Consider the following 220450-nt stretch of genomic DNA (forward strand, 5'->3'; position numbering starts at 1 on the left):
CCAGGCTCAAGCACCCCAACCCCCTGCCCCAGCCTGGAGCCCTCTCCCACACCCTGAACCCCTCATGCCCAGCCCAGTGAAAGTGAGTGAGGGTGGGGGAGAGCAAGTGACGGAGGGAGAGGGGATGGAGTGAAAGAAGGGGTGGGGCCTCAGAGAAGGGGTGGGACTGAGGGCAGGGCCGGGGTGTTCAGTTTTGTGCAATTAGAAAGTTGGCAACCCTAGAAGGTCTGCGAGCCAGGACACCTGCTATTTGAATTGTTTTTCATTCTTTCAAAGATGGTGCCTCACCTTTGGTAAGCGATCAGCTGGCAAGCGGGAAATGAGCAGAATAGCACAAAGTGGTCTCCAAAGGGCTGATCCTTTAGTGATTGCTGAGAGCTGCACAACTCACACACGGGCCCACATTGCTAAGAGCTTCTCTGGACCAAAGCCTGCTTCCTGCTCGGCGCAGGGCGTTATGTGAATCCTCCGGTCCCCACTCCACAGCATGGGGCAGATACCTCACTGCTGCTACTGCAACCTTAAGGTTCTCCGTTCTTCTGAGGCTCTTCTATGCTGCTGTAACAGACCCCTGAGAGAGGTGCTCCCCAGACCAGGCAGAACAGATCTAAAAACTCTGTGGTAGCCCTACTGACAATGGGGTCATGGCCAGGCTGTGGGCAGGAAAGGGGGTCTGGGTGGAGTTCACTGAGCTAAAGGGAGCCATGGGAAGCTGCGATAACTTAGAGCAGCCTTAAGACTGCTCTAACGTACACCACGGGCCTCCAGCAGCCCCACAATTCAGAGAGTACAAAGGCAGCTTAAAGCCACTGTCCCAAGGACTGGAACAGAGGCACCTAGAATTGGGATCTGAAACAGGCCCTGGCTGCTGCTGTCTCTTCTTTTAGATCCAGTTAGTTCCCTAGAAGCCAGGTTATTTGAATTTGTTTTTTGATACAGAGCCAGACTGCACGCCCCAGAACACACACAGCCCTGCCATTGAAAACACTGGTAGGTATGTGCTTGTAAACCATGGCAGAAATTGGCACACAAGGAGCGACAGATAATGAGCCCTTCTTTTGCCTTATGTTTTCCTCTGACTTTTCCTGGGCAGAGAGCACTGTGCTAACTGAGAGTTTTTGCTGTCATCTGACTGATGACTTTGGCCTGTGGGTTTTAATCTCTGTCCTCTGAAGCATCATGACCTAAATGACAACATGTGCTTTAGACAGAAGAGGTCAAAAATATCGGGGCATTACGAGCAGATGAATATCTTTCCTGTGCCATTAGGAAAGCATCTCTCATAAGAGGTAAGGGAACTGCAGGCAGCTGATCACGTGCTGCACATGCAGGGGATGTCAGACAGCTAGTAGCAGAGGGAAATAAAGCAAGTCACCTTGTATTAGACACTGAGATCAGCATAGCTGGAGGGAACTCTCTGCTCCATTGGGAAGCATTTGTGTTTTCAAAACGAATCCCCTGATGAGCTTGCTGGGTCCCATCGGCTGCTTCAGTGACTCTCAAGTGATGTCACTGCCTCAGCTCTGTCCTGCCACACTGCCCGATTTGTTCTGTTGTGGCTGGTGGTATAACAGCCATTCGAGATCTCTCCTGTGCATCATAGAATCATAGAATCATAGAATCATAGAATATCAGGGTTGGAAGGGACCCCAGAAGGTCATCTAGTCCAACCCCCTGCTCAAAGCAGGACCAAGTCCCAGTTAAATCATCCCAGCCAGGGCTTTGTCAAGCCTGACCTTAAAAACCTCTAAGGAAGGAGATTCTACCACCTCCCTAGGTAACGCATTCCAGTGTTTCACCACCCTCTTAGTGAAAAAGTTTTTCCTAATATCCAATCTAAACCTCCCCCATTGCAACTTGAGACCATTACTCCTCGTTCTGTCATCTGCTACCATTGAGAACAGTCTAGAGCCATCCTCTTTGAAACCCCCTTTCAGGTAGTTGAAAGCAGCTATCAAATCCCCCCTCATTCTTCTCTTCTGCAGACTAAACAATCCCAGCTCCCTCAGCCTCTCCTCATAAGTCATGTGCTCTAGACCCCTAATCATTTTCGTTGCCCTTCGTTGTACTCTTTCCAATTTATCCACATCCTTCCTGTAGTGTGGGGCCCAAAACTGGACACAGTACTCCAGATGAGGCCTCACCAGTGTCGAATAGAGGGGAACGATCACGTCCCTCGATCTGCTCGCTATGCCCCTACTTATACATCCCAAAATGCCATTGGCCTTCTTGGCAACAAGGGCACACTGCTGACTCATATCCAGCTTCTCGTCCACTGTCACCCCTAGGTCCTTTTCCGCAGAACTGCTGCCGAGCCATTCGGTCCCTAGTCTGTAGCGGTGCATTGGATTCTTCCATCCTAAGTGCAGGACCCTGCATTTATCCTTATTGAACCTCATTAGATTTCTTTTGGCCCAATCCTCCAATTTGTCTAGGTCCTTCTGTATCCTATCCCTCCCCTCCAGCGTATCTACCACTCCTCCCAGTTTAGTATCATCCGCAAATTTGCTGAGAGTGCAATCCACACCATCCTCCAGGTCATTTATGAAGATATTGAACAAAACGGGCCCCAGGACCGACCCCTGGGGCACTCCACTTGACACCGGCTGCCAACTAGACATGGAGCCATTGATCACTACCCGTTGAGCCCGACAATCTAGCCAGCTTTCTACCCACCTTATAGTGCATTCATCCAGCCCATACTTCCTTAACTTGCTGACAAGAATGCTGTGGGAGACCGTGTCAAAAGCTTTGCTAAAGTCAAGAAACAATACATCCACTGCTTTCCCTTCATCCACAGAACCAGTAATCTCATCATAAAAGGCGATTAGATTAGTCAGGCATGACCTTCCCTTGGTGAATCCATGCTGACTGTTCCTGATCACTTTCCTCTCCTCTAAGTGCTTCAGGATTGATTCTTTGAGGACCTGCTCCATGATTTTTCCAGGGACTGAGGTGAGGCTGACCGGCCTGTAGTTCCCAGGATCCTCCTTCTTCCCTTTTTTAAAGATGGGCACTACATTAGCCTTTTTCCAGTCATCCGGGACATCAGTGACTCCATTTATGCACGTCTGTTTGTCCCTTATGGGACACGTTCTGCTCTGCTCTACTCTGCCTTGCTATGTGGTGTGGAGCAAAAAGGGGTTGAAAAACTCTAAAGGGAGGGAATTGCACCATCTGTGTGACCCCCAGGCCCTGGAGAAGCCCCTCTAGGTGGGACTGTAAAGTACTTCAGAAAGATGGTACTCTGCCACCAGTCTGACTCCACTGAGGGAGGCCGCCCTTCTTATAGACAACCACAACTACGTATTTTGGTTGGGCCATACTGTGCACCCATTTTAGAGGCTAGGTGGGGAAGCCTGGATCATGTCAGGAAGCCAAAGCTAGTGAAGGTTAAAACATAAATGTCCATTGGTTTCCTCTTACGGAGCTGTTTGGTTTAGTCAGTGACCTATGGTGGTTAGAGAGGACACAGGGAGTCAGGAAAATGGGGCTGCTGGTGAATCTGAGCTGTGGGAACTTGGACAAGTCACTTAACTTCTCCGTACTGCTGGTTTTCCCTACTGTAAAATGGGGCTATGAAGCCCCACCTTTGTAATGTGCTTGGCAATCTTCTGCTGGAAGGGGCAGAATGTTATTAATTCTGATTATCATTCTGTAATGGACAGACACGGGTTTCTATCTGCTGTGTATGTCATCATGCTAGGAAAATCCAGTACCTGGTTTCAAACCTTTCTAAGGTGGCTGGAGTGGCTTACCTCAGAGAATGGGCCAGGTACTCCATGCCTGTTGAGATCCACTGCTAGGCTGGGCCCAGTCTCTAGTTCTTTACTCAAACAAGACTCTCATTGGCTTCAAAGGGAGTTTAGCCTTCAGCGAGGATGGGAGTTCACCTCCCTCTGGTGGTGTCAGAGAAAGCCCTTTCCATGAGGAAGTCTAAATAGTTCTATTTCTTTAGAGCAGCAAATTTGCATAATAGTTATCTATGAGATCTTAATCAGAGATATGACACTGATACAAGGGACAGAGGGACTGAAAGAGGAAGAGAAATGAGTATTACAAGAACTTCACTTCCTAGCAGGTCATTCTTGTTTCTGGTCCTCTCATTACTATCTGCAAAATATTACCCCAGAACAGTGAATGGTTTGATTCCATGCTATGCCGACAACTTGCCAGCAGAATGTTAGCAGGGAAAGTTGAATGGGTAGAGAAAGATGGTAAAAGCTCAATGTGATCTCTGCAAGATCATCAAACTAACAAGCTTCCTTTGGGGCCACATTAATATTAAATCATATTTGCACATGGTTAATCGTCTCTGTACACTTTAAATCCCAGGAGATGTTTACTCTGCATGTGAATTCTGAGTCTGCTCCTCCTGTCACACCAGCATAATTCCAGTGACTTCCACTGAATTATTCCTAATTTACACTGGTGTCTGCGGGGAGATGAGCCTGGGACATAATCCTGTGCGGTGTTGAATGCCTCCTGGTTTACTCAGCTTTATTCATAGATTATAAAGACAGAAGGGGCTGTTGTGATAATCTAATCTGATCTCCTGCCTAACACAGTCCACAGAACTTCCCTGAATTAATTCCTGTTTGAACTACAACATAACTAGAAAAACATCCAATCCTGATGTCAAAGTTTCCAGTGATGAAGACTATCACAGCCCTGGGTGGGTTGTACCAGTGGTTAATCAGCTGCATTCTTATAAATTTGCACCTCATTTCCAGACTGAATTTGTTTAGCTTCAACTTCCAGCCATTGGACCTCATGATACTCTTGTCTGCTGTTGCCCAGTTCTTTAGTGGTCATTGATTATTATTGATTTCCAATTAATTATTAGTTTAAAGAGCTGTGGCTTGTAGGGGTCTAGTCCCAAAATCAAGATTATCCAGTTCAGTATCTGGTTGAGAACCCGATGTGCACAACAAAGACATACTGAGGACAAAGCAAAACTTTAAGCAATTTTATTAGCACAGTTAGTAAAGACACAAATGCTCCAAGCCACATAAAATGATGGCAGTAATATAGTATGAAGCTAATTTTTGTACCATTCCTTACATCTACTGACACCCTTTCTTGGGGATCTGGTGGTAAAATACAAAGGTCCTGCTCTGTCTCTAGCGTGCCAAAAAAGTTTAGTGGTACAGATCTCTCCTTTCATGGTTGTCTGGCCTATTAAAGGGCCTATGGGCTGTCATGAATATTCATACAAATACGCGGCCTCCTTTGTCCATATCTAACTTCCTCACCTTAATTATGTTGCAGTATCCTTATGCTACAGATTAGTATATTAATGGTCTTGACCTATTATCATATCTACATCAATTCGCTGCCCAGGCAAGTTTATGGTTAAGCATCTGCGAACATTTCTGTCCTAAAATATCCAAGACTAGTATCAGTTCAATGTCCCTGGCATCATTTTGTACACACTCCCCTTCCCTGCCTTCCCAAGCAAAATGTTCACAGTACTCCATACCTCGGGGTCACTGCTGAGCCACTTATTTATGCTAAAGTTCATAGGCCTCAAAGCCTTACGCTAATTGCTGAAGCTAATGCCTTACAGGCTGTAGGCCTGTAGATTCCTTGTGTGATTGTTAAATGAAATGCTAAACTAGCTCTATAGCATGCACTCAAGAGTCTTCTTATTAAACTTCTGTCCTTCTTATAAGTAATTATCGCCTGTGATCAAGTCACCCTTTAACCTTCTCTCTAATAAGGTAAATAGATTGAACTCCTTGCGTCTTTCAGTATAAGGCATGTTTTCTAATCCTCTAATCATTCTTGTGGCTCTTCTGACTTGTGTATATGGCTGTCACTAGAAATGCACTAATGACTCCCCATTCACAATTACTTTTTTATACCTATCTGTTAGCTAATTTTCAATCCATTTAATATATACCTTGTTGATTTTGTATTGTTCTGTTTTTTAATCAAAATGTCACATGATACTAAGGAAGAAGCTAAGTATGTTACATCAACACTATGATTTTTATCAACCACACATGTAATCTCATCAAAAAGAAATCAAGTTAGTTTGACAGTTCTATTTTCCATAAACCCATCAACATTGATGGTCCAGAGAGCTCCTTGGCCGGGTCTTTTAAAACTCTCAGATGCAAGTTAGCAGGATCTCCTGATTTAACAATGTCTGACTCTAGTAGTGGCTTTTTAACATCCTCCTGAGTTACCGTTGGAATGGAAAGTATTTCATCAACATACGATAAGAATACATCATTTGACTTTTCCCGAAATACAAACCAGAAATATTTATTGAACACTTCTGCTTTTTCTGCATTATTGACAATCTTTTGGGTTTTTTTGTTTTTGTTTTTTTAAGCCAGTGTAGCCTTCTTTCTCAGTTGTGGAATTGTGTTTTTTTTTGAGCACCTAGTAAAATATTCTTAAACAGTTTCCAATTAGCATTCACGTTTTTTCTATTTAAATTTTCTCCCAGATGAGTTGGCTTATAATTGTTTTCAGCTTTGTGAAATTGGCTCTTTGTAAAATACCAATTATATAGATATTACTGGTTTGGACTTTATTCTGTTTCCACATTACAAACATAACTAAGTCATGATCACTTGCATCAAAGTAACCACTAAATTTTAGTTCTGTGATAAAGATGAATTAATCTATCAAGATGAGGTCTAATATAGAATTCTTCTGTTGAATGCAACACTTTTTTAACTAAGAAATTGTCACCTATAATTTTTAGAAATCCTGAGCATGCTTTAGTACTGGCAGCATGGGACCTGCAGCTTATATCACTCGGATTGATAAATATGAAGGACCAAATCCTTTCTTCAGATAAACGTGCTCATAGAAGTCAATAAGAGTTGTGCTCTTATGGCAAAGAATTTGGCCTATAGAATGTACTGAGATGGAAAAGGTCTATTTGATTATAGAGGAGCAATATATTGCCCATTTAAATGAATGAGGTATCTCCACAGATCTAATGGTTAGTCCATCCCCCACAGGAACCAATATATTTCCAAATGTGTTGTCCTGGCTGGTTTTATGATACATTTCATGGGACATAGAAGTAAATAGCAAAACTGTTACTAGTTAGACTGGGGAAAATAAAATACTTTTCAGTTGTCCACTAAAAAGCCAGGCATGTTTTGCTTTTTCAATCTGATTAATGAGAAATGAGACAAGTGGTTAAACATAAGGTTATGAGGTGCAAAACTGGTTGGAAAACCATTCCCAGAGAGTAGTTATCAGTGGTTCATCATCATGTTGGAAGAGCATAATGAGTGGAGTCCCACAGGGATCAGTTCTGGGTCCAGTTCTGTTCAGTATCTTCATCAATGATTTAGATAATGGCATAGAGAGTACGCTTATAAAGTTTGCGGATGACACCAAGCTGGGATGGGTTGGTTGCAAGTGCTTAGGAGGATAGGATTAAAATTCAAAATGATCTGGACAAACTGGAGAAATGGTCTGAAGTAAACAGGATGAAATTTAATAAGGACAAATGCTAAGTACTCCATTTAGGAAGGAACAATCAGCTGCACACATACAAAATGGGAAATTACTGCCTAGGAAGGAGTACTGCGGAAAGGGATCTGGGGGTCATAGTGTATCACAAGCTAAATATGAGTCAACAGTATATCGCTGTTGCAAAAAAGCGAACATCATTCTGGGATGTATTAGCAGGAGTGTAGAAGTAATTCTTCTGCTCTACTCTGCACTGATTAGGCCTCAACTGGAGTATTGTGTCCAGTTTTGGGCGCCACATTTCAGGAGGGATGTGGACAAATTGGAGATAATCCAGAGAAGAGCGACAAAAATGATTAAAGGTCTTGAAAACATGAACTCTGGGGAAAGAGTGGAAAAAAATTGGGTTTGTTTAGTCTGGAGAAGAGAAGATCGAGGGGGGGCATAACAGTTTTCAAGTACGTAAAAGGTTGTTACAAGGAGGAGGGAGAACATTTGTTTTTCTTAACCTTTGAGGATAGGACAAGAAGCAATAGTCTTAAATTGCAGCAAGGGAGATTTAAGTTGGACACTAGGAAAAGTTTCCTAACTGTCAAGGTGGTGAAGCACTGGAATAAATTGCCTAGGGAGGTTGTAGAATCTCCATCATTGGAGATTTTTAAGAGCAGGTTGGACAAACACCTGGCAAGGATAGTCTAGATAATACTTAGTCCTGTCATGAGAGCAGGGGACTGGAGTAGATGATCTCTTGAGGTCCCTTCCAGTTCTATGATTCTATGATGTGGACTTTATTGCAGATTCAATGTCTGACATTGCTGGCCATGAAATTTATCAACTGTATGTTATGGTCTGGTATTTTCACAGATGACTAAAGGATTTAGATGTTGAACTCCTCCTTTCTTTAGGAGTTGGGTACATAATCCTCTTAGGCATTTTTGTAAATTCTAGCTGTAATCATTTGCATCAGACTATATTTAAACTTTTAAAAAAAATAAGAAACAGTGAGAGAGACATTAATCCAGTGCCTAGGAAAGATCAAATCATTCTGATAAACCCTGGACAAATATACAAATATGTAAATACTTTCTTTTAAATATCAAAGAATTTACTGAGACTCACAGATGTAAAATACTTAAATCCAAGCCATAAACCATGATCCAGTCCCCGAGAAGTGCTTACAAACACTGTATTAGCATAGGGTGCCATGTGTTATCCGGATTATAATCTGAGAATACTCTTTTAACCAATAAAGTGTTTTTTTCCTTCAAAGTCCATAGTTTCTCATTGTGTGTGCATTCTGTTAGTCCCTTGCTCTCAGACTAATATGAATTTGATTAAACTTCCAAAAAGAGTGGATTAGGAGTTTTATTTAGAAGTATAAATCAAATATTGGTAGTATTTGTTTACTGAGCTCATTGGTGGAAGTTATGTATAAAACACAGAATGAAACGTGGGATGAAATCTTGGCTCCAGTGAAGTCACTGGAAATTTTGCCATTGACTTCAAACCCTCAAAGTTTAGATTAGACCTTCTGCAGTTCTGGTAGGTCATTTGCAGATTTGCATGGTCTTGATGCTGCTCATCATTACTTGTGTGAGATGCCCTTCTGCATTCATATATATTAAGTCCAATTTTAATAGACCAGCCACAAAATTTTGAAAAAGTAGTTGGAAAATCAGCATCTCCTGATGCAGGCAATCTAGACAACATCTTTTGCAATGGAATGAGTCACATTATAAGCACATCAGCAGTAGGGAAGGGTGTGTAGTCCCAGAACAATATTGTAAGCACCTGATTGCATTCACTCAAAGGAGACTATGGTGCTATGAATTAGTGATTCCCACAAGGAGATGAATACTTTGCATCAAACTCACTGGGAGTTGAGGGTATTCAAAACATTACTGAATTGGGCCTGATCTGTACTACTGAAGTCTATGGATATTCAGCTCTTACAAGGTCATACAGGCTCAATCCTGCACTGGGCTCTATTAAGGTGGTCTCTCTTGTGCCCATGTGGAGTCCCACTGAAGTCACTAGGACTCTATATAGGCACAGGCTGAGTCAGAGAATCCCAATGGAGGACTGGAACCTCATTTAGTTGCCTAAGTATGGATTTTGGTGCCTAAAGTTAGCCACTCAAATTTGAAAATGTTGGCCCTGGTTCCCAGACTGAGCAGAGGGATGGCTCCTACTGGCTCCTTTGATGGTCATGAAAATGGGGTTTCATGGAAAGCATCAGCTGCTTTGCACAGAGGTCTGGATTTTGCAGGCTGGCAGCTGCAGAGTGGCTGATAATTGACGTGACAAATTGCAGGACTCTGACAAAAGTAAGGGACTAAATCCATATCCTAGTGAAGTCATTGGGGCCAGAGACACCCAGCATACACTGACCTGTGTGGTGCTAGCCTTTTTTATATTTTGTCCTTGAAATATGCTGAGTACATGGATAATATTCCCCCCTTTTAGAATAATTGTCAGATGTTTATTTGTCCTCTCTGGCAGGCAGGGGGCCATGAATGAGGGGATTGCTCCTTCACAGACAGGGAAATCACCCCAACTCTCCCTTCAGAGGGGTGGCAAATTTTTAACAAGGGGGCTATTCATGGTCCCTCTTATCACATCAGTATCGTGGAGACTTGTTCTCACCATTGGGAATTCTTCTCACCCAGAGCTGCAAGCTGCTTGTTGTTATGTGTTTACAGAATATCTGAGTTTGTAATTCAGATCACACCAGGGGGCCTTTAGTAGATGAAAGTAATATCGTTGATGTAATATATTTGAATACAGCATTTATACCGTCTCTCATGGAATCTGAATTGAAAATAATGCATGTTGGCTTGAGTAAGAACACTAGCCCTTGGACTGAAAACTGGCCAAAAGATGTTAAACCAAAGGTAACGATAAGCAGAAATGTATCCTATTGGCGGAGATGTGTAATGCGGTGTCATTGAGATGGATGTCAGCACCAGTCATCCTGGGAGTAGCTCCATGCACCAGGCTGGATCCTGGGAGCAGCTCCATGTTGGTGCATTCAGTGCTTAATTTGTAACAAAAGGTGTGCTGAGGCTCAAGCACATGTTTCAATTTCATAACTGATGAGGGGCTAAGAACTGCCAAGTCCAGAGGTGCTGGGATTTACGAAATGCCAAATCCAGAGGTGCTGGGATTTACGAAATGTCAAATCCAGAGGTGCTGGGATTTGCAAACTGCCACACCTGGAGGAGTGGGGCCTCAGCCCTGACACCAAATAACCACTGGGTGCATCCCTCTGAATGGGCAGAGCACCCCTGGGGGCTCCACCAACATGAAACTCAAAGCTGGTGGCCTTATTTAACAACCTGGAAGCCTGGAGTGAATTGTCTGTCACTGAATTCATCACAGATGATGCTAAATTGGGACTGAAGCAAGTTCAGAGAACAGCAACCAACAATAAGAAGGTTGGGGGGGGGGGAGAGACTGAATATTGAGAAAAAAGAAAAGCACTACTTGTGGCACCTTAGAGACTAACAAAGCTCACGAAAGCTTATGCTCAAATAAATGTTAGTCTCTAAGGTGCCACAAGTCCTCCTTTTCTTTTTGAGAATACAGACTAACAGGGCTGCTACTCTGAAACCTGAGTATTGAGGAAAGATTAAAGGAGCTGACCACCCCTAATGCAACACATGGCAGCAGCCATCAGAGTTTTTAAAGGGAGTAAACGCCAAGCTGGAGCAGGAGCTATTTAGTGATGTACACAGGAGAAGGGAGATGAAGGCAGGGAACAAGGCTCCAAATGGAGGAGGACTGAGGAAGAAATGGGGGCAGCGCTGCAGGATCAGCGAGGGGAGGGATGTATCTACTCCCAGCAGCAGGGCAGGGCAGGGCTGAGATGGAGTCTGCATGGCCCAGGGCTGCAGGCCGCCGTGTGCATCCCTGCGGGCAGGTGGAGGAGGAACGCTTCCCCCCCACGGGGAGCAGGGTGGGGGCCGCTGCAGATGGCGGAGCCTGTCCTGGGAGGGGCCCGGCCGTGGGGCAGAGCTGAAGCTGGCTGTGTGTGCGCGGGGGGGGGGGGGGACAGCAGGGAGGCGCCTTTCCCCGTCCAGGCTCGCGCGGGGCTCGCACCGCCTCCCCCCCCCCCCGAGCTCGCGCGGGGCGCTCCGCCGCCTAGACACATAGTAGCCGAGAACTCGCCCAGGGCTCGGGCCGGACCATTCCGAGCCGGGGGGGGGGGGTTCAGCAGCTCGCATTGCGGGGCGCGCAGCGGGGAGGGAGCCGGCTCGGGGCCGGCCCGTGGCCACGCGGAGAGCGGGGGGCGGTGCGGAGGGGCGCGGGCGCGGGGCCGGCCTGCGGGGCGCGGAGGGCGGGGCTGCTGCTCTCCTTCCCCCCCCCCCCGGGCGCAGTGGGCGGGTCCCGGGGTAGCTCGGGCTCCAGGCCGCGCGAGGGGGCGTTTCCTGGTCGGCTTCTGGCGGCGGCGGGGCCATGGCGGCGACCGAGATCGCGCGGCAGGTGGTGAGCGCGGGGCCGGGCTGCCCGGGCGGGGCGTTGGCTGCGGGGAGCGAGGCCGGGGTGTGGGCGAATGAATGGCGGCCCCGGAGCCCGGGCTGCGAGCGGGGCTCGTGCCGCTGGGGGGGCCCGAGCTGCTCCCCGGGCCCCCCGCGGAGCCCCCTAGGGGGGATGGGCGGGACTGGAAATTGGGCGCTGCCCGGGCCCCGCGCGTCCCCATTGCTCCAGAGGCAAAGTTTGGAGGCGAGCTCTGCCGCCGGGTAGCTCTATCGCTCTCACCCTCTTCCCCCCCCCCGTGGCCCCCCCGCTTTCACCCCCTTTCTGGATCCCTCTTTTCCCGGGGGACCCCCCGCTTTCGCCCCTGCCCCCTACTTTGCTTTCCCAGCTCTCCATCGCGGAGAGGGGGCAAGCGTGGCCCGTGTTCAAAGGGGAGAGTTTCTGTGGCGGCAGGGCTCTGCTGCGTTTGCAGCTCATCTGCTCTCTGTCATATGTAAAAAGAAAAGGAGGACTTGTGGCACCTTAGAGACTAACAAATTTATTAGAGCATAAGCTTTCGTGAGCTACAGCTCACTGCATCCGATGAAGTGAGCTGTAGCTCACGAAAGCTTATGCTCTGATAAATTTGTTAGTCTCTAAGGTGCCACAAGTCCTCCTTTTCTTTTTGCGAATACAGACTAACACGGCTGCTACTCTGAAGCCTGTCATATGTAACTTTCTGTGCCACCGTGAAAGCCAAAGGGACTCATGAACCCGAGAGGAAGGATGGGTCCGTGGTTAAGATGCTATCCTGGTGCTTGGGAGGCTGGGGTTCGATTTCAGGCATGGCCACAGGCTTCCCTGTGACAAATCACTGTTTCACTTCCCCCCCTGCAAGAATGATAATAGCCCATCCCTGCTTTACAAGGGTGTTGTGATGTTGCATACAGTGTTGGAAGGCTCCCTAAGTGCATGCAGTAGCTAAGTGTAAGTGGGGAAGGGTTCCTAGTAAATCCACCCTCTGATGAGGATGAGAGGGAGTTGTATGCATGGTTCTAGTGGTGGTGCAAGTAGTACATCCTATCGCTTCAGGGTATGTCTACACAGCATTTTGGAGCCCATGGGAGCCCCGCAGCCCGGGTGTTCCAACTTGGGCTAAAAGGACTCGTGCTAATGCTCTAGAAATAGCTGTGATGTTGTGGCTTGGGCTCTGGAGCCTAGGGAGGGAGATAGCTGTTAGAGCCCAAGCTATACCTTGAAAATACTATCTATACAGTTGTTTTTAGAGTTCTATCACAAGCCCAAGTCTGTCAGCCCAGGTGGGAAGGCTTGTTCCAACAGGATCCAAAACACTGTGTAGATATCTCTTAGAGGTTAGACACGAAGGGCCTGTGAGGTCATCTTGCCATAGGTGAACATTGGAATAGAAGGTTAGTGTACCACCATATCCTTGGTTGATCCTGTAGTTATTTTAAAAATAATGTGGCTTTATGAATAAAAGTTGCGTTCGTATAGTTGCACTGTCCCTAACTCACTCTGTTATGACGAGATGTTGCATTTATCTAGTCTTGGATCAAAAGGCTTCACAGGAAAGTGACTGAATACATCATGAATGCAGTAAGAATTAACTTTTACATTTGCAGGATTAGGAACATTAGCAAATTTTCTGTTTATTCCTGATATTAATGGGAAACTCTTGTGCCACTTCAATTGCTGTGAATCCTTGTTAACTTGGCATTGTTTCCCATCCATAAAGAGCCATACTTCACCATTTTTGTTCTTTGCTTATTAACAGCTCACTTTGCTAATAGACTTTTGAATCTTTCCTGCATTGCAGACATCACTTAGGACTCAAACAAGGCTCTTCCACCCTTCTCGATCTTGGGCCGCTCTTTGCATGTCCCTGTGATATTAAGCGCCATACATTTTCTCTTTCTGAGTAGTATTTGATTTAGCTCCTTTTGCATTTTTCTCCAGCTGCTCATGGCACACTTGCTCTGGCTTCATTCTTTGCACATGTCCCAAATATTTCCATCTCTTTTTCTGGATAACTCTAGCTATAAGGGGTTGTAGAACACGGATGAATCTCGGCATTTGTTATAAATTGATTTCATTTAATACCTAGTATTTTTCTATGGCATTTACTGTTGAAGGCATTTAGACATTTGTCTGTACTTTTGGCGGATTTCAAGCTTTCATATCCATATGTTAAGATGGAAATAAAAATTGAGTTGAATATTCAGTTTGGTTTCTAAGCTGTAAATTTTCGATGACCACATCTTGGTTAAACTGGTGATTGCAGCCTTTGCCTTGCCAGTTGGTGACATTATTTCCTTCTGGACATCCGCCTTGGCATATTGTCATGGTATGAAAATTGGCACACTTGTATTTCTTTGCCTTCTAAAATAAAATTCAGCATTGCGTTCTCGTAAAGGGTTGCTGCTCAGGACCGTTAAACACTCATGTGATGTGGCATGGCTACTGTTGCAAGGCAAGGTAGACAGCAAGCTATTCACACTGTGTGATTTAAAAAAAATTTTTTTTCTTTAGACAGATGAAAAAATGAATGTGTCACAAACTGAAAATGTCTTTATCCTGATAAATGACTCATGCTGTCGTGGACCCAGACTTGAGGCAGTGGTTTGTTGTGCAGTCAGTCGTAGCATGGTGGAGAAGAGCAGCACTGTTATCTTTTGAGAGCAGTTTAAGTTGTATAAGAAGGGTGGGGGGTTGGATGGCACCGGGGGTTTGTTGCGGGGATACATAACCTTTTATCCCTATGTTATCACTTTGATACCAGCCCAGATCAGTAGTAATAGAAACTTATTACCATTTAATGGCTGTTGAGTGATCTCTAGGAAATAAGTATGGTATTGATCCAGTTTCCAGGGAACATGTATCCACAGCACAAAAATGATTGCTGTTATTGTCAGCCTCTGCTGAGATGCAAAAAATGAACTCCCCCTTTACCTCCAGAAGGCAGTTCTTTCTACTCATGGTTGAGGTACCTTAGCAGGACAGTGTAGATGAGCTTTGTCTACCTTCTCTGTAGATGAATAGGGTGCAAGTCTCAGTGGTTGTGAATCTGACACCTTTCATGAGCAATAAAGTCCTGATCCTGCAAGCTGATCATCATGGGCAGAAGCCTAATGCCCATGTGGGGCCTATTTGAAGTCAGTAGGTCTCTGCTTGGATGAAGGGGTTCATGTTGGGGAGAGGAGGTCAGCTTACAGGATCGGGGTCTAGATTTGGATAGGAAGCTGTCGTATGTAATTTATAGTGTATAAGATTGAAAGTAATGGGAGGAGGGGTGCTGAATGGTTTTTTTTATCCAATTTTTTTGGTTGAGGGAATTTTTCCTGGGAAAATATCCAAATAGTCTGACATCTCTGCAACCTTTGGCAAGAGCATCAAAAAGTATTAGCTATGGAGCTTCAGAGTCTGAAATTGCAGAAGCACTTGACTGTTCTTGGATGTTGAATGGATGATCAGTGCAATCAAGTTAAAGAGGAGACAGCCATCATTTTTTCTTGGTGAATTCAAAACCACTTTTTTTTAATTTAATCTAATGATTTATTCAGTCATAACTGGGAAAGGAAAAGAAACATGAAGCCCTTTTCCTTCACAAGTGTAATGCAGGCATCTGAAGTATAGATATTTACACTGCCCACCAGGGATTTCTGTCATTGCATAAAAGATCCACATACTTGTACAATTCAGAAGTAGTCAGTAAAAGTGCTATCAGAAGGCTGTCTTCTGATCAGAGCCAACTGGGGTCTAAATTAAGTGGGTATCATAATACAGGATCTTGCTCCCAGCAAGTGAAATTGCTTGAAAATTCTTCTTGCTTAAAAAGATTTTCACTTCATCTTTATCTGTTAAAAAGTTAGATACTTCCTAGACACGGTTATCAAAGGACAAACTTCTTAGAAGAAACAGTCAGATAGTGGCCTTACCCAGATAAGCTCTTTTTTGCACAAGTTTCTGGACAACTTCTTTGTTAAGAAACATTAGAAAATGCGTGCCCCAGGTTTTACATCCTGGACTCTACCTTAAAATTTTTATTAAGGGTAGTCCATGGCAGAAGCTCTCGAGTGCATCCAAGCAAGTGCAGGACAAAATACTGCACGACTGAAACATTTTCCTTCAGTTTTGAGCAAAATTAATTCCGATCTGCATTGAAGCACTCGGGATGATTTGTCACCCTCACTCGTACCTTGGTTATGACCTAGACATTATATGTAGCAATATTCTAAGTATTGAATCTTCATTTTGTACATTGAGGCTCTGGTACTGAAAACATGTATTTGCAAAAGTAGGCTGTGGGCAGGCAGAACATTTTTGGCCCATGAGTCTCCTCTCCCCACAGATTTTCTCATTTTTGATGATTTTCTGGTATGCCCCAAGGCCCCCAGCCTGAGTCTAAACCCTTACTTTCCAATACATTTCACTGCTTCTTATCTCTCAACTTCTGGACTAAAGTGCCAAGGAAAACTAGTGGAGCTTTCTTAGCTCCACTATATTTCATAGTGATGGGTTTCATTTTATGACTGTTCTCATTTCCATATTTCAGGGCTGTTTATCGTTACAACTCTCCTTCTTTAACAGTGTCTAGCAGCTTGATATGCCAACTTATTTTTATGTAGTCTTTGTGTTTTAATGTGGAGGTTAATATTCTATGATTCAAAAATTACTTGCATACTATTTGCTGCTTTGTCTGTAACGGATATGCAGTGTGGTTTAACAGCATTTTAAAACCACAGGTGACTAGAGAAGAGTGAACAGGAAGTGAATTGTAGCTAGAGTTCTACTTGGTGAAGTATGCCTTGCCTCTTGTTTTTTATGAGTAAACTTTTTTGTTCCATCTGTATCACATTTATATTTAGAGATGAAGAGAGAATATGTGTTCTGAATGAGAGCCTGTACTTCCACCCACATTCCCTGTAGCAAATCGGGTTGGATTCTTAGCGTTTGTGTTTTAGGTAATATTCCAGCACTGCAGATTTAAGATTTGGTATTGATATTTCTCCCTGTCTCTAGTTAGAATCCTGTTTGTAATTCCTTCTCTGTTGATTTTGTTAGTGCTCATCAGTGGGGTGCTTCCACTAGGGTACTGAAGTAGCGATGCACACTTAGTGGAGACAAAACAGTGCCTGAGATTATTCTGTTGGTTTTTATTTTACTGTGTGTTAACTTATGCTTGCAAAGGCTCTGTGTATTGCAACCTGATTCACCTCTTCTTCCTCCTGTGTATAATATTGTCTTATTGTTACTCCTTTTTGAATTACTAGAATGCAGAGCTGCATACTCAGAAGGCCTTTGAGATGGGATAAAATAAAATCCCTTGGGTGACTAGAACGGATTCCTCTAATAAACATGTGATTTGGACACAAGGTGCTCTGGAATTCATCAAGCGCCATATTTGGAGAACATGTTGGCAGGAGGAAGCAGACGCACACACAAAATATGGCAGGGGGAACATATTTGTACATAATAAGGCTGTAAATATGGCTAATGGCTGGAATGTATCGTGGAGCCTCAGATTAAAAAAAATAGCAACCATGTCGTAGTCTATTCCAAATGCATTTCTTGAGAGCGTTTCCCTGTGCTAAAATATCATTTAGTTCAATGAAAGAAACACATTTTATGGCCTTTTAAAAAAGATTTTAGATATGTAAAGATATTCATCTGAGAGATTTAAAAAAAGAAAAGGAGGACTTGTGGCACCTTAGAGACTAACAAATTTATTTGAGCATAAGCTTTTGTGAGCTACAGCTTACTTCACTGGATGCATTCAGTGGAATGAGCTGTAGCTCACGAAAGCTTATGCTCAACTAAATTTCTTAGTCTCTAAGGTGCCACAAGTCCTCCTTTTCTTTTTGCGGATACAGACTAACACGGCTGCTACTCTGAAACTAAAAAAAGTGACATGGATGCATTCTCTCACACTGGTTTTGGCCACCTGTTTACTGTAATACTTCTAACAAACTAATGATGTGTTTAAAAAAGCCGAATGTGAATTTCCTGCACCGGAGATTGAAATGCCTTATTTAGGAAGATGCCTTGAATGAGAGAAATATCATTGTGGGGGGAAAAACTGTTCTTGCTATCACATATTTGCATGCAAATATATGAGATTAACACTGAAATACAATTTTGGATGAGTCAGGCTTGGAATATGAACCTTTGCAAATAGTTTAGGTATTTTTATGCCGATTTCTAGGTTGTGTCCAGAATGGCTTATCATAAGTTGACCTTCGTGCAGTAACCAGGTGAACTTTTCAAAAGGCTGGCAGTGAGAAGTGAGCTACCAGTTTGCTGCTCTGTGTATCTGGGATGGGGGGATGGATAATCCTTTTTGTTTTCAGGCTCATCTCTGTCTTTCACGGGCAGGTGCAGGAGTCGGAGTAAGGACCTGTGTCCTTTCACTCCTACCCCTTCTGCTGAAGCTCCTGAGGCAGTGCAGGCATAGATGTTTGTTTGTTTTTTGTGGTAGTGCTGTTTGTGGCCCAGGAATGGATGGACCTTTGAGGAAGCCACTCTCCCTGCATTGTTTCTAGCTGACCCAGTGGAAAACTGGGAGTTGCTGCTGTTTGAAAGTCTCTTCTGGGTTTGACCCAGTGCAGCACTGTGTGGATTTAGCTACTGGAACCAGGCTGCCAGATGTTGGGGGTGGGAGAGTGTTGCTGAGGAGCCATTGTTGATGCAAGGCTCAGTGCGACTCCAGGGGTTGGGATTTTCTTTCTCTACGGATCCCCAAGATCGAGATGCAGCACTCATGCATGCCCCAAATCTTTTCAATCTGAGAAGACTAGCATTTAGAAATTTGTTCAACTCATCGAGTTTTTCTGGACCGTCTGTTGCCTCTTGTGGATAAATATGCTGGAAGGTACATGGTCTGCCAACAAACACTAATTATGTATAGTATTGTCTGTAGCTTGGACAGCAGCAATCCCAGAAGTATAATATGTGGAGATGGAGAAGACCTGTTAGGTCACCTACTCAGTCTATCTGCAATGTAGGTTTATTCCCTATTGGTCCCTGCAATTATGGCAATTGTGTCTGTTGCTAATTGTCATTATTAGGATTTTACTGAACTCTAATCCGTTAACTAAGATGTTTGCATTTGCAACAATACAGAAAATGTTGCCATATTCAACAGCTTTCCATTCAGTTGTGTTGGTAGCAGCTGTTGTTTCAATACTTGTACTTTATAGCTATGTTGTGTTTCAGTTGTCTGATTATTGGGTAGGATTACAACTTTGTTACTAATTCTTTCTAGTCCTCAAGTTATACTGACATTTTATTACAAAATAGCTATAATTACTGATTAACTTCTGTTTTCCAGGGGAGGGTCATGTGTGTTGCTTCCATTATAGGGAGAGTGTTGAGTGTCCTGCACATCAAAACTTTAAAAATTATAAATAAACTGTATACACACACACTTGCAGCTGTTTAAACATAGTTCTCTAATATATTTCTGTGGCAAAGCAATTTTGCAACACAAGTGTGCATTTTGTGTGTATTGTCTGGAGCGGTTTATTAAGCAGTGAGGGAAGTATGTTGACAAGAAACAAAGATTTACAATATGTACAGATCTGTTTTTGGACTGCTCAGTAGAAGGAAGAAGTGACACATTCCTCTTGGAAGGTCTTAAAAAGTGTATATCAATGAGTGTGTTGTACTTAGAAGTAACTTTTAAAAATGTGTTTTAAATCATTCTAGGGTGAAGGCTGCCGTACTGTCCCTCTTTCTGGACATGTGGGATTTGACAGTTTGCCTGACCAGCTGGTTAATAAGTCGGTTAACCATGGCTTCTGTTTCAACATCCTGTGTGTGGGTGAGTATTTCCATTTTGGGAGATTGTATTGATGAACAAGGCTGCCCTGCAACCAGAAGTCATGTGTAGGTAATTGGGTTAACAAGGTAGCTTTGATTTATTCAGAATGCAATTTTTTTTGGTCATCTGATCCATTTTCAGTAACTAAATGAGATTTACTGGCACTCTGAGACGTCTGCTGTTGAAGTTGTGGGGAAATGTAATGTACAATTCTACTGAGCAAAAGAACTGTAAAAATAATGTACAAGATCTCTGGCTTCTTTATTTTGGGGGGGAGGGATTTTTTTCCCCATATTTTAATGCAATGCTTTTAGTAGAAAATAAGCTGTTCAAGTCAAATAATTTGATATGCGACCTTCTTTGGATTGGCAGTTATTTAAACAATAATTGTACTGGTCTTACAAAGCAAATAATGTTTTTTTTTTTGGTTTTGTTTTTTCTATCCACTGTTCTTCTGTACTTGTGTATGTGTGGGCGTATGTTTGCATGGGAGTTAAGTTAGTGTTTGGACCAGGCTTTGTGTGTCAGGATTGTCCAAGCTGCCCTCACACAGCTCTGTCAGGGCACCTCAGTCATGGTATGCAGTTACTGTATGATTTTATATCTTATCAGCATAGTATCTGATGGAGTCCATATCATCTTTTGTGGGATTGCAGCACCAAATGGCCCTTTCTTAGCACAGGTTGAAAACTCTATGAAATTAGGTATTGGTGTCACAGTTTGGATAAACATTCCTTAATAACTAATGGAACAAGACTACAATACTTCTGCTGACTGACCTAAGCCCAGCCTCCAGAGGTGAAGTAAGTGTTTGCTGCTTTACTGCTGCTGTTCCAGGTAGACTGCTCCTGCTGATCTCTGGTTTCAAAGTACTGTTGATAGACGAGGGCAGGGGCAAAGGAAGAGATGATTCTAGTGCTTAATAAGAACAAAATTTCCCCTTCAAATCCTAATGACATGTCTTGACTCTGACAGTTGGTGCTCACTCTGTATGAAGTTCTCTCCAGGTATGTCTACACTGCAATAGAACACTTGCGGGCCTGTGTCAGCTGATTCGGGCTCGCCAGGCTATAAATTGCAGTATAGATGCTCAGGCGGCTCTAACCCAAGCCTGAATGTCTACACTACAGTTTTATAGCCCTGCAGCCCAAGCACTATGAGCCCATGTCAGCTGACACTGGCCAGCTGCAGGTGTCTTATTGCAGTGTAGACAGACCTTCCCTGTCCATGAAAGATCCATGCATGCAATGCAGCATGTGGCTCTTATCCACTGTGGAGTTCATGAGAAAAATTCAGACAGGAAGAGCAGAATGGTGAGAGTTGAGCTATACCAAATGGAGCTGAAAGGAAAACTTTCTCTTACAATGGAATTCCTCTGAGAATATAAAACTTCATTAACAAATGGAGGGGTCATTGTCTGGCTCAGCTGTGAGGTGATTCCAGTGCATGTGTTTGATGTACCCTGTTTACATCGTAGATAAAACACTGTTCCCAAAGATGGAACTCTAACAGTATTTTCTTTGCTGTTGTGTTGTTTTACTCTTCTTTCTTCTGCAGTTAAGATGCAGTGTTTCCTCTAAGATATAGATGTGATGGCAGGTTTCTCTTTAGATTATGTATTCTCCTTGATATGTGGAGAGGAGTTGAATACTACTGCTTGTTTTTTTCCTGTATGCAGGACAAAACTTTAACATAACAATCAAACATTAGTCAATATGAATAACAAGTGTTCGTCAAGATTAATATTATCACAGTGAATATTACAGGTATTAATAACACTGCTCATATAAATAATCATTACAGAATAGACACTTCTGCTATCTTAGCTTCATTTTCTGTAATTACAATTTTTTTAATGAACTTTACTAGGAAAAAATCATGTAGATGGCTTGGCAAAGGGCAGAATATAAACTTTCTTCAGCCTTATTTGAATGGTTCAGGTTGTTAAATGTTTATTTTTCTTATAAGTGTTTGGGTTAAATTCATGTTAATAAATCAAACTCCTAAGCATTCTGAAAAAATAACTTTCTCCTCTCCTTTTGTCAGGTTTAATTAACATAATGGCATCTTCAGTTCTTCTCATCCAGAAAGTGTTCCAGGAAAGCAGTAAAGTTGTGACATTTTAATGCAAAAACACATGAAGGGAAAGAATAGGCTTAGTTTTGTGCCATTTTGATACATCTTAAAACATTAAAAAAGGCACACACTGATTGCCCCCGCTTTTTTTTTTGCTAACCTCTTTAATACACCATATTTATGGAGGGATAATTCTTTTAACAGGAAACTGTTACTCACTAGTTTATAACAAATTGCATAGTAAGAAAGTTAAATATGAAAGAGCAACATATAAACACTTCAATCACAAGTAACCTTTGTTGGAAAAAAGAGACTATGTAGATATTTTTAATAGATACCGCATTGGTTGTAAGCCTGTTATTCTGCTCTCACCGAATCCCTTAATGTGATTACATTTTATTAAGGAACGATTTGGAAGTGATTTTTAATGATTAATTCAGATTAAGGGCCATTTTCAGCTGCCTTCTGCTGAAACTGATCTTTGATTTGAGATGAAAGCCAAAAATGGTGAGTGAAAAATAACTGAGCAACGTACTAGAAGCCATGAGGTTCACGAACAGAATCCCTGATAATTATCCCTCAGTGTAACCATTTCCATTCCTTAGCTGTAGTGATAAATGCTGGTTGCCTTCCACTTCAGGGTATTACTTAGATAAATATTTTGGTGCCTCAGACTGTTTCCTTTGTGCTGTCAACATTATTTAGTGACATGCAGTGAGATGATAGAATTGGGTGGCTGCTGAGCTTCAGTACAGGCCAGTGTAGATTATGGTCATGTTAGACTAGTATTCCACTGTACACAAGTGGTTCCTCCCACTCAGGGAATCTTTAAAATGAAAATATCTGCTCCTTTTGCGTTTGGAGCTGTGAGAAACTTGCACAGTCCCCACACAGGTACTTGATCTCCTAGTTTGTGACACAGCCACTCTGGGAAAAGAGACCCAGCTCCAGCAGATAAGAATGGTCTCGAATTTCTTTACAAACTGTGTTTCCCAGTTTTGCAAGCCTATGCTTCTTGTTATTTGCATGCAGTGTAGTTCTAGTCTCATTATTTGACAGCTCTATACTAAGAAGTGAAACTGTATTCATGTTGGTAGCCTAAACTGAGCCCTGTGTTAGAGGTTCTAGTCTAGGTATCATTAACAGTTGTGCTGTTGAATACCAGGGCTGAAGTTGGTTCATGCTCTGTCTAGTGCATTTGGGATGATGTGATCATTACAGTTCTCAATTACACTTTTCCCAAAGAGAACACTTTACTTGTCTGAAGCAGATTTGTCAACAAAACTGGGTGGATTCAAAAGCGTCTGGCTGACATGTCAATCTATGGTGCCAAGAGACTGGAATCACCCTAGATGCCTGCAGTGCTTGATGATAACAGAGTAGTAATGTTTGTGAGCTGTGACATTGAAGGGGCCATTGTAAACTGTAATACTTTAGATCTGTGGTATTGATTAGAATGGGTTCAAAATAAGGAAGTTGCTTACAATACATGAGTACTCTTGAGAAGAGGAGAGGGAAGTATATTGTATGGAGTTTTCTGAATTTGGGGTCAAATTCTGCCTTCACATGCATGTATGCCGCTCCCGTTGATTTCAGTGGAGTTGTGTGCTTATAAGTCACAGGAGAATTTGTCTCATTGAATATAAAATTAGCTTTCGAGCCAATAGGAGTACAGTTTTTGTCTCTTTAAGTCACCTGAAAACCTATTGATAGTTGTTTTTTTGTTTTGCTTTTTTTATCATTGTTTCACCTGCCTGGAAATGGCCGTTGCCTGTCACTTGATGGCTTTAAAATACCTCTTTTGAAATGACTCCTCTTTTGTCATCAAGCTCCTTAATGAAGCAGAACCAAAACCGCCCACAGATTACAAGGAATCTCCCTACAACAGGCTGGTATAGAGATTGTCTATGTGGGAAGATTTTCCAGCATAGTGCCACTGATATTATTTTGTTATAATGGGACTTTGGAAGTGGAGTAAATATTCTAGAATAGTATCAGAGGGGTAGCTGTGTTAGTCGGGATCTGTAAAAGCGGCAGAAAGTCCTGTGGCACTTTATAGACTAACACACATATTGGAACATAAGCTTTTGTGGGTGAACACCTACTTCATCAGATGTGCCTCAGTTTACCAATCTGTAAAAAAGGGAGAATACGCTTGTAAAGCTCTTTGGAAGCCTTTTATGAAGGTTGCTACGGAAGTGGAAAATAAAAATATTGTTTTATTGCAATGCAACTAGTCAGTTCAACTGCTTTACCCTTCCCCCACCAAAAAAAAAAAATAAATTACAATTCAGCCATGCTCGCTGCTGTTGCTAAATGATTCATAGATACTAAGGTCAGAAGGGACCATTATGATCATCTAGTCTGACCTCCTGCACAACGCAGGCCACAGAATCTCACCCACCGACTCTTGCGAAAAACCTCTTACCTATGTCTGAGATATTGAAGTCCTCAAATCGTGGTTTAAAGACTTCAAGGAACAGAGAATCCTCTAGCAAGTGACCCATGCCCCATGCTACAGAGGAAGGCGAAAAACCTCCAGGGCCTCTTCGAATCTGTCCTGGAGGAAAATTCCTTCCCGACCCCAAATATGGCGATCAGCTAAACCCTGAGCATATGGGCAAGATTCACCAGCCAGATACTACAGAAAATTCTTTCCTGGGTAACTCTGATCCCATCCCATCACAGGCCGTTAGGCCTATTTACCATGAATATTTAAAGATCAATTAATTACCAAAATCATGTTATCCCATCATACCATCTCCTCCATAAACTTATCAAGTTTAATCTTAAAGCCAGTTAGATCTTTTGCCCCCACTGCGTCCCTTAGAAGGCTATTCCAAAACTTCACTCCTCTGATGGTTAGAAATCTTCATCTAATTTCAAGTCTAAACTTCCCAATGATCAGTTTATATCCATTTGTCATTGTGTCCACATTGGTACTGAGCTTAAATAATTCCTCTCCCTCTCAGGTATTTATCCCTCTGATATATTTATAGAGAGCGATCATATCTTCCCCTCAACCTTCTTTTAGTTAGGCTAAACAAGCCAAGCTCCTTGAGTCTCCTTTCATAAGACAAGTTTTCCATTCCTCGGATCATCCTAGTAGCCCTTCTCTGTAGCTGTTCCAGTTTGAATTCATCCTTCTTAAACATGGGAGACCAAAACTGCACACAGTATTCCAGGTGAGGTCTCACCAGTGCCTTGTATAAGGTTACTAAAACTTCCTTTTTTCAGAGTAGCAGCCGTGTTAGTCTGTATTCGCAAAAAGAAAAGGAGTACCGGTGGCACCTTAGAGACTAACAAATTTATTTATTAAATTTGTTAGTCTCTAAGGTGCCACCGGTACTCCTTTTCTTAAAACTTCCTTATCTCTACTGGAAATACCTCTCCTGATGCATCCCAAGACCGCATTGGCTTTTTTCATGGCCATATCATATTGGAGGCTCATAGTCATCCCATGATCAACCAATAGTCCAAGGTCCTTCTCCTCCTCCATTACTTCTAATTGTTGCGTCCCCAGCTTATAACTAAAATTCTTGTTATTAATCCCTAAATGCATGACCTTACACTTCTCACTATTAAATTTCATCCTATTACTATTACTCCAGTTTACAAGGTCATCCAGATCCTCCTGTATGATATCCCGGTCCTTCTCTAAATTGGCAATACCTCCTAGCTTTGTATCATCTGCAAACTTTATTAGCACACTCCCACTTTTGTGCCGAGGTCAGTAATAAAAAGATTAAATAAGATTGGTCCCAAAACTGATCCTTGAGGAACTCCACTGGTAACCTCCCTCCAGCCTGACAGTTCACCTTTCAATAGGACCCGTTGTAGTCTCCCCTTTAACCAATTCCTTATCCACCTTTCAGTTTTCATATTGATCCCAATCTATTCCAATTTAACTAATAATTCCCCATGCGGATGGTATCAAACGCCTTACTGAAATCTAGGTAAATTAGATCCACTGCATTTGCTTTGTCTAAAAAATTTGTTACTTTCTCAAAGAAGGAAATCAGGTTGGGTTGGAACGATCTATCTTTTGTAAAACTATGTTGTATTTTGTCCCATTTACCATTGACTTCAATGTCCTTAACTACTTTCTCCTTCAAAATTTTTTCCAAGACCTTGCATACTACAGATGTCAAACTAACAGGCCTGTAGTTACCGGATCACGTTTTTTCCCTTTCTTAAAAATAGGAACTATGTTAGCAATTCTCCAATCATACAGTACATCCCCTGAGTTTACAGATTCATTAAAAAATCTTGCTAATGGGCTTGCAATTTCGGGTGCCAATTCCTTTAATATTCTTGATGAAGATTATCTGGGCCCCCCAATTTAGTCCCATTGAGCTGTTTGAATTTCGCTTCTACCTCAGATATGGTAATATCTACCTCCATATCCTCATTCCCATTTGTCATGCTACCATTATCCCTAAGACCCTCTTTAGCCTTATTAAAGACTGAGGCAAAATATTTGTTTAGATATTGGGCCATGCCCTAGATTATCCTTGACCTGCACTCCATCCTCACTGTTTAGTGGTCCCACTTCTTCTTTCTTTGTTTTCTTCTTATTTATATGGCTATAGAACCTTTTACTGTTGGTTTTAATTCCCTTTGCAAGGTCCAACTCTACTTAACTTTTAGCCTGTCTCACTTTATCCCTACATGTTCTGACCTCAATAAGGTAGCTTTCCTTGCTGATCCCTCCCATCTTCCACTCCCTGTATACTTTCTGCTTTTTCTTAATCACCTCTCTGAGATGCTTGCTAATCCAGTTTGGTCTACAACTCCTGCCTATGAATTTTTTCCCCTTTCTTGGGATGCAGGCTTCCAATAGCTTCTGCAGCTTTGATTTAAAGTAATCCCAGGCTTCCTCTACCTTTAGGTCCATAAGTTCTTCAGTCCAATCCACTTCCCTAACTAATTTCCTTAATTTTTGAAAGTCAGCCCTTTTGAAATCAAAAACCCTAGTTGCAGATTTATTTTTGTTAATCCTTCCATTCAGTATGAACTGAATTAGTTCATGATTACTTGAACCAAGATTATCCCCTACAACCATTTCTTCTATGAGGTCCTCACTACTCATCAAAACCAAATCTAAAATGGCATCCCCTCTAGTTGGTTCAGCAACTACTTGATGAAGGAATCCATCAGCTATCACATCTAGGAAAATCTGAGCCCTATTATTATTACTAGCATTCGTCCTCCAGTCTGTATCTGGGAAGCTAAAGTCTCTCGTGATCATGCAGTTTCCGTTAGTATTTACTTTATTAAAAACATTAAAAAGGGCTCTATCCATATCCAAATTAGATCCCGGCGGTCTATAGCATGCAGTGTATTCAAAATCATGTTGCTTTTGCTTTTCAGTAGGTGTTGCAGGCTGTCAGAGCTTCCTGATACAGCAAATTATAACAATGGCAGGTCACCACTACCTTCCTTTCCTTTCACTAAACAAATTCCCAGGCACTCTTTCATGGCGGGAGGGAAAAGACTGCTGTAGTATTGCCTTAGAGACTAACAAATTTATTTGAGCATAAGCATAAAATAAATTTGTTAGTCTCTAAGGTGCCACAAGTACTCCTTTTCTTTTTGCGAATACAGACTAACACGGCTGCTACTCTGAAACCTGTAGTATTGCATGATTCTTAGATGCATCTTCCAATGCTGAACTCTGGGTGTGTGTAATCTTAACACCAGGCAGCAGCTTCTCCAGTAAGGATCCTCTCGTTAGTATTTTCGCACTGTAACACTCACAGTAATACATCTTCCCTTCATCCCCATCCATCTTTTCTGTTTTCTGGAGAAGATTCTAAGGCTGTCAGCTGGAATGAGCCCATACTACTTTGCCTCTTGTCCTTTTTACCATACCATCTGTTCCATCTGGACTTCTCTCTCTGTATAAAAAGCAATTGGCACCATTCACATCATCTTGCCAGCTGAATTTTCCCTCCAGGCTGGGCAGGAACTCCTGAGAGTTCCAATAATAATCCTTCACTTTATCCCTTGTTCATTTTAAAATAGCTTTGTTCCCTAGTTTCAGTCAGACGTCTTTTAAAAATTTGTTATTAAAAACTGAAAATGATTTGAAAATCTCATTTTTTTACATTAATGCTGACCCCTCAGCTCATCTTTTGTATTTCTCCCATCTTACACCAGGAAATTCATTTTTCTCTTGTTTATAGTCAGTTGTGCTTTCAGTTTCTTAGTGCTGCAGTGTTTGGGTTTTTAAACATGGCAGGAAACTATATATTATTTTAAAAACTTAAGTCTTCGTTTTATTTATACACACACACACACACACACACACACACACACACACACACACACGTACGTGGTTTTGGTCGCAGCATTTCCATTGGTGTTAGTTTTATTGTAAATTTGGGTTAAGTTTTATATGGTGGGTGTTCCTCTTAAATCAAAATACAAAAAATTGTCTTAATTGGGATTTGAAAAGAAAACCTATGGAAACAGATTTAGTCACTTTCACATTGATAAGATTTTGTTTTTACAAAACCTAAATTTGTGTGGATCTAAATTTACTTATGTTGTCCCTGCTTAAAGCAACTGATGTATGATTTTATGCTTCACCATTGAAGTCAGTGGGAGCTTTCCCATTGACTTTGATGGGTTCAGGATTAGGGCCTGTATTTCTCTTTTCTTTATTATTGAAGATGCTGGCTTGAAAATGTGCTCTTTTTAAGGGGTCACCTGCTTCTTCTCCCACATGAAGTCACACTGACATTGCAGTACTCTAACTGTGTGTTGTAACCAGATTATATTGATTTTAGGTGACCGGTAATTAGCAGGTGTAGGCTTTATAGAAGCAAAGTTATTGTTTTTGTGCAAAAGCCCTTACTGCTAGAGTGAGGGAAGGGAGACGGCAAAAAGGGATGACTTAATATCAGAATTATTTCTAAATAATTTTCCTGGGGCATGGTCAGCTGTTTAAGGTTTACTGAATTTTAGACTTGACCCCTGCTGGTACACGAATGGAGAAATGCATAGTGGGAAAGTGTGCACTAAAGGGAATAATGAGTGTGTTTCCTTATTTTTCATACACTGTGTTCACCGGGCACAGGTTCTGTCTAGTTCCTCTACTCTCCCGATCCTGAGTCACCTGGTTAAGCATGTTCCCATTAAAGTCAGTAGCAAAATTCCCTTTGATTTCAATGAGAGCAGGATTCAGCCCTTATTTGTTGTATCATGCATGTTTCCTGACTCCTAGATTTCTCAGGGAGGCTGGCATCCATCTGAACAGTCATGCTGCTACTTCACCACTCTTATCCCACCAGTAAACACAGTTCAGCTTGGCAGGAATTGCTGGAAATACCACAGCCTTCTCAAAATCTGTTTAGATTTTCTTTTTTTTAAACTACCATCTTCCTAGAATCCTTGAGAAAGTCCTTGTGGGGTCATAACAGGCATCTCTTTGTGCTTTCTGCTGTCTTAGCTCTCAGCGGATGTCTTGAAATCCTAATCTAAATTCAGGAAATAGTTGCTGTGCTCAGCCACGCTTTACATATTTGCTCTCTGTTTGGCTCATATATTGGGGCGGGGCAAGCAGGTGCCCACGGAGAAAACATTCTACTGCAGCCTGAGTGAAAATCTCCTGCTGTCTGTTTTCACCCCCATGTGATCCGTCCCTTTCATTTGTGTACTCCTGTCCTGCCCTCAGGCTGATGTGATTGTCAACCAAGCAACTCGGGGAGCAGCTGCACGTTCAGTTGTAGTGCTTTGGTTGCGCGGTGCCCTCTTCCTGTAGGGCAAATTGTCTTTGATCTGCAGTACAGCAAACTGTGTCAGTGCATTAATGTAGCACAAAAGATAGTACTAATAAAAATGTGGATGGCTACAACCATTTTCCTTTTGATTTTTGCACTAATTCTTGTTAAGGTTAGAGTGTGACCAGCAATCAAATTCATGAGCAATCCTGACACTTATCTTTGCATGTACTGGTAAGTAGGTATATGAGAGAAGCTATTGTTACATCTCTCTCTCTCTCTCTCTCTCTCTCTCTCTCTCTCCAGTAATATTTATACACATGCTGTTTCAGTTTTAAAGTTGTAGTGAATTTGGGTGCTCATGGAAATATGTTAGAGCTGTAACCCTGGAGATCAAAGGCCACTCTGTCCTCAGAACAGGTCGAGTGTGGTCACAGCCGTGAAGGATTTCCTGAGCTGCCTTGCTAGTATGCAGTACTTCAACTGTGTTCTGGAGGAGTCGCCTTCAGGGCTGCGAAGGTAATCGCAGGCCCTTAGTAGGGGGTGGCATACAGAGATTCTTTAAGAAGAAAAAAAACAGACAAGTACTGTAACATTAAATGCAAGTCTGGATAACAGGACTGCAACACACTACCTTCCAAAAACGTCACAGCTTTTTAAAAATGAACGTGCAGAAATTAGGAAGTCTCTCCTTCTCCTGAAGTTAGTTTGATTTTTGGCTGGGGGGAGCGTGTACGCCTGCCTGCCTCCCTTCCTCATTGCAAATACCCCAGCAGCAGAACCTCAGCCTGTCAGGCTCAGCAGTGAGCGTTTGTCAGGGTGCCACAAAGTGGTCGGGATCAGTTAGGCTGCTGAAATGTCAGTAGATGCCAGCTGGCAGGCACAATGACTTTTCAGCTTTCTTGCCCTAAAATCTAGCCAAGTCCCCGGTCCTCGGGAATAAAAGTTCACAGGTTTTAGCATCAACTCTCAATCATCTCACTAACTTTAAAAGCTAACTGCATTGCAAAAATGTAGTCAGAGTTGGAAGTACAGTAATGTGTATTTTTTTCTTCTCTTCTCTAATTCTGGAACACCTTAATTTAGCTTCCAATCTACTGTTGGATAGATGCGAACTATAAGGAATTTGGAGGGATGGAGCAGGGAGGGAAACCACTTTGGCCAGAAAGCTGTGTGCATCTAAAAATCAGTGGGAGTGGGGTAATAATGGAAGCAGTTTTACCGTCAGAAGATGTTTTAGTAGAAGTGTAGGCTACCCTTGGAATTGAATGCACTGTTCTCTTGCTAGAATGTGTGATAAGTTTGGGTTAAACTCTGCACTACAGCCAACCTATGTATTGGGAGTTGTCTGTGCTATCCAGGTAAGGAAGCATGCTCACGTGTTGGTAGACTGGATCCAAGTAGCGGTTCAGTATTGTTCCAAAAAGCGTGGAAGCGGGTTTCAAAGTATTATTTTTTGTAACTTGTACTGCCACCAGTGTTTTAGGACCCAGGTACAGCAGGCAAGGTCCCTGGCCAGGCAAGCACCCTGATCCTGCCACTGGATCTGGGTAAATGCATGAGTCTAAGTATGTAAATCATATGTGGACTTTAATTCTACAAGGGGGTGGGTTCCCATACTTCAGTTGTAGATTCTGCAGACCTCTACAGGAAAGTGACCAGAGCAGCTGCATGCTGGAGAGGATGCTGCCAACTGGAGAATATTCTTCCTCTATTTTGGAAATGAAGTTTCTAATGATCTATGTTTAACAGTGATGGTCTCCTCTCTGCTACAGAAGAGCTCAGTTCAAGGTGCAGTGCAGGGTCTGAATGCTGCTTCCCCTTTGCCTTTTTACCTCTTTCATGTCCAGGTTTTAATGATCTAAATGACACTGTGCAGTCTAGTGGCCAGCGAATATAGGCCTCCCATTGTACAGGACTTCTGCTCACTGGACAGTTCATTTGGAGCATGGTTTCTGTTTCCATCTGTTGAAGTTTGACCCCTGCTAACTTTTCTGAAACTGAGGGGATGAACTATCAACTCTGGTAAAATGTTTTACCACTTGTTCTCTTTTTATTTTTAAGGGGAAACTGGCCTTGGTAAGTCCACACTGATGGACACCCTTTTCAATACTAAATTTGAAGGTGAGCAAGCATCTCACTCGCAGCCCGGAGTTCAGCTGAAATCTGGTACCTATGACCTTCAGGAGAGCAATGTTAGTCTGAAACTGACCATTGTGGGCAGCGTGGGCTTTGGGGACCAGATCAACAAAGAAGAGAGGTAAGGAAAAGGGGATGAGATTTGTTTGTAAGTTGGTTAAGTCAGAGAATATAACAACTGGCACGGATTCCCCATCTATTCCCTAGCCTGGCTCCATCCAGGCTGGTCCAGGTGGCTTTGAAATGGAGGTGCCTTCTGACGTCTTTGGAATCACATTTTAAAACCCATCTCTGCCCTGCTGTTCGGAATGGGATGGTGGAGAGCAGGCAGTTGGCCTTCTCGGAAGCCTACAGAATGTCCATGCTGCACGGAGCATTGGCCAAGAGACAGTGCTCATGTACTGCAAGCTGTGTCTACCTGACTCAGTATCCCCAGCTGCATCCTGTCCATTAGATGCCTGAGCTCCACCTGTCTAAAGAGCAGAGCGAGCTGAGGCATTTCCTCACTTGCTCTCTTGTACTCCAGCAATGCTAACCACAATTACAGTCCAGTGGTTGCTTGTCTTCGTTGGTTGCTGGCAGTGGTTTTTCAAACAAGGTTATGTGATGTGCCCTTAAATATTCTGTGAGAACTGGTCTGGTCCTTGGCAGCTAGCTTCCCAGTGCCTGTAAACAGAGTGGTCCAAGTGTACATCCATTCTTCTCAGTGTGCTGGATGGTTTTACTTTGACATGTTTGTTTGTTTGTTTTAAAAAGCAACCCCTTCCCCCATCTTGGCAGTTAAGTGATAGTCACTCTCTTTTTGTTGTGTGTCCAGCACTCAGTATTCCAAAACGCTTTACAGGGAAACTAAATGAGAGCATGTTGCAGGAAATGGACTTCTTGCTGTAGGAGGACTGTTGTGTTGTGTAGGAGGTGGTATTGAATGCTATCCCAAGAGAGTAGAAGTGCAGTTCAACCCATGGAACTCATGACCACATGACAGTAATGAGGCCAAGACCTTAGTGGGATTCCAAAAAGGATTAGACATTTATATGAATAACAATATTATCCAAAGATATGTGAGATAAGGGTATAAATCCTCATGCTTCAAGGCATAAGTCGATAGACCACTAAGTGCCATGGGTAAGAGAGGAACTTTCCTGTAGGCGGGTTATTCCATATTAACCATCCTTTCATGATTTTTCTTGCACCTTCCTCTGAAGCATCTGGTACTGGTCTCTGTCAGACAGGGTACTGGACTAAAAGGACCATTTGGTATGGGAGTTCCAATGTCCTAGCCCAATGCAAATTGCTTACAAATGAGCAAGTTTCACAGGAGATTAGGTGCTGCACTGTGGGTTAGTAACCAGTGGATGACTTTTCTAATAATGGAGCATAATAAATGGACAGTGCTCTGTATTGCAAGGTGTACAGTTCTTTTCTCCCCCCCCATAAAGCTATAAGCCCATCGTTGAGTTCATCGATGCCCAGTTTGAAGCCTACTTGCAAGAGGAACTGAAGATAAAGAGAGTCTTGCACAACTTCCATGACTCCCGTATCCATGCCTGCTTGTACTTCATTGCACCCACAGGCCATTCCCTGAAATCCCTGGACTTGGTAACGATGAAGAAGCTCGACAGTAAGGTAGGGGGCAGATCACCACAATCATCTATTCCTTTTCATCTGGTTACTCTTCAAAACTATATGAAACCTCACTAATTTGTCACAGGGCTCCTCCCTACCTCTCCATCCCTCATGCTAGTGCAGATTAGTGGGGTCCCGCATAATATCCTGCAGCATTACTGAAAGGCTGCATAGTACACACTTGAATTCTGTTGTGTACCTAAGTTTTGTTGCTAGACATGGAAATTGCTCCTTTCATGATTGTGACTGAGTGAAGACCAGTCCCTTTTATCCCTGCGTTCCTTTCAGGTCAATATCATCCCTATCATTGCCAAATCTGATGCCATCTCCAAGAGTGAATTGACAAAATTCAAAATTAAAATCACAAGTGAGCTGGTCAGTAACGGGGTGCAGATCTACCAATTCCCGACAGATGATGAATCGGTGGCTGAGATCAACGGGACGATGAATGTAAGTAACGTAGCAGCCGTGATTTGCTCAATGCAGGGCTGATTTTGATCTCCACTTTGTTTTATTCCACTCTAAAGAGCAATAAGAGGATGCTGCTTCAATTTTATATTTATAGTTCAGTTCAATTCAAAGTGTGTGGAACAGCCAACTCTGCAGCCAGTCTCTTATGCTGTTGTAATCCACTAGTTCTCCCAGTTGTCCTTGGAGTTGCAAAGTAGACACAGCTTGAATTTCTAATATTAAAAAAACAAGCAGAATCGTCTCTTCCCTCAAAATATCCTTTTAAGACCAGCTTCATAATTCCCCTTAATGTCTTCTGTTAGTTTAAAATGTGCTGATACTATGTGTTGTTTTAAGAGATGCACTTTTTGGAGGTGGGGAAAGGGGTTGGTTTTGTTATTAAAGTGACAGTTTGGGCCAAATTCATTTATGGGGGGGAATTCCATTGTCTCAGTGTAATTTCGCCAGGGTTCAGTTTAGTGTGTGTGTGTGTGTGTGTGTGTGTGTGTGTTGCCTCCCCTTGTCACTTCTCTCCCCCCCAGGCTCAGTAGTCTGGTTGCTTCAGATTCAGAGTGTGATGGGCTGAAAGGCTCTCCTATAAATTCTGGCAAGGGGAGGTGTTAAAATCTACCTCTCCACCCTGCCCCTCTGACCTTAGTCAGCTGTCCCTGCACTCTGCTAACATGGCTGTATTGGTAGATGCTCCCCATAGATGTGGGGTCAGGGGCTTTGCTGGCTTCAGGCAGCTGGTTCCCTGAGGGCGGGCATACCTCTGCAGGAATGGAGAGGGGTGTGTGTCACTGGATGTTAGGGGAAGACCAGAGAGTGCTCAGTCTTTTCAAAACAAATCCTTCCCCAAGTTACATAAACTCATCCCATGCCGGCAGAGTCCCATGCTTTATTTACCACCTCTCCGACTGGCCAGTCACAGTTGGAAATAATGCATCCTTTTAGCCCCGACGCGGCTGTCTTGACACGCATGTGCTGCAGCTGCTGACAAACAAATGGAAGATCAGGGCAGCTGAGAAAATCTGGCCCTATCACATGAGTGGAGTTCTGGGGTATGCTTTATTCAGATCAATGTTGCTGGTGTTAGACACAGTGATGCATTCATATCCCTCTGCTGTTCTCCATGCCCCCTCCCACCTCCCATCTCCTGGGTCTTTTGCCCAAGTGGTTGGTCCTTCTGCATTCTTGTTTCTTGCAGAGTCGTACGTTTCCTTTGGTCTTCCTTCTTGTGTAGCCATGTCTTTGCACAGCAATAACTTCCCTTGCTGGCTCTGATCGCTCTGTGCTATGTCTTGATGCTTTCACAGCCAGAAGCTCATCTGGCTGGGTGGTCTAGCTGCCCTGCAGTGGAGGCACTTTGATGAAGGTGGCATGTTTTTGTCCATAACAAGAAGGCAGAGGGACTGTTGCTGGGACTAATAGTCATAATGGTTCCCCTCCCCAAAAGGGCATGTGGCACATTAGCTTTGTCCAAGTAACAGCTCTTTCCCTCTGGCTCAGAGAGATTCTCCTGTGCAGGTCTGGATTTCCAGTATAAAACACCATAATTCAAAGAGGGGCAAACTTTCAAAAAGGCAGCCCTACCCTGCCTCTCATGGGCACCTCTTGTACCACAAAGCTTGTGTTAGCAGTTTTTGTGCTTGTGGTTGAATTGTGGCTTAGACACCAGAACCCGTGCCACTCTGTCTGAACGCAGGGCAGACTGTAAATTACCTTGGCCCTCTTGAAAACTAACACCTTCATGTTCTCATCTCCTCACATCTCAGTCATTTTCTGAAGACTTTTGATGGAAAAACCTTTAGAGAGAAAATGCCATTTGGACAATATTTTCTCTGGCTTTATCTAAGGAGAGCATGTAAAAGGGAGCCAGCACTGCAAAGGTTTGGAACATAGGACAGGACGTTGCGGAAACCTGAGTTGTGGCCCAGGCTCTGACATTGGCTGCTTCATTATGTTGGGCGTGTCACTTAACCTCTGCCTCACTTTCCCATCTGGGTAATGTCTACCTGGAAAAATGTGATGTGAAGTGCTAAGAACCTTTATTAGATGGGTATGTTACCTACTGTGGCTGTTTTCTGTATTTTCTGTTGTGGTTTGATCTTGCCATTTGAATGGTTTTGCTGTTGCATCTCACTCTATGCGTGGATCCTCTTGCTATGTAAGATTTGAAATAATGTTGGGAAAAGGTAGACTCTGAGTATCTGGTGATTGACAGAAGAATAGACACCATTTTCTTAGTAATGCTAAGGTCCATGGTAAATATCCATCCATCTGTCCCTTGGTCATTTCTGTTTCTCTTGAATGGGAGTTGCCATCACAGATTTTAAATACACTGTAAATTGCCAGCGGCTGAACAGAGAGAGAGAGAGAATCCCATATAAATCCTCACATTTAACTGATAGAAATCATAATTGCCAGGTTTATGGCGACTAATGATTATACAGGAAAGAATCCGAATTTGATTCAGATACTTTATCAAACCTGGGGAAGATGCATTCTAGTAACCTGTTTATTCATTGCATAAAATGAATCTGCTTTGACTTCAGGTGCTGGAGATAACTTGGCAGAGCGATTGAAACCCATAATAATAGTGTGTAAGGCAAAAGCAGAGAGATTCTTTACTTTCTAAATTACATTTAGAGCAGAAGAGGATGAGCCTATTTGAAAGATTTCTCTAAAAGAAGGAGAGGCTTTCCATTCCTTTTCTCATTTCTTCCCACATCTACATACCAAAGGCAGAATTAAGTTTCTCTCTAACTATCAGATCACTCATATTTGTGCAAATCAAAACCCTCCTGAACTGGGAGAATCAATTAATCCTTATATCGATGCTGTTGCTGGGTTACTTGATTTGATCTGGAGGAACTGACAGGACTGTTTGCTTGTTTAGTGTATTTTTAAAAGATTGTGTCAAGAGTGCCAGGAGCATTGCATGGGCCACTTTGTTATGACAGTTTGTAAAAATCCAAATAAACTAAAATTAGAATAGCAAAGGAAGCTACTTTGCTCTTAAGATTAAAATAACAGCCAGATGATAAAATAGTTCAAACAGATGGTGTTCTGTCTTGTGGGCAGAGCACAGGATTTTGAGCCAGAACTCTTGGGTTGTATTCCTCCTTCCATCACACACTTGTTTGACTTTAGAAAAGCTACTTCAATTTACTCATGTGTAAAATCGGGGTAACAATTGTGTACTTCATAGGGGTGTTCTGAGGCTTGATTGTTTGTAAAGTGCTCTGGGTTACTAAGATGAGAGAGAAGTTCAAATGATTTTAGTAAGGGTCTGAGCATCCAGATTTGGTAGTACGCAAACATGTAAAGCCTGCAGGTTGTTATCAGAAAGCAAAGAGCCGAGAAGTTAAATGTAAAGCACTACTGTGATGAGAGAACATTAGATCTGAAAGGTCCAGGGTATCATCAGAATGTCCTTGTAAAACACATCTGAAGGCTCATTAGATGAATATTAAAATCTTTCTGAATTGACTTTTTCCAGGAAGCTCAGTGAAAAGCTGGAAGCCAGCTCTGAGACTTCCCAGGCTTGTAAAGTACTAGCACTGTGCAGTAATTGCAGTTTATAAACTGGGCATTGTGAAAGAACAGCTCTGACTGGTGGCTTGAGAGTCTGTGTGTTTCCAGCACAGTTGCACAAACTGGCACCCAAAACACTTCCTCAATTCAGTAATGTACCTCGAGCATTTGCAGCTTGAGCTAACCGCGATTCTCAGGTGGCTGATGCCCTTGGTCCTCAGCCGGTGCTGCTCAGAATGCCCCAATTGCCCGGGAACTCATAGGAACCATGTGCTGCTGCTTACGTGAATGGCAAGTTTTAAACAGGACTTGGGGAATTAATAGAGGTCAAAGTCATTTTAGAGCAAAAATAATCACCGTAGCCTGTGCTACCCCTGTGAAGAGCATTTAATTGGCAGACATTTATAGAACTATTGTATTAGCCAAATGGGTCTCCTTTACTTATCCAAGTCTCTGTAAGTATTGAGACATCCAGCTTAAGCTTTCAATCAACTATTGAATTGGAAGCTATAGATCTAATGCAGCTTCACACATACTATACCACAGAAGCACAGAAAGTCGGTATGCTGGCGCTCCCAAGCAAGGTTCTCAAAACATCAGGACACTATTCTAAAAACTGCCAAGCCAACTGGTCATCAGAAGATTGATCCTGCTTCAGAAAGGGTGAGCAACATCCAGCAATGCAACCCCTGGACTGTAAACATGTCCTGCATGGTGCCCAGCCAGACCTGCTTGATATCTGAACGTCAAGCAAATCAATCGCAAAAACAAAGGGGTGAAAATAGGTCAAGTGAATGGTGACTATGAAGGTCCTAAAATGCCAAAAGCACAGTCCAGAAATTCTTGTGTGGCATCCACCAGGCTGGGAACAACAGAAATGGTTGTCAAGATGGGAGACAACAGATAGTCACTACCTACAATAACTAGTGGGTTATTGAAGGGAAAGGGTCAGCAGCAGGAAGCACGTCAACTATAATTACACACACACACACACACACACACACACACACACACACACACACACACACACACACACACACACACACACACACACACACACACAGAGAGAGAGAGAGAGTAACCAAAAAAATGACACCAACATGAGAATCCACCATGTCTTCATGGCTAAATGTAGGCCAGCTGTCTAGTGGAAGGCTCTCAACTAAATGACGGTGTCATGGTCTCTGGAAGGAGTATTTTCTAGTCCTGGAAAGACACCTGTAGTCTCTGCACTTTAAGTACCTGAATTTTCTTTGACAATTTCTAACAGTTGTACTTGAACATGGTCTGACGATGACCGATACCAAGTTGACAAACACAGCGTAAATGCCTAGATAGGCTAAATGCCACATTCTGTTCTTAGTTACACCACTTACATATCTGCAGCAACGTCATCAAAGTTATTCCTGATTTATGCCAGTCTAACTGAGGGCAGAGTTTGGCCCTTGATCTACCTTGTTGTTCTCTTTTAGTCTGGTTACATTTTTATCTTTTCTTTCAAATATTTGTTTTCTGAAAGCTGTGTTCGGCTCTTCCTACACCGTGCTGTGGGAAACAAATTTCCCATTCATAACCTTGTAGGTGGTAATATCCTGTTTTTCTGGGCAGTTGCTAATATTCATTCCACTTCTATGAGTATATGTTTCCCCTTTAGGTCTCTGGATTGTGTGTGTGTGGGGGGGTGTTTGTAGTTTTTCTATCTGAAAAACCAAATACATTTTAAATGAGGACACACAATGTTTCCAATTCGGTAACTGTTCAGTTGTTTTCTTTAAATGTACAGCACTGTATTTCCAGCCCTTCATAGTTAGCTGATTTCCAGCAGATATCTACTTTCCAGCTGAGAGGCCGGATCCTTCCCTTTGGCCACTTTGCTTCCCAAAGCTCTCTGTATCCTCAGGCAGAGGGAGTTAAACCTAAACATAACGGGCCCAAATCTGTGCTGACTTATCCCCAGCTAGTTGGTTTCGGTGGGAGTGTAGAGATGTCTGTCCACGCAGAACATAGCCCAGAATGTCCTCAGGGTGTTGAACAATTGCACGGTCCGGCAGAGCTGAGAGTCTATCTCAGCACTCAGCCTTTTCTTTTTATACAGTATATTCATGTCTCCACTATTCTGACAATCAGAATGAGAGCAGTAGGGCCCAGGAGAAGGCCACATGGCTCATCTGAGTCTGTCGTGGATGCTCTCAGGCAGTTTCATAGTGTGTGTGTGTTTGTTTGTTAGTTTAGTTAGTAGCCTGATTTAAAGCCAAGGGTCGTATTTCCTATGTCACTCACATGTGCAGGTGGAAAATAGCTTCTAATGCTTTGTTTGAAGCTCACAGCATTAAAATTACTAGGAACTCAGTCCTGCTCCACTCAAGTCAACAGGCGAACTCCCATGGCAGGATCAGTTACTAGCTGTTCTCCGTGCACCACTGCACCCACCCCCACCTTTCCTGGGGGGATCCTCAAGGTGCAGAGATTCCCCCTTCCCCTGACCCTATTCACTTTCAAAACCCTGTGTCATGTCTGACCATCCTTCAGGTTGACTGGGGCTGCCTCTGGTTCCCTTTGGGTCTGACGCTTGATTCAAGGATCATAGAATATCAGGGTTGGAAGGGACCTCAGGAGGTCATCTAGTCCAACCCCCTGCTCAAAGCAGGACCAATCCCCAAATAAATCATCCCAGCCAGGGCTCTATCAAGCCTGACCTTAAAAACTTCTAAGGAAGGAGATTCCACTACCTACCTAGGTAACGCATTCCAGTGTTTTACCACCCTCTTAGTGAAAAAGTTTTTCCTAATATCCAATCTAAACCTCCCCCACTGCAACTTGAGATCATTACTCCATGTTCTGTCATCTGCTACCACTGAGAACAGTCTAGATTCATCCTCTTTGGAACCCCCTTTAGGTAGTTGAAAGCAGCTATCAAATCCCCCCCTCATTCTTCTCTTTCGCAGACTAAACAATCCCAGTTCCCTCAGTCTCTCCTCATAAGTCATGTGTTCCAGTCCCCTAATCATTTTTGTTGCCCTACGCTGGACGTTTTCCAGTTTTTCCACATCCTCCTTGTAGTGTGGGGCCCAAAACTGGACACGGTACTCCAGATGAGGCCTCACCAATGTTGAATAGAGGGGAACAATCATGTCCCTCGATCTGCTGGCAATGCCCTTGTACATCCCAAAATCCATTGGCCTTCTTGGCAACAAGGGCACACTGTAGACTCATATTCAGCTTCTCGTCCACTCTAACCCCTAGGTCCTTTTCTGCAGAACTGCTGCCTAGCCATTCGGTCCCTAGTCTGTAGCGGTGCATGGGATTCTTCCGTCCTAAGTGCAGGACTCTGCAGTTGTCCTTGTTGAACCTCATCAGATTTCTTTTGGCCCAATCCTATAATTTGTCTAGGTCCCTCTGTATCTTATCCCTACCCTCCAGTGTATCTATCTCTCCTCCCAGTTTAGCGTCATCTGCAAACTTGCTGAGGGTGCAATCCACACCATCTTCCAGATCATTTATGAAGATATTGAACAAAACCGGCCCGAGGACCGACCCTTGGGGCACTCCACTTGATACCGGCTGCCAACTAGACATGGAGACATTGATCACTACCCTTTGAGCCCGACAATCTAGCCAACTTTCTATCCACCTTATAGTCCATTCATCCAGCCCATACTTCTTTAACTTGCTGGCAAGAATACTGTGGGAGACAGTGTTAAAAGCTTTGCTAAAGTCAAGGAACAACACGTCCACTGCTTTCCCTTCATCCACAGAGCCAGTTATCTCATCGTAGAAGGCAATTAGATTAGTGAGGCATGACTTGCCCTTGGTGAGTCCATGCGCTGACTGTTCCTGATCATGATGATGATGATGCCAGAGTGGTGCCTACAGAATGGGGGGCTGGTGCTTCTTCCCCTTTTCTAGGAACTCCACCTGCGCCCCCATGATGCTCGTATCTCACATCTGCTCAAGGATTGAGGGGCAGATCCCTGGTCTCAGGCTCTGGATGAGCTGGCTCTAATACAACCCTGTCAACTTAAAACCAAATCTCTCCACATTCCCCGTCTTGACTCTTATCACTAATCCAACAAACTTTCAACCTACTTGTGATCTTAAATCCTTATTCTTTATTCCTGTGAGCAAAGCCAAGGTCATTGATCTTACTGGTGTAATTGGTATCCCACGGCTACATTAATTACTCAGAATTCAGTGCAGCTTAATGGCTCTTACTAGCAAATGTCAATGCATGCTATCCAGCATATAGAGCTGTGATGGGGAGAGGGGGCAGAGGAGCTGGCTGCTTATTTTAAATGATGAAACCCAGAGTATGATTTGTTCACTGCTGTGCAGAATGCGCTATAATCCCCTGCCCACCCCCTGCCCACCTTTCAGATCTAGTTTGTCACACGGCCGACAGAGTAACCTACCAAGAGAGCAGCATTTTTAGTTCAGCTGCAGAAGTTTTTCTGAAATATTTTAGAGAGAGGGATGGAGTATACCCACAACCCCTGACTGCTGACTTTTAATGTATATAGAGCTCTTTACATTTTTCAAGCTTTCATCTGCACGGTGACCCTTTGAGGTTGCTAAATATGGTCCCTATTTTACAATGGGAAGCTGAGACTGAGAGGTTATGTGGCTTGCGCAGGGTCACCGAAGTAATTGGTAGCAGAGCTGGGGATAGACCCTGGAAGTGCCTAGCTTCGAATCCTACACTCAGTCTACTAGGCCATGCTATGTTCTATTACTTGTGGAGTGCCAATATCCCAGAACGGAAAGTTGGGTGAAATTCTCAGATCTCTCAGGCTTACTGCCTTGGGGTGGAAAGCAGCCTCCATTAATCTTTTTGCACATCTGGGCAGAAAAATCATGCTCCAAAGCCTGAAAACTGGCATAGCAAAGACAAATGGCCATGGAGAGAGGATCACTCTGAAGTTTACAAGATGTGCAAGTGCAGGGGAAAATGTGCATTCTTTGAAAGATTAGCAGGCAAGATGGTGGATGCAGTTTAGGATTGCTTTAGCTGGATTAACCCCTGTATTTTTCCAAGCCAAGTCCCAGAGTCCATGTGCTTATAGGAAAATTGAGTTAATACATCCCAGCTAATCAGAGCACCACTTCGGTTTTCTCACCTTTGTGCTATTCCAAAATGTGTCTTTTTGGTTTGTCCCCCTAACTTGACCTGGGAATCCCTCCTTCCCTGTAGTGTGGAGTGAGTCAGTTGCTGCCGTTGAGTTCATGAGGTGTGTTTCTGAGGCAGCCAACGGCTGAGTGAACAGATTAAAAGCTGTTGGAGAATCTAGTTTGATCAAAAGGCTCTCGTGCGAGACTGGACCACTCTGAGGATTGGTGATGGGCAGAGCCTTTTATTTTTAAGTTGCAGGTTCAAATGCAATGCAGGCCATGGTTACTGCAGGTGGTGGCCATCTTGCTGGTTTTATGTCAGCTCCCAATAGCTACTTGCCCACATCGAGACAAACCACCAAAACTGGCATCTTGGCTGGCAGGCTCGGTGCAGAGGCCAAGGTATGAACGGGAATGGAGACTGACCTACCCCATAGACATGAGGGTCCCTTCTGGTCAGGGTTGAGACATGTCGGCAGGGAAGGCTGCTTCTGTTCTACAGCTAATGCTCCACAGAACAGCCTCCAGGACTTTTAAGATGGTCACGTTCACGAGTACTGAGTTCTCTCTCTCATGTTGCTCATGTGAGTGTCTTAAAGAGGGGAAATGTGTGAGAGCTGAAAAAAGCAAAGGAGGCTCCGAGAGGTCTCTTGCTGCTTCCATACCCCCACAGGATTAACTCCTCAGGCCTGTTAGGACAAAAGCAGAGTTGGTCACAATGCAGCTAGTTCAGCTTGCTTGAGACTTGGGGAGTGTATGTCTGGCAGGAGGAGCCAGATAATGAGTAGAGAGCAGTCACATTGGCAACAGAGGTCCCCAAAGCCCTTCTTTGTCTTGGCCTGGGGCTACTGCCCCTCCCCACTTTAGTGACTGGGCTTATGGGATGGAGGGGAGACTGAACTGGTGTCTTGGGGCCTGTGTTCAACAATGTCTCACTTGGTAGCTGTGGGTAATCCAGACAGTTTAAGTAGCCATAGTAAAAGGTGACTAATACAGACCTGTTGAAATGTTTCAGGCCCACCTGCCGTTCGCAGTGATTGGCAGCACAGAGGAACTGAAAATAGGAAACAAAATGATGCGAGCCCGTCAGTATCCATGGGGCACGGTGCAGGGTGAGTGCTGCTTGCTGGTGTTTTCTGGGTGTGCTGGGACCATTCTCCCCAGAGGCAGTGTGATCTCATAGGTGGAAGCACCACTGAGTCCTAGTCAGCTCTGCTATAGCTGCCGTAGTTTTCCTGTTAGGGATTACCGTCTATATTCTTCATTGTTACTGCTGTGGGCTCTTCTTAAGAGAAGCTGCTTGCGGTGCCAGAAAGGGTTATTGAAGTCCCTTCATGGGGTTGTGTAAGGCTGAGGGGTATCTAGAGAAGATCTCTCTCTCTCTCTCTCTCTGTGTAACTCCTTCTCACAACTCTGTACAGTTGAGAATGAAACTCACTGCGACTTTGTGAAGCTGAGAGAGATGCTGATCCGTGTGAACATGGAGGATCTTCGTGAGCAGACCCACACCCGCCACTACGAGTTGTACCGGCGCTGCAAACTGGAGGAAATGGGATTTAAAGACACTGACCCAGACAGCAAACCATTCAGGTGTGATCCCTGGAGCACTGATTGTAGGGGAGTGAGGAGCTGGAGAGAGACATGGTGGGCCCTGGTAGGAGGCTGGGTACTGTATAGCAGCGTGTGAGTGCTCTGTGACCTGGTACTGCAGAAAACGCCAACCTTCTGAAGTGTTTGATCTTGGGAATCTTGATTGGCCCTGTGCAGCCCGGCTGATTTCCCCTCCTTCCCTCCCGGTCAGTAATGAGTGGGAGAGCATCCACCACAGCTAGTTAACCACTCAGTGTGGGCCCAACTGAAGTGAGAGAAAAGTGGGGGAAAGAGAAGTAAACAAATGAAGGGGGGATGCAGATGGGGTGTGAGTGAAATGGGGGTTGGAGAGGAGAATGCTAGAAGCAGAGAAAACTATGGAAAATGATCTCTTTATGAAACTGAGAAGCCTCTTGCCCCATGGGAGCCCCTGCTAGGCATAATGTGGTGGTTTCCCTTTGAACAAATGTCCATCTTTAAAAACTTTGGCTGACTGATTTGCCAGCCTGCTTGCGCCAGTATCCAGAGGTGGTCTCTGCTGTTCTTTTCCACCCAGTCACGACTAAGCTAGACCTCTTCTATAGGAACTGCAGAGACCTGGGGTGAAGCTAGAACAATCAGAGGGTGGTTCTTGGAGGTAGTGGGCTAGCCAACTGCTGCATCAGACAGGATCACTGTGACTTGTTAGTCACACCATGAGGCTGGAGAGCCCATCCATTCAAGCCCTTTTAATATATGGCAGTAGTGTGATACTGCGCAGAGCTAATAATGACCTGGAAGGAAGGGTTCTTGGAGATGTATGGATTAGCGAGCAGCATGTGAAGGATTTGATGGTGAAGGTCTGAGCCAAAGTCGATTGAAATAAATTGAAAGCCTTCCATTGACCTCAAAGGGCTATGGACATGGACCTGAATGGAGAAGTGGGAGAAGGAAAGTGGGACTGGGTGAGGAAGAAGGTGGGGCGGGGGTGGGGGGGAAAGCAGCACAAGAAAAAAGCTTGACTTATAATGGGGATGTGAGATTCTCATAGAGTTGGAATGTCTGAAGCACTCCATCTTCTCTGAAGCAAAGTGAGTGCTCCTGCTCCCGCTCCCAGCAGGAGGCCTAAGGAGGGTGTGGTACCTGGTACATTCATTGGCAAATGACTGATTGTTCTTTAACAGTCACTCAGATTGCAAAATGATGGAGACCTAATTTGCCAAGTTTGGATCCAGAGTCAAACTTCCCCAGAGTCCTACGGGTGTTGGGATGTGGGTTTTGAGTTGGCCCCGTCTCTTAAGATGATTGATGGCATTAGAGCAGCATGGTCAAATGCTGCAGTCATGTGCATTCACTCCAGCCATCACCCTCATGGATTTTAATGGAGATGCACAAAATGAGAGCAGAATTTAGACCACTGATGATTACTGGGTTTTTTTTTTGGGGGGTTTTTTTTGGTTTTTTTCCCCCTCCTTAGCTTACAAGAGACTTATGAGGCCAAGAGGAATGAGTTTCTGGGGGAACTGCACAAAAAGGAAGAGGAGATGAGGCAAATGTTCGTCCAGAGAGTCAAGGAGAAAGAAGCTGAACTTAAAGAGGCTGAAAAAGAGGTAAAGGCATCTGTCTGTCTGTCTCCAATCTCATCCGCTGCTGGGAGCATTAAATTCACCTCAGAAAAGTTGGCGCTGCAATTGCCATTGTGTAGAGAACATGGCCTGGCTTCATGGTGACGCAGTAAAGAGAGAAGGGTCCAAATTTGGCTCAGGAATGGAGTGTGTTGTGTCTGTTTTATGAGGGGAAGAAATCAAGTTGTAACATTTGCATGCCATAGGAAAATGCAACATTCTTCCATTGTGATGGCTACCAGACAATATCGCAGTACCATAAATAAGTGCACCACTTTCACTGTGCTATGTCTGCGTGCCTGGCCTAGGGAGAACTCAGACCCTCCTAGTTCAGTTGTGATCTCTGGTCCGTTCTCCCATTTGCTTTACTGAACTCCCCTCCACACTGTGTGAGTGTGTCAAGATGCAAGGAGTGAAACTGAGGCCTTGAAAGAAGCTGAATCCTCAGTCTGTTTTCTCCATGTGCAGGAAATTTAAATACACAATTTCCTGAGAATCGTAAGGGGAATAAATCCTGTAGTGTGATGGCTTGTGAGAATAGTCTATGGCATGAAATAGCTGTAATCCATTTCTGGCTGCTCGAGCCTAAAGCCTATAATTTACTAACCTCTCTTGTTAATTAGGTACTTAAGAAGAATTTAAGAAATCACTAAGAGGTCCCATTAGAAAGTAAAATAAATGGATTAAAATAAATTAAAAACAAAAGTTGACTGCTACCTTTTGTAATTAAACAGCACCTATCAGTTGTCCCATCCCATCCATACCTTTCTCAATGATACATTAATACAATGTCTAGATTGTAAACATTTTGGGTTAAGGACTGTTTACCACTCTGTTTGTGTAGCACAATGGGGAAATAAGCATGTGATTTCCTGGGCTGTATAGCATGTTGTTATGAACCTATGATGACAGTCTCATAGGATCCTAATCAGTTTCCCCAGGGAGAGTCAGGTGAAGGAAGAATCAATACAGTACCTCAGTGGTCTCTGGAATAGAATGGCTGCTAATGCCTTGTTCTCCTTTGATGATCTGTCCCTTTTCATCACTCTAGCTGCACGAAAAGTTTGATCGTCTCAAGAAGCTGCATCAGGATGAAAAAAAGAAGCTGGAGGACAAGAAGAAATCTCTGGACGATGAAATCAATGCATTTAAACAGAGGAAGACGGCCGCTGAATTGCTCCTGTCTCAGGGCCAACAGGCTGGAGGATCACAGACTCTTAAAAAAGATAAGGAGAGAAAAAAGTAAGTGGCTAACCTGGTGGTGGTTGCTTCCTGGTAGTGATTTTGCTTTATTAGTTTCTAGAGGTGAACTGGGTTCTTTTCATTTAAACCTCTCCAGTACCATTTCTCACTCAGTAGAACTCAGCATCCCTAAGGGCTGACTTTTCAGTGAGACAAACCTTCAGCCCCTAGCATGGCTGAATAATAGCCTGAAACACTTGACCATCACATTTCATCTTGAAGAGCAAAGAACCCAGTGCTAACTAGGCGAGGTAATGTTGTGATTGCCACTGGCCAATGAGTGCCTTAAACCAGGCCTAGTCAGGTCTTTTTCTTTTTGGGGGGCTAGGATTCAGCTGTCTTTCCCTCTGTCTATGCCATGTCATTCAAAAAAACCCAACCTTATGTGATGCTTGTTCAGGGACCTCCCATGTTGTTGTCCTGTGGACAACATGTGAGCAACATGATGGGAAATGATCTCATGTGGTCTAGAGAGGTGCAAGATGATGGTTCTCATACGGAGCACAGTTTGCCATTGTTGGGTATAAAAGCAAGGAGAGCCCTGTAGCCACCTGGAGGTACCATGCATCTAGAGCAGGGTTTGAGCAGTGGATGTATCAAAAGATGAACAGAGGAGCTTTTCTTCTCTCATTAACCTGTTTATTTAAGTCAGTGATACTCAGACTGAGGCTGGGGAGCCGCAAATGGGTCTTCAATATCTCTTTGCAGCACATGATATTAAAACACTGTGTGATTTAATTATTAACCACTCTAAGTTATTAACCAATCAGGATGCTTTTACTATGTTGTTAACCAATTGTAGACTACTTGGTCTGTCATTTTACTGGTAGAATAATAGATGGTAAATGAAACAATGAATTCACACAACTGTGGCTCTTTTGGGTAATGTTGATCGCTAATTTAGCTCCTGAACCACTGAGGTCTGAGTGTCACTGATTTAAGTGAAGGGAGAGCTGAGTTTTTCCCTTGTCTGGAGCTCTTCTTATAACTCCTGGTTACATTGTGGACATTTTCCATTGAAGCTAATCACCTTAGATACATGCATGCACATCCTAGGACTAGTAGTTGTTACTTAATGAATTCTAGCTGCTTCAGAACAACATAAGCCAAGTAATATTTTCTCCTGGGAAAATGTAAGAACCTGGTGTGTGACTCAAACTAGGTGAAGAGATTAAGATTGAAAGGAAGATTTCAGTGGTATTACTTTGGTGGGAAAACTAGTGTAACAGAGTGGAGAATGTGAGTCCATAATCTTTAGTCTGCAACCACTAGAGAGCAACATAGTCATGCATACTTAAACAGCCTGTCATTCCACCCGGAAGTGGGCAGTTATCGTTTCTCTGTGATGGTACATTACCTGAAAGAAGAGTTTCACTGCCATCTTGTGTGTGTGCTAGTAGCATTGTGCATATAACTGATGTGATACATTTTTATAGTTTCCGTGATTGACACCTGTCTAGACCCCCTGTGCAAATGCAGAGTAAATCTTGCATGCAGTCAGCAGTCCTAAATAAACCAATTAGTCCTCTTAATATGAAGAGTACGGGAGATGCCTGAGGAGCCTGATGAAAATTCTTGTCAGAACAGGATGGCCCCTTTTTGTTTGGATTTTATTTTTGTAGCTGTTCCATCACTACAGTTCAGCAGTTAAGAATCAGGTGCAGCATTTAAAATACTATTTTAGGTTTCATCTTAGTTCTTCTAATCTGCTACAATTTCAGTATTTCTCTGGGCTGCACAAGTCTTGTAAAGCTGTAGCTACTGACTAATTAGCTTTTCTGTCCTTTCTTCATACGTTGGTTCCTTCAGCCTGCTCGTCATTTTTATTTCTGTTTTGAGTTCCCTTCAGTTCCTCAACAACTTTGTTACTGAGGTGACCAGGACTGTGGATTGAAGATCTTTTGCCCTAAGATTGATCTTGCCAGAGCTGTATAGGAAGAGAGATTATTTTATTCCATGACATGATGTGTCTCTACAGTATAAACAGCTCCAGAAGCACCCAAGTGTGCTCTTTGTATCTGAGTTCAGACACCCCCTTCCCCCCATGTATCATTTGTAGAATTCAGCTTGATTAGGCCAAAAAGGGTTAGTACTATCTTCAGTGAGAAGTTTAGAGGCCCAGAAACCCACCATCAAGAGTTGATATTGAGCACCGAAGCCAACATTGGGATCAGAGTGATTGAGTAAGAGGGTTCTCTGCTTGCAAATACAATATTTGTGATAGTGTTTTGCTGTCTACCTAAATATTACAGTTGATATTGTCCTATATGTTCCGTTACAGTATTTAGATCAGAAATCTCTATAACAAGCCATGGATTATATACGCAGTACTTTAACTCTTACATTTCATAGTGGCTGAACATACACTAGCCCTTCTCTTTCCCAGCACGTCTCACTTCTTTTTTTTAGTTCAAACTTCATTAATTGCGCTAATTCATGACTTGATTTCTTTTTTTATTGTCATTCCATCATCAGTAGTTCTTACTTGTGTGCTGTTTTACAGTTAACTGCTGTTTGCTGCATGGTGCATGAGGTACATTGTCCTGGTAAGCTTTATTAACTAAAATAGACCTTGCAGTGGGGTGAATTACAGTTCTTAAAAACAACAAAAAACAAACAAACCTAAAGCCAGTAAATTTTCTCACCTCCTTGCCCTGCTGTGGATGCATTACCAGTCTGTTGTTGTGCATACACTGATACAAAATTACAATGCATAGGTGAAGTGTGTGCGTTCTTTGAAGATGCTGCAAAGTAATGTGCATGATTATTCCTATAGAACTGTTTTTATTTGTAATACTAAAAGACAGGACATTTCCTTTTGAACTTCACAGCCATTTAGCTCGTGTCACTAATTTAAAAGTTGTGTTCTTTTCTTTTAGCCCTGTAGAGATAAATTCTATTCTTTAAGCTTGTAGGCCTCTCAGATACTATGGTAACAGTTGCTATAGAAATGCATATGGTGATGATAGAATCAAGCTAGCTGTTGAAAATTGGCTTTGTTTTAATCTAGGATGGAGTGGGCAAACTTTTTGGCCTGAGGGCCACATTGGGGTTCCGAAACGTTATGGAGGGCCAGGTAGGGAAGGCTGTGCCTCCCCAAACAGTCTGGCCCCCTCCCATTTCCTGCCCCCTGACTGCCCGCCCCCCCAGAATCCACGACTCATCCAATCCTGCCTGCCCCCGCCGCTTTTTGTTCCCTGACTGCCCCCTCCCGGGACCCCCGCCCCTAATCACCACCCCCTATCCCCGACTGCCCCAACCCCTATCCACACCCCCGCCCCCTAACAGGCCCTCTGGGATCCCACCCCCTATCCAAACCCCCCGTCCCCTGACTGCCCCAACCCCTATCCACACCCCTGCCCCCTAACAGGCCTTCTGGGATCCCACCCCCTATCCAAACCCCTCGTCCCCTGACTGCCCCAACCCCATCCATACCCCTGCTCCCTGACAGGCCTCCTGGGACTCCCACACCTATCCAACCGCTCCCTGTCCCCTGACTGCCCCCCAAGATACCCTGCCTCTTGTCCAACCTCCTCGCTCCCTTAACATGCTGTTCAGAGCACCAGGACTGGCAACCACGCTGCCCGGCCGGAGCCAGCCACACCACCACGCTGCCTGGCAGGAACTCGCAGCCCTGCTGCCTAGGGCGCTGGTGGTATGGTGAGCTGAGGCTGCAGGGGAGGGGGGACAACAGGGGAAGGGCCGGGGGCAAGCCTCCCCAGCCGGGAGCTCAAGGGCCAGGCAGGACGGTCCCGGGGGCCGGATGTGGCCCGTAGGCTGCAGTTTGCCCACTTCTGATCTAGGATGTAGTAGTATCTCGTGGTTAGAATGCAGGATTTGGTTTCAAAACTTTTATTCTTGATTCTGCCACTGGTTTACGTGTTACCTAGGGCAAGTCAATGAACTTCTCTGAGCCTCTATTCACCTCTAGGCACCATATAAACACAAAGCATTGATTATTTTTTAAATCAGCTATTGTCAAATAAGACAAAATCCAATTCAGGTTGATTATCTAAAGCGATCCAGGATCACAGGCTGCAGACTTCCGTAAGTCAGATTGAGAGATCAGAAACGTTATTTATGCTTTGTATATTGAGCAAGAGGTGCCAGTAGTCTTTAATATTAAACATGGGATTTTTGGCAAAAAAGATTGACTGTATCTGGGGTGCTAATCTTCTAAAACCGTCCCCTGTAAATATGCACTGACGCATGCCTCTCTTGGCCGTGCCATGCACACTCAGGATTAAGGTAGTTGCTACAGCCTTATGGAAGAGGATAGTCCTGCAGAGAGGCTACAAAAATGCTTCTTCCTTAAATGGGTCAGTACATTAGTCCTCAAGGAATTTTAACCAGCCTTGCAAAACTATTCCCCCTGTGTAGGTAGGTTTGTCTTGACTGCAATATCATTGGATCATGGGTCTCTTCTGCCCCAACGACTATTCTTACCACATGCATAGCATGGAAATGTTGTGGGCTGCATAGCGTTAAGGAAACTTCATTGTCTACATGAGGATATATGTCCTCCAACGCCGAACAGGGTAAATGTAACTTGCAGTCAGCATTCAGGGTCTGTGTTGTAAAGGGGAGGATAATTTATATAATGACAACTTTTGAGAAATACACTCATCTGGCTGAAGGAGACAGGGAAAGCCACCCACATTTCTATGGGATGGATTAAGAATAAACTGATGATTACAGCTGTCTACTTACTTTTCTTAGAGCTGGAATGAATAAGTGTATATGTGAGTTTTTCAGTTTCCTACTAGATAAATAGATGGTGGGTCATCAGCCCTGTCAACATTAATTGAGGCTGCATGCACAGCCGTAAGAACATGCCCTTAAAGTCATAATATTTACCTACCTTTTATAAAGAGAATCAGAATCATATCCATTTGGACCATCACACACACACTTACTAAAACCTGTTTAAAAGAAGTTCTCTCTTTAGGATCTAGCTATTAACAAACCCACAGTCTGTTCTTAAACAGGGAAATAAAAGCCAGTTCTAGTTTTATTCAGAGAGGGAGGAAACAATCCTAATTCGAATAGGAAGTAAGTGTTCGATTGTAAGTGAGGCATTTGAATTGAAGTTAATGCATTTACCAAGCTCCACTTAATGGTAAGATCTCCAGAAGTGTCCTATACTGATTGAAAGAAACCAAAGAAATCTCTCAAGCTGTCTGACCAGATGAGTGTTCTTGCTGCTGATGAGAACAGTGTACAACAAAGAAAAGAACAATTCTTTGCTTTTCAGGATCTGAACATGAAAAATAAGCTCAAAGAACAGCTATGTTCATTCTAGTGCAGAGTACAAAGCCTCAGTGCTAAAATGCAGTTGGAGTGAACATTACTGATTCTTGTTGGCTTTGGATTACTTTTGGCAATCCTTGTAATTGGATGCTGTTGTGCGCTGGGCTCTGAATCCAATAAAGTTCTTTTGTTCAAAATACACAATTGCAAGAGAGTGTCTTTTGAATGGGTATTTGTCCTTACTGAGCTTAATATGTATATCTGGTACTTTTTCAGCAATTCAAAAAATACTCGCAATACTTACTGATCCCTAGATTACTACAGGGTGTCACTGTTGTGCAAGGGTATAAATGATCCACAGACGATAGATGCTGTGATCTGCAGAGATCCAAAAGGATTGTTTTAAAAAGAAGTCTGGTTTATCCCACTGCTTTGTGTGCCTGTGTGAAAAGCACGTCTTGTAATCAATCAAATTAAACTTTATTAACACATAGCAACATTTTCATTTGTTTTGTATGTTAGGAACCATATTGATTTTTATTTTTAAATTAATCCATAAAAACATTAATCTGCCTTTTTCTTTCATTTTCAGTTCGGGTTTCCTGTAGAACCTTTCCCTTCGCACCAGAACCGAATGCTCCCACATTCAGTTAACATGCAGTTACGCCACCGTGCCTGTTTGCCCACCTTTACCCCCCCACTCCCTTCCTCTTCTCATCACTCTTAAAAAAGCAAAAGAGTCTGCATCCTTGGCTGTCTTTCTGGTGAAGAACCCAGCAATAACCTGTGTGGAACTGACAAGAGATGCTAAACGCTGCTATCTGTTCCCTGGATCAGTAGCACGTTTGCCAAGCGCTTTCAGAACTAGTGTTCTCTGTCCTAAATTATGATTATTTCTCTCATATGTTTGTTTCACGGCTGCATGGTAAGAGAGCATGGCTGCTTGTTGGTTGCATTTAGTGCCATGACTCCTGAGCCTTATCACAGATTGCCTGTGAATGCTGTAGTCATGCATTTTGGTGAAATGTGGCTGCCTATAGAAAGAGGCTTTTCTCTCTTTGTTTTCATTTCATGTATAAACATCTAATCCCATCATTATTTAAGATGTGCTATTGTTTAATTTGAGTAAGTTAAGTGACTGTTACAAAACTTGCCATGCTAGCAGGGATGGGCCTGAGCCAAAACCCAGAGGATGGAACAACCTTCCGCCCCAAACTTTGGGAAAACTCAAATCAGGATGCAATCTTTGGAGCAAAATCCCTGTGATTTCTTCCCTTTCCCAATGGTGGACAGAACCAAAATGCCAGATCCAAACATCTCCCTTGCCCCCCTTTCTGGGAGATTCATATCTGATCGAGGCTGCCCTCTTAATTTTATTGCCCTATCACTACGATGGGTTGAAACAAACTCTGGATCCAAACTCAGGGAACATTGATGGCTAGGGCCCATATTTACTTGCTAGAACAAGCTGGTGTTTATGAAGAAAGATATGTTGCAATGTTTCCATGTGACTTGTTCTTCAGGACCTGTCAATTTTTTTTTTTAATACACAAAGTATTGCCTAGAAAAGATCAGCATGTGCGTTCCTAAGCAGATGCTGCCAAGTTGCTTAAGTTTTCTATTCAGCAAAAGATTTTTTTAATGCGAGATTTGCACGGAAATGGTGGGACTCTTGCCACTGACTTCAGTGGGGCCAGTATTTCACCCCGTGGCCAGGTACACTTTGATCACTAAATATACATCTTACCACAGTCTGCATGTAAGTGTCTTGTATATTTCTTGATGGGGAAATGTTTAAAATAGTCTTCCTCAGACAGTGAATTGTGGTTAACATTACATTTTTTTTGCCCTTCTTTTACAGTAATCCATGGCTCTGTACTGAATAGTAATCCCTGAATACAATGGGCTGGAATGGACCTTCATTTACTTGTTAAATTGGGGGTTCTAATATAAACTGACAGCTTCTCATAATATTTCAGTCCTGGCCTTCCTATGCAAAACTGCTCTTAGATATCTTCATCATGAATCGGTCTTTACTGTGTACTGATGGTTATTGCTTTTATTAAATCATGTAACGTAAGTCAGTAGTGAGGTTTTTGGACATTGTAACTTTTAAATCTCTAATTTTTTCTTCTACATTTAATGGATTCTCTTCCTCCCACCCCCAATATTAAGGGATGTGAAAATGAGTTCTGTGCTTCTTTTTTGTGCTGTCAGAATAACAGTGCAGATTAAAATATATTTATTGGTGAGTTTAAGAAGACAACAGCACCTAGATTTGATTATGGTATGACTGAGAGGTTAAGAACTTTTCTTGTATCTTGGATGCTTTGTATAACAGCTGTAAAAGATTAATTCTTTCTCATTTGATTGATTTTCCCAAGTCACATTGCCTAAAAATGGGCATTTTAATACTCATTTGAAATGCCTACTGGCTCTGATCCTGCAGTCGGATCTGTGTGTGCTGGGCTCTGCGTGGTTGCAGGGTCTGCAGGCACAGATCCCATTGCAGGATCAGGGTCCGTGTTGGCAAATACCGCCTTTTATAACACATTTTAAACTTTTTAAAACTCTGTGTAAGATAAGCACACTTACATTGTCATTCTGGGTGTAAAATGATCTTTCAATGCAGAGTTATATGCTGAGAGATAATTTTACCTAGAAGGATCTAAAGTGTGCACATTTTACAAAGTTTGAAACAAACATCCCTCCTACCCCCCACCCTTCCCACCCAAATACCCTTCTGGTTAAATGGTAACTGGTTACTTCAATGCGTGTGTGACAGTTTTGCTGTTGCCAGAAGATTCATCAGTTGTCTGCACATGCTCCTCTTCAAATTAAGTACTGATTGACATCGATAGATACCACTCAGGTAAACTTTTGTTTCTACTGAATATCATGATTTTTATATTCAGGGAAAAGTTTTTCGGATGCACACTGCCCCAAATCTTCTGGCAAACTCCTGGCTCTAGGGCTGTACATAGTCCTACATTCTGAAGTAATTAAGCGTACCCTGATACAAGGTGTTCCAAATAGTATCATTCTAAGGCTGTCATATAATCTGTTCTCTGTGATGTGCATTGATGTTAAGGGGGAGTTGAGTTTAAAGCACTAGAGTGGTGTGTGTATTTAGTCCCCTTTCCATCCATATAGTCACTCAAGTGGTCAGTTAACCTCGTGCAGTAATCCATAACTGAAACTAAGGTGTGGCCTCGTTTTAGAAATCAGGACTATTAAAACTTTTTATTGCAATTTATTTATATTGTCTCAGGTATCCTGTTTCACTGTAAAGACAATTTTTTCCCCCCAAAAAGCATTGGTTTCTTTTTTAGAAGTTGAAATATTTTAAGCTTTTGCTTCTTTCAGCTCTGTGGAATGTAAGCATGTTTTCCGAAATTGGTCAGTTTCACTTTGTCAGGGGTTCCAGGGATTAGCTGAAAGGGGCTTTTCATCTTGCTTTCACTTGCTGCATTGCGGGTTGTTTTAGATCATTTGACTTTTTTTACAATGCTATTAAAAGTATTTTTTAAACAAGTTTTAACTTGTCTGGTTTTTCTTCAAGCACTTTGAGCAGCCCCCTGCGGGATCCGTAATTGCCTAGAAATGCTGCATGTGCCCATCTCTCTTCTGTTGTTTTCATGTTGAGTCTCTATTTCTTGCTTTTTTGAATGTCCTTCTCCTTTTTGATAATCTCCTGTTTTTCTCTTTCTGTAGCTTTTTTTAAGTCTGTCCTCGCCAGCTGCACTGTGTCTGAGGGAGAAGACTGCCACTTGTAGAAGAGTTTAGGGATCCTATAATGTCTGGGGGGAAACAAATCTTCAGTGTTAGTGTCTTGGAAAGAAGCTCTTTTCTGACATGCGTGGTATTTAAAATTGAAGTGTCTTGTATTTTGTGTGACAAGACCACACAATATTGGGGAAAGTTGATCATGTACAAAAAACTTGGAGAGGCAACAGAAATGTGGTGATTAGATTAATGAGTAGTAAAATTTTCAAAAGTTGGGTTACAGCCATGTTTTTTCCTCTAATTTGGCCTGATAGAATGGTCATGGACTCCCCTAAGCCTGATGGGGTGTTTTCAGTATGTGAGTTCGTTGGTTTGTTCTGTAAATTGTTGCATTTGGTGAAGGAGATATAAATAAGGGGTGATTTGCCACATTGACAGCCCCAAAATACTTAATTTTAACAAGGAAGTAAAGCAAAACAAAATGTTTCCATTAGTGTCATTTGGTGCCTCTACCACATTATTAAACTGCATCACTTGATTGACCACAGGTTGAGTGAGATTTTTTTTAACGTGAAATCATTTATTGTGTAAAACACTCCAAATAGTCTGACCTCTCCCTGTGCGCTTTAGTTAGAGAATGATCTTGCACTTAGTGTTATTGAGATGGGAGGGGCGGAGCTGTCAGTGGCTGGTAATACTCCATCCAAATACCATGTGAGTAGAGTGCAGTGTCCATAAAATGCATTTGATGCCTGTCCTAGAACTTTTTGCTTGTCTCGTTCTCCCTTGGAACATTCACTGCATGTTTTTCCAAACTGTATTCTACTGTCTCTCTCCTTTATTTTTTGTTTCCTTTTTACAAATGGAAGTGTGAATAACTGCACTGCATCTCTATATTTACATGACAAACATTAAAGAACCAGCACTGTTAAGCGTGATACCTTTATATGTTCAATGTCAATTTTCAATTAAAAAAAAATGCAAAAACCCAGCTGTCCTGCTGTCGTTTGTGTTGAGGGACTCCCCTAAATCAATCAGTCAGTCATGTTTTCTCTTCGAAGGAAATGTATGCAGTTCAGTAGATGAGCCACTTTGCAATGTAGCCAGGATACTGGGATTAACACATTTGTCAGAAGTATCACAGGTTCTTTAATGGAAAACACATTGAGAGGCTGGGGCGGAGGGGGCATTGGTGATGCAGGGGAGATTGTGTGGTTTTTATATCTCATCCCAAGTACTTCATCTCTAGACAACACCCTTAACTCTGTGCTGAAGCTTTAGAGCAGTCCTGACTTAATGGAAAGTGCCCCCCACTAAATTGCCAGCACTACTTCCTGCAGCACAATCTGGGTTGTCTTGGAGATCTTGCATACAACTCTTTCCCAGGTCTGTTTCAGCTTAGTTTAGGAGATCAGAGCCTGAGATATTTTAAGTTCAGGTGAAAATACAGAATTACCTTAAGTATTGGGGTAGCCCTGTTAGTCTGTAGCCACAAAAACAACAAGGAGTCCTGTGGCACCTTAAACACTAACAGATTTATTTGGGCATAAGCTTCTGTGAGTAAAAAACCATTTCTTCAGATGCAACTACCTTAGATGCCAAAATGTACAGTGGATGAAAGCTCTATAAATTCAACATGGATTTTCTCTTAGCCCGTTGCATTTTAAGATAAAGAATTGTTTAGCTAACTTTTTTCAGAAGGCAGTGTCAGGCTAGTAACATTTCCTTGTGTGTTACTAACACTGCAGATTATTAAAACTGAAAATGTAAATATTTAATTTGCTCTTTGCCTTTTATGGGATGTGTTTGCTTTTTGCACTGTGAGGGTGGCTGATTAAACTAGACTGGTCTGAACCTTAAAAATGTTTTTGTTTGGGTTTGTGTAAAACCTCTAATTTATAGAACCGTTGCCCAAAATGAGCAATGAAATACTGTATTTAAAGTGTCCAGAACAACCTGTCATGTACTTACTTGTATTTCATCTTTATAACACAGTTTATATTTGTCTGCTTTTATATATAGCTAACTAAAGCAGTACTCTCAAATGGGAAAAAAATCCAATTTAAACTAGATGCTCAGTTGGTTGAGGGAAGATTTTCTGTCAAAGTTATGAAACTGTAGGTGAGCTCTCTGAACTGCAGACTAAAAGTACAGTGAGATCTCTAAGTGACTTCTCAAGGAGCTAACAAACTGGTTGCTTAAGAGGTGACTTTAGATACAGTTGGAGCAGAATTGTACTCAATGCTCTACAATTTTGGCGTATTCTTGTGGGGTCCCAGAGCCTAGGCTGCACCCCGAGCCCAGACATCTGCACTGCAGTTTTATAGCCCCACGCTCTGAGCCCTCTGACCCTGAGTCAGCTGACATGGGCCAGCCAGGGGTGTTTTATTGCAGGATAGACATACTCTGAATGGGCCTACCATTGCAATTAGCAGTTCATTTTCAAACCTGCAGCATGTAGTAGGGCAGCTCTGTGTTTCCAATCAGTCTAAAATGTCCATTTCCCTTGATTGTTGCTCCCTGATTGATTTCACCTGTGAATTGCTCTGTTGCAGGAGGGCCTTGGCCATTGTATAGCTTTATTGTAAAGGACTTGATACTGCTTTATTGAACTATATCCAGGCCTCTTGGCTGGAAGGGCTGGACTTGGGGTCACAGATGAAAGGGACCAAGGATGCCTCATGCATTCTTTAATTGCTCTGTATAGTCTATAATAACCCTTGAATATCACACACAGGGGCCTGATCCTGCAATCAGCCATATTACCAAATGGGTGTTATTTAGGCACCTATTTCCATTTATGTAAATGGAATTTATTGCAGGAGGGATGTGTGGCCCTGACTCACTGTATTATCAGTTGCCTGTATCTCTTTTGGAGGTACTGTTTTCTTTCCTATACGTATGGGATCCAATTTGATGGCTATTTATAGTAACAACAGTGTAGGCATTGGCTCTTTCATACACAGGGCAACATTAGCTATCTGCCTATTCTCTGGAACCCCAGACGTTTCCTCCTAGGGCAAAGTTGAGACTCTTAAGTTTTCAGGTCTTTTGTCTCCCCACAAGTTGGTGTTTAATCAAGGTATTTGGGCCAGTAACCCCCACTCCAATATGTCAATGTACATCACTGTCTTCAACTCACATCTCGACAGTGATGGAGTTTCTGCTATCACCGTCTCTCCCCAGGTTCTTGGGCTGCTTTGTATTTTATCTTTTTCAGAGATGACAGTTGCTCATTGCATAGACATGATCTCCCTGAGACATGGCTACCGCGAGGCAGAAGGTACAGGAGTTGCAAGATGGTGCTCAGCATGCTGGTCATTGGGTCTGTGCCTGGGGCATGAAGGAATCCTCCTTTCCTCTATACTTTCTCTCTTTGCCATTATTACCGTGGTTTAGTGTGTCTCAACCATCCAGCACCAGTCAGAGGTAAGTGCAGAAACAAATGGCTTCTGGTCTCCAAATGTAAAAGTAGAGCTTTTCCTAAAGCAACCAGAACTCTTCACTTCTTGCTGTCCACTCTCATCTCTCCAGGGTTAATTTTGTTTCTACTGTGTTCCCCTTTCTGGTTCTCATGCACTAGCACAACACTGCAATGTTTGGACTGCAAAGGGTGGGCGGCGGTGTTTATGCTGAAATTGTAATAAGAAATGTTTGACAGTCAGGAAAATCATTTCCTCTGATATAGTTAAGATTTTACATTTTAAAAATATACTGTCCAATAATTTAGAAGTACATTATTAGTGTATGGGCACATACATACTCACATCCATCCACCCACCCTAAAGTCCCCAGGGCTTTGGGCTGCTGGGTATACAGACCGAGGCCTGATCCTGCAAACAGTTACACACATTAATACCACTGATTGCAGAAAGCTAAGCCTGTCCATATGCATTTACAGCATCTATCAGTAGGACAAGGGGGTCAAACTTGTAGTGACAGTTGCACAAAAAAGGTCTGTGGGGTCTAATATTAGTCAATGAGGAGGAGGTAAATTCTCATTCATGCTCAGCTGCGTGCTCTTAAAAATGTACAGGGCCTAAATGCATACAGGCTGAGCCTCTTCATGTCTCTTCACTTAATCACCCTATCTGTGAAATTATCTAGAATCTTGATCCCTGGAGTGATCTGGCTAAAATCTACTCAGCAAAAGGGGGGGGGGGAGAGCTAATGTTGGTCTTACTGCAATGGGTGGCTTATAAGCCGTAATGCTTGTCTCAGGCGTAGGGGTGGTCATCCCACAGGTCCCAGTTGACAATAGTGTGCGTTAGACCAGCCAGGCCGTAACCAAGCCTTGGCTCAGCTGGGACTTATAGCAGCCTTACTGCTGTTGGGTGAGGAGGGAGGAAACAAAAGCTCTTTTCAGCCTGCTGGCTCTGGGCACCGGGGACAGCGAGCACCCCTTGGCAAGCTGGCAGCTGTAGCTCCAGGCCCGGAGTTGGTGCCTATATAAGGAATCGCAGGTTAACCTCTAAAGAGTGACAGAGGGCTCCGGAGCCACACGTCCCCCCCACCCCTCCCAAGCTTAAGAGCACGTTAGTGCGGGTGCAACGGGGCTGAGCCTGCAGCTAGCGCGCGTTGGGCAGCAGCAGGTGCCGGCTGCGGCTCCCTCCCGCGCCGCCTTCCGCGTAAAGGGGAGCAGCCCCCCGCGCACGGCCAAGCGCTGCCCCTCCGCTCCGGGCCTGCAGCGTTGCGGGAGCCGGCTGGCCTCACGGCCCCTAGCTCGCCCGGCCTGCAGCAGCGGGCGCCACGTGCGGCCCCCTCCCCTCGTGCGGCGGGCCCCAGCTCCCAGGCTGCCGCAGCCCCTTCGGGGGCACCGCTAGGTGGCGCTGTGAGCGGGGGCCCGGCCCTTCTCGTGCTCGCGGGGTCTCGCGATCTCTTGATGTCACGCCCACGTGACGAGCGTGTAACAAAAAAAAAAAAAAAAAAAAAAAGTTACACTGTAACGGGGTCCGGGCGGCGCGTGCGGGGCCCGGCGCGGGGGTCGCGGCCGCACGTGCGGGGTGCGGAGTTTGCGCGCGGGGCCTGCCCCGGCCTCCCCGGCTCGGGCCGGCCTCTCCTCCGCCCGGCTCGGGCTGCACGTGGGGCCTGGCCCTCCCTCTCCCCGCAGGCCGGGAGCCGGGCTCGCGCCGGCAGGCTGGCCGAGCCGATGGCCGGCGGCTGGATGCTGCTGGGCGGGGACTTCCTGACCCCGCAGCCGCCGCCGCTGCCCCCGGTGCCGCCCCCGGAGCAGCCGCCGCCGCCCCCGGAGCCCGAGGCGGTGCCCGAGCCTGTGCTGGAGCAGTGGCGCCAGTACCAGGAGAGCGACTGGCACTGGGGGCTGCGCCGCCAATTCATCCTCCGCCACCTGGCCAGTTACCCGGGCGCCGCCATCGACCAGCTGCTGTCGCTCTCCGTGCTCTGGACCAACCACGTCTTCATGGGCTGCAGGTGAGGGGCCGGGCCCAGCGGGGGGGATCCGGCTTCCCCCGGAGATAGGGGGTGGCCTTGGGGCTGCCTGGATGGGGCACCGGGGCCGGTTTTTCCCTTCCCGGTAACTTTGTCGCGTTGACAGAAGGGCGGGGACGTGACAGGAGGAAGCGCCGAGTCAGTGGGTTCCTTCCTTCGCTCCTCTCCAACCCCTGCTCCTTGTGCTCTGTGCTCAGCTCCCGCCTACCTCCCCGACCCGCTTCCCCGTTGTGTTCCTCCCCATCTTCCTAAAAAGAAAAGGAGTACCCGTGGCACCTTAGAGACTAACAAATTTATTAGAGCATGATTATTATTATGCTCTAATAAATTTGTTAGTCTCTAAGGTGCCACGGGTACTCCTTTTCTTTTTGCGAATACAGACTAACACGGCTGCTACTCTGGTCCCCATCTTCCTGTTCCCCTCAGTGCCTTCCATGCTGCCCCCCCCCCAGGTTGCTTGGAAACCCCTTCCATAACCTCTCCCTGAAGGCTCCTATTCGCCTCACTCCGACTGCTCCTTGAACCCCATCTTCAGACAATGGAGTTAGACATACTCCTCTAGACATCAATGGAAAAGAGGGGGGATGGCTATATTATTATTTGATAGCTCTCTTCCAAAGTAAGTGCCCCTGGAAGTTCTTCTGTGTCCATTGGAAAGAGTTTCTTGCAACATCAGCAATTCTGAGTAGAGCAAACCAAGCTAAGGCATCAAATATGGTAAGAAGATGACAATGGACACATTTAGGACACGCTTTAAGGATGCCACCGACATGACTTTTCCACGCTTTAAGGACACCACGTGGAAAGAGAAAAAGAGGGCGATCTAGAGAAAGGTTACACAGAAAAATAAAGGAAGAAGTGAAATCCATCAGCATGACACCCCAAAGTCTGAACAGATCAGCACAAGACTGAAATTAATGATGGAAACTGGTGGATACTCTATATACCTGAGGGAGCGGGAGAGTATAGAAAAAAGAAAGGATGAGGCACCCAGATAGAAAGAGCTCTCATCAGCTAAAGGTCTTTCTTACTGTGAGCACTGCATGGGTCCCGATCTCCACCTGGACAGAACTGATAGCACAGGGGTGGCCAAACTGTGGATCACGAGCCACTTGCGGCTCTTTTACTGTTAAAGTGCAGCTCACAGAGCCCCCCAGACTGTTAGTCCACCTATCAGACTGGGGCAGTGGAGCACAGGACCTTTGCCTTGCAGCAGGGTGGTGTGGTAGAGGCTTCTGCCCAACGGGGAGAGGGGTCTTGGGGCTTGAGCAGGAGCGGGGCTGAAGCCCCAAGCTCTGTCAGGTGCCTCCCGTGGGGCTGAAGCCCCGATCCCCATCAGGTGTGCCTCAGCTCTTGAACTTCTGAAGATTGCTGTATAAGGGTCAGAGAGCCAATACGTTTGGCCACCCTGTCATAGCAGGATGAGGTCTGAAATGGTGGACTTGATAGATAGTGAGGATATAACATACACCTGAGGGCTGAGGCAACAACATGGGTTATAGTTAGTTATGCAGTTACTCTCTTTGGGCAGACTTGATAGTTCCTTGGTGGGTTATGTAATTAGTGTAAACACATTCATTTTCTGTTAAGTGATGCTGCAGAACTGCATTTTTAGGAGTAAAAAGAAAAGGAGTACTTGTGGCACCTTAGAGACTAACAAATTTATTAGAGCATAAGCTTTCGTGAGCTACAGCTCACTTCATCGGATGCATTTGGTGGAAAATGCATCCGATGAAGTGAGCTGAAGCTCATGAAAGCTTATGCTCAAATACATTTGTTAGTCTCTAAGGTGCCACAAGTACTCCTTTTCTTTTTGTGAATACAGACTAACGCGGCTGCTACTTTGAAACCTGCCATTTTTAGGAGTGACTTTGAATGAGTGTGGAGCCCTCAGGAATAGATTTTGGAAGGGGCCAAGTCATAAGGGGCAGCACAGAAGAAGGCATGGAGAGATTGGTGAAAGTCATCAAGCTGAGCATCATATGCAGAGCAGAAAGTATGTGGGGAAATGCAAAAGAAAATCTTGGCAGAAAAGTAGGTGGGGCCTGCATAATAAAGGGCATTGAAAGCAAGGAAGATAATTTAAATAGACCATAATAGGGCGGGAATACCAGTTGATTCTGAAGTCTGATTATTCCTCTCTTGACCATTACTCTACAGATGCTTTATTCATAGATTCATAGATACTAAGGTCAGAAGGGACCACTCTGATCATCTAGTCCGACCTCCTGCACAGCGCAGGCCACAGAATGTCACCCACCACTCCTATGAAAAACCTCACCCATGTCTGAGCTATTGAAGTCCTCAAATCATGTAAGCTCAGCACCAATGTGGACACAAGAACAAATGGGTATAAACTGGCCACCAGGAAGTTTAGACTTGAAATCAGACGAAGGTTTTTAACCATCTCTTCAGTTATTCATAGATTCATAGATACTAAGGTCAGAAGGGACCATTCTGATCATCTAGTCTGACCTCCTGCACAACGCAGGCCACAGAATCTCACCCACCCACTCCTACGAAAAACCTCACCTATGTCTGAGCTATTGAAGTCCTTAAATCATGGTTTAAAGACTTCAAGGAGCAGAGAAGCCTCCCTCAAGTCAACCATGCCCCATGCTACAGAGGAAGGCGAAAAACCTCCAGGGCCTCTCCAATCTGCCCTGGAGGAAAATTCCTTCCCGACCCCAAATATGGCGATCAGCTAAACCCTGAGCATATGGGCAAGATTCACCAACCAGATACTACAGAAAATTCTTTCCTGGGTAACTCAGATCCCATCCATCTAATATCCCATCTCAGGGGATTTGGCCTGTTTACCCTGAATATTTAAAGATCAATTACTTACCAAAATTCCATTATCCCATCATACCATCTCCTCCATAAACTTATCAAGTAGAATCTTAAAACCAGATAGATCTTTTGCCCCCACTGCTTCCCTTGGAAGGCTATTCCAAAACTTCACTCCTCTGATGGTTAAAAAACCTTCGTCTGATTTCAAGTCTAAACTTCCTGGTGGCCAGTTTATACCCATTTGTTCTTGTGTCCACATTGATGCTGAGCTGAAATAATTCCTCTCCCTCTCCTGTATTTATCCCTCTGATATATTTATAGAGAGCAATCATATCTCCCCTCAACCTTCTTTTAGTTAGGCTAAACAAGCCAAGCTCCTTAAGTCTCCTTTCATAAGACAAGTTTTCCATTCCTCGGATCATCCTAGTAGCCCTTCTCTGTACCTGCTCCAGCTTGAATTCATCCTTTTTAAACATGGGAGACCAGAACTGCACACAGTATTCTAGGTGAGGTCTCACCAGTGCCTTGTATAACGGTACTAAAACCTCCTTATCCCTACTGGAAATGCCTCTCCTGATGTATCCCAAAACCGCATTAGCTTTTTTCACAGCCGTATCACATTGGCAGCTCATAGTCATCCTCCTTTTGTGCATCCCACTTTCCGGGCCCTAGCCTAATGCTGCATATTTGAGATGTAAACGCTAAGAGCGAACTGAACGTTTCCTTGATGTTTTTTATTGAATACTAAACAGAATCAGTTTTTAACATGTCACCTCACAAAATGTAGGAACTCAGTGCAGGACAGCATTTCTCAGCCTTTTTGACACCAAGTACCGCTTGCTGCCTTCCTAATCTGTATCAGGTCAATCTCAGGGACTGGCGCTGGTCCATGGAGAGATGGTTGAGAAACATTAGTATAGGGAGAACCTGAAACTGACCTGAAAACAAAAGTGAAACTGGTCAATTTCCCTTGTTCAAGATGAGAAAAATGCAAAAAGTAAGCTGTATAAAAAGTAAGTTACATTTTTAAACTTTGTGGTCTTCTTAGGGGTTTTTTTAGAAAAGATAGTTGTATGAATAATTTTGTCTTTATGTATTTAGCGTTACTTAAAGCATAAAGCACCTTAAAACTGAATTTTCTGGCTGTTAAAACACACTTCAATAATGGAAGAGGTATGTAGTTACTATCCCTAGACATGGCAATCATTAACTTGTGGAAACCACAATATAGTAACTAGGATACTATTTTAGATTTCCACATCCCTGCTAGTCAGAATGAAAGGGCTGCTTTTCCTGTGCACTTTGACCGAAATTTCAAAAGTTAATGATTTTGGAGGGTCAGGAGAGGATAAAGAAGTTAAAGAAAAATAAGTACTTGCTGATGACTTAAAAATATAGTGACTAACTTCAGTGAGGCAGGTAATACTTAAGCAAAGCTCTGAAACATTAAAAGGTAATTTAGACTTAAAATTTAAGATTTGTTAGTCTTCTTATGAAGCCTGTCTTTAGTAGACGCTTCTCATCATTTGTCTGAATTTCTATTAACTGTCTTAGTTTGGATTTAAACATCCCCCTGCAGTGTTCACAATCCAAACGTTTCTTTGTTGTGCTAGTGTGAGAGTGCCAGTAAATGAAATTGGTTACGGTTTTTATTGTTTAATCCATATGCAAATAACATGAATGGCATATTGTGTTTTAATATTTAACACTTAGACTGTAAGCTCTTTGGGCAGAGACTTTTTGTTGTATGTTTGTACAGCCCCTAACATAAATGGGGTCCTGATCCTTGACCGTGGACCCTACCACAGCACAAATAATCATATCCTCATGTGATGTTGACAGCAGATATAAGGAAGCACTTAATAGTCTTTTAAAAAACCTATGGTATTTAATCTGATGATGTCCCATTAACCCATTTTCAACCATGGTTGCATGTTCACCATCTCTTTAAAAACTGCTAGGCCTAAAAACCAAGGCCCACAGTTGCTTATGGAGCTAGGGTACCAATTACCTTTATTAATGGGATGTATGGAGACTGACTCCTGCACTTGTATGGAACCCTGCTGTGTGCAGGTGCAGGGTGCTGCCTGCCTGCATCTTGATGCAGGGCACTATCTGTCATGTGACTGGTGCCAAGGAAGACCCATTTACTGAGGAATTGCTTGTGGATTACAGAATGGGCAACCCTTATTATTTCTTCGGCATTTTTCCTGCCATCTTACAAAGTGGAGTAGGCATATTTAAATCAGTTACATAAGACTAAAATGTCCCCTGTCTGCACTGTAGATTTCTTTATTCATCTCTTCTACCCTAGCCCGACACAAGAATTAGGAAGGCTGTCAAATCTTGAATACTGATGTTACTGACCTCTCTAAATGTGTAAGCGGTGATGCACAGAACCCACCAAAAAATAGGGTTACTTTCCCTGAAGAATTTACAAACTCGCAGTTGATGCACAAGGGAATAGTTCAGATATGAGATGGTGCAGATGCTGTCAATCAAGAAATTTGTGCAGGAAGACTTCCCCAAAGATACCGTGAGGTGTAAAATTAACATGCCCTCCAGTGGTGGACAGGACAGAGGAGGAGCATGACATGTGACTCTTATGAAATATAGCTGAATTTATGTGTTCTGAAAAAAACTTCTAAACTGAAATGGTTTTTGCTTTCCAGGCAAAGTGGAGGGGGCAGTTTGCTGTTTAATTATATTAACTAATAATTTGTTCAAGCCCTGGTTGTTAATGTTTCCCAGACACCTGCTAATGGGAGGACTGACCCATTAGCCAGAAGTAGTTCTTGTACCCTTGTGGTTGGGTGCCATCTTTCATATCATCCTCTAGCTGAAAGGGGATAAAGTTCAAGATCCAACCCTCCCTTTGGTTGATGGTAAAGAGAAAGGGCTTCCATTTTTCCACCTCGTGGCTATTGGTGTGGGGGATGGCATCCACTACTCTGTCTCCCTCTGCTGCCGTTTTTGGGTCCCTCTCTTCCATGAATACCTCTAGCGCCTGCCATTGCTGCTGAGGCTGCTTCTAGTTTTCTCAAGCAGGAGCATGAAATCGACCTGTTTCTTGACAGTTTTAATTGCTGCTCACAGGGTTCTGAATAGTAGCTGCTTGGAAGAGTGATGAGCTGCAGTGTCTCTGCAGACTCAGGAAGAAGTTACTGCCTCAGTTTACATTCAGAGAGCTTGCTAATAATATTTGTTACCTTATATTTAAATGCAAGCTTAAATTCTGGTTAGGTCTCCATCATTGCAAGGAAAGCTTCTCACATACCATCGGTGAGTAGACTTTCCATACACATGTAGAACCAGTATTGAAAAGTTAATCAAAGGCCATTTGCTTAAATAAATAAATAAATCAATAAATAAATCTCTAGCTTTTGTGCTCAGAACCTAATGATGACCTTAGTTTTTGTCTCCCTTGGTAGACATAAGATGCTGACCTGATCCTCTGCTTAATTTAAATACCAGCCCTGTGGTAGAACACTGTATCCTTTCTGTACTGTGATGGAAAATCTACAGCACATGGCTTTATGCAGTGTTTTCAGGCCATTTTTTGTTAGAGATTTTTCAGTTCAGCTTTTGCCATCTAATACACTGAAAAGATTTAGTAAATTACAGGAGCTGGAATTCTGTAACGCTGATGAATTCTGCTAGATTAGAACTGCAAATGATCTTGGCAGTTCTAATGCCACATTCTTTTGCAGCAGGAACCAGCCTTCAAGTAATGCAGGACTCCTTAGGAAATAACACTATCGTACCATCCCTTTTGTGGCGGTGGAATTTAAAATGTTGCAGTGACATCAATACTAATTTAAAAATAAAACTGTTGTTTAAAGTAGTAATTGTTAGTAAAAAGCAGATGAGTTCCTACAGTAAAAACTGAAGCGTTCCTTGGCTGCTGTCTGACATCAGTGATGGCAAATGTCTGGTGACATGTCACAGTTTGTCACTAAGCTTTTTGTCTAGGCTAGTGGCAATGAGTCACTGTTTCAATACTGTTCTGACTCCACTAAATTAAAACCCAATAAGTTTTCCTGTGTTTCTTTTCTACTGCCACTTACATTTTCCTTGTTGCTGTATTAAGTGATACATTTCAATAGCAAATACTTTAAAGGGAGCTTCAGTTTACTCATTCAAAACTCCATTTAATGACTTGCGATGAATGATTGGCAGAATATTTGATGCTAAGATACATGAGTTTGTTCAGAATCTGTATGAAAAGTAGTGACTTGTTGCCTTATTATAGATTTCTTCTCTAGGGCCCCAAGTCTGCAAGGAGAGCCATACAGACAGTCTCCCGACTCCTTTGGGTTCCACACAGCCACATAAATCTGCCTGCATGGAATTGATGACAGGTTCAGCATAAACTTTCACCACCATTTATTAGAGCCTGATCCAACGCCAGTAAAGCCATTGGAAAGACACCCGTTGACTTTAATGGGTATTGGATCAGGCTGGATTTGACTCGAGTTTTGCTTGTAATGTCACAGGCAGCTTTCTAGTCCTAATTTAACTTGATTAGGAAGTATCCACAGGCTACGCTATCTTGTACAAATATATTTCCCACAGGCATATTTTTCCTTGTGTGAGGTGGTAAGGTCTTGCTGTCTGCATGGTTGCAAATACTGAAATCTTGGTTGTAAAGACACCAGGGGTTTGGTATTGGAAGTGGAAGTGGTCTGGTAAAAACCTGGCAGCATGGAGCTTTAGTGTAGCAGGTTCTAATGCTATCTGTCCTTGAATTCCACACAGGTATGGCTCGCAAGTTATGGAGAAAGTCCTCAAGATGGCTGAAGGTATCGATATTGGGGAGATGCCATCATTCGAGCTGGTACCTCGTGCTAAGCCACCAAAAAGACCCTGCTCTCCACCTTACTCTCCCTATGCCAGTGAGTATATTTGCCTGCATATCAAAGGGGACGTCATTCTCCATTGCTGCTTCAGTTATGATTTTTGGATCACAGGAACTGCAACTGCAGAACTGACCAACGTCTGCCTCTGACTGTAGCCGATAGTGGATGCTTCAGGGGGGAAATGGCAGCAGGCCAAATAAGCAGCGGACAACTTAGTGCACTGAGTTACATCACAAGCAGGCTGGATTTCTCCTTCACCCCAGCTGGTGGCTGGCTTATGGTAGAAGTAATCAGAGTTGTGGCATTTGGGGAACTTGCAAAAGTTTAAAAGCCTACGGTCATCTGATTTAGATGTCAGGGATTTTTTTCACTGATCTCAAATGAACTGGGTTATGATAAATATGCTGCAACAGAGGTGTCTTGATGTACAAGGCAGCCTGACCCATATTAGCGTGACAGGTTAGCATTGGATCAGATTGTTCTTTCCAAGTGCCTGAGATGGCCTTTTGCTTCACTGGTGAAGTCACGTGCCTGGCATTTGGGGCATGGGAGTTAAATTTTACTGTCACTTGAACAGAATACTACTACTGGTGTGGAGAAAGGGTGTCCTTATACTTACTGTATTTATGCATCAGATATTTAATTTTTCAGATTGTCTTCCCAGTATTTATTTATGTAAAATTTGTGTCTTGTTTCTAATCCAGACACATTCAAATTAGAAACGAGGCACAACTTTTAAAGTGAAGGTGAAGTAGTGGATTCTCCCTCTAGAAGTCTTCAGATCAAGACTTTTTGGAGGATATGCTTCATTATCAATTATAGAGCACTTTTCACCAGATCTTTACAAAGGAGGTCAATACCATTGTCCCCATTTTGCAGACAGGGAAACTGAAGCACAGAGAGGTGAAGTGACTTGCCGCAGTCAGATAGAGCTGGGGATGGCACCCAGGTCTTCTGTGTCCGAGTCCAGTGCTCTATCCACTAGGAAACACTGCCTCCCCCAATTTAGTCTCGCAAGGGTGACTGGGCAACAAAATGGAAGATGAAATTCATTGTCGATAAATGCAAAGTAATGCACATTGGAAAACATAATCCCAATTATACATATAATATGATGGGGTCTAAATTAGCTGTTACCACTCAAGAAAGAGATCTTGGAGTCATTGTAGATAGTTCTCTGAAAACATCCACTCAGTGTGTAGCAGCAGTCAAAAAAGCTAACAGAATGTTGGGAATCATTAAGAAAGGGATAGATAATAAGATATAAAATATCGTAGTGCCTCTATATAAATCCATGGTACGCCCACATATTGAATACTATGTGCAGATGTGGTCACCCCATCTCAAAAAAAAATACTGGAATTGGAAAAGGTTCAGGAAAGGGCAACAAAAATGATGAGGGGCATGGAACGGCTTCCGTGTGAGGAGAGATTAATAAGACTGGGACTTTTCAACTTGGAAAAGAGACGACTGGGGGGGGATATGATGGAGGTCTATGAAATCATGACGGGTGTGGAGAAAGGAAATAAAGAAGAGTTATTTACTCCTTCTCATAACACAAGAACTAGGAGTCACCAAATGAAATTAATAGGCAGCAGGTTTAAAACAAACAGAAGGAAGTATTTCTTCACACAAAGCACAGTAAGTCTGTGGAACTCTGCCAGAGGATGTTGTGAAGGCAAAGACTAAACATGATTCAAAAAAGATAAATTAATGGAGGATGGGTCCATCAATGGCTATTAGCCAGGATTGGCAGGGAGGGTGTCCCTAGCCTCTGTTTGCCAGCAGCTGGGAATGGGTGACAGAATTAATCACTTGATGATTAGATTACCTGTTCTGTTCATTCCCTCTGAAGCACCTGGCATTGGCCACTGTCGGAAGAGAGGATACTGGACTAGATGGACCTTTGGTCTGGCCCAGTATCACCATTCTTATGTAAGCTACTGTGCTCACTATAGGAGTAACTGGAATTGTTTAACCAGTGTTATATAGGAGATCAGACTAAATGATCTGATGGTCTTAAAATCTATGAACCTGAGTAGTATCAAAATCACTTTTTCACAAAGCAGTAGATGAAGTGAAAATAATTCTGCAATATCTTGCCTAGGAATGAAAATTCCACTTACCTATTGCATACATCTTCATACAGAAAATCTTCGTATCTGTGATGTGGGGAGTGGGAATTCTGTACTCAAAACTTACTAGTTACTGCTGGTGATCATACTGTACATATTCCCTCCATGTTGTAGAACTTATTTTTTTAATGCTGTAAATTTCACTCATTCCGTAGATCCAGAGCCTCCCAAAAAAGTCCTCCCCAGGTTCCGCGTGAGACCTCGTTTTGAGCCTGTACACTTTGTAGCCAGTAGTGAAAAAGATGAAAGAAAAGAAGAGCCTTCAGACAACCAAACACAGGAATCAAACAAGGATGCAAACACAAACAGCACTGCCCAAACAGTCGAAAACTATGTGGATTTTGTTTTTAACAGTTTCAATACCCAAGAAGCAGATCCCCAGTTCTCCAACTCGGTGGGTTTTGGTTATGCAAGTAGCCAGACAGCAGCCACCTGTGTGGTTTTGAACAGCATGGACACTACCCAGATTGGTGCTCCACAACTTTCCACTTCCTCTTCAGTTCTCCAATCTTCATCAGATACTTTCCCCCAGTCAGTTATAACAGCAAAGCAGTATTTTATTGACAGACTCTCAGCAGCAATCTGGAAGAATCTTGCTAACCCAGATGCTAACACTGGGACTGATAAAATTAACTATACGTATTTGTTGACTCGGTCAATTCAGGCATGTAAGACAAATCCTGAATATATTTATGCTCCTCTAAAAGAAATTGCCCCTGCCGACCTCCCAAAAAATAAGAAGCTTCCGACAGATGGTTTTGCTTGTGAAGTGAGATGCCAAAATGTCTACTTAACCACTGGTTATGCTGGCAGCAAAAATGGATCCAGGGATCGAGCCACAGAATTAGCAGTCAAGCTATTGCAAAAGTCTGTGGAAGTTAAAGTTGCTCAGCGGAAGTTCAAACATACCTATCGAGAGGACTTAATAGTATGTGAGTCTGGCACATGCCCGCCGGAATTGCCTCCTGCTCTCAAACAGCTTGATGACTTTCTAGCTGCCAACAAAGATTTTTCATCTGGGCAGTCTGGTTCTGATCCCTTGCAAGGTTCTAGTAGTTCAACCAAACACTGGACTAATTTTGTCCTCACAGAAAATGCTAGCGATGCTATAGGGATACTTAACAACTCGGCTTCATTTAACAAAATGTCAGTTGAATACAAATATGACTTAATGTCAAACCGCTCGTGGCGCTGTAGGGTGTATTTACAGGACCACTGCTTAGCCGAGGGATATGGCAGTAAGAAAACTAGCAAACATGCAGCTGCAGATGAGGCTTTGAAAATTCTTCAGAAGATGCAGTCCAATGTGACACCCATCAAAACAACCCAGGTTCAGAAAGTGGGCTGTTCATCCCGGAGTTCTGGCAAAAAGAAAGACCTGAAGGATCTTGTTATCTATGAGAACTCTGAGAATCCTGTGTGCACGCTGAACGACACTGCTCAGTTCAACAAGATGACAGTGGAGTATGTCTTCGAAAGGATGACGGGCATGCGGTGGAAGTGCAAGGTGATGCTAGAAAATGAGTTCATCGCTGAAGCAGTTGGGGTTAAGAAATCTGTGAAGCATGAGGCGGCAGAGGAAGCTGTGAAAATCCTCAAAAAGACACAGCCGACTGTCGTCAATAACCTGAAGAAGGGCACCGTCGAAGATGTCATCTCAAGAAATGAGATTCGGGGCCGCTCAGCAGAAGAGGCTTTCAAACAGAAGATTAAAGAAGACAACATAGGGAATCAGATTTTAAGAAAAATGGGCTGGACAGGTGGTGGGTTAGGGAAAGATGGCGAAGGGATACGAGAGCCTATTGCAGTGAAGGAGCAATTTAAAAGGGAAGGACTCGGGCTTGATGTGGAAAGGGTGAACAAAATTGCTAAAAGAGATATTGAGCAGATCATTCGAAATTATGCACGCTCAGATAGTCATGTTGACTTGACTTTTTCTACAGAACTCACCAATGATGAGCGGAAGCAGATACATCAAATTGCCCAAAAATACGGTCTTAAAAGTAAATCCCATGGGCAGGGCCATGATAGATTTTTGGTGGTAAGCAGAAAGAGACGCAAGGAAGACTTATTAGACCAACTGAAGCAAGAAGGCCATGTTGGGCATTATGAACTTATTATGCCTCAAGCTAATTGAGCTTCATGGTGTCCAATTTCATTGGTGAATGCATAAGGAGATGGAGTTTCCTAGATCCCTAATTAAAGAAACAGATGCTGCATTTTCTTGTTGTGGGATATATTATTATGTTTTACTTTGCTCATTTAATTTCTAAAACTTTATTAGAAAAAGAACTTACAAAGTTCTGTCCAATTGTATTAGCACAGCCCAGCAGCCAATAGTGCAGTTACTGTATGTGTCTTTGATATTGTTCCTTCCCATTTTAATAGTTTTGTAATAGCAAAAACACGTCCAACCACAAAAAAATTGACACCGTTTAAAATGATAGTTCCCTTTTCTTTTTGCCCCAGGAAAGAAATTTTGCCTTTTAAAAACAGGGGAAATGCAGTTCAGAGGAAAAAATATGTAAAGTTGGTATTAACTACAATAAAAATACAGTTTTATTTCCAGAAAAAACAGGATTTGCCACATTTTGTATGTATCTTAAATTTTGTGTGAAACCTCAATTCTAGAAGAGTTAGCAAAGTAAAATGTCTCTACCTTGTGTGTGTGTGTTTATGTGGGGAAAAGTCTTTAACCAGCTTAACGATACAACTTTCTTTATAACTAGTGTTCCAGTTTATTCATAAATTTTTTTGCCATAATTTGAGAATTAATGAATGCACCCTAATCAACTTTGTACTAAACTGAGTTAATACTGGAAGTATTTTTACCTAGAAGTACTGCTTGACATGTGCAAATGCCATGGTGGCATGTAAAAACCTATTTTTGCTTGGACTCTGAGCTCTTAACCCTGAGCAAAATCAAATTGTGCTTCATTATTTCTATCCACTACGTTAATATATCTGTCTGTCAAGGACAGATTCACACGTAAAAGTCTTGTGCTGCTCCAATATGTGGTTTGAGTGTGGAGTGTCTCCAGGACTGGCCCATCTGGGCTAGAAGAGCCCTCTGCCTGAAGAACAAATAGTTGGCTGCTGCAAGTCACCATTTTGGGGATGTGTCCTTCCACCATTGCTGAACTTTTGGGAACCTTCCAAAAACCAGTCCCTGAGCCATGCTTTTTAAAACCGATTAAAACAACCTCTGGGTGAAGCAACTATAAATTCTCCTGTAGGTGCTGCTTGTTCAGATGGGACCTCCTGTGTCTTTTCCAGCTTGAATATCAGATTCACTCAGCCAGCTATGATAGATATTCCTCAGTAGCCACTCTCCTGTTTGTCCCTGTGCTTCACTTTATCATTCCTGCCTCCCATATCTGCCTCTCCATCTGTTTACATTGCCCTCTAGGTCAGTCCATCCTCCTGTGTTGCCTTTAATACCCTTGGCTTTGAGGAGAGGGGGAGTGGCCCCAACTGGCACTGCAGAAGATCCTGGTGGCTCAAATCTCACAGATGTGAAAATAGAGGCTCATCTTGAAGAACTCATTACAGGTGAGTAGCATTCACTTAGGAATGAACAAATGCCCCCCTGTGCTATCCTCGTTTTCATTAGCACGCCTCAGCCCATCTTCCTAGGGCTTGTTTTGCTACCTGGGTCCGCTAACTTAGCAGTGGTTCTGCAAGCATGTTCTCTCTTCAGATTCATGCCACTTTCCCCTCTCCCTCTGAATTCTACTCTCAAGAACTCAGGGTTTTGGAAAATGGTACTAAGGAGGTTGGGGTCTGCATGGCATTTTATAATATCTCAACTATTGGTGCCTCGGTTCCCTAACAGTCCCTGCTTTTCCAGCAGGTTCCCAAGGGACAGTAACTCTGGGGAGTGTGGCAGAGGCAATACTTGCAGAACCACAGTTCCTAGTGAGCAGCCCTTTTCCTGGAAGGTTGTGGTAGGGGTAGAGGAAGCTGGCTAAATATAATGGTGTTTTCACAAAGTATGCATTTGGTGTAATGTGCTGGAAATATTTTACCCCATACTCTTAAGTATGATCGTCGTAAGAGCAGGGCAGTTGCTGGGATTTCAGTTGAAACTTCACGCTAGAGAGCTGCTCATCAGTCATATAGTCCTGTTGAAATAACCAGTCACATCCTTGAGCTCAGGAATTGAGAGCCCCCAACTTTTGCATAGCTATATAGTTTGTAAGCTTTTTTGGAGGGCAGGGACTATGCCTCTTATATATGCCCAGAATTTACAATGTTGTGGAAACTATGCTACATTTTTCCTTTTCTGTTCACCTAGTAATTTATGGGGATGCTAACTCCTGTTTTAAGCTCTGATGATGCCCTAGGCTTGTCTGGTTTAAAGCTCTAGATCATTTTTCATTTATTTTCAATGACTTGTGGGGGCTTCTGGACTTAAAATACTGAGGTGCTTCAGTGCCACCAGCTGTAGTGTCTTAAGAGATATTCTACCTCTTCAACAGGCGCTAGCTAGGTGGACTGAGAATTCTCCCATCAACTTTGTGCTATCTACAACTGGGGGGTTTATGTCAGTTTAACTGCATGGCTGAGTTGTGTGGATTTTTCACAACCTTGAATAATGTAGTTTATAAAGCGAGGCCTGACTGTTTCTTTGTAAGTAGTTAAGTTTCCATGATACTCTTCCAAGAATCAAAAATGCATTTGCCAAGAGGCTTGGATTTTGATCTATTGCTGTTACAAAATGGACATGCTTTGCCTGATGCCACAATAAATGTAGATATTTAGTATATTTGGGGAAAGTTGTAATCATCCTGATCTTTCTCAACTGTTAGTACACACAGTTAAACTAAATGGCCTGTATTTCACTAACATATGTGGTGATGCTGGTCTATTTAAATAGATTAAGTGGCTGTATAGTTTAAACCACTGCAACTCCTGCTGTAGGTAGAGCCCTGCAAATCCAGATATCCACAGACCAATTTAGGGGGTCACGGATGGATGTGGATCCAAATTTTATAGCTAAAGCGCTGCAAATCTACAGCCAGCCGGTTTATATCCATGGATCAGCTGTTGATACAAATTTTGTAATACCCAGGACTCTAGTTATGGGTGTGTACTTGAGTTTATTTTAGGACTATCCAACTGAAAGCCGGAAACTGCATTATATCTATCCAGAGTGATCATGCACTAGTTAAGGGGCTTATCTGTACTGAAAATGACATCAGTTTAACTCTTCCTTGAAGTGTAAGTGATGATGCCACTCTGACCTACTCTTCTAGCTTGTGTAATCAAGTATGCAAAACTGGAACAGGTTTGCAAGATGAGGTCACTGTATCCTTTTTGTGACCAGATAGGCCTGGAGAACTCTTTGACCAACTTCTCTGGGTTAAAAAAAACTTTCAAATTAGAGATATTGCATGACCCTCCCCCATGCCAACAACAGCACAAATACAAATGGTTACTTTTCAAGTACTATTTGAATTATGGTGCATGAACCACAGATGTATACTTAGCTTAATTAAATGATTAGGCCTTTGAACAGTGAAACAGCATCTACCTCCAGGGATCCAAACCAATAAATGTTAGCTTCCACTACCCTGGTAAAATAGATCTCTTGCCTCTTTATACAATAAGGCTATAAGGTTACACGTTTATTTACAAGTTTTGAAAAATGTACAGTTTCTTACATGGGTTACTTACGCAAAGTTATACTTCAACAGACCAATGAGCACATGAGTTATGGGGACAGTGAACACAGTTATAGGTCTCATCCCACACTGCTGTTTAAAAAAAAAAAGTACTGCCTCCAAAATATACAAACTTCGTCTTGCAAAAGATTGTACATCCAAACTCATTTTACCTTTTCAACCATGGAAAGATATTTTCACTGAATTGGGTGGAAACTAATAAGCACATAGCTGTTGCTCACCTCACCAGTAATTTACTAAGAGCAGGAACTGCACAGCCTCACGTACCCATCTTACAATTCTTAATTCACTTTCCACAACAGTTGCATTCTAGCGATGTTCTAACTGTTGCAGTTAGATAGAGGGAATCAAGTGCTAATGAATGTGATCCCAGCTTTGAAGCTTTTTGTTTTTTCCTACCTCATTATTTTTTACTCAAAATAGTAAAGTTAGCAAGATTTTGAACTTAAGTACAACAGCTCAACATGGGTATGTCCAGTCAGTACCTCACTGAGAGGACTAAAGTAACCTATTTCATCAATATCCTCATAGGCATATCCTTTAAAACCCTATTTTTGTAAATTAAAAGGAGATACTTTGCATGTCACCTTAACAGTAATCATACCTTATCTTGCACCTGAAGTGCAGAAGTAGCCAGTATCCTCCATTTTCATTATCTGATTAGTTGGATTGCAATCAAATCAGTTATGTTTTGTATTTCTAAACAGTTGACAACCCAATAAGACCAGGGAAAAGAAAAGTTAATTCTTCCTGCAGTACTTACAAATGCAGTGGGGTCTAAAACCAGCAGTAGAAGTAAGTGACCAGCCTGGACAGATCAGCACTCTAGTAATATCAGTTAAAAATGTATATATGTATATAAACATCCCTTTTATCAAGCTACACATAAGCATCACTGTGTATAACACAATTACAATTAAAAGCTTAGTGTACACTACAGAAATGCACAATACTGCCCTAAGACTGGAGAAGGAGGACCACTGAAAAATGAATTCAGCATCAGTAATTCTTTTGCAAGTAACCCACGTACAGTACATTTGACTTCAAAATGGGTGCTTTCTGATGTCCAAGGAAGGGAAGCTTCAGCAAGGGAGAGTGGCAACAGCACAACAGCTAGTTTGCGTTCAAAGTAAATGCAATGATGCTAGGAGGAAGATGACTCGGACACTTCATATATTTTCCTCATCACCAGAGTGTTCATTTGCATCATCCAGGGTCAACAATCACGCCAACTCTGTTCTACTATTGCAGAAACCCGTTTTTCATATTCCCGCTTATTCTCTTGGTATAGTTGAGCTGCCTGACTGTTTGCTGGACTGTTGGGATTTGGCTCATCCAACAGAGACTATTAAAAAACAAAAAAAAAATCCTGTCAGTTTCATAAGTATAACACTTAAACTTCTTTCCAGTAATTAGTTCAAAAAAGTGTGTCGCATGTTCCTCCTGCTCACTGTACTCAAGCTGTGTAACCACAAAATATTGCAGTGTAGTCTGGGTTATTTGCTATTATCACAGATATAAGACCCTCATCTTTCACATGAGAAGATTGAAATATATAACCAGTGTTCTGTTACCATAACACTATTCCCATTATAGGTTCTAAAGTCTAAAAGATGTCTCTCCTGGTTTTACATTCCCCAGTTAAATCAAAACAACAAAGCACATAGTACAAGACCTGATGAACATAACTGTCATTGGGTACTTAACTCTCTCCCCACCTGCCCTCTACCAAAAGACTCTCTAATTGATTAGAATCATTAGCAGGGGTAATGAATTATTGTATGTCAAGGTCCAGACTCAGAAAAAAATACAACAATACTGGTAAGAAAATAAAAAGGATGTCCATTCAAAAGCATCTGGTGGTCCAGATTTGGCCAATGCTCTGTCTATTGCTTACCCCTGCATTAGACTGTTTAAGTCTGTTGCTTGTTCTTAAGGTAAACAAAGCAGAATGGGGTTAATTTGTGGCAGAAACTTTGCTCAGAATTAGATTTTTGTCTTTAACTGAGATGTGTCATAGCAACTTTACATGCAAGTACAGGATTACAATAAATGCTGGAAAGTCATTTTACCTGTATGGATGTTAAGATGGAGGACACATCATAGGTTGGACTCCAACGATTCTGAAGAATATCCAGACATATACTACCATCTGCGTAGACTAGAAGAGGGGTTAAAAAGAATGGTTGTATAACAATATAAGGTGTGATAAGATTGAGGATAGGGTTCAAAAAAACAAAAAACACAGAAGTGCACACCAAATTTTTGCCAGCATTACTCAGTCTTCAGAAGCCTACATAATGAAACTCAGTAACTTGTTCTAATATATGTCACAAGCCTTAAAGTTGATGAAATTTGTTAACAGAAAAATGACCCCTGATCTCTTGAAAAAAAGTCAGACTTGTTGCTAAGGAGAATTGCCTAGAAATTAAGTAATATTTTTAGACTGCTTATTAAAAAACAAAACAAAACCACCACACCACACACACCCAACTTGCTCCCTTGTGACTTCACAGTTAGGGGCCATGAAGAGGTCTCTATCATGCTACTTCAAGCAAGGATTAAGTAGCAGAAACAAGTTTACTTTGAAGGAACAATTGTTTTCATGCAGGTGACTATAGTAACTAAACAAGGAACACAGAAGCAAGAAATTGTTTAAGGTGTCTTTCCACTCACTAATTTAAGGAACCCTCCCCCAGTTAATAGTGCAATTGAGCCATACCTGATTAGCAACTGAACATGAAAGTTCTATGGTGGTTCTATTTTTATTCATGTACCCAGCAAATGTTTAATGAAAAGCCTTTGGAATTAAAGAGAGTTATGCAGGCCACAATGCCATATTTGTTAGTCAGCAGCTACAGCTGGAAGCAAGAATAGTATCCAAGATTAAGGAATGCAATCTGACATTGAATTGAAATATCCACTCCTGAAGGCAGCCACCGAAACAGAGAAAACAATCTAGCTAGCTTTGATTGTACAAGCCACAGTTCTGAATGCAGAGAGAGAGGAGACTCTATAAAAAACACTGCATCTGATATTATAAACCACCATGGTACTGAAGCATAGACAGAGCTGTTGAGAGATGCAGGTTTCACAGAAAAGGTCAAATTCAGCTTATAAAGTGACGAACGTAAACTTTAAGAGTACTGTTATGCCTGTAAATGTTAACATGTATTTACAAAGATTATTTTGCATGAGGCCACATAAGGACAAAGAGGATCCCACTGAGTTTTTTTTTTTGTTTTGTTTTGTTTTTAAAAGGGAAATTGATGTAGCAAAGTCATAAAATGGAATGCTGTGACCTCAAGCATTTTTGTTTTTAAAAAAAGGACAACGTTCACATAAGATTCCACTTATTCTGGTTAACTGAATTAACCAGACTTTGTGTAAATGAACATGATTCCCTTCCCTTCCCTCCCCTCCGCGTGGAAGGCTTCTTTGTCCTCTGACCCAGAGAAATTCTCTGAGCAAACAAACAGATGTTTAACCAGAAATACAGTAGCCAAATAAGATGGGAGCCTAAGGGATTCACATAACACTGCCCCATAAGAGTTGTGAATCAAGGGAGTTCTCCCCCTGCCCTAGAGTCTGAGTGTTACAGGATGGAGCAGGGATTGGATGTGGCTCAAGTATCAGAATGAGAGCTAGTTCACTTGTTACATAAAAACAAAGATGTTTATAAAAAGATTACACTGTCTAATCAGCAAGCATTATTTTTTTTACTCTAAGTGCTGTAATAAGCCACAAACTACAGAATGATTGCATCTTATATGGGTACTTACCATTTGGATGAAACATTTTAGAGACAAATCTAACGGTAGGTGGCTTATTTGGATATTCTTCTGTGAATTCTATTGTAAGTTTGAAAGTTCCTGGAGTTGAAAGAGAAAATTATAAATAACTTTGTTCAAGGACATCCATATGCTTCACAAGGGATGGGCAAGTATCCTCCATTTATAGATGGAGTATAGAGAGGTCCAATGCATTATCCTAACATCACATACAAAGTTGGAAATCAAATTCAAGCTGTTCAACTCCACCATTCCTCTGCTTTAAATCCTAGACCATGCCTCATATTTTGAGAGGCCTCTCCAAATAAAAGAATATTCACCATTATTCTGTTATGCAGAACTGTCCTACTCAGACTATTCAGAAATTTTAGGTGAGGAAATAAGTCCGTTCTCAGTATCCTGCCAAAGATCTCGTTCTCTTTAGAATAGCTCTTAAATATCCGGAAGCATAGAAAATGGTTGTTCTGCAAGTCCAGAAGATTGTTCTTCCCTGCAAAGCAGATTCCTAATATTCCATTCCCAACAATACATAATTGGACTTATTTTTGTTTTGAAGCTTGATGCTTGTAATAGTATTTTTAAGAGATCACATTTCTAGGAGCCTAATGCACTTGACTTCCCTTGTACATCAAGTTGCTTGGAACCTTTCTGCAACATTGTCCACTTGCAGAATCCATGGTAATCTGCCTTGAGGAGCCAATATAAAGAAGTTTTGGAGGGTCAATTATCTGCAAGCCATTTGGTGCAATCAGAGCAATTCTGTATGGCTTGAGACTACCAAAACTTGTGCCCCTTAAGAAACATGTTAAAATGAGACAAGAACAGATGGTTAAATCCTTTGAGCCCAACAACCTTAACGTAGCTTCTGCTGATACAGGCTATTTTTGTCCTTCTCCTAAAGCTATGACAATGTGGGGAAATAAGTCAGGCAACTAAGCTGCAGACAAGCAGAGTCCCACATATTGTGAGTGCTAACAAAAATTCAAGTAGGACTGAGTGAATGATGAACTCTAGAAACACCAATCACTTGGAAGTGAATACACGGAATTTTTTTTTTTTTTTTTTTTAATTAAAACAGTACTATCCTCGATCCACCAAATCGAAAAAGCCAGACGTGTAGTTTACACAAAGAGGTCAACAGCCAAAAACAACATATGAAGCTAAAAAATATCCTCTTTACAACTGAAGTCTCCTATAACTGAGATATATCCTTGTTCCATCTATCAGTGTCAGGTTAGCATATACAACCAGTTGCCATGATTAAGGGAAACACTGCAATTTTACTTTTCTTGTAGTGCTTTTCTTCTTCCCAGACTAATGACAACCTAGTTTAGACCCGGAGAGCTAAAAAAATCAGATACCTTGAATATAAGAATTCATGTCTCTACACTGAGCATATGTTAATACTAGTTATTGTTAGTATTAATTGTACGCATTTAAATGGTATTTGTTAAGTGGGAAGAGTGTTTTTAGCCAAACATTAGCTGTTCTAGAAATCTTCAAGCCTTCCCTGATGGAAAGCATCAAGGGAGAGCCAAGGAGTATTTTTATGTATCAGCTCCTTTCCCTTCTGTCAGAGGTCAGCAGGACTAGCATGGTAGGATGCCTGTAGTTTATTCAGCAACAGCTGAACAAAACAATAATTGTATTTCTAATATGCAGATGGCAAGTGCACAGAAACCTGAAAGCCTTCAAATGCAGTGATGGAGAGTCTAGTTTCCTAATATTGCACTTTCGGTACACAAGCTGGCTATAAAAAGCAGCATCATTATGATTCCAATGCCATTTATGAAGACACTGAAGCTCAGATAATGTTAATATGACATGCCTGTTACAATATAAAGATTACTATGTATTTTTAATTTATGGAATTACATATACATTTTTACAATTACTGGGAATCTAGCCTGTACTACACAAAATTAGGGAGGTGGGTAAGAGATCAACTTGGAAATGGATGTGCCATTAGGGAATCAATTCCAACATAACCCTCTCTAGCTGTATTGCTCATCCTACGAAAGAAAAGGAATCAAGTCTTATTTGTGTCCACAAGCAGAAGATAGACCTTGTTAAAGGGCAACATCAACACACAATGCTTTTTAGTGGAGTTCCATTCCTCATGCTCTTGGATTTGAGGTTTAGGAAAGCGATTCAAGCTGGATTGCCAGACTTTACCACAAGCAATGCTTCTAACAGACTGTTTGGGCAGCAAATGGATCACAAAGTGGATAAGCATCTGGCTGAAAACTGAGTACAAGCTACCACAAATGGTGTGCCTGTGACAAACATCAAAGGGTTCTCAAAATACATCTGTAAGACATGACTAGAATTATTCTAGAACAGTGGCTAGAATGTTAAGAGGAGAGAGTGGAGAAGGCAATTAGCCAAGAACAAACAATATCAAACCCCATCTTAAACAGATCCTACTGCCAGGCTGTTGAGGAAAAAAAGGCACCCCGATGTCCTGCTTAACATAGTGAGTTTAGTTACTCAAACAGCCCTGTTGTAAGTCAAAATGCATTTATTCAGTTAGTGGGCCTCAGTGCACTCATTTATCCATGGTTCTACTTGAAAAGATTTTCACAGCCTCTCACAGAAGTCTCATTGTTTGGCCTCACTAAAGACACATTATCACTCCAAAGTTTTAATGAATCAAACTGCCACTCATATTCAAAGGCTACATGAACTAAATAAATGTGGTTCTGCAGACCATAATAATAAGGGGAAGAAAAATAAAAAAATTGGTAAGTAACTCATGCAACAGTCTTATAAACATACGGTAAGGCAAATGCATGGTCTTTCAAGGGCCAACAACTTAATCTTTGAGGCAAGCAATGGATGGTGCATTGCCTAGGATGACACTACCCTGACATGACTTCCAAGTTCAGGGTTGCTAAGTCAGCCACAATAATGAGCAGTGTAGGCCACCACTAAAACATGGTTTTCTTATTAGAAGTATTACCCCACATGGCAACGGAACTAAAAACCGGATGGACCTATAAGGTTCAGTGCACCTCACGTAAGCCTTTGAAGTTGGGCATCCAGAGAAGGGCCTCAGAGATACACAAACACAGAAAGGATGCAGGCAGAACAGATCCCATAAATGGAACTCTCACCATGTTGGATGAGATCTTCTGAGATTCTTGTAGCACCAATTTAATCCATCATGTACCAAATTCTACAGTTAGTCACTAAACCCCAAATCTCTTACTCTGCCAACTAACACTGCCATCAGGAAGTGATCTGCCACCAAAAAAATCTTGGGCTTACAAATAGTGAGCGACCCAAAAGAAACGATCAACTTGGTCACAGCCACATTAGTCCCAGACACTCAGGTTTTTTAATATGGGATTTAAAAGTACCAACCCCTGCATTAGCTCAGAAAAGAAGGCTATTGAGACACTGATATACCTTTGACTAGTTCATGAATAGCTGAACAGCTGCCAGACAAACCTGAAGAGTTATTAAATTACTCAGGACAGGCAAAGAAGGGAGTCAGGTACCTCTTACATTAAGTAAACTAGTCTACAAGGGCCTGCTTTCACTCTTGAAATCTTGTCAATTAACAAATAGGCCATCCTGGCTTCTTGAAAGTCATTTAATTGGACACCACCTGCCTATAAAGCTTCCTCTAGACAGGACACAAAAGTTCAGGGGGAGCAGCTTAAGTTTAAACAGAGTGAGGTGGCCTGGTTCTGAGTGATCACTCCTGGCCAGACAGACTAATGGTATCTGTAGTACAGTTAAGAACTGCACCCATATGAACCAGTACAAGATGAACCATTTGTCTCTCCTTAGCGTGGCCAAGATTTTTGCTGAAAGGTTCCAGCACAAAGTTAAACACTTCCCTCCCTAGCAAACAGATGTCTCTGGCTCAAGCAGTTTTTTTTTTTCCTACCATTACCAGAGTCTGTAGTTTAGATTGAAAAAAAAAAAAAAAAAGAGAACCACCGTTAGCGTCTCCCACTGGAGAAAGTTCTAATCTACATGTACTCCATGACCCAGAGACCAATTATGAGAATCTATCACAAGAAGAGCCTCCTTATTGATCTCCCTTTGCTTGTCAGAAAAGGGAACAAATGTTTGCAGGTGTGGGAGTAGGCAGAGTCCTGGAAACAGGAGACCCAGACCAGAGTCTCTTTGCCAATGATTATAGCTTGTGCTGAGAACACAAACTATGCCCCTACCTCTTTCTTCCTTATGGGTAGTAAAATCCTGCTTTCACTCAAGTCAACAGCAAAACTTCCACTGACTTCAGTGGTAGTAGTATTTCACCATGGTCTCCTGTGGTACTTTAAATGTATTAAGCACAGCATTCTGGATAATAGCAAGTGAGACACAGCTGTCCTCTGGGAATAATGCATTCCCAATGAGGCATCACAAGATCAACCAAGACAAAAACATTCAGACTGGTTTGATGCCTAAAGTGTCGCCGTCTGCTGCTGGTAAAAAGAGATGCTACAATGAGCCACCAGACCATTAACAGTCCAGTATTACTGAAGAAAGCATTTTAGAGTCAGGTCTTACTAAGCCAGAATGGGTGTAAGAAACAAAACACCACTACACTAACCTTACTGAGAGGCAGAGCACAAATTAAAGGCACCATTAAGCTACCCTAGTAGTACCTGGAGATCTCACCACCTAGAAGCGTTGGTGCTGATATGCTGTGCTGTAGGAAGTAAATATATTCTGGTCTGTCCAAGATATTAAATTTAAAAGAAGAGTAGTTCCCGTAGGCTGTGGTCAGGAAAAATTAGTAAAGATGCTGTTCCTCCTCCCTCAAGTACGAGATGAGAATCCCAGTGGGCACCAGTGCTAGAGTACCTTCCAAGGAACAATCCAGCAGGCACCAATGTGAAGACAAGGTGCCAAGACTATATGCTCTGCTAAAGCTCCCAAAGTGCTAGGATATCAGCATGACACTTAAAAGCACACACAGTGAATAAGCACCAGTCCCAAGTAATGCCAGAACCCACTCAGCCCCAGGTCTAGATCTAAGCACAATACTAATACTGAAAGCCACAGCTGACATTAACATGCCAATACTTACAAAAAGCTGTTCTACCACCTTCAACATACCAGTTGGAGTACTGATATCAAAAGTCCTTAGTAACTAAACTTCTCAGTTACCCTAACACTGAGCCATAGAGATAGGAGAGGGAGACTCCAATGTTTCAATCTGTAGGATTGAATCCTTAGAGACAGAGGAGACACACCCCCAGTTATTAACCCATTCCCGTAGAGGCAGTGCACCAAGAACCTGGACCTCTGAGCAGTTCTGGTATTAGCATATCAAGGCCAAGGAGACAAAAGGGAGTATCTGGCCTTATACAGTTTCATCAATGGAGAGGAAATACCTAGCACCAAGCACTTCGGGGGGGGGGAGGAGGATACCCAGGCTCCAAACTAAGGCACAATATAAGCTGGAGGTGCATTAATTAAAACTGAGGCAGCTCCTGTGATGAGCTTCTTGACAGATCAAGGATGAAAATGAAGTGGCTGAAATTCTCTGGGGTTCTGAGGTACTGGAAGTTAAAGCATGCTCAGTAAGGTAAAGCATCAACTCAGCCTGCAAGGTGTCCTCAAGGGTCAGAAGCATTAAGAGCTAGAGTTTGCCATAGGCTTTCAGCATGAGAACCAAGAATAATTAGAGTCTTGCACTGATGGTACTTTTATAGAGTGTATCACCATTTTCAGTTCATTTGCTTTGCTTATTTAACAGCATTTCATGTCTAGTGAGTTTCCACTATGTGTGCTGGTCTTTCATACAGCATCAGTGAAGTGAAAACATTTTTAGAGAAAATAAAGCCAAAGAAATTGGCATAGGATCTTAGGAGTAGGTTCAAATAATAAACTTACCTTTAACTCTATAAAAATACTAAATTTAAAGTTGGTGTCCTTTTAAGTTGACTAAAGCAAGGAAATTTAAAGTGAAGGGCAGAGTAGCCATTTATGACTAGAGCCTAGCTTTTGCATATCATGGGATTTTAAAGATCACTTCCTGTATTAAAGGTACTGTGATAGACGATCAGTGAAACATTGTCCTGACATAGGAAAATTCAAACTTGTGTAACACTCTAGAAGCTTAGAATGACATCCAATATGTACCCTTTTTTGTTTAACACAAATACCTAGTTTCAGAGTAGCAGCCGTGTTAGTCTGTATTCACAAAAAAGAAAAGGAGTACTTGTGGCACCTTAGAGACTAACAAATTTATTTGAGCATAAGCTTTCGTGAGCTACAGCTCACTTCATCATCCGATCACTTCATCATCTGTAGCTCACGAAAGCTTATGCTCAAATAAATTTGTTAGTCTCTAAGATGCCACAAGTAATCCTTTTCTTTTTTGCAAATACCTAGGTTGACCATTTACATTTCATGTATGAAAATCATCTGAAAAAAATAACCCAGGGTTATGATAAAAATGCCAAGAGATTCTAAGAGTGCTTTAACTAGACTAAGGACAAAACACAGCTGACGACTGTAAGCTGATCTGCATTTGTTTTTGTGCAGTGAGATAGTAACCAGATTCTAAATTTACAAAAAAGTTAACACTTTTTTTGGAAAAGGGAAGGAGAGAACGTTCTAAGGGTCAGGGGATGAAGCTAAACTAAATATCAAAGTTCTGCTCTCGAATCTGCCAGGTGAATCTCAACTAATGGTATGTTCTCCTGACTTGTACAGAATTCTCATGAGAAGAGCAAAACATCTAGTCTAAACCTGTTGCAAGGACCCAGGAGAGGAACATTTTGAGATTATGTGAAACTTTCTTAGTTTAATTCTTTACACACAAACAGATAAGAACAGATAAGGAGAGGATTTTAACTGTACTTACCATCTTCAAAAGGGGTCCCCTCAGGTCTGGAAAATAAATAAAAACAGGTATTACACTATATACCCCTTTGGTCCCTCCCCACCACAGAAACAGGCTTTAAAGTTTTTCACAGACTTGCAGACAAAAATGCTCTAGTGGGTGCGCTGCTTCTAAATCTGTAACGGGGGGGGGGGGGGAAGGGATGATGTGCGTGGGTGCAAGGTTTTTCAATTCTAGGGAGAGAAGTGGACCTGGACCCTCCCAATTTGTATTCCCAAAGAGTGCAAAGCCCAGAATGGAGGGAGGGGGCACATGGGTGTAGGACGAGGTCCCCCTTTTCTTAAGGCTATTGGGGAGCGTATCAAAGGCCCCAAGGTAACATTCCCAAAGTGGAGGGCGCTCCCCTAGGTAACAGATCCCATGGCTATGCACGGAGGCTGCCCCGACATTCGCACGGCACAAAACCCCCTTTCGGCGGCCACCGCCCCGCATGGGCCAGGGCTAGGGGGAAAATCTGGGAAGCTGTCGGGCACGCGGGCCGCCCCCCTCCCCCCACCTCCGTTTCCTCCCCGAGTGTGCGAGTCTCTCCTACACCGGCTCGAGCCCCCTTGCCCCGCCCCGGCCTCACCCGAAGATGACCGCGTTCCACACCATGATGTTGTTCTCAGAAGGGGCCCCGCTCACCCCGGCCGGGGGATCCTCCTGCAACCTGCGGGGCGGAGACACAGACCAGCCATGGCACACCCCGTCACTGACCCCGCCCACGGCCCCCCCCTGCCTCCGTCAGCGTAGCCCTCCCCTCCGCGAAGGGCGCAAGCAGCGTAGCTAGCGAGTAACTCCCCTCCCCCTCCCCGGAAAGCTGCGCAAGTACCGTAACCCAGCGGGTAGCGCCACTGTCATGAGCAAGCCGCGTAACCCGCAGCCGGACAGCGTGGCCCCGCGTTACGCAATCGGCGTAGCGCTCCCTATCCCGCCGCCATGTTAAGCTACCCCCTCCTTTCCCGGCAGAGGCGCGGGCCCCTTAGGCAGCGGGCTCGTTACCTCTTGAAGTCCCGCATGAGGCGCCTCCGGGCCGGAGTTGACATGGCGGGCTCAGGATTATAAGTCACTCATACACGAGCCCGAAGAGGGCGATAGGGAGGAGGCGCCCACGGCAACAGCGGCTGGATCCGACTGAGGCGGCGGGGGCTGGCGACAAGCGAAACCAGCCTCTACCACTGCGCCGGGGACACGGGGGAGGCTCGGGCGGCAGCGACCACTGATGCCTGCGCCTGCGCCTGCTGCCGGGCGATACCACTGCGGCGGAAGGGGAAGGAGCCGGATGCAGCTGAGCTAAATCAGACTCTACCACCACGGGCGGCGGAGAGGTGGGAGCGGGGCGGTGTCTAAGGCACCAGAGGGCTGTACCACTGACGCGGAGGCAGGGGAGCAGGAAGCGCTGACGCGGAGCGGGGAATCTCCTTCCCCGCCTCGGTCAGCTGGGTGCTGTGTGAGGCTTCCCCACGCCGGATCCTCCCCTGGACCCCGCATATGGGGGTGGGGAGAAAAACCGGGCGGAGGCGCTCTGACTGCTGGGCGGGGAACAGGGCAGCGGGGCCGTTTGCTTATTGGGGGGGACGAAGTCAAGGGGGATTTCCACTTGCCGGGGGGGGCGCAGAAACACCGCTTGGGGATCCTAATTCGATTGGGGGGAAATCTTCACGCACTTATGGGGATAACAAGAAAGGGGGTAAGGGGCACGCCCTGGTCATTAGGAGCAAGGAGGGGTCTTCGCTGGTTTCTAGAGCGGGCGAGGCTTCCTATCTTTGTGAAATACCACAATGCATCTAAAGCCGCCCTACCCCGTGGGTGGGGGTATATTGCTAAAGACCACTCCGGGGTGGCCCCACTAGGTACCCCAGGCACTGGTTCCTCGAATAAATGCCAACCTTTGCCGGCTCAGAGAGGCAGAGGTAATCATTGTATAGACTTGAGTGGTCGCTGCCTTTTGTTCCGTTTGTGTGTGTCTGGTAAGTATGTGTCTTAAGAGAATCTGATCCTTATGCATAACAACATGTTCTAGAAAAAAGAAAAGGAGTACTTGTGGCACCTTAGAGACTAACAAATTTATTAGAGCATAAGCTTTCGTGAGCTACAGCTCACTTCATCGGATGCATGTTCTAGGTTTCAGAGTAGCAGCCGTGTTAGTCTGTATTCGCAAAAAGAAAAGGAGTACTCGTGGCACCTTAGAGACTAACAAATTTATTAGAGCATAAGCTTTCGTGAGCTACAGCTCACTTCATCGGATGCATTTGGTCTGATGAAGTGAGCTGTAGCTCACGAAAGCTTATGCTCTAATAAATTTGTTAGTCTCTAACATGTTCTAGGAGTCACTAAGCGATTTTCTGTTTGTATAATGATTTGCCTGTCTCATTATTCCCCGTATTCCCTTATACTCCACCTTAAAAATCAGTTACCCAGTGGGGCAGTCATTTTACTCTTGCTGGGGAGTTGAGTTGCTGTAAATAAATCACACTAGATAGTTACACTGATTGATTCAAAGTAGCTGTGCAGTAGTGCTGAACAGCTGAAAGGAAAGCCCCTGCTACTTGTGATGTTCTTGGGAACATATTGCCCCCTTTGTATGTGAGGTGAGGTTGTTTTCTATTGCTTGTATTTCTTTGAAACCAGCAGCCCATTCATTTACTTTTGCCACTGATAAATTGCTCTCTATACACGTTTTGACAATAAATTAATGACACGTTCTTGACTCCCTTTGTTTTTTGGCAAAATGATTTGCATCTGGAAAAGCCTCATTTCTCTGTGTTGGTCCCTCATGCTTAGTGGTCACTTGTCTGCCATTTGCCATCACTGAATATTTTTTCTCTTTTATGCTTTTTTCTTTATATTTCCATTACACTGAAATATCCAGGAATCACTACTGTTCCCCTGACAACCAGTTTCCCCCCAGATACGCACACGCTACCACCAGCACCACCACCACGAAACTCTTGTCCCTGTAGCCACAACTATTGCTTGTCAAAAGAAGCACGGGGAATCACTTCCATTCCCATTCCAACAGGACCTCCTGCAATCCAGACCATACCAGTGGCCATATTGGGTCAGACCATGGTCCATCTCACTCTGTATCCTGTCACCTACAGTGGCCAATACCAGAGCTTTTGGGGGAGTGTACAGAATGGGGTAATTATGCAATGATCCACCCCTGTCTTCCACTCCCAACTTTTGGTATCCACTGTCAGCTTCTACTGGTTACTGTTGTTTCTCATCAGAGAAGAGTGCTCCATATGGGGGAAAACTATCTGGCATGCCATTTATAGATTCCCGCACTGGAAGGGACATTGTAATAATCTAGTCGGACCTCCTTTATAATACAGGCCATAGAACTTCCCCAAAATAATTCCTAGAGCAGATCTTTTAGAAAACATACAATTGTGATTTAAAAGTTGTCTGTGATGGAGACTCCACTGCGACTATTGTTTCCCAACAGAAACAGGAACCTCTTTAAATTTCCTCTTGGCCATTCTACAATCACATTGCCTGAATGGAATTTCCTAATATTGTCCAGGACAATCAGATTCCTCCTGCCTCTTGGGACAGGACTTCAGGAGCGCAACATTCTGATGACAGTCCATCTGCCAGGTCCCAACTGTCACTGAACCTTCAGAGCCCAACATTCCATCTCTACTGTTATTAAATACGTCTCCAACTGTCACTGAACCTTCGGAGCCCAACATTCCATCTCTACTGTTATTAAATACGTCTCCAACTGTCACTGAACCTTCGGAGCCCAACATTCCATCTCTACTGTTATTAAATACGTCTCCAACTGTCACTGAACCTTCAGAGCCCAACATTCCATCTCTACTGTTATTAAATACGTCTCCAACTGTCACTGAACCTTCGGAGCCCAACATTCCATCTCTACTGTTATTAAATACGTCTCCAACTGTCACTGAACCTTCGGAGCCCAACATTCCATCTCTACTGTTATTAAATACGTCTCCAACTGTCACTGAACCTTCGGAGCCCAACATTCCATCCCGCCTCTGAAGGGGGCATTACATTTGCGTAAGGGGGAAGGTAATGAAGGAGTTCTTACAAAAGAGACAAAAGGAGGTTTTATCCTGCTTATGGGGTATCAGACTTCTTAACTGCTTATAAAGGGAATGGGCGGCTTCTTGCTTACAGAAAGGCAGTCCTTACAGCTAGGGTGGCTTCTTAATTTATTGGATGCAAGAGGTTTCTTATCTGGTTATATGAGCACCAGTGGGCTTTTTAACTGTTCACAAGAGTTTTTACATCTGGTTATAGGTGTCCAGGTTGCTTCTTAATCTTCCAAAGTGGCGAGTGGTTTCTTGTCATTTTAATTGAACCATAGAAATGTAGGGCTGGGAAAGACCTCGAAAAGTCATCAAGTCCAGCCCCCTGCACTGTGGGAGGACCAAGTAAACCTAAACCCTGCCTGACAGGTGTTTGTCCAACTTGTTTTTAAAAGTTTCCAATGATGGGGACTCCACAACCTCCCTTGGAAGACCATTCCAGAGCTTAACTACCCTTATAGTTACAAAGTTTTTCCTAATATCTAACCTAAATCTCCTTTGCTGCAGACTAAGCCCATTTTGTGATAGAGCAGTGAATTTCTTACTTGCCTTTAGATTGTGAGAAGGAACCTAGAACATCTGCTCCCTACACTGATGTCTGACTTTACAAGTACTTCTGTATTAGTGGGATAAGCTGACCCATGCTCACTGAAAATACACGAGATAGAATAATAATAATAACTGTATTGATAAAGTACCCTTCTGCTGTCATGCATGGTAGAGATGAATAGGAAACCTGTATTGAAAACAAATTGCAGGTTTGTTACTTCTGTAAGGGGAGAGAAAGAGAAGAGTAAATCGAATTATAAGGGCTATTTGCTGAACTTCTTATAACCAGAGGCAGAAGCGCAATCCCTTCAGTTCTACAATATGGCGTATAACTTCCCTTATCTTCGTAATAAGGGTGCAGTCTAGGGAGACTGCAGGCTTCAATGTGCCATGTTCTATTTTGATCTGAATAGCTTCTGTTTGCATCAGAGGAGTGTATGGTATCTGGGGCCAATTATATGCACTGCAGATGAGTGTGGCTGCAATCTGGTCAATTTATATAAATTTGATGAGTCCCTTGGGTTCCTAGCAAATTGCCAAGGTGACCCTTGACTGGGCAAAAGTATATGCTGTGCCTGCTTCATATTTAAAAAAAAAACCAAAAAACCTTGACCATCATTTTGTAGCTTGTACAGGGTATTTGGAAGTGTTTTATATCATCTATATAATAAGAGTCGAGGAATCTCTATCTGTGTATCACTGGAAGCCTATTATGTCTGTACAGTCAGTGTGAACCAACAGAAGCAGCTACAAGCATAGGTGAGGCTCTTTTTGTCCACAGTATCACCAGGTTAAATCATCACTGTATTTTGCATTCTGTTACAGTCAAATTTTTAAATTCTCAGGCATTGTGACTTAATGAATTATACCCATGCAATGTACAGCAGCTACAGTAAGGTATGCATCTATGCCATCCCAGAGCCCTAGCCCATTGTGATAGCAGAGGTAACTCAACCAATCACCTTACTCTATAGCCAATTGGTATGCAACAGTTTCATCGGTTGTATGAGGGAGACTGCAAGGATGGTTGATTACTTAGCCCAGCTGCTACAGTTCTTCAAAACCACCCACACCATAACACAACCAACACACACAGTCACCCCAAATATGCATAGCCCATCATGCAGCAAATGCCTCTCATTTACCACCCGCACAAATCAACACAAATCTCCCAGGATTGTCACTCAGTCTGTGTGTCATTCGGACACCTGGAATGTCTATTGAGTCAGTGTGAAGTGATGGAAACAACTACATGCATGGTTGAGAGCTCTTTTTGCTTAGCATATCCCCAGGTTCAATCATCACTAGGCCCTTTGAGAATCACATGGACTGTTGTAGTCCAAAGGTTCTGTGGCAGTTTGCATGTGACTTGTAACAGATGATCAGAAGAGATAGGAACAACAGCTATGCGGGGTAACAAAGAGGGGATTGTGCCTTCAGCAAGGGGGCAGCTCTGTGCATAACCTTTGGGGAATATGTACAAACAAGAACATTGCTCGCTACAACACAGTGAATGGAAATAAAAACCCAAAAACACTACCTACCTATCTGGCTTTACTGCTGCTGTATATAATTTCCTGTTCACAAATACATTTTGGGTTACATTAGCATGTTTACTGCTGAGGTGTTTTGTGATCATGTTTCCTACTATGGTGTTCAGTGATATGGTACATATACTGGTACAGTAATTCCTAACCTAACATTGTAGTTACGTTCTTGAAAAATGCTACTTTAAGCGAAATTATGTTAAGCGAATCCAATTTCCCCATAAGAATTAATGTAAATGGGTGGGGGGCAGGGTTAGGTTCCAGGGAAATGTTTTTTGCCAGACAAAAGAAAGGGACTCCACTCCATATCATATGCTCAGTTCAACTGCAAGAAATCAGTGTCTCTCTCTGGATGTGGGAAAAGCCCTAGACTGAGCTGAATGGAACTATTTGTCATTGACTCTAGCGGGAAATGGTTTTGGCTCCAAATTTTTTTCAGTTGGACCAAATTTGGCACTTTGGATCAAATTCAGAGCCAGAACAAAGAAAGTGTTTCTCCACTGATGGTAGTGAATTTGCATCTAGTAACGCAAGATATGAACTTGGTCTTTTATTAATCCATTTTGACATAAAATCTATGTAATTATATTATGTTCTCTTGACTTTAGAAATAGGATCTGTCTGGATAGTTACTTATACACCCCCATCACTATGGTATCTGAGTGTTTCCCAAGTTTATAACAATAGCAAGTACCACAATCAATGAAAAGCTGCAGCACTAGAGACAATGTATGAAAAGTAGTCTATCATTCCCTCTGGAGTAATCTCATTCTGTAACACTAAAAAGTGTAAAAACTACTAGGCTAAACTATTAGATCATTTGAATAGGTTACATTCCCTGACACCCAGTTTGTGCTCAACCACTCCAAGGTGCTGAGTCCCCTCAACTTGCATTTGATTTCATTGTTCTTCACAGGATCTGATCCATTAGTATTTCTAGATTCTTAGATATTTAAATTTTGCTTCAGTCCACATTGAGGATTATTATTAAATTGTACAATAGCTCCATACTTAGAATGTCAGTTAGGAGTTTATACAATAAGTAGTACTTATAGGGAAACATTTCCACAAGAGAGGGGGATAAAATGTGTGAAACTGACAAAGAATAAAGCTTTTTTCATACCTTGATTTTTCCAGCCAGGCACTAGATTAAATTGTTTCACCTAACAACTCAGACTTACTTTCTCTGCACTGTACTACTGTATGTTTTGTTCATACATTACTACACAGAAGTTTGCACTGCATTTATATCTTGGAGAATATGTTGAACTTGCAGTGCCAAGAACTGCTTGTTCTATTCTGTGTGTACAGGATTTCTATTGCTCACAGAAGGTTTGTCTAGCTGGAATAAATTTGTGAGTAGTTACAATTTTTTTCTGGGTTTATTTGTACATTTTTATATACAGTTTGCTTTTAAAACCCAATAGGAGTTATTGACAATAAAACTGGAAATTCAATTTCCAAACATCAAGCTTGGAAATATGAATAACATTCACAGAGATTTATAATTTATGTCTTCAAAAGTAAAAAGCCACTTTCAAATCACTTGTATGTAACATGGTGTATATTACTGACCTGTGACAAAAGATAGACCTTGTGTAACCACCATATGCAAAGGAAACATATGAACCAAACTTAATTAATTCTAAGACCTCTCATTTCATTAAATTAAGTGGAGCTCTTTGCAGGATCTGGACCTTACTTTCCTGCATGTATTTTCATTTTGCTTGGGCGGGATATATTTTCTGGATCCATAATAGATTCTGTAAACACTGAAATCAAAGGACAGTCCTTAGTGAAACAGGCTTCAATATCCTTAGGTTGTAGTTTCAGTATCTTTATTCCATAGTATTCTGAGCCACCATAAGGGTCTCTAACATTTTTAAATACTTATTTCCCTCTAATTCTCAAACATTTTGCACTTGCAGTATATAGAGCCTGTTACCTGAGGCTCATAGAAAATGTAGAAATTGTCATAGTGGATCAGATCAGCAGTCCATCTGCCCCAAGATCTTATCTCTGACGGTGGCCAGAACCAGATGCTTCAGAGGATGGCATAAAAACCCTGCAGTAAGCATATATGGGATAATCCATTCTGCCCTCGCCACCTACATCTCATCCTGATCGCTAATAGAGATTGGCTTAAGACCTGCAATACAAGGCTTAATATTGCTTCCAAAACTTTTATTGTCACTACTTATAACTCTGGATTTTTTTGATTGGCTATTCATATGGCTAGCTCTTTTTTAATCTTAAATTATTTGACTCCCAAGGTGCTTTATTAATATTAACTAACTTCACAATACCCCTGTAAAGAAGACAGGCAAGTAGCATAATTCCCATTTAACAGATGAGGAAACTGACATAGAGAGGGGGAGGTATTAGATGAGAAAGTAATTTTCAGCATTAAAATATACACTGCTTGTAGTATATAAACATTACAATCTGGGTTAAACTGCTCTTATGCAAGATAGTCTTGGGATTTTCAAAAGCACCCAAAGGAGTCACATGCCCATTTCCCATTGAAAGTAACTGGAGTTGGTTGCCTAATTCCCATTAGTGCCTTTGAAAATCTCCTTTTCTACAAGTGTAGAAACAGAGATGCTGTAGCGTCCTTCCCTGTATGGGCTATGCTAATGCAGGCCAGAAAAATCCAAAATACTCATGCTCTGCTACCACAAGTCAGAGCAACCCCTTTTAATATACGGTGCGTTATACCGGTGAGCTACTGCCCACACAGTGCATATGTCTCCCCTCTAATACACACCATGTAGGGCCCCTTCTTGGGTGCATGTCACAACATATAAACACCCCATTATATCATGCCAATTCAGTATACAATCTAGGCTCCTGCAGTCCCTACGTATATCCCAGTACAGCACCCCCCATGTATTCCATCCATCCCAGGGCAGCTCCCCTTGTCCTAGTATATAGGTTTCTGAGTAGCAGCCGTGTTAGTCTGTATTCGCAAAAAGAAAAGGAGTACTTGTGGCACCTTAGAGACTAACAAATTTATTTGAGCATAAGCTTTCGTGAGCTACAGCTCACTTCATCGGATGCATTTGGTGGAAAATACAGTGGGGAGATTTATATACACACACACAGAGAAAACATGAAACAATGGGTTTATCATACACACTATAAGTAAGTAAGAGTGATCACTTAAGATGAGCCATCACCAGCAGCAGGGGGGGAAAGGAGGAAAACCTTCCATGGTGACAAGCAAGGTGGGCCATTTCCAGCAGCTCACAAGAACATCTGAGGAACAGTGGGGGTGGGGTGGGAGGGAGAAATACCATGGGGAAATAGTTTTACTTTGTGTAATGACTCATCCATTCCCAGTCTCTATTCAAGCCTAAGTTAATTGTATCCAGTTTGCAAATTAATTCCAATTCAGCAGTCTCTCGTTGGAGGCTGTTTTTGAAGCTTTTTTGTTGAAGTATAGCCACTCTCAGGTCTGTGATCGAGTGACCAGAGAGATTGAAGTGTTCTCCGACTGGTTTTTGAATGTTACAATTCTTGACGTCTGATTTGTGTCCATTTATTTATTTGTGTCCTAGTATCTAGTATCCCAGGACAACAGCCTCCAAGAGCATCCCCCGCCCTGTGTTTGCCATCCCAGAGCCGCCCCCCCCCAGTGCAACCACACCAGGCCACCTCCGCCCGTGTTTCCCGCCCCAGATCTCCCCCCTTTAGACCCTCCCAGGGCAACTCCTGCCCCAGCGCACCCCCCACCCCGCCCAGCAGCGCTCAGCCCCACCCCTGCGGGGAGGCCGGCCCAGGCCCCCGCCCTAGGCCCAGCCCCCGAAGGGGCGGCCCGACCCCGACGCAGGCCGAGGGGCAGGGCCTCCGCCGGCTGCGCTCGCTCGGCGCCGCCATGCCCAAGGTGGTGTCCCGCTCCGTGGTCTGCTCCGACACCCGGGACCGCGAGGAGTACGATGATGGCGAGAAGCCGCTGCACGTTTACTACTGTCTGTGCGGCCAGATGGTGCTGGTGCTGGGTGAGCCGGGCGGGCCGCGGCTGGGGGGAGGGGCGGGAACCCGGGAGGAGGGGGCGGCTGGGGCCTTGGGGGGCGGGAACCCGGGAGGAGGGGGCGGCTGGGGCCTTGGGGCGGGAACCCGGGAGGAGGGGGCGGCTGGGGCCTTGGGGGGGGAGGGGCGGGAACCTGGGAGGAGGGGGCGGCTGGGGCCTTGGGGGGGGAGGGGCGGGAACCCGGGAGGAGGGGGCGGCTGGGGCCTTGGGGCGGGAACCCGGGAGGAGGGGGCGGCTGGGGCCTTGGGGGGGGAGGGGCAGGAACCTGGGAGGAGGGGGCGGCTGGGGCCTTGGGGGGGGAGGGGCGGGAACCCGGGAGGAGGGGGCGGCTGGGGCCTTGGGGGGGGAGGAACTAAGGGAAGGGACCTTAGTCTTGGCCAGGTGTATCCCTATAGATCCCTGGAGGCCAGAGGCTGGCATGACAGCTGCGTGTGGGGTGTTGTTTGGTGGGTCAGTTTGGGGGTCACAGGTGGGAGGGGATGTTGGGCATCCCTGGGGACTGGGAAGATTTTCAGATGACATGGACACCTCCCTTGTACTTCAGAATGTGCCTGACCCAGCTGACCCAATGGCCTCTCACCACCTTATGACAATGGGGTCCCTGAGAAAATCTGAGTGGGAAGTAGCTCTGCTTTCGGGCCTTTCTTCCTGGCCCTGCCATTCTCTCCCTTCATGGCCTTGGCCAAGTCACTTTCCCTGTATTTCAGTTTCCCCATCTGCAAAGTGGGAGGGATAAAGCTTCTATAGATCCCTGGGGAGGCTGAGAGACTAAATTCATTGATTCTGTGTATAAAGGGATGGTAGAGTTCTCTGATCGCAGCACTAGAAGACAGGAGCTCCTGAGTCCGCAGCCCATCTCGTACTAATTTAAGACAGGTACTTCAGTTTTCTGGACATGAAAGTTTGTTCAGAGCTTTGGATATGTAAAGTGCTACAGAGTTGCTAAGTGTTAACATTATTAAGTTTTGTCACCACTCTGTGACATCTCTGTGTCCTCAGTTTCTTAAAATCCTTGTGTTGGGATCCCTTTTTTTTTCCCTGTCTTGCCCTCCATCCTTAATGATGCTGGGTTGTAATGAATCTCCAGGTGAGGCGAGGTAGAGTTTGCTCATTCCGGAGCCCAATGGAGGGAGAAGAAATACGGTACTGCAATATTTGGCATTCTTCTGTGCCTGGACTTTGATTAGTTAGGTTGCTAAATCATTCAATGTTTGTCACCAGGAGATCATACAGAAATCTAACAGAGTGCACCAATGCTTTTGTGTAGCTGCTTTTTAGTGTATGTCGGGGGGAATGGAGGTAATGAGGTAGTTAAAGAAAATGTGTGACGAAGAAAGTCACTAGGTATTCACCAAAAATAAATAAATAAATAAATTGGCCCTTCAAAGTTTGTCTCTCCATCTCAGATGAACGCTCCCGGACAATCAGAACTCCCTCCCTTAGCGATGGATCTGCATCTGCATTCTATAACAGCTTCTCTCTTCACTTCTGCAGACTGTCAGCTGGAGAAGCTGCCCATGAGGCCTCGAGACAGAGCTCGGGTCATTGATGCAGCCAAACATGCCCATAAATTCTGTAACACAGAGGAGGAGGAAAATGTTTATCTCAGAAGGTAGGAAACCTTCTCTTCCTCCATTGGCTTCCTTGACAATTGCTGTGACACTGTTGCTGTTTGTGCTCCAAATTTTTGGATGAAAATAACTCCTAAAATTGGTAACCTGAGTACTGCTAAATCTGAAGTCGTTAACACTGTCATCAGCTCATTTGCTGATATTAAAGAGACATGGTCAAATAGTTTAGGTCCCCATTTGACCTACTTCAACCATACGATAGAATGCTATTTGAATGCTAATTCTCTTTCCTATTTACCAGAGGAAAAATTACTATTGATAATAAATTAAATTTGAAAAACACAATCTGGCCCTTATTTCAAGACCACAACAAAAGCAGACATGAAGCAAAACTATTTAATCTGAAGTGAGCAGCTTTGAAGAAGCTTGGACAGCCAGCACCCTTGCTGTTGGATTTCTGATAAAAGGAGGCTATTGAGAGCCTATTGTAAGTCACTTTTACAAACACATTGGTCACTGCAATACAAAATTGACAGGTTAAAGTGCAGCCTATTTGGGTACCTTGTGCTTTGTTTTCCTCCTCTCTTGGATTTCAGGTAAATTGCAGCACTCCTGCTTTCTAGTCTTGCTGTGACTTTTAACTCTGTTTGGGAGTATTAGTATTAAAAATCTCTTACACGTTTACATGGCCCTTTACAACATACCATAGACTGAGACACATTCTCTGAACCAAAGAATTTACAATCTAGGAAAGAGAAGACTAAAGGCTAATAGACAGTTAGGTTGTGGCAAGCTGGTGTGTGAATCTATTCACAGTAGTCAGACGATCACAAATTGTCCATGTGGACCCTGCTGCCATGTACTGAAAGTTCTGTAGTGTGCTTGCCTCTACTCTCATTTCAAAGTGGAGCAGCAGAGTCCACTGAGTCAATTATTGCACAGCAGGCTAGTGTGGGGTAGATTTAGACCCCAGTTTGCTGTGAACTAAGTGTTTATATAGACAAGCCCAAAGACAAAACAGAACAACGGCTCAAGTAAGGAAGGATGTTGAGATTTCATTAGGGATAAAATCAAGGTAGCAAGCCTTTCTTGAAGAAAAATGTTTTAAAAAGAGGTTTAAAAGAAAAGGTGCCTTTGCCCTGGGCCTAGCCCTACTTCACTACGGTCTGTTACTGTGTTGTGTCTTCCTGCCTTCTCTACTCCTCCATAATAACAGGTTTCAGAGTAGCAGCCGTGTTAGTCTGTATTCGCAAAAAAAAAAAAAAAGAGTACTGGCACCTTAGAGACTAACAAATTTGTTAGACTCTAAGGTGCCACAAGTACTCCTTTTCTTTTCTACTCCTCCAGCGATTCTAGTTTTATGCCTCATTCATGATCTCTTTTCCCCATGTCTCTTTTAGTTGGTGTCCAGAATAAGACTATGTATTACCCCTTTATGGATACCTAATGAACTGCAGATCGGTTAGGTATACACAATCCCCAAACCACTATCTCATTGCTCATTTGGAATTATTTCTGTTTACTCTTAGGTGTTTCTAATGCACTCTCCTTTAGTATCTAGACAGCAGTAGCTGATGCCTTCCCATTTTTCTGTAAATTCTCTCTTTCTCCCCCAGACCAGAAGGTATTGAGCGGCAGTACAGGAAGAAGTGTGGGAAGTAAGTGTCAGCAGATCAAATAGTATTATTACAGCATAAGAGATGCTTGTTTTTTACTTTTTATTGTGTGTGACGCCCCTCAGAAATAACATTTCTTCTTGGAAGAGTAGCTGCTGGACACATGAGATTTTTGACTTGTGTGATGTGATGCAGGTATTAACATTTTTGTAACCCTGATCCTGGTCAAGTAGCTGGGGCCAGAATATAAAAAACAGCCTTTTACCAGCACTCCTATTTGTCACACTTTTATTGCACTTTTCATTTTTGTTGCATTTCTCAATTTGGCAGCTAAGGAAGCAGGAAGAGAGTTGGGTATTTATCACATAATGGAAGGAAAGACAAGACTGTATTATAAAATGGGCTTTTGAGAAAATCTGTGGCTCTTCACCTGTTGACATTCTAATGTTTGGTCTATGATCTGTCTCCTTCTTTTATGATCAGTTACCTAAAAAGAAGGTCCAGCCTGTACAAAAAGGCTAATTAGCCACACTGGACAGTTTGCGGTACAGGCTGTTTTTAAAGCCCGTTTGGTAAATAAACTACAACCAAGTCATCGGAGCATGAGACTGAGATCTGCACTCTTTCACCAGTAGATGTGTTATTGTTTCCAGGTGTGGACTTCTGCTCTTCTACCAGCACCAGCAGAAGAATGCCCCAGTTACTTTCATTGTCGATGGAGCCGTGGTCAAGTTTGGCCAGGGCTTTGGGAAAACAAACATATACACTCAGAAACAAGAGCCTCCCAAAAAGGTAATTAGGCTTAGATGAGTTACAAAGCTATCTTTGCCTTTCGAAAGGGTGTGAATGGACAAAATGACCTAACAGGTCTGGCCATCTCTGCTAGAATGCCTGGCCCCTGTGCTATGTCACTCTAATGATCCCTTCTAGTTTACCTGAAATAGTGGTGTTGACTGCATTCAACTTCTGCCAAGGAAGACTAACATGAAGTTTTTGAAACTGGAGGACAGAGGAATAAGGATGGGAAGGGATCCCTGCACCTGTTGGATCTTTGGCCTAAGTAACCTAGAAGATCCATTTGAAAGTATCTCAGATTCATCACCTGAATATTATCTTCTCTCCAGTTCTTGGTGTTGAGTACATTGATTTCAAAAGCTGGCACTTCTTGGAACCAGCAAACCCATATGGTTAATCTTACTGTGCCTCCCATAAAAGGCAATATTTAACTGTATGGATTTACAGGAAACGCCTTCAAGGCTATGGAGTAGCAAAAAGTTATTGGTAACACTAATGTGCACTGAACTAAAGCAAAATCTCTTGTTCGTGTCCTAGGTGATGATGACCAAACGGACCAAAGACATGGGCAAGTTCAGTTCAGTCACGGTTTCCACCATTGATGAAGAGGAAGAGGAGATTGAAGCAGTGAGTTTTCTTTGCCCTGATAATGCCAACAGGATACCAAGTTACACAGGGGTTTTGTTGGGACACCAAATCTAAGCTTTCCAGAAGTTTCTTGTCTGAATGGTAACACTTTCAGTTTAATTTCATTTTAGCCTTTCAGTCTGATCCATACATAAGGGAAGTCCATTATTCATCACATAGAAGATTTGAATTTCCCCGGGGAAGTTCAGTCAGACAGAATGCTCAGTTATCCATCTAACTATTTATATTGTGCTCTTCACCATAGTATCTGGCTACCTGAACATTTCTGTGGCTAATAAGATTCATGCCACAGGCATGGATCATCGTGCTAGTACGAGTGAGATGGGTATCTTCTAGGACAAGCTAACAAATAATGCTAGTGAGTTCCTATGCAGTAACCATCCTCTCAGCACTTTCTTCCTCTCTATTCTAGGAAGGCTCCTTAACTTACTTTTCCCTCTGTGCAGCAGTTTGAGGGGAATTGTGACCTCATTCCTGCCTCTCCTTTCTTGTCATTCTCCTCGGTTTATTTTGCATTCTGCAATGCTCTTGATTGAAATGAATGGGTGATCTCAAGTCAGGTGTGTTCAGATTGGTTAAGACTGCATATAGATAAGCAGGTAATTAATATGTAACATGCAGATGATAGTCTCCTCGTATGGTGGTATTAATAGTCTCCCATCTGGTAACACAGAATCCTTTTGCCCTTATGATCTCCCCTGAACTGCCTCTGCCATGATGCTAATGAAGAGACCTGGTCCAGAGCACACATTACATATCAACCTTTCTTGATTGCATTTTGCGAGTACCAGCCAGAACACGGTGGTGGTGATTACAGTTGGCTAGTGGCTTGTGGTCCTGATTCTTTATTTCCTGTTCTAAGCTGCTGTTACCATGCCCTGCTGTTTAGAGGTGACTGCATTTCAGTGGCAGGATAAATTATCACTTTATAGTTTGCCTGTCAATCTGAGGCATTTTGAGATCTTTTGGGAGGACAAAAGATATACAGCAGCAAGCATTATGGCACAATGGTGATCTTTTGACAGGTACGGGCCCCACACTAAAGTTGGGTAGTGCTCACATTGTCTTTATACTTTATATATACTTTATAACTTTATACTCATCTGGAAATTGATCCTGTCTATCTCGCTTGTCAGCTCAGTGAGGCAGTACAGTTCTGGCCCACAGTATAACACAGTGGCACTGTATATTTTTCAGCGAGAGATTGCAGATTCCTATGCACAGAATGCTAAAGTGATTGAGAAGCAGCTGGAACGCAAAGGCATGAGCAAAAGGAGGCTGCAGGAACTGGTAAGTCCGTTTTGTTTTCAGTGCATTGTTGCTGAAACTGTATCTTTGTGGGGTGTCCAATTCCCTTGGGTCTGTTGGCAGTATACATAAGCAACATATCTTAATACCCTACAGTGGGTGTTCAGAGTTCATATGCAGCTTTGGGGATGGGCGGTTGTTAAGCTTAACAATCCATATTATTTATCCTTTGCATTTTTAACTTGAATTGAAAAACCTATTAAATAATAATATAAAGAAAATCCACACAATTATTGTAGGTTTTCCCCCAGTTGTGTAAGCTCCTGTTGTTAGACATAACCATATCTTACCTGTCCTCTGAGGAGAAGACTGTACTGTAGAGATTTTCTCTCGTCCTCTAAAATTGAAGATCATAGAAAATTATACATAGACCTACTCAAAAAGGGTAGTTTATATGACACGGTGCAACCAGGGCAGCCTCTGAGGCCAGCTAGCCAATGAATTGTCAGATCAGAGCTGGGGGAAATTATCCCAGAACTTGAGCAACAGAATGTGCCTTACATTGTGTCCTCAAGCCTGCCACACTCAGGCTTTAGCGCAGGCTACAACAGGGAGTAAGTTACAGAAAGGAGGGCCTGCCAATGCAGTAGCTCTGCTGCAGTCCTGCAAAGGACAACCAACAATGCTCAGTGATCTTAACTATGGCAACAGGCTTATAGAAGTTGAAGATGGGAAAGATTTACTAGCTTATCTAGCGCACCTTCCTTCCAGTGCAGAATATAAAGTGTGAAATGGCCTCTTACGTATCTAATACCAGACCATTTGGGGCTTCAAAGATTGTAATCCATCTTCTGATTTGCACCCAGAAACAAAGAGGATAGTGAATGAAGAGACTTGAAGCATTTTGTTCTGCACTTAGATGTTAGGTAGCTGCATGCTGCATTAGTAGTGCTCAGACCAGAAGATTGTAACTCAGAGTGCTGGAGAGAAAGTTACTCATGATGTTGTTCTTGTGTAGAGTTTTCATTCTGTTCAAATTTTTCTAATCAGGCTGAGCTGGAAGCCAAGAAAGCCAAGATGAAAGGAACCCTGATAGATAATCAGTTCAAATAAGAGGAACCCACATCAGATCATGCTCAGGCAGCTGAATATTTGGAGAGGGAGGATAATCAACAGCAACTCCTGAGACTCCCAACAGAGAATTCAGTCAACCCTGCAGATCTTTAGTACAACTTTTAAGAGCCATGCATTGAAACCAGCTTGGAAGGTGCCACTGTCTCTGCTAGAGGCTGTACTTTGATCTCTGGTATTTTAATACACTGAAGGACTTCAAAGACTTTTTAAAAATTACCCTTCTATGCACTCTTGAGCATTTTGCCTGACTTTTGGGGTAACATCTGTTCCAGGGGAAACCCTCTGACAGGTGTGTGCATAGGATTAAGACACTGTTACAAAAGATCAGTGTGTGTTGTTTTCAGATGTACATAAGGTATTTACTGGAATCTTAGATGTGTAGGGAAAGCAATAATCTATGCACAGCAAATAAATCCTTATAAAGTAAGTTGTCCATGTTCTTATTTAAAAAACAAGTCTTCAACTCGTGCAGTATATACAAAGGGAATTCTCACCCTAGCACGAACTGGAATGGTAATAATCTATACAAATCTTCAACATGTTTATTTAACTGAAAATCTTAACTGAACAGACTTGAAACAAGGTCCCATGATGCAACACGATTGGTAAGCAGTGTGTCTTTGAAAACGCCCAGCTGAATTCTTCTAAAATAATAGGAATATTGCTGGGTTCCCAGCACCTTTGAAAACTAGGCCATTTGGGTGCCTGACTAAAGGTACTTAAGAGTACCTACTTCTGAAAATTGGAAAACAGTGGTGATCAAAAAGTTTTTAAATTCAATTTTAACACCCTGCCACGTCTGTACCATGGGTTTTGAAGTCCAAACCTACCTTAAATGACTGAAAACAAAAAGTGGCTATACACCACCACCGATGCCTTCTTTAAACTAAAGAATGCAAATATAAATATCCTAGGACTTTAATAAAATCCATTGACTACCACTTTTAAGTTGACTAGTACTTCTGTCTCTAAAGTCTAAGCAATCTGTTGCCCAAAATGTTGTTTGTGTTTAGACTTATAATGAAGAGTAAATGGATAGGAAGGAAATTTAGAATATAATTACTATTAAATATGCACTGAAAAGACAATAAAAATTCATATATAATCAGAGTTTCAGGCTAGAAGGGACCACTGGATCAGCTAATCTAGTGGCTCTCATTTTACTGGTGACCCCTTTCATAGACCCCCTTTCTGAGTGCGACCCCTGCTTATAAATTAAAAACACTTTTTTATATAGTTAACACCATTATTAATGCTGGAGGCAAAGCGGGGTTTGGGGTGGAGGTTGACAGCTCATGACCCCCCATGTAATAACCTTGTGACCCCCTGAGGGGTCCTGACCCCCAGTTTGAGAGAGCCTGATCTACCCCCTGAACCACCTGTATACCAAAGGCCCCCTAAGCCACCCAGCACCTACACACTAAACCCAACTACTGGAATTAGACCCACATATCACAGTCTACAGGAGACTAAACTATTATGTGCCACAGGGAGAGAATAGGAGGAACCAAGATGCACCAATGTCAAGGCCCCTGCAACGTCAGGGAATTGATTAGGTGAGATATAGCCACAAAAATCCTGGCAAGTGACCTGTACCCATATGCTGCAAAGGAAGATGAAAACTCCCCGAGCTCATTGCCAGTCTGACCTGTGGGGGAAGAATTCCCACCTGACCTCCAATAGGGCGATCAGTTAGACCCTGAGCATTTGAACAAGAACCAGCCAAGCAACAGAGAGCATGCTCAATGCTGCCTCAGAGCCCTGGCCACCCAAGCCAATGTGCCAGCTCCAGCCACGGCCCCCTCTGATGCTAAAAGGAAGGAGACCAAAAAAAACACAACCCTCTGCGTGTTAGAAATGTTCTTCTAATTTTCAGCCTGAATTTGTTCATGGCCAATTTTGTGCCAACATTGTCCTTTAGCTTAAATAGCTCTTCACCCTACCTCTTGTTTATCTCCAATGTAGTTATAGAAAGCAATCATATCCCTTCTCGGTCTTCTTTCTGCTAGGCTAAACAAGCCGAGCACTTCCCATCTCCTCGCGTTAGATAGGTCCTCCATTCCCTGCAACATCCCAGTAGCTCCTCTCTTTCCCCTGTTCCAATTTGAATTCATCTTGCTGAACGTGGGTGATTAGAATTGTACACATTGTCCCAGATGAGGTTTTACCAGTGCCTTGAACAATGGTATTAATACTTCTCTATCTCTTCTGGAAATGCTTTGCCTGATGCATCCAAGAATCGCATTTTTTTTTTTTCCAAAGCTGTACCACATTGGAGCTCAGGCAGCCTATGATTGACCTACACTCCCAGAACCCTCTTCCCCTTCATTGCATCCCACTGATTAAACCCCCAACTTGTAGCAGAAATTTGTATTAGCCCCAGAGGCATGCACAAGGGGGGGCAATTAGTGGCCTGTCCTCCCAATAATTTGCAGGGACACAGAACTCATCCGGCCAGGGGCCGCAGTGAGGAGAGCGAGCTCCTCCGGACCCAGCTGCAGGAACTGACAGCTCCTCTGGCCCTGGTGCTGCAGCAGGGGCACAGAACATGCCCCTGCAAAAGGAGTCAAATTTTTATTCCTGTGCATTCCCCTGATCTGAAGCCTGTTTCAGAGGCTCATTAGTTAGAAAACACCAGGGTTGTGTGTAACAGATGGAGAGGGCAAGAGAAATAGTGACTAGGTGGAGCTGTACCAAACGGCATTGGTTTTACAAAGGAGTCAGAGAACTTGTCTGATTGTGGTACCACAGTCCAACCAGCAGAGGGCCTCGCTGGATAGAGTCAATAAAACTGAAAGAAGGGTGTCTTAGATTAGTGATTCTCACCCGGGGTATGCATGCCCCTGGGCGTACGCAGAGGTCTTTTGGGGGTACATCAACTCATCTATTTGCCTAGTTTTACAACACGCTACATAAAATGCACTAGCGAAGCCAGTACAAACTAAAATTTCATTGTGTCAATGACTTGTTTATACTGCTGTATAGACTATATACAGTGAAACGCAAGTACAATATTTATATTCCTGTTGATTTATAATTATAGGGTGAAAATAGCAATAAAAGTGTGGCATGACACTTTTGTATTTTTATGTCTGATTTTGTAAGCAAGTTATTTTAAAGTGAGGGGAAACTTGGGGTACGCAAGACAAATTAGACACCTTAAAGGAGTACAGTAGTCTGGAAATATTGAGAGCCACTGTCCTAGACTTTTGGCTTTGGTGTCAGTGTCCTTTCCTGATCTCAGCAAGATAGAATAGTGCAGAATCAGAATGTCACTTACTCAAAAGAGTTCTACTGAGATAAGGAAACATACAGTTCAATGTCTTTGTCCTTTGAAGATCTTGTCACATTTCTCCACTGCAGGCCTGCCCCGCTCCATGTTTGGACTTAGGCTGCTGAAAACCAGAGAACTTTTCTTCTGAGTAGGCGTCAGGGATAGGAAATTGCTTTTAAAACTAAAAATCATTTTTATTCAATACGATTACAGCGTGATCAGTGATGTCAGCTGGGATGCTGAATTTAATTTAGCTTATGGTTGGCACTAAACCTGCTCCCACTAAATTTAATTTAGCCTATGGTTTGCATGAACCTGCTCTCACTAAAGTCAGCTATAGCCAAAGTCCTGTTGAGTGAGTACAAAGAAAGAGCTCAGTTTAGGACCTTTCTCTGGAAGGACATAAAATTACCACTTGTTACTTCTGTGTGTGTGTGTGTGTGTGTGTGTGTGTGTGTGTGTATATGCATGCACTGTTGTATACACAAGTTTTCACTAATTGCATTAATCAGCTAGAATAAATGAAACTTTGAGAAAAGATAGCGGAGTTATATATCAGCTGCTATTAATAGTCACTTGTGACATTTTTTCCCAGTGATTAACTTCTTCATTCTCAATCTCCAGCAATATTAGCAGGGTAGTACAGGGAAATGACATTTTCTCCTAGGTTTGGCATTCAGAGGACCAGCCTTTGTACAGCAGCAGGTCTGATTTCCTCTTGTGAATAAAGATGTCTAATAGTTCAGTGATGGACCATTATATCTATAATTTAAAACAAATCTCTGCTCATGCTCTGCAACGTCACTAGAGCTCTGCCTGGATACAAAATTTGTATCTGCATTCAATCTGCAAACGTGGTCCATGGATATCTGCAGATTCTCAGGGCTCTAATCCTTGACACAGCCAGCCACTAGAAAGGGGAGGAGGGTTTGCATCACAAATTCTAGGCCTTGCAGCAGTACAGTTCACTAATATGTTGTATGGATGAAGGAGACAGGTAACAGGCACTCTATTATAATACACATTACACATTGTTGGTTCAAATCCCATATCTAATTAGGTCTACTCACCCCAGAATGATTTAAATTACTTTTTTTCCCAAATCTAAATGCAATAGGACATCATGGTGATGTGATCCCTGTACTAGGGGCAGGAAATCTTGTGTTCCAATCCCAGATCTAGCACTGAAATAAAAAGTTATTGTTTCCCTGGAAATTCTCAAGTTCCAGTAACAATTTTCTAATGCTCATCAATCCCAAGATAGTCAAACAAACAAGAATTTATTTTCTTTCAGAGCGCTTGTAAAGGCCAATTTTTGTATATTTTACACATAAAGCTCTGTAAAGCTCTGTGGAGGGTGCTGTAAAAAACTGACCTGGGAATGAGCTTATGCAGTGGGGATAGTACATTGACCTTTTACTCTTGGAAATCAGCGTCCATTGATTAAGAAGAGAACTGGAAGGCAAGAAAGCAGATTCTGTTCCCAGTTCCACTGCTGACTGGTTGTGAGATTCCAGGTAATTTTCTACACTTCTTCGTGCTGCAATGTCCTTATCTGTAAAACACTTACCCACCTTTGTAAAGTGCTTTAGTGCTATATATGTCCTGAGTATAATTATTAGTGTTACATTCTTCTTTAGGGAGTGTCTGCACACACAAGTTGTCCTGTTTTACCTATACCGGTAGAGTGTATACCCCATATCATAGAGACAGTTATATTGGTAGGAAGGTTTCAGAGTAGCAGCCATGTTAGTCTGTATTCGCAAAAAGAAAAGGAGTACTTGTGGCACCTTAGAGACTAACAAATTTATTAGAGCATAAGCTTTCGTGAGCTACGTTGTGAGTTGCATCCGATGAAGTGAGCTGTAGCTCACGAAAGCTTATGCTCTAATAAATTTGTTAGTCTCTAAGGTGCCACAAGTACTCCTTTTCTTATTGGTAGGAAGGTGCTTTACACTGGTATAGCTACTCCTACACAGGAAGGGGAATAAGATCTTGTCTACACTAGGATTTGTCTGGTATAGCGAATAGCATAACCTCTACAGCAAAGTTATATCAGTATAACTGTGTCCCCACTAGGGGTTGTACTGATGTGTCATTCCCCACGTCACAATACAACTGCACAATCCCTCTCAATGAGCAGAGCCGCAGGGGACATTTCAGGTCAGGCATGCGCTAGGCAATGTCAGTGTAACTCCTCCTCCTCCCTGGCTGATCCAGTGAGTGACTTTAGGTGGAGGGGTTAAGGTTGTAATGCTAGTGGAATTGGGAAGCCACTCCCCACTGGGGAGTCAGCATTCACAGCTGGGCGGAAAGAGGGGGCCACTCCCTCCTCTTGCGTATGCAGCTCTGTTAAGGCATGTCCTAAGAGGAAGGATTTTGCAATGGGTGTTTCAATGAGACATTTGAAACTTCCCTGGTTGTCTCCGGCTGACAAGCCTGCCAATAAACCTCAGCTCAGACACAGGCAGCAACAGGGAGCCCTGATCTCAATCAGTAGAGCTGCAGGTGTCTGAGAAAACTGTGGCTGAGGGAACAAATTCTCCTCATGCTTGTTAGTCTCTTTGTGCATGTTTGGGAGCCCTCAGGTGTGTGACATGTTACAACTCCCACAAGAGGTCAAAAGCCTTACAAACACTGCAACTGAAAGGAGTGGCTGGAATGACACACAGCTGAAGGAGGAGCCCTAGCTAATATAGTGAACACTTCCTGACTTCACATATATCCCTAAAAGGAAATCCTGCTCTGCTAGCTCCCAGCTGTGACCTTCAGTCAGGTGACTTAATAAAGATTATGCTTTGCCTTTCCTGAAGGTCATTCACTGAACATACAAGACAAATATCGCCATTCAGCTATTATAGTATCCTTGCTCTGCACCTTTGATACATAATCAGCTCCTTCTGTTGATAGAGTATATTTAGGGCCCTACCAAATTCACACTCCATTTTGGTCAATTTCACGGTCATAGGATTTTAAAAATCATAAATGTCATGATTTCAGCTACTTAAACCTGAATTTTCATAGTGTTGTAATTGATTGGGGTCCTGACCCCAAAAGGAGTGGTAGCGGGGTTGCAGCGTTATTGTAGGGGGTGGGGGGGTGATACTGACACCCTTACTTCTGTGCTGCTGCTGGCAATGGTGGTGCTGTCTTCAGAGCTGGGCAGCTAGAGAGCAGTGGCTGCTGGCTGGTCTCCCAGCTCTGAAGGCAGAGCCGCTGCCAGCAGCAGTGCAGAAGTAAGGATGAGATGGGCTGGTATTGCCACCCTTACTTCTGCACTGCTGCTGGCAGGGTGCTGCTCTCCAGCCACCCAGCTCTGAAGGCAGCGCAGAAGTAAGGGTGGCAATACCGCAACGCCCCTAAAATAACCTAGTGCAATTCCCTTTTGGGTCAGGACTCCCAGTTTGAGAAATGCTGATCTCCTCCATGAAATCTATATAGAATAGGGTAAAAGCACACAAAAGACCAGATTTCATGGGGGAGACAAGATTTCATAGTCCATGATATGTTTTTCATGGCCATGAATTGGTAGGGCCCTAAGTATCTAAATGCAATAGGACATCATTTATTTTTACTTTTATTTAAATCTTCAGGGTAACATAATACTCTGCAACATAATAAATGCACTGTAACTCTTGGTGTATGCCAGTGAGAAAGGCCTTGAAGCCAAACTTGAGCCATCAGCATATCAGAAGTTACTTAATACTTTTTCTCTAGAGAGACCCACTTGCTGTGTCATGATGTGGCTTTATGCATCTGGTAGGGTGACCAGACAGCAAGTGTGAAAAATTGGGATGGGGGTTGAGGGGTAATAGGAGCCTATATAAGAAAAAGACCCAAAAATCAGGACTGTCCCTATAAAATCGGGACATCTGGTCACCCTAGCATCTGGACCCCTGTTTTAACTTGTCCATAGGAACATGGGAGGTGCCATATCAAATCAGACCAGTGGTCCATTTAGTCCAATAGAGTGGTCAGTAGCGGATGCCCCACACAAAGGTGAAAGAAACCTCAAAATTGTCAGGTTTCAAAGTAGCAGCCGTGTTAGTCTGTATTCGCAAAAAGAAAAGGAGTACTTGTGGCACCTTAGAGACTAACAAATTTATTTGAGCATAAGCTTTCATGAGCTACAGCTCACTTCATCGGAAATTGTCAGTTAATGAATAATTTGCCATAGTGCAAATTTCTTCTATGCCCCCTCCCCTGCCCCAGACACCAGTTCCAGTTTGGTTTAACTCCTGAAGCTAGAGAGTTTGGATTGTTATTTGACCTACCTATCCATCTGTAGTTCTTAAAGAAAGGCCTCCATGCCCATTGGAAGGTAGGGTGAGATATTCAAAAGGGCTCAGCCTAGGTTTAACAAGCTCTCCCTGAAACCAACACAAATTGTACCTTAACTTCAATGGAAGCACAGTTAGGCCAAGGCTGAGCTCTTGAAAATCCCACTGCAATGGCCAGGTGGTCTTTAGCGAGTAGCTTGTTCCTGGTAAGATAAATCAGTCCAAGATAAAAAATTAAGAGTTATTTTAAAAATATATACACTTCAAAGAGTACTTTCCCAAAAATATTAATTTTAATTAATTGTATATGATTTTAAAGCTCTTTAATAATAAATATTAAGATTGCTATACTAGGAATTTCCCATTATCTCTCTACTTTCACTTTGTAAATGATAGATAATAGCTATTATTCACTATTAAGAATGTAAGCCTCTGTTTAATGTCTGGATATGGTTACATCCTACCCTGGAAAAGGAATACATTACATAAGTGAATAGATCTTTTGAATCTCTAGCTGCTATGAAGGAGTCTAATATTTTTACTTCAAACTCTGTCTTCTGACAAATGTCTGAGGTCCTAAATTTTTCTCAGAATGCAAAAAGGAATGTGTGTGTCAGCCAAATTCCAGCTTATTACAGTCCAGGAGATCATGTGCTTGCCTGATCATTTATTTTAAATTGTACCCATTTGTAGTTACACAAAGTATCACTTCTTTCTTTAAATCAAACAGGGTTGGACTGAGGATAAACTGGTGATGTTACTTATTTTATCTTGTATTTCTGAGCATCACTGCTAACAGGAGAAGGCAATATTTATTTAGAAAGACTGTCTAGCTTCCTCAATATTATATCTGGACCAAGGCATTTGGGCAGAGATCACTTTCTTCTCTGCTGGGAAGCTGGAGTGCACTTTGGGTAATATATTATTTACAACTATGTGGCCTCATTAACTGAAGTAAGAGTTAATGCACTATAGACAGCACATTACTGCTTGTAAATCAAAATTGCTTGGACATAAGGTACTATGCAATTGGCTACCAAAGCTGTGAGGTTTGTTCCAAGGTAATAATAGGCTATTCACATGGCTTAAACAAAATAATGTATTGTAATAACTGGTGGTGCATGTATTCCACTGCCATCAACTGGATGGAATCAGAACCACTTTGTCATGTGTCATAGGCGCTGCTCTGATAACAGATTATAAGAACTCTCCTTAGGGCCTTGTGTTTTAGGAACAGAAGAGTCAGTGTTCCTTCCTGGTTTTGTTGTGAAGTTCCATGCAGAGTGAATTGATTTAAATCAAAGCAATTTAAATCACCAATTTTATCATGATTTAAATCAGCAAGCAGGAAACCTTGATTTTAAATCAATTTTAATCTGGTTTTGCCTTTCTACATTTTAGTTATTTTCCTAAAGAGAGGTTGATTTCATTAGTTTGTAACTATTAAAACATGGCCTTTAAACTAAATATACCCCCTACACTTAATTTGGTACTTCTTTTGCTAATCAGGAGAATACACAACATCTATACATGTTAAAGTTATTATATAATTGACCTTACATTTATTCAGATTTTTAATTTTTATATTTTTAATTTACTAGTGATATGTGTCAAATTCTACCTGTATGAAAATTAAATTTAAAAAGAACATTTTAAATTTTGTTTTATTTGCATAGAATTATCTTGAATGTGCTGGATACATAAGAAAAAATATCAACACATTTATCAAAACATGTTTTGCATTTAAAACTGATTTATTAAATAGAGGAAGTATTATCTGTAGTTAGTGACATGTGAACTGACTGTTTCTGGTCGCCATGTCTGTCATGATTTCAGAACTAGTAGATCTCATCCTCTTATACCCCATTTCTGTTTATAGACTGGAAGAGGAAAACAAGATTTCCTGCTTTTTTAACACCCAATTTTTAAAAAAAAACTCTGAATGAACTAGCCTTGGCACTGAACTAGTTAAATAAACTGAAAAGAAGAAAATATTCTCTCTGCACCTGGCTGAGCAGCTACTGCTGTCAAAATCTAGATTAGCACATCAAACTCTGGTTCCAGTTGCTTAGCCAGTGACTTCAACCTGTTCAGTGGTTTGAGTTTCTTTAAAATGTGGCAGTGACCCTGTACTGCTTAATATTATTTTTTAGTTAATTTAATTATTTTAAATTGATTATAGTAAATGTAGGCCTTCCTTAGGCTTTTCATAATTTAAAATTTTAATTCTAAATAAATTTATTTTAAAAAATAAACCTGTATTTAAATTAAATTTTAAAAATCCATTTTAATTAAAAAAACAACTACGATTTTTATCCACCCTGGCTGTGATGTGCAGCATAGGGATAAAACTGATGGCTATGGTTTGGTTACAATAACATATGAATGTAAGGGTCAGAAGCTTTGTACCAATCACAAAAGATCATGAAAGGCTTTAGATTGTTTTAATATATTTGGTTTGAACAGCGTGTTTCCGTACAAAACAGCTCCAGCTTTCTCATGGTGGGCTGTTCTCACCCACTGAGATGTTTAACCATGCACCAGTATCCTCCTGCACAGGAAGGACTCTTCAGTGTCTATAGCACAAATCTGCAATGTTTGCTAAATCTTTGGGAAGTTCATATCCTGCTCCAACTCACATAGTCATTTGGGGGAAAACTCTGATCCTAAACAAAATCCCTGTGGATTAATCCTTTCTAACAATATAGACATCTCCAGAATCCACCCCCAACCCCAAACACCCACACTTTCATCCATGCAGTGCCTCGACCACTGGAAATCATAAAGCTGAGTCTGGTGTCCAGTTTAGGAATACAGGAATTGCCTGGCTGAATCTATCTAGATGCACCCAGGCCAATACATGGTCTCTGGCAGTGACCAGCACCAAATGCTTCAGAGGAAAGTGTAAGAAACCACAATAGCAGATAGGGGTAATCTGCCCTTCACATTAAGTCGCATCCTGATCGCTAATAGTCTGATATTAGCATAAGTCTGAAGCATGAGGTTCTATATCCCTGTCAACATTTCTATCATCATTAACTATAACTTCAGTGACTCTTGTTGTCCTTATAAATGTCCAATCTCTTTCTGAATCTTCCAAAATTCTTGGACACAAATTTCCTGTGGCAATGAGTTCCACAGTCTTAGAGCTTATCTACACAGGAAGATTGACCGAAATAGCTATTTCAAAATAGCTTCCAGTGTGGACACTATTCCAGAGTAATTACTCCAGTTTGGAAGTGCACTAATTATTCTGGAATAAAAGTGACTTTTATTGCAAAATGGAATGGCTGCACAGGGGGCTATTCTGGAATAGATCATTCTATTGACTATTGTAATTGCTATTCCAGTCAATTTCCTAAGGTGGACAATCCTGGAGTCTTAGGGCTGGTCGATACAAACAGTTAGGGTTGGTCTATACAAACACCCCGGTAAACTGGTGTGTAAATCTATAGCACAGTAGCCTGCCATGCACTGGCTGCGTGGACACTGCTTTGAAATGTTCCATGGTGCCCTGTGATCAACTCTGCTTTGAAACAAGAGTCGCTCATAATAAACCACAGAACTGTTAGGGCGCAGTAGCAGAGTCCCCACGGCCAGTTAGGGCACAACAGGTGACTGTGCTGTAGATTTGCACCCCGGCTTACTGTGCACTAACTGGCCTCACCCTTAGCTTGCAGCACTTGTTCACATTTGTAACAAATTAAAAGTAAGGATCCACATATGCTTCAGTGTTTGCATGGTCAGGGCCTATGTGTGAGTAGCATCTGGAACAACTGTAGCTGTTTGATAGAGAGGGGATCTGATTCCAACACAAAGAGAGGAATGGGTCACACTATGTTTGTGTGTGTGTTAATTTCAGAGAAACATGATGTCGACTGATCTAGCTTTGCCCAGCAGCATAGAAAATGAATCTAAAGGAGTCTGACCACATTCGGTGCTGTAACCACTTCCTTTTAGACTTAATAGTGTCATATTTTAGATTAGATACCTAAGGGGGGAAAAGCAGCACTGTTAATATACTAATCAACCCCCTCTGCCTCCAAAGGGAACCTAATTACAAACACAAAGTCCTGATGAGCCCTTTAAACTTCAACAGGAATCCTCAATGTTATGCAAATATGCCAACAATGTACAGGCAGCAGGGACAGGGTACAGGATTCACGGCTGCTCAAGGACGTGACACACCTGCTTTTTCTGGTCTAAACCAGCTGTGCAACCTGTAAACTAGGTGCTTTTTTTTTTTTTTTGCCCGTAGTAAATATATTGTCCTTTTTAGTTGGCACACTGTTCTGATCATTGTCTGTACAGTAATCTTTTGAGTAATTCAGTTCAGATAGATGTTATCAGTCACCTGGATTTTCTTCCTCAGAAGCTGTTATGGCTTTCAAGGCTCTTCTTTTCCTTAATCTTTCTGCATTTGTGATTGTCATAGGATGCAATGGGAAAAATCCAGAAAGACCTAGAAGTTTTTCAACCGGTTTTGTAACATGTGCTTTACAAGGCAGATTGCTCTAGCAAGTACAGACGTCTCCGTGCCTGGATTGGTCTAAACTGAATGAGGCCAGCCATGTCACTCAGGCACTCTAAATAAAACCAACATGGTGGATTTGGTTTAATAATACAGGTGAGGACAGACTTCAGTTGGTTTTTAAAAATTCTCTCTTCTAAATACAGTAAGACCTCACTCATTCACTCACTAACACTAAAGTCCAGGAGACACACTGTGGATTTCTGAATTAGAGAACATGATCAGGAATTCAATGATCCAGCTGCACATGCTGTGGCTCATTAACTGATCGGGGAAAGTGTCATTTCCTTTTTGTACCATGAGGCCTCATTGCAGCACTTGGGTATTCATCTTTACTGAGAAGTAAGGGGGAGGTTGCTGGGTTTTTTTGTTTGTGTTTTGGCGGGTATGACTGGGTTTGTGGAATAGCTCGTTGAGAGTTAACGAAGCTCTGATTTAATTACTTATGAGTTTACTTAGAACTTTAAGAATGTAATTATCTATTAATCAAAAGGTAGATTATTCACGGGACAGATCCTACTCTGGGTGCTTAGATAGCACACTAGACAGCTTACAGCTGTCCATATTTATCTTACATTGTCCACAGTGAGGAGAGTCTTGCAGCTGAGGCACCAGACTGGGACTGATCTCTGGTCAGGCCTTGGCTGTACCACACACTCCCTGTGTGAACATTGCTCCCTGCCTGGGTAGGCAGACTGTTGGTAGTGGGGCTCCTGCGAGTATGCTCAAAATAGCTGCTTGGATGTTACAGTACATCCAATGAAGTGAGCTGTAGCTCACGAAAGCTTATGCTCAAATAAATTTGTTAGTCGCTAAGGTGCCACAAGTACTCCTTTTCTTTTTGCGAATACAGACTAACACAGCTGCTACTCTGAAAATGGTACAGACAGAGGCTCAGGCTAGCCACCTGAGCTCAGACACGGGGGGTAGGCTGGGCTTGAGCTCAGCAGCCTAGCCCAAGCCTCTGCTAGTGCCTCAATGTCCACATCACTCTTCTTAGTGCACTAGTGCAAGCCCCGCACATGAGTCTGTCTGTGTGGGCTGGGAGGCTCATTCACAGCTGCCATGTAGACATACCCTTAGGCCCAGACCCTCAGTGATATTTACACTCCTAACTTCCATTGGTTTCAACGGAAATTAGGAATCTAAATAGCGATGAAGATCTGGGCCTTAATCTCTCTGTACCTCAGTTCCCCATTGGTAAAACAGGGATGATCATACTTCCTTCTCCCCACCATTTGTCTGGTCTGTTTAGAAGGTAAACTTTTCTGGGCAAGGACTGTTTCTCCTTGTCTAGCATCTAACACAAAGGCTCTTTGATCACAGTGAGAGTTTCTCAGTGCTACTATAATAATAATAACAAGCCTTGCTGAAGTTGGATGCAAACATCTCCCTTATTTCTCTGGCTCCCTTGCAGGCTGAAACAGAATGGCTTCGATTTAATAGAGGAACAACAGAACCCTGCTATCATATATCTCAGCTCTGGCACTTTGGTGCACACTACAAGCCTGTCTGAAAGGGCAACGTTTGATTGTGGGTTGTTTGATTTGATTGTTGATTCTCGTGACAGTTCATGCACAAAGCACTTCACGTCAATTAGCTCTGATAGTTTATGTTTTGCAGAGGGACTCAATCACTCTCTTTGTCAGTGGAATATCTGGCACAGTCACACATTTTTAAAACTTATTTTCCCATTTTGTCTTTTTTGTCTATCAAGTTCCTGTCTTTCCTAGGAGTGTATGGACTGGCTGCAAAGTAGCAAACATTGTTCTGTGTCTCTAGCTACCTGCCAGTGAATATTGTTCAAGGTTATCATATCTCCAGTAACAGCTGAGCTCACCACCTAAAGCAGAGCAGGGAGCTGCAGTGTTTGCATTGCTTGATGAATAGGAAATAGGTCTGCCACTGTGAGGTGCTGAGCATGGGAGCTGAGGACGTTTGACACCGTGTAGAGCCCTTAAGGAGACCTTCACCTGTGGAAGGTGAAGCACAGAAGCTTAGGCCTTGGCAAATGCATAAAAGGAGAAATGGATATTCAGCTACGTTGTTTCAAAACATCTTCTCATCTTCAGACCTTTATATGGATACAATGTGAATATATAATAAAGGAAAACCATAATGCTTTCAAAGGTCTGCCTCCAGCAGCCAGGATCCCCAGAACTTCACTGTCCTTGCCTACAGCTATAGCTAGTCTGGTATCACGTGCCTTTATACCAATATAAGTGCATCACATTGAGGGGCCTGTACGCCTTTTACCATAGGGCTATAGTTAAAGCAGTACAACTTGTGTGTGTAGACAAGGCCTTAGAGACTGAAGCTCCATCCCAGAGCCAGTCTATCCTTCCTAAAAAAGGTGTGGCCTGATCCCGAGACCAGTGAACTCAGAGGGAGACTTTTCATCAACTTCAGCAGGCTTTGGATCAGGCCAAGAGTTCTTGAAAGGATTCCAGGTAAACAAATCTCAGACCAGCTTGGACACAGAAATCAATTTAAGTCAGTTTCAGTTATTTAGCATAAGTGGCACTTTCAGGCTCTCAAGGGGGCCATATTTGGGGTGCAAACACCACATTTGTATTGGGTTTAGGCCTTGTGAAAACAGGGTGTTTACAAAATAAATGTTGACTCTGAGTGACAGTCTCCCTTGAGATGGTGTATGAAACACACATTCACTCAACCCATGTTTCACTGCAACCCTGTTCAATGGGGTTTTATTTTCAACCCAGAACTCCAGGGCTAGCTGAGTGTTCAACTTTGCCATCTTTACTCATGTCAGGTCATACCTTATTCCATGAGTAGTACCAGTGACAGTGACAAGGAATACCCCGGCACAGAAAACTTGCCCTGCCCCTAGGGCATATTAAGCAAGGGGCAGAAGGAACTGTGGTTCGAGTATTCTTATGCCCAACTATTTCCCAGCTGCTGCAAGGTCCAAAAGGGCCCTGGCACCGGATAGCAGGTTAGGATAGCCCCCAGGTGTGCCATAAGAACTGTCAGACCAATGGTCCATCCAGCCCAGTATCCTGTATTCCCCCAGGGGCCAATGCTTCAGAGGGAATGAACAGAACAGGCAATAATAGTGATCCATCCCCTGTAGTCCTCTCCCAGCTTCTGGCAACCAGAGGCTAGGGACACTTAGAGCATGGGATTGCATCCCTGACCATCCTGGCTAATAGCCACTGATGGACCTATCCTCCATGAACTTATCTAGTTCTTTTTTTAAATCCTGTTTTGGCCTTTATGGCATCTCCTGGCAATGAGTTCCATTGGGGTGACTGTGAAAAAGTATTTCCTTTTGTGTGTTTTAAACCTGCTGCCTATTCATTTCATTGGGTGACCCCTAGTTTGTATGTTAGGTGCAGGAGTAAATAACATTTCCTTATTCACTTTCTGCATAGCAGTCAAGATTTTATAGACCTCTATTATGTCCCCTCTTAGTCATCTCTTCTCCAAGATTAAAAGTCTATCTTTTTAATCTCCTTCAGATGGAAGTTGTTCCATACCCCTAATAATTTTTGTTGCCCTTCTTTGTACCTTTTCTAATTCTAATATATCTTCTTTGAGAAGGGGCGACCAGATCTGCAGTGGGTCTGAACTAGCCCCAGGTCACTTCAAGATAGGCTCCCCTCTCCCTGTGCAGGGATGATCCAAGGGCATTTCAATGGGATGACTTGCAGAGTAAGGTAGTACTCAGCCACAATAAGGGAGACACAGTGCAGCCCTAGTGATGTCAATGAGATTACTCACAAGAGAAAGTTCTGAGTGCTGTGAGTGTCATTACGCAACATTCTTGTTCATGTCAAACAGTCTGACCTTAACTGTTTGACATGAACAAGAATGTTGCCTAATGAAGCCTGGCAGTTGTGGAATGAGAGTGTAAATATAACAGCAATATACAGGTGGTTTTGAGGTACCCAATTTGCTGAGTGAGCTGCATGAGTTTATGAGTATAGTGCTTGCCTGTTGTTTCTATGCTCTGCATCAGTGCAAACAATTACCTCTGAGAAGTAACATGGTGCCAAACACCCAGAACAACTCTAATGCTGGGCGCCTGGGGCGTGTCTACGTAGCTACACAAACTTATGAACAATCACGGGGTGGGTTTCAGAGGGATGAAACAAAGGTTTGTTTTTCACTTCTCCCCCTTCTCGTCCCTGAACCAGGTGGCTTGGCTCAGACAAGTCACTGGTTTGACCTCCCAGCAATTCCCAGTCAGGATGCGAGTGCCTAAATTACTGAGATGGGTCCAAACTGCAAAGTGTGATCCTACATCCAAACTTCCTCAAAGCTGAGGGTTTAGGATGCTCTTTCACCACTTTTAGAGAGTCCTTGGCTCTTTTAGTCAGTCCAGCTGGGTTTTACTTTGCCAGTCGTGCCTTGTCTTGCTTTGACAGTCACAATAACATAGAGCAGCAAAGGTGAAAGAACATTTTTAAACATCCAGATCAATACCATTTTTGACTGCTTGTGGTTTGTAACTTTTTTTCATTCATTTGCTCAATTGTGTTTGTTCCTGGCCATTGCCGATCCCTAGTCTAACAGCAAGAGCAAAGTAGAAAGACGAAAAAATAAAAGGTGTGAAAATCTGACATGAAATCTTAAGTCCTCTGCTTCAAAGCCCTTTTTTAAACAAGATGGTTTGAAATCTAGTTTACCTAAGATGTATCGAAATGCTGACAGTTTCAAATACAAATTTGCTGCATTTATAAAATCAGTTGTGTGAATATTGTACAAATAAGGGCAGCAGCTGGGGGCCTGGCTCAGATAGTAAAGTGAGGAGAGCTATACGAATGCGAAGAAGAATTCCTAACACATTGGCTGGCAACACCTTTAACTCAGGAGAGACAGATGGTTTGAGGCCTGATCCAAAGCCCAAGAAAGTCAATGGGAGTCTTTCCATTGGGTTCAATGGGCGTTGGATCAGGCAGTGGGCTACGCTGCAGGTGTGGCATAGATAAGCTCCCTGGTTCAAAGTCCAAGAAGGCTGAATCAGCACTTCATCCTCCCAGGGCGGGAACATAGAGTGCCAGGAGGTGTGCTGTGTGGAAGGGCTCATTTCGAAAAGCCTTTTAAATCCAAAGTCCTGTCAGCACGGACTTTAAAGATCTTTGGACTCTTCCTGTAAGAGTTAAGATTTTCCCAGGGTACACCTGCACTGTGATAACCTCCCCTTCCTAGGGGTCTCAGACAGAGCCTGGGCTCCAGCCTGAGCCCAAAGGTCTACACTGCAATTTTATAGCCCCACAGCCCCCAGTCAGCCAACCTGGGTCAGCCACGGCCATGCTGCAGGTCTTTTATTGCAGTGCAAACGTACCCTCAGTGTCTTTGTTAAAGAAATTTCTCTTTCTGTGGCACTGTTATGCAATGCACTTCCTACTAGTATCTCCTCCAGAGGCTGCGTTTTAGTGATGAAGATGTACACTGTATAGTGTAGATATGATCCATCACTTAGCCCTGGACTGAACGCTCTTGAATATTGGGAAAGTTCAGAGTTGGATTGGCACTTTGCAACTGGCCCAAATCTCTATAATGGGCCAAATCAAAACCCAGGGCCCAAACATCCTGCATTTTGGAAAAGTTTGGATTTGAACTTCACAATACAAGCATATTGCTGGTATAAAAGTGAAACACTTTGGGATCCTATGGGCAGTGTAAAGGTCAAGCAATTTTAGCTAAAATCAGATCAGTAGATTATTTCCAGAGGATGAATGCTCTTGTGGATTGGGATTTAGGAGACGGTTCAATTCCCAGCTCTGCGACAGACTCCCTGTGTGACCTTGGTCAAGACACAATCTCTGTGCCTCAGTTCCCCTTCTGTAAAACAAGGATAATAATCCTTCCTTTCTCCCACTCTTTTTCTGATTTGTCTATTTAGGCAGGAAACTCTTTAGTTTAGGGACCGTGCTTTTGTACAGCCCCTAGCACAATGGGGCAATGATCTTGGGTGTTACATTTAGGCACGGCTAGAATACTACTAGTTAATCACTCTAGCATTAATAACCTGGAGAAATGGTTTGCATCCTTCCAAAGACAATCACCAACTGAAACGTTATGATTGGGCCTCATCCCTACTACAAGGCTGCCTGTGATAGGAGGCTGCTTTATCTTCTCTCCCAATGGGATTGTATCCCAGGATAAAAACCTTCCTGCCACCTGCAAAAGTTAAGACCTTGTAAGGGACCACACCATTAAAGAGCAGTCTGCTATGCACACGCACGTGTTGGCTACTCACCAGCTTTCAGCATAAAGCAGTGAACTCCCAGAACTGGAAAGTTCAGTCCTATTTGCTTCCCAGACGATGTCTCCTCATATGTAGCAGCATCTGCCAGTGTCTCTGAGGGGGAGAACGGAGAGACTGACCTCAGTCTGTGGGCTGGTCTCTTATGAAATGTGGCAGCTCACCCCAAATGCAGAGAGGGGGATGGGGCACTGAGATTAGGGGCCTGCTACCACACAATTCATTCCATGTTACGGCATTGTCAGTTCAGTTACATGGGGCTGGATTCCTTTTGCCAATTAGTGTCTTTAATTAGTGGCCTAAGCGCACTCACAATTACACTTCATGCATTCAGCCTTTACAAAGGGACAAGAACTGGCTTTCATGGAGGTGGAGCGTTCTAGCCCTCAGGAAAGTGAGGAGCTGGCAGAACGTACTAGATCCATTTGCACTACGCAAGTTGCCTTGTATTCCTGAGCCCCTAAGCAGACACTGCCGATTGCTCTGATTTCCATAGAGTATCCACAGGGATCCAGACTGTGACCATGACATTCATTTCATTACAGCTGAGGCCTGCTTGTGGAATCTGAAAAGAGAGTTTCTGTAGTTACTGTGGCACCTGGCCTCATCAGCCTAATTCATGCCTGTTGCTAGGAATGAGACTTTGGGCAACTCAGTTACCCTCATTAGTAGAGGGAATAATACCCCCCAACTAGTGCACAGAGATGGTGTGCGTATCACTTTGTGCTGAATGGAGCTGCAAAGCTGGAATTGTTTTTCAAACTTCCCCAAATCCAGTGTGCTAAAGTCAAGGCCAAGTGCAAGTTTGGATCAGTCCATTCCCACTCTTCAGGGAACGTTTGGATCCAGAGTCATGGTTCGGGCTGTTATAGAAAGAGGGGCCAGTTGCACAGAGGTCAGGTGCAGTTTCGGTCTTGAATCATTTCTATTGGTTACTATTTGTAAAGTGCTATAGCTGTTGTGATTAGAAAGATCCCAAACAGGCAGTGCTAGCCCACTGGGGGCCCTAAACAGGAATATTTTTGCCCCACTTCCAACACATACTAAAAAAGCAAATATCTCCTCGCCCCTTCCTTTGAGCTGCTCAGGGCCCTAAGCACTATGCCTAGCACTGGTTCTGGTCCCCAACCAGAGCACTAGATCCAGCCCATCCCCTGGCGTCTGGGGGACTTTGGCCCTGACTCTGACCTTTGTGACTAAGGCCCATCTCCAGTGATCATGCTGTCAATGCACTGCCCCTTGCATTCTTACACCCTTCTGCTAGATGGACTTCAGACTAGCATGCCTGACATGACACAGATGTGGGGCTGGCAACACCTGGTTGAATGAGAAACTAAAGTCCCACCACGCTGACCTAGCACTGGAGTTGATGATGCCTGTGCTAGCTGGGCTCTTATGGGAGGAAAACGAGAGCTGACTGAAGTCTTAGGAAGGGCTGGCTCTCCTTTAGCTCACAGCTATTCCAAGCATTTAGCACCACTATCAGCCTCCCAGAGCCACGGGCAAATATTGAATATGATCCTGTGTGTAGCCTTTCTGCGTCAACAGGTCTTTAGCAGAGGATTTACAGCAGCTGGGCTGCCAGGAAGTTGTTGCTGTGCCAGTGAAGAGGATGTTGGGAGACTTAGCTCTGCCTAGGGTGACCAGACAGCAAATGTAAAAAATCAGGACAGGGGATGTGGGGGTAATAGGAGACTATATAAGAAAAAGATGCAAAAAACAGGACTGTCCCTATAAAATCAAAAGGACATCTGGTCACCCTAGCTCTGCCTAAGATCTTATTTGTACAGTAACTGTTTGAGTGACAATGTGCACAGGGAATCCTTAACGTCAATCAGCAGCTGAGCCTGGACCAGACAGAGCCCCCCACAGACATAAGAGAGATTGTCAATATGCCGGAGGAGGTTTTATGTAAAAACCACCATTGTAACAGACACCCTTTAGGTAGTGTGCTTTAGGGCACCAGCCTGGGACCCAGGAAAACTGGGTTCAAATCCTGACTCCTCCACTAGGTTGCTGGGTCACCTTGGGCAAGTCTTTTCCCTTCCCCAGGGGTCTGTTTTCCCAATAATGACACTGACCTCCTCTGCAGCATGCTTGAGATCTCCTGCTGAATGTGCTTGCCAAGAGCCAAGTATTGCTAACACCTAATTAATTTCAGCAAAGAGGTCAACAACTGGAGACTGAATTCCCTCTCAGAAAGGATTCTCCCTCCCAGCTCAGGTTGAAGTATATGGGGAGAATGATGTAAGGAAACTTACCAAACTACTGCCTGTGCTTTCTAATGGTGAGTAAAGAGAATATTTACATTGTTCATATGGGTTTCAAAGTAGCAGCCGTGTTAGTCTGTATTCGCAAAAAGAAAAGGAGTACTTGTGGCACCTTAGAGACTAACAAATTTATTTGAGCACAAGCTTTCATGAGCGACAGCTCACTTCATCGGATGCATTCAGTGGAAAATACAGTCATGCATCCGATGAAGTGAGCTGTCGCTCACGAAAGCTTAGGCTCAAATAAATTTGTTAGTCTCTAAGGTGCCACAAGTACTCCTTTTCTTATTGTTAATATGGGCCATGTTTCATTGGGCACCAACACTTGAAAAAAAGGTGTGTTACAGAAATGCCATGAAGTACACACAGTGATTTCTATCATGTACCAAATGCTTTTAACTGGTGTTCTTGAGTTTTCTTAGCTTGATTAAATCTCTCCCCCTCCCCCCGACTGAGCCCATTGCAGGGAATGGATTGCTCCACACTGGAACCGTTTGTGAAAGTAGAATGTGAGAGCAAAAAAAAAAAAAAAAAAGCATCAAATTCTCTTCTCCATTACACTGGTTCAACCCTACTAGATAATGGCCCATTCACCTCCACTAGATAAGAACTCCAGGGCAAATGTACCAACATTCTGATTTTTACAGACAGCTTTTCTTAAGACTCAGCTCCTCTTCACCTTAGCCTGTATGGTAGAGCCTAGTACAAGTCAGAGTCTAAGCACCATCCTGCCGTACTAGAACCAGGCAAAAGTAGATTCAGTACTCACCCTCATCCTAAGTCTACACAGCCGTGATTTCACAGCCTCACGTTTCCACCTCACACTACAGGGGGCTAGTGGAAAGAGAGAAGTTCTAGCGGCATGGACCATGTAAACCACATGCAACAGGAAGCCCCCAAACAGCAGCATTTCAGGAAACCCCTTGCAATTCAGTAACATCTAGCAACCAGCCCCTAATTATTGAATCCATGTGTGTAGCACACAAGGGTTCTCCACCCAAATAGCTGACCTAGAGCTGCCTGATTGGGATGAAACATTAACATATGTTGAGTGAAAGAGAAGTGCTCTCTCTATGCAACTCATACCCCTAGCAGCTGGAAGAAAAGGAGTACGTGTGGCACCTTAGAGACTAACAAATTTATTAGAGCATAAGCTTTCGTGAGCTACAGCTCACTTCATCGGATGCATCCGATGAAGTGAGCTGTAGCTCACGAAAGCTTATGCTCTAATAAATTTGTTAGTCTCTAAGGTGCCACACGTACTCCTTTTCTTTTTGCGAATACAGACTAACACGGCTGCTACTCTGAAACCCTAGCAGCTGCTTGACTTTTAAATACCAGGCCACAATAAGCACAAGTTGCTGAGTTATTCTGCTCCTGTGTGTGTACTGGTTTGTAAATTACCTTCATCTGTTATATACAGATAGGAAGGGAGAGGGTCACAGTGAAAGAATGGAAAGGCTATGTGTGGAAAAAAAAAAAAATGAACAAACCACATAGCAAAGGCTCTTGGGTAGGTAATCTGGGGAATGCAGAGGTGCCTGCTCCATAGGGTCTCATTTAGTTCCCTGGTGCCATTGTATAGTCAATTACCTAAAGTTCATGCTCCATCACATTCTTGAAAAAAGAAAAGGAGTAATTGTGGCACCTTAGAGACTAACACATTTATTTGAGCATAAGCTTTTGTGAGCTACAGCTCACTTCCTCAGATGCATTCTGTAGCTCACAAAAGCTTATGCTCAAATACATTTGTTAGTCTCTAAGGTGCCACAAGTACTCCTTTTCTTTTTGCGAATACAGACTAACACGGCTGCTACTCTGAAAGCTGTAGGGCTGTTTGCTTGAGTCATACCACTTCATTTTGATCTTATTGGAAAAATGGCTCTGTTTGAGTTAGAGACAGAGGCTAAGGGTGGTGGTTTAGGAAAGGGCCTGGAGTGACCTTCCCTCCTTGAAGTCAGATTTAGGGATGCATTTGAACAAGATAGCGCAAAAACCTCTCCCCCATATGGAGTGGTGCTTTCTACCCGAGCACATTGCTCACACTTGGGCTAGTGATTCCCCTCCTGCCCAACCCCCTTCTATGGGCATTGCTCCCTGTTGCCTTCCCATAACTCCTCCTGGTTGCTTAAGTTCTCCCCCAATTCACAAGGAATAAGAGTGGCCCCCACAAGTCCTTGTGCCCCACCTGAGCCTGGATACACTTCAATGGACATGGGTAAGGCCTTGCTGAGTGGCTGCTCACAGCTGGACAAGACCATCCTGGGTGCTCACAATCAAGCATGAATCACTCAAGCTAACTCTGCAGGGAGGACATATCCATACCTGACTGTTTTTGTTCTTAAATATGGAGTCAGTAATTTCAGCCACTTCCTTGAAATTCTTACACTGAGAGACTAGTTTTCCAATTGAGTTACTTCATCACCCCCTTGCATACCTTTCACTGAGTTCTGGCTACATTAGACATGGGTTAAATCATTTCTGGCTCCTTATCTGCCTAGAGTGTGGCTAGTTTTAATCTCAAGCTTTCGCTAGCACTAGTGGCAGGGGGGCACTGCTGGCCTCTTATCACTTAACAGCTACCTTATTATACAGGCACGGGAGCTCCATGGAGATTTGAATTAAGATATCAGTGCAGACAAGGCCTGTACATACTGGGGATTGTTCAGAAAGTTGTGGTTTCGAAGGAGATTGGGGCTTTAAAGGAAACAGTTAGGTAGCATCCCTTTCCTCTCCCCCTCAAGAGGGTATATGACAAGAAATATGCCCTGTTTGTGGATTAGCCAGTTATTCCAACACTTTCCTATAGCACAAGCATTAGAAACTTAGATTTAGCTGGACTATGATATCTCCTTAGACCCTCCCCCTCCCCAGAGTGCTACTAGGAGTTTCTCTACTTCTTCTAGCATTTTCCGCAATGCAGCTGCTGGTGGAGTGAGGCAGTTTACTGAAAAAAGAGGTAAAGTAAGTACAACACTAGTAGTGTTCTGGATTTTTTTTTTTTTATTATTTCCTCAGACTTGTTATTTAAACAGGAGTGCCTGAAATAAAAACATTTGAGTCCCATCATCAGGGGAATGACTTGATAAAGGCAGAGGTCAGGTGAGCATGACAGCTGTCCTTTGCTAAACAGTACAGATACCAGTTGTAATTGATACAGTTTTGACAGTCCATGAATGGTCAGAGTAAGTTACATAATACAACATGCCAGTTCACACCAGGAAGTAACTTAAGTGTACTTCTTGATTTCATCATACAATACTAAGACAAAAGCACCACCCATTCCTCTGAGTACATTGGACCATGCACCCTTGAAGAACGCCTTGGACCCTTCATCACGGGCAATCTTTCGCCAGCAGTCAATTGTACCAGAGTACATGATGTCAGCTGTGGAAAATACAGAGATTGTTAATGAGAGGAGTCTCAGACTTGAATCTTGCCCAGGTCAATAGTGGCTCAGCAAGGCTGTCTGCTTTGAATGAATTACATTTCTGAGTTTGTGCTCTATTAGGCATTTAATTGTTTATCTTTTGCTACACTTGCACCACTCATGTCTATACTGAGATGCAATAGGCAAGAATTTGAGTTTTACTGTCTATAGCAACTGTACTAACATCTCAAGGGCTTGGGTTTAGCAGCTGCATAAAGCCAAGTCTTCACTGCAAGTCAACCCAGGAGATATGCGGCTCTACCACTGTCATGGCTTACACCAGAAGCACCATCATCTGCTGGGAGTTCTTCCTCAGACTGTTCATATGCGACAGTGTGTCTGGATGTATTCTAGACAAAGGGCTGCATGGTTTCATGGAACAAGGAACTCAAGCTCTAATCCTGGTCCAGCCAGTAACTTGCTGCACATTCTGGGAAAGATGGACTGTTCTGCCTATAAATGGATATCATGTTATCAGATCACTGAGAGGACTTTTACTCAGAGTGGCATAACTGCTAAAGCAATAGATAATCTGGCTAGCTGGATATCAAAGGAAACCAACATCCATTTACAAGACCCCACTTCTGAATCATGAAGTCCTGCCTGCCCAAACCCTTCTGATCCCATGGGTCTTGAAACAGAGGTAGAGTTCTCTGCACCCATCTTGCATTTCTGGACAGAGAGGTTTCTTTGGGAATGCCCACCCACATTATGTTCTACATGGTAATTAGATACATACTTGCTTTACGCCCTGACTGCATCATCATACGACGGCGGACAGTATCAAATGGATAGGAGGTCAAACCAGCAACAGCAGTAACTGTCTGAGCAATCATCCAGCTGATAATTATGTGGGTGTTCTTTGGGTCAGGAAGCATTCCTATGAGAGGGAGGAGATCAGATTAAGAACACCAAATCACTATGTTATAATACCAAAGTAAATCATTTTTCTGCATTAGAGTCTAGAGTTTCTTCTAAAAGCCTTAATGTTGTTGTTTAGCTTCTTCTGCATTTTAAGAAGTTAGTTCAAAGGACCTACCCTTTGCAGTGTCATAGATGCCAAAATAGGCAGCTCTGTAGATAATGATACCCTGAACGGATACATTGAAGCCTTGGTACAGGCCCTTAAGACCATCAGACTTGAAGATCTTGACCAGGCAGTCACCAAGACCCTTGAATTCTCTGTCAGCTCCAGCTTTACCCACATCAGCTGCCAGACGGGTACGGGCAAAGTCAAGAGGGTAGACAAAACACAGAGATGTAGCACCAGCAGCACCACCAGATGCCAGGTTACCAGCAAAGTAACGCCAGAACTGGGTTCTTTTATCCACACCACCCAGGAAGATCTGCTTGTATTTGTCTTTGAAAGCAAAGTTGAGGGCCTGAGTAGGGAAGTATCTGATCACATTAGCCAGGTTGCCGCGCCAGAAGGACAGGACACCCTGCTCTTTGGGGATACGGACAACACAGTCAATGATGCCCTTGTATTGCTGGTCTGCTGCAATCTGCTTGCTTGCATGCTGCACCTGTAAAACAATAAAAAGATGGATTAATATCGTTGTGCTGATAAAATTACAAGCCTGAAGATCTGGATTGATGAAGTGTCATGGTTGTCACTTGGTAGAAATGTTTGCTCTAATTTGCATTTGATAATTAGCATCTGATTCTGGGGTCTTGATAGACTGTCTTCCCTTACGGAGATTAAGTAAATTTGAAGAATATCCATTTAGGCTAGAAATGCTGAAAGCTTGTTATGAAATAAAAATAAGCTTGGTCCTATGAAGCTAGAGGAATTATATATGAAATTTGACAGAAATTTGGTAGCAAAAACATGAATTACTAGTAAACAAGAATGAGGATAAGATTAAGTGTAGATCTCTTAAATTTGGTGAGAAGACAAGGTAGAATGAGTTATTGTTGAACTTTGCTCATTATAACTAGGCGTGGAAGGATTATATTTGTATCGGTAAATGATGATTTCACCGCACACAATTAATAATCACAATTAACAGATAAGGCAATGTAAGAAAAATGCTGCTTGAAACCTCACATAGTTTGAGTTAAGGATATTTTAACACTGTGTGTTCATCGTTATAAGGCTTTAACTTTTTGAATCTCAGTGACTACTGTCATTAATTGTCTTACCTCCCAGAATTTCCCTGCAACTGTGAAAAGCATGCAAGTTAAAAAAATAAAAATAAAAATTAAGTTTGCCAGGCCTAAGTATATGAGAGTGTCAAAGTCCCAGGCTACTCCAGTGAGAAGCTTCACTGTCCTCTAAGCAGATGTCAGTGCAATAGACTCCTGGAACGCAGAGAGATGGTAAAGTGCTGAATTCCAAGGTGATCTACCTGCCATTCATTTGACCCAGAAACAGGAAGTGCTGTTCTCTTAGGGTGGGGTAGTAATAAAGATCTTTCTGCCTCCATTTAGCATTGCTAGGATTTTCTAGAGCAACCCTCCTCCGTACACTTGTCACATCATTCTGATGAAAGTTTGACGAATAAGGCGGATTACCTACTGGGGGCAGCCAGAAAGAACATCTTTAGCGCAAAACCGCACGTGCATTTCTTTTCAAAAGCAAAATACGCTTTGCTACCCTGGATTTTTTCCATAGTGCCCGAAAGGCAGCAATTTACCGTGATGCACCCCAGATCAGAGTTGCATGTGCTCTCTACTTTGGAGAGACAAGCTTAGTTAGTAGCCCGCCTTTATCTTTTTGGAGGGGTTTTTTTTGGGGGGGGAGTGGGGAGGGAGGCGAGAGGGGTCGTTTGGCCTGGAAGGTCACCGGGCTTCTTTGCTTTCCTCAGGCTGGCTGTTGTGCCTGCCCGGCTGTGCGCGCTGGTTTTACCGCCCGATGCTTGGAAGCGGAGAGTCGACGGAGCCTCACTCGGGGGTTCGAGACCCCAGGGCTGGGCCCAGAGCACGAGGGCGAGTGGCCCCAGCCCGGAGGCTGCTCCAATCCCCACCCGGTGCCGGGCCCGGCATCGCTTTGCATAAGCGGAACTAGCTGGCTCCGGCAGCCGATTGAAGCAAGCGGGCGGTTTCCGGCTCTGCCCGGCTTCTCCGCGCCCGGGGACCCCACGGGAGGCTGCGGGGACCCCCGCACACCGGGGCCGACGGGGGGGGGGGCCCAGCCGCCGGTACAGGGCCCAGGAGACCGGCTCCTTGGGCCGGGCGGGGGGGGGGGGTGCAGCGGAGCCTCGCCCCAGGCACAGACCCGGTGGCGGGGGTCGCGCTGGCTGCGGCGGCGGCCCGGCTCCCTCTCCCAAGCCGAGGCCCCGGGATGCCCGGGCCTGCCCCCTCCTTGCCGCGACCTTGGGAGGCGGCTCCGCGCCCCGGCATCTCCCCGGCCGGCGGATGCGCCACGCGGCCGCGTCCCAGCTGCGGACAAAGCCGCGGCCGGCTCCCGGGATTTCCCCGGGGCCCGCCCGCCGGCACCGAGCCCGAGGGGAGCCCCCGGCGCCCCGTGCGCGCAACGCCTGCCCCCCCCAAAAAACCCCCCCTGCAGCGAGCGCGAGCCCCCCTCCCCCAAGAGCCCCCCCTGCAGCGAGCGCGAGCCCCCCTCCCCCAAGAGCCCCCCCTGCAGCGAGCGCGAGCCCCCCCAAAACCCCCCCTGCAGCGAGCGCGAGCCCCCCCCCACCTGCAGCAGCAGCTTCACTCTCTCGATGGGGGCGACGGCCGTTTTGGAGATGGCAGCGGCCACCCCCCCGGCCAGGAAATCCTTGGCGAAGGACAGGGCGGCGTCGGCCATGGCGGGGGCGGGAGGGGCAATAAATTAGAACCAGGGAGCGGGCGGCGGCGGCTGGGGGACCCGCGGGCTCTGAGGCCGAGCGGCTGAAATGGCCGGTTTTATAGACCGCCCCCGCCCGGCCTCCAGCGAGCTACGCACGGGCAGCCTCCCACCCCGCTGATTGGCTTGGAGCTGGGGGGGCTGGGCCGGGGCGGGACCGGCTGGGAGGTCCCTGGCTGTCGCCTCCCCCCACGTGGCCCGGTGGGGAAGGCCTGGGGGTCGGAGGGGTCTCCGGCATCGTGGGGGCCGGGCCGGGCTCTGTGCCCTGGGCAGGGGGGAGGAGGGCAGCGGCCGCGGCCGGGAAGGGGCTGCTCTGGGTTTCGGGGTGCGAGTCCTAGGCAACCCCCGGGGAGCGCCTGGGACACCATCGCCGTGGAAACAGGGTTGGGCCTGGGAGCGGCCCCCCCCCCCCCGCAGAACCTCAGCATCGGGCCCGAGTCACTGGTCACAGGCGCCGGGGGGGGGGGCAGAGACGGTGGGTGGGCCCCGAGGTGCGCATGCTGTGGGGGCTGCTTCCCAGAATCAGGGCCACTGGTGCTGGAGCAGATCTACGGGGTACCGGAGTGCAGAGCTCAAAGGCCGCTCACCAAAAAGCCTGCCCCTGGCCCCTGCCAGGTGGGCCGTTGCCCAACAAAACATTTTTTTCTCTCCCTTTGTTTAACTACTTTTATAGACCTTCCTCTTCACCAGCCTACCTGCTTCAATCCCACCTCACAGGTCTCCAGCTTTGGGGGGAGGGCAGAGGTACAACAGCCCACTTTGAACCTTAATCTAGTCCACGTGCCTTCCAGTGAAGGTCTGTTCCCTGCCTATTTTTTTTTTTCAGTGTCTTTGTCCAGTCTACTTTTTGTTACATCACACTCAAGCCATCAAATGTGCTAGATGAATTTAATCTCCAGGGTTAAGAATTCCTAAAAAATAGTAAAAAAAACCCCAAAAACAAAACAACCCCACCTCATAAACAGGAAAGAATAGAAAGATATGAATGAACAAGACTAGCAAATAATAAAATCAGTTCTTCCCTTCAGAGCTGTCATAAATATAAAGGGAAGGGTAAACATCTTTAAAATCCCTCCTGGCCAGAGGAAAAACCCTTTCACCTTTAAAGGATTAAGAAACTAGGATAACCTCGCTGGCACCTGACCAATGAGGAGACAAGATGCTTTCAAAAGCTGAGGGGAGGGAGAAACAGCATTTCTCTCTCTCTGTCTGTGTGATGCTTTTGCCGGGGACAAAACAGAAAGGGCATCTTAGAACTTAGTCAGTAATCTAGCTAGAGATGCGTTAGATTCTGATTCCTTTAAATGGCTGAGAAAATAAGCTATGCTGAATGGAATGGAGATTCCTCTTTTTGTGCCTTTTTGTAACTTAAGGTTTTGCCTAGAGGAATTCTCTATGTTTTGAATCTGATTACCCTGTAAGGTATTTACCATCCTGATTTTACAGAGGTGATTCTTTTTACTTCTATTAAAATTCTTCTTTTAAGAATCTCAATGTTTTTTCATTATTCTTAAGATCCAAGGGTTTGGGTCTGTGTTCACCTATGCAAATTGGTGAGGATTTTTATCAAACCTTCCCCAGGAAAGGGGGTGGAACATTTGGGAGGATTTTGGGGGGAAAGACGTTTCCAAGCAGACTCTTTCCTAGTATACCGGTTAGACATTTAGTGGTGGCAGCAAAAGTCCAAAGGTAAAATAGTTTGTACCTTGGGGAAGTTTTAACCTAAGCTGGTAAAAGTAAGCTTAGGAGGTTTTCATGCAGGTACCCACATCTGTACCCTGGAGTTCAGAGTGGGGAAGGAACCTTGACAAGAGCTGATCAGGAGAAACTTTTAAGGCTTCACTCCACACTTACTCATTAGGGGAATATATGAGATGAACTTTCATGCCTTTCATAAAACCATTTCTTGACAAAGAAAGCTTAGGAAAACCGATTTTGCCCAGTCACAGAGGCTCAGGTTAGAGTGCCAGTTTAACTATTCAGACAAGGAGTTCAAGGCCAAAAGCCTGCCAGTGACTATGCAATAAAATAAGTAGCAGCCTTAGGACTGTCATTCAACTGAACAACTGATGGGATGAAGAACAAAGATAATTGTGCCTGTGGGGGTGTGATTGTAATATGCAGTTAGTGGAGTGAGCGGTCAGCATGGGGGAATTGAGTGGTCATCAGCCTGGATGTTAATACAAGGGATCAAGATCTCAGTTTTAAATGTTCCTTAATATCTTTGTTAGTGTAGGGTGCTAAGCCTGGACATTGATCCAAATTTCACCACAGTTACATTTTGCCTAGCTGTTTCCTCTCCACTTTCATGATATTCTTCACTTCTTATATGCTATTGGACACTCTTATACAGGTCTCACATTTTATACAAGCAGTGCTTCATTTCAGTACTGCATGAAATACTCCTGGCATAGTCTTTAGGGGTGTTGTATGGCTTAGGGTTTGTGGTCACACTTTTTGAATGATTAACAAATATTATAACTGTTACAATATAGATGGTTATAAGCACACCAGGAGAAGGTGTTAAAGATAGTTATAAATAACTGATGGACTTGCTAGACTATCACTTCATCATTTATTAAAACAATTATTCATTTATTAACCCTCTACATTTTGTTTATAAATGGAACATTAATATAAAGGACAAGCCTATTGGTGACCTAAATAAGGATATTAAGCATCTGGTTGCTCCTCCTGTCACCTACAAATGAATAATAATCTGTAGATATTGCACTGTGTACAGCTTTGAGTTTTGCTGAAATTAATATAATTGTTTATGAAAGTATTTCCCTTCAGGTAGGAGGAATCAGATCAAGATTATTCTAGGAAAATCAAATTAGTAGAAAGTGCTAAGGTAGCAGAACCCACCAAAACCAGTTAGGATGGAACAGTCCTAGGGCCTAGTGAAGTCTGCCAAGCATGTCAACCAGCTTTTCAGAGAAAATATTAGATAGACAAGATAGATTAGTCTAACTTTGGGCAGCCTTTCTAGACTCAGCTCTTAACACAGTGTGATGGTCTACTTTGCTTCTTCTGCTCTACATGTCTTTATTAGAAACCGCATGCATAAAAGTATCAATATTAAAAATATTACTATTCTAAGATAAGGGAATACAGTGTGCTGGATTCATCAGAGGATTGGGAAGCAAGAAAGGCCAAATTCCAATCCCAGCTCTTCCAGTGTCTTGATGTGCGGTCTTTGGTAAAGCCCTGAACCTTTCTGGATCAAATTCAGCTCTGGTATAATTGGAAGCAAATACAGTTGAAAGCACCAGCTTAGAGCAGGGCTGAACTCGGGCAAAGAAGACAGGGAGAGCCATTTGTTAAATAGGGTCATTAATACTCAGCTGTCACAGGCTGCTGTAAGACTTTACTCATTGTTGTAAAGTGTTCTATAATGGCGCTTTCATACTGGCTCTCAAGGGCTTTATTCCTTACATCTAAGATTGAATTTAAACACCGCCTTCTACCCACTGCTTCTTTACATTTCCTTGGGTGAGCAAAGGTTTATTTCTTGTCAGGGAGGATAGCTCAGTGCCACCGACTACCCTTTGCTTCCCAGAGCCTGAGTGATATATACTGCTGCAATGAGGGCACCTGGAATCAAGGATGCTGTGCCAGATGCGATTCAGTGGCACAGTGCCGCATAGAGAAATTTTATACTTTCCCTGGAAGAATCAGGAGCCCAGCAACCATTTCTTAGTGATCTGAGGGCTGGCCTCTGAATGACACTTATCTAAGCTGGGAATAAACTAGTCCTCATGCTGTAGCATTCCATAGTGTTTTATATCTGTGAGGTCCCCTCCTCAGAAAAGCATGAAAATACATTGACTTATAGGTCACAGCACTTAAAGAGGACCACCCCAGTTTGTGTCTGTAAGGAGATGGTGAGGTTAAGTATTGCATAGTAGCGTTCTAAGCTCTGACCATAAAAATGTCATCTCTGAAAATTAATTTAATGTAAAATACACCTTTAAAAATATTGACAAACGTATAAGGGGGTTAACACTGAAATATCTAATGCATTTGGTATGTGCATTTTTCACACAGTAGTAGGTAGAGTTGTTCACAACAAAAATGAACACAGCATATCAAGTCTTGTTTTCCCCCCAAAGCTGAAATAATTCAGGTACTTGCAGAAATATGTCAGGGTAGGGAAAGACATCTCAGTTTGCCTTTAGGACCGTCAGATGATCATTTCAGTGCTGTTTCACATATTACTATTCTTTCTTTGCAAAAGTACCTCTGCAGCATGTTTTCATTTTTCTTTGCAACTGCGGACTCAGAAAATTATTCAGTTCTTAAATAAGTTTTACAAAAGCTGAAAACAAGAATTAGGAGGACTAAATTAAAACCAGAATTAGGAGGACAACAGTGTGAATTATGTGGGGACAAATACTGCATATCCAGAATGCCAAGTCTATAGTGTATCAGTAACAGACAGATTTCAGTAGAAATGTGTACTGTATACAGTATATATTTTATTCTATTTTTAACCATATCTCTATTTGGAAGCTATGTATTCAGTGCTCTCAAGTGTTACAAATGTATTTAAACTTCCCTAATATTTTTGAATGAATCATAATTCATGATCATGGCTCACATCACTTATTTTCTGCAAGTGGTTTTAGCATTAAAAAGCTATTCAGCATTGAAAACTCCCAAATTGAGTAGATTTCAAGTTCCAGTAGTAGTTTCAAAATGTTTGTATCCTTCAGATAAGCTTGAATTGATTGTATCAATTCACTTACATGAGTTACAAGGTTTATTCATGTTTGACATGGGTGTTTCAATCCCAGGGAAGGCCATACAGTAAACAGAGATGCTGCTACTTCTAGTGCATGTGTCTTCCTTTTTGCTACGCTTTCTTCAGATTGTGGTCTTGGACGAGAATGACTGCAACATACATTTGTTCAATGGACTTTCCAATGTCAATTTTCAAGAGTTGGCTTCGGTGGCTCAAAATTTCCTCTTCGGAGGAACTTTAATTCTTGCAGCTCTTGTGGTTGTAAACTCTGGTCCACTCCAGGAATTAGCTTGTAGCTTAAGGGAGATTCAATATAACCATTTCTGTAGAGACAGACCCGCTTGCAGAACTCAAAGGTGCTAAACATAACACCATAGTATGGGACAATCTGGGGGGGGGGAAAGAAGATTGAAACCAGTTATTAATTTAGAGTCACTATCAATATTCTCTACTCAGTTACAAAGCTAGGATTTATAGGACTTAATTGTTGATTTGGCCTCATCAGCAATGTGGATTTACACCAATTGAGAATCTGACCCTAAATTAGTTGTGTCATTCTACAGGTACCAGACTGAGTTAAGACTTGGTTTATTATAGGCACAACCTGGTTTAACAACTTATTGTGAGGAAGTGGGCTTGTGCTGAACTTAAACAACACAATGTTTAAAACAGTTAAGATTTGTTTTAACAGAACATTTGGGATGCATTTTGTATGTGGCAGAAATGTGTCCTTTCTTTTGTCCCAAGCAGAGTCAATGAAGCTAGCTATCCTGACTTACAGTAACTGAAATTCTGCCTCTTTATGTTTAGCCATTTTCCTTGCTGTTTCTCTGTTATTTCCCAAGTGCGTTTGAATAAACTTCCACCAAAAGGCTCTGCCACTTCCTCGAACGCTTTTGATGAGGATGGTGTCATATGAAAGCCAACAACTTGCAGTTGGCCATTAACACCAAACCAATAAAGCTCAAACAGCTATATTGTAACCCGAGGAAGGGCAAACCTCTACCATTGCTGTCACAAAGTGTCTAATCAATACACTGTTCATAAGGAGAGGAGAAGAGGGACATCATGTGTGTTACAGTTCCAACCACCAATTAGTTGGTCATATGTCTCAGATTAAATACAGGCTGATCAGAATACAGGAAATCCACACCTTGAGCAGATTAGCTGCGAGTCCACACCAGAGTCCGAGCACGCCCTTGGTCTTCACCGTTTGCCTAAAACAGTCAACCATGCCAGTAAAACGGACATCAACCCCTCCGTAATGGGGAAGGCAAGGACTCTGAGCCTGTTCAAACGAAAACCACAACAGGTGTTAATTATTTTTAATTGAGTTGATTTGTTTAATTCCTTCATTTCTATAGGTGTTCAACACTTAAATGCTGAAACAGGTGGCCTTCGTCTATTTACCAAGTTTTAGTCAATTATATTTCAAAGACTTAACAAATCTACCTGAGGTCTTATTGAAAGGTAACCAGTTAGGGTGGGAAGATATTTTAAATCTAGAGTATAGGAGAAGTCTACTACTAATTCTGTGCTGCACTGTACATGGCGTAACTTGAACATATCCAAGCCACCCCCAACACAGTAAGATTTAAACTACCAAAATGCAAAGTCACATGAACACATGATATTATGTCAATCTACCATATCAGTGTGCACTTGGTTCACATGGAACAAAAAAGTGCAATGGGTCATTCTGAGTAGCGAAATCCTTTCACCATTAATCTCTCACTGTGTTAGAACAATTAGGATGGCCTGATCTTCAATAATCTGATCCTCATCCATCTGTATGGACACAGATGTAAGTCCACTTTGCATGGGCAAATCAGGGATTTGTTCATACATATGACAAGACAGACTCTTTTCCAGACAAGTGATTCAGGTATGTGATTGCACATGTAGGTCTGATCACTGAAGATTAGTAATTTTATATTAGTGACAATGATCTTATATTAGCGGGAGTTTAACTTAATTTACTGGTGAATATTGATATAATTCTCTTACATTTCCCCAGTGATCTATAACAGCAAATGGTGTAATATTCCTTCTTAGTTTGGCTGAAAAACCCACAGCTTCCTCAAGGTGATAAGCCTGTAACAAACTTCTCTGTCAAACTGACAATTGTAGATGTTTTCTAGATGCGTCTGCTCTAGAATTTCAATTGTTTGGTAGCCCTGGTCTAGCAGGTAAAAAATGGAAACATACTGAAGACTAAAATTATATTTTTATCCTTAATATGCCCCCCTCTTCCCAGCAGATAGTGGTGGGCGGGGAGGGGGATTAAACTCTGGTCTCCTAGAACTCACGTGAGTGTTCTAACCATTAGGCTAAAAGTTATAAGGTGGGTGGGGGCAGCAGCAACAGCTCCTCCTCCAGATGTTTTGTGTGGAGCGAGGCAGGTGCCTAACTCATTCCCACAGGAAATGCCTTAGGTGCCTAAACCAGGTGAATCCAGGCAGCTGATTCCCATTTGTGGCTTGCTAACCAAGATAGGTGCCTAAATCTGGGATGCAGGGAGGCACCCGTCTCCATGAGAGGGACAGGGTTTAGCACCTCCCTCTCCTTGTTGTTGATATCTTCCTTGACTAGCTTAGGTGGCTCCCTGCCTACTGCACTGGATTTTGTGGGTCCCATTCTAAGGCTCCAGTTTCTCCCCCTTCATTGCACAGGAGCGTGGGGACCTAACTTGGCTTTGGGGAATTGCAGTGGTGATCCTATGATTTTCTGGGCACCTACAAAATTAGGCACTGTGACACTCAACATTGCAATGCCTAAACCCCTTTGTGGATCTGGGCCAAGATTCCTTAGGTCAAAGCGCAATCAATGCATGGTAAGTGGGTGGGATTTTTGAAAGCACCCAAGAGATTTAGGAGCACAAGTAATTCAGGCACTTTTGAAAATCCCACCCCAGTCACTAAAAACCCAGGATGGATTTGACACATACTTCTGCTTTCCGAAGTGACAGGAATATTTTGAAACAGATTCCAAAAGCACAGGAAACTGTGGACAATTAAGCAGTGAAAAAGGGACAAGTAGCTAAAATACCTGAGGAAGATGACAATGCTGCTAAGCATATGCATCCTTTCCTTTCCAATGTGCAGGGGAAGGATGTGCAAAAATGAAGTGCATTAGTTTAGCTTAATCACTTTAGCCATTTTGTACACTCAAAGGCACATATCAAAGGGTGGCACTTTTGTGTACAATACAAATATAGGGTACGCTGTACGGCAGATTTACATAAGATTTTGTAAGCAGTAAAACTACTCTGGAGAATGTTAAAAAAGAATGGTAGGTCTCAGAGAACCAGATTTCTATTTTGCCTACAGACTCTAAAGTGATTTATTGAGAGATTATTTATAGTAACATTCACCATTGTAAAAGCCATTGTCAAGATTTTTATCTGTGGCGTGAGGTCCATACCCCCCACCTTTCTGGTTTATTGGAGCCATAAAAACAAGCCCTTAGATACAGTACTTGAGAACCAAAAGACTCTCAAAGGAAGTGTCAGCCTGAAAACAATGGCACAACTTAAATCAAAGTTATTTTATCCAGTAGTTCAAGTTAAAAATTTAGGTTTTGAAAAAGGAAAGAAAGCTTTACATGGCTAGAAAATATTATTAAAAGACATGTAAACATTTCATTTAACACTATTTTTAATGAATCTGTGAACTCAGGGTTTGTAGCCTATGACTGGAGAATTGCAAATAAAGTACCTGTTTTTAAGAAAGGAAAAGAAAGTGATCCGGGCAACTACTGGCCTGTTAGTTTGACCACACTGTATGCAAGGTCTTAGAACAGATTTTGAAAGAGAAAGCAATTAAGGACAGAGGTAAAGGTAAAGAGTTCCTCAGTGACCCGTCTTGGGACCAATCTTATTTAAGTTTTTCATTAGTGTCCTCAGCATAAAAAGTGGGGGTATGCTAATAAAATCTGCAAATGACAGAAAGCTGGGAGGTATTGCCGACATGCAGGAGGACTGGAATATCATACAAGAAGATCTGGATGACGTTGAAAACTGGAGTAACAGAAATGGGATGAAATTTAATAGTTCAAAGTTCAAGGTTATCCATTTAGGGACTAACAAGAATTTTTGCTATAAGTTGGGGACATATCAGTTAGAAGTAACAGGAGGAGAAGACAGACTTGGGTGTATTAGTTGATCACAGGATGACTCTGAGCCATCAGTGTGATGCGGCCATAAAAAAGGCTAATGCAATCCTAGGATGCATTAGGCAAGGTATTTCCAGGAGAGATAGGGAAGCGTTACTACAATTATACAGGGCACTGGTGAGACCTCATCTGGAATAGTGTGTGCAATTCTGGTCTCCCATGTTTAAGAAAAGATTAATTCAAACTGGAACAGGTGCAGAGAAGGGCTATGAGGATAATCACAGGAATGGAGACCCTCCTACCTTACAAGAGGAGACTTAAGGAGCTTGGGTTGTTTAGCCTAATGCAATGAAGGATGAGGGGAGATATGATCACTCCCTACATCAGAGGGATAAACAACAGGGAGAAGTTATTTAAATTAAGGGCCAATGGTGGCACAAGAACAAATGGATATAAACTGGCCAACAGTAAGGTTAGGCTTGAAATTAGACAAAAGTTTCTAACCATCAGAGGGGTGAAGTTCTGGAACAGCCTTCCAAAGAGAGCAGTGGGGGCAAAAAACCCTAACCTGGTTCAAGCCTGAGCATGATAAGTTTATGGAGGTGATGGTATGGTGAGATTGGCAACAATGGCATATGGCCCATCCACAACTGCTATTAGCAAATGTCTCCAATGGCTGGAGAAGGGACACTAGATGGGGAGGGCTCAGTTGTTACTATACAGAATTCTTTCCCAGATGTCTGGCTGGTAGGTCTCATCCAGATGCTTAGGGTCTAACTCATCGGCATATTTGGGGTCGAGAAGGAATCTTCTCCCAGATCAGGTTGGCAGAGACCTTGGGGGTTCCTCTGCAGCATGGGGCCTGGGTCACTTGCTGGTTTGAACTAGTGTAAATGATGGATTCTCTGTAACTTGAAGTCTTTAAATCAAGGTTTGAGGATTTCAGTAACTCAGCCAGAGGTTATGGGTCTATTACAGGAGTGGGTGGATGAGGTTCTGTGGACTGTGATGTGAAGGAGGTCAGACTAGATGACCATGATAGTCCTTCTGGCTTTAAAGCAGGCAAACTTTTTGGCCCAGGGACCACATCTGGGTATGGAAATTGTATAGCTGGCCATGAATGCTCATGAAATTGGGGGTTGGGGTCCAGGAGGGGGTGAGGGCTCTGGAGGGGGAGGGCAGGGACTGTGTGCAGCACCCCCTGGCTGCCCCTATGTGTAGGAGCTGGAGGGGGACGTTGCTGTCTCCAGGAGCTGCGCGAAGCCATGGCAAGCCCCCGATCCTGCTCCCTGTTGGAAGCTCGAGGGCCAGATTAAAATGTTTGAAGGGCCAGATGTGGCCTACCCCTGCCTTAAAGTCTACGAACCTAAATTAAAACTTTGGTTTGGTTATCAGTTGATGCTGGAGGATTCACGCATCCCTACAACACTAATCCCTACAACTGCACTAGAGCAGGAGAGCTAAAAGTGAAACTAACAGAACAGCTCAGACTAGTTTCATTATCCAAGCTCTGCAGAAACCCAACCTGGTTTATACAATGGGGAGGAATGGTTAATTGCTTATTAAAAAGAACACATCAACTGAGTATAGTTTTTATGGGTAGCATAACACACAGAGTTTTGCAGGCACACAACGGCATACAATTTTGCACCAGCAATTTAGGACACATATATTTCCAAGTATCTGATTTGCTGGTGTTATTAGATATTTAAGTGACCTACACTGCAGCTATGATTTTTTGTACCCACAAACTACAGGCACAAAAATGGTCATCTTGAAAATCTGGTCCTAAATTCAGACTCTTCTTCCTTTCCTATGGCATAAAATTTATCTTAGTACGAAATTGTCTTGGAGGTACTTTTACCTTCTAGGTGTGCGGTACAAATGACCCAGGGAGGGTGAAAGTACAATATATTCTTGTAGTACTGTAATGGGGTTTAGGATTTTGATCACTAAATATAGTAATCTCTTTTATTGATACAAGTTCTATAGTAATTCAAAAGATCACAGCTAAAAAACAACTCAGCAGTGAAGGAAAGCAATTTATGATAAAACTCAACAGTTCATTTCACTTAATCCAGAATCTAAAATAAGAACGGTGAAGTCTTTTAAGGTTGGGTTAATAGGGACACTTGCAGCAGCAAGGTGTAATCATAGTTGAAAGGAAAAGGATGGCCAAATCCTGCAGTCCCCACTCAGGCAATACTCCCACCAAAGTCGTAAATGGAAATTTTCATTGAATGAGGATGAAAGGATTTGGGCCTCAAAGAATATTTTGTTACCCATAGATGGCAAACAATTTCAAAATGCAAATAAAGAACCAGTGTTAAGAACGAGTGAGCAATTTTACACAGCACGGACCAAATTACAACCTACAGCATTGCAGCCAGATTAACCGTGGACCAGAACACACAGTAAGGCCCACACAGGCCATTCAGACACGTGGAAAGGTAATCCGCTGTGAGATAACAGTGGTCATTTGTCTCCAGAGCAATAGATGAGAACAGCTGCCCGCACTCTAGGAACACTTTGTCCTCTTCTCGGTAAGAGGAGGGAAAAAACCCCAGATCTCAGGTCAAACCCTGCCTCTCTTGCTGAAACCAACGGGGCAGCTCCAGTGAGCAAAGCAAGCAGAATTTGGCCTAAAGCACAGCATTAACAAGGTTAGGATCAGGGCTTTTGTATTCTGTGGCTTCTGCCTTTGCCATGGAATACATCCCTTGCTGCTGAGCGTAAGCTTTCATTAAAAAGAAAAGTTTGCTTTTGCTTCTATGCACATGATGATGAAGATATCCTTGAATTGAGGACGGAGGCCTTTTCTAGAGAGTCAGTGCAATCCTCATTTTGGTTTTGGAGTGCCTTATGTTGATTTAGCTCAAAGTGGTAAGAAATTGACATAAACTAAAGCATTGTCTGCATGCAAATTTGCACTGGTTTATTTAAACTAGTGCAAACGCCTGTGCAGACAGTCTTGGACCCAAGTCCTGCAAACATGTATGGTTAACTTCACGTATGGGAACTTGTTCCATTGATTTCAGTTGGGCTACTCTCTGCATGCAAAATTAAGTATTTGCATAAGTCTTGACAGGACTGGGGTATTATTTTGGTTTAAGAGGGGCAGGGGCCTATTGCAGTTTAGTTTATGGTGATTAGCAACAGACTGGAGCTAAAGTGAAAGGGAAGGTTTAAACCAATAGACGGGAGTGTCCATACAGCCTTTTGCACAGTTATCAGTTTAAAATTATACATTACCTTATAGCAGTGAAACTCGGTATATAGATAAACCCATGATTGATACAAGGCTCTCTTAATTGATTTAACAGTATCCACACACACACACACACACACACACACGGGGACAACACTGATTTCATTACTTTGGTTTCCCTTAACCTTCTCTCTTGGTTAAATTCCAGCACAGGTAAATACATTCCATTCAGTCTGCATCCTGTAGTTTCAATCAGATACAAAAAACGTTGAACAGTGCTGCTGAATGACAACAAACAACTGCCTCAGAACACCTCAGAGGTGGCTGCATTTCACTGGTGGGTGAGGCCTATAGATGCCTTATCTTCCACAGACAAATGTTTATTTAACTTAATTCGCTAAGCAGTTTGAGATCCTTATTTATTACTCCTAGTTTCCTACCTCCTTGGAGAAAAGAGGAGACAGAAGAGCAAAGTAGTAGTAGTTACTGCCAACCAGATCAGGACTATTAAATCTGTTCAGTATTAAATCTGTTCAGGGTCTGACCAGTCCTACTGCTAATTATTTTTATTGCCTTTTCATGCAAGGAAAGATCAGATCAACAACAAAACCTACTGTACTACAAAATTTTAACACCACAGTTTTATGACGACAACCATATGGATAGTCCATCTCCAGGCGTCTCTCCCCTGCTTTGGGGTTTCTGAGAGAAATGCCTCTAAGTGGCTAGAGAAAAGCCAACTCGAGCTTTGGCAGAAGGAAAGTCTCACATTTCACTGAGGCAAGAATTGTGCCCCAACTGGCCAGTGGTGCTCCAAGGACTGTAGTTCCTAAAGCTCACGTATCTTGCTCTTTAATAACCTCAGTGATTGAGCTGTATTAAGTATGTTAATTGCCAAATAAATGAAGTGTTGACATGGCCAGTAGCTGGAAGTGATTGCAAAGAAAAAGCCCATAGAAAATAAATGGATTCTGATGTGATCCATTTGGCAACACTCTCCTCCTAGTTAGGCTAGTCATGAGTTCAGGTCCCACTCCAGGACTTGGGCTCATGCCTAATGCTAACACTACAGTACCATGAGGAGAGAGGGAGTTTGGGATGGTGACAGGAATCAGAAGTTAGAAAATACAAATTAGTTGATTAGTCCCATTGCTTTGCAAACGTACAAGTCTAGGGAAGAAGAGAAATGCTGCATGGAGGTATTGTCTTTCTCATGAAATAAGAGGACAAATATGTTCCTGATGCACTGAAATCATCTGATCTACACTCAGGATGAGTTTGGCCTTTTAAGCACAGATCCTTTCTGCCTGTCTGGAAGTGACAGGGGATGATGGAAGATCTCAGGGCATTTTTTAATCTCTCTCCATCTATGCAGAAGCAGAAACCACACTTTGATGCCAATTAAAAATTTGTAAACAGATTAAACTATGCAGATTCGGGTGGATTAGACAAATAGTGTTGGGGTTGAATTAACAGGACAAATAGAGACATGGTCCCTTCAACAATAAAACCCAGAGTATTTAAACAATGGATGCCCATTATACAAAGTATCTATGATTTTTAAAAAACAGTATTGCTCCTTATTATCTACACTGTGTAATATACCACTCTACTCATTCAAATAGCTTCATCTTTCAAAGGTTCCGAGGCACCAGCACATAAGGAGTTAAACAAACAGCTTTTGTGCAAAAGGTCCTAAAGCAGGTATGCTTTTTAGAAGTCATGTGAACCACATGACCCAGGCGTTTTTTTGTTTTTTTAAATAAATTGGCTCATGACTTGAATAACTTTCATATTCCCAGCTGGCAGGACAACCAAATCTTGTAAATAGCAGGGATGCTATAGTACAAGTGCACTCAGAGACTGGCCTTAATGCACCGGGGAACATCCCACCGCCTAAGCTCTCTCTGTACAACAATTACTCATACTTAGGCAGTGTTGGAATGTAACTATCTGACAAACCCTCATTTCAGTGGCTCACATGGAGAATGCTTTTTATAATAAATGACTATTGGATCCCATTTCTTTGTCCAGGCTTTGCTTATAACCCAGCTCTAACAGTTGTGTTAGGCTGACATTTACCACAAAAGGCCCTAACTATGGATCTATTTTAACCAAAAAACAATTATATACAAGCTCTTTATTGACTGTGTGCTCCAGCGGCTCTAAACTGGGTTTAATGAATGGTCAGGCAATCCTATAATGCAGTATGGCCATTACTAAAGGTTTCAGAATCTGCTACTGCAATTCATAGTAGTTAATCACTTTTTATTAATAAAAAAAATTACATTTGCATAGCACCCAAAGGATCCCAAAGCCCTTTACAAACTGATACCGGGGACTGGAACAATTTGTATAGTGGGGGTGTTGAGAGCCATTGAACCAAACTGTAAACCCTGTATATGATGGAAACCACTTCAAACCAGGGGGTGCTGCCAACCCCCATCACCCCTAGTTCCAGCACCTATGAACTGATATATAAACTACACCCAATATTAATGCAATTCCCCACTGAAAAGCAGCCACTTACAGAGTGAGGTGTGATAACAGCCCAGAGCAGCCTTGCACAACTGTTTAGGACAGGAAGTGAAGAACATCATATCCATTTGGTTTTGATTGCTCCAAAAAGGACAATTACAGTCCACTGAATACATAACCTGGTGTTAAAATGGTGTGGAAGCATCTTCCCATGATGCCCTCCAACACGATACATTCCTGTGAGAGGTTTCTTCATAACACATGGAATGGTGTGGAATCAATGCCAAATAAATATATAGACACTGAATCCTGCAATAGCTGTAAGGAGCTGAACTCTGTTAGATTTAGTCTACGCTAGAGAAGGTTTGCTGGTCTAGCTATATTGGCGAACCCTGCTAGTGTAGATGCAGCTTATGTTGGCTAAAAGTGCTTTTGCTACTGTAGCTCCTTCTACACTAGGACTTTTGCTGGTATAGAAATGTCATGCCCCCACCCTCAAAATAAAAAACGCACCCCAAACCAACATTGCTATCCTGGCAAAAGCTTCTAGAGCAGCCCTAGCCCTGGACTCTGTTGCTCCTTTAGCAACGGACTGCCAGCAAGTTTCAGGCGAAGGATAGATAGATTCAGAGACAATGGAAACACCAGTGCCACATTAAGGTTGAATGAGGCCAGCTAACCGATTGGCAAGTACAGCTGCAGTCTGTGTATGCAAATAAGGTTCTGTGGTTACAAAAATGTACACAGACTGAAAGGTCTGCCAGTTTCAGGGCCATTTGTGAAAGTTCTGCCCTAAGAAATCTATCAGACTAACACAAACAATTCAGAATTAAGGCCATGAAGGCTGACACACTTGTGTCTTCATATTGTAAGAGTCTTAGAACCAAGCTTAATGCTACAGGTCACGTGTGCTGCCGTGCCTGTGCAGAGCAGTGTGCCAGCCTGGAGTTTCAGCCTGGACCCTAAACTTGCTTGTTTCTGTAAGCCTACCTACTGGAGCTCAGTCCTGGAGCACTACTTCAAGACGGGTTCTAGCTTAAAAATATCTTTGTTGGACCAGCCCATTGACTTTGTTGGCCACATGTGTGATCCATGTTTAGGTCTCTGGGTCCACAGGGGCCAGAAATACTGCAGACTCAGCATGCTCAACCCCCATGGGCTGGAGGAAGGAAAGACCTGATGTAGGAGTCTCTGGATATCCAGAAAGATGGGGTGGCCTGATTTGAAACCTTGGGAGGGAGGGGAATAAAGTGAGATTCTTCTCTACCCAAGTCACTTTTGTTGTGGTGCAAAAAACAAACAAAAAAACCCCCCAACAAAACCCTTTTGATACAACTTTAGTTCCATTGTGCATAGCACGGGTTCAGTACTCTTCTAATTATAATCCCGTATATGGCACATAATAGCTATAGTGAAATCCAAGGCTCAGAGCATCCCCTCCTGTGGAAACAGTTGCAGAGGAAAAGGGCCAGTGCAGTGTACAAAGATCTGATGGAAGTCACCCACACCATGGGAATAGGGTGGAGAAAGTGGAACCATGCTACCAATGCCTCCCTTGTCCCTGGGATCCCCCATAAAGAAAGGTTGCCCCTACTACAGACTGGCTGTAGGTAACAGCAAAAAGACAGAATCTTGAATTCACTTTAATAAAGGTGCAAGGTCCATTGGTACAGTATTACATATTCATCTGGCAAATTGGATGTTGGTTTAAACAACTCCTCAATATTTTTCATGCTACTGATGGAAGATGAGTATTTATAACTGGCAGTTTTTATTTGGATTGAATTACCTTAGAAATGTTAAGAGAGTCCTAAGAAAGCAATTAAAAAAACCTCAACACGCCTTCTCCTCCCTTACATTTCCTTTTAATATTTGCAAACAAACATTGCATCTTTGTGCTAGTGCATGACAGCCTAATAAAGATATTAATTAGAAATTGACTAAAAATAAAAATAAAACTGATTAGACTATTTTCATTGTTCAAACTGAACAAAATGCAAAAAGTGAGTGAAAAAGAAAGAAATAATTTTGAGGTTTAATATCTATGGTATTATAGGTAACATACAAATTTATTTAACATATACAATTTTTAACCTAAAGTGACCCCTATAATGCCAATGGAACACAAATCAGCTATGCAAAATTTCATTAAATTTTAATGTGAAAATTTTAGTGAGGTTTTCAGCACATACTTGGATTCAAACAAAGGTTTCACAGTACATGTTAAAAATGTCAACTCAACACCCCCTAAGTTCTTCTTCTAAACTTTGAATAAAAGTAATCCAGCTATTTCCTTTTTCAATCATTAGGTTTGTATCCTGCCTTCCAATACCTTGTGTACTATGATGGGCTAAGATAAAGGCCATTTCATACTGGAGGGAAGGATCTAGTCTTAGGTTCTCTTTCATCTAAGCAACAATTTACTTATTTCTTCTAAAAGTTGGTAACACAGAAAGTGTTACTGAGAAATTTCGCTCTGACTAACCCCATCCTCTAGATTCACAATATAAGCCATATGTTCCATGCCAAAACATGCATACTGTACCTCTCAATTCTCTAACATGCCAATCAGGAGCAAAATGAAAAAAGGAAGACAAAGGGATACAATTAGGATAATCACAATAGAGAGAAGGCTCACACATTCAAAATGACTAATTAGAATTAGTTTTTAATTAAAAAAATCAAAAAGCATTCGACTATATTTAGCATCAAATATAGCAACTTCTTTTTTTAAAAATGCTAAACATGTTAACTATAACCCTGCAGGTGAAGAGGGGACGGGGAGAGCCATGGTTACAGGAACAAGTTTGACAGAGTAAATCACCACCAAAATATAAAATAATGGAGAGTCTGAGCCTGTTCCATTGAAGTCAGTGACAAAACTCCTGCTGACATCAGTGGGGCAGGATCTGGCTGTAGATATGTTAACACTGGAAAGGATGGATCAAGGTGACTATGATAAACGTTAGTAGTACTTAGCCCTTACATAGTGGTATGTATCTTCAAAGCACGGTGCATACAACTCCTAACTGAGGAATTAAGTATTATTCAGACATGGAAATAGATGGAGTTCAAGTGATTTCCCAAGGCTGTCTAATAAGTCAGTTACAGAGCTGGGAATAGAACTCAAGTGTTCCTAGATCTCAGTCCTACTCTCACCTCCTTGGATCAGTGCTGCAGTTCCAGACCACTGCTGTATTAGTGGGGTATAGGTTTTCTTCCTGATGGTTGTCCAGTTCTCTCTCTCACAGGGGGCTCTGACAGATCCTTGAAACTCCCCAATTTCCCCTGCCCAACACCAATATTGAGCCACTGGATCTCCTTGGGCAGGAAGATAGGTGACACTCCTTTGGCAGCCTGCTAGTTTCATTTCTGAAGTCCATCAGAGGGACTCCTTGTGGCCACAAGTCTGCCCCAGAGCTCTCAGCTCCTCCTCACCCAGCAAGCAAGAGTCCAGGTCTGTGAAATGAACCAGAGTTTCCCCACATGCCACTACAGAACACTCATGCTAGCCTATTGGGGTAGCTAAGCATTTCAGTACATCACATGTTTTTATTTCCCAGTGAGTAGGCTCACCAGATGGAAACAGATCAGAAGAGACAGTTGGGACAGATTCATGGTTACAAAAGGTATTAGCTCCTTTTTTTCCCCCTTCCTCCTATTGCTTTCCCCACTGTACCTCTGGGATGTTCCATTTCCCCACGCCTTCCCTGGTCCCATGTTGTCACTGCCCTTCTGGTGCTGACATTATCATGGCTACTCTGCACTCCCTCACGCACTGACTCCCCTCTGTACTGGGGACAGAGCATTCCTCCTTCAGAGCACTTCCAGGGTCCAGTCCACGTCCTCTTGAAGGCAATGGGAGCCTTTCCATTTGCTTCAGCGAGAGGAGATTCAGGCCCTCAGCAGGCGAGATCAGTGTGGAACTGATCCCTCACAAGGCTGGGCAACATGCTTATGCTAACTTTTAGAAAACTTTGTAGATCGATTCAACCCAGCTTCAGCCAGCGCCCAGGGTCAGCTAGGCTATGATTTTCAATGGCTTTTTACTTGGCAGTTTGTGCAAGTTCAACCACTCCTACTTAAAATAACAAATCAGGATTGATTGAATTTATATGTATCCTCCTGCCTTCCCCATAGCTTGTTAGTGAAGCGTTATGGGGAGTTGGGGGTCTTTAAGCTAAAAAAATCATGTTAAGACTGTAAGGCATTTGACAAGTATACAAATTGCAGCAAAGGTGAAAACAGATCACTGTAGAACAGAGAAAATATTTATTTTTTGATCAATTTCTTTTCTGGTCTTTTTTTTTTTAAAAGACATTTATTTGCTGGAAGTGTAGGACAGTTCTCTACAGAGATAGGGCAATAAACCCAGAGTTTCTCATTCTATACAGAAGTACCCAACGGAGAGCAGCTGGCACTTATCTATAAAAAAAAAAAAAAAAAAAAGGGTGAAACAGCACAACCTAGTGGCTGAAAAGAAAGGATGTTTTTGCTTCCCCAACTGTACTGCTCCAGAGGAGCAAACTATAAATGGATCTTTTTAACATAAGACTAGAAGCCTGTGAATTTTCCCTCTCACTAGCTATGAAAATTTATTGCACAAATTAGTGGTGCACTGAAATGTAGGTGCAAAAAGAAAAGGAGGACTTGTGGCACCTTAGAGACTAACAAATGTATTTGAGCATAAGCTTTCGTGAGCTCACTTCATCAGATGCATTCAGTGGGAAATGTAGGTGGTTAAGCCTAAAGAGAAAAGCACGAGAATATGACCTGGTCTCTGCCTAATTCTCTATAGGCTGTGCTAGCTATGAACTTATGTGGAATATGTGTAGGAACTCCAACATAGGGAACAATACAAGCAACTCAAGTGGTGAAACAAGCGAACTGTTTCACATGAGTATGGAGGGGGGAAAAAAAAGGCAAAGCTCTGGATTCAGGACAGAATGGTAGGGGGAGGGGGAAAAAAATCAGATTTCACACTATTTTGGGAAACTGTGTTACAACTGTCCTAAAAACAATAAGGGAATTTAAATCCCAGTTTGAACTTAGGGGGAACTAGTTTTCCTTATTAAACTATTGGGCAGAAGCATGAGTTTAGTAGATCTGAGGAGAGCACTGAAAGGAAGGGATATTCCCGCTACTCATCGTACTAGTCCCAAAGTTTGTGCTCAGGTAGGGTATCTACACTACAAAAAAACTGCACCACAGCAAGTCTCAGAGTGCAGGTTAATTGACTTGGCTTATGGGGCTTGGGCTATGGGGCTAAAAATAGGGTCTCAAGCTGGGCTCCAGCCCGACCAGGAATGTCTACAGTGCTATTTTTAGCCCCATAGCATGAGCCCGATTCAGCTGACATGGGCTCCGAGCCTCAGCACCGTGGGTCTTTTTTGCAATATACAAGTACCCTGAGAGCCTTAGAAATGAAGTCCCATGTTTACTTGTTGAATAGAAAAGCAGTGAACACTTCCACTTCAATAGGCCTGAACCCTGACTCAAAGGGGCCTCCCCACACAGTCTCCATCCCTTTTGTCCAACTTCCAAGCTAAGATTGTCAACAAGGCTGCTAATTATGATGGGAGCATTTATGATGTGGATACCTGCACACCAAGAGCAGGATATCAGCTCATTTGACTTAGGTCAAGCAGCCACCAGATGATGACAACTCTTTGGTACTCTGATGATGGTGATGAAATTTTAATGAAAATAAGATAACATCAAGAAATATGGTTGATTGCACGATACCACTTAAACTGGTCTTAACAAAACCTAAGCCAAAAAATTCTCAGCCATTACTGCCAGGAATAATTAAACCTCTCTAAGGATTCGCTCTTGGTAAAAAGGAATCACAATCAACTGGCTAATTCCTGGCCCCAAACTCTTGAAACTAACACTGACAATATGACCACCACCAAAATGGTAACAATAACTATGCTCCGTACCTGCATTTTCCTCTTTACGGTCTCAAAGGGGAAGGAGAGTGTCTGTGCTACCCCAGCTGCTAGGCAGCCATTTATGAAGTTCTGAAGAGGAGAGAAGTGAAAACTGGGCTCTTGCCATATTTTATTCAGATTGATGTAAACAAAGAATGAGCCAGCAGAAAATGGGATAGCACCTATAAAGCAAACCAGACAGAAAAGATTCACGTGAGCACACAGTATAATGAGAACTACATGCTTCCTCCTAACCTGGTCTAATGCCAGGGACTGTAACCAGTTTAAACTCAGCTTTGCTCACTTGGATCAGACTTAAATATCTAAAAACCTTTACTTGTTAGATATTCATTTATCAAGGGGATGTCTTGCTTATTTAAACCTCAGGTTTCAGGGTCCAAATATGTCATTAGGCATTTACATTTACAAAAGGGCTTGTATATTGTGTTGGTGCCTTACTGTTTTGGTCTCACAAAAGGTCAATCTTTTGTTCCATTCCTCACATAACTGGGCTGCCCTATAGCCCAAGTTGATGAGTCACATTCTTCTCTCTTGCCTGCCATATGTTTTCTGTTTTCTGCTGTCACCAATTTTAAGTTTTGCTTGTAAGCTGTTAGTGCTCATTATTTTTTGTCCGAATCAATTTATGCAAACATTTATGGTATATTAAAATGTGGTATTCTGCAAAGCTACAGAGTAGAGAGTCAATAAATATTTTACAAAATAAATAAAAATGCCACATCTGCCCCGAGTAAAGAGGAACGCCACTGCTTTGACTCACTTTTCAGGAGTACTATATTACACCCACAGTGCACTATGGATATACATCATTTTTCTTAAGTTAAGTGAAGGAGAAATAGGCTGCCTCTAAATGCAACCAAATAATCCAGAAAAGTTAGGCAAGCGTATCTTCTCAAATTCTTTTAGCCACACCCATTAAAGATAAAACTGGCAGCACTTGCTCATCATTTAGAGACAACTTTGCTACAGCAGAAATAACAATATTGTGAAACAAGTTGTGACCTACAGTGCTTTGTACATCTAGATGTCCTCTACAGAGAGTCATTTTACTGCTTGCACATTTAAAATGAACTGGGAAAACTTGCAGGTGTATCATATTGATATTTCAATACATAATGTACAGTAAAGCTAAAAAACCCCACTCTTTCCCATTATTAGCTTACCTAATACAGTCAGCGAAACACCGCGATAAAGTGCAAGGAATCCTTCTTGATGATAAATTGTGTAAAAAGCATGAAGAATCCCTTTATAAGATGGCTCCAACCGGTTCTGCACTATGAGTCGTGTTTTTACCACATCGGTAGGGTAAGTCACTACGGTTGCAACCGTGCCAGCCAGGCTTCCGGCCATGATGGCACTCCACTGGGAAATGTGGCCCAAGTCATCCATATAGAGCATGACAAACCTAGAAGAGACAGATAAAAGAGGAACTATTAATTATGACTCAATAAAAATCAGGCATAAAAATAAAGATAGTTCTTGATGTAATTGTTCTTCTGCCCATCAGCTTATTTGATAATACGTAGAATTTCAATGATGCATTTCATCCAAGGATCTCCAAGCACATTACAAATCCTGAGCAATCTCCATGAAGCAGGTAATAGTAATTGTAAACAGGGGGTAAACATGGGCACAGAGGTCAGAATGACTTGCCCTATGGTCACAAAGCAATTCAGTGACTGACTTCCAGTCCCCAGGTAGAACCACTAACCAATACTCTCTTCATTTTCTTGGATATGAAGCACCAGCTCAAGGAAAACTATGAAAACTGTTAAGGGATGTCACACTGTAGTAGTTCAAAGGACCACTGATTTGCTTTTCAAAAGAATTTTGGTTTAAACACAGATGAGTAAATGAGAGCCCTAATGAGAAGTAGCACCTCAGTCCTTCCTATTCTCTGCCTATGGCACATAATACTCTAGTCTCCTGTGGGCTGTAATACTGTGGTTTAATTTTGGTGGCTGGGTTTAATGTGCGGGTGCTGGGCAGTGTTTAGTGGCCTGTGATATCCTGGAGGTCAGACTAGATAATCTGGTGATCCCTTCTGGCCATAAATCCTAGGACTCTGCATTTACATCTACCAAGACCAGAGGTGGGCAAACTCCGGCCCGCGGGACCATTCTGCCTGGCCCGAGTTCCCGGCCGGGTAAGCTAGCCCCCGGCCACCCCTCGCAGCCTCAGTGCGCCGTGCCGCCAGCGCTCTGGCCTGCCGCTCCTGCTGGGCAGTGCAGGTGGCTCCAGTGGGGCTGTGAGCTCCTGCTGCTCTGAGCAGCATGGTAAAGGGGCGGGGGGAGGTAGATAAAGGGCAGGAGGTCCTGGGGGGCAGTCAGGGGATAGGGGGCGGTTGGATAGGGCAGAGATTCTGGGGAGGGGGCCAGTCAGGGGACGGGGAACAGGGGGCATTGGATAGGTGTGGGAATCCCACGGGCGCTGTGGTCCCGGGGGGGTAGTTAGGAGTGGGGGGTGTGGATAAGGGTCGGAGCAGTCAGGGGACAGGGAGCAGGGACGGTTGATGGGGGGTGGGGTCCTGGGAGGGGGCGGTCAGGGGACAAGGAGCGTTGGATGGGTCAGGGGTTCTGAGGGGGGCAGTCAGGGGGCAGGAAGTGGGAGGGGGTGGATAGGGGGTGGGGACCAGGCTGGTTGGGGAGGCACAGCCTTCCCTACCCAGCCCTCCATACAGTTTCACAACACCGCTCTGGCCCTCGGACCAAAAAGTTTGCCCACCCCATATCAAGACGAAAGTTACCATAACTCAAAACACTACTGCACAGACTTAATATGCTAAAGAAGTCGACTCACTGTTTCAGTTATCAACAGGAGATCTGCGATGTGACTACTGCTCTCTACCAGTGTTTCCAATACACTGGATACTCCAGTAGAAGTTATAGAAAAAATATGCAGAAATCTTCATTACAATCCTGAGAGCAGCAAAACATTCCTTGTTTCTTTGTCTCGGGTTAGAAGGGCTTCTCTTGCTCCGGGAGAAGACTCGTGCTCAGGCACTACGTTGCGTCAAGAATTAAGTCTAGGTTTGAGTTTGCTATTAAAACATCAACATTGGCATGTTTTGTATTTTTCCCAACTCACTGATAGTGTCCTCAAATCTTCAAGGGTCGTCTGTGATTCTGGCATTTGTGATTCAGAGGACAGACTAAGGACTTACTCCAGTGCACACAGTACTCAAGGCAAATTAGAAACGTAGAAATGAGCATGATGGATATCATGCAAGCAGCAGGAAGTGAGCAAAGGAGAAGTCAGAGGGGAGTTGGAGCCCAGGGAGCAGCTCAGAAGGGCAGGGACATAGGGGTGTGTGTGTAATTAAATTCCATCCTTTCCCATCAAGCCACCAGTCCCTGGCTCAAAACAGCCAATAACTTTCTGGCCAGAACATGTCCTTTTCGGAGGTTTGCATTATCATTAACTAAATATTATTAGTGTTTATCTCTGTCTGCTGTTTCATGTCTGTGTATGGTATTCCCCTCCTAGGAATCTCACAAATAAACCAAAAGCAGCTTAATGCGTTAAAGAGTGGGAGTGCATGAGTATACTTGATTTTGCCTAGCAGCTCCTCTCCACTTGAAACAACTAATAGGGATCTGCTGTGCAAATGAGAAGAGAAAGAAAACTGTCCACCCTCTCCTCTGAGCAGCTTGCTGACCCAGCAAATAGTGGGTGCATTGTTTCAAGTTTAAAGTATCAGTCAATCAGTCCATCTAAGATTCACAGAATTGTTACAAAGCAGGATGACCACATAAAGCTGCTTGAGTCCAAATCTTGGTGCTCCACTAACCCATCTTCATCATGAACTGCACACCCAGAGCAACGATGATTCACTCACTGCCAGGTGAAGGACAAGCCCATTACAAACAATGGATGGCATCAGCATGAGTCCCCTGTGGCGTGCCTGATTGGACAGCAGGAAGGTGAGCCCACTCCTTTTCCTTCCCCTCCCATTCAGTCTGGGAAGCCAATGAACTGGAATAACCCCATCTTCCCAACCATACTGAAGTATCAAGCATACATCCTGCACCCAGCTGACCTCAATAAACCAACTGGCAAAAAACAAACAAACAAAAAACCAACAGCCTTCAGGCAAACAGGCCCACTACTTCAGAGTCCACTGGAGGCTTTGCAACAAACAACTGACTGCAAACTGCCTGACAGAAAAGGAAATCCTAATAAATCATGCATTTCTGCTGAGTAATGTTGACAGAACTACTTCATATTGACAAAACACTCCTCTCTCTCTCTGCAGCATTATTTCCTCTAGTGGCTGTTTCTTTTTAAAAAAGGGAGTGTTAACATGTAATGTTGTACAGTAGTTTTAAAGAATCTGTGCATAAAGACTAGAGATCACCATTAGGATAGCATTACAGCTATAAAAAATGAAGGCTCTTAGTTATGAGTTTGGTAAAATTAAAAATAATGTTCCTATTCATTTTTGTACATAGGCTCATTTAAAATAGATTTGTGAAAAACTAAAAATAAATACAACTAACAGTACTTAAGGAACAGATGCTAATTGCAACCTACTATGACCTTAATTAAAAAAAAAATCCCAGTAAATCACATACTGAATGGAACATTTACAGGATTGTAAAACTATGATAAATTTGAAAGATATATGACTTTTTACAGGGTTGTATGGGAACACTTAAAGCTACTGCAATAATTGAAACATAATAATTGAAAAAACAGAATTATCACAAGAAAGAGAAACTTTGAACTTTCTTAAAGGGACACTGTCAATTTGAAATCTGGCCAATTAAAAACAAAAGTTAAAAACAACAGCCCTATGGTTCGGTTGAGTTTTACAGTCACAATTTCCCCTTTTTAAAAAATATATAATCACAAACAGGGGAAACCGACTACCTCATTGAGGCCTAGAGAGGGAGTATACAGAGAACAGGGAAACTGACAACACATCAAGTACTGTCCAACCAAGTAAACTGAAAAAAAATAAAATAAAGTGGAGCAACATCTTTTTTCCTAATCTCTTTCAATGACAGGAAATGTAGGTGTTACTGAGTGCACTTAGACGAGAGAGATGACATATTTTCAAGCAGAAGTGGGAGATTTAATACGACGAAAAGAAAAGGAGTACTTGTGGCACTTTAGAGACTAACAAATTTATTAGAGCATAAGCTTTCATGAGCTACAGCTCACTTCCACCAAATGCATCCGATGAAGTGAGCTGTAGCTCACGAAAGCTTATGCTCTAATAAATTTGTTAGTCTCTAAGGTGCCACAAGTACTCCTTTTCTTAATATGACGAGTCTCTGACGTTAACCTAAAAGGAGAAAATCTCCTTTCCAAAGGAGATCTGGCAGGTCAGCACATGCTAAATTGTAGGAAAACGCAAGGAAACAGGTTTCACAGTAAAGTCAAACTGGAAACATTTCACTTGCTGACTTGGAAGAGATGAGGTGTCTTTTGACAAATACTCATGATCAAACTCATCCGAAAGGGTGGGCCAGTCTGGAGGGGTGCATTTCCAGGTGATTTAAATCTGGATCTCAGCTCGGTCAGCCGAGTAATAAACATGGCATGAGGCTCCAGTCCTCAGACTCCGGAATGGTTAATCTGAGAGGTAATAGGGCAACTTCTGCTGCCTGTACCCTGGGAGCTGGGAAACCCCTTTGCAGGAGCACAGCAGATCCCGGCAGCGCCCGGAACCCCCCACCCCGCTAGGGCAGCCTGGCACTGCCCAGCCCAATTGCCCCGAGCCGCCTCTGCAGCAGCAGGCGGGCCGAGCCTGGCAGCGCCCCGCGCTTACCTGCGGTAGGAGGCGAGCTGCAGGGCGCTGCAGGGGAAGAGGCGCAGGCAGGCGGCGAGGTTTCCCTTCCACAGGGCCCCGATGCCCTCGGCCTGGCAGACGCTGCGGCCCGCCTGCCAGAGCCCGCGCCAGGGCGGGGAGGTGCCCACCTGGGCCAGGACGGTGAGCAGCTCCAGCGGGGCGGTCAGGCTGAGGCTCAGCGCCCCGGCCAGCCCGGCGCAGCCCAGCCGCTGGCAGCCGGTCACCCGGCCGTCCCGCTTCCAGGTGGCCATGCCCCCGGGCTGCCCCTACCGGCTGCACGGCGCCCGGGCCGGGCAGCTGCGGGCTCCCTCCGCCTCCCGCAGGGACTGGGAGCCGGAGCGGCGCGCGGCGGCCAGGGCTCTGTGCGCGCCCCGGGAGGCGGCGCCGCCCCTTGCCCTTGATTGGTACCGAGGGGCGCCAAGGCTCCTGCCCGCCCCGCGCAGGGAGTCCCAGCCCCCCCCCGTGGGCTGGAGCTGCGGCCGGAAGGCCCCTGGCGGGCCTGGGTAAGGCAGAAGACAGGAAGAGACAAGCCCCTGGAGACTGAGTTTGAGGGCAGGCCTTAAAGTCTAGGGGCGCAGCCAGCCATCTGCTCAAATCCAGCCTTTTATTGTCTCCGTGATTCCTGGGACTCTCTGCGGGGCCTGCATTGTGTGCTGCATCCAGCCGGTCAGATAAGGATCCACCTCCCTCGGCTAAGGGTCTCGTCTGCAGCCAGGGGAGGAGGCGACGCTGTCCAGGCCGGATGGAGGGGAGGATGCAGTGGGACCCGGACTGAGGAAGGAAGAGGGTAGTTCTAGCGAAGTTATTCTCAGCTCTGCCCCGTTGCTTTTACTTTTAGCGGCAACATCCCTCCTTCCGCTCCGTGTTCTCTGTAAGGCATGGCCAGGGGGCATCCACTTCTGTGACCTTTGCTATATATATATATATATATATATACACACAATTTCTGCTCAGCCTAGTTGAGACGTCCCCTCTCCTGCTCTGGTTTTGGCTCTGGGGTTTGCCTTATCCTGCAGCTTTAAGAGGTTTGCCTTAATCTGATCCATAGATCACTGCTTTGGATGTCTCCTATGCCTTAGCATAGTGATTTCCAGCTGTTGCTTCATGCTGTCCCTTTAGGTTTATTTCTTGTCATTGCATTTATTTTGCATGGGAGAGCAGGGAGTATAGAAGCAGGCATGGCCATTGCTATGACTGTGATAGGAAGCACAGATGAAACTGGGTTTCCATCACGATTCAATCCCTGGATTAGTCCTTTTTAAAACAAAATGTCCTTGTCCTTTATCTGATGAGTCAGGGACACAGGAGTTTGTTATATAAATCAGATTATTCTTAATCTAGAAAATCTGCCACTGTATAACAATCATTTGTAAAAGCTGTGGACAGTTGTATTTAGGGACAGATTCAGGCTAACTGAGGACTGGATTGCTCCAGACAACACGGCCCCAAATTTACCCATGTACTTTGGGAAGTGGGGTTGGAACACTGGGCTGGATCTGCCTATCCACTCACTCTGCCCATAGTCTGCTATTTCTTGTATTTAATGTTAATGTATTTGCATTTATATAACAGTTTACAAAGATTTGTTAATTAAGCCTCAATGTGTCCAAGATGTTATTAAATTGGTTTATTCGCTTATATAGCTGTGTTTAGCACTCATCTCCATGGTATCTGGACATCTTACCTTATTCAAACATAGCTCTACAATTAAACAATACCTTCTACATACAGCAGGCAAATGCCCAGTGGCTACACTGTTAGCCCAAATGATCTCTCTTCAAAGACCTTTTAAAAGGTTCAATTAGCCTTCATAAGAAAAGGCAACTTACAGAGCATGCTGAAGTCTGCCAATCACTGGCTCTGGGTGAACTGTGAGAAAATGCAAGGTCAACATGTGAGGGTATCCTCTAAGAAACTTAGGTGCTGGGCCTAGAGACTATTATCCAGAAATTGACAGAAAAAGAATATAGGAGTAGAAGTTATTTCTTGAATAATTGGGTTCCAACAATGTTTTTTATATATCATAACCAGAACCCTGGATGTTACGCAGAAGGCAATGGCTACCCCATGCAGAGTTCTGAGCACAGATGTAAATTCCTTGCAAATGCATAAGAATCAAACAGCAACATCTGTAAGAATCTGAACTTCCAAGAGGCATTTCTGTGATATACTCACATGTTGGATCTGGTTCAAATATGTCCTTTCCTGGGTTTTGTCTGTCTTGTTAACTTGTCCACCAAGAAACATAAACTTCAGCTAAAGATTTTTCCTGAAAATAGGGGGTTTTCTATTATAAACAAAAAAATGAATGAGGGTAAAGCAGGTAAACACACACAAATGAGTTATGTCTTAGGTTACTGTCAACCAAAAGAAGCCCCCAATCATTCTGTCCCCCATCCCAAGTTCCTTCTGCCAGGGAGAGAACTGAAACCCTTTTGTCTTGAGGCTTTTATACACCTGTTCTGGCTGCAAGGGAGAGTTGGCAGAAGACCTCTGCCTTTTTATGCAGCTTGCTAGCACCTGCCAACCTGTTACATGTGATCTGCAATCCTGCAGCCAAAGGTATGAATAAATGTGTCAAAGACCGCATCAGAGAGGAAGGTAGTTGGAAAGGGGAATATGGAAAGGGCAGATGCAGCACCATCCATCCAAATGTAATCCCAATCCAACTAGGATTAATTCAGTCTTGTCTAGATTGTCTGAAAGCATATAGCTAAAACTCAATCAAACTCATTCTCTGGGTAATTAGAGAAATGATGAAATCTGGATCTGATGTGAGGAAAATGTAGAGTGGAGTATCATTAGAATGAGGACATACACATTGATATAGAGAAATGCTGATCAGAGCTTTGCGTGGTCCCAGGTGTGACAACAGTGGGTGAGCAGTTATTCATACAACCCAGTGGAAGCTCTCACCAAGAGAAAAAAGGAGCCACTGCAAATCAGGTCAGTCTACCCCTGTAGGGAAGATATGGTTAAAGAGAATTTGTCTGGTCTTTTTTCTCTTACATGCATATAAAGGGACTGTAGAAATAAAAGTAATATTTTTAAAATTACCTTACTTGGATGTCACTAACAATATCTGAGGTTATTCAACCTGAGCGAATTTTAAAAATTGAATTTAGTTTTAACCATTCTGCATTTCAGCTTGAACAATGAAGCGACACTGATCCATTTCATGTTCAGTTCATATTCATTTTGACATTCTGTCTCTCAGAGGCTAGCATAGTACTGTCATGGTTGTAGTTTCAACACTACAGTGATCCTTACAATCAGAAGAGACTGTTTTCTATTTCCTAACATTATGAAATATCAGTATTCATATCAGAACTCTAAAAAAAAATAATTTTGGGGGCCTAAACTACTTGATAACGTTATCTTCAACAAACCTTTAGAAATACTCAATTGAGCACTGAATAAAAACTATATTGACAATAGCTTTTCCATGTTGTAGCACAAAGCCTGTATTCTCTTTTTACTTTGCTTTGTATTATATAGACCCATGTGTGTTATTATTAAATCTCTCTCTTAGGGTCAGCTCCCTGAAACCACCAGCCTCTGGCACCACAAACATTACCTCTGAGGCCTCTGCAGGCCTTGCTCCCTTTGTACAGGTTAGCCATAGGCACACACCAATAGCACAATCCAAGCATTCTCTGTACCATTCAGCCCTTTATCCACTGAACTCTCATAGATTAAGCAGGCCTGCTGTTCTCAAAAGAACAGTACACACCAGCTTGTACATGCGCGCACGCGCACACACACACACACACACACACACACACACACAGTTTATCATCAAAGAACAGAGAGCTAGTGAGTAAGAATATTGGAAACAAATGGTTACATTGAATACAAAATTATAACATGCTTTCTAGAGACTAAACTTAACTAACAAGTTAAGCTTCTTTAGACAGGAGATTAGCTTACCCAAAGTCCCCCCCCACCTTTTTTTTTTCCACCTGTCTGGTTCAACCTTTCTTTCATGGAGCAAGCTTGCTGTCCATTTGCTTCCTGAGTGAAGGAAGCCAGAGTGTCTTCTTTGTCCTCTAAATATACTACATCAAACCTTTGATATGCACCTCAAGATAGGGGCCTCCCTTTATTTCCTTTGTTTTCTTCTTCCTGTTACTTTTCTCCTTTTGAAGTTTTACAATCCTTCATTAGCATTTGGTTTAGACTGTTGATAGGAGACCTACTCTGAACTGCACAATACTTAATGTACATGTAAACAGATAGACAGATAAATATTTCTTGCCTGACAGAAAACCTGTTTTTCACCTTTTCTGGTGATCAGTCCCTAGATACAGACTTTAAGAACATAATTTTCAATATATATGCATAACTCCTTACACAGCATCTGGGCATGCATTTTGCAATGATATTGATGACCAGCATGATGCTGGCTTTCATTTGAGACTTCACATGACATGACACTCTTTGGTAAACTAGAATGTACATACCAGACCCAGAAGTTCACTGTAATTCTGATGCACTCTATCTGTACCTTTGCCAGCTGGTCTATCAAGTTCCTGGATCACATCTCTGGAATACCTTTTGATGCACCCCATAGAATCTCTCATCATCATTATATAAGCACCATTTAAATCAATCAGTGTATGTAAACGTTATACAATCTGCAACATGCTACTCTTCAGAGAAAAGTGAAAGACTTAGTTCTGACATCATACAGATTTTGTCTGGGAGTAACTGAATTAAAATGAAAAGGAGTACTTGTGGCACCTTATTTGAGCATAAGCTTTTGTGAGTGACAGCTCGCTTCATCGGATGCATTCAGTGGAAAATACAGTGGGGAGATTTATATACACAGAGAACATGAAACAATGGGTGTTACCATACACACTGTAATGAGAGTGATCAGGTAAGGTGAGCTATTACCAGCAGGAGAGCGGGGGGGGGGGGGGGACGGGGGGGAAGAACCTTTTGTAGTGATAATCAAGGTGGGCCATTTCCAGCAGTTGACAAGAACGTCTGAGGAACAGCGGGGGGGGGGGGAAGGGGGAGGGAAATAGTTTTACTTTGTGTAATGACCCATCCACTCCAAGTCTCTATTCAAGCCGAAGTTAATTGTATCCAGTTTGCAAATTAATTCCAATTCAGCACTCTCTCCTTGGAGTCTGTTTTTTAAGTTTTTTTGTTTGTTTTTGTTTTGTTTTCACATTTGGGGACAATGTATACTTTCAAATAGCGGGACTGCTATGGCTACCTGCATGGCCCCACAGTATGCCAACATTTTTATGGCTGATTTAGAACAACGCTTCCTCAGCTCTCATCCCTTAATGCCCCTACTCTACTTGCGCTACATTGAGGAGATCTTCATCATCTGGACCCATGGAAAAGAGGCCCTTTGAGGAATTCCACCATGATTTCAACAATTTCCATCCCACCATCAACCTCAGCCTGGACCAGTCCACACAAGAGATCCACTTCCTGTACACTACGGTGCTAATAAGCGATGGTCATATAAACACCACCCTATACCAGAAACCTACTGACCGCTATGCCTACCTACATGCCTCCAGCTTTCATCCAGACCACCCCACACGATCCATTATCTACAGCCAAAATATACAATACAACTGCATTTGCTCCAACCCCTCAGACAGAGACAAACACCTACAAAATCTCTATCAAGCGTTCTTACAACTACAATACCCACCTCCTGAAGTGAAGAAACAGATTGACAGAGCCAGAAGAATACCCAGAAGTTACCTACTACAGGACAGGACCAAAAAAAAAAAAAAAAAAAAACAACAATAGAACACCATTACCATAGCCATCACCTTCAGCCCGCAACTAAAACCTCTCCAACACATCATCAAAGATCTACAACCTATCCTGAAGGACGACCCATCACTCTCACAGATCTTGGGAGACAGGCCAGTCCTTGCTTACAGACAGCCCCCCAACCTGAAGCAAATACTCACCAGCAACCACACACCACACAACAGAACCACTAACCCAGGAACCTATCCTTGCAACAAAGCCCGTTGCCAACTGTGTCCACATATCTATTCAGGGGACACCGTCAGAGGGCCTAATCACATCAGCCACACTATCAGAGGCTCGTTCACCTGCACATCTATCAATGTGATATATGCCATCATGTGCCAGCAATGCCCCTCTGCCATGCCAAACCGGACAGTCTCTACATAAAAGAATAAATGGACACAAATCAGATGTCAAGAATTATAACATTCAAAAACCAGTCGGAGAACACTTCAATCTCTTTGGTCTCTCAATTACAGACCTAAAAGTGGCAATTCTTCAACAAAAAAACTTCAAAAACAGACTCCAAGGAGAGAGTGCTGAATTGGAATTAATTTGCAAACTGGATACAATTAACTTCGGCTTGAATAAAGACTGGGAGTGGATGGGTCATTACACAAAGTAAAACTATTTCCCCCCCCCGCTGTTCCTCAGACTTCTTGTCAACTGCTGGAAATGGCCCACCTTGATTATCACTACAAAAGGTTCCCCCCTCCCACCCACCCCCGCTCTCCTACTGGTAATAGCTCACCTTACCTGATCACTCTCGTTACAGTGTGTATGGTAACACCCATTGTTTCATGTTCTCTGTGTATATAAATCTCCCCACTGTATTTTCCACTGAATGCAACTGTAGTGAGCTGTAGCTCACGAAAGCTTATACTCAAATAAATTTGTTAGTCTCTAAGGTGCCACAAGTACTCCTTTTCTTTTTGCGGATACAGACTAACACGGCTGCTACTCTGAAACCTGAATTAAAATCAGTGGATTTATTCCTGGCTTATAGTAGCTAAGGACTGTGATGTTGTGATTTAATTAGACGACAGTGAAATCAGACGCAATTGTTGAAAACAAAAATACTTTCTATTTACATGCTGCCTTCCACAGGAGGTGCTCAAGAGGCCTACATGTGAAGTTTCACAAGATGCCTGTAAGTGGGCAGAAGCAGGACCGACAGGAAGCCCAAATCCCTGTCTAGGTACAGGATAGAACAGCTCTAAACTTACAGCAACCCTAAACTTTTCAGTGGGCTGTGATTCCCCCAGGAGTCATTCATTAGCTGAGGATAGCTGAAGTGCGTCATGCTTCCTACCCCTGAATCAGAGGCTGTGAAGTGAGAGGCAGCTGGCTCAGGGTGCTCAGATGGCTCCTGAATATTCCCACTCCCCTGGCATCCTATTATTATTCCTACTGAGATATAGAAGAGTTTTATGACTTTCCTATGCTCACACACGGAATCTGTCACTGGCAAGAAACAGAACCCCAGTCTCCCAACGCCTTCTTCTGTGCCTTATTTACCAAACCACCTTTCCTTAGTAAGCACTATTAACAGAGCCTGCTGGCACTTTCATTTGCAAAACAGACTTTTAAAAAAACAAGAATCTTCTTAGACAAGTTTTTCTAATAACAACAACTAATGCTAGAATTTACATTACTGATACGAATTCTCAGTTTAGCTCAGGAATTATGTTGTTATTGAGAAGAAGAATGATCGCAGCATTCTGGAGTTTAAGTGCAAATAATCATGTTTCTCTGTGTTAGATTAGATTTGTAAAGGCTAATCTTTCTACAGCCACTTCCTTTCTATTTTTAATACAGAGCTGGATTGAGAGAGAAAGATTTTCCCATAGCAAAACTCACTTACCTGTATACCAAAATAATTCTGAGGTGATCTTGTAGATTCAACTCAAATCCTTTGTGGTACAATCTGCATCAAAAGCCCCCCCCCCCAGTGGATATTTTAATCACTAAAATTCAGTATCTGATTCCTACACCGAGTATTTTTAAATTGCACTAATAGTTTGCATGAAAATCTGTCAGTGCATCTAACCAGAGGGTGGCAGTATTCATTTCAACATTCAATTGCTTCTGGAAATAAAACTATTTGTTATAGGTGTCTTGCTTCCCACTCATAATCACTAAAAAGCAAAATCAACATATCTTTGGTAAGGAAGTTTAAGGCAGTCCAGAAGTTAGTAGAATGTAAAGTGCTAGAGTCAAACTTACAGTAAGGATCACCTCAAGGTTTCCAATGCCATTATTTATAGGCCATCATTAACTAGGCCATTGATTTTTGCCCAGTGGCCAGGTAGTACAAGTTTCACTGTGCTTTCAAAATTAAACATAATTGTTATTAAATATAGAAGAAAGGAATTCTGACATCAAAAGCCAGGAGGGTGGAGCTTGGGTGCTTTGTGTAGTGTGGGATGGGAAGATAGTCCCACAATTCAGAATGATCATTTTTAACTTAATATGATAGTAATTCTTAGCATATATACAGTGCATTACAACTTCAGAGGAGGTAAATCCATGTCCCAGATCCACAGCCTCTCAAAATTGAAGCCTTTCTCACCCACAGCCTTGTCCTTCCTCCAAGCTCTTACTATAGACTTCAGCCAGGGGCGAAAGTAATTTAAAGGACTTACCAGTACACTGGAGCCCTGAGCGGGGCGTGGCCTCAACTGGAAGAGGCAGGGCTTTTAAATCAAGATTTAAAGGGGCTGGGGGTCCCCACAGCAGCTGGAGCCCCGGGCCCTTTAAATCACCACCGGGGAAGCCAGTCCGGTCTGGCACAGCCTACTGGCTATTGCCGGTACTCTGTACTGGCCCGTACTGGCTTACTTTCACCTCTGACTTCATCCCAGATTTGTAAAGGCATTTAGGCATCTAAAGATGCAGATAGGAACCTTATAGGATTTTCAAAAGTGCTCAGGGGCTGAACTCACTGAAATCAATAGGACTTACGTGCTCAGGTGCTTTTGAAAATTATACTAGTCGCTTATCTACATCTTTAGGCACCTAAATGCTTTTGAAAATCTGGTCCCCCTGCTTCTTCATCTTTCACTGATGCCTTTCCCCTAACCTTCTACAGAAGGCTTAGGCCTTGTGTACATGCACAAGTTGCACCTCTTTAACTTGCATTGATTTTAAACCAATTTAGTTAAACTGGTGCAAACCCCTATGTAGACACTCTTATTTTCATTTAACTGTGATTTATTGGGTTTTAACCTGTTCCTAATTGATTTAAGCTAAACTAAAAGACAACTGTACCTAACTGAAGTAGGTGTGTCTACACGGGCTTCTGCACTAGTTTAACTAAACTGATTTAAAATCGCACCTTAAACTGGTGTGATTTTCTCATGTAGAATCTCATCTTTTACAGTGGTCCATTTTTAGGAGCATAGAAATTGTCAAACTGGATCAGCTCTGAGGTCCTTCTAGTCTAGTGTTCTGTCTCTAACAGTGCCCAATATTATACACTTAAGAGGAAAGTGTAAGAACCCTGAAATAGGCAGATATAATATGATCTGACCCCCATATTAGGTCTCATCCTGATCTCTAGTAGTCAGATATTGGCTTAAATCAGAGGTAGTCAATTATTTTTTGTTAAGGTCCAAATTTCTTGATCAAGGTCCAGACTCCACAGAAAATAATAAAATAAGTAAATAAAAAGATGTTGGGGTCCATTCAAAAGCGTAGGGCGGTCAAGATTTGGTCCATGGATCACCTATTGACTACCCATGGATTAAACGCAGAAGTTAAATATCCCTTTCAAAATTATTGGCAATAATGATTATATGGGGATAACAAGAATATCGAGTTATATGTCCAATACCTTTCTGAATCCTACTAAGTTCTCGACCTCAACAATTTCCTGTGGCAGTGAATTTTGCACTCTTATTATGTATTGTGTGAAAAAGTATTTTCTTTTATCAGTGTTGAATTTGCCACTTTTAAATTTCATTGATTGGCCCCTTGTTCTCATGAGACTGCTGCCAGAGTAACTCCCTCTGCCATTCTAGTAGGTCCATGTCTACCTTTGCCAGAGTAGCTGTGTCTTCCAATTATGGTAGTTCATTCACCATCACCAGAATAACTTTGCCATCTTGCTCCTAAAATATGACTGGCCCTGGGAGGAATTGCATCCTGAAACTGCAAGGAGACTGCAATTCCCAGTAGCCTACTCAGTGGAACACATGGCTTAAAATTGATGTAGTTTTCATGAAATTACATGTGTGACAGCCTGTTCTGATGTGTGCAGGGACCTCTGCATGAACGTGGTCAGTCCTGTCAAGCTCTGGTAGAGGTGATCTTTAATAAGACTTTTTTTTTTGGCATGGATTTCTTTGTGCTAAACAAGTCTGAACTTTTATGTCAAACATCATTCTAGAAAAATATATGCTCAGCCACAGTATGCTCCTATAATAGTGGACCCCTTTGATCTGGAGTCAAGAAAAGTATTAGTGGCAAAGAGTTCAGTTGTGTTAAATGCAAATAATGGGGATTTAAACCTCTATTTACTATTGGCTGATTAATTATTACAGAATCATTGCTGTAGAAGTGAGAGAAAAAGTAAAATTGTTACACCCTACATGAAACCCCAGAGTCTGAAAGGATAATATTAGCATCATTTTCTTATCTCTTATCTTTTTCTCACACTGTAGTCTCTGGGTTTGTAAGAAATATTTTTGGAAAGTGGCAAAAACCATTTTCTTTCTCCATTGGTCAAAACATCAGAACTTCTTGGATTGCTGCACTGTGTTCAGAGAAGCAGCAAGTTCTGAACCAATTAATTTAAATGGAAAAAACCATACAACTGCAACGTATTATCAAGTTCCCAGTTTTCCAGTGTTTTTGGAATACTATAAAATACGAAGGAAAAAGTCTGAACATGAAGCTTGGAAATTCTGACCTTGAAATTTAACCTAACATCAAAATGTAATAATTCTTTTATTTTCACTTTTCACTGCACAACTCATATCCCTAAAAAATCTTGCATGTAATAGCGAAACCTGTGACTACAGAGAAGAGAAACAGTATCTCCCATTAGGTATGGGAGGAAAACAAAAATGTTTGCAACTATTAACTACCTGTATCATATATTTTAGTGATTGGGTTTTGAAGAACGGAAGATATATAGTGAAAACAGTCTTCAGCATCCATTCAAAGGCTCTACTAAACTTACTTGCCTCATAGACTTTTAAAGGATAAACAAAACTGTACTGGAAAATCTGGGGAATACTTTAAACTGTTCATGTAAGAGAAGAAGGCATCTATTGGAAGTGTAGGTTTCACTGTATAGTCCTTTCTGTATGAGTATGTACAGGTCCTGTGTGTTACCTGAGTACATCTGTAAGTTGCATTCACTAGTGCCTAAAAATGAGTGCGCTAAAGAAAGCATATATTAATTCTCGCATATACATTGTTTAGACTAAACCATTGTATTCATAGGATTGGGATGTGGTTAAATATCTTTGTCACAAGGAAAAAGAAAAGGAGTACTTGTGGCACCTTAGAGACTAACAAATTTATTAGAGCATAAGCTTTCGTGAGCTACAGCTCACTTCATCGGATGCATTTGGTGGAAAAAACAGAGGAGAGATTTATATACACACACACACAGAGAACATGAAACAATGGGTTTATCATACACACTGTAAGGAGAGTGATCACTTAAGATAAGCCATCACCCACAGCAGGGGGGGGAAAGGAGGAAAACCAACAAAGCCCGTTGCCAACTCTGTCCACATATCTATTCAGGGGATACCATCATAGGGCCTAATCACATCAGCCACACTATCAGAGGCTCGTTCACCTGCGCATCTACCAATGTGATATATGCCATCATGTGCCAGCAATGCCCCTCTGCCATGTACATTGGCCAAACTGGACAGTCTCTACGTAAAAGAATGAATGGACACAAATCAGACGTCAAGAATTATAACATTCAAAAACCAGTTGGAGAACACTTCAATCTCTCTGGTCACTCGATCACAGACCTAAGAGTGGCTATCCTTCAACAAAAAAGCTTCAAAAACAGACTCCAACGAGAGACTGCTGAATTGGAATTAATTTGCAAACTGGATACAATTAACTTAGGCTTGAATAGAGACTGGGAATGGATGAGTCATTACACAAAGTAAAACTATTTCCCCATGGTATTTCTCCCCCCCACCCCACCCCCCACTGTTCCTCTGATATTCTTGTTAACTGCTGGAATTAGCCTACCTGCTTGTCACCATGGAAGGTTTTCCTCCTTTCCCCCCCCTGCTGTGGGTGATGGCTTATCTTAAGTGATCACTCTCCTTACAGTGTGTATGATAAACCCATTGTTTCATGTTCTCTGTGTGTGTGTATATAAATCTCTCCTCTGTTTTTTCCACCAAATGCATCCGATGAAGTGAGCTGTAGCTCACGAAAGCTTATACTCTAATAAATTTGTTAGTCTCTAAGGTGCCACAAGTACTCCTTTTCTTTTTGCGAATACAGACTAACACGGCTGCTACTCTGAAACAAGGAAAAAGGTTATTGATTTCACACTGAAACCCTGTAACTGAGCATTTACAATGCCTAGTTATCCTAACATGGTACTTAGCAGAAAGGAAGAAAAGAACATATATATATATTTTTTGTCCTTTATAAGAAACGTACTTGATATTCATAAAGTGAAGAACAAATGAAGTAAGATCACCTGAGCAGGCATGGGACAGGAACACAGGAGGTGGTGGGTAGGGTTTAGCTGCAATATACATTGCAGGAGAAAAGCAACCAACTAATGGGTGGATGCCATGGGACCTGAAAAATCAACTATTTCCTTCTATTTTTACAGTAGGGTAAGCCCCTGAACAATTTAACAAGCAGAAGAACAATTACACTGCTCCTTTCCTCTTCTACAGCACCTTCTGGTTGAAGAGCTCAACACACTTGAAAAAACACAAAGGAAATTAGCCTCCCCCTGCGTGGGCGAGGTGGGAAACATGGATGATCTTTTAGAGAGGAGGAAATCAAGGCACACAGCTCCAACTTCTACCCTAACTTGCATCCCTCTGGGACACACAAACCAGGCCGGCATTTGGGGCAATAACGGGCCTGAGCCGCTGGCATCGCTGGAGAGACGAATCGGGCCTTCCCTTCCTTGCCCCAGGTCCCAGCCGGGCCCTGGGCCCAGTCCCAGAGCAGGAGGCCAGAGAGGCCATAGCCCCTCTCGCCCCGGTGGCTCAACCTCACTGCGGGGGCTGTGCAGAGCCCGAGCCCGAGCCCGAGCCCGAGCCCGGGGGGGGTCTCCCCGGTCCCCGCGGCTTCTCGCCACCCTGGGCCCCCGAGTTCCCTGGCGGCGGCCCGCGGCTCCTCCCGGTTAGTGGCGGGACGCGGGGGCCCCTCTCGGCGGCTGGCTCCGCCCCGGGCGGGGGAAGAAAGGGGAGGCGAACCCGGAAGCGCATGGGGCCGATGGGGGCAGGCGGCGCGGCGGCCTGAGGGGTAAGAGCGACCGCTCCGCGGGGGCGCCGGGCCGCCGCTTCCCGCCCCGCCCCGGCCCGGCCCGGCGCGGCGCGGCGCGGCCGCCCCCCGTGGCAAGCGCTGGGCTGGGGGCGAGGGCCAGGCCCCGCCAGCCGGCCAGGGAGAAAAGGGGGGGACTCGGGGAGGGTTACGGGCAGACGCCGCCGAGGCAAGGGGGTGCCTTGGGCTGTCTGGAGCCGGACGCGTGTCCCACCCCGGTGAGGTGACGCGGCCGGGCGGGCGGGGAGCCCTCCCGGGGACAGGCCCCTGGCTGCAGACGCCGTGTTCAACTCCGTGTGGTGCGGGCGCGCTGGGGGAGATCCGCGGCGTGTGAGGACGTGGTGCGGAAAGCCGTGTCTGTCGCAAGCAGCCCACCGCGGCTAAACACGTCCTGGGCTGCTAGCAGCCCTGGCTCGTTCACAGCAAAGCTAGCGGCGGTGGGAAATGGGCCTTGTTTAGACAAGCTTTAAGGTAAAAAGTCCAAGGACTATAGGGCTGGATCCTGCTCCCACTGACTCGGTGAGAACCCTGCCCACGACTTCAGGAATAGGAGTAACAATAGACCCATAAATGGCTGGCAAATGATCCCCTTTGCTACGAGACTTCCAATGGTAGTTTGACTCTAGCAAATAATCTCCCTTCCCTGCCCTTTGACCACTAGCTCAGCGTCTGCTCTCCTGATGATCTCTGAAACTGAAAGACATGGAGGACTTGTGGCACCTTAGAGACTAACAAATTTATTTGAGCGTAGGCTTTCGTGAGCTACAGCTCACTGCACTGGATGCTCCTTTTCTTTTTGCAGATACAGACTAACAGGGCTGCTACTCTGAAACCTGAAAGACATGGGTAGCTGTCTAGTGGTGAAAGCAGAGGTACTCCCTATATTCTGTGAGCTATTCTTATGGGTAACTTTTTATTCTTGTTTGCCCTAGTATCTTCTTTTATTTTTAAATTTAAGTGAATTTTAGTGCATGTGAAATGTCCTGGCACAATAGCACTGGCTGTTTCACCAATCTGCCTCAACCCTGACCAGGAGGGACCACCTATGGGAGAAGAAGGGACTTAAGTATCCATCACCCATTCTGTCTCTGACTCTCTGCTGAGCCTGCTTATAGGGTGCTGTTTATGGTATTTGTTGTGGACACTTATCTAATAACTGCTAACTGTGACAAATGAATTCAATTCACATATTACCAACGGTCAGGAGTCTGACTTCTATTCCCTGGTAACCCAAGCTGCATTTGAACAGGTGTCCTGCTGGATCAAGTTTCAGAGTAGCAGCCGTGTTAGTCTGTATTTGCAAAAAGAAAAGGAGTACTTGTGGCACCTTAGAGACTAACAAATTTATTTGAGCATCCGATGAAGTGAGCTGTAACTCACGAAAGCTCTGTTGGATCAAGGCATTGTCATTATCTTGTGACAATTCCAGTTAATGGATAAAAAATATTAATTGCAATTGAAAAATTCCACGATTAATCACATGGTTAAACAATAATAGAATACCATTTTTAAAAATATTTATGGATGTTTTCTACATTTTCAAATATATTTATTTCAATTACAACACAGAATACAAAGTGTACAGTGCTCACTTTATATTTGATTACAAGTATTTGCACTGTAAAAACAAAAATAGTATTTTTCAGTTCATCTAATACAAGTACTGTAGTGCAATCTCTTTATTATAAAAGTTGAACTTACAAATGTAGAATTATGCACAAAAAACTGCATTCAAAAATAAAACAATGTAAAACTTTAGAGCCTGCAAGTCCACTCAGTCTGATGAAGGGTTATGCTCAATAACGATGCAAAGCAGTGCGGACTGACACATGTTCATTTTCATTACCTGAATCAAATGCCACCAGCAGAAGGTTAATTTTCTTTTTTGGTGGTTCAGGTTCTGTAGTTTCTGCACCAGAGTGTTGTTGTTTTAAGACTTTTGAAAGTATGCTCCACATCTCATCCCTCTCAGATTTTGGAAGGCATTTCAGATTCTTAAACCTTGGGTCCAGTGCTGTAGCTATCTTTAGAAATCTCACATTGGTACCTTGTTTACATTCTGTCAAAACTGTAGCGAAAGTGTTCTTAAAATGCCATGTAAATGCCTGTTCTCACTTTCTGATGACATTGTAAATAAGAAGAGGGCAGCATTATCTCCTGTAAATGTAAACAAACTTGTTTGTCTTAGCGATTGGCTGAACAAGAAGTAGGACTGAGTGGACTTGTAGGCTCTGAAGTTTTATATTGTTTTGTTTTTGAGTGCAGTTATGTAACAACAAAAAAATCTACATTTGTAAGTTGCACTTTCATGACAAAGACAAATTGCACTACAGTACTTTGTATGAGGTGAATTGAAAGATACAATTTCTTATTTTTACAGGGCAAATATTGGTAATAATATACACTGATTTCAATTACAACACAGAATATAACATATATGAAAATGCAGAAAAACATCAAAATATTTAATAAATTTCAATTGGTATTCTATTGTTTATCGGTGCGATTAGAACTGCGATTAATCAAGCTTAATTTTTTTTTAGTTAATCGTGTGAGTTAACTATGATTAATTGAGAGCCCTAATTTTTTCCCTACCCAAAAATGTCCAACATTAAGTGCCTTTAGTGGAATACTCATCAGTCATGTGGATAGAAATAATTTTAACCATAGGTACTCTTTACAATTATCTAACTTTTCTTAGAGCAACTTGTATGGACTGTCCCTATCTCTTGAAACTCTGTCACCATCGAGACCTCTTTTCTAAAACAATTAATCAAATGAATGCTCCTGGCAACTCCACTGTCCTAGATGAACTCCTTGTGCTGTTGGAGGAGGGAATTATTTTGACGTGTGCCATGACTGCCACTTACTAAATGTAGTTTTCTTATAGTACTCATCTCCATAGTATCTAAACCATATCCAAAAACATGACTTACTATTAAAAACAACCCCATCACCTGGGAGTCCATATGCACCAGCAACAACCTGGAACACTTTAGGTATATACTAAAAAAACACATTGAAAGTTGGGGTCATAATCTTTGAGACCCTATTTTTGCTACTCCTTCTGGTCGACTGCCTTTACCCATTCCTCTTCAAGGATTGCACTTTTTAGCAGCTTTCTCAATGGAGTGCTCCAGAATAGGTATTGCTTTCTCCCCGTCATCTCTCACAAGGGGGCAGAAGGCTCTTTCCTGAATGGACATATCACAATGACCTTGCCTCACAACAATCTGAAATTCAAACATCTCGGTCTCTCAGAATACAAAGATAAATCAAACTAAAACCAAGGAGACAGCACATGTAACACATCTAGCCCTGTACAAGGCAAGAATTAAGCTCTCTAGGTACAATTTGTGCTGCTACAGTGAAATATGTAATAGCTTACATTTCTAGGCTGTGCATCCTTCCTCTCCTTGTTGCAAGGGCAGCCTGTGGGGGAGGCACCTTCTTCCCCCTCTCAAGGGCTGCCTTCTTCCTCTTGTCCTTTAAGATCCATGAAGATACTTAGGTGTTCAAGTATCAGGTGTAGGCACCTAAGTCCCTGCTTTGGCTCCATCGTGACCCACAAAATTCCTGCCAAACCCTGTAGGCTCCTAAACTCACTCAGCACTGAAATTGTCAAGGAAAAAGTTCCCTAGGCACCAAGTTTCTGCCTCTGGGCATCCACTCTGCTGCCTCCCTCTAGGCAGCCAGTCTCCTGTCTTCTGCCTAAACTCCACAGTGATTCAAAAACCAGGGGAAGACAGGTGACCAAATGCTTAAATCACATGCAGGGCCTGATCCAGTAAGTGTACTTAGAGGCCTCCTGCTAAACCAGATCCCAATCAGTGTCTCTTCAGTGGAGGTGGTGCTGCTGCTCCCCACCTTATAACTCTGAGCCTAGTAGTTAGAGCACTTACTGAGGATATGGGAGACTGAGGTTCAATTCCCTCCTATCTACCAGAGGGGGAGAAATAACTTGAACAGGGTCTCCCACCTCTCAGAAGAATGCTTGATCCACTGGTCTATGAGATTTTCTGATGTGGGGGCTCTCCTGTTGAAGCTATTCCAGTGTGGTTAAATAATGAAAGGGGAAATGGATCTTGCGTCTCCCACCTCCCAGATGGATGCCCTAACCACCAGACTGCAAGTTCATTTTCACTCTGTCCCAATGACTGTTTAAGCCAAACAAGCATCAGAATATCCCGTAGCTCAGTGGTTAGACCACTCAGAGGTGGGAGCCAGATATATAAAAACCTCATTTTGTGTAGTGTCAGAAAGGGCATACATAATACCACCAGGTGTTGCTTAGCACTTTTCATCAAAGCACCTTACAAAGCTGAGTAAGTATCATTATCCCCATTCCCCACTCATGGATGAAGCAACTTACCCAGGGCCACCCTCCAGCAAAATCAGGAGTAGAACCCAGGTCATCTGAGGCTCAGTCTAGTGTTCTAGCCTCTGGGCCACATTATCTTCCTGCAGCACTGTTTTATAGTTGGTATTGGTGCGGGCTGGGACCCTGATGGATGAGCCAGGCTTGTTAGTCCATTGGTATATTTGGATGATTATCCAAAAACTATATAGTTTTTCTATACTACCTAAAAGAAATAGTACTGAGAACTCAACTCCCAGTAAAATAGGCCAATTAGGCCTATTCTAAACTTAAAAGTTTTGCTTGTATAGCTATATCAGTATACCCTCCTAGTGAAAATGAAGCTAATACCATCAAAAAAGTTCTTTTGATAGTATGGCTTACAGCAGTGGTTCCCAAACTTGTTCCGCCGCTTGTGCAGGGAAAGCCCCTGGCGGGCCGGGTCGGTTTGTTTACCTGCTGCGTCCGCAGGTTCGGCTGTTCGCGGCTCCCAGTGGCCGCGGTTCGCTGCTCCAGGCCACTGGGAGCTGCTGGAAGTGGCGCGGGCCTGGCTTTCCCTGCACAAGTGGCGGAACAAGTTTGGGAATCACTGGCTTATAGCAATTCAGTGAACGAAAATAAGATGTACTTGCAAAAGCACTTTTATGCTGGTATAGAAATGTCATGGAACGCTTCTAATTGACATTGCTATGCTGTCAGAAGATTCTAGTGTAGACGTGGCCGTACTTTTCTGAGGTTTTATTGACCAGAATGTTGCAATTTGTGGGAAAATGGCACATGGTTATGCACTGGACTGTTCTAGATTATATGGCACCCCACACCTTAATCTTGTGGAAAATTACATTCTGTGCCAAGGCAAGATGTAGCAAAAGAACAGAAAATAGTTTTTTTAGAAAATAGTAGTTTATCTCAAAGAACACTGGACCAATATAGCTGTGAACACATCAACAGTGTTTGCTTTTTGCAGTAGTTCTGGTTTATGCAATAAATACCTTGGCTCTCTAACAAGAATGGGATTCTGCCTTACCTGCATAATGTACCAAAACTATATACATTTTTAATTTCAGAGATGAATTCCAATACAGTCAGCTTTGCCTGACAGAGCTTTGCTCGGTTCTGATCTAGCAGAATTCCTCAATAACAGCAGTGCAGTGCTCCAGCCTCTGTTCTAGCTACTGCTTCATGAGAATACTGATCTTTTTACCTGCAAGATCAGACCCTCATGCTAACAACTTCTCCAAGAGAGCATGCAAGACCTGCTTCTTGTTGGTACTCTGATTCACTAGGCCGTTTCTTGCACTGAAGTCTGCATCAACTTCAAAATATACACACTCTGGAGGCAAAGAGGCATTCCAGGAATAATGGCTGTGTGGAAGTGCTCTGCTACAATTCTCTTTGGGGTTTTTGAATATAGTTTAAACTGTACAGTCTCTTGAGCTTCTTGAGCCCCTCTTTGTGTATATCTTTCTCTTGGTTTGAGCTATATCTCTGATAAGATAATAGCTGAGAAAATTTTTTTTTTCCAACTGCAGCAAGATCTGTGGACCTGATTATGTGATCAGGTGCTGGCATTTGTTGTAAGGGATAGAGACACGGGTGGTGGTTTTGCCCACTTTCCTGTTTTCTTTTCTCCTTCCTCGCATTGTGGGTTGTGGAATCTCAGAAGTGAGACAATTGGCTAAGATTTGCTTGAAAGCTTCTAGCCACTTAAATACTTGATGAAAACCTGAGAAGATCAACGTATCTGGGTTGTGTGTAAAGACTGCACATAAACTTGGTATTTTAGAAGAAATCATACAAAGTATAAGTAAGTCAGAGTTTGTTAAATTCCAGTACAGAGCAGGAAGACAGTTTTGGGAGACTTAGGGAAGGAACACTTCCTAGTGTGTAGAAAAATGGAGGCCCTGGACAATTTTTACAGGGTCTTGCTACTCATCGCTTGGCAGCACCTTCTCGTAGCTCATCTAGGGAATTATTTCTCCACATCCTGTCCAGCAGTCATGCAGTCCATTGCTTAGTCACTCGCTCTGCAGCTGCTCTCCCACTACTCTGGAGCTTTTTTTCAGGATTGGTTGACAAATTATGTATGTGTTGTTTATTATGATGCTATGGAATCCTCCTCCTTCTAAGGGATCCTGAGTTTATCTTGTTTTTATAGTTTTTAAAAATAATGCTAACCAAGTACTGGAAACTTTCAATTTGCATGTTGACAACCATTCCAAATTTTAGATTGCTGTATCAGTTTGATATTTCCAGCTGCAGTAGAGTTCCATTTCTGGAGAATAACTCCATGCAGTTCTTCTGTTAGAAGGAATTTTAAAAGTGAAAGTTGGATATCCCATTTAAAGATCCTTCATTGCTATTGGATCCCTGGATCTAGGCTTAATTTAATTTTCTCATTGAATCTGGTGAATATCCAAAAATCATTCACTGAATACCACTGTCATAACACGTGTATGATTTCTTCATATTTGCTAAATTTACGGACATGTCTTAACCTCATTCTGAGATCCAAGGTTAATTTTTTATCAACATTGGCCCCAGTCTTGAGCCCACCTTATTAATGATTTGTTTATCAATCTCTTCACTCCAGGCAGTGTTTTGTTGTTAAAGGGTGCTTTTGCATTGCTTCAAGCCTAATCTTCCCAACTGGCTAAGATTGTGTGGTTTATCTGGTAAATTTGGTTGGGTTAAGATCTAGAGCTTGACTAACAGCATTTCTTTCTTGGCATAGATTGGTTCTAACAATATTACATTTCCTTTGAAGTTTGGAATATTTTATAAAAACCATCTGCATATAAATGTCCGGTCTCCAGAATACTCTCATGAATTCAATTAGGACAACATAATTGATTTCTGGATTCATCCACATGGATGGTTTTATATATTATTACGAGCTAAATTGCAAGCATTTAGACAATATGAGATCAATTTCCCTTGTGTGAATAGATTTGTATTACTTTAATGGTAGAGGTTTTAGACATTTCTTCTCAGTCCTTCACCAGCCAAACATTTCAGTGGTATTATTCCTTAGCCAGTATAAGGTTTGTATGTTAGTACAAGCATTGTGATATATGTCATTAGGGAAACAATATCTTTTCTTCACTTCCTGCTTCAGGATGTTTATATATAGTTGTAAAGATATAATTAGCATTTCCAGTTTTATTTTTAAGATAAATTATAGGTTTAAAAAAAGTTTTAGGCTGACTTAGCGGTTGGTTTAACCTGCAGTAAATTAGCCTATTTTTTCCCCTTTGTGAGAAGAGAAGATCCAGTTAGATAAGGAAAGACCTGAAGACAAACTAGTCTGTATAAACTTGTCAGACCCTGGCCTTGATGGCATCTTGGTGGAATTCCAGAAGGTTACAAGAACAGTTAACAACCAGTTTATTATATGTTTATGAATCAGCAGTGAAGGATAATTTATTAGCACAGAATGTCATCTTATCTCACGGATTCTGATGCTTAAAAAGGACCCTGAATGATGGATGAACGATCACCTGACTTCTCTAATAAAGATTGCAAAATCCTAGCTGAGGTGCTTGCTAACATATTTCAGTCAAATCTGGTAAAACTTGTCCATTGGAAACAAGGCTATTTAAGTACAGGCTATCCAGCAATTGTGCCAGATTGCTCTTAGATTTGATTAATTTATACCTGGTCATACTATATAGAGCAAATTATTATTTAGTAATTTATCTAACCTAGTTCAAGTAATGACTGCATTTTTCTTTTAATTGGAAAAGAATATTGGTGTTAGGAATGTATTTAACTTCATTTTTGTTTGGTTACTGTTTTTAACTCCTTCCTGTGCTGTTTGTACACTGATGTGGGAGAATGTATTCCAGGGGATTTGCCTTGACTTACTGATCTCTCTTGAGGCTCTGACAGGCATGTTGCAGTAGAATGTTGACTCTTGTTTTTATATTAGTTTGATGATAGAAAAGCTGGAGTTAGAATCTTTTGACCATACATCTTACTAGGTATGTTTATTCAAACACAATTTATTTGTGTTATAATTTAAATGATAGACGAGTGTAAATTTACAGTATAATTTTTCTTAATAATTTCCTCTGAATGTTAAATGAAATAATATCCAAAGATAGTCACTTAAATTTTGAACTAGAGGATATTTTTACCCTTTTTACTCCATGTCTTCTAGCTTAACATGGTTTTAATTATTTTTCTAAAGGGTATTGGACACAATGACAATCACTGTAGTGTATGATAACTCTGAAGCGATGGAGCTCTGTGCTTCTCAGCGTCTGTATCTTAAACCAGTAGCAAAACTGACTATCAGTGTGGTGTTTCCAGAACACACAGAATCTACCCGATCTTTCTCTAAGTGGGAAGTGATGGACAAGCTGAAGAACATGATTTGTCCAGACCAATTTACTACTGTTAGGGTTTCAAAGAGCACTAAGGATTTCATTCGATTTGAGGGAGAGGCAGAAACTAAAAGATTGATCCTCACACTTAAGGAAAAACTGCATGGAAAGGTAATAAAACTGAATGGTTTCAAAGATGACTTGAAAGTGATGGCCACCGAGGCACATACTGACTTTCCAACTCCACAAGAGTGGGCATCTTACCTGAATAAAAGAGAGATTACGAATGAAGACCTTACTGAGCTAACCGCTGATATTCCTGATTGCATCTATTTTGAAGGTTTGCCATGCAAATGGTTTGCACTAAAGGGCTCAAATAGTGAAAAGCCAAGTGAAGATGTTTTAAGAGTGGTGTTCGAAAGCTTTGGAAAGATCAAGAACATAGATATCCCTATGCTTGACCCTTATAGAGAAGAAATGGTGGGAGGAAATTTAAATAACTTCCTTTTTGGAGGTCTACAGACATTTGAAGCTTTTATCCAGTACCAAGAGTATACGGCTTTTGTGAAAGCTATGGAGTCACTTAGGGGAATGAAGCTGATGTTTAAAGGGGATGATGGAAAAGCTCTGGCATGTAACATGAAGGTAAGCATCACTGGCTATATCTTTTGATACTGCCAATGCTATATTTGCCCAAATACACTACCATAAAGACTTCCATAGTAGTCAAATATCAGAAATGATACAGCAGAAAAGTGTAAAATTCCCTGGCCTAACCAAGACTTATCTGCTGAGACTGCCATGAAGGTCATTACTGCTATTTGAAATCTTAAAAAAAAAAAAAAAAAAAAAAAAGACAAATTGGGAACTTTTTGCTAGCCAGTGTAAACATTTAAATAATGGATACTTGAGGTGGGAATTTAGACCTGGAGTGCTGCTGTTTGGGAGAGGGAATAGATGGATGGCTCTCACAGCTATTCATCCTGATAGTTCCCCACCTAGCAAATAAAGCTGTGACTTTTTTGCTGGTCCATTCTCAGTGAGTTAAGGCTCACAGAGGAGCCAGCCACAAGGCTGTCTCTTCAGAAGCAGCATTCACTCTGGTTTGTTTGCAGAAAGATTTTTTGGTTTGTATGGATTTGCTGCTTGGTTGAGTATTATTGATCTCTCAATCCAGATTTTAGTGAAGATTTTAACCCTTTAGTATGACTGTGACCTGGAAAAAGTATTTGCTTGTTGATTTCCTGAAACCTTTTTCTCCACTGGTAAAATAAAAGTGAAAAGTTATCATGTTTATGAATCAATTAGATGAGCACTGGAACTGAAAGGGATGCAGTCAAGACTTGGAGGAGTTGTTCTGAAGACACTGGTTTCTGCATTGGTAAACCCCAAACAGAGTCAGCAATAGCCTTCCTTTCTGCCTTTTTATAAAAATGTTCTCAGTCACTTTGAACCTATACCAGCAGGATGTATCCTTGCTTCTCTTGGCACTGTGCTTTGATTAAGGTGGATATAGTGAATAATGTTGGAGGATGGATTTGTTTGCGGCATACCCTGTGTTACGCTGTGAAAGGAAATTGGAGAGCTGCATGCTCACAAAAGCTCATTGCTGCTTAGCAGTGTTCATCTAGAAGTCAGATTTAGTCATTGAGATAAGCCTGGTTCCAAGAATTTTGTTCAACACAAAGCATTTAAATTATCTCTGATTCTTGAATATGTAGCAGTCATTACACAATGGTTTAGAAATCATGCTCCAAATGACTTGGTTTCCCAGCTTGGATAAAGAGCTGTTTGCATGGATGTTTTCTTTTAATGTCACCACAGCATCACATTGAGTTAAACAGTTCTCAACAAACAGCCTCCCCTGCTGTACCAACCAGCCAACCGTAATCCACTGATTGTTTAAAGTCAGGCAAATGCTTGACCAAGAAGATGTGGCTCACACAGTGCACTTAAAATATGTCAGTCTGTCAGAGAGAGGGAATGCAACAGCCAGGAACTCTCCACTGAAAATGCCCAGCCTCCAATCCCCAAAATTGAACATTTACAGGCTGTCAAAGGCGTATTGTCACAGTTTATGAGCCTCTAATGGCACAGGGTAAGGAGACGTTTGTGAGTAATGCTTATAGTAACATTTGAGAACAGGACATAGCTATTTGTGTGAATTCTGCAGATCATATTCCAGTCTGCTCAGCTAAAAAGCGACAGAAAGAAACACTCATGTTTCAAATAAAATTGTGCAGAAATAGATTAGAGACTTTCTAAATTGTATAGGCTGTTTGTGTTTTATTTGTGTAAATAAGGTGATCCAGTAGATTGACAAGTTTGTGGTCTTTTTTAAGGCTGTTGATTAATCTCAGTTAACTCACGTGATTAACTTAAAAAAATTGATCACGATTAATCATAGATTTAATCGCACTGTTAAACAATAGAATACCAATTGAAATGTATTAAATATTTTGATGTTTTTCTACCTTTTCATATATATTGAATTCTGTGTTGTAATTGAAATTAAAGTGTATATTATTTTTATTACAAATATTTGCACTGTAAAAATGATAAACAAAAGAAATAGTATTTTTCAGTTCACCTTATACAAGTACTGTAGTGCAATCTTTGTCGTGAAAGTGCAACTTACAAATGTTGACTTTTTTTGTTACATAACCACTCAAAAACAAAACAATGTAAAACTTTAGAGCCTACAAGTCCACTCAGTCCTACTTCTTGTTCAGCCAATCGCTAAAACAAGCAAATTTGTTTACATTTACAGGAGATAATGCCGCCCTCTTCTTATTTACAATGTCACCAGAAAAAGAAGATAGGCATTTGCTAGGCACTTTAGAAGATGGCATTGCAAGGTATTTACATGCCAGATATGCTTAAGATTCATATGCCCCTCCATGTGTTGGCCACCGTTCCAGAGGACGTGTTTCCATGCTGATGACGCTCGTTCAAAAAAAATGTGTTAATTACATTTGTGACTGAACTCCTTGGGGGAGAAATGCAAGTCCCCTGCTGTTTTACCCGCATTCTGCCATATATTTCATGTTATAGCGGTCTCGGATGATGACCCAGCACATGTTGTTCATTTTAAGAATACTCTCACTGCAGATTTGATAAAACGCAAAGAAGGTACCAATGTGAGATTTCTAAAGATAGCTATAGCACTTGATGCAAGGTTTAAGAATCTGAAGTGCCTTCCAAAATCTGAGAGGGATGAGGAGTGGAGAATGCTTTCAGAAGTCTTAAAAGAGCAACATTCCGATGCGGAAACTACAGAACCCGAACCACCAAAAAAGAAAATCAACCTTCGGCTGGTGGCATCTGACTTAGATGATGAAAATGAACATGCATCGGTCGCATTGCTTTGGAATCATAGAATATCAGGGCTGGAAGGGACCTCAGGAGGTCATCTAGTCCAGCCTCCAGGACCAATCCCCAATTTTTGCCCCAGATCCCTAAATGACCCCCTCAAGGACTGAACTCACAACCCTGGGTTTAATAGGCCAATGCTCAAACCACTTTGGATTGTTATTGAGCAGAACCAGCAGTGTAAGTAGGCCGGTACGTTCCTGTATGCCATACTGGCAAGCTATTTATAGCTAGTACAGCGTACCCAAAAAAACACAGCAGCAGGAGGGGACTGGGGGCTCTGCTGCTTTCCCCGCTGGGAGGGGCAGCAGCAGGGAAAGGAGCATAACATCGGCAGTTCCTCCGGTGGCTCTACTGCTGGACCCCAGTGTCACTCCCTCCCCAACCCTGTCTCCGGCGCAGCAGCAGGAGGAGGACAGAGCTCCCCCCGGCCTTCACTCCAGGTACCATGGGATGGATGTGGGGAGGGGACGGGGAGAGCGTGGGGTCCCCGGGCTGGGAGGAGTCACAGGGGGAGGTCACATGCTCCCCTTAGCTGGTGGCCCCCCTCCCCCCGTACTGGTAAGACATGGATTTTACTTGCGCAACTGAGAAGAACCCATCAGCATGGACGCATGTCCCCTGGAATGGTGGTTGAAGCATGAAGAGACATATGAATCTTTAGCAAATCTGAAATGTAAATACCTTGTGACACCGGCTACAACAGTGCCATGAGAACGCCTAGTCTCACTTTTAGGTGATGACGTAAACAAGCGGGCAGCATTATTTCCTGCAAATGTAACAAACTTGTTTGTCTGAGTGATTGACTGAACAAGAAGTAGGACTGAGTGGACTTGCAGGCTCTAAAATTTTACATTGTTTTACTTTTGAATGCAGTTTTTTTTAATACATAATTCTATGCTTGTAAGTTCAAGTTCATGATAAAGAGATTGCACTAGAGTACTTGTATTAGTGAATTAGGTGAACTGAAAAATATTTTTTTTGTTACAGTGCAAATACTTGTAATCAAATATAAAGTGAGCACGTACACTTTGTATTCTGTGTTGTAATTGAAATCAATATATTTGAAAAGGCAGAAAACACCCAAAAATATTTAAATAAATGGTATTCTATTATTGTTTAACAGTGCGATTTAATTGCATGATTAATCACAATTAATTTTTTTAATCGCTTGACAGCCTTAGTCTCTTTATCATTCATGAACAATCCTGCCTTCTAATTTTGTTTCTTCTGGAACAGGTGACTTTTGATACAACAAAACATTTCAGCAAAGGAGCCATCAAAAAGAGAAGGCTGGAAAGACAAAAACTGCAAGAGCTAGAGCAAAAAAGAAAAAGGGAAAAAAAGAAAGAGGAAGAGGAGGCTGCAAGGTGAGAAACTTGTTTTGAATGAATGAGTGTTCTACATTCTTTACATTTACTTCACATCTTGCTCCCAATAGAATCTCAAGAGAGGAACACCCAATACAATAGCCCCAAACCTAGATAATGTTAAGGGTTAGATCATGTTAAAATGAAAGCTGAATATTGTCTAATTCATATGGTGTAACAAAAAAAAAACCCCACAGTATCTTCAGTTACGTAGGTGTCACATAAAGGGAACTAGATTAAGAGAAAAAAGAACAGGAGGACTTGTGGCACCTTAGAGACAAACAAATTTATTTGAGCATAAACTTTCGTGAGCTACAGCTCACTTCATTGGATTAAGAGAGGAGTAGTAGACCTACACAGTGTATAGAAAAAGGGGATTGTGATTGGAGAAGTGGTCTTGAGCTGTCTCGACATCTGCCAGACCCTCTCAATTAAAAACACTATGTGCCTTGTTGTTCCCTCTCCTGTATCTCTCCTGTTACAGATCCAGGGTTTGTTTTTCTTTCAGTCACTCTAGTAATCTATCAAACTCAATTTAAAAGTTTGTTTTAAACTGTGTGAAGACCTAAGGCAGGGATCGGCAACCTTTGGCCCACGGCCCGCCAGGGTAAGCCCCCTGGCGGGCCGGGCCGGTGTGCTTACCCGCTGTGTCCGCAGGTTCAGTCGATCGTGGCTCTCAGTGGCCATTGTTCACCACTCCAGACCAAAGGGGGCTGCGGGAAGCGGCACGGGATGTGCTGGCCACGGCCTGGAGCAGCGAACCGTGGCCAGTGGGAGCTGTGATCGGCTGAACCCGTGGACGCGACAGGCAAACAGCCCGGCCCGCCAGGGGACTTACCCTGGCAGGCCGTGGGCCAAAGGTTGCTGATCCCTGACCTAAGGAGTTCTTTCTGCAGTGGAACTGTAGATTAGTAAATAGCTGAGACAAGATCAGCCCAGGAAGGTGGCAAATCATCCTCCTGGCCATGTACAGTGGCTGAACCTATGGTTACAGAAAAGTATTGACTGCTCAAAGATTAAAGGTAAATCTTAGATCAGTTGTATTACCCAAAGCGGTCCTCACCAGATCACTAACAACGTGTGCTGTTGTTGGAAAGGGCAGCAAAACAGCATATTTTAACAGTTTTAACAGAGAGGGTAGCCTACGGTCAGTTTGGATACATGCTTAATTATAGAATCCTAGATAGATAGGGCTGGAAGGGACCTGAGGAAACCCAGGAAGCCGGTTGGCATCTTGTTTGTAGTATTATTTCATGATTGCTGTAACACCACAAAGTTGTGGTGTCATGCAGCCTAGCTGTGTTCTGAAGTAAAATTAATATACAGTATAGAACATAGGACAGGATTCCACATGCCTCAGCCTTGGCTGGAGAGTCCCAGCGTGTAAGCGATCCCTCCTCATTGCTGTTATCTTGAAGGCAGTGTTGTCAGATGTATCTGAACAACTATCACACTGTATTAAGCTCCTGCTTCTATAGGGAGTGTTTAGGATTCACCTAAACATATCTGCCACTGGAAATTATTCAATGAATATATCCATTGATGTAGGAACAAGAGTCGAAATGCTAAATCTAGCAACTATGATGCAATATCTCTAAATCTATCACCAAATTTAATACCCATATTACTTGAATTTTTCTTCAAAATATTTAGTTTTTATACATTGACTTCTAGGACAGTTTTGCCTGCATAAAGAATGCAGGATTAGGTCCAAAAGTTTGTGAACCTTAGTTATTGGTGTTAACTGAAAATGAAGGAAAAGGGGGCAAATCATTCTCTACCTGTGACCTGGAAGAGACTATAATATGAACAACCTCCGTGTTCTTTAGTGAGAGAGAGATTATTATTAGAAGAGTCTTAAGAGTACAAGAGAAACTCAGACTGTCCTAAATCTTTGCATCTATTGGATGTATGTTGGTTGTATGCCATTAACTTTAAAACGTGCTACCCTAGGCACAAGGATTTCTTGATTGTAACAGCAAATAGATTCCTAGCATTGAGTCACTTGCTGTTAGCACACTAAAATCCTACTTTTCACCCTCCAGGGGTTAACATGTAAAATGAGTGTCATCTAAATTGTCCCATATTAATAATTACCTAGAAAAAGACGTGATGATGAAAAAAATGCTCGAGAAAGAAAAAGGAAGGCTAATCTCAAGAGGAGAGAACACAGGCAGATAGATCGGGATGAGAAACGCCCAAGAAAGCAGCAGAAGGTAACAGCTGAAGAAAAGCAGTGGCCAGAGAATATGCCTGAATGGGAAGAGAGGAAATATCTACTAGCTCAGAGAAGAGTGGAATCTATAAGGCTGCTTACCGTGCTGTTAAGCCGAGTAAAAGTAAGAATATTTTAAAAAAATATTCTGTTTTAAAGGATGTTTAGTAGAGCTTGAAAAATTTACCAGATAGCTGATGGCCAGAGGCTGATGAGAAGGATGACTTGGAGTTGGAGAAATGCTAGCAAACCCCTAGTGATAATCTAGCCCTTCTTCGCATGTGAATATAAGGGAAAAGGTGTTGGGATTCAGTCCCTGCTTGAGGCTTCATCTTTTGGATCAGTCTCTGTCCAGTAGGTGTCTGGTAAATTGAATCAGTTCCCAGGTTCTCATTGCCATGTTGAAAAGAAGAAAGGCTACTTCTATTATAATCCTGCTCCAGCATCCTGTGAGATAGTCTCTGCTATTTTTGGGTCCTCTTGTCCCATAAATAGCTCCAGTTATTGCCTCTGCTGCTCAGAGCTTCCCCAACAGCAGAGTAAAATTGACATGAATCCTGTCAGTTTCACTGCTGCCCAGGGAATACAGCATATCCAAAGTAAGGCTAACCCACCTTTTGTCAGTTTCGCTCTGCTGATGCTTTGGGATAATCAAGAGCAAGAGAGGCAGTACTGGAGCTGTTTGTCTACCTGCTCACTGTGTTGATTTGTATTTGAAGGATTATCTTCTTAGTTACATGGACTAGAAACTTTTGAAAATGAAAGCTTAAATACTGCAGTAATTATTAACGTAGGCTATATCACTTGCCAGGGAAAGCTTACTACTGGCCACTGACAAGTGGATTTTTTCAACCCCTGAGGTTTAATATTTCTTACAGTACTTAGGAACCCCCATCAACAAGCACCAGCCAATTTGTGTGAGTTAGTGCTCTTTAAAACTAACTGGCAGCAGAACATTTTAAATTCTTTAGAAGGTGGGGGTACCTTAAACAAACCTTTTTTAAAGGGTGAGGAACTAGACAGAAAAGATTTGGAGAGAGATGTAGGGTTTTTTAATCCCTTGGTTATCATATTTGCAGCTGTTACAAAATAGTGTAATTTAAAGCAGTTTATCTAATAATTCTTAGATAAGATATTCAATTTACAAAAGTGCAGCACTTTACTTTAGCGGAATTAGCAAAGTTAGTGCAATGCTGTAGTCAAAGTGGGCGAATAAAATGATTTTTGTAGTGGATGCAAATCAGGTAAAAGCAGCAAGGTTAGCTCAATATAGCCAATGACTTTTATTGAAAGGGCAAATATTCTAGTTAATTAATCCTGTGACGTAGTGAGTACCCTCAACTTTCACAGAAGAGCTGCAGAACCTTATATGATCATGGCCTGCATTAGACACAGTAGGCCAAATTCTGCCCTGTTATACCTGGACAGCTGGCCTGACTTGAGCAAAGTGGCACTGCATGTAAGTCAGTTCACAATTTAGCTTGGTATAGTTTCTCTACAAATTTTGTCTGTTGCATTCATATTGTAATTTTCTCTTTGATTTTATTTAAAGGATTTTGCACAGTTGACCGGCCAAAAAGTGGAGCCCTTGCTGCACCCTGAAGATGTAAGAAAGGATTGCTTTCCTGAGACAGAGTTACGAAATGCAGACAGAGCAGAGCAGAGAGAATCCCATTATCTTCTACACAAAAAACTGAAGGATAAGAAAAAATTTAGGAGTCAGTTCTTCCAAACGGGTAACACCTCTTTGAGTGACGAGGAGGTGCCAACTAATCTACCTGCATCACCTTGTCATCTTGTAAGAACGATCTTAAATGATCCAACTGCAGCAGCAAGCACTGGTAAATTAACTGGCAGGGATGAGAACAGTTCCTCTGATGGTGGGTCTTTGCAGATTACAGTAACTCAAGACTGCAAGGTTATAGAATCCCTTGAGAGAGAGGACTTTCCCCCTTTGAAGACAGTACACGCTGGAAAAGTGTCTGGTACAGGGTACTGCAAAAAGCAAAAAATTTATGAAACTGATGAGTTTATACATTATTTATTAAACTATTATCAAACTCCAAGCTATGCACGTGTCTGCCTAGAGCCAAAAAGCACAGTTAGCAAGTCTTGGTGGCAGAGGATAGTGTCTGCTAATGGGAATGGCTTTCAGATCAACTTGAAGAACAAATATGGGCAACGCTTTACAGAAGTGAGTTTTGTACAAAACCTTGACAAGGGAAATTGTAGCGGGGATGATAATTATAGATGGGAGATCACAATTCGGAAATCTGAGCCTACAGAGAGTGTGTCAGAAAACAAGGCCTATGCTGGAGGATTTACAAAAAAGTTCCAAGTACAGTGGAATGACTCACTTGATATTGCTAATTTACCATATGCTGAATTTAAAAATTCTTCTTTTGGAGGCACTAATACTAGTCATGATAAAGAATCCAAACAAGACAATAACAGAAGAGAAGTTGCCCCACCATACAAACCCTCAGGTTCTGCATACAAATTAAAGGATTTAATGGAAAAGATCAGTAGTGATTCTGAGTATTTTAGTGAGGCAAAGAGAACAGAAAGACAATATAAAGATGTTTACAGTGATGGCAATAAAGCATGCTCCCTCCCAAGAGAGATGGAGAGAAAATTCCTTGTCTGTGTTAAAAATGTAGGTCAAAATTATTCAGAAAACGAATCCAGCAAATGTAGCTTCTGTTCAAATTCTACCCATGGTGGCTTGACAAAGCAGTGTAGACATAAGCTTAAAAAATCATTCAAGAGGTGCAGTAGTAAATTGAGACACGAAGGGCGAAAAAGTGAGTGGAAATTCAATGAAGAGGCGATAAATACCCACAAAAAGAAGAAAAAGAGAAAAAAGCTCTCCCCTAACATTTTACCTGATGAACATGGCTTCTCTGAAATGGATAGTTGGAGACAGTTGGAATCTCTAAAAAAGATACAGAGAAAATGTAGCAAAATGTTCCACCATAAGATGAAATTCAAAACACTTCATGTGATGGCAGCAGCATCATCAAAAGATGCCATTCATACTGATGCCTCTCTTCTGCAGAGATCTCGCCAAAGGGCAGGTGAGGTGGGGGAAGTGAAATAGAACCAAGATGACACTCCTCAATTTGACAGGTTTAAGGATTCTGTGCAAAATTATGGTTACTGACACAATCACTCTGGAAGTCAAGCTCACCTAACTGTTGAAAGTAGTTTAGAAGGAGGAGACGCTGATTCCTCTGACACCTAAAGGACTTGACAGTCTGTTAGTTCAGCAGCACTCTTTGGGGTGGGAGACTGGACCGCAGCACCATGCCTGGGCCCTGTAGGGTGCCTGTTTGCATTTAGGTGGCTGTGAGAGTATGCTGTAGTTACACCCCTGTGCAGGGCTCCTGTCTTTATGCACCTAAGCAGCCAGGTTAAAAGTGATGATACCTTTGTCTGGGTGCTGCTTCTCCTGGTTGCAGAAGCCACCGTCATTCTTATTTATCCTGGACCTGGGAACCTAAGAAATCCTGCTGCTGAAAGGGAGCAAGAAGAGGCTCCCAAGGACTTGGTCTAAGGTTTAAATTAATAAGAGGGGAGAGCGAGGGACCAATCAGCTCCCCTCCTTCTCTGGCTGGCTAATGGATGAGAGCCTCTGGAGGAGGGGCCATCCTGCATTCCCCCAGCATCTGCTCCCCCCATGCCTCTGAGACTGTCCCAATCACTGCTGTCAAGTTTCCACCTGTTGAGCTGGGTGAACTGCAGTCTTCTCTTGGCAGTGAAAGATTTGCAAAGAATGATGTAAAAGCTGAAAAGTAGTATCTTTGTCCACCTAACTGGATGGCAATGTATCTATCTCAAATACATGCACAATAGCAAATATATGCCTGTCGTGTTACGCTTGTTAAGATTTGTTGGGGATAAATTGTGCATAATCGCCAGCTCATTACATTTTGGAAGGAGAATATGTGCAATTCTGAAGATCAGTAAAATAATGTGGTGGCTAAAACTACAGTTCTAGAGACATATTGCTGTGGAAAAATTAACTGGGAAAGAACACAGTGTACAGCACAGGTGGGGATGAAAATACTGTTTGAACTGACTGAGGCACTATACAGTTGGCCTTCTGATCTCCCAACAGGAATGAAATAATTTTCCCTTTTGGCTTTCCCCTTTGAATCTTGATTCAGTCTATTATGCTTTAGCTACATGGCTGCATCACTCCAGCATCTTTTTCTGGGAAAATCTCCTTCAAATAACTTTTTTTCTCCATATCTACAGGAGATGAGAGGAAATTAACACTGAGGAAAGAGATGGATGCAGATGTAGGAGGATGTCCTGTTTCCCGTTGAGTTAACTGAGACAAATCCGTGCTCTGATTCTGTCTGTGGAGCAGAACCCAAAAGAGAATGCTGAATAGTTGCTAGCTAATTGCAATGGGACCTTGAAGCTGCTCACAAAAGCCTCTCCCCCTGCTCTCCCCCCCCCCCCAAAGGCCTTTTATATGGCTCTAAGAAGTGAACTGTAAGGCCAGGTCTTTAGTGATTATAAGCAGTCTAAAATAGTCTATTTTGTTTAGACTCCTTTAATGCATGCTGGAGTGGTAGGACAGTGAAAGAATCTAGTTAGTATAAGGTCCAAAAATAGAATCTGTAAGGATTTGGCATTGATATGAAAAAAGACCAAAGCTATTGTGAACTATCTGCTGAGAGTTTTGAAGCTTAATGGGTTGAAGCTTCTGAGTGGCACCCAGCTAAGTCCAGGGGAGCCATAAAACATTCGCATTCTGGTATCTAGTAATTATTATACAGTTGAATTGATTGTGCACAATCTACTTATACATAGATGGAATAAATCTTTTAAGTACCCATATATTCAGAGTGCCTCCTCAGTCATATTGTTAATATGATGGGATGGCAAGAGGGCGGGGTATGGCAACCTTGCAATTCAGTTGTCGGGGGGGGGGGAGGTGAAAACTTGCACAGTGTGTTTCTAAATTTGAGAAAACACACCCTAGTACATTTTAACCTTCTCCGAGCAGCTGCACTGAGAAAGTCCTTCACCATTCTGTTAAAATTCTAGGAATGAGCCAGAAAACTTGACATTTTCTTGGGCTGATCTAAATCATTACACTGCCACTAGATTTAGCATTCCTGAGATGTTGAGTGAGGATATTGCAAACAAAGCTCTAAATGTTGAACAATGAAAGGAGATGATTTCAGCATGCTGACCATCAGCATGAAAGATTACCTTCAATACAGGGTGAAAATTGCTTGCAGGATTTCTAAGATGGGCCTTTCTGGAGGCACAAGCAGTGAGACAGCTACTTAGTTTAAGGTAGCTTACAGATAATTCCCAGAGAAGACTTCATTTTCAAAATGTTGCTAACTTTTATAAATCTCTGCTGCATGGAGACATAATGTGAAAATGCAGACTAGACGCTTGAACTAATATCTACATTTATTCAGTTCTATTTAGCAGATAGCCACAGCTGCTCTTGGACAAAGTCCCTCATGAAGATGTAGATGGAAATGGAACAGATTCTGGTCTGAATTTAGACCAACATACTTACTGTTTCAGGTTTCATTTTAGAATGCTTTATTTATTACATGTCAAGATACTAAATGTGATGTAGCTGCCTTCATTACATAGCATATCATTCATGTTTGTAATCTCTGCTCTAATAAAGTAGTAGTAAAATTGTTTGCCGTTATCATTCATGTTATATTGTGTTTCCCACCGCATCGTTCAATAGTGGTGACTTCTGCAGCCGTCTAAGCCAGGTTTTACCCCAGTCTATTCTTATTGTTAAAACCATGTTCATATGTTGAGTGCCTTTTTCAGGTTCACAGTAATCAATGACAAATGGCTGCTACTCAAAGTACTGTTATGTATGACATCTTTTTGTTTGAAGACAGCTTCTTGCTGAGAATATCGTCTATATACTTTGGAAAACGTATGCCCCCCCGCTTTTTAAATAGTTGTAATGAAGACCAACTGTTGCAATTGTTTACCATGTAAATATCTCTGTTCCACTGTAGTGGCATAAGTGTTTTTCCTCTATGCAATATTTACAGCCACAAAAAGCAAATTTTTCCCCCTGAAATGGCTATTTATGTGCATAGGCTTAGGCACGTTGCATTATAAAATTCACGCACTTACAGGAAGGAAGTGACTTTATCTAGAACGGGAACTAAATATTTCTTTAAGTGTAATTTTCTGATGGTTTTGCACCAACCTGTCATCCTACTTAAAAGCAAATAAATATACTGATTCTATACTTGCTTCTTGCACCACCTAGATTCATTTACAACCAAGCAAATCCTGTATTTAAAATTTCCAGTTTAGATAATAAAACACAAATAAAGTGAATAAAATGTAATATGTGCACTTTAAAATGAAAATGCCAATCTGATTGGTTTTACTTCATCATATTAAGATATGAAATAACTTTAGACATAATTTCATCAAACTCTTTTCTTAGTAGTTTACAGATTGAATTGTTTAGATCCTACCCCCATGTATTTTTTATTATTAATTTCCTTACCTTTCTTCCCAGACACACATTACCTGAGCCCCTTTAGTTCCATATTTTGGACTGTTCAGCATGATTTGTTTCATGGGTCAATATTCATTTTCATGGCTTTTGTAAAATAACTACAGAATTTTCTAAGAATTTGCCTTTAAACTTAAAAAAAAAAGTTGTTGTTTTCTGGTTAAACTTGTATATTGATGTTGCTCAGGAATAAGATGTAATGTCTTAATTATGAAAGTTAAAGAATAAAATGTATTTTTATTTTATTTAAATCTCTTAAATGTTAATGTATAATATATTAAACTACGAAAAGTAACTTTCAGGTGGCTAATGATCAGGCATGGACTACAGTTGCTTATATAATTCCATTAGTTATTTGTATTGCATTGGTGCCTATCTATACTAGGATCCCAATCTGCTAGGCCCTGTATAAACACAGAACAAAAAGATGGTCCCTGTCCCCAAAGAGCTTACAATCTCAGTAAGATACTTGTACTCCTGTTACAAAATGGGTATTAAGTACCAGATGCTGAGGGTTTGCCACTCACCTTTGTAGTCAGGTGGAGTTTCCACTATTCAGCACTTCCCTAAGAATGGTGTGTTCTACTACATAATTACTGTAATATCCAGGGTACTTATCCTGCAAAGATTTACATATGTGTAACTTTACATGCCATGAGTAGTCACACTGAAGTCAATTGGACTACTTAGAGTATAATGTTAAGAACAGGTATAAGTCATTTTAGGACAGCTGCCTAAAATGTGTTAGCAAGATCATAGCCCAGTTTAAGGCTAATACACCATGTTACACTGTACCTGGCTAGTGGGTTGTGCCTCAGGTATGCTTAAGGTCAAATCCTGAAAGGGTAAAATCAGTGGAGATTGTAGATGATCAGGCCCTTTTTAGAAGTGGAAATGAACCAAGCCCATTACATACTTGCCCAACTTGCTTTGAAATAAAGCTAGTCACGTACCAAAACAATCAAATGTGTTTGGTACGTAAATAATGTGATTTGAGATAGGGAGTTCAATAAACCTGAAGGACAAAAATGCTTAGTGTGGTTCTGCCAAACACCTGCAAAGGTGTGACTGGAGTACTCAGGGACCAAGCAGACAGTTGCTCTCCACCTGTATTGTAACCTCTTTGCAACAAGGAGCACTCAACTCCTCAACTGGAGAGCTGGTGTTCAGCTACAGGGTAAGTGAGGAGGAGTGAGAGAACCTGTCTTCTGCAAACCCCCACTTACCATTCTTGGACAGCTCTACTTGAATTATCAGTTTAAATTTCCAGCAGTTGCTGCATATTATGGTACAGCAAGGCAGCAGGTGAAATAAATGAGACAATTAAAATTGGTTTTTAAAATGCATTTGCGTGGGTGAGGTATTTTTTTATTGGACCAACTTTTGTTGGTGAGAGACACGCTTTTGAGTTTACACAGAGTTCTTCAGAGCAGGTCTGGGAACCTAGCTCAAAGTGTCACTGCTAAATCTGTTCCACCTTGTATAGCTGTGATACAGTTAGTTTCCTAGCCCTGAAGAAGAGCTCTATGTAAACTTGAAAGCTTGTCATTCTCACCAACAGAAGTTGGTCCAATAGAGGATGTTGCCTCACCTACCTTGTCTGTCTACTATCCTAGGACTGACAAAGCTACAACACACCACCGTGTATTTTAAACCCAAGAAATATGATCTAAGAATAGTGTTATATTTACTGCATTTCTGCACTGCTTGAGGAGACATTTCCTTTTTATCTTTCGTACTAGCTCTGAAACGATGTTGCATGGCTCAAAGATAGGTGAATCCACAGAAAGAGAATTTAACCTTTGCCTTCATTTTTCCAGGTAAGGTGATCATGTCGCCCTTGTGAGGAGCAGCCTAGGTATTGGGGGAGGAGAAAAAAAAAAAAAAGCAAAAGAAAGGACTACAGGTGTGAAAAAGCACCAAGGCTCCACTTGTTTGAAAAAGGGAAAACGTAGTCGTATCTAGGAAGTAAGGCTGATAATGGCTGTGGCATTTAGCACTCATTTACTAGACAAAACTTTACATAAATTTCCCCACTTGTATCTAAATGACTAATGTAAGAATGACTGGGAAGATTTCTTTATCAATGATTTAACAACCACTCTCTGGGTTGGTTTAGGCAGTAGAAAAGAGGAAAGAAATAATCCAGGTCCTTTCCACATGACCGAGTACCATTTGACAAACATTTGCCTTGCATTCAGACTCTGCCACTTTATGTTGATTTAACAAACTGGTATCAAATTGTGCGTACAGAGTACAAGAGTTCGTGGGGCAAAATGCTGAAGGGTAGCAGGTTACAAATTGAAATCATAGCACACAACGTACTGGAAGATCTAGTAAATATAAGGATTCAGATGTAAATCCCCTTTCATTGTATAGATTTTTTTAAAAAAATCCAAACACTCTAAACCAGTGGTTCCCAAACTTGTTCCGCCGCTTGTGCAGGGAAAGCCCCTGGCGGGCCAGGCTGATTTGTTTACCTGCCACATCCACAGGTTCGGCCAATCGCGGCTCCCAGTGGCCGCGGTTCACTGCTCCAGGCCAATGGGAAGCGACGCGGACCAAGGCATGTACTGGCCGCTGCTTCCAACAGCTCCCATTGGCCTGGAGCAGTGAACCGCGGCCACTGGGAGCCGCGATTGGCCGAACCTGCGGATGTGGCAGGTAAACAAACCAGCCTGGCCCGCCAGGGGCTTTCCCTGCACAAGCGGTGGAACAAGTTTGGGAACTGCTGCTCTAAACAATGCACAAACATGGAGCCTTTCAGCCCTACGTCAGTCTTGTGTGACTGCTTACATAACTTTTGCTGTGAACATTCATTACTGAAGCATATTTTCTTACATAAAGAACTTAAAGTAATGCCTAGTTACAGATAATTAGATAAGGGGTAGATTCAAAGCCTTTGGAGGTTTATGGACTTTACACAGCAGCTGGTAGCGAACCAAGGCTGCTTGGAGATAAGACTAGGTAGGTTTTTTTTTCTTTTTCCAGACTTCTACAGCTCTCTGTATATTATAGGTGCCCACAGCAATTCTGTCCCCATTCCCCGACAGTTCAGACTAGGGTGATTATTGGAAAGACTCAACAACTGCTATTCTGCACATGATGCTCTGCTAATATGAAAACTGTTAAATTACCTGGTGTGTTTCTTAGTGCTTCCAGTCACAGGCTGGAAAAGGGGATTAAGCCACAGCAAATGCAAATATAGTTTGTCAATTGCCCCTAGCCGTGTCTTTAGCAGGAGAAAACATCAGCCACTTTATGAAGCAACTCTCTCTTCCCTCCTCTCCCTTCCCCGACCAAAAATTTAGACCATCCCTTCATTTCTTACAACAGGCATTGTCTTTACTAGAAGCGGTACCTTACCCCTACCACAACATTGTACACTTTCTTCCTTCTGTTAAATTGCCTTAATTTTGCATTAGACATCTCAATTCTTAAATAAGTGCTTAGTTCCTCAAAGCACTTTATAGAGTGAGGGTAAGTATCATCTCCATTTTATAGACATGACAACTGAAACACAAGTGTTACATGACTTGTGTAAGGATCTAAAGAGAGTCAATAAGTCAGGTCTCTGCATCCAGTCCTAGACCAAACTACTTTTCATGGACAGTACATTACACTCTTAGGATGCTAGTCACAAAGCTTGTTCTCATGTACATCACCATTCAGGTGGTTTTATAATTCTGTTGCAGATACCACCCCCATGCTGGAATTGTGTCAATTCACATGCCACATGTAGAATGTTTTTCTATATAACGTACACAATTTAGGAATATTTCTCAAAAGCTTCTTACATGCAGCCACAGGTTGAACTCAAAGGTTCTCCCACCCAAGAAATGATGGAGCAAAGATGGGGAGTTAATTTTGGAGGCACAACATATTAAAGCCAAAATAGTGTTTTTTGCATTTGAACTCTTAAAAAGGGTGACGTTCAAATCAAGGAAATAACAGGCCCAGTGCAGCTTCTGTGCTAGTCAAGCACTGGTGCCAGAGCAGGGAGTTGCACACATCAATCCTGTCAGCTCTGCCTAAAGTTTATATTAACCAGACAGGCTACAACTGGAAACTCATCTTTACAGGTGATCCAGCCTGAAATGTTGGCATAGCTGTGATGTCCAGGTGGGGCAGAAGATCATTGGCTTTTGGGAAGGGGAAGGTGGATGTATACGTACATTGTGTTTGCAATGTTCATTCTGATTTTTGGTGGTTTAGTTAAATTAATTTCCTTGAGTTCCATATAAAATCTGCCTACCCCTCATTTCTGTGGAGGAAGCCCCAGGGACCATGAAGGTTTTTTAGGGGCTGTCAGACAATTTTTAACATTCCAAAACCCACTTTGGGCAGTGGCCACTCTTGATTCCCTGCTGGAAGCATGGCAGCCAACTGGACTTCAGGCATGGAAGTGAGGTACCCCAGCTAGGAGCAGGAAGGTGAGAAGCCCAGGGGGCAGCTGGGCTCCCGGCAGGGATTTGCGTGGAGCTGAGAGCACTAGATCTCAGTCCCCCTGTCCCACTCCCCTCTTCAGTTGATGAAAGCACTCGTGGTGAGTGCATGTACCACCGGAAGAAGGAGGGTAGTGTGGACATCAGCCACTGCAGTTAGTACTAACCTAGGTTGATTTAAGATTGTAGCATGGACATGCCCTTGGTTTATTAATAGCTTAGCAACGGCACAAGAAGCACATTTGATCATGTAGAAGTATAGCTTGTTGATCTTATTAAGCTCACTTGAAGGCATCCAACTTCAACTTTATGTTTTGCTTGCTATACACCGTTAATGCTTATTTGAGCCTTTTTGTTACACAGTTGTATATCTGCAACAGCAAAGCAGATTTTATAGCAGTGCTAGAGTATAATCTTGTCAACTGCACATTCATTAATCAAATGTTCAGTTAAAATTAGTACGTTTCAAATCCCATCCAGAGGCATGGCTAAGAGTGAATAGGGAGTGTCCAAAGGGGAGACTGTATATTAAGCATTGTTCCTGTTCACATGACAGACTGGAAACAATATATAAACAAACACCTGAAATTCGGAATGCTAGGGACTAGAAAGTTGCATTTGGTCCCTTTAGATAAAATAAAGAAATACCACCACTACGTTAGAATTTTATTGTCTGCTTATAAGAAGTAAAAGCACTTTTCTGATTTGAGGTAAAACCATTAGAAATAGTCTGCAAGGAGTACAAATGGCTTTAAAAAGCAACACAAACCCATAACTAGTTTTACATTACCCTAGCCCCTCCCTATGTGATTCATATAATAATATTTTAGCAAGCTAACTGTGCAAACAACTGTATTCTTTGTTTTAATGCGTAGTGTTACAAAAAGACAAAATGCCAAAGTGGTTCTTAGTGTATGGATTGAGAATAGTCATTCTGAACACACACGGTCTCAGGTACTTTTACACAGTGCACTAGATGGTGTTTACAAAAGCTGCTGACCTCATGGAACACTTCCTATTTAAGAACAATTTTGCCTAGTTTAGGGACTGTTTCCCTTTTTATTTGGTGTAAGCAGCTACGTTTTGTCTGCTCCTCTGCCTAAATTTTCCTAAGTTTTATAAAACATTGGGCTGCTCTGGCAAATAGGGTCATCAGCAACAAAGGATTTTGCAAGAGGTTTCAGCTCCCATGTTTTCATTCAAAAGTACACAGTAGCAGCAACGCACATCATGGGCACCATGAAGAAAACAGCTAAGAAACTACATAATACTTTGCTTTTCTATAGCACTTTCCACTGGAGGATGTCCAAGCACTTTATATGAAAGAACTGAGGCTCAATTCCCTATGAAGTAGATATCCTCCTCCTTTTACCAATGGAGAAACTGGAGCACGTACAGTTAAAGTGATTTGGCTAAGCCTACAGAGCAAGTCTGACTCTAGGCCTGTTCTTAAGCCCCCAGGGTACTATTAACCTTTCAGTGCAGAAACATACCTATTGTAGATTTGCAATGTTGTCTTGAAAGTTTACTGGTCTAAGTATAAAACCCACTTGCCCACCCTTTACCATGGTACTAACGAAGAGTTAAAACGTTACTTTTGCTTAAAATATATTACATCCACACTGCAGGCAAGTGGGCAAGAGTTTTGCATGGTCAGCCTATTGCAAACTCACAAACCTTAAACCAGACAAGGTTAAAAAAAAAGTCTACCCAAAACAGTCAACCCCCCCCCAAAAAAGCGCCCTGAGGGGAAAAATAAGTGCCTCTCTTGTGGCAGAGGCCTTAGTCAATGGATAACTTGAAACATGTCCTGAAGGCCAGTGAACTCAGGGTCTGTTGGACTAAGAAGGGAAAGAAGGACCTACATGGACTTGCTTAATTGGATCTAACAGCGGGATCTGACAGAGAGGGAATAATGGAGAACTACAGAGCACGCCCAACATTCAAGGAAAAGTGTTTCGGCAAGGAATGCGTTCCATGAGGGATCAGTGGATCATTAACTCCTCGAAATTTCCACTAACAAGCTGAAATATTTCTTCAGTGTCCTAACAGCATGTTGACCCTCCTCACTGGGCAAAAGCATTCTCAATTCCCCCTTTTGGTATGTGACTTGGTTACTCAGTAAGGAAGAACCTGCTAAAAAGAAGCCTGGATGTGAGTTATAAGACAGAATAACAAGCTAAATACAATTCTAGGGCTTGCTCTATCCTAGAAACTTCCTGGTATAGTAATATCAGTTAGGGGTGCCATGTTTTTTCAAATGATACTTCTATACCAGCAAAAGCATTAGTGTGGATGCAGCTGTACTGGCAATAAAGTGCTTTTTCTGGTATAAAACTTATTTTGTTCTGGGAACTGGTATGAACTGTACCAGCTTTAACACTCTTTTGCTGGGATAAGCTGTGTCTACATTAGGTGGTTTGACAATAAAAACTATACCAACAAATCTTTTCTAGTGTAGACTAGGCCAAGGAATCAATAGCAGTATCTCCCCACACTGCGCCCCACACACACACCCCCTTCTGGTTTAATTTCATCTGGATTAAATTTTGGGATCAGCCCCTAGAATAGTTTGCTAAGAAAATTGAACAAACAGTAGTCATAGCTGAGTCATGCCCCTCCCTAGGTGGGAGGTCCAACTTATAATCAATACCAAAACTTCTGTAACATTTCAGATATGCTTCAGAGATAAACACAACAAAAATCATTAATCCTGTTATGTGGCTGTGAATAAACATGGAGTACGTCTTCACTGTCGCTGGGAGGTGTATTTCTGCACCAGGAAGACATATACATGGTGGCTTTGATCAAGCTGGCATGCTAAAATAATGTGGCTGCCATGGCACAGACAGTGACTGAGGTTAGCTACTCAAATACATACCTAGGATCTTGGATGGGGTTGTACTCCGATGGCTAGCCTGAGCCACTGTGGCCACGCTGCTATTTTTAGCACATGTCTACCCGAGTTGGGAATTAGCCTAGCCATTCATCAGTCCTTGAATGAAGACATGAGTACCTAAAAATGATATAGCCTCTCTGAAAAGAGGATTTTTTTTTTTTTGAAGTATTCATGTTCAGTGATTCACCTATAAGCTTGTGGTAAAATTTTTATAATGTCAGTTTTCTCTACTATTAAAATTATTTATGTAGCACCATAGATATGTATGATGCTTTATGGACATGTTCCCTGCCCCATAGAGATTATAATCTAAGGCCCAGATCCTGCAAGATCTTCCATTGAGTTCAGTGTAGCATAAAACTACTCATGTGTGTAAAGTTACTCTTATGCTTAAGTGTTTGAAGGATTGGGGCCTTAGCCATTAAATAAATGCTTTTTTGATTTCAACCTACTTTGATGAAAAAAAGCAGAAATAACTTTAGTACAAAGTTGCAGTTCACTTTTCCTCTGTTCTGGTGCTTTTTGTCCTACAGAACATTCAGGTCATGCAGTTTTTATGTAAGAAATTTAATCTTGTTTATGTTACTGGTAAATTTAGATTAAGAACTGCTTTAAAAACAATCCAATCACAGCAAGTCTGTACCTTTTCTAATTACTGTTGATGTTAGAACTTATAAAACAGAACTGGAATGTTACAAATGGTCCCTTAAGATATAAAAATATTGTTCCTCACTGCATTCTCTAGTCTCTCTTTTGATCTTTAGCATCTTCTTTTTCTTCTTCATCTGAGTATACGGTGGGTTCCTCTCCTTCCTTCAGCAGTTTGCCAACGTAGTGATACTTAACTGTAAATTGAGACAAACCACAGAATACAGATCATTCCTTTACCTTGTGGAACCTAATGTTTTCACTAAAAACAGAGACAATGGTTAACATAGCGCTAAAATTAAAATCAAGAACCACTAATTCTACATTTATTTTGCACACTGACAAAAGTGACTGACTTGCCAAACTATTCCTACTGTCATAACACGTGATATTTATGTGAAAAATGGGCAAAATAAATGCAAACAATACAATTCTTCTCCTATTGCCAAAACCAGGACTGACAATGTAAAGCCATTCGTGGATACTTTTGTTACCCACAACCTCAGGTCTCATGTTTAAAGGGAGCCAACTATCAGTGAAGAAATGAAATCACCATTCTGGGAGTGAGTGGGAAAGAATAATACTCCCTTTCCCCTTCCCCCCCATTACACTTGCCTACGCCAGTTCTGGAAGCTGGCATCCTGAGAATGTTCTTGGGGAATGTCAAGAAAACCTTGAAAGGTTTATATTTTCAGAGATTCATGCTGTGAACAGGCACTGGGAAACAGGAAAAATGTTCTTCCTACCAGCACTAGAGCTGGTACTATAGGAATTCTCCCACTGTGCACCCAGACAAGCCTTACTCCTGTTAAAATATTTCACAAAGAAATATCTAAGTAGCAAGACATATGCATAAGGAGGAAGGTTAGGAAGCAGAGCTCTCCTTATCTGATGCAAAGCCTTTTAGCAAGTGAAGGGAAATCTCCTACTATACTCCCTGCTATATTATAGTTTAAAATTATATGAATTTAAAGGCAAATATTTGCATAATCTGCTAGAAGTTTGGGAACTACATTAACAACGGCAAAGTACTAACACTTCACTCCTGGAAAGACCGATTTAAATGCTGGTTTTTGGTCACACATATGGTAGTAAGAAAAGGAGGACTTGTGGCACCTTAGAGACTAACAAATTTATTTGAGCATAAGCTTTTGTGAGTTCAGGTTCTAGACTTTAAAATTCAGTCTGATGTTTTTGTTTTAACACTGACCACCATGCAGCCAGACTCCTAGTAAACTTTAATGGTCATATTATCTAGACCAAGTGTATATGGAATTTCCATTACATGTTTCTTACTGAAATGCTTGTTATATAAACAACATTTACAGTCTATTTTATGTAAATGAAAAAAAAAAAAAAAACCACTTAGAGCTTTCCTGGTCTAGAAACCCAGGTTAAGTGTTGTGCAGTTAATATTCTTCACCAGGAAAGTGATTATTATATAATGATCCTCTACAGTAATAAACTCCTGGGTAGAAGAAGCTAGCTAAGCAGTTTCCAACCTACAAAGTTTTTTTTGTTTGTTTCTTTTTTAAAACCAGTATTCAAAAACTGGGACCACAGAGCAGTTAGAGCTGCTATATTTACACTGGAAGCCTTTAATACTAAGGGCTGCAAAACAAAACACAAGAACGGCCATACTGGATCAGGCCAAAGGTCCATCTAGCCCAGTATCCTGTCTTCTGATAGTGGCCAATGCCAGGTGCCCCAGAGGGAATGAACAGAACAGGTAATAATAAAGTGACCATTCCCTGTCACTCATTCCCAGCTTCTGGCAAACAGAGGCTAGGGACACCAGCCCTGCCCATTCTGGCTAATAGCCACTGATGGATCTATCCTCCAGGAACTTATTTAGTTCTTTTTTGAACCCTGTTTTAGTCCTGACTTTCACAACATCCTGTGGCAAAGGTGGACTGTGCATTGTATGAAGAAATACTTCCTTTTGTTTTAAACCTGCTGCTAATTAATTTCATTTGGTGACCCCTAGTTCAAAACAGAAGAGAGTATTGCTCAGATTTTTTAGATCATTGTATATTTATATCCAAGCCTCAATAGACAAGAAAAGGGATAACTGCTTTAAAAACTTATTTTGTTGACAAAGTCTCCAGATGTGAGCATAGGGCAGCCTGTCTCCCCTAATTGTGGGGCTGCCATTCCTGAATAATACTGCATAGTTAATTTGACATATACAGAATTTATTAATTTCACTCAGTATTCAAAGGCGCTTAAATGATTTTTCAAAACGCAACTTAAGCTTCTGAAAGTCACTTAGAAGCTTCTGCAAATTTTACTTCTCCAAACCTTGTTTTGTAAATGCTCATATAAGAATAGGAGAAACAAGGAGTACCAAGTGGAAAACATCTAGTTTCCCCAGAAATAAGCTTCCTTAGTTCTTCAGGATGTTAAAAATACAGAATGCTCCCATACAATGCCAACTAAGCTTAACTGCCTTGTAGGAACACTCTCCATGTGCAACCAGGTTAATTAAAAAGTTAAAAGCAGTTTCATTCCCTGCCATTTTTTTTTTTGGTAGTTTACCAGTCACATTTTACTATTCGAAAAAGTGGTTTAATCTCTTCTTTTACTCTGTAAAAAAAAAAATCAAAAAACCACCACCCAAATGGGGGAAACTGACATTTTTTTCTCTCTAATCCTTCAGTTTTAGAAAACTTAAGTGTTGCAATAAAGCAGTTGTTCCCAAACTTTAACAGCCTGTGAACCCCTCTCACTAAATTGTGAAATCTCGTGAACCCCCTCCTAAAAATGAATATTTCCAGGGATTTAAGTTTAAATTTCCTCCACACTCCGTGAGGCTCTTACTGCTGGACCCCGTTGACTGCCCCGGTCAACTGAGCTCCACTGAGCTTAGGCTGCAGGTCCCGATGACTACCGGCCCTGCTCTCCCCAGGGCTCGAACTGCCAGCCCCATGCGGAGCGCTGGGGTTTGAGCTCCCGGCTCCCCCGCTGACGGGGGCAGGGCTCGGGCTGCCAGCCTCAACTGCCTGGCCCTACTCTTCCTGGGGCTCGGGCTGTCTGCCCTGCAACCAGGTCCCACCTGCTGCCTCCAATGCCCTCTGGCCACCATTAGTGAAATTTTTCTGGCGAACCCCCTGTATCGTTCTGCAAACCCCCAGAGGTTCGCAAACCCCAGTTTGGGAACCACTGCAATAAAGCATACCATATTTTCAGATAGAAGTTTGTTTGCAGCGTTGGTTCCAGGATATTAGAGAGACAAGATGGATGAGGTAGTATCTTCTATTGGATTAACTTCTGTTGGAGAGAGACAATCTTTTGAGTTTATACAACTCTTCTTCATATGTGGGTCAGACCTTAAGAAGAAGGCCTCTTTGTAAGCTTATGTCTTTTCCCATCAGAAGTTGGTGTAAACAACGATATTAACCTCACCCACCTTGTCTCTTACACACGTGATGTACCATATTGAATGTCTTCCACCACTATACACAGAAGCTAGCTACTTCACGGAGAGTGGATTTGAAATTGCTTACACGTGAACTGCGATTCCCAGTCTCTCAGGGTCTCTTGCTGCGTAGCGTTGAGATCAGACAGGTCATCATATTCATCCTTCAGAGCCTCCTTATCCAGACAGAATGTGGCAAGACCTCTGGATGCATCCCTTCCAGCAAAAATTCCATATGGGCCCTCTTTAAAATAAAAAATGTCAGGGTAATTATTACATTGCTGTTTCTTTGAGGACAACGTACCAAGAACCAAATGACATGCTGATCCCCTGACTTGAATCTTATGTTGAAATCCCCAAATAAGATTTGTATTGTAAAATTTGTCCTATTTTGTAATATTGAGCCAGATATTTTCCAGTACATACACACCCAAACCCCCCCAAAAACAAAAAACACTACAAGAAAACAGGTTTCAGAGTAGCAGCCGTGTTAGTCTGTATTCGCAAAAAGAAAAGGAGTACTTGTGGCACCTTAGAGACTAACAAATTTATTAGAGCATAAGCTTTCGTGAGCTACAGCTCACTTCATCGGATGCATTTGGTGGGAAAAAAAAAACAAAAAAAAACAAACAAGAAAACAGAATCACTAAAGAAGATACTGAGCATGTTGGGACATCAGGAAGAAGAGACAAGTGCCGATGTGTGGAGGGCATGCAAAAGGGAGCTATGCACAAGATGACAAGAAGCAAATGTCTTTCTTGGCGCAAGCCTGAGACATATGGGTGGCACCTGTAAAGATAGCAAACAGGAGTCAGTTATGTGGGAAGAGAAAAGGAGAAAGGATTCAGAAGTCTGAGGAGATGGAGTGCAAGGCAAGTGTATTGCTTTCTGACAAATCCTTCTGGCTTAGAGAGTTGACCCATGGAAGAAGGAGGACCTGAAAGGTGATTAGTTGGCTTGAGATATGGAGGAGAATCTTAACAGGACCCTACTCCAAGGATAGCAATCAGGCTAGAAGCAGGTGCCTAGTAAATATAAAATGTACACAAAATGCATGTAATGCACAATGATCCCAAGGGACTGATGTGTACATGTCACAGTGGGTCAGAGGTATCTTGTCAAGAGGGACTGCTGGTAAACTTCATCAATCATTAACTTATTTTGCAGAATGTTTATTGGTACAGAAGTAACAGAAAATTTAAGATAGCACATGTTCCAATGATTCAGCTCTTTTAGGAGGCATTAATGTAACACCAAAATCTGGTTACTTTAGAGGCAGTGCCCAACTGCACTGGGGGGGGAAGAAGCCTTTTCAGAGTTTCAATAAATGGAACTACTTTCCTTTTCATACAGAGACCCAATTTCATGACTACATTAATAAATTAGACATGGTAAACAGCCTCTCATGTTCTGAGATATAACTCATGAGTAGGTTTTTTAAAGCTCTCTGCTGATAGATAACCACACATTCAAATCAATCATGTATATTACCTTACTGTTCTTGAACTTAAAACCCTACTCCTCTTTACACCCCCCCCAAACACCTATGGGGCATGGATCATCTTTGCATGTATTTGACCAGCACAAATGGGGCTGTGATTTTGATCGGGAACAAGTTTCATAAAAATAACTCTGTGTTACTATATTATAAATATTAAATAATAGAACTGTTTCCATCAAAAAGGGAATACAATGATGAAATCAACAAAAGATTTCATGTGCTATGACCTATGGCGTTACAAAGGAAGGTGACAGGTGAGTTGCATGAAGTAAACAAAACTGCCTGCCCCGTCAATATAATCATTTAAAGCAAGGGTTCTCAAATTGGGGGTTAAGACCCCTCAGGGGGTCACAAGGTTATTACATGGGGGAGGGGTCGCGAGCTGTCAGCCTCCAACCCCAACCCCGCTTTGCCTCTAGCATTTATAATGGTGTTAAATATATTTAAAAAGTGTTTTTAATTTATAATGGGGGGGAGGGGTTGCACTCAGAGGCATGCTATGTGAAAGGGGTCACCAGTACAAAGGTTTGAGAACCGCTGATAAAGAGTACTATAAATGTGCATGGAGCTTAACAAAAAAAAAAAAAAAAAAAAAAAGTGAAAGAAGTAGATATACTTTGAGTGTACACAACTAAAAGACTTGGGTCTGTAACCCTAATGATACAAGTAAACCTTACTCATAGGAGAAGCCCTGGTTATGCCAACTAGTTTAGGCAAGTAGGAGTTGCAGGACTGGTTCCCAACTTTATGATTGCATTATTATTACTTAGTTGTAGTTGTTGTGGCAATTCTTCAACAACAACAAAAAAACTTCAAAAACAGACTCCAGCGAGAGACTGCTGAATTGGAATTAATTTGCAAAGTGGATACAATTAATTTAGGCTTGAATAGAGACTGGGAATGGATCTGTCATTACACAAAGTAAAACTATTTCCCCATGTTTATAATCCTCTCCACTGACTGGATCCCACAATTACACAGGGAAACAACAAGCAAGCAGCAGATGGAGGGAGGAAGGGTTGGGAATTTCTGCTAGGTAGATGGGAACATACTGAGAGAGTCAGAGCCAACACTGCAACCAGATCTAAGGTCTCTCCCCCACACTCCACCCCAGAGCCTCTCCTCTCCCTCACTGCACCTCCACCACTACACTCAGCACCTCCCCCGGTCCCCACTGCACCCCTCTCCCACACTATGCCCCAGTACCTCTCCTGCATCCCCACTGCACCCCAGCTCATCCCCACTGCACCCCCTCCCACACTATACCCTACTACCCCCCCCTCATCCCTACTACACCCCCTCATCGCCACTGCACGCAGCGCCTCCCGGCACAGCTCCCCAGAGCCTCTCCTCACCCCCACTGCACTGCCACCTCTCCTGGTCCCCACTGCACCCCAACTCGTCCCCACACTGCACCCCAGTAGCTCCCCCGCATAGCCACTGCATCCCAGCTCATCCCCACTGCACCCCCTCCCACACTATACCCTACTACCTCCCCCTCATCCCTACTACACCCCCTCATCGCCACTGCACGCAGCGCCTCCCTGCACGGCTCCCCAGAGCCTCTCCTCATCCCCCACTGCACCGCCACCTCCCCGATCCACACTGCACCCCAGCTCATGCCCGCACCGCACCCCAGCACCTCCCCCGCACCGCCACTGCACCCCAGCACCTCCCCCCGCACCGCCGCTGCACCCCAGCTCACCGTCACTGCACCCCTGCACCTCCCCCGCACCGCCGCTGCACCCCAGCTCCCCCACACCGCCCCCCCGCACCTCCCCCACACCCCAGCACCTCCCCCGCACCGCCACTGCCCCCCAGCTCACCGCTACTGCACCCCAGCTCCTCCCCCGCACTGCCACTGCACCCCAGCTCCCCCACACCGCCCCCCCGCACCACCACTGCACCCCAGCACCTCCCCCGCACCGCCACTGCCCCCCAGCTCACCGTCACGGCACCCCCCCACCTCCACTGCACCCCAGCTCCCCCACACCGCCCCCGCACCGCGCCCGCCCCCCAGCTCCGCCCCCGCAGCCGCCCCCGCACGCACCGGGCCCGTAGAACTTCCTGGCGCGGCTCACGTCGAAGACTTTGCCGTTGATGGCCATGAGGATGCGCGGCTCCCGCAGCCCGTCGTAGGGCCGCAGCTGCGCCAGGGTGAAGTCGCGGCGCCCGAGCTCGGGCGGCGGCGGCGGCTCGGCGTCGTCGGGCAGGCGCGGGGCCCGCTCGCCCCGCAGGATCTGGTAGAGCAGGAAGAGGCAGAGGCCCAGCAGGCTCAGGTTGAGCGGCGAGCTCAGGATCTCCAGCAGCAGCCCGCCGCCGCCCTCCGCCGCCGCCTCCTCCTGGGCCATGGGCTCGCCTGGTTCCGCGGCTCGCCGGGCTGCCACTGAGCGGCCAGCGGGGACAGCGGGGACGGGGAGGAGCGACCCGCAGGGGCCGCCCCTCGCCAGGGAGGAGGGACCTGGGGCTTCCCGCCCAGGCGGCTCCGGGGCCCGCCGAGCCTGGGCTGGAGTCATAACAGCGGGGCTTTGGCCTGGCTTTACAGGGGCCCTCCTCATGGGGGGGGTTGTCTTATATAGGCGCCTATTCCCCCCCCATCTGGTCACCCTATGGCCAGCCGCAGGGCCAAAGGCAACCCAGGGCGCCTGAGCAGTGCTGGCTCCTGGTTTCTTTCCTTCCCCGTGGGCTGCTGCTCTGCAGTAGGGGGGACGAGATTTCCCGATTTTATTTGGGGCTGTTTCTTAAAAGGTCCCTATTTACACCCCCACCCCCACCGTCCTGATTTTTCACACTTGCTATCTGGTCATCGTACTCCGTAGTCACCTGTTTTCTCTCATCTTGTTCTGGGCTGCTAAACTTTTTGGAACAGGGACTGTCCTTTTAGCTGGTGTACTGCACAATGGGGTCCTCCTGGGCCATGACGGGCTCTCGGGGCTACTGCAGTGTAAGTAGTTACATGCACAAAAACTATATTAAAGTTACAAGCCAAGCACTCCGCGAATGCCAGACGTAAGGTTGTCTCTGGGCTAACTCAGTAGTTGAGTTAAGCATACGCTTACAAAGTGTTTGTAAAAAGAAAAGGAGGACTTGTGGCACCTTAGAGACTAACAAATTTATCAGAGCATAAGCTTTCGTGAGCTACAGCTCACTTCATCGGATGCATTTGGGGGAAAAACGCATTTTTTCCTACCAAATGCATCCGATGAAGTGAGCTGTAGCTCACGAAAGCTTATGCTCTGATAAATTTGTTAGTCTCTAAGGTGCCACAAGTCCTCCTTTTCTTTGTGCGAATACAGACTAACACGGCTGCAACTCTGAAAAGTGTTTGTAGGATCAGAGTTTACAATCTTTACTACAAGATGATTTTTATTCATTTTATCTTTTTTCATTTTACTATCCTTAATCAACCGATCCATTATTTTTTCTTGCTAGCGTCTTCCGTCCTCCCCCTTCTCCATGCTTTTTCTACAATATTCCCGCCTCTTGCTGAGGACAACAATCCCCTGAACACATTCAAAACTTCTCCCCCCCTATTGTTTTAGTATCCACCAATAAAACTTAAGAGGCACATCCCAAATTGTAAATATAGTTAATTAGGACATTTGCAATCAAAGGAACTTCCATGTGTGAGGATACTCCAAAACATTGTATTGCACTTTGCCATACACTAAAGTATAATTATTTCCAATAAACTGTACCGTACTTTTTAAGAGACATGTTGTAATTGCCCCACCACAATGCTATTCATGTCATATCATCTCTTAGAAAGGGATCACTTCACATATTGAGGTTTATATTGCTCTTAGCAATTATGGGAAAGAGAAGCAGGAAGAGGGCTGAATTGGGTCTAGACCAGGAGTGGGCAAATTTTTTGGCCTGAGAGCCACATTGGGGTTCAAAAACTGTGTGGAGGGCTGCATAGGGAAGGCTGTGCTTCCCCAAACAGCCTGGCCCCTGCCCCCTGTCTGCCCCCTCCCGCTTCCCGCCCCCTGACTGCCCCCCTCAGAACCTCTGACCCATCCAACCCCCCCTGCTCCTTGTCCCCTGACTGCCCCTGCTGGGACCCCCCCATCCCTAATCGCCCCCCTGGAACCCCCCCATTCAACCCCCCCATTCCCTGACTGCCCCGACCCCTATCCACACCCCCACCCCCTGACAGGCCCCCTGGGACTCCCACACCTATCCAACCCCCCCGTTCCCTGTCCCCTGGCTGCCCCCCCAGAACCTCCGCCCCATCCAACCGCCCCCTACTCCCTGTCTCCTGACTGCCCCCAGGACCCCTGCCCCTTATCCAACCCCCCTGCTCCCCGCCCCCTTACCATGTTGCTCAGAGCAGCATGTCTGGCCGCTGTGCCGCCAGGCCAGAGCCAGCCCCGCCACCTCCTTCCTGGCAGGAGCTCGCAGCCCCGCTGCTCAGAGCATTGTCGGAATGCATCCGATGAAGTGAGCTGTAGCTCACGAAAGCTTATGCTCTAATAAATTTGTTAGTCTCTAAGGTGCCACAAGTACTCCTTTTCTATTTTCTAGCTACATTGCCAAAAATTAACACTAGATGGTACTGTGAGTACACTAATGTTTGCTGCAGACCTCATGCTGTATTTTAGAACATCACCTTAATCTTTAACCATAATGAATCAATTAGATTTCATAGATGCTTACAATGAGGGTTTCATCAGGAAGCCCTGTAATATGATTTAGCAGCCAGCAAATTGTAATTGCCTTACAAAACAATACAAAATCTCTGCTCATTCTTTTCAAATTGATTTGGTAAAGTGGAAAGGCCCTTTGGATGTGTGCTGTTGTTCACACTGAAATACAGAAATGTGACCTTACACACACAATAACCACAAGTGGAGCATGGATTGTTTTATTACAGCCCATCATGAAGCTCCATAGCTAGTCTATTAGTAAGACTCAGACATTCTTTCTATACATTTCCTAGCATTTAATCTGATAGAAGAGCTCTTTTCCACTGGCTTAAACTTGGGCCTGTGCATTTTTGATTATCTGCTTGAAAAATGAATGATCTGAATAGTATTTACTAAAGAGAGTGGGGTTCGGTGTGGGGTTGGTCCCATGTGTTCACCCTTTTGTTATATGAAGGGACAGTGCACAAGTGATAGTTCTGAGAGTGCATTTTACAAGATGTTCAGCAACAGAGGACTAACTCATACTGGGGATGGGAGGTCTAAATCTTGGAATTCCTTATTCAGTTTTGATTGCAATAGGAGTTTGGACTAAGTAAGGACTTCAAGATGGGGCCCAGTGAAGCTAACACAGAGAGACTTCTGATGTTACCAGTTCGAATTTCTTAAAACTGTGTGCTCTTTCCTTCTGTAGTATTCCCTCTATTTCTACTTATGACAGTGTTCTTAAGAAGGAAGTACTGGAGTCTAGACAGTGATTATGCACTACTAACTGCCTATGTCACCAGACAACTGAGGGAAGGTGGGAAAAGTACCTACCAAGGGGCTTGAATTTTCAGCTCCTGGTAGTGTATTTTAATACTTATACTAAAATGAGTGTAAAATGCTACCAAATCAGAATGGTAACATTACATTCTCTGTTTGCACAGCTGAGAAGCACCACACAAGGTGCAACGAAGTGAAAAATCAGGCTGAAGTATGAACCTTGGTCATATACTCTACAGAGGAACTTGGTTTGAGTTAACAGTGATCAGACAGTTATATGCATCAAATCTTACCATACTTTCCAAAAGCCATTTCCCATTCATGACAATGTATTTGCTTTTCCTTATGCTTATCACTGTGGCATTTCGTTAAAAGTTAGGATAGGAAGTAGTTGGTTTGATTTTCTTTATAATTTACAATGGTAGGAAAGAACAAGGGTGCCGCTAGACATTTTTCGCAGGGTACGCACAACTTAACTACAAAAGGATCTCTCAAAACTGGGTGACCAGGCAACAAAATGGCAGATGAAATTCAATGTTGATAAACGCAAAGTAATGCACACTGAAAAACATAATCCCAACTACACATATAAAATGATGGGGTCTAAATTGGCTGATACCATTCAAGAAAGAGATCTTGGAGTCGTGGATAGTTCTTTGAAAACATCCACTCAATGTGCAGCAGCAGTCAAAAAAGCATACAGAATGTTGGGAATCATTAAGAAAGGAATAGATAATAAGACAGAAAATATCATATTGCCTCTATATAAATCCATGGTACGCCCACATCTTGAATACTGCATACAGATGTGGTCGCCCCATCTCGAAAAGAGATATAATGGAATTGGAAAAGATTTCAAAAAGGGCAACAAAAATGATTAGGGGTATGGAATGGTTGCCATATGAGGAGAGGTTAATAAGACTGGGACTTTTCATCTTTGAAAAGAGACGACTAAGGGGGGGATATGATAGAGGTCTATGAAATCATGACGGGTGTGTAGAAAGTAAATAAGGAAGTGTTATTTACTCCTTCTCATAACACAAGAACTAGGGAATCACCAAATGAAATTAATAGGCAGCAGGTTTAAAACAAACAAAAGGAAGTAATTTTTCACATAATGCACAATCAACCAGTGGAACTCCTTGCGAGAGGATGTTGTGAAGGTCAAGACTATAACAGGGTTCAAAAAAGAACTAGATAAGTTCATAGAGGATAGGTCCATCAATGGCTATTAGCCAGGATGGACAGGGACGGTGTCCCTAGCCTCTGTTTGCCAGAAGTTCGGAATGGGCAATAGGGGATGGATCACTTGATTCCCTGTTCTGTTCATTCCCTCTGGGGCACCTAGCATTGGCCCCATCGGAAGACAGGACACTGGGCTAGATGGACCTTTGGCCTAAGCCAGTATGGCCGTTCTTATGTTCTTATGATTATTCTCTTTAGTGTGTAGATGATTAGAACCAAAGTTCTTTTCACAATGGGATCAGAATTTTTTTTAGCTCCAGCTACATTTAAACACAGTTGTTGCTAGCAGCATTCTAGCAGTTTCTCTTATTAATCTAGGGACGAGGGCCCATATCCTCTAAGGTATTTAGGTGCCTAACTCCCACTGAATGAGGGAATTTGTGAGGTTGAGTTAGTATTAGTAAAGCATGGGTGGCGAGTGAACTATGGGCTTGGAGACACTAGCTCCGGCTCAGCCTGCCCCTTTTCCCCCACCGGAGCCCAGCCACACCCCACCCCAGGCCCCGGCCACCCAAGTGCCCCCCAGCCCCCAAGCGCCGGTGGCCCAAGCACTGGGTGGGTGGTCCCAGTGCCCCGTAGCTCTGGGTGCCGTGACTGCAGCCCCAGCCCCCTCAACCCCTCCCTCCGAGCACAGACTGGGTAGCCATAGTGCTGCCAGTCCAACGAGGGACCATGGCCCCAGCTTCCCCAGCCTTGGAGCACTGGGCGCCATGGCCCCAGCGCCCAGAAGCCCCTCAGCACTGGGCAGTCCCAGAAACCTCATGTCCTGGCTGCAGGGTGGCTGTGGCCGTCCTAACCCCAGCACGCTCCCCGGAAGAGAAGCGGCCTGCCTGGGCTGGGGCCAAGGGGGAAGCAGCAAGCTGGAGGGGACCTTGGGGTGGAGTGTTAGCAGGGCCACGTGGAGCTGTTTGGGGAGGCATAGCCTCCTCCAACCTACAATATGCATCACCCATGCAGTAAAGTACCATATAAGCAGGGGTGTTGCAGCAATTTTTATAGTAGTGGTGCCGAGAGCCATTGAACCAAACTGTAAACCCTGTATATAATGGAAACCACTTCAAGACAGGGGGTGTGGCAGCATCCCCAGCATCCTTAGTTCTAGCACCTATGCATATAAGGGATTTATTAGCACCTAAATCCTTTCTGTATCAGACGTGCAGAGAAGAGCCCAATTTCCCTGTCTGACAGTAATTTCTCCAAGCATAGATAGGATTTTTGGGAAAGACATATAATAATAAAACCTAGTTCATCTCATGTTTAGAGCTCAAAGTGCCTTATAAAAGGAAATCAGTATCATTATCACCATTTTACAAATGAGGAAACTGAGGTACCAGGAGAGATGTGACTTGCCCAAAGTCATCCAGCAGACGAGTGGCACAGTTGGGAATTGAACCCAGACCTTCTTAGTTTGACCCCATCTAGTTCCCTATCCACTAGGGTTTAGTGCTTCCAGTTCCTGCTTAACTCACTCACAAGGAACATAAATGATGCAGAAGTTCTGATCTCACTTTTCCCAAGTCACTACTGCCTACATAGGCCAAGAAAACAGGGTCCTTACTACTTTTGCAAAGCTTCAGTAAGTGGGATTTATTACAAGGGTCCTGAGCAGCCTTCATATTGTGCTGTAGTCAGTGGGTGAATTTCACCCTGGTGTAGAAAGCCCGCAGCAGGCCTGTGCAACACTTAAGTCCCATTTAACCACTATTTTGAAATCTTAAGTGGGGGATTATCCCTGTGTCGGCCCTCTGCACAGGGATCAGTGTTATGCCATATTCTTGGACCCCTCTCAACTGTTGATTGTACAGCAGCATCCTCTGTCTTTCTCTCTCTCTCTATTGAGCTACTAATTCAAATGAACTCGATGGTGAACTATGTGCCTCAGTGTTCACCAGGGAGAAGGGAATGTGATAGGGATAGGTGCCAGAAAGAGCGAGCTCTCCCCAAGTGAAGAATCCGACATACCGATGGCTATCAAGGTGATGTCAGTACTGGAGACTGATTAATCAGAACATCTGCAGCTGAAGAAAGCTCCAGATGGAACTCATTACAGAATTCTGGAGAACGTGTCAGAGACGGGGGCAGACCGGTTAGCTGGAGCAGCTTGACAAAGTGCTATTGAGTTTCCTTTCGGAGAAACATATTGGTGGAAGCTTGCTACTCAGTCTGATTTTCAAACAGTTTTCTTTCTGCAGTTATCAGTCATGCTGCCAGGTCTGCTGCTTCTGAATTGGTCCTGCCAAATAGGTCTCTTTGCCCATCACTATGACAAGAAAGCTGCTGAGCTAGTACCAGCTACAATATGGAGTTTTTTAGAGCCAGCTCAGTCACTTTTAGGTAAGCACTAGAGATTCAGGTTTCAGAGTAGCAGCCGTGTTAGTTTGTATCCGCAAAAAGAACAGGAGTACTTGTGGCACCTTAGAGACTAACGTATTTATTTGAGCATAAGCTTTCATGAGCTACAGTTCACTTCATTGGACTGATTTTTGAATGTTATAATTCTTGATGTCTGATTTGCAACAAAGCCCGTTGCCAACTCTGTCTACATATCTATTCAAGGGACACTATCATAGGACCTAATCACATCAGCCACACCATAAGAGGCTCATTCACCTGCACATCTACCAATGTGATATATGCCAACATGTGCCAGCAATGCCCCTCTGCCATGTACATTGGACAAACCGGACAGCCTCTACGCAAAAGAATGGACACAAATCAGACATCAAGAATTATAACATTCAAAAACCAGTCGGAGAACACTTCAACCTCCCTGCTCACTCAATTTCAGACCTAAAATTCTCAATTCTCCAACAAAAAAACTTCAAAAACAGACTCCAACGAGAAACTGCAGAATTGGAATTAATTTGCAAACTGGACACCATTAAATTAGGCTTGAATAAAGACTGGGAGTGGATGGGTCATTACACAAAGTACATTTCCCCATGCTATTTCCCTCCCCCCCCCACTGTTACTCACACCTTGTCAACTGTTTGAAATGGGCCATCCTGATTATCACTACAAAAGGTTTTTTTTCTCCTGCCGATAATAGCCCACCTTAATGGATTGGTTTAGTTACAGTTAGTACGGGCAACACCCATTTTTTCATGTTCTCTGTGTATATATATATATCTTCCTACTGAATTTTCCACTGCATGCATCCGATGAAGTGGGTTTTAGCCCACGAAAGTGTATGCCCAAATAAATGTGTTAGTCTCTAAGGTGCCACAAGTACTCCTCATTTTTTTTTGCTGATACAGACTAACACGGCTACCTCTCTGAAACCTGAAATGTAGAAAGTAACTGTAAAACTCTATATGACAGAGACTGAACTAGCACACACCCCTAGATAAGAGACCGTTGCAGATAGTGTGAAATGCTAACAACTCACTTCCATTAGTGCTGTGTTGGGGGGCAGGGAAGAGACTACACAATGCATTTAAATGTATTATGGGTTGTAGTCTTCAGAAGGACCAATTCCTACTGATGTGAAAGTTACTTACCTGCTCCTAAAATCTAATAATGTAGTTGCTGTCTGTACTAGTGCCACTGTGCCCCCTCCGAAAAGGGCACATTATATCAGTGCCCTCGTTTTTGTGTGTGTGTGTCTCTACCATTATATTGATCTGCCCAAGGAGTGAAAGAGGATAAAGGGAAGAAAAAGAAAGTAGGATAGAGGAGTTGTCTCTACACAAACTTCCACCAGTTTAATTGAATGGATATAACAGGCAGTGTAGAGACTCCTATTTCAGATAAAAAGAAAAGGAGTACTTGTGGCACCTTAGAGACTAACAAATTTATTAGAGCATAAGCTTTCGTGAGCTACAGCTCACTTCATCGGATGCATTTTTTTGCATTTTTTGCGAATACAGCAAACACGGCTGCTACTATGAAACCTATTTCAGATAAGAGTGTCTTATTTCTGTTTAGCTAACATCTGTTCCTAATCTATTTAAGATAAAGCAAAATATGCCACTCTTAACCAGAATAAATGTGCCTTTTGCATTGGTTTAACCAGCTCAGTTTAAAATAACTTCTAGTTAAGATGGGTAGCTCTGTGTATAGACAAGTTCAGATATCACCATAGAGAAGACAGAATGATGGCCAAGTTGAAAGCCAGAAGGAGAAGGCAGCAGTGGCAGCCAGAGTGGGAAAGCAACAGCAGAAAGAGACATGTGGAAGGCATATCTTTCACTCTAGTCTCCTAAATCATCTCAATGCCTAGTTCAATGAAATAAAACCAGTTTTGATTTGACACATTTCTAGGTGCAAGCCAAATTCTTGTCTCATTCCACAAGTGGTTCCTTTTATCATCAGCTTTCTGATTTTATCCATCATTTTAAGACAGTTAGCTCATGTTTGGTTTTGACACAAGGTGAAACTGCTAAGTAGTGATCTGGGAGTTAGTTTTCAATGAACATCAAGAGAAGAATCCATTACTCTCCCATTCCTCTTCACTTACAGCTGCTCTAGCTATGGCACATCCTCACAGGGAAATTTTTTCAGATCCTTTAGGTCATCATCATTCATTTCTGGTAGGCTGCATGGGAAATGCTACAGAAGTTATAAATATGTAGAAGAAGCCTTCCTCCATGTCCCAAATCCTTAGTACTTCAAAATATACAAAGCTTATAATGAAAAAAGGCAGCCAGGTTTAATAGTTACCAGAGTCGTTTGGAGGTGGTGGTGGACAGGGGAAGAATGAGACCAAACAAATCAAAAAGACGCTACCACCAGCTAACCACTAAACATAATATCAGAACTTTGTCAGGTGGGAAAAACTTTTGTTCCTACTGAATATTTACTGGCCAGGTTTTCTTCTTCAAGGAACCAGTATTGGTCCTGGAGTCTCTGCCCCATTCTCACTACAGACTAGAGCAGCATGGGGGGCTCCTCTAAATTGCCAGCTGGGAATAGCCATAGTGAGTGTGTTCTAGCTACATTGCCATGTGTCCTATAGTAAGACCCCTGGGAAGGTGGCATAGAAGCAGCTATGCCAGCACTATGCCTGCTGGGGAATCCACTCCTTTTGTGCTGCCTGAGAGGGGCAGATGGAGTAGAGACTCTGTGATATTCAGATGTATTAATTATACATTAAAATGCTTTGGGGGCAACATATTTCCTTTTCTAATCCTTTGGTTTTGCTTTATTTTAGCGGCCCTGTATCTTGGGAATTCCTTGCTCCACTGACCTCAAATATATACTAATAACTCTACCCTGAACCCCAATGAGGCACAATTCTAAAAACAATCTGAGAGCTTGTCTTCATGCACAGTGCTACAATGGTGCAGCTGTAGCACATTAGTGAAGATGCTACTACGCTGATGGAAGAACTTCTCCCGTCAGGTTGGCATATTTATCCACCTCCCTGAGAGGCAGTAGCTATGTCAAGGGGAGATGCTCTCCCCTCGACACAGCACTGTCTACATGGGGGGTTAGGTTAATATAACTACATAGCTCAGGGGCTGGATTTTTCACACACCCGAGTGATGTTGTTCTACCAATATAGGTCTGTAGTGTAGACCTGGCCTGACTATATATTTGGATTTTAGAACGCTTAGAAAAAACAGCTGTTAAAAAGGAAGCTCTTCTCAAACTTCACTCTAATGGTGCTACCACAGCCACTAGAGTAACAGATTAAACCAAGATTTCAGAGTAGCAGCCATGTTAGTCTGTATTCGCAAAAAGAAAAGGAGTACTTGTACTCTGAGTACACCTTAGAGACTAACAAATTTATTTGAGCATAAGCTTTCATGAGCTACAGCTCACTTCACCAAATGCATCCGATGAAGTGAGCTGTAGCTCACGAAAGCTTATGCTCAAATAAATTTCTTAGTCTCTAAGGTGCCACAAGTACTCCTTTTCTTTTTAGATTAAACCAAGTTAAAACAAATCAACCCTCTGGAAAGTCTAGCCTGAAAAAGAGAGAAAACGAGCTCGCATCACACTAGAGCATCAAGCCATCAAAATTTACAACAGGGCCCAAAGAGCACAGATGAAGTTGATGTGGCCAAGTTATTCTATATAAAAGCACTTGTGGGTTCAGGCTTTTAATTTCAAGTTCCTTGCTAGAGTTCTTCAAAATAATTATTGTACCACATGGTGAAACAGTACATATAAGAATCAAGATCTCAAGTTTATATTATCCCAAGGACACACATGCTCCAGGTGAGGTGACAAACACAGGAAAAGTTATTAAAAGAGGGAGGTTATTGTACATTTGCAAAGTGAAGAATTCAGAAAGAACCACTACTCAGGACCTTTGCTTAAGGTCCCAAGCAACACTGAGTTCCATGGAGTGTGTAGGGCTTTTGGATAGGTGTTTAAAATCAAGTTTCTGGGTAAGCATGAAAGATCCCATGGCACTGTTGGTCAGAGGGGCTTTTCCTTGTGTTCTTAGCCAAAATTGCACACCCCCCCCGCTGTTGTACATTGTTTTTTGTGCTCCAGGTATCCACCAGTTTGCTAACCACCACCCCAGAAGTGGCTGCATTTCAACTGCTGATATCTATATATCAAAATTCGTGGGAGACATTCTGGATGACATGCACTATAGACATGAAATTATTGCATGCTCCCAAGGAGCTAACAGCTTATTGCTTGCGAGGACTTTTCCCACCACCTCTTAAAATGTGTTCGTTCATTTGCTGAGACTAGTCAATACCCATCAAGCTGCAAGTCAAAACAAGCAAACCTGTATAACCCAGCTCTCAGAAGTACCTGGGGG

The 220450-nt window shown here is 42.9% G+C and overlaps 8 protein-coding genes and 1 long non-coding RNA gene across 26 annotated transcripts; 4 read left to right on the forward strand and 5 right to left on the reverse strand.

Moving 5' to 3' along the window:
- The first annotated feature begins 11733 nt into the window (after positions 1-11733).
- SEPTIN6 (septin 6) lies at positions 11734-56015 on the forward strand. Of its 11 annotated transcripts, none has more exons than XM_038416033.2 (11): positions 11874-11934; positions 19630-19744; positions 31612-31807; positions 33126-33312; positions 33601-33762; positions 43421-43517; positions 43827-43995; positions 45452-45584; positions 46651-46841; positions 49345-49387; positions 52684-52821. In XM_038416033.2, the coding sequence occupies exons 1-10, from the start codon at positions 11905-11907 to the stop codon at positions 49346-49348; spliced, it is 1284 nt and encodes a 427-aa protein (XP_038271961.1). In that variant the 5' UTR covers positions 11874-11904; the 3' UTR covers positions 49349-49387; positions 52684-52821. The 11 variants fall into 11 exon arrangements, with proteins under 11 accessions (XP_038271960.1, XP_038271957.1, XP_038271959.1 ...); XM_043492476.1 differs by having other exon boundaries at positions 11877-11931; XM_038416032.2 differs by lacking the exons at positions 49345-49387; positions 52684-52821 and adding an exon at positions 55806-56015 and having other exon boundaries at positions 11734-11934.
- Positions 55733-60509, reverse strand: LOC122455818. Its single transcript, XR_006274309.1, has 2 exons — positions 60001-60509; positions 55733-59449 (listed from the first exon to the last, which is right to left on the reverse strand). It is a non-coding gene; the product is annotated as an uncharacterized LOC122455818 (long non-coding RNA).
- Positions 60510-60768: 259 nt separating this feature from the next.
- NKRF (NFKB repressing factor) lies at positions 60769-81631 on the forward strand. The gene is made up of 4 exons (XM_038416028.2): positions 60769-61247; positions 68817-68953; positions 71208-74604; positions 77447-81631. Exons 1-3 carry the CDS (start codon positions 60967-60969, stop codon positions 73187-73189), a joined length of 2400 nt encoding a protein of 799 aa, XP_038271956.1. The 5' UTR covers positions 60769-60966; the 3' UTR covers positions 73190-74604; positions 77447-81631.
- Positions 76670-88809, reverse strand: UBE2A (ubiquitin conjugating enzyme E2 A). The gene is made up of 6 exons (XM_038416036.2): positions 88386-88809; positions 87973-88053; positions 87366-87391; positions 80522-80611; positions 78812-78900; positions 76670-78084 (listed from the first exon to the last, which is right to left on the reverse strand). Exons 1-6 carry the CDS (start codon positions 88427-88429, stop codon positions 77956-77958), a joined length of 459 nt encoding a protein of 152 aa, XP_038271964.1. The 5' UTR covers positions 88430-88809; the 3' UTR covers positions 76670-77955.
- An 8491-nt stretch (positions 88810-97300) lies between these two features.
- STEEP1 (STING1 ER exit protein 1) lies at positions 97301-105015 on the forward strand. 2 transcript variants are annotated; one of them, XM_038417332.2, is made up of 8 exons: positions 97354-97544; positions 98372-98452; positions 99071-99188; positions 100764-100805; positions 101417-101555; positions 102096-102185; positions 103404-103496; positions 104505-105015. In XM_038417332.2, exons 3-8 carry the CDS (start codon positions 99094-99096, stop codon positions 104565-104567), a joined length of 522 nt encoding a protein of 173 aa, XP_038273260.1. In that variant the 5' UTR covers positions 97354-97544; positions 98372-98452; positions 99071-99093; the 3' UTR covers positions 104568-105015. The 2 variants fall into 2 exon arrangements, with proteins under 2 accessions (XP_038273258.1, XP_038273260.1); XM_038417330.2 differs by lacking the exon at positions 98372-98452 and having other exon boundaries at positions 97301-97544.
- A 23147-nt stretch (positions 105016-128162) lies between these two features.
- SLC25A5 (solute carrier family 25 member 5) lies at positions 128163-132493 on the reverse strand. The gene is made up of 4 exons (XM_038417631.2): positions 132252-132493; positions 129648-130134; positions 129348-129488; positions 128163-128565 (listed from the first exon to the last, which is right to left on the reverse strand). Exons 1-4 carry the CDS (start codon positions 132360-132362, stop codon positions 128408-128410), a joined length of 897 nt encoding a protein of 298 aa, XP_038273559.1. The 5' UTR covers positions 132363-132493; the 3' UTR covers positions 128163-128407.
- Positions 132494-134957: 2464 nt separating this feature from the next.
- Positions 134958-159191, reverse strand: SLC25A43 (solute carrier family 25 member 43). Its single transcript, XM_038415809.2, has 5 exons — positions 158678-159191; positions 154065-154306; positions 152890-153062; positions 138302-138436; positions 134958-137536 (listed from the first exon to the last, which is right to left on the reverse strand). The coding sequence occupies exons 1-5, from the start codon at positions 158947-158949 to the stop codon at positions 137333-137335; spliced, it is 1026 nt and encodes a 341-aa protein (XP_038271737.1). The 5' UTR covers positions 158950-159191; the 3' UTR covers positions 134958-137332.
- Positions 159192-171699: 12508 nt separating this feature from the next.
- LOC119861153 (A-kinase anchor protein 17B) lies at positions 171700-193303 on the forward strand. 7 transcript variants are annotated; one of them, XM_043493090.1, is made up of 7 exons: positions 171911-171964; positions 172941-173110; positions 180532-181312; positions 185279-185409; positions 187511-187748; positions 189177-190701; positions 191885-193303. In XM_043493090.1, the coding sequence occupies exons 3-7, from the start codon at positions 180545-180547 to the stop codon at positions 191953-191955; spliced, it is 2733 nt and encodes a 910-aa protein (XP_043349025.1). In that variant the 5' UTR covers positions 171911-171964; positions 172941-173110; positions 180532-180544; the 3' UTR covers positions 191956-193303. The 7 variants fall into 7 exon arrangements, with proteins under 7 accessions (XP_038271733.1, XP_043349030.1, XP_043349025.1 ...); XM_043493094.1 differs by having other exon boundaries at positions 193085-193303; XM_043493091.1 differs by having other exon boundaries at positions 172941-173098.
- Positions 193304-199255: 5952 nt separating this feature from the next.
- On the reverse strand, positions 199256-209620 carry PGRMC1 (progesterone receptor membrane component 1). Its single transcript, XM_038417043.2, has 3 exons — positions 209121-209620; positions 205658-205813; positions 199256-202348 (listed from the first exon to the last, which is right to left on the reverse strand). Exons 1-3 carry the CDS (start codon positions 209584-209586, stop codon positions 202245-202247), a joined length of 726 nt encoding a protein of 241 aa, XP_038272971.1. The 5' UTR covers positions 209587-209620; the 3' UTR covers positions 199256-202244.
- Positions 209621-220450: the final 10830 nt, after the last annotated feature.

This window comes from Dermochelys coriacea, chromosome 9 (genome assembly GCF_009764565.3).
Source record: "Dermochelys coriacea isolate rDerCor1 chromosome 9, rDerCor1.pri.v4, whole genome shotgun sequence".
NCBI lineage: Eukaryota > Metazoa > Chordata > Testudines > Dermochelyidae > Dermochelys > Dermochelys coriacea.

Excerpts from the sequence above, each read along its gene's own strand:
- SEPTIN6 (XM_038416029.2), top strand. The coding sequence starts at position 11,905 with ATGGCGGCGACCGAGATCGCGCGGCAGGTG. Across the intron at positions 43,518-43,826 it reads TCCATGGGGCACGGTGCAGG|TTGAGAATGAAACTCACTGC; the intron begins GTGAGTGCTGCT and ends AACTCTGTACAG. Across the intron at positions 43,996-45,451 it reads CCAGACAGCAAACCATTCAG|CTTACAAGAGACTTATGAGG; the intron begins GTGTGATCCCTG and ends CCCCCTCCTTAG.
- NKRF (XM_038416028.2), top strand. The coding sequence starts at position 60,967 with ATGGCCGGCGGCTGGATGCTGCTGGGCGGGGACTTCCTGACCCCGCAG. Across the intron at positions 61,248-68,816 it reads CACGTCTTCATGGGCTGCAG|GTATGGCTCGCAAGTTATGG; the intron begins GTGAGGGGCCGG and ends AATTCCACACAG. Across the intron at positions 68,954-71,207 it reads ACCTTACTCTCCCTATGCCA|ATCCAGAGCCTCCCAAAAAA; the intron begins GTGAGTATATTT and ends CTCATTCCGTAG.
- UBE2A (XM_038416036.2), bottom strand. The coding sequence starts at position 88,429 with ATGTCAACTCCGGCCCGGAGGCGCCTCATGCGGGACTTCAAGAG. Across the intron at positions 88,054-88,385 it reads CTCATGCGGGACTTCAAGAG|GTTGCAGGAGGATCCCCCGG; the intron begins GTAACGAGCCCG and ends TCCGCCCCGCAG. Across the intron at positions 87,392-87,972 it reads TGGAACGCGGTCATCTTCGG|ACCTGAGGGGACCCCTTTTG; the intron begins GTGAGGCCGGGG and ends TTTATTTTCCAG.
- STEEP1 (XM_038417330.2), top strand. The coding sequence starts at position 97,421 with ATGCCCAAGGTGGTGTCCCGCTCCGTGGTCTGCTCCGACACCCGGGAC. Across the intron at positions 99,189-100,763 it reads GAAAATGTTTATCTCAGAAG|ACCAGAAGGTATTGAGCGGC; the intron begins GTAGGAAACCTT and ends TTTCTCCCCCAG. Across the intron at positions 103,497-104,504 it reads AAAGGAGGCTGCAGGAACTG|GCTGAGCTGGAAGCCAAGAA; the intron begins GTAAGTCCGTTT and ends TTTTCTAATCAG.
- SLC25A5 (XM_038417631.2), bottom strand. The coding sequence starts at position 132,362 with ATGGCCGACGCCGCCCTGTCCTTCGCCAAGGATTTCCTGGCCGGGGGG. Across the intron at positions 129,489-129,647 it reads CATCTATGACACTGCAAAGG|GAATGCTTCCTGACCCAAAG; the intron begins GTAGGTCCTTTG and ends TCCCTCTCATAG. Across the intron at positions 128,566-129,347 it reads GCAGTCAGGGCGTAAAGCAA|CTGACATCATGTACTCTGGT; the intron begins GTATGTATCTAA and ends TATTTTCCACAG.
- SLC25A43 (XM_038415809.2), bottom strand. The coding sequence starts at position 158,949 with ATGGCCACCTGGAAGCGGGACGGCCGGGTGACCGGCTGCCAGCGGCTG. Across the intron at positions 153,063-154,064 it reads TGTTTCGCTGACTGTATTAG|GTGCTATCCCATTTTCTGCT; the intron begins GTAAGCTAATAA and ends TTTGCTTTATAG. Across the intron at positions 137,537-138,301 it reads TCGCAGCTAATCTGCTCAAG|ATTGTCCCATACTATGGTGT; the intron begins GTGTGGATTTCC and ends CCCCCCCCCCAG.
- LOC119861153 (XM_038415805.2), top strand. The coding sequence starts at position 180,545 with ATGACAATCACTGTAGTGTATGATAACTCTGAAGCGATGGAGCTCTGT. Across the intron at positions 187,749-189,176 it reads TGCTGTTAAGCCGAGTAAAA|GATTTTGCACAGTTGACCGG; the intron begins GTAAGAATATTT and ends TTTTATTTAAAG. Across the intron at positions 190,702-191,884 it reads GAGATCTCGCCAAAGGGCAG|GAGATGAGAGGAAATTAACA; the intron begins GTGAGGTGGGGG and ends CCATATCTACAG.
- PGRMC1 (XM_038417043.2), bottom strand. The coding sequence starts at position 209,586 with ATGACTCCAGCCCAGGCTCGGCGGGCCCCGGAGCCGCCTGGGCGGGAA. Across the intron at positions 205,814-209,120 it reads CAGGAAGTTCTACGGGCCCG|AGGGCCCATATGGAATTTTT; the intron begins GTGCGTGCGGGG and ends TTTATTTTAAAG. Across the intron at positions 202,349-205,657 it reads CTGGGAATCGCAGTTCACGT|TTAAGTATCACTACGTTGGC; the intron begins GTAAGCAATTTC and ends CTCAATTTACAG.